Source organism: Seriola aureovittata, chromosome 2 (genome assembly GCF_021018895.1).
Source record: "Seriola aureovittata isolate HTS-2021-v1 ecotype China chromosome 2, ASM2101889v1, whole genome shotgun sequence".
Lineage (NCBI taxonomy): Eukaryota > Metazoa > Chordata > Actinopteri > Carangiformes > Carangidae > Seriola > Seriola aureovittata.
In genome coordinates, this window is record NC_079365.1 from 17,580,595 (window position 1) to 17,794,889 (window position 214,295).

Here is a 214,295-nt window from a genome sequence, read left to right on the forward strand (position 1 = left end):
TGATTAAGAGACAATCTTTAAACACAGTGTAAATGCGAATATAAAAAATAACCTGTTTGTTTTGCTCCTGTGTATCTTTTGTCTGAAGAGATCGTCAGCTCAAACTCTGTTTGTTAGTAGAGACAGATATTTAGTAGATACTGTATGTTTCCATTGTCTGACTAAGAAGTGTAGTAAATTATGTTATAAATGATATTGTTCCTTCATACAAAGAGGTGGTCAGTTCGTCTGTCTCTGTGCTGGCCCCTTATATAAACAGTGTGTTACACAATGGAAACATAATACAGTACATCCCTTGGGTTTGTTTCATGGACCTCATGGCGTCCTGTCCTTTTGATATTTCCACCTCTCAGGGAGAAATGTTCTGAACCTCACGTCCACCTCTGTTACATAAATATATTGCAGCAATACATCTTGACTCCTGTGGTCTTAGAAGGAATCTCTGCTGTTACATTCCCATCCTGCTTTCTTGGAAAAATCACAAAAGCCAGACATCCATCTGCAGCACCAGAAAGATGAGCAGTGCCCCTCTCTCTATGAATGGGCTTACGTAATTCTTTTCAATCAATAAACTGTAAATTGATCAAGTTCTGCTCATTGCTTAAGCAGATTTTAGCCGAGGTGCCTTTAGCATCATTGAGTAAGCTTGTGGCGTGAATTAAGTTCAGGGCAACATGTTCTTCATTTTTTGATTAGTGGAGTTTGATTCCACTAAATGTAATTTAGATTATTGTTAAATATCACTCCTGATTCCAGCAGACAGCACCAGGAAAGTTTGTTTTTCTTAAGAATCCTAAACTCAACGGCAGAGTAGAGTTTGGTTACATGTCTTTCTTTTGTTCTGTGAACACTCTGTATCTGTTCTTTGTAGTTACACGCTGCCAAACACCACACCTAAAAACCCAGCTGGGCAGTAGAACAAGAAACAGTGAATGGTATGTTAGCCCAAGTTTGCGGCTCTCATGAACTGCCATTGTGTTCCATGTTGCTATATCTCCTCATAGAGTTAGCACTGATTCCTTAAATAACTGAGTCATGACAGTAAAGGGTCAGAGTCACGTGGAGGTGACACTTCTCCCACTAATCCATAGAATCAGCGGATGTGTTGGTTTAATTAATAGGCCTATATGTAAAAAGGCAGAACTTAGTTTCTATTTAGAATTTACTTTTTACTATCATATTTTCAGTTTTTAATAAATTGTTTAAAAATGTCTATTTAGAGCTTATTAATTTATTCTTGTGCAGCAATAGTCAAAAACTGTACTTTAGATAAATAACTTATAAATATAATAAAATAAAAATACATTTTACAGTAAAATGTTTGTTTATACCCCTTCATGATGTCTATTTTCAATCATGTAATGCACCATGTAAAAATGTTAATATCCCTGTTTATCTAGTTGCACTGGCCTTATAAATAACCACTATTTAGCAACGCTGCTATCAGAAATGTGATATCACACATTAACCACAGGATCAAGTGTGTTTATTTGTTAATGTTGGTGTTTTTAAATTGAGTGAAGTGAACTTTTGGTTTTGAGTTGCAACAACTAGAAGCAATAAGCTCCTTCTGAACTATTGAACTATTCTGAGCATGGTCAAACTTCATTATGTCAGCGGCCTCTAGAGGCCGCTAGGCTGCAATACACTAATGAATTTAAACAATCCTCTGGTACTATGGTCTTTAAGGTACAACTCTATTGTAAACCTGAATGTGTCTGTTCTCAGCGCAGATTTGAACGGATCTTCAGTATGACATTGTGGGTTTAAATATCATACTGATCTGTTCTGAGTTGCCCACAGTGTTTTATTTTAGATTTTAATGTTCTACAGTTTAATTGTATTTATATTATGTAGTGTATTTGTATGTTTACTCCTTTTTTGTACCGTAGGGCAATATTTGATGAGCTAAAGACAACTTTCCACACTACTATAATGACAAAGAAATCTGCTCTATTCTATTCTGATGTCAACATGACTACAGACATTTCCTACTAGTAATATCTCAGTCTCAGTCAGTCATTTTTTTCAACAGAAAGAAAGAAAGAAAATGTTGTTTCAGCTTGCTGTACAGCTATAAAGTTAAAATCAATTAGTACATTCATTTATTGTACAGTATTTGTCTCTGTATTATTTGTATATGCATGTATACAAATAATATTACGTATGTATATGGAATGTCTATATTTGATATCCTTAAATGTCATTGCCAGAAATGCCCACAACCGAGTCCAGAAAAGTTTGACCCATGCACCCCCATGATAATGTTAATGACAGCTGTTTGATTTGTTGCGTACATTCTGTCAGAGTCGTGCGTTGCCAGATTGACTGTGTGGTGCCATTTATGCGCAGTTCGTTCATACCAATGACTAGAGCAGTGTGACGATGACTATCTCTGCTTTTCCCACACCTACTACGAGACCAAGTGCTGAGAACCAGCAGCTCAGCTGCTCAGCTTATTGGAGTGGATGGGGGGGGGGGGGTAAAAGAGGCGGACCCAGTGCGACCCCCACAGTTGAGCTCAGGAGTCTTTTACAATGCCGACCATTTCTCAAAGCGCGTGTTTGTAGGTGCTTACTTGGGAAGAGCGACGGTCCGTAATGTGCGTAAATAGCCACAAATGCAGATAGACACTGTATCGACCACTGAGAAAAAGAAAACAGGAAAGGAGAGAGAGACACTGATCACCAAATTGTCCCCACTCACCAGAGGAATTAACCTGAAAGCTTCGTGACGAGAGCCTTTGGTAAGACTGAACAAATCTGGTCTATTTCTCCATTCAGGATAAATACACATGCTTTGATTACAGATATGACGCAGCTTTGTTTGACGTTATATTTGTAGGCAATTGAACTGATTTAATTGAAAGGTTGAGGCTTGTAAAATAATCATTTAAAACAATGGAACTAGTATGATTTCTTTTCAACCACACATGGAGCCCATGGGAAAAAGAATGAAAACACATATTATGGATATTTATATGCTATATGATCCCATGGCACACTATAGTGAGGCATATGGCTTTGTTTCCTATTGGGGTGTGATCAATACAGAAAGAATAGCCTGTTCGCTGCCCCTGCAGTGAGCGCCAAGTCCAGATGTCACGACCATGTGCCTCAAGGAGTCAGTGACAGATTGTTGGTCATCTATTGTGCGTCTAACTCATGTTGCGTTTTCGATCTCTCTCGATACGCGTTGGATGAGCCTGGAAGTTAAAGTGAAAGTCGCCTTGCAACAGGTAAAACCAACATCTGGATGAATGGCAACATGTCTATATGTGACCAGCGTGTGGAAACATAACCAGATTTTTTTTTTTTTTTTTTGGTGAAAGTGTTTCCAAATGTTTCCAAGCTTCAGTTCATGTGTGTTTTTTTTTCTTTTCAAAAGCAGTTGTTGGCGCTTAATCAAACTGAATAATCGATATGAAGCTTGTGCCATTTAAATTGTGACTGTGAGACATTCTCCTGTAGTTTTTCTCAGCCTACATCTTCATGTGTTCAAGCCAAATGACACTGAGTAGAGACTGGTTCCTTTTTCCTCCTGCATTCAGAACCATGTCCGACTAAGAGTTTTCCTCTGAATAACAGCGACCACTCTGCGATAACAAATTCACCCTGCGTTGAGATGCGAACAATGTAAACAGCAGCAGCTTTAACAACCATCAGCAGCACTTTTAAAGCACTCTGCCTTTGTTATTGTGGGCTAAATATACGCATGTGGAAGAAGAGCGCCCTGTGTGGGAAATTTAAAGCTGCACATTATCACCCTTTACGCACTGAGCCTGGTAGATGTGATATTGTGTTATTATTGTCTGTCTGAAAACAGTGGCTTTTGGTAACAAGAAGTTTTTTCCTTCTACATTTGAGTGACAATTTTTTATTCTCTCCCTTTACTTATCTAAATGTTTTGTTGTTTTTCACTTTTTCTTTGAGCGGTGAATTTGGGTTTGGTGTTCTTCCCTGCTGTTGTGGTGTATCATGTTAAATGTCACTTATTCTGTCAGTAGACCAGCGGCCAGCAAAAGTATCATCATTTGGTAGTTCCAGCTTCTTTACTGAGAGGATTAGTTGCTTATTTTGTCTTAAATGACAGAAAACTGAACATATTTTTGGACTATTGATCAGACAAAACAAGCAATTTACTTCACTTGGGTCTTGAGGAAATTATGACAAAGATTATCAATTTATCGACATTTGTATGGACCAAATGATAAAATGACCAATCAAGAAGAAACCTGCAGATTAATCAATAGTGAAAAATAATCATTAGTTGGAGAACCTCTTTATTTTTATGTTTCATGTGTATGTAGACTACATTCTTATGTGATTACTCTTTAAAGGGAACTAGCCCTTTAAAAATCTATGCTTGACTGTTGCTTTATGATAAAATATTCTGCCGTTTATAATCATAATCGTACTTCAACTTCAACTTTTTTATTGTGTTTAACTTGTGACGTTTCAGACATTTTTGAGGAAGAGGGTTTGTAACACCAAAGTTTTTTCAAACCAGCATCATGGCCCTAAAGGTCGAAAAAGTTTCCATGCATGTAGCAGGTTGCTAGTCCAAGTTTGACTGTCTTGGAAAGAAGTGGTTGTGCTAATGTGAGCGCTCCTGTGCCTCAACTGGTCAGATGGGGTGAAGAAAAGCACTTTAACTCCCAGTCGCTTGAATGAAGATGGTGCCAGGTCATCAACTGTAGAAAACTATGGCTGCATTGGTGAAAACTGTGGAACTACCTGATGTGAAATATTGTATGAAAAGATTTTTAAAATACCAAACGCACTAAGGCTGAAAACCTTTAACCAATTCTGGGATACAGACAGACTGTCCAGAGAACTGAGGGGCCACGTTTTTGACTTTGGCCCCTATCTAAACACCCTACATGGGTTTACATGCTGGGTTCATCACAGAGGAAAATGAGCAGATAAGCCTGACCATGGTCACTGACCTCAGCATGTGCTAGGAGCTGGAGCAGGAGCTGGACAGGTGCGCCGTGTGTGTGTGTGTGTGTGTGTGTGTGTGTGTGTGTGTGTGTGTGTGGGGTTAGGGTAGGGGGGTGGGCGATGTTTTATCCATGTGGGAAGCAGCCAGTTGTGCTCTTCCGTCACTCCGAAGAGACCTGTGAATATCTGTGTTTGAGTCAACCCCAAGTGTTAAGTATCGGCCACTCCAGAGGTTATTATTATCGTTGTCATGGGGCTCATAATCTGTGGAGTTGAACCTGACCTTATCATGTGCTGTCGTCTATTTATATTGAAGTCACTGGAAAGTCATTGTCTTTTGTTGATATTGTGTATTCAAATGAATTCATTTGTTTAGGTATAAAGTTGTGGCTGTGAGTGAACTGATCTAATTCTCTGAGAGGAGTTTGAAGATAAAATGTTCTCCATGCCGGCCCCTTTCATCTTAAAGATTTCTTTAATGGCACTAACACTCCCACGAGTTTGTTCCCTCTGGAGCAACCAGTGCCAAAACATAGGATCTCAAGCTAATATATGCAGCCTTTAAAATTCCAGAGAGAGCCACATGTCATTGTATTTGAACAGTTGCAAGAAATAAATCACCATATACTTGGCAAGCGAGGAAACTTTAGCATATATTGGACGTCAGCAAGTTATATAAGCTGATCTATTGGTCGGGCTCTCCTAAAGACTTGTCTTGACTTTGGATTTGAAAATAAAGACATTCAAGTCTCAAGTTTTAACCTGGAACAATACAAGATATGTAAAGCTTCAACAGGCAGATAGTTACTCACCTTGTTATTCCATATTGTTGTGTAATAACAATATGGAATAAAAATGTGAAAACAATGTGACAACGTGAGATGGACGTTCCTGTTTAACTTACAGAGAATTATCACCTGAATCTGTAGCTCCCCACGGTTTTACGGCGCTTTATGTCAAAGTTTCTCCTCATTGTTCAGTTCACTGTTACGGTTCACTCTCATCAGTTATTGCAGGTTTAATAAAGCAGTTTCAACGAGCACAGCTTCTCCAGCCAAACAAAACAATAAGGGCAGAGAAGGACTGTTTTTTTTTTCAACTTCATCATCATGACCATTGTTCCCATCAGTTTTACACTTAGTCTTCATTGTAGAGTAGAGTCTGCAGACAACAGGAATCTGGACATAATGTTATTATCAATAGTGCCAATGCAAACAAAGGCAGAGTTTATAGCAGAGTGTTTCCTCCACATTGTACAGGTATTCCTGTGTTGGTGTCTCCCTTCTGTATTCTAACCAGAAACGTTACGGGCTGAAGACATGCTCACGCTCAGTTCGACAGACTCAATTTGATCCTGAGTCATTACTTTTCTATATGTTCGAGAACTTCATGTTTGGTCCATACCCCCGTGGATCAAAGGAAAACAGAAGTGGTGCACTTGCCTCTGTAGCTGGCAGATTTCAGCGGTCCAGCAAACGCCTCACCTGCCACCATGGTGCAGCAGGGGAGGATTGTGGGGCAGTTTGCTGTTGCTCTGCAAATCATCTTTTAAAGCGCTGAGCTTAATAGTCTTAGTTAAATCCTTGTGTAAACACAGATTTAGCTTTGGCCACTTGTAAAACAGCATGTTAAATTATATCTTGGCTCCCTTTGTGCGCTGTAGAAGTGCTGCTTCCTTTTACCATCCCTTCAACAATTCATTCAGTCAGTCTGTGTGAGGGAAGGAGTCAGAAGGAGACAGCCTGCGTATAAATTCTGTGAGGAACTTAATGGGATGATGATGAGATGATGGTTTATTAAACATTCTCAAACACTTTTATTAAATTGGATATCGCCTGTTTGTGATGATCACTGACCATGTGTGTCTCTGAATGTCGCTTAAATGCTGATTTTTTTTTTTTTTTAATTCCTTTTAAATCTGGCTCAACCACACAGAGAAGTCAAAGCTGTTGTATACTGCACATCAATATAGAGTTATAGCTAATGCTCTTGCAAATGAGTCACCAAACATGCAGATTTTTATATTTTTATATGTTATTTACTGTACAGTATAATGGAGGACTTTGGTTTCTGATGAATGTTTGTGTTCAACAGTCAGGGGAAACTTCTTCACCTGACTGCCACACAAAGATCTGTGCTAAAGTAAATTCAATAGGCTACAAACCTTTTCCTGAACAATGTATAGATGATTGACTTTTGCAGTTGCTTTTATTTAGTCTTATTCCTAAATGCTATTTTTACATCTACATTTACGTCTTTGTTTGTCTTGTAGATTGCAGCAGACGTTTTTTTACACGTGTACATAGTGGACACAGGGTTCACTTACATTTATCATGTGCCCCAATTTGCCAACATTTACAACCTACAGCTTTAATATGTAGAATTCATTAACAGCATTTAAACAGACTGATGAAGCATGTGCTGTAGATTAAACTGAATTGTGTCGTGAAACTAATTCCTTCGGTGAAAATGCTGGTTTTGCCTCTGGCTCAGGGGCTGACTCGTGATTTAGTTAAATCATTAGTTTGTGTGTTCTGTCATGCATCACACTGCTTGGAAACAGGCAGGTGATGCAGGGAGCTACTGTCCATTTTAGCATGAATGTCACAGCTCATATCTTTTGTTGTGTATATTTGAACATTTGCATTAGTGGATGAAGGTGAAATAATCGTGCTGACCAAAGGGTATAGGAATTTATCTAATTTACCTTATATATACATATATATATATATTTTTTAACAATGAGTTCAGGTTCAGACATTTAGAAACTTTTTTTTGTTGTTGTTTAACCTACTACTGGTATAGTTTATTTGATATATATACCGTAGAGAATGTGTGTTGATTATCTAGTCAAAAAGGCTGAAACTATTTGCTGAGTGTTATAACTTTTTAAGAATATTGATATACAGGGGGGCAGAGGGTAAAACATGGCTCAATGGTTCAATTAATTGTTGTCAGATGTTACTTTTTACTGTACTTGAAAACACCAAAACGAATCTAACTCAGTAGCATGGAATGGGAGGGCTAGTAATTAACTAGTTTATGCACTGAGTGAATTACTTTTCTCTCACAATAACATTTTGTAATCAGTTGCATGTAAGGATCATTTTATGGCATTACTCAAAAAAATGCTCCAACATTTTGTTCATTTCAACATTTAGTTATTTAGAGCATTTACAAGGGATGTAATCCATGAGAAATTCACCATAATAAAAGCCTGCGTTGCCATGGAGAGGAATACTTGATTCAGGTGGTGGCCGATATCACAGGGCACGAGCATGTGTTCCTCTGTCCCCAGCAGAGCACGTGGCCGAAGGATGAGCTGGTGCTGCCAGGCGCTCTTGGCTGAACCTCGTGCCTGTTCCTGATACACCACCACATGGGCATCTCCTCATCTACATGTGCTCGCCCACCGCCCTCCCGTGCCTCTGCCTGTTTTTACGCCCAGCTGACACAAGAAGAGATGGGAAATAATTGTCGAGAATGCAGCAGCTACAGTTCTTTTGAGAGTAAAATGATTTTTAAATAGTTGCTCTCTCAATTTAATGGAAAAAATAACAAACTCAAACAACTAATTGTAATTCACCCGCCCACCTGTTCAAACATTTCAAATGTCACATAAGTCCTCAGAATGGGACTTTTCATTTTCATGCCTCTTCATAGCCGATTTGTTATGTAACAGAACTCACTTTGGGCTCCAATAGAGTGTAAAAGTGTAAGGTGACCCCCTCTGGTGCTGAGTAGAATACCATATGCTAACAGGGCATTTTCTCGGATAGACAGAGATCAGTATTCATTAACAGTAAATAAGCAGTAAATTATTTTAGAATTTATTTCATGACTTAGAAACAGTGCGTTCCTTACCAAAACAGGTAGTAAACAAATGATCTCCATCTGTTTGGGATGTGTGGAGATGCTTAGAAATAGAACGTTTTCATGGCTTGGACACAGAGACCTGGATGAGAAGGAGCAATATCAAGTTTTATTTTCATTTTTGCATCTCTTGCCAAAAACAATAAATCAATGCCCCTTCCTTTGCACCAGAGTTTGCACAAATTTGTTATTAAAGAGTCATGGATATTTTACATACATAATCCATCTCTACTAAAACAACTGGTATCATAAGTCACACTTTGAGCAGCACACCAATTCCCAGTCTTCATCAAGCTAATCTTTTTTTTTTTTCATTTGGATTTATTAATTAAAAAACAATTAGATTGTACAACTAAAGTGACAGGACCCTAAAGGTTAGTAGTAAATATGTGTTTCAATAATATAGAATGAGGAAATAGCAGCGGTACAACAATCACTTCATAAATCACATATGTCAAGTCTCTAACAAGCTGCCCTGGCTCATCTTGACGGGCATGTTTATAGATGCACATATGGTTGAACTGTCTGGCCTGCCATTCACCCATCGCCAGATAAAATTACACAGCAGAAATAGTAGCAGCAACCGTGTCTGTTTACAGAACTGATTTTGCATACAGCTACCTGATCTCAGACTTGTCCTGTCCATGTCAGATGCCGCTTCATGGTGCCTCAGCTCAGTCAGTTCAGTATCAATGCTGCTGATTGACTGCATGCGTCCGCCAGAATGGGTGGAAGTGGAGAGCCATGCTAGATCACGAACCCAAACACAACATGTTTTTGAGTTCAATTTTGGTAAGGCCCATGTGGTACAGTCGGCTTGGATTTAACACAGAACGGCAACAGATGGACGTGACCACATGGGTCTTTACAGAGACTTCCTGAAAGCCAAACACCTGGTAATTTATTTTGATGTATCTTATGAGTCTGTAATTTCTCTAATAGTTTCCAATGGAAGATTCCATGAAAGAACATTATTATTTGGTAATTATATTGAGGAAATTAGGGATATTTAGGGATATACTTTACTCTCTCCAAATGCTTTATATTGAATTGTATTATTGCTGTGGTCTGATTAAAAGATTCTCTAGCACAGTGGTTCTCAAAGTGGGTCTGGGGACCACCAGCGGCCCTTGAGGGGGGGCCCTCAAAAAGAGGATTAATTCATTTTCAACAGAATTCCATCCATAACAGAATATATGACTATTTTGGTCATGGTTTCCAAACACTTTGTGATAAAACATCTAAAAGCAAAACTCTTATCAGATGGGATTCAGTGAAGTTTGTGTCAGTTTAGGGACCTTTGATGTGAAAAAGTTTGAGAAATACTGCTCTAGCAATTAATTGGAAATAATTCACACTGTCACTGTTTTCCATATAATGAGAACAAAGGTACGTATTTCCCCCCCCCCCCACCAAGAAGCTTCTTTGAATTTATTTGAAAATTAAAGACCTCAGACCTTGGTGTGACCAGTGGTTGCATTTATTCTTACGCAAAATCATCAGAGCTGCTTGTTGCAATCAATATTTTTATTTGAAATATTATAAACTATTCTAAACTGCTTAGAGGCAAGTGCTTTCATGTTCTGTTTTTTAGAGCCAAGATAAGATTTGGGTTTTTTTTCTGTTATTTCCTGTGATAAATATACATGTAGAAAAATTTGGATTTTATCTTATTGAAAGTGTAAACGATACCTTTGGACAACTTAAGATTAATTTATACCAAGCATTGAAAAACAGACATGCTCATCGAATTTCACCTACACCTCTTCACAAACGTCACTAATGAACGTAGTTTTCAAATGTCATGTGAGGCACAGTGTGTTTGCAAACATACGCCACCATTGACATAAATGAAGTATAAAACACTTACTCACACGGGTATGTTGCCAGGTTACAGATGTACATTACAACAAAACAGTGATCATATGGGTGGAAAAATGTCAACATTGTTATTAATGAGCCTCCTGCTGTATTTACTGTAAATGCAGTGGCCCCAGGGGGTTGCTGTTGGTGAGAATAAGTCCTGATCCTCTTTTTTTTTTATTGCTGCTAATGACCAAAAACACTGATTGAACTGACCTGGGCTCCAGTGGCACAGTATGCATCCTCTTAAAAATTGTGTTACTCCTCCCTATTTGTAATTTATAAGGTGAAGTCCCGCTCCGACCTCTGTGGAAATGATCATTCAAATGATGATCATCAAAGTTATGCAACAGGAAACACTGACATCAGGGGCTTTTACATAGTGACGTTAAAGGACTTGCTTCATCTATCTCAGGGTAGATGAAGCAATGTAAGGTTTCACTGACGTTAGCTGTTCATAGGTTTTTAATAAGATACAGATTTAGAGCTTTTTTCTTTTTTTTTTTTACCGGGGTCAATCATTCGTTCCTTTATAGGCTACTATACCTGATTATTGTGTCGAGTATCATGCATTGTGACTTCGTTTTACTCCTCTCATGTTCCTTTTGTAGCGGCAGTGGCGTGGTGTCAATGACCCTCTTCAGCTGTACAGTATGAATAGCAGTAACAGTGATCTTCTGGCAGAGAAGACACTGTGAACACAATTGAGCTGCTGTACACTGGACACAGCGGAAGCAGCGAACAACACGCTATTGTCTCTCTGGGTGAAATAGTGAAGAGGATTCATTGGGGTTGTGGCGGGCTATGACAACTTATTATTAGTTTTTAATCAGTAACAATAGTTTCTCAGTTAACAAATGTAGCTATACCACCTCTGTCTTCAAACCACAGCTGCTGAAAACCACAGACTCGTTAAGGCAATTACTAGTATTATTACAGTAATAACTGTTTTGCAAACTGCTTTCTCAGTAATTTAAGGAACCCTTGTTGTGAGTGATTTGGTATTTTGTTTATCACCTTATGCTTATATTTGTCATTATGACCGCTGTGTCATTGTGTGGGACCTTACCAGTAACAGTGATAATCTGCAGGCTTGTGACTCTTAACTACACAAAAGACAAGAGCAAACAAAAATGTAAAAAAACTCAAATATACCTTGACCTTTGACCTTGTGCTTTGGACTTGTTTGCCTTGCTCAGTCCTGAAGTTCTGGAAAAGCACAAAAAAAAATTTGTCATCGTTTCCAGCACTTTATCTCATCCTGTGATCACTTATAGCTACAGATATGTCGCTGCGTGCTGTTCATGTGCCAGTGTATCTGCAGCAGAAGTTTCAGTGAATGAATTGAATGAGTGACTGAATGAGGTCAGGTCTTGGTTGTTGGAAGTCACTGTGTCAACAGCAGAAGTGAGTCATTGGTGCACAGTTGCTGGACAGACAAATATTGAATAGGATCCGTGACGTCTGTCATTGATCGCAGAATTTCAGAAACCGGACATATCAGTAGATTAGTACAAGAGCTAACATGCTCTGCAACACTGCATGACACAATAAGAACTCCATTTATAATTACAGTTAGAAAAAGAGATATATAAAGGTAAATATAGCCAGCAAAACTGTACAGTTGTAAAGCAAGGCACTAAAGCGATGTAGCCTAAAGTTACTCTCTTTGGCCTCAAAGTCACAGAGAACAAAAATTATTATATCCTTGCCCTACTAATGTGAAACAGCTGTATTTGATCATAATATTGGTTATTAAATAACATGGTTTCAATTATTTGTTATTTGTTTGTAGTATTTGTTAAGAGTTTCTGACTCGGACTGTGTGAGTGCTATTTGATCAGATTTGATTGACAGTGTGGTGTGGAAACAACGTCACAGATTATTGCTAGATCCTGATTAGTTCATGGAAATCCTTTTACATCAGCTTTTTCCAACCCAGCGGCAGCAAACCAGTGAGAACAAAACACAAAAAAATGCAGAAAAAATAGGAAGCTGACTTAGAAAATATGTGTTCAGGGTTAAACATTTTAAACATTAGAACATTAAACATTCAAAGTGTGCTTCACATTTTCACTGAAAGGCATCTTAAACAAAGAAACATCAAACAAACAAACCCACACATCTGTTTGTTTGTGATTCATGACTTTTCCGCCTCTGTCCTAGGTTTTCGAGACACCAAGTGACTTTAAAGGATCACCTTCGTTGAACACATACAAGCCAAAAAATAAATAAATCTGAAGTTGGATCATGGAACCTGCTCAGTCAGAGATGAACATCCTATCCAACGGGAAAAGTCACGACCTCGGAGACGACATGGGTGTGCCAATGAAGACGCTGCTCGAGGAGGATCAGTGAGTATTGTCTCACACAAATGAATGGTTGTTGCTTATATATGGTAATGGCATTTAACACAGCATGTGTTAAAGTCCTTTTGACGTTCTCTATTAGTTATACTTGTGTGGAAACCACATCCTGGATTATTTCAAGTAAAACAACTGACTTTTAAGTTAATTTTCTGAGATTTTGACTGATTTACTTATATCTACCTTTGTCCCTGTGATAAGAGTTTCCTATTAATTTGACCAGGAGTCGGATGTGGTGAGCATCATACAGAATGACTTACTTCCTGCATAATCTTTGCTTTTTTAAATGCATGTTTACCTTGTTTTTGGGCTTGCCTCAACGGGTGGATCCTTATACAGAAATGGCACTCAAACAGTCAGGTATGTTTGTGAAGATTTGTATGGGGGCTTTTTTCCTCTGCATATTTTTTTTCATGCATTTCATAACGCAAAAACAACAACAAAAACTTAAGAGCGTGATTTTGACTGCTGTCTGCAGCAGATATGTGTACAGTTTTTTGATATAGATAGACAATCAATTAACAGGCATGAATTTTCCCCCTAGATTTGATGATCCTGATGGAGGACTGGAGAATGAGGAATTTTTGCCCAGTGCAGATGGAAAGAAACCTATACGCTTCACAGATGTGAGTGTAAAAGCCCAAGTTTACAGATATGAAACAACAGAAAGAGCATTATTGTTGAGAGATTTTGTATTTTGTATGGTCTTGTTCATTTTTTCCAACAGTTTGAAGGGAAGACCTCTTTGGGCATGTCTGTCTTCAACCTGGGTAATGCTATTATGGGCAGTGGAATCCTGGGATTGGCCTATGCCATGGCCAACACTGGCATACTCCTCTTCTTGTGAGTTTGTGATGTTTCATTTCCAGAACATCAGCTAGAATCTACGCACTTATCAAACAGAGACAAAGTCACTTATGTTAATGGTTGCAGTGCTGACTTGTCAGTTTTTTTTTTTTTTTTTGACAAATCGTCTTTACATGGACCTTTGGCTATAGTGGTGCTAATTTAGTGAAGGGTGGAGTCAGGTAAATGGTTGAATACACTCAAAAAAAGTAGTAAAAAAAGTCCTGAGTATCTCCAATGTACTCTCCAGGAGTGGGCCACACTTGTGGTGCCATCAAGTGCAAGGGTAGTGCTAGTTCCTTACAGGAGTGATTCAGTAACTGTCATGACATCTGGTAACATGTCATGTCCCACGATATGCTCACCTCTATTCATGTTGTTTTGCTCAGGCTCTCGCCCCCTCCCTTGTTGCTACATATAGAGACCCCAGAAAGGCCACAGCCCAGAATAACCGAACCTCCAGACCCTGTGTGAGGCATCTGGATTGCTCATTTAGTTCCTTCTGCTCCGTGCAGACGGCTGCTGTCAGACCATGACCCTGGTAGTCTTGGTCATGTAGTCTGTGTAGCTTCACAGAGCAAGTGGCAGGACTGAAATCGAGAATGGCCTCAGCATTAGCTTCAACCGTGGAAAAAGGAAGTCAGATCGATGCTAGAGCTTTCGAAGAATAGCTCCTCTTATGAAATTTCTCTAAGGAATTAGGTCAGTGAGGTTATAACTGTATAGCCTATAGGTAGCAACCCCTGTGACTGAATCATTGCTGCATAGCTGGAATAGCAAGAGACATTTCAGTTACATTTAAATGAGTTTTCAAAGCAACCTAAAGGTTAACAGTCTTCAAAATCATGATAACTTACATCAAACATGACATACAATAAACAGCACTTACATATCAAAGTTTACCAAAAACGTAACCACTTACATGTACGGCCAACACACAGTGGGGCATCCCTCCCTTCTGTTATAAGACACATAAAACATAGACATGTGAGGTATGGAAAAAGCTGTAGGATCAGACTGAGGGATAAAATCCCTCCTGCACAATTGGATGTAAATATAGTGCAATAATGCCACTAACACTAAATTCCCTTTTTTAATAATTCTTCAAAAAGCCAAGCATGTACAAATTGCACTAAATGTTCTGACTAAAACATGCAAAGACATATTCACATTTGGGCTGTAGTTAAGCCACTTCAGTCTTATTGATGGACTATATTGATGGTTGTGCACATTGAGTGGAGTTTCCCCTGTTGATGATGCATTGTCTCATCGCGGTGCTCAGATTGGATCGCATACGTTAAACTGTAGCAAAGGTTCAAGACTGCTAAAAGCTTATTGGAAAGTTTTGTTTAATATAAATGTTTTTTTCATACCTAACTGTTTCAGCAACTTTAAGATATAGTATCTCTTTTTATCTATTTAACATACACAATAGGACAAATCAGTATTAAAACAAACCTATTTTCATCGTACTGTATCTCACTGTAAACCTTTCTTTGTGTTGGTCTACAGCACAAAACAGCGCCTTTCATAAACCCTTGCATAAAATGCAATCTGCTTTTTTTTTCTTCTTTTTTAAAAAATCAGTTTAATCCCTGATTTCTATGGAATTAAAAGCATGTGACTCTTGTAAAAGGAACAGGCTGGAGGAATTTAAAACGCTTAATTTCTAGAAAGAAAAAACAAAAGAGTGTGTATTTCAAGAGAAACAATCTTGTGGGCTTTATATCGCTATATAATAACCTTTACGCAAGAAAGCATTGATGCAAGCTTCCTAGTAAACTGCATAGTTATTTGAACACATTTTTTAGAGCACATCTATTAAAAATATGTGCAGTATTTATGTTTTTTACATGTTCAGACATTTATATTTGTATATAGGCTTGCTTTGACGTTTGTTCTTTGCTGCCTCAGAGACATCATGATCCACTAACCGCGATACAAATAGAGATTCTCAGACCTCATCAGCATATTTCCGTTGCGACACAGAAATAGAGCAGTTATGAAAAGCCAAGCGCCTTGCTGAATATTTCACCAGGGTGTCAGGATCCAGAGAGGGATACTTCTTTATTTAGACAAGGCATCAAATGTGGTTATTACCAACAGACACAAATAAACACTAGTTTGTGAGTTGAGGGAGCTCAGACAGTTTACGCGGCCTTTGTGACAGCACTAGTTACAGTTCAGTGGAATCTCAGGGCTTGATCTCCACCCCTAAAGATTCCCACTTCAGTTGTGGCTACAAGAAATACAAAAGTGTACAGAAATGCTGGGAAAAGGTCTGAGAAAGGTGATGGATTTGAGATCAGCCTCTGACTCTTCAGGAATGTTGACCTGAGAGCCCTTGCCCGTGGCTCTGTACCTCTGTAGGAGGACCACTACAACTCAGCAGACAAAGGGGTTATGGGAAATAGCATTTTCATCCTTGTGTAAGACTGTTGACCTTCATCAATCGAGTACATTTCTATTCTTTTATTTAAAAAGACTTACTGTTTCAAGAATGCCTCCTATTGTTTGTGTCAGCTGTTGATAATGTGTTACAGTAATACAATAAGCATTTTGAAGCAGTGAGCGGCATCGGCTCCAAAATCCCATGCTAAGGCAGGACACGGATGTAGAGAACCTATTGCAAATGAAGGAATGCCAGGCTTGTAATCCAAGGAATGCAAAAACTGGATAAATATGAAGTTGACATGCAACAATGGCATATGACCCTCCCTTTTGTATTGTGGCACAGGTTTCTTCTGACTGCAGTGGCAGCCCTGTCATCTTACTCCATTCATCTGCTGCTCAAATCCTCTGGCATTGTGGGTAAGCCTTGTGCCATGTCCAGGCCTTTTGCAGTGAAACAGTACAACCACTGTACATGTTATAAAGTTATACTACCAAAATGACAAAAAAAAAAAAAACATTAATTAAAAAAAGGGGCAAAGATCAACAGTTTTTATAGTTCACTGGTTTAAGCACACTCACTACAGCAGTAAGTTAGGCAGTTGTAATTAAATTATTGTTTAGGTTTCCAGTCCACTTAGTTTCTCTAATCTAATTTAGACTGTTAATAAGAAGGGAAATAAAATTGAGTTCGATTATTCTATAATCTGGTGTAAAGTTTATAGTGTATAGACCAACATAATTCTTGGTCATTTTTTTGTGTTTTATTTCTTGTCTTTTATTGTGTTGCTCAAAGAGATGTCTCAGCAGACGTGAAAATGATTGTTTATAAAGTATTATCTACTTACAGGAATTCGAGCTTATGAACAGCTGGGGTACAGAGCCTTTGGCACTCCTGGAAAAATGGCTGCTGGTATAGCAATTACCCTGCAGAATATTGGAGGTGAGGAGCCACAGTGACTTTGCGGTTAATGCATTTGCCTGTTTGTAAACTCCCTGTAGCAGAAAACAGGAATTACACACCATTAAATGGATTAGAGTTTATATCCCCCATTACCCAACCATCACACATCCATATACACTGAAAGCACTAGCAATACTTTGGCTTTTGTTCTGGGCTGCACATCTATTTAAGTATGGAATATGGGTTTGTATTAAGAGCAAAGACCAGTAGACCTGTTGGTAAACAGCTGTGTTCACGGAGGTTTCGCCTATAATAAGAGTTGTTCCCACTCACTGAACAGCATCTGTGGTCGGATGTGTCTGCCCAAAGTTGGTCAGACACATTAGACTTTCATTAAGCAAAAAAGGTTAAATTCATAGAGCTCAGAGACTGAATGCAACACTTTTCATTTTGCTTTTTCAGCCTGAAAGTAAGTCCAACAGTTAAGAATGAATTACTGTTGAGATACTTGGTATTTCACAGTTCCCTAAAGCCCAAGAGGATGAATTGCTTGTTTTGCTCAACCAACAATGCAAAAGTCAAAGCCAGCTGATTTATTATCACATAAAACAGAGAAAAGCAGCAAATCCTCACAGTGGAGAAGCTACAACTTGATCATGCTTGGCATTTTTGCTTGAAAAATTACAGAAAAAATTGATTTATTATCCAAATAGTTGGAAATTCATTTTCTATGCTCAATTACCTAACTAATAGTTTCAGCCTATTGCATGTGTTTTCACGCCGTTTCAAAGCAATCAAACTCTGATGGGGGAAATAAAAGTAGCCTAAGTGTAATCTCTGGATGATATATTTTTTTAATTTTGTTAAATTGTAAAAAGTAACCTTCCCCTGGTTACTGAAATACCCCAAATTCCCAGAAAAAACATAACATGGCATGACCTCAGTGTCCTCAGTACTAGCTTCTGCTCCGTCACTTACACAAACAGTATGATAAGTGTTCTTGTGACATGGCTTTGACGATGTTTGATTGTCCAGCGTACGAGTCACTCGGCCGCTCATTTTCACATTTCCTTTGTCTTGTTTTATTACAGCGATGTCCAGCTACCTCTACATTGTTAAATCTGAGTTACCGCTGGTCATCCAGGCTTTCCTGAAGGCAGATCCCAACTCTGAGTGAGTATTATCATTGATGCGCTTCCCATCACCAACATCCCTGCGCTGCTTGTTGAAGGCGCATGATTCCTGCCTGCTGTTGGCCCAGAGCTCAGACACCGTGCGCAGGGTCAAGGGGCCCGGCAGACTTTGTGGCCAGTGAATATGTCAGTTTGCACCATTCATTGATTCAGTCAGTGGGGGGGGGGTGTGAGTGTGATGAGAATGGCAGTTTGTAATTGGCTGAGCAACAGACGGGGGTGGGGGTGGGGGGCTACAGTTGAGTATCTGTCAGTTATGTATTCACACAACATAAACCCTCAGTGCTTTCAGCTTGTGGAGACAAGCACTGTTCACGTCAGAGTCATGCCACAGACACTCTGCATAAGGCCATGGACGACTGAAGTGGATTCCAGCTGCCTGTTGAAATCTAAAAACAAACCTTGTGCTCAGAAGGGATTGCAGCGACTGCAGCCACATCCCTTTAAAAACATCTCAGGCCTGGAACATAAACTTTTCAGAAATGTCAGCAACCTTGTGTTTTACATATTGGGGCTAAACAGACAGCCCTCTTAGAGACCTGACATTAAATGCAATACACAATAAACAGCATCTATACAAGATATCCAACTGCGGTTGTGGCCTGACCTGTCTCTCCATCGTGTTGCTGCTCTTGTCTTTCCAATATTTTGACCGTACCCTTAAGATACCTCTCACATGTGGGCCTGCGCCTCCTGAAGGGCATGTCATTACCCTTTATCACTGATCAGATAAACTCATATACTTATATCTGTCTTCGTGTGTATTAATGCCAGGGTCAGAAGCTTAGATACAATCAAAATCATATTAAGTATTATGTCTCTCTCTCTCTCACTCTCTCTCTGTCTCACACACACACAGACACACACAAGCACTAATGACAGCAGCAGGTGGTGTAACATGGGTGCCAAATTCCGAGGTCGTGCATAAGGACAGGTCAGCTCAGGGCCAGCTCTCAACAACCGAGACACACACTGTTCATTTCCACTAGACGCACCTCTTGCTGTTCGAATCTGTGGCGTCAGGAGGGCACAGTGGAATGAGGGGCGGCGGGTGGTGGGGCTGTGGCTGTGGCTTTATTTATGACTTGTGGCTATCTAAATATAGACGGCCATGATGTGTAGCAGACGGACGGACAAGTACCTTTCACTTTTCACTAAGATTGCCTAGGGGAAGATAAAGAAATAGTTTCTAGCAATAGATGAAGACGTACACATGAATTATATGGACACATTTCTTATGGAGTTTGAATGAGGATTATCGGGTACAATGTACAGGTTGCAGTGCAGAGTCTCAGCTTGGTCACACAGGGAGAGGATCTCAGGGCTGCAGACCCTCAGACTTGGACTTGGGTCAGACTGAAGTCACAAAAATTAGGCTTTGAGACTGCAGTGAGACTCGACTCCCTAAAGACCAGAGCGTGATTGATATTTCATCTATTTGAGAATTAAAAGAATTTAAGAACGATCTATCAGCCAAAGATATGTGCAGATAGGGACTTTTTACAGTTTAAGAATAAAAGTTAAAATAAATAAAGTTGGAAATACACTTGTCAGTGCTCTCAAGTTGTGGGCTTTCTTGTTAATAATTAGCTGACACATACACCAGTGCTAATATTTTGGTTACAACGTAATATCACAAGCCAGTATCATTGGCCAGTAAAATTTTATTAAAAAAAAAAAAAAAATACAGTGTCAGACAGGCATTTGTTAACCACACAGCTTAAATATTTAATTACAAGGCCTCTGCACTGCAAACACTTGACCTCAGCAGGAAAATGTTCAAATGCAAGACTTGCAGTTTGCTTATGAAGACTAGCAGCGCGACCTGTGCTCGTCCTCAGTAAACTGAAACTGGACTTGGATTGGTCTCAACTGTCGAAAGGTTTGAGCGGCCACAAGTGAAAGACGATCATCAGACATGACCTACTGACAAGAAGTCCAAAGAGGGCGTGACCTGTGACTCGTGCGACTTCCCATGCTTTCAAGGAAGAGACACCGCCGGTCTCGTAGATCACTGTTTGTTACAGCCTGTCCAGCCATGGCTGACAGCTGATCCCACCGGTGGTGTCCCGTTCGGATGAGTTTAGAATAACAAGCTTAGCAGCTTAAAAAGGGGCACAAAAAGCTTTCTGTAAACAGGATTTAGGAGACAGTGGTCTTTAATGGTTTGACAATCATTTCTATAAGCTGCGTGTTGCTGGTGGTCTTCTCAGGTGTAAAGCTACTGATGTTTAAGATTTACGGTCAATATGTTTTCCTGAGCGAGTCATGCAAAGGAAAGTTTGTCTTTTCTACTCCATTAAGTAAACTGGTGATGGACTGAAACAAATCTTCTATTTATGTGACAATAAACAAGCTGTCGAACCATTTACCTTCTGTTTACTGTAAACAATAATGTTGTAGCTGGTGAGATATCCTATGTTCTTCCTGTGTTGCAAGAGTAGGTCACTGTAACAGATCAACACAGAACGCAATGACATGTCCGCGTGAGCATGTTGTGTCGGCTATTTAGGTTATACGAGTGAGCTGTGTTTTATAGGGGGCATTCACAGGACGTTTGTTTAATGGGAGGATATGTGTGGTGCCCACATATAGCACACAGTGATACAGCAGCAAGGTCCCACACTGGATTGAAGTGGGGAAGCAGGGCTAAGATTGGATGTGTCATTCTAACCTCATATGTTTTTTAGCCTTGATCCAAAGCCCCTTAAGCAATGCCTTTTGGATTGAGAACTGTTTTTGGATGGCTCTGTGTCATAATACGAGTTGAGAAACAGGACATGAAGGACAGAGATGGCAAAGGCTGTGAAGCCGACACTGGTAATATTCACTGACTTTTTTCATCTGTCCTTTGTGTTGTGTAGGCTCCACTATGTCCTCCTTCTCTGCAACTGTGAACTGTCACATACATCATCCATTATGTAACAGTCTATTCCAGTGCTACTGTCGAGAGCAACATAAGCAGACACGTTTTTTCCACAATCTTGAGGCCAGTGATGTTCCCAGCGGGCTGCTGTTGTCCTACCAAAATCCAACACATCAACCATTTGGCCCGAGAGATTTCTCACAACCTGGTGACATTCAAACAAGTGCTCTCAGACTGTGTGATTTTAGAAAAAGCAGCACCAACAGTTTCACTAAATGAGTAAAGCAATCCCTCACAGTCTCAGTCCCTAGTCTATTTTTGTATGTATGTGTCTCTGTGCCAGTGTTTGAAATATTGAGCTCACCAAAGTAAACTAGACTTTTCTCCAAACAGTCTGTGGTACATGAATGGAAACTACCTGGTCATCATGGTCTCTGCCGGTATCATCCTGCCCCTGTCTTTAATGAAGCAACTTGGTGAGTAACACTACAGTTGTACATGTTCTCTGGCATTTCTGCTTATTTTTGAGACATCTGAATCTGAATGAGGCGTATAACCTGTTTAGACTCTTTTCATGGTCTCAAGCAGGGCACAGCCACAGGAGAGTGGAAGCTCTTTTGGCAATGACAAAAATTAAAAACACTCATGGTCAGTGAGTCAAAATTGTAATACTAAGTTAAAATGATGATGATGACTTACTAAATCAAAATTATGAGGTTTTAGGTCGTTTTCAAACTGACAGTAGCCCTGTAATAAAAAACATCCCTCTGCTGTGTTTTCTATACGGGGCCGATTTCGGTCTGAGTGCCTGCTAAGTCCAAATGTTTTGACTTACTGGCTGAACACGACCTGCAGTGTCCCCAGTTCAAGTCTTGCTGGGAACCTTCGTTTCATCTCTCGCTCTCATTTCCTGTCTTCTCTTGAATTTCTTTCATCTCTGTATAAAAGCCTAAAATGCCTTTAAAAATTGATTTGCTAAGTTAAATTATTAGATATTAAGTAAAAATATGAGTATTAAATTAAAATGTCACAATGTGTTGTTAAATCGAAAATTTCACATGCTCTATATTAACTTCTAACTTTAACTTTTGTTTTTTTCTCTTGGAGCCTGGAGAACAAGTTCCTGTGCTCCCCCCAAACTTTAAAAGACTATTAATCAATGATGTCTTTGCACTGGAAGATTTTCTGTTTTTACTCAAGCTTTGTTGTGTGATGTAGCTTTGACCAACATTTAGACCCTTAAACTTTATTCAGCTCATTCTATTTTGGTTCTTGTCCTCCGCATTTCAAAGCATTTTACATTTTACTGCAGTATGCTTATCTGACTCGTGCATTTGCTGGTTTCTTTTCAAGAAACGTTTTCTATCTTTTATTAAGATATGCTTTCGTTTGACCTTGAGCCAACTTACATAATGACATCTTGATGGAACATTTACCTCAAAGTCAAGTAATTAGTGTGTTTTTATTCCACCACTGGCAGCGGAAGCAGCAGGTGCCCAATTAGATATCTCTTTTCCTGGGATGATCACACTCTCTAGTCCAGTCTGAGCTACTCACTACAACATGAAATAAACATGCCCCTTCTGATATCATAGCGCTGTGAGGTCATTCAAACTGCGAATTTTAGGGATGTTTTTGTATAAGCCTCATTTATAGAGCAGTAGGAAATCTGACTATAAACTTTCTCGACTTCTTGTGTAACTGATAAAGCTTATATAGTCCCAAACAACACATGAAGACCAAACAGATTAGTTCAGTTTAAGAAGCTTTCACGTTAACTGTCTTGTTCACTTTCTTTTCAGGTTACCTTGGTTATAGCAGCGGGTTTTCTCTCAGCTGCATGGTGTTCTTTCTCAGCGCAGTAAGTTTTTCCAGCTCACATAGCGGCACATCACCACTGTGACTCTTCACAAGGAGCCTCATTTGTTCTGGCATGTCATTTTGGCACATATGTTACTTGCTTTCCCACCCTCATCTCTTTCCCACACTTGTCTCTATTTTAAGTGGTATGTGGCTATGTTTGATAAGGCGAATTTAAGAGCTGCTTACGGACATCAAAGGTTGAGAGTAAAAGCTAAGTACTTAGAGGCTGAGTCACACTAATCTGATCCTTTCTTTGATTATATCCTCGCTTTTCTTCCCTCTTTTTGCATCTCTCTGCAGGTTGTCTATAAGAAGTTTCAGATTCCCTGCCCGTTCGAGGAGTTCTCAGCCAACAGCACTGCTGCCCACCTCAGCATGAACGTCTCAAGCCACGGCCACGAGTACAACAATGGTCCGGTTCACGCGGACGACGAAGACTCTCACTGCTACCCACGCATGTTCACCATCAACTCACAGGTAGGCGTCTGAAGTGAAGATGCAGTTTTCATATCTGGATCGTTTCCGAAGATTGAGTTCTGCAGGTGTTCCCACATTTATTTTGAGATGCTCGGTTGAAAATCATGTGTTTGTGTGTCTCTTCACAGACAGCATACACCATCCCCATCTTGGCTTTCGCCTTTGTATGCCACCCTGAGGTCCTGCCCATCTACACCGAACTCCGCAAGTGAGTCATCCCTTTCTAACCTTCAATATTTGATAGCATGTCAGTGCAGAATTTTGCGTTCACATAATTTTCAACTGTCTCTGATTTCAGTCCAACACAGAAGAAGATGCAGAAGGTGTCAAACATCTCCATTTTAGTCATGTACACCATGTACTTTCTAGCAGCCCTCTTTGGCTACCTAACCTTTTACGGTGAGAACAGCTGTCTGTGCCACTTCGTTTGGAGTTTGTGTTTGCAGTATAAGACATTTATAAATACATTTATGCCCAAATCAGATCGATGTTTCTTATTGTGAAAAGATTTATTGAGAGGCAAAAGGAATACTGTTTGGCTTAGAGGCTGTAGGTATGGTTCAGAAAATAGTGAAATGATGATATTAACTTTGGAAATATCTAAAAGAAATATTATAAGGAAAATCTACAGGGCCTGATTTTGTGATGAACCGGTGTTCTTCTTTATTTAAGCAGTAAAGTCTTAAATTTTACTGTAACACCTTTTTGGCAAGAGAAAGTCGTCGTTTTATGAATTTCTTAATCAATGGTTTAATTGATATATATGTTTTTTAGTATTGCCCAGTCTTGTCTTTTGACACACAGTATTCATGGTTGAAGTAAAATCACTTACTGAGCCTTTACTTATCTACCTTTTACATTTCTACACATAGAATGAAAGCTCCCTCTTGTGGTGGTTGTTTGTTATAATGATGTTTTCCACTGCCAAAAGGTACAGTATTACTGAGTGACATTCACATGTATTAATGAAATATGTTCTCTTTATATTCCTGCAGACAAAGTGGAGCCTGAACTGCTGCACACTTACAACCGGATCGATCCTTATGACACTTTGATCCTGTGTGTGCGAGTGGCCGTCCTCACCGCTGTCACACTGACCGTCCCTATTGTGTTGTTCCCCGTGAGTTTGTTTTTGATTTGTTGCACCTGCAGTGCTCAATGAATCTTATATTGTGATATTATTTCCTTATTAAATTAACTGTTTGTTTCTGTCCACAGGTGCGTAGAGCCATCCTGCAGATGTTATTCCCCACCAAGGCTTTCAACTGGTTGCGTCACATTGCCATTGCTCTCATTCTGCTCACCTTCATCAACCTGCTGGTGATATTTGCTCCAAACATTCTGGGCATCTTCGGCATCATTGGTTAGTTTAAAACTTAGAGGAACTATTTGTAAGTTTTGCTATTGCTACATAGCTAACACATTAACAGCTGTTTACTTACCAGTTTAGAAGAAATGTTGCGAGTTCAGCATCAAATTTAGTTAGACATAGTGATACTCAGAAGGTGATTTATAACCTCTTGTATTATAAAGACAAAGATGGCCAAAGCTCTTGTCAAGCGTCAATCACCCACTCCTGGCAAGAAACCATGTTCAGCATCAGAGAAAATTTAGCCCCTTTAAAATTTCTAGTGCCACACACTTGAAATAGTATAAAGATGGACTAGTCCCACAGATAGGCTGTAATGTCTAAAACTGTACGAGGCACTTCTGAGGCATGGGCCTTTTATGTCTTTAGCTCTTCCTGTTATATCTTATATCGTATCCTATATTACCAAATGACAACAGAAAAATCCCTGAGATTCTTAAAAAGAGCATTTAATGTTTCCTAGAAGTCTCATCCACATGTCTGGACTTATTTGACCATAGGTTATATGCTACATACAGTGTGATCGTTGGTTACTTATTCTGTCTCTGTTTACGTACTGAAACCTCCTGTTTGACATGGCAGTGTCATTATGTTTCAGGCCATTAAAAGCAAAACTAAAAAACATGACATGTTTGTTCACGGACAAACTGTTGGCTTGTGTCAATATTATTGTCATGTTCTGTCCTCAGATTGGAGGCAACGTTTCATAGGTTAGAGGTGAAAGTTGAAAAGATTTAAGTTAAAAGACCGCCAAGGACATCTTCAAAGCAACGGTTTCTGCTTTGACAAAACATGTGGATGCATTTAAGTACACATGTGGGGGTACATTCGGGATGTACTTGAATGCATATCAGTATACAGAAACATACAAATATAACTCACACTGTCAGATGACGCAATGGAGCTGGTTGTTTGTTTAGAGCTCACAATCTGGCAATTTAGCTGCGTTTATTCTGAGTTCAAAAACTGGTGACAAAAATACAAAAATCTGAGTGAAAATATAATTTGCAAAGCAAGCCTCCTGTAACTTTTTTTCTTTAATTGTTTTTATTCACAGGACAGTGCATAAGGCAGCTCTTTGTGTTTTCTCCTCACTTTCTATCATAATCGTATCACAAGATTTACTGAGCTGTGTTTGTTACAAAAAGGCCGGGTATTTGTATTTGTAAACTGTATTGAATGCTCTCTTATTCATAATAATATTTTCATTTCATTCATTTTTTTTCATTTTGTTTTGTTCATCAGTGCTTTAGACTTTAAAGGAGCCATTTGTAAGTTTTGCTATTGCTACATAGCTAACAAGTTAAATAGCTAACAGCTTTTTACGTACCAGAGACAACTTACAAACAGCCTCTTTAAAGAATGCTTTATTCCATGATGACCCCTCTTTTCAGGTTTAATAATGTTTGGATTAATTACTTAGTACAATTTATTTAATCTGTTATTCTCATCATCAAAACCAGGACAAACTAAAATATAATTTCAGTCTTTGGATATAGTCATATAAATATTACTTTCTGTCATTAAGATCAAATCTTATGCACAGTAGGCTACATGATGCATGAGGATATAAAATCCAGCTGGAAATATGTTGAAAGGAAATCTGAACCTTTTAAAAAAAATCTTATATATGTTTCAAATGTTTATCACTGCATTCAATAAAACTCTCTGTATATTGCTGTATGCTTTGTTTTTGACCAGTCCTTCCTCTTTATGCTTTACTCAGGTGCCACGTCGGCTCCCTGCCTCATTTTCATCTTCCCTGCTGTTTTCTACATCCGCATCGTCCCCAAAGATGATGAACCCATGAACTCCGTTCATAAGATTGTGGTGAGCCATTACAAGCTTTGTCATGTAGTCCTGAACCAGTGATTATACTAGTATGGTGATGCGGGCCTTTTTGTGGTCTATTTTACATACAGAGTTCTTGATAATGAAGCTTCTGTACCACTGGTGTGTTTTCCCCTCGTTTCTAGTCTGTCATTTTTGCTGCCCTGGGCGTCTCCTTCATGGTAATGAGTCTGAGCTTCATATTCATCGACTGGACAACGGGGAGCAGCCGTGCTGCAGGAGGCCACTAGAGGTTGCTTCAGTGTGTGTGGGCTTAGGAAACGGGGAAAAAGAACTGGTTAGTGTAAAGGGAGCACTACCACCTCAGTGGGTACACACTACAGGGTTGTCCAGCACACAGTAACAGTAATATACAGTATTGAATGTGGGTTGGAATCACACTTCGACTAATCCAAGTTGAATTAGCTTTTTGACTGTAACTTAACACATATCTGAAATCTTTCATAAAAAAGTTCAATAATTCATCCTAACGTAGTGCAATGATGATGTAATTTATATGAATAATCAGGACTGAACAGGGTCCTTTTTTATCATCTGTTTACCATCTGTTTGTGCATCCACATTCACGATGGTGCAACGGTCCTTTCCCGTTGCTTCCTCTTTATTTACACGCAAACAGCTGCAGCTGGTACTGTAAAGAAAAAAAGTTGGTATGATTGTCTTTTAGACTGGAGAGAGGGAGGCATCAAGATAAACATAAGAGCTATAACTTAATCACTCAGAACTTATTTTTACACAAATATGAATTATTTTCCATGAGACGCACAAAACAGGACTCATCCTGAACCAGCAGCACTCTGAACTGTACATCATCGTGTAATATAAAACAAAAAGTGCTTTAAAGCCTTAAAGCGCAGATGACATTTCATTTTCATTATCTGTCAATTGCCAGAGTTGTTATGTAGTGTTGTATCATGCAGTCTAAGCTTTTGTTCCATATGCATAAATCAGCAATTTCTTCACAAACCCTGGTGCCTTTCTGCATTTGGAACAGCACAGAAACAAACAATATAAACAGGAGTGTATATTTATTTAGCTACTATAACTATGTTTTTAATTTCAAATGGATTCTATTTAACTACTGTATATGATGAAATTAATGATAGCTTACAGTATATAGTTAATGGAAGGTGTTACAGACAGACAATACTTTGAATGTTTGATGAAATAGAAAGAGCTTGATTTAAGGATCTGATACCTCCCTTTGTAAAACTTTTAGCACATATATGCCAAACTGTGACCTTGAATATAAACCAAGCAGAGTTCAAGTATACCCTGACACTTCACCTTTGAGTCTAGCTCATAAACCTCTATGATTATTTCCCCCCTTTAAATTTCTCATTAAATTCTTATGAATTCAGAAACTACCTTCTCCATATGATATGGAATCCATGACTTTGTTGCAGTTTTCCTCACTTGTGTTTAGTAAGTGAAGAAAATATGGCATTGGAGATAAGATAGTCTTTTATTAGTCCCACAGTGTTACAGCAGCAAAGTGGACAGTACAAAAACTGAAAAATGCCAATATGAAATACTTAAAAAGGATAAATAATAGATAATAATACAATACTTGACCATGGAGAGAGTTTTGGTTGTACTTACCCAGGTTTTGAGATGCTTTATATGGATAAAAGTATGTGGACACTTGAGCAATATACATATCTCAAAACTTATGAAAAGAAAACCAAAACATTCTTGCCTAGATACCACATATTCAGAAAGGTGAGATAGAGAAATATGGTTCCATTTTTTTTATTTTTATAATTTGTAAATAGGGTGTCCCCACCCTTTAAATCGAACATTGAGGGTTTGATCAATTCCTGGCCAAGCAACATGAATTTGTAAAAGATAATCCCACTGGTGGGTCTGGCAGAGTTTATCAAGTTAATTGTCTTAATTGGAAGATGTATTAATCTTTTGTGGTTCTGCCGTAACGTCTTTGCCGTACTGCTTTGGAGTATTTCGATCTACTTTCACACTTGTGAATATTTAGACTTGAGGTTAATGTTTTGCATGTACTTATGACCTGTCCATCCTGTAGTTGTTATAGTGAACAGCTAACACTGTCATAGATAGATGTTATTGTAATACTGTACAATTGGCATCTTATAGTGACGTGTATTGAAGTCCCAGTCTGTGCTATAGTTATTATAGTGTTATATTAGTATTATGAAGCCCTTCTTAAAAGTTGTGACAACGATTAATTTTTCAAATGTTGCTGCTGTGATGTTCAGTCTGTGGACACACTCAATTCGAGGTAAATTTAGGGATGTGGATGAATGCTTCAAATATTTGTAGTTCTTCAGACTGATTTTGGGTCCCATAATAGCACTGACTATATATATATATACACACATACATATACATATATACATATATACAGTATATATATATCACTTTTTTATAGAGTACAGGAACATTTCTTTATGTAGAAATATATATCACAAGTTAACTTAAGATGAATTACGTTTTAAAACAATACTAAGTTTTTAACAACTCAGAGAAACGTTACAACAAATACTTGTAGCCAAAGAAGGTTTTATATTGTATTACAACTCTCAGGCTTCAGAGGAGTCCCGTGTAAATCATCACTTCTCTCATTTTATTTATATATTCCTGTATTTCATGTTTGTTTAGCAGTTCTGATTCTTAATCGAGGTTGTTTTAGGGACAAATAATGAAGAACAGCAGGAGAAATATTTAATGCACGTATCGACCTCCGTCCCTTGCTTTTCCACGGTTATTTGCAGTGGCTGTTGTGGTGTAAATGAAGGGTTACTTTTGTCATGTTTAGTGAACAGAGTTTTTATTCACCATGCCAAAATAACAGCCTACCTATACTGCTTTGAAATGGCTTTAACTTTTAAACAGGTTCCACAGTTTAAATACCAAACATGCTATATTCAATATGCATTTTTCATGTACCTAAACAAATCTATCTGATATTTTATTATAGCTGTTATTCAAGATGTAAATCTATGAAATGACACAACTATAAGTAAATAACAAGGTATATGAATTTTGGTGAATAAGATGTGGCTTTATATAAATAATGTATATAAATGTAAACCTTTTATATTTGTTATGCATATTTACAGTAGCTTGTAAAGTGTAAATAGCAGGGACAGTTTTAGTTTGGCAATAAAATAATTGTAGATGTTTTTACATCGTCTCTGTTGTCATCATTTCCGCCCTTCAATGAAACTAATTCTGATTTAAGCAGCACATATTTCTGGTTGTTGTGTTTCAGTGCAAATGAACAAATCAGACATTTGCGGTTTTTCAATGTGTTGCTGTTAATTTGTTTGACATTTGATGAAATTTAACAGACATTTACACAGTTGACCATTGTAGGGATATATATAAAGACACACTCGCACGCACACGGACACACGTGCGTTTGTACATGGTTTGAAAGAGTTGGTCTATACCTGGTCAATGTCCTTATAAGCTTTGTTTACCAAAACACACTAAACCTGAACTTGAGGTCATCGTGATCCCTGACTGCTGACCTTGTTTTGTGAACACACCACAGATTTTTACTTTAACCCAGCAAAACCAATTGATTTGGATTTGTTTACAGTCAAACTGAAGACAAGACATAGGTTCTATTAGTATATTTCTGTCGCTCTGATCTGGATTTCACTGCTAATATCTAACAACACAAAAAACAAATGTAGCCTACAGAATATGTCCAGCGGTCTCTTTAAGCAAGAAAATCTCAACAATCGTCAACAGTTAAATGGCACATTAGAGCTGAATTTGCAATAAAACATTTTGCATTTAACAGCATTATTATGCAATGAAGAGTGATCTGGAGCATTCTCTTATCAGCATCACACTGTGCTTTAGGAAAAAATACTAAAAATATAACCTCAATTTAGGACTGCAGAGTCCAGATGCAACTGAAGTTTAAAAATGACTATAAATTAAATTATGGCTGAATAATGGAGGAAACAGTTTTAAAAGGCAAAAATCGAATTTCCTCTTAGATGAAATCAATGATTTTTTATAGCATAAAAGTATGTCTTCTACTCAATCTTAGAGGATCACATTTAGGCCTATATTTATTATGGGCATCATTTTTTTGAATATTTCCCATTTTACTTGAAGTGTATTTACATCTTTTAACTGTTTGAAATTATCTGCTTTTATGTTTGCTTTGTGTAATGTGCTGTAAATCTTAGAGATTGTGCTATATAATGAAGTTTATTGTTTAGCCTATTATTGTTATCTCTTTATGGCTTCACAGAGTATATGGGCCCAGTAACTGTCAACTCGCAGAGGAAACAGGTAGGCCTGTGTCCTTTAGGCGGCGCTGTCCACCAACTCTTAAATCGGCCTAATTATGTGCCAAATATATAAACATGTGTCAAAAAGGCCCGTTTTAACCATTTTAACAGCCGGTCCTGCATCACTACAAAGACCAACCTGCTTCTGCACAGTTCGACCAGTCATTGAGAACCTTTCAAGTCCACCATATAATGTTGTGTTTGTCGTCTCTGAGTCTGCACCCATGAGAAGCGCATGAAGGAATGAAGCTGGCACAGCGCCCACTGCAGTCTGCACATCACCGCACACTCCTCGAATCACGCCTCGCTGGCTCCCTCTCTAATTGCAGCCAAACAAGCGACAGCGGAGGGCTCACCTGTTTTAATTGAACTATCGCGACAAGTTGTCCAAGTGACGTCGATGCGACCGGACGACTGCTTCCAATTGTCTCGGGGAGATCGGAGGATTTCCGCGCGAGCCTAATTGAAGCGCCGGAAAAAAAAAAAAAAAGACTGCAGCAGTCGCGCGACCGAGGGACGCGCCGCTCACCAGGCCGACGACACAAGTGAGGCAGTCTGCAACGGAGCAGCAGCGAGCGAGCACAGGCATCTTCAGCCTGTGTGTGTGTGTGAGTGTGTGTGTGTGCGTGCATGGAGGCAGGACAGAGGGCTGCGAGCGCCTCGACATGGACCACCGGTAACAGACTCGGTGTAGAACAACAAATGATTCTGATGCAGCTGCTTCATCTGTGAGCTTCTTTTTAGCAGAAACATTGACTTTTAACGTGCGGGTAAAAACTCTGGTCTCTGGTTTTCCACACTGCCAGTGCTGGAAGCAAAGAGCTGCTCCAACGTTTTATTCCTGGCATCGGCTGGCACGCTGAGATCCACCAGCACTGAAACCTCTTTTTGCGCAAGTGGTCTGTGCGCCCCTGCGTTTGGAGCCATGGGTTGTACAGTGAGCGCCGAGGATAAGGCAGCCGCGGAGAGGTCAAAGATGATTGACAAAAACCTCCGAGAAGACGGAGAGAAGGCAGCCAGAGAAGTGAAATTGCTGTTATTAGGTAAGTTACAGCAGGAGATTGCTCCTCATCTTATATTAAACATTAGAATTATATTTGTGTCTGCAGAAATATTTCCACAGTTTTGGAGCAAAATTCTCTAAAAAAAAAAAACCCACCTGATTAATGATTATAACCTGGTCTGATCAGTAACCAATCAGCTCAATATGATGCTGTGGTGAAAATAAAAAAAATAAAAATGTGCAAGTACTTTCTAAAAATAAAGTTTGGAATTTACCAAGCGTCAAATCATATCACAAACTACCACTTAGGCAGCAACAGGGGCATCAAACCACACAAATTTAATCCTTCATATAGTGAAGACAGGGGCCTGTGCAAATCATATTAGCTGTGGCACAGAAAGAGGCCATTTCTGTGCTTATGCACTGTGTCTAGTAATCATAGTGAAACACTTCCTGTTATCGTGTCATTAATTAGCCAACGCAAGTGTCTTTATACTTGGAGATAAGTCAGATACCATCATGTCAACATGCTGCACAACAGCAACATCTCAGAGCTCTGCGCTGGATTCCTGCCCAGAAAGCTTAATCCAGTATATCAAACCTGTGGACCAGGACTAAACATTAACAGGGTTACACTTCAGCACCACTCTGAAATACACACCAGTCTCTTCTCACAGGAAAACCAGATTTTATTGAATAGACTGAAGCACGAAAAACACACGCTATCTTCTTTCTTCTTCTACCTTTCACTCCTGCGTGTACACACACACACACACACAAACACTCACACTCACACAAACAACAAACACACGCACACACACACACATACACACACACACACACATACATGCACACACACACACATGCACACACAACCTCCCACTCACTACCAATTTCTCACTTTCCCCCTTATCCAATTCAGCTGTGTTTGTTTGCCGTCATCTTGCTCTCGATTTGTCGTTCTCCTTCTTATCGTTTAAACGTGCACACAGACAGAGCTCAGCTGACCAGGAATACAATGTAAAACTCAAGGAGGATGTCTGTGTGTGTGTGTGTGTGTGTGTGTGTGTGTGTGTGTGTGTGTCTGTTTGTGTGTGTGTATGTGTGTGTTTGTGTTGTGGGATTGAGTGCAGTGTGCGATGGAGGTGGGTGGCTGGGTGGGGTTGGATGGGTTTCATCTCACTGTGACGAGCTGTTAATAGAGGACAGGATCCAGCCAAGTGCAGGAGAGCTGCTGGTTGTTAAGTTTTGATATCCTGAAGTCAGGAAGGCTCACTTCTTAATTATCAGCCTTGAAAGGATTCTGATGAATAACACAGTGCTATGTCCTTAAATTCAACCTTCAATGAAACTGTTTTTTTTTTTTCTTTTTTAGAGAAAATTTTCAAAAGAGCTGAGGGGAAATCAAGCAGTGTCTGCAATCTGACAGCTCCCAATGTAACTGAGGCTTTTATTCCACATGTCCTCTCATTAAATACAAACTTGTCTTTATGTGCGTATTTAATACGCAACAAAACGCAGTAACATTTCGATGGCTGATCCTGGCCCCCTTTTCTGCTCGTCATCACACACAGACACACACCTTTTTCGATGGGAGGTGTATCTATGAAACGTTGTGTGTATAATGTCAACACAGTAGAGCTGTTGTTAACAGAGGGACAATAAGATGACAGTTGACTGACATCACTGTGAGCCAGCAGAGCAGAAGTGACGGCAGCTCATTCAGCGCCAGCAAAACATCATTTAAAAAAAGACTATATAGAAAAAAGAAAAGTGGAACTAGAGATACAGAGGCTTGGAGCGACGAGTGTTTCTCAAAACATTTGAACATGTCACAGTTGGAAAATCAGAGGTGTGAATTATGAAATTAATGAAGGCTGAATTCAATTTAGCTGCTTTAGTTTTGGGGCTCCTGGCAACTTGTGCGCGCTGGCCCACTGTCTCAGTGTCATTGATCACTCTTAATGTGATTATGTACTTATGCTTTTCCTATTATGATTATACAGAGGATATCACTAATCTCTGAGACATTGTGTAACATGTTTTGTTGTCCATTTTCTTTTGAAGAAATAGATGCATACACACAACGTGTGTAGTTGAAAGGTTAAGGTAGGGGTTAGTAAAGCCTTTTAAGTATAACAGGTTTATTCATTTCTTCAACTTTACATTGTTATTGTCACTCGACAGATGGCTTTTATTATCGATTCATCTACCGGTTATTTACTTGATTGTAAAAAATGTCTGCCCCAGTTTGCCAAAGTCCAAGATATAAATATCTTGTTTTTCCCTGATAAATAGTCCAAAACCCAATTGAGTTTAGTATCATAGAAGTGTGAGGGAATCAGAAAATATTCACATTTGAGAAGCTGAACCCAGAGAATTTTGACATGTTGTATTAAAAAATAATGACTCAATTTTATTAATCAGTTACCAAAATGGTTGCGGTTATGTTGATCAATTAGTCATTGCATCTTTAATACTGTGATGATATGATGATTTGAAAATTCTCTTGTCCAAAATAATGATTCTGGGTGAATTTTAATTTAAACAAATGAGTTCAAATTAGTTATTAAAGTTACAGTGTTACACCTATGAGAGTTTGATTTTTTTCAGGTGTGTACCTGTATTTATTTTTATAGGGTCTCATCAGGTATTACTATATATTACGGGAATGATATTGAAGCTGGTCTGGATCCCCTCTGTCATATTACAATACACACTATAACCCAGCTGGGCATGTTTCTCCCTGGACTTGTTTTCATGATCTACCTCAATCCTAAATTCAACAGCTATTGATTATTAATGTGATCTGATTTGATAAAATCTGTCAAATGAGCAGCACTGAATTCCCATTTGGTGAAAGTTGAGCATCTGGTTACCAACCAGTAACGCGACAGCAATAAAGAAACAAAACAAAGGTAACCGATGATTTAAGCGTCACATTGATGTATGTCAGAGAGCTAGCGGTGTGCATGGGCCCATGCTTTCCCAGTCAGCATAAATATTTCACAAAGTGTCCAGAGGAATCATATGACACAGATTTTGACCATGGTTGGTTACATACGTGACTATTTGTTGGCCAGTTGCCACGGAGTCTTGTCACTCCAGGAAGTCGCCGCCCGACAGCAACAGTTTTGACACAGGAGGACATAATGTAGATGACATAATGGTTGTGTTTGTCTCAGTTGTGTATGAGAAGATACCGAGTTGTTCTGGCAAAGAGAAGATGAGTAGCTAGTGAAGCATGAAAGGGGTGCATCGAAATCTTTTAATGGCTTTGCGGCTTTCGGCCAATGTTTTTTTTTTTTTTTTCCACCATGAGTTCTCAGGGGAACTAAAAAGCCTGTTCCCTTTTTTCCTGCAGAATGAGTAAGTTTTGCCTCTGCCAGCAATGTTGTTTAGTCCACAAAGTGCATAATAAACCAGATTACTCCTTAGGTGATGTACAGCTCATGGTAAGTTTTGAGTGAGGACTGAGGACGGACAGTGAGAAACACATCATGCTTAGCTGTATCCAGACATAAAGAGCTTTCCCTTGTCCTTTAACTGGCTGCACTGATACATAAAACCATATTCCTGCACAAGACTAAAAAGAAAACTTGACAGCCCAATAGAAAAGGCTTCTCTCACTGCTCTCAGTGTTGCAAGAAAACACTGATTTCACCATGTTGCACCATACTCGAGAGCACTCTGTGTAACTGACTGACTAGATGGCACGTCTTTATCAGTGTTGGAACCAGGAACAAAAACCCATGTTGCATAAATCTATGATGCAACATCTCAGGCAGTGAGGATCACCAGTGCTGGACATCTATACCTACTGATGAATCATTCTGACACATCAGCACTTAAACAGATACTTATAATAATTAGATTTTGTGAAGTAGAACTTGTAAATCGCCTGTTCAAGGAGCTTAGGTTTGATTCCGGGAAGCCACTTAAAGCTTTCATTGATAGACCTCTCCTACTTGATGATGAATGAATATTGCATTTGCATCTTTACTAAGCAATGTCCTTTAGTTTAGGGTAGTTGAAGTCCTGTCAGACTGCAGGTACAGCCTCCACCAATCAGACAGTAGGGCACAAATCTCTGTACCCTGAGAGGAGAAACCCAGGGCACAGAAAGCCCTCAAAGCTTTGTATGCTTTTCTCATCTGAAACTGTGGCAGTTGGACAGTAAGAAAACTGTTTACAAAGATTTTAGTGACTAAATGAAACTGAATCTGTAAAAACAAAGAGGACTAAGGGATAGTTACACACCATTACCTGTGGAAATTACACCATTGAGCTTATTGGAACGTTTTAAAGAAGTTGTAATTGTGGCTGCGATCAATGACGGCCTACTGAGGCGCATCCCTTTTTAACAAACAAGTCTATACTAACTGTCGTGCAGTACGCAGGAAGTATGGAGCTTCAGAGTAGGAAGACAGCCTGTCTAGCTGGTGTATTTTCAGGTCCTGACTGTGTAGCAGTGGTAACACTATTCTGCAGCCAAAAGCAAAGTACACTCACTGATTTAGGTGCAGACAGAAGTTTCAGCCATTAGAGAAATGAAAACAATGAGTTTTTATTTTTTTTTGTTCTGAGAAGTGAATGTGGAAATGTTGCAGTTGAGTACAAGATTGTTACCCTTCACTCAAGCAATATATATAATCAAGCAATATGATCAAATTTAGGATAAAAAATATGATTGCATACAAATCTGCTTCTTAAAATGAGTATTCCAGTATTCCAGTCATCAGGTTGATTTTAAATGTTATAAATGCTTACAATAATTGTTGTTTCAGCACATGTAGAGCCATAACAGTGAATGAAAAGGGAATTTTACATTTATAAGTATCTCAAGGGGCAGGATACTGCTCTTTCTGAGGGACAGTTTCAGTTTCCCTTTTGCCCAAAAATGTTAAGTTAGGATATATATATATATATAATATATATATATATATATATATTTTTTTTTTTTTTTTCCCAACTTTCCTTTGAGCTCCCCTTAAATCAGCCTCCACTGCAGCTTATCTCTAATTCCTGCCCCGGGCAGACGATAATAATAGTGCTTCACAGACATGACTCACTTCTCATGACAGAGAGAAGGGCTCAGGGTGAGACTGTCTATCCAGAGATGACAACTTCACAACTACCCACAAACTGAAAGAATATACTTATGTACTGTTAGTCATGTCTCTGGTGAATACCACTAAGTCCTCAATAAATGCATGTGTATTTATATGCTGAACTAGCAAGAAATGGATCCTCACTCACTGCAGTCGTACTCTGGACGCCGTGTTTACTTTGATGTAGATGTTGCACCTTTTTACGGATGGTAATGGCGGAGAGGTGTCGGTCAGCTTCTCCCCGTGAAGAAAGTAAAATGGCAGCAGCAGAGAGTGGAAGAGTGACCTCAGCTCAGAGAGGTATCAGAGGCGATTCAAGGATTCTTCTTAATGAGGCGGCTTGGCTCAGGGTCACAGTGGACTAATGAGCAGGGGGATGGCACATCTTTCAGGCCTTGTGTATGTGTGTGTGTGTGTGCGTGTGGCTGATTTTTGGATATGTGAATGAGATAATCCGTGCCTATCAGAGACAGTGCGTACATGTCTCTCTTTTGGTTGATATAGAGGTGAAGTGAGTTCTGAATATTGAGGCAGTATGGTGGTTTATGAGATCCTGGAAGGGTGTAAAGTTTGGCATATGTGGACAGGAGTATTATTCAGGGTTATGTGTTTACGATACGTGTGCAAAAACCCTTCCTCTTTACATTTTTACAGCTCTGTTTTATTGTCTAATTTTAAAAATAAATGAAAACTGTCAGACAATAGATCCATTCAGATTTATGTATATTTCACATTAGACATTACATTCATTTCTTCCAGCTTATTTTGGGCCTGCGGAGCCCGTCACTCCCAGCATGCTTTAGTTAAATCCAGGAGAACACCTTGGCCTGTCTACATACAACACACACTATGTGCTGATGAGTCACAGAATTAAATGCAGAAAGATATACTGATATGAATATAATGAACATTATTGTAACAATGGAAAACTGTTGTGTTATTTGTAATAGCATAATAAAACAAAATGTCATGTCCTTTAAAATGTAATTCATCACAAATAGAGTGACTGCTGTATAATCATTTAGTACTGGAGCATTGTTCCTTGTCTTTCTCCAATGTACTGAGAAAGTATTCCTCCACATACTGATAATGAAAATCTCTTCTCTCAGATGAAATGCTGCTTGTGGTGTAGATTGTGCAGAGGTGGCTGCTTTCTGCCTATTCATCGCAGCTTCTCCACAGTTTATCCTCACAGCCTCGGACTGCGTGTATGGAGGAGGGTGAATTAAGATAGTGCCCCCAGTCCTTTGTGTGATTTTGGAGTCATTTATAAAATGTTCTGCATTTTCCGTCGCCGCGGTGGGAGGAAATTTATCTGTTGACTTTGTGATACCTTCAGTTTGTTATCCAGCAGCTTCTGCATTCCCTGAAGTTATAGTTGAAATTATGGTAGTAGGGAGCTATGGTTAATTAAATGGCACGTTTGTCACAGCACACAAAAATATGCAAAATAACAGTCTGCTCCAGAGTCTATTCTCAGTCCTCATCTTGCATTTGGTGCTGATGACAAACCTGATCCTTCCCCATCTTTCATTTTCCAATCACATTTCCATTATCAGCCCCATTCATAATTCAAGGAGCTTCTTTTATCTCTTTCCCTCCTCTTCTTTTCACATTACACTCAGCCTCTCTCGTACAGTAGGTGAAGAGTGGTAGAGGGCCTCAGCAAGCAGCAGAGTCTTGATACGACCAAGACTCATCAACATGTTTGTTACTTGTGTCAACATCAGTCCGTCGCATTAGTTACACTTGACTCCGAAGCCAGTTGACGTATAGGAGGTGCTGGGTGTAATTTGGTATGACCATGACCTCCTAATTGGTTTTGCAAAAGAACCTTGTCAGTTTGATGGAGGGTTGAGAGTTGTGGTGAGATAAAGGATGAGAGACAGAGATAATAAGCAGAGAGTGAGGGAGAGACAAGGCGATGCCACAGATTTCTTTATAAATCCATGCAATTGCCTGAAAGATAAATCTGGCCTAATTAAATTGAAATATTTAAGAGCACTGATGAATTAATCAACAATATCAAATAATTGTTAAATCTAAGCTTGATCCGGGGTGTATTCACAGAGATATACAGCTGCAAGTGCAAACATTTCACAATTAGATAAAGCCTAAATATTTATTATTATTAACTTAATCGTTTAGACTATACATTTACTAAAAATTTGTTGATATGTTGATCACCAAAGTCAGAAAATTCCAAAGATATTCGATTTACAATGGTAGAAAACAGCAGCAAATACTCACGTTTGAAAAGCTGGAACTAGATGATGTTTTTGCTTGATAATGGATTAATAGTTAATGATGGTTTATCAAATCTTTTCCATTCCATTTCAATTGACTAATCTGTTAATGGAATAAACATTAAATCATACATCAAAGCTGTGCTATGTAAATTAAAACTTTGATAGTATTTAATATAGTGTTCACCAGTTGAACCCTTTATCAGGATGCATATTTGTATCCTAAATAGGTCATATATACCAACTCTGAGTCCTAGACTGTACACAAAATGTTTGCCAGTTGGAAAAGATGCCGGGATACTTTAAAGGGCAGGGGCCACATGAAATGTCAGTGTGATCAGCTTTGATTTATGGAACCTCGCCACCGACATTTCGGTGGCGAGGTTCCATAAATCTCGCCACCGAGATGCAAAAATAAATAATCTTATAATAATATAAATCTAACATCATACAAATAATAATCTAGCTTTTCAGTTGTTTAGAAGTGAGGACTAGGGAACGATAGGAGAGTTTCACCTGTCCTATTTGGACAAAGGCCTGTTTAAACACCGGGGACGTTCTTTACCGGCACTCTTCCTTCCTGTCTACGTTTTTGCAGGAGCAATTAGTCTACATTACCTGCATCACCAGCTGCTGCTGCATTAAAGGTCACTCCCTGATTTGAATCTGAGTTGATTCCTGGCATAGTCATCAGCCCCTCCCCTCCACACACACATTCATAAATTCATAAAATATACAATAGTGATCACTTAGATATCATAGCCCTGACTGAAGGGAACAACATGTACTTGTTGTAATAAAAGTCATACTTCTAAACACATAATACTAAACAACACCTAAACTTTTCAAGTTGTAAGGAAAACTCATAAAACAGTTTCCATATGAGCCAATGAAAAGGCAAAAGTATGATATCGTTCCACAGTGTGAAGCACCTACTGTACATAGACGCACAAAAAAAGTCAAGATAGAAGTCTCAGTAGCGTCGGTGATATAGCCTCCACATTAGTTTCCAGGATGGCAACACTATAATGAGGCACAAGCCAATGAAAGATGTGACTTGCGCCCACGTAAAGACAGGAGTTGCATTGCCAGGATGAGCGCTGTGTTGGCAAGTCAGTGTCATCTGCAGGAAAGCAGGCGGCACCTGCATTGCAGAGCCACTATGGTGGTGATTTTTTGTGTTTGAAGACTCAACAAATAATGTCTTCACTATACGTATACCAAGGCAGTGGAGAATCCTGATTTTGAGAGATTTGTAAGTGTGTGCATTTGCATCAGAAAGAGCAGAGACAGTGAAAGTGTCATTCTAGATTAACTCAGTGTGTTCAATCTTTTGGTGAATGAAGTTAAAGTAGTTTAGCCCAGTGATTCTAGCTCACAAAGATGAACCAGTCTTGTCTCCATTCCTCTGCCTGGTTGCTATGGTTATAATCATACTGAATGATATGCTTAACATTTTTTTAACCTTTTTCATTCTGCACAAGCAGCAGCCACCAAATTTTTTTTTTTAAATCTTTTTTTTTTTGTTACCATCATACTTGACTGTAAAAGAGGTCAATACTTAGTGCTATTTGAAACAGAATTGTCCAATATGCAAGGGAAAGGATATTAATATTTTGGCCTCTGTCAAAACAGCTTAAAATTAAGGTTTTGGTAGATGGACTTTATTATTCTTCCTGCGAAAAATTGATAAATTCTAAAAATACTTCTCCTACAGTTCTCTGACAAAAACATCCAGCTGTTTCCAGGTGATTGAAAGTTCAATATTGACACTGAGAGAACAATAATCCTACATCTCTGATTAATGAATATGGTACTCTCTTTTGGAGCTTATGAAGCTACTACAGGGCGCAGGGCATTATTTCTTTTGACTGTATCATAGATTAAAGGGTTTTCAGAGTTTTCAGAAGTTTGAACTATTTCTTAATTTTTTCATGCCATCATAAAAATAAAATGTCATACAGTAGCTGAGTGTGTGCCTTCAAGCCTGAATTTGATTTCTTTATTTTAACTAATTTAATGTTAAGTGTCTTTTAATGTTTAATAGATAGTACAGAGATGGCATTACCAAGAGTCATAAATTATCATTAAGTATCAAATGCTATTATTCCTTATTGTATAGATGAGAGGCATGCGCCACACACACATCATTCGGTTTAACAGCCAATTTTCTCTTGCAGTTTGCGTGATTGTGAATTTCTCTCTCTCAAATTAGTTTATGAAAACCCTCCAGGCTCCTTCCTGGCTGCTATTTTCTTTCTCTAGTTAGAAACTTTCTTTGTAGACTTTAAAGCGAGACTGTGAAACTTTTCAAGTAAGAAATAACAAAGTTTTACTCCCACAGATAGAAAGCAGATTCAATTCAAGAGACTTTGGATTTGGCTGCCACAGTCTATTGGGTCAGGTATGATCAGTAGCTTATGGTGGCTAATGTTAGCTAATGTTATTCCTGGGTAACTGACATTGTTCTTTCACTTCTCTGACCGTACGACGCCTTTCTGCTTCTCTACTGTTACACTGTCGCAGAGAATAATAATATTTGATATAACTTAATATACTTATGTCTTTAAAGTAGAGTTGTTCCGATTCTGTTACAGTAATTGCTTCAGATAAATACTGGATTGGGAATTGGCGAGTACGTGAGTCTATGCACCAATCCGCAATCACGTAATGTATTGATAAAAATTTACCGGAAATCATAAATAAAGCAGTAGCATATACAGGAAGTTGCACTGTGCAGCCATGGTCAACACTAATTCCCTGTAAATAGCGTAATGTTAGCTGCTGGCCGAGCTCACTAATATGACCTATAACCTATAGATTATTGAGAATTATTACATTTTGGCAGAGTGTTTCTGTTTTAACCGGCACAGCTTTTCTAGCCTTTACGACACTGGTCGCATGATGTTAGTCAGCCGATCATTGTGACTTAAGTAAGTAAGTGCGATACACACACACGGTGAGACGAGATTGTAATTGCCACTTGTGGACATAAACATAGACATTGGCTGCTTTTCAGCCAAATTTGCATAGTTTTAATTTAACATTTCTTTTTAATGCTATTAACTTGCAGATAATTCCTTACAACATCAATCATCTTGACACATGCAGCAGATATTAACTGTTGGAAAGAATGGAGACTCTGAGGGGTTTTAGGAATAAATGAAAATAGAAAAGGAAATAAAAAGTCACCAAAATATGACTGAAAATCTTTTTGTAGAGATACTGATGGCCAGATTGCAAATTAACAAAAAAGGGATGACATGATATTGTCCCTCAAAGGCAGAGTGATCCCATTACTGAACATAATGAACATTCCTTTGTGAAGCATCACTTTAATTTACAACCCACACTGAAAAAGGATATAAAAACGTGAAGTATATGAGACACAATTTGAAATGTAGTTCATTTAATGCCACCCCTGTTTAGCAGTTAATGGTGAGATCCAAAGAGCGACAGTACAGTTGATGGTTGGTAGTGTCTAATTTTCATCTGAATAGCACAGACCTGTGCATAAACCTGTTTGACAGTCAAATATTATAACTATGTTGGAAGTGCCTTACCTCCCTCTCTCTTGGTCTTCTCTCTGGATAGCATAAAAATAAAATGGCCATGCACGTTTTGTAATTGCTCTACTTTGTTTGAAAGTTCATGCTGGACCTAATTTGGTTGGATCCACTCTGAATCAAGGTGCCGTTAATTTGATAGTAACTCATAATCGCCGAGTGCAGGAGTCAGGCTGCGAGAGATCTGAATATCATTAACAAGAAGTTACATCTAGATAATGAACTGCACTCAGCCTGATGTAGGTTTAGAAATAGATGTTATTTGGCAAAGAACAAAGTTATTTAGGCTACTAATTTATTCATGATCACATTTCATCATCTCTCTAGCCTCTGTCTGTTAGCTTATTATTTATGCTGGTTTCTCTTATCATATTGTTTTGCAGACACAGTGATTTCTGATGTTAATTGTGCTAGAGAGGTGTAATATGCTGTTTGTGTTGCGTTGTCTTGCTGTAATTTAAAATTAATTTGTTTTTAAAGCTAAATGGTTGTATACATACCACAGTTCTGATTATGGACAGTTGTTGCCAGTTTGAGATGGTATGAATATAAATATACGAATTGTAAATGAATAGATGAAATTTATTCGTTTGCCTCAGATCTGACTTGTCAATGACTCTTCTTGTTTTGCTCTGTGAAATGAGATGTGAGACTAATTGGTGACATACATCCTTTACTGCTCCCCTCCAAACAACTCACGAATCCATTTAAGAGTTTATTGATCTCCAATATTGCAATTCAGATGAGATTTAATACACACAGGGGCCCATGTCCCCAGATTAATGGACAAGTTAGGTGTTAAAGTCAAAGTAATAAAGTGCTAGTACAGCACACACGCTGTCTGAATGTTGGTTTCTCTGAATAGACCAAGCAAGGTTTATTAGCATGTCAATGGCCTCGAGCTTTAATGTTATGGCATATGTCTCCTCATTTTTCCAGCATGAGAAAGATATGAATATTCAGTTTCACAGTGATGTGATATGATACGCTGAGCAGATGAACTAAACACAGTGGATGTCTGAAACATGCTAAATAAATTTGCATAGAAGAACATCAATGAGAATGATGGAGTGATCATGTCAGTTTCTCTTTTAAAGCACTTTTTAAAGGAATAGTCACTTTCTTGCTGAGAGTTAGATGAACTGTCAAATAAGAAGCTACCACCAGCAGCTGTTTATCTCAGCACAATGACTGGAAATGGCTTAAAAAAACCCCCAGCAAATTGTCTTTTTATTACACCTGGGTTTTTGTTCGGATTACACAAACAAGAAATATCATGTTAGTTAATGAGCTTTCGCTGCACTTTTCTTATCATTGGACAGGAGTCAGACTAGCCGTTTCCAGTCTTCCCGTCTTTATGCTAAGCTAAGCTAACTGGCTGCTGATAGATATGGATATGGAAGAGGCATCAATCTTCACATCTTACGCTAAGTGAATAAGCTTATTTCCCAAAAACTGTCGACTGTAAAGCAGAAGCCATTAGTCAATTAATCCTGCAGTCTATCATTAATTGATGAGTATATTAAGGAATGAATGATGAAGAATCTTAAAACTGTTTTATGTCATGCCAAACATTTACGGTTACGTCTTCTCAAATGTGTGGATTCCTCCTTTTCCTGCTGTCTTATATCATCATTTTTCTGTTGCAAAAGCCAAAAGATACTACATAATAATTCTCAATAATTCTTGCCATTGATCAACCCATTAATGTTGAAATATCACTGTATTAATCAGTAATGGAGATAATCATTGCGGTCTTGTACATAATGACATTATTTTGTGCTTCCTGTGACCTGCAGGGTTTTGTATATTCTATTAATCCTTGATTTTATTGGACACCTTTTATTCAGACCCGGAGAGTCACGGGACTCATGCCTGTCAGCTTTGAAAGTGGGCTTACAAATTAAAACGTGAATAGGTCATTAGCGGTACTGTATTAGTGTATGTGACAATAACAATGAAAAAAGAAGTAATGTCATTGCCAGACATTCAGATGAGCAAATTCCACTGTGAGTCTCCCTATAACCTTGTTTGTCTCTCGCAACTGAGATAAATGACTATTTCAAATGAAACTGACAAAAACAAACAAGCAGATAAATACTATTGATGCTCTCCGCAGTTTAGGTCTGTGTCTCTTCACTGTTCCACCAAAACACAACAAACTGAGGTTAAAAATACAGCACTGAAAAAAAAAAGCTGTTAGTGAATGAGTCTTTGCTTTAAGAGTGTTGTAGTTTTTCTACTCTTGGCCCACGCAAACGTGTGAATGTGTTGATGTTTGTGATTTAGTTTTGGTGAGGCAGTGTGGGGCTGCAACCATAGCAACTAATCCAGTGCATGCACACGCAAGGCCACCCCTCGTTTCACCACCAGCTCTGCCTGGTTCAACCTCCAAACATTTAGACATGTTTTCCAGTTGGAAGCGGCACAATATCCCATTTGTCTCCCAGAATATCAGCCATCAGATCAGCTGAAGTGAAACAGCTGCTGTAATACACAGCGAGCACTTCATGGTCCCGTCGGAATGTGATGAAAACTTATGTTGTTTTAAGTTAACAGATGAACTGTCACCCCACACAAGTACGCAGAACCCGCAAAGGTGAGTTCAATAAATTATGCTGCACGTACTCTCAAAGTTTTCATTATTTTACTGCACTCCTATTCTCACCTGTATTGCATCTTTAAATTTGAAATGGATTCCTGTTTTTTAAACCGATTCTTTTAAAGATAATTTACCTGTCTAACCAAAACTGCAAAAACAAAAGAAGTAGCCTGTGCATGAAAAAACTAATGCCCAACTCTGTGGTGTGCCAGCAGAATGCTGGTTGGTTTTATAGAGTGTCTCAAACACTGCAGCAACTGCCCAACACTCGTGATGTCGCATCTGTTTGCTGATGTGTGTGTGAGTGCATAGAGTATAAGCTGACATGCCAGTATGCAGAAACATAGGGAGGTGGTTGCCAGGAAAACACCAGCTGTGAAGGTTTGATATGTGAGAAATCATTTTCCAGGCACAGTGGATTGATTAGGGGAAAGGTAGACAAGTGCATCCTAGTCTTTACCGTTGTATTTTATACAGGCAGGTTTGTTGCCTTTTTTTATTTTTTTTATTTTGTAATTTATCAAATTTCCCCCAGCAGTGCTCAGGATCAAAGGAGCAGCTTGTGTGCAGCTTCTGTTTCTACACAGTGAATAACCAGTTTTCAGAGTAGTGGACCTGCCAGACATTATTAAGAGATTAAATAGTTTTGATTAGCACAGTTTTGATCAGTGATGACAACCAGATCTTAATGGATTTAAAGTATATTAGAAAGATATGAAACTATATGTCACAGTGTCACAACTATGCATCTTCACACACAGATTATGTTTGTGCACCATCACACAAGATGGACTCTTTTTAAGAGGGAATTTACTTGTGATTCTGGCAGAACAAGAAAGATAAGAAAGAATGAGAGAATTTTGCTTTGAACATGAGCAGAGGGAAACAATCTGGCAGAAATATGTCTGAAAGTGTCTGTTGCTTAAACTGTGGAGATCTTTTTGATTATACCGAACAAATGTAATCGTTTGTTTTAGCTGTGTTTGATAGGTGTCTTGGCTTGTACTCAGTAATAAGTATGTTCAATTTGAATATTGTCCTGAATATTGAATATTGTCCTCTGATTTCATAGTAGTAGTGTTGCATGCTGTATGGAGCTATATATATCCAGAGTGCTTGATAAAAGTCTCTCTGAATACATGGACTGGAAGTTACTGTAAATCTAGACTGGCTCTGGTCTGCTTTGACTGTGGTGCAAGTGTCTAAGCAGTTGTCGAGTATCTAGCTTAACATATCTATCGATATCTTTTAAACATTAAATATCTTAGTTCATTTAAAGGGCTGAAAAAAAATAGGAAATGGATGCTGCTATTCCGTGACAACTGAATGAAAACGAGATGAACGCAAGAACAGCTACTAAATGGACTTTGCATTGAGGAAAATGTTTTCGTCGGACAGCAGCTCTGGTGCATAAACGACTTGTTGTTCCCTCTTCTTGCTACAAACACAACAGCAACATCTCTCTCTTCCATCGTCTGTTTACTCCTTAATGCTGAACAAGGAAGGAATATCAGTTTTTCAATTTCTCTAAAGAGCTTCCACATGTCAAGTGTTGTTATCGGTGATCAATACACATTCACTTGATTAGCATAATTAATATGGACTAGCAAGGCTGAGGACATATTGATTCTGTTATAAATGATCCAGCTGATTGGTGTACGTTCTGCCTGAGATCTACCTGTCACAAAGTGTGCAATCAGCTCTCCTGACAGATGTGTTGTGTGCTTCTTAATCAACTGGCTTTCGCAGATCTAGCAGGGAAAAATGGGAGATCGTCTTTCAACACATTAATCCTATTGAATAGTTAAGATACACACGTTCTGTGGACATTATCCCACATTGAGAATTAAGCCTCTCTTCCTCTCTTTGATTGTAGCCATCAGATAATCAGTAAAACCTTCCCGAGAAGTCTTCAATTGCATGGTCAATAATTCTATTTTTAATTACAACAGGTCTTAAATTTTGAGATTATGTTTACATAGATCCATTTGAAATTATATCGACCCACTCTTGTTCTACATTCCTGAATGAAAAGGGTTTTAAATTCTCTTTATCTAGGTCTTAAAGTGTTCAGACACCCTGAATTATTGCTATACTCTCAGCATTGTCTGCTCCTGTGGTTGTTAGTGTCTCTGTCTGCACTTATGGAACAAATGTCATGAAGTACATGGGAAAAGACAGGAAAGTCCACTTTATAATAATATATTCAACTCAGTACATTCTGAATTTGGTAATATATGCATTTGCCAAATTAGCTAATTAATTTAATGTTGTTTTATTAATTTAAGCCTATCTATAAATTCCCCAGTCTTTTTAATTTTAAAGCAATAAAAAAAGATGTGTGAGTTATATAGTTTTTAAGTAAAAACCTGTTGTTGAAAAACAACTCAACAAGAAAACAAATGATTTGTAATGCATGTTTCAAAAAAATTTGTTATTTTGAGATGGTTTGATGCCAATTTGACCTGAACTGTGTTACATTACTGAGAGTAAATAAGAATAAGCTTCTCTTGAAGGTAATATGAGCCTAACATTTTGCTGTCTGTCAGTGTGTCTGAGCCAAGGATTGAGCTTATGATGAGACCACTGTCAGACAGCTATTCAAGTAGAAATCTCTCCCCTCCCCTCCAGCTATTTCCATATCAAATTATCTTCGTCGCTCACTTATTTTTTTCCTCTCCAGCATCTGCAGTGTCATACCTCAGGGATTAGAGGTTTGATATGTGTGGATCCTCACAAGGGAACTGACTGTTGTTAAGGTGTTTGAAGGAAACTTGATGGATTTCAAAATTGACTAATGGCACACACTTATTGCCACAGCAAATGAAATGTAATAAATCTCATTTTTTGCTTACCAACGAAATGTGTCACATAGATTTAAGTCAGTTTTTTTTTCAAGTTTTAGATGGTATTTTCTTCTATAAAGCTGCAGTGTAGACTACATTTGACATTGCAGAAGTTTTTTAAATGAAAAAATGAAAAACATTTTTATATTTTACCTGTCCATACAAACTTTGAAAAACGTGGAAATGAGCCAAACATTTAATGAGCCAGATATTTTCCTCAGGAGCTGAGGGCCCAAACAAGGTCTTACTGGACTGGCAGATAGGAAGAAAGAGGACCCTAAGGGGAGTCACTGTAGCATGTGCAAGCATTTGATTACATGTTACCCGTAAGAAGTTGAAAGCTCAAACAGTTTTGAGCTTTGAGCTTTTAGTTGCAGTGAGTTGCTTTTTAGTTTACTTTAGTTTTTGGGTTTTTTTTTGTAGTGCACTTTCTTTCCTTTAGTGTTCCTCTAGAACACGTGGGCCCATTAATAAAGACACAGGCCATTTAGTGCAATATCCCTGGTTCAATTTCTGCTGTAGACTTTCAACATTCTTATCCCATATAACCCTGGAACTGCCGTAAGTGCTGGAGAATAGATATGTCAGTTATTTAGCCAGGGGCCACACTTTCCTTAGCTCAAAATATAATACAGTCTTAGTACTCATCTCAGCTTTATCTATATAGCACCTTACATACAAACATGGAGCCCAAAGTGCTAGCAATTTTCCATTTCAGCCAGTGCAGCAGAGATCAAATTTGAGTCATTAGGTCTTTTTGTGCAGCACTAGTAGCACTGAAATATAAAGGAATTAATGTTCCAAAGATGGGTGAGAAAAAAAAAGAAGTCATTTTTGATATGTTACCAAATATAAGAAGCAGGGCAGTTCCACATTCATAACTCATCCTAAAAAGTCAGATCTCTATGAAAAACTCCCCACAAATGATCTAATGTTGGCAGATAGACATTTGTTGGAAATGGCAAAGTATTAATTCAGACTCCTTATCTCTGGGATGTTATACATTTTCAGAGATCGAGCACTTGACATCATGAAGTCACTTTCTTAAAATGTCAAGAATGAATGGCTCATTGGCTTTTAGGAGACACAGTTGGGAGTCACTGGCATAGCAATGAAATGATGCATTTCGCTAGTGTGTTACACCGCCATCGGGAAGCATTTAGAAAGAAATGGATTAGACAAACAATGGCGCCTTGTGGCATAGCACGTGTGGTGTTTGCTGAGGAGGAGGATGAGGAGGAGGAGGAGAAGGAGGAGGATGAGGATGGGTTGCCAGTGGTGACTGACAAGGTTGTATTGGAAAGGTATGTACCAGTCAATAGCAGTGGTGATGACAACTACCCACTTGTTGGAGGTTGTTGTTCATTTAAAACGAGATGATCAACGGTGCTGAAGGATGCACTGAGGTCTAAAAGGATTAAAAGTAAAGAAGCGCTTGCTTCTGTTATTAGGAGACGCTAATGAAGTGTGTCTCCGCTATACTCCTTTTTATGTGTTCAGTGCTCTTCCTCAGGCAGCAGTGATTGATCGTGTTGCATACATTCAGTATCTGCATGTCGTGTCACAGCCACTCTTATGTTTGTCTGGTGCGGTCTCAGTCTTTGATTTGTGTGCATCAGGATGAGTTTCCTGTTGTCTTTTTGTTGTTTCTCCCTGATCCTTTTTTTCCCCAGACTGTTTTTGACATGAGTCTTGACAAGCTGCACCTGTTTATTTTTCATCTGCTTTGCTTTCATTGGTACAAGCTGCAGCTGCAGAGGTGGATCTTATGATTAAGGCACCAAATACTCAGCTGTAAGCAAACACCATCTATGTATGTATATGTATAACTGCTGTCACTTCCTTTGCATCTTCACTTCACTTCATAATGTTCTGCTTGATGTGTTTCATTGATTTCTTTTTTTTTTTTTTACTGTCATAGTTTTATGATGTTCAAGAGCAAATGCAGAATTGCAGAATTGATATTAAAAATCCAGGTCACATAAATGTGTTGATGCTGCTTGTGTACACACATAACAAGGGATTAAACACTGTTAACACTGGCTGTACAGTCAGAGTGCAGTAAGCATCCTACTCTGCAGAGTGAAGCAGTGAAGCTCCACTGCTCCCTGCAAGGCTGATGACCTACTTTTCCACTCCAGGCGATAACATACCGTACTGTATCCAGCCATGTAAAATTCCTCCATCGCTCTCCACTCTGCATGTGAAATGGGCTGAGGTGGTGATGGTGGTGGGTGGGGGCTGGCTGCCTGGCTGACTGGCTGGCTGAAACACCTGTGCTACTGAGGCTAGTTTGTAGGCGAGCACCCACTAGAACCTGAATGCAGAGATACAGTAAGCTAATCTGGGTCTTTGTTCTATGTTCCCCCGGCAAAGTGGTGGAGAGGCTGCATGAAATAATTCAGAGACTTCTGCTGTCTGCAGGTCAGCGGCACGTGGTGACTTTTACAGACAGGCAAACAGAGCCGAAGAACTGACACTGAACATATCAAATTTGCATTTGCATTGCTATAGAAGAAGAATATCTAAACATATCACTTCCATAGTAATTTACAAAAGAGCCATTAACTGACAGTGACACACTCCAGTGACAATGCAGAATCCTGTATTTTCCTGCCTCATTATGCAGTCTCAAGCTTCTCACACTTACTGCAGATCCTGCAGAACAGAAACAAAAGGTTTGGGTGTTATGTTATATGGTTAACTACAAATATGTAAATTGAATAAATATGTCTGTGAAAGCTTTCCTTGCAAAAGGAGTTATTAAAAGCTGCTCCACAATACACCTTAACTCCTCGTCGTCACATGTTGACCCAGGTTATTAGTTATTAGTTATACCGGTTTAAGATGATAAATCGCAGTTTAATTTCCCTGTTTACTTGCTACGGCTACCTAAAGTATTTTTTTTGCACGCTGAGGGCAGTTTAAGACATGCACATTGCCCACTTGTTTGTAGCTAGCTATAGCAAGTCAGCCGTCAAAAGATCCTAGGATTAATCCGCAATGCGCATTCGCAAACGGCCAAAAGATGGTGCTCTCCTCTCTGCTTGACAGGCACAAGCCACGCGACATAGTCACCACCATGAAAATGAAAGAAATGTCAGATGCAATGGCTGTTTGTCAATTTAGCTGTCCTCCAGCTGCTGCCACCACAAGTGGGCAGTAAATTACATGATGGATGCAAACAGGTAATATCAGATCCTATATGGGACCAAACGCTGTTCTGAGATGTAAGGAGAGATATCGCCTCCACTTCAGCATTGTTCCATTTGATGTCTATTTGTAGCTTTAACTGGTCAAGCACTGCTTGCTGCCTGATGGCACGCCACAATAAAAGGCAGATAAAGGCTTGATTTCAGGCTGGATGAAAAAAGGAGGCTGTTAATAATAGCCTGCTGATAGAGGGCAATGTACTAGAACCAAGTGTGGTGTAAAAAACAGCTCCACTTATAAATGAGGGTCTTGAACTGAGTCTAGCTCTCTCACACATATACACATAACCCTTATCCACCTCCATTGGCAAGGAAAAGCATGCACAGAGCCTGAGCCTGGACAACTGTGTGTGTGTTCTATCTTATAATTGTTACTGAAATAATAGCTGGAGGAAGCTGTAAAACAACATGGGCATATTTTCACCTTACAAAGTTTTTTGTGGCAAACATGTTAGCAAACATTTACACATCCAGCCGGTCCAGAGCAACATTCACTTGGAGTTGTGTTCCTGGCCACCTGATGAAGGTTTCCAATATTCACTTTTCTTTTTAGCTCTGTTTTGGTCTCCACCAACCGCTGAGGGAACTATCAGTGACTTTAGCTGCTAAATGCTCCACTTTGTTCACCAGTTACTCGCCGTCATGTTGGTGCTGACCAGGGGGATTCTGGGAGCTTGTTCACTGAAAACAATCACTGGTTATAGTGATGAGAATGAATCAAAACTGTTAAGTTTTATAGCTTTGTAGAACTGAGGTGAACTTAAGAGTTGGGCGATAACTCATCACAATGAGCGGCACCTTTCACATCGCACAGAGAGTAGGAGAGAAGCAAACAGATGGGCTGAAATCAACCGACACTAGGCAAAATGCAAATAGCTTATGATACAGTCCAACCATATACTAGGTTATGACCATTTGTCTATGATTGAGCTGAGGGCTAATTGGTCATGTACTGAATCTCTGCAGATATTAACTGTGACCTACTGTATCACCTTTTTAGAGAATGTGAGCACTTACTTCACATCGGGTTACAGTGGCCTGTTCCATTTTGGGTTTGGTTTTTCAAATACTGTGATTTGAATCTAAAGCATTCCTTATCGAATGTTACATTTTTTGTCTAATTTTTTTATTGACAAGAGCAACGTAAAAAAGACTACGGTCATTTAGGTAACTAGAGAGCAAGTCATTTATGTAGAAAGATTTTAGTTCTTAAACATTAAATCATTTATAACAGATTTGTTAATGAGCAATAAGATTCGATACTGAATTTGAAAAAATGCTATTGAAACCCACCCCACATACACTCACATTTCAGCTACAGCAGGTCTCCATATGTCTAGATTTTCCATTATAGGTCCGGAATAAAACTGTAATTACAAACATATTTACTCATAGAATAACGTCACATCTGCTTGTGTCAGTCAGCTCCCCCTGTACACTGCGACATGCGGCTTTAAATAGCAACGGCACCATTGTTGTGTATTCTGCTCAGTGTCATCAACGCCCAGAGGAGGTTAACCTTTAAATGGCTGTAAAAGCTAGTTGGATGTGAGCAGTCGTGACACCAACGGGTGGGGACAGCGGGCCAGGATGAGAGTGAAGGAGGAGTCGTGTCACAGCCAGGCCAGTGATTCATTCTCCCATGGCAGTCACTTAGACAATAGATTGCCTATGACGCTACCATATGCTGAGATGGGTAACGTGTCTCTACAGAAGAAAATGCCGCAGCAGTGCACGGGCTGTGCGACACAGAAATGTGAAACACAGTGTTTGTGATTGTAGGCCTCCCAAGGATGCCGTAATATGGTGTTGAAATAGCAGAATGGATTTTTGATGTTGCTTATTTCTAGAAAATGAATGTGTGTGTTTGTCATTTCAAAGATCATCTGCTGAGTTGTTTCCTCACTTCAGCAGCTGTAAGTTTCTGCAGATTTTTTACCGTTGCTAGTATGATTCAGCTACTCTGATCCAGATGGAGATGCCACAACATCTATTGGATGGCTTGCCATCCAATACAAACATTCATTGTCTCCAGAGGATAAATCTTCCTGACCCTGACCTTTTCCTCTTTTTTTTTTGTGTGTGAAATATTTCAACAGATGAATTGAAATATAATTTGGTACAGACATCCGATATCAATCCTAATGAGCTGCATGACCTGCTGACTTTTTATCTACCACCACCAGAAAGTCAAAGTTTTATCTAGTGAAACAGCTCTCTGATATCAACTTGACAGATTGGCACAGAATTTTGTCGACATTAATGATTGCAGATAAATCCTCAGGACATTGATCCCCTCAGCTTTCACCTTGCACCACCAGGAGGGAGACATAGTGGCTCTGAATTAAATCTTTCAACAACTTTTGGATGGATTTCCATAAAATTTAATACACACATTTAAGTTCTCCTCAGGATGACTTGCAATAACTCTGGCGATCCCCTGACTTTTCATCTCGTGCTACGGTCAGGTCGAAATTTCTGTTTGTCCAAGACTTTGGTTTATGATTAAATGTTTGCATATCTAATGATATTCCTATCAGCCTGAGCAAACGTTGGCATGCTACCACGCAAAACTAAGATGGTTAACATGGCAAACATTACACCTGTTTAACATGTAAGCGGTGTCGCTGTGAGCTTGTTTGCATGCTGCCTCTAGCATGGCTGTAGTCGTATTTTTGTCTTCGGAGTCAAAATGATGCCGCTTGCAAGCAAGAGTTTAGGTCCACAGATAGTGCTGAGTGTGTTTTGCCTGCAGCCAGAGCAGAGCCTCTCTTACTTCTCCCAGTAAGTCAAATGTGCCAGGATGGGTTTCATTTTTCTGAGACAGCTGCCTTTTTTTAATTGGCCTTTCCTGGATAGTTCCCCTCGAGGGCTTGTGAAATATAAGTGGACACTCTTGTCTCTACTGAATGCAAAATGAAAACTGTCACTTTCACACATCTTGGAGCCCTGACAGAAGCTTGTCTCTTTGTCCACGACTCTTTTTACCTGGGTGTCATCACCCAGCTGTTGTAGGGAAGCACATAGGGATGACTTTGTAAGACCAGCCTCTACTGTCCATGTAGGGAATGGGTTTGTGTTGGATTTAAATGAATCTATAAAATTCAAAAGCAAAAGCAATGTATGTATCAAATGTTTTGCATTTACATTTTGAAGTTATTTATATCCATTGTGGGTTACATACAGTAGAATGTGTGGGCAGATAGTGAAAAAGATATTACAAGCTTTAAAGATATTTTTATCTCTACTTGCATAAACAATAAAGTGGTTGAAGGAAGCATAATTCATTTCATTTTTGTTCAATAAATAATCAAATCATTTAATAATTTATACTTTCATGGCTCAGAAAGAATGTGACAGATGCACAAGTTACTAGAGCACAAAAGTGATACTTCCATGTTTAAAAGGCAACCCAAAGGTAATAAATGTACAATCTATTAAACCGAGGGAAAAACAAGCAAGCTTTCGTATTTGAGAAGTTGTTTGATATTTCCTCTTGATAATAAATTATTTTTCTTTTAATCAAGTTATGGATGAACAAAATAGTTGTTACTGTAATATTCAGTAGTTCTTATGACTCTAGGGACAACCGTGTCGGTCTGTTGGATGCTTGACTGAAATATCTCGCCACACAGATGAGATGGATTGCCATGAAATCTTACACAAACAAACTCTGTATAATCCCCAGTACATTAGTGTTTCTCTAAATTTTCCTCTAATGCCACCATGAGAGCATTTGTGCTTTTAAGTGAATTGCCATTGGTCCAGACATTCATGCCCCCCTCAAGATGACCTGGCATCACTTTATCCCCTGACTTTTCATCTTTTTCAGCACATTAATTGGGTCAGATGTTTTATTTGACTGCATCTGCAGAGCTAATGATACCCCCGTAATCCTTAGTGTGTTTATTGCTAAGTAGCGTATAGCTAATGCTAAACTAAGATGGTTAATCCAGTATTGTCATTCTAGCCATTGTTAGCATGCTAACATTAGCATCTAGTTCAAAGCACCGCTGCCCCTAGTGAGTACAGCCTCACAGTGCTGCTGCTGTATTTGTAGGCTCAGTGTTAAATCTCTAGTTTCCACCACACTGCCAAAGGGAATTTGAGGTAATGTTGCTGCTGATCCTGCACTCTCACTTCTGTTGTGGAATGTCCTGTGTCTTTGTTTTTTTTCCTGTGTGCTGTATCCCTATGCATTTGTGTGTGCACATACAGGCATGAAAAACTTCATCAGACAGTGATGCCGTAATTGCGCAAAAGCACCTGTGGTGATCTTGTGTGCTAAACTAACAAATGTGAACTAATTATACAACAAGTATTCATTTAAATAGGCAATGAGAGCTTGTCATAATTACCTCTCTGTAGAATAATTCCTGTATTGAATTCTAGACAAAGAATTTACTGCTAACTGCTGTAGATAAGAACACCTTTATAATCACCCTACTCCTTACCATTCATAACCAATCCTTCTGTTTTTCCTTATGTCCAGTTTATACTATGTTTCCTTTCATCTCTGTGTTGGTAAATTTTTACTAAGAGGTAAATTTCAGGATCAAAAGCCAAAAATAAGTAACCCAACGTTGTAAATTAACAGCCTATAAAAGTGATACACTAATTTTGGTTTTAGTGTCATAATTAGTGAAGGTACTGGGGAAGTAATTATATTAAGTGGGTCATTTCGTGGGGAGGTTGGTCTCCACTGAAGTGGGAGTTTTAGAGTTCTCTACAAGACGGTCTGCTGTCTTGTGACTTACTCATTTTTGCTGTTGCATATAGTTTAGCAAGCCACTAATCTGCTGGCAAGTGAAGTGATGCAGAGAGCACAAAACAAGTGATTGGCTGCTGATGTTCACTGAATGCTCTGCAGCTCGCACTTGAGTGGTACTCACTCCAACACTGAACATTAAGCCTCCATTCCCGACGGAGCTTTTCATTTTGCTTGTCGTTGCCGAACTCTGTATTTATCTGCAACTATAACTGGCTGATAAGCTGTTATGAAATTTATGAATTTATCAGGCACTCATGTTAGCCCTCATCTCACTATGTTTTCTCTTAACCAATGCTCAGCCCTCTCACACATTCGCAGTCTCTCTGCATCGTCCTCCTCCTCCATCCCTTGCTCATTTGTCACTTTTGTCCATGTTGTCCACCTCTACTCCCAACGCCTCCTATCTGTCCTCTTCTCTAACTGCCCATTAATTACAGTTCTTTCTCTTCTCAAACCTCGCCTCAGTATCTTCACACCAAACGGGGTTAAAGTGGTAAGCTACTGTGTCAGCTTTTCCAAAGGGAATCGGTGCCCTGTGAGCTACACCAGAGCAATTTGGCTTCTCCCTGATGTATGGAGTATTCTCAGCAAGGTTTATTATGTGATAATGTGACTTATCTTGGCCTCCAGCTCATAATTAAAGCACATGAATCAAATACAGTGCACAGGAAACCAAGTGTCACTGATACATTATGGGTTTTTACTATTTCTGTTTTTTTTGTTTTTTGTTTTTTTTGGCCTTCTAAATCCACTTTGGAGGAACAGCTCCTCTTTCACTGTTGCCCTTGTCCAAGTTCTAGTCTGGGGAGGATGTAGACAACCACTTGAGTCACGCCAGCCACTTCTATTTACCCAAGGACAAGTACCTTCACTGGGGGGCTGCGTCATGTGTACAGAGGCTCACTCTTTACCCCACAGACCTGACACTCCTTCACAGGGATGTAAACAATGTTTTGAAATCACTATTGCAGTGACAGACACATGATCTCGCACCAGATTCCCACTCATAAGCACTGCCAATTATATTGAAGGCAGTGGCCAACAAAGTGAGAAGCATCATTGCAGTTATTAAACATTTTGCATTTTTATGCCTCACTTTTTTTTTTTTTTCTTTTTTTTTTAAACAGAATATGGATTTGAAAGTTAATTTATAAAAAAAATTATGATAATAAAATATCCATCACAAATTGCCAGATCCCAAGGCTACATCTTCAAATAGCTTATTTTGGTCAACCAAACCCAATATTCGATTTATCAGCAAAAAGCAGAAAATGCTCATATTCAAGAAACCCCCAACCAATTCACTGCCCCTGAGTATAGCTCAGGTGTAGATGAGGGTGTGGGGCTAGTTGACAGGTGACTGACTTTATCCTCTGTCAGATTATGTATGGATGCTTGTGCGTCTGCCAAGATCAGAGTATCACGTCAGGCCATGAATGTATACTTTGTGTCATCAGCAGTGGATGACTGAGACTGCGGCCAAGCTGTCATCAGTGTGAGTGCGCCTGTGAGTTTATTGGATGTGTTGAGAGAAACGGTTCTGTTTTCTGTAGCCCGGCCACTTGTGATCCTCATGCTACGAATCATGTCGTTATCTTTGTTGTGTGCTCTGGTGCTCTCTGAAAACCAACTGGGGACCAGCTATGAATAGTTGGGGTTGAAGAAGGAGAAAGAGGGGGTGGCATCATCTTCCCGTTGCCAGAAAGTGATTCTGCTTCTCTTGTAATGGCACTAAAAAGAAAGAGCTTGTCTGCTCTGCCAGCACAGAACACAGAAGGGTCTTTGTAATTCTGATCAGTCCTCATTACTGCTCCAACTCATTAGAAGCACAGGGCTTCATGTACGATGGATACATCTGCTCAGTTTGAATATACTGCAGATTTATCTATAATAGGAAAATTAAATGTTTTTAGCAATATTGTTTGTTCTCTGCTGAGTGGACTGTTCTCTAATATACTCGTGTGAAAAATATCAGCGCTCCACATGAGTCTGTTGTAGTCCTGTGTAGAGACTTTTTGTCCCCTGATAATTGATCGTTTTGACTGTCAACATCTGTACTTGAATTACCGATGTGACAGTTTGGTGGCGGCCCGTCGGGATAAATTAATGTTCTGCGTATAATTTGATTAGCAACACTCTTTACCAACTACAACACTATTGCTCTCAACACAGAGGTGCATCATTTTATGATTGTCACTCAGCTTGGTATTAACAGTTGTGTGTAGTCTGTAGAATCTCTGTGTCATACGGCTAAAATCCTCTTGAGTTCATGGCTCAGCTATGGGCAGATTCATCTTACAGGTACATTTTTTCCATTATAACATTGCTATAATGACACAAAACATTATAACCTATGACATCAGTGGACAAATACCTTAACAGGTGACTCAGAATTCTACCAAGCTTCACATCAGTAGGGCTGCACTTTAAGTCTGGGCAGTTACAGCTATCAAATAGTTCAAGGTGGCAAAGTGCAGGGTTGAGATGATGTACAGAGATACAGAGACTCAGGCAATGAGTCCAGAGGTGCAGGCATCCCCACAAGGCCAGGATGCAAGTGGGCAGCTGACACATCAGTGGCACTGGCAGAAAGCATGCTGAAGTTGAAGGACATCATCAGGAACCCATGCCTGGGAAAGGCAAGGATTTGGAACAACCCACTTCCAGCAATAGGGGAAAGCGGACCCAAAGCAGATCCAAGCCGAGGGCCAACGCCTGGTGGAGGAAGGGTGAAAGTTACGGGCTGTGGAACTTGGACTATAAAGGACCTAGACAAAGTTTGGCCTTTGGAGACTGGATCCCTTCCGCATCTCCTTCCTGCTGCCATCAGTGTACAAGAGTGACACTTCCAACATCAAGCCTGCACATACTGGCGGGGTGCAAGACTGCACTTAGCCAGGTGAGATGCAGGCGTCATGACAAGGTCCTCAGAGAGACGGAGAAAGTGTCAGACCCACATGAGACCAGCCCCATACATACAGCTCATCACAGAAGAGAAGACCAAGAAGAGCCTGGGAGATGAAGGTGGACCTGTTGTCATCCAAACATCCCTGAGGCCTGACAAAGTCATACAGTATATAGTCAGAGTGGGCGAAGAGGATCATCCTGATTAAACTGACAGACCCATGGGAAGACTAGTACCAAAAAACATGCCACATTCAAAGTCACCGAGATGTCTGTCATTTTGATGTCTGATATGAACATTACCTCAGTACACAGAGTATCTATATCTTTAATTTAACAACAACTTTACCTGTACTCTTATATGAGAGTGATATCGATCTTGATAAATATTAATATCACGTTTTGTGTGAAAAATCCACAGTCAGCTCAGCTCTCTCTATTTTCGTTTTTTTTTTTTTTTATTATAACACAGTAAGATAACTCACGTTGTTTATTGTGTTTCGTGATCAGTTCAGCCTCCAGATGAATTCAAAACAATGATGTTTATATTGCACTGTTTAGTCTGCTGCGATAAGATGTCCTGATACTGTAATGTTCAAAAGTTTTCCCCCTGAAGCGGCACAACAACACTGCCCGTTTCTCCTAAAACACCTTGAGCATGAAGAATGAGGATGCTCTCTTCTTTTTCGCTGCTGTTCACAAGTGTTCGCCTCCCTTCAGGCTGCAATATTAATGGATGGCTTTTATTCTGGAGTGAGGAAGGTGACCTTCATGCATGTATGTGTCCGCAGAGAGGCTGATATTCCACTTTCCACCACCTGCCTTTTATTAAACGGGACATTTTTATACATGTGTCTATAAGTCTGATGTTGTCTATTATTTTGTTCATGTTTATCTGTCTGAGGGAAAACTTTGATGTGCCAGATGGAAGTGGATAGCAGTTTGAAAGAAGAGATTTAGCACGCCCTGTCTGAAAACATTGTTTTCGTAGAGACAGGTTGGTGAAAGAATAGAAACAGCAGCCTAGTTACATAATTTAATCTTGATCAGCCTTAAGTAAGATTAAAAAGTTTCTGCTTCAGGATTCATTTGGGTGTAAGTTATGAACAAAAAAAACGATCAAAGAGAATGGCCTGGAGTGAACCTGAAAATTTTAGCAACACTAAAAAATAACCATATAATATTCTGATAATTGTGTTAAATAAAAAATACATATACTGGATTGTTATTGTTATATTTTTTCTAACAAAGTCTCGAAACACCTGAAGAGCCATCCAGCTTCCTCTCTGCCTTTGTGCCTGTCGAGCAGTGAGACATGAGCGACAGATCTTATGATGGAGAACGTAGCCCCAGGCCTTGCTTTTACACCCCTCCCTTTGCCCTGGGTTCCTTCCTCTCGCTCAGAAAAGTGCTGGATGTGTGTGAATATGATGAATGTTGACAGCATGAGGAGGAAGTGGGTGAGGGGTTGGGGGTGGGGGTTGTGGCACTGCTGGTCCCACTTGCTCCGTCAGCTCCGGCAAGGCTAATGTTATTTGGCAGGGCTGGGTCAGGTGGCGTGATGGGACAGTTCATGGTGGCATGGTCCTGACAACACAGTGGACGTGCCGAAGACTCCGGCTTTTTTCATTTAGACCAGATAACCATGGTTTTGAAGCACAGCCCGCTGTGTCATTCACAACAATAGGTTCATTCGCCAAGAAACCAGAAAACACTTTTGTGCTGACGTGTGAACTGTGTGCATGACAACTTTGCTGCTATATGGCACATAATTTCTTCTTTTTTTTTATTTTTTTTGCTTGGCCATCTCAGCCATAATGCTCTTAATTTTAAATCCTTAATGGATCTTTAATTCTTCTTTTTTTAATCCACAGAACTTGGCCTTTTCTTGCCCTTTAGGTCTTATGTGTTACTCTCATCTACACTTAATATTATGATACTGGTGGTTTCAGCTCACTGATTGTAGATATTATAAATTATTTCCCACACATTTTTCTGATTGTATACATTTCTAGACGTTCCTAAATTCAGTGTTCGTGTCAGGCTTCTGTTGATTGCAGTTGACTGCAGACTTTTCTTGACTTGTACACAAAGCTGTGTTTACATTCAGACCAAAACACACTGTGTGTCCTCTTGAGGTCAAACAAACGCGTTGAATGCATTTGCTTCCTCATAAAAAATTTACAAAGCTCTTTCTTAAAACAAATTGAAATCCTGCATTGTTTACAACCATGTTTGGTACCTTCGCAAGTCTTCCTTGCCTTTTTCTTGCAGCGTTAACGTTGCTCACTGTGGGTCAGTGGAATAGCATAAAAGCTGGTGGCAGGGTCATGCATCCTTGTGCACAAACTGTACATACAATACAGGGATTCACTCACAGAAACATTGCTCCATTGTGCAAGTAGTGGACAAAAAAACTCCACAAGGAACCCAAAAATGTCAGAGAATAGAGAATAGAAACTTGGTAATGAGTCCCATTAAATGTTTTATTTTTAGTTTACTTTTTCTCAACATCTTATTGTGCTGCAGTACTGCAGTGCTGTTGTGAGCAGGGACTTTTCTAGCCGTGTTTGTGTTTCCACATCTGAATGGAGTTGGTCCCACTGTAGCTTACAGCAACATTGCCATGAGATGATAAGTTTGGGAAAATGATAGGTTGTGAATAGTTCACAGTGATTGATTTCCCACCTTTGCAGAGGGTGCTGAAGTGAATGGAAGCCAATGGCTGCCTAGAGAGTGAGAAATCAATCTAAATCCATGGTATGCTTTGAAATTTATATTGATTCATTTATATTCTATAGATTAAAACATTCAAAGCCACATTTAAATGATATTCTTTCATTATGTACTTACCATGAGATGGGAAAAACGTTGCTTTAAGTACTAAATAATCAATAGCCATGAAAGCATTGCTCTTCCCTGCACCCTTCTTCTACCAGATTGGAAAATAAACATTGAACTGAATAGGGGAATTCTTTGTGCGTATCTGTAATCATGTCCTCAAAAAATGGAAAGATAAATAAACCAGATGCCCCAGAGGACAAAATGCGATGTTAGTCTCAGGTCATCTCTGGGTCACTCATGATTTCAGAGAAGAAACTAATGTTCAGCTTTATTCTCTTCACAAAGACGGATGCAAAGACAACAGCAACATGCATGTGAAGTTTATTATGTGACTTCTAATCTTTTAATGTTCCAACAGGTGCCGGGGAGTCTGGGAAGAGCACCATTGTAAAGCAGATGAAGTAAGTTACAAAAGCACATCTCACATTATTTTTAATACTTTGACTATTCTGTTCAACCTAAGGATGGACTTTCCACCTCTCTGAAACTCTGTTAGGGTGTTGGGTGAGCAGTTGTATACTATAAACTAGCTGAACTTGACCAAATCTAGCTTACATAGTAGAAAATACAAATCACAATATGTTTCAAATATATTTTTTAAATAAGAAATTGCAATGATATCTGTTTAAGACAAAATAATATATTTGTCGCATTGTTGTTGTTGTTCTGCAGTTTTTTTTGTGTGCATGTCTCTTAATCAGAAGCATGTATCAACGCTCAGCCGAAGAGAATAGAGATTAGCAGTACAAGTTATCGCTGTGTAATGCTGCCCAGCTCTAAAGGTCATCTTCCTTGCAGGGCCTATTTAAACCCACACAAAACTCGTACAACTGCTACATGTCCAAATAAGGATAATCTTCATGGGACCACAGCACCTATCCATACATGTGTAAAGATTCTGTTTGGTACTAAATCCTGAACAATAAATCACATTCACCTAAGTCACATTGTACATTTTCATGCAATACTTTCCCAAGGGGCTGAAGGGCCCCTGTGTTATGACTGCTCACTCCTTCGACCAGAGGCTCGGTTCATGATACTTTATGACCTTGGTTGTTATGACAGTGGCCATTGGGGACTGGGCTGTCTTGAGTCTATCCGTGTCTTCACAGCTATCCTTGAGCTATTGTTCAGGGCCTGTTTGTAAGTGACACTCTGCCTAATACATAATTTCTCCACACTTTTCTGATATTGTCTTCCCTGTTTGACTCAGACACTCAGGCACTGACCACAAGGCAGATACAATCAGAAGTTTTAGCTCAGTAGTTTACAATAGTAACCATGTCATTGTTAGAAAAGATAAATTTGTCTTCCTTCTATTTGGTTTCGAGGGGACGTCACGGCCTCTTCTGTTTGTTATTGTTTTTTACTGCTCCTAGCACAAGAATAGTGTGAGGACTTTCTGAATACAGAGGATGTTGTAATGCCTGTGTATCAATCTGAACACACACAGACACACACACATGCACACACACATACACAGGACCCTAAATGGCTTAATTATTCACATTCCTCTGGGCTAGCCAGGCATTGAATCCATTTTTTATGAGCTTGGAGCAGGAACAGTCTGTGGCTTTTTGAAGGCAGGTTATTAACACGTACAGGCGTACAGATAAATCAGCCTGCAAGACTGAAACACTCACAACACTGGCCTATTATGTAACATTACACATCGACGCATCCTGTGTAAACACAACATTGCACCAGGGAAAGTCAGGAAAACATAACTGCATTTTTTAAAACATCTTAAAAATGTTGGCAACCATGTATTTTCTGAATCACTGCTGTTCATTATCATTTGCAACAACACACTGTTTAAAAGCAACCGGCAGTTGTACTTAACAATTAAAGTGAGGTCCTCTCAGTTTACTCTCTATATTTTCCTAATGAAGACTGGATGATTGCATCTCATGACAGGATGCACTCTTGTACATGCACACTTAGTTCTCTCACTCTCAGGTCCAGAGTGATAATATTGCAAGAGGTAAACTTGGGATACTGCATCAAATGGATGCTGCAGAGTTGAGGCAGTTCCAGTGTGTGTTAACCCCACTGCATCGTCCTACACAGCATGCTGGCATGATAAATGCTATGCACAGTACACGGTATATGCTGCTTGATAGACGACTTAGGCATTGCAGACAAATAAAAAAAAAAAAAAAAAAGCAGCCTTTCAGCTTCAACACTCAACTGTGTCACTCATAAACATACCGGTTGAGTTATTACTGTTTGTGTATCAGTTTACAGCAGTACAACATGAATTTATGTTCAGCTTAATGATTGATGTTTGAAGAAGTGTTGATAGTGGAGCATTTAACCCCCAAGTGGCCAAAGAAAATCTGTTAATGCAGGTTTAATGTATACACATTAATAAATGTTGCATGCTTCTTGATATTCTCAGGATCATCCATGAAGATGGCTACTCAGAAGACGAGTGTAAGCAGTACCGAGCAGTGGTTTACAGTAATACCATCCAGTCCATTATGGCCATTGTTAAAGCCATGGCCAGTCTCAAGATCGACTACAGCAACCCTGCCAGACTGGTAAGACGCACACACAAACACTCCAAAACACAAAGTAGTTGTTATATATCATTACATCAGTATGCATTATTTCCATCTAGTCTTACATCAGATGGCATAAGCATGGGTTGACCACCCAGACAAACTGTGTTGAACAGAGCCACTTGAGTGCATGGTGGTTTGCAAACTTACAAATGTCATACTATTGCAAATACACAGAGATGCTTATTGAAAATCAGTGGTTTAATAAGAGGAAGAGCAAGCGAGCTGACCAGCCTAAAAGCCACCATCATTGTGTGAGAATGCAGTATTCAGCTGACTGTACCCACCGTGGACAGATCAGGATCTCCCTCAGGCCACAACAGAACAAAGGCTGTTTTATCAACAGCATCTTAAAGCAAAGTAAAATAAACTTTATTGTCCCAGAGAGGAAATTTGTCTTGGGCTCAGTGCTGTATGATCTGGCTGCTTACAAGTCTCTGCTGCAGTCTTTTGCTCAGGTTATCAATGTGTTTTCGTTCTTTTTTTTTTTTCCAGCGAAGAAGGTCGTCTATGTGGACACCTCAGTATTTTTACGAGGACACCTGAGTGAGTGTCTGGTTTTTAATGGTCGCTGGCTCATGGCCAATCACTTCCCTCAGGTCAAACACCATCTTTTGGTGACTTGCTGTTGTGTATCTGGTGTAGTCCTTAAGACTGTAGCTTGCACAGAATATAAATCACAATACTTTACCTTTGTTACTTTCACTTTTTCTTCTATATTAAAATAATATGCAGAAAATAGTTGCAGTTTTATCCACTGCCCATTATCTCTCATCACAAACATTTTATTCCCTGACTTATCCACATTCTATTACCAGTGAACAAAAAATTGTTGCAAGGCTGATGATGCCTTTGGAAAACAAGATCTGTTTCTCATATCATGCCTCCTCTCTGCAACTCGTGTTCGGTCAGTAACACTGCCAAGTTGTGCCAGTGTTTTAAACAATTGAGGGATCATGTGATTTCAACATTCACATATTCACAGCAGCTCTTTTATCTGTGGTAAAACCGTGGTTGGTTGTTCAAAAGGGAATGCACTGTAATGCTTCTCTGATCCATTTTTGTTACCTGCAGGGAAAACAGTGCTTGTCTTACAGACTTCACCTCCTCCATCTTTGATCTGCTCTCTCCTCAGAGTTGTAATAGACAGAGAAGAGGCTGAAAGTGTGCCTAATACCAGCAGCAGCAGCAGACAGGCCACTGAGGGCTGTTTTAGGGGATTGGATTTATTCAAAAGTGCTGGCAGGACATATTTTAACTGCACATCTAGTTTGCCAGGTGTCTTCTGCAGCCTCAGCAACGACAAATTAATTCCTTGTTTTTGAAGGTTACCACCTGAAAGCAGGACCTTACGTCTGGCCCCGAATCGCCTGGTTTCTGTTTTTTAACAACTGTGATTCATCATTTGAATGTCTACTTTGCATGTTTGTTCCTCCTTTTTGTCTAAAATAACATTACACTCAACTGCAAGTGATCATTCACTAAACCCCCCCTACCCCCGTACCCCCCAACCAATGATTGTCCAATCATAACTAAGCAATTGTTAGTAGGCACAGCAGGCCTGTCAGGCTTTGGATTTCTCCCCATGTTGAAGCAGAACCAGAATAATAGGGGTAAAAGTGTAAGGAATCAATTAAAGTGTCTTTTTATTTGCTCTAATGGAGTCTTAGTTACGTACAAATATAGAAAAAAAGAAAAGTTCACAACTAGCACAGCCAGCGTTACCCCAGATTGTATTAAAAGCAGCATACTGGAAACATTAAAAAAGTCAGCCAGAGACAGCATTTTCAACCAACTCATGGAGCTAATGTTAGCTTCATTAGTTAACTCCTGCTGATAAAATCTGCCAGCACAAGGTGTGGTTTCAGTCTGGCTGAAATGACAGAGAGAAGAGAGAGAAGCCTGTTTTTGCGTTCTTCTGTCTGAAATCAAGGACGCACTGTTTCAGAAATTACCAAGAATTTGGGGTGGTAAATCTGCCACTGTTAAACTGCATATCTGCCGATGCTGTACAAGAATGGAACGCTTGACAGTAGCAACAATTACTAAAGGCTTAACAAACTGCCAAAGTGCATCAGTGAAAAACATTTTTCAGCTTCTTTTATATGAGGATTTCTAGTATGTTTCTGTGTAATATCATCATAAATTGAATATCTTTGGGCTGAACTTTGGATGGGCTTTTGAGACTATTTTGACATTTTAAGATTAAATGCTTCATCAGTTATTTGAAACAATTAGCGTAATCCATAATAAAAATAATCATTAACAGCTCTACAAGCCCCAATTAACACACAGTCACCAAGCTGATCAGAGTATTCATTAAACTGTCATACAGAAACAGGAACAGACCCACCCCGCGCACACAAACAAATGAAGACATGAACCACCATCAACAACAACAAGTCCCAGCTTCAGGCACAGATCCAGTCTGCTGCACCCTGTGAACACTTATCAGCCGATGAACAAGCTGACACTGAGGTCTAACAGTGTCTGAACTTAATTCCTGTGGAGGAGTGTGTGTCAGTGTGATTTTACAGTGGAGCCAGCCTATGTGTTCAGTAACTGAAGCTGTAATAGATGGATTGAGGACTCTGCTGTGGTCATTAGAGTGGGATGGATAGATCTTTTTTTTTTCTTTTTTTTTTTCTCACTGACAGATCTGTCAAAAGGCTGTGTGTACGTGACGATACTCTCACAGACTCCCACACATGGCAATTAGTGTGCTAGCCTGCCCATACTTGCACACAGCGGCCCTGTGGAAATGCACTCACACACACACACACACACACACACACACACACACAAACACAGATTGTGTATGTGTGCGCACATGCACAAACACAAAAACGGACATGAAACCAAAACATGCAGACTTACACATTATCCAGGCTGTTGGCTGTTTACTCTGGTTGAAGGAGCAGGATGAGTTCCAGCAAAATATTACATACGCAGAGATTCACTTATTATCCAACATCTGAACTTAAAAAAAACACCTGCTCACCGATCATAGTCCCTGCAACAGTGTACTGCTAGAATAAAACACACTATAAAAAAATTTGAAAAGAAACTATTGACCAGACACAGAACCTCAGTAAACTGGATTGTTATCTCGCTCAGAATAAAGAACAGTAACCGGTGATTGGTGCTCACCAAGGACAAGGCAAATAAATATCAATCAGCTGAGAAAAAAGCATTGAAAATATGGGAAGGTGACTTCCCACAAAATGCATTTCTCTTCAAATGTGACAAACACACGGTTAAGATTGTGAATTATTTCTTTACTTTAATGATGAATACACAGACAGATAAACAGCCCATCCCGCAGTCAGATTCTGCTGAACCACTGCTATGCTGATATATACAGATGCACAAGGAGGTCCAGGGATTAATTACTGCTTTTTGTATTTTTATCATATCACGCGCTGTGACTAAAGCTCAGGGAAAACGGTTGACTTCATGCCAACAGGAAAATGGAGAATTGAGAAAAACGAGCAACGTGGCAAACAGCAGGAAATTTAAACCACAATGTGTAATAGCAACATTGCCTACTGTGTTACCTTGAGTCACACCAACATATCTCACCTATCGTGCTCAGCCCATATTGGCTGGCATCGGCTTATTGGAGGATTCAGTGATATCATCATCACATTATATTGCTACTATCATAACCTTTGCTTCCTTGGCAGTAATTCAGAGGCAAAGCATCCATGACTGAATATTATTTATTTTGCATTATGTATCCAAAAACGGAGCTAATGGCTGGGAGGGCTGTATTTGCTGTGTCATTTTTCACTCAGTCTAACAGATGATGCACAGGTTGCTGATGTAAATCAAATATGTATTTTGTTTTATTTTTCTACCAACTGAAGATTTTTACGGTCAACAATTTGCATATATGTTTGCATGTATGTCGCTCTCATTGCAACAACCCCTGTGTCCTGATCGCCCCCTGCAGGATGATGCCCAGCAGCTCTTCGCCCTGTCTGCAGCTGCTGAAGAGCAGGGTGTTCTTCCCGATGACCTGGCCAACGTGATCAGGCGATTGTGGGGTGACAGCGGCATACAGAGTTGCTTTGCAAGGTCGCGAGAATACCAACTCAACGACTCGGCAGCATAGTGAGTTTGAATTTGTGTGTGTGTGTGTGTGTGTGTTTTGTTCTGTTCTGGAATCTAATATACATTTACTATCGCTTCAAAAAAAGTAATACCTTCCAGCAAATGTGCAAGCTTGATGAAATCTATGATTTTCAATATCCTGCTAACTTTTCTTCCTTTATCAGCATTGTCTCTACATATCCTCCTCTACTTGTACATCAATCAATGTGCAATCTTCTCCTGAGTACACTCTGTGTTAACCCACTGTAAATGCAAATGTGGCCAAGTGGGAAACTTCATACCCAGCTGGAAAATGTGCTCGCTTTCTCCTCCTGCATATCTGCTTGTAATTCATGTTTGAAAATAATTTTCACGTAAACAGAAGCTGAAGCACAGCTCTTTTATATTATTTAAATGAGAATATTAAAAGATTAAAAAAACAGCTTTAGAAAGCGACAGTCGAGAGATATTTTGGTGTTTGTTTGCATTGTCTTGATGGCTGTGCTGATTACTTTTATGTTGGTGTCATATTAAGGCCTGTTTACGTTACTGCCGTTAGGGATGCTTTTGGTGTTGTGATGGATCTAATGGCGTAGGCCTGTCAGCCTCTCTCATATATGCTGCAGTGAGAAACCCGTCTTTGACTTCTCAGGGGGGCTATAGAGACTGGAGAGATAGTCCAATAACTTCCATTTAACTATTATTTCTCCCTCTCTGGGTTTGATTATTTAATATTGTAACCTGATAAGCACAGCACAGAATAGTCTGTCTTGAGGGATGAAAAAAACGAGACTCAAAAAAATTGTTTACTTCAAGTGAACTTCATCCAAGTAGACTATGTGAGTTGATAGCTGTGATAATAAACCTCCATGTGACCCCTTGGTTTTATCAATGAGATGATTCATTTTGTCAGAAATATTGCTTTGCATGATATGTTCTTAATAACTCATCAAAAATCATCCCATTTGGAAATGTTTTGTAACGATTGCTATGATGACACAGATAAAAATAAAATGTTTGGTTAATCATTTATTATGTTTTTTAAAATTAATTATTATTATTCAGTGGATGTGACATGCATGAATGTCACATCCATGCTGGACACATATATCTCTTTCTGTCTGTGAGGCGTAGGTTGGCTGGACCACTAAAGCTCCCATCTGGCCTTCGATGATGATGCAATGCTTGTGTAAGTGGGGCAAGCTGCGTCAAGCATGGTGAAGATGCTTCCACACTCCCCTACTGACCAACAGTCTGTCGGAGGAAAAAAGGACAAGAAAAAAAGGAATAGACAGAAAGTGGGAAAGGAGAGTTGTGAATGAAGAACTACAAAGAGTGAAAGTGGAAAATGTATTTAACTTGTCTTTTTCGTTTGTGTGAATTTTAACTTGCATCTCTGTTTTGCATAGACCCTGTGTAATGTTCTCTTTTGCTTATTTCAGTGCTGCTCTTACAAGTAACAAGGGCTGCCTGCTATCTTGCTTTTAAGAGGCAAATCTGTACAAATTGATCTCACAGCCCTATTGATCGCCTTGGAATATTGTATTTAAATAGATCACAGAAGCAACAACAAATAATAATATTTTTCACTAATAGCACACATCAAAATGACTAAAGTAGAGCAAATCAGTAAAGAATGTGCATGTTGCCATAGAAATCCTCCCACTAAGGATAGTACATAGTACTAGTGGGTCTAGTGGTAATCCCTAAGGGGTCTCGCATAGACATTTCACTCAGCCATTTCACATGGGGATTTTTTATATGAATACAGAGTAAGTACAGAGTTGATTCTTGGCATCCACACTCTGACCTCATCTCCCTCCCCACAAACATCCACCAAGCTCAGCAGCACAGCAGAGACTGGAGCGATGATGAAAAATGTATCCCCAAGAAACTGCATTAGAGCCTTACAATGATGTATTACCTATATCTGTGGTAGCTTTGAGGTGCAGCAGATAAGCAGCATTACATACATGTCTATAAACTAAATACTAGCAATGAGTGTGGATGACTGTCTACAGTATCTTGCATGCATGACAACAGTTTTCAGTGAGGATACTAGTACAGGTAAATAATAATGTGAATATGCTTCATAGAAGACAACAAGCAGAGCCATTATACACTCACTCTCTACTAGAGACCTGAGTCGGCGATGAGCCTCTGAAACCCCTACAACAGAGGCAACAACCAAGAGCAAAATTTACTGCAAAACCAATTTAGTGCTTAGACTCGTGATACTCAAACATGAGTATTTCACCACTATGTAAATCAGCAGAGTGACAGCATCATAATACATATGGCACAACAACAAAAAACATATTTAGTGAAGTAAAGAAATGAATTCAGAATTTAGGCAGTGTGTCGCCAAAGTGAGCATATATACAGCAACTGAAGGTCCCAGCATGTATCCATAGCCACTGTGCAGTAAATGTCACTTGAAGTGACAGGAGTTGGTGGAGACCAAAAACAGAGCTACAAGAGAGTGACCATTTGACTTACATTGACACGAGGTGTTAGAAGGTGATCATATGTATATGTCATGGTCATCCCTTGTTTCCACTGCCCCCCAATGGACCAAAAGCAATCAGTTATTGCAGGCTTGTTCCTGTTAACAAGCCCTGAAATGTCTAGAGGAACTCGAATAGCTTGTATTGGTGATTACCGCTGCTGTGTCCATGTACATGTTTATGTCGATTAAACCTGGTTTCTCTCAACCACAGTTTGGAGGTGCGGTTCTGGAAGGCTAAAAACTGATGTAACAGAGTCTGACATGCATAATGCATTTGGTTATAACTTGACTACTACATGACCCTACTGAGCACAGTTCCTTATAAGGCCTTAAACAGTCTAATGAAACACTACGTGTGAAGTTTAGCAGTCTCTCGTTTAATGCAGCAGATTATGACTCACTCCACGGAAAGTTCATTACAGTTCAAAGCAGTCCAGAGAAATAACGACTGATTTGGATGTTAATGCACCACAAGTGGAAACAGCGAACTGTACGTTCATGCGTTGTGTCGGCCTGTTTTGTTTTTCTCTCTCTCTTTTGCAGGTTGAAAGTCATGTCGCAATCTTGATCACTTTCTCTATCTCTCTCTCTCCCTCTCTATCTCTCTCAGTTACCTGAACGACCTGGAGAGGATAGCTAAAGCAGATTATATCCCCACCCAGCAGGATGTGCTGCGAACTCGGGTCAAGACCACTGGCATTGTGGAGACTCACTTCACTTTCAAGGAACTGCACTTCAAGTAAGGTCAAAAAGCACTGATTTGATACCAATGTCAATAGACTTCGGGGATTTTGGAAACAGAAAAGCAAATAAATAAAGGAAAAAAGCGAATACCATTTCCAATCTCACCCTGCCTCCATGCCAATGTTGTGTTCATAACAACCAATGTGAGAGTCCAAGGAACTCTCACTTAGCAGCTGACCCAGTATTTGACATTAAGTAACCCGAGTGGTTATATGACTCCCCGTGTGTTCACTTACGTCTCATGCTTGCCTACAGTGTTATTTGTTGATACATAAAAAAAAAACTGCCAGTTGTCAGTTAGTCTTACCGGCCACACAACAGCACGTGAAACAGAAGAAGACACTGAGTAAAATGTAATTGTCCTTGGTGCTGTTTGATATTACAGTAGCAGCATAGCAGCACAGTTACATCAGCATAAGTGTTTACATTAAATTAGGTCCTATCAGTGTAAGCAGTGACATTGCAATACCCGCCTCCTCTGCACCTGCTCTGAACACTAAACAAAAGCATAGTAAATACTGGCCATATACCTAATTTACTGCGTTACTCAGAAATTGTTCAACTTAATTATGGTCCCAACATTAAGAGCATCGAGAGATGACTGACCCTGCCGCCATGAAATGTGCAACTCAGCTACTCAGAAGCCAAATTATACCAGTAATTAAAAGGCTTAATTATCACGATTGCACTGAGAGCTGAATAAATAAATTAGGTCTGCCCACTGTTCTCTTGCTCAATAAAGCTAGAGCTTTATTTAGTGTTAATGTTTCAGTATGTCCTCAGTGACACAGCACTGTAGATCTTACATAAAATATGCTCTGATCCAGCCTGAGCACTCATGTGGGACAGTAATGGATGTATAGATATATCTCTTAATAGAAGTGTTTAAACATGTGATACCAGGACCTACGCTAAGGCGGGTTCAGTTCATGATTAGAGTGTAGGTGAATGTGTTATATAAAAGAGTATAGATATGAAGAGGATGTGTCTGTTTGGTTTTGTTTGTGTTTTTTAGTTCTTGGGCAGTGTATGAAAAAACTCAACCCTTTGTAATGTAGCTAAAGAGATCGGGCTAATAAAAAAAAAAAAAAAAGGCAGCAGTGGCCACAGGGCTCTGGTGTGACCTGCTTCCTGATAAACTCTCTGATATTTACCTTCTGTCACTGCCTCAATATTTGGCCTGAATAATACATGCAGGCAATCAATAAGAAGAAAGTCACATTTTTATAATTCGGACCTGTTTGCCATAATAAGTACGAAAAGGAAATACGTATAGATACAGAGAAATGCCATCGTTCGACAGTGGTTTTAATTTAGATTCATCAAGATGGTGCTTCTTGGGCGTTTTTTATAACCTTAACAGATTGTGGGTTCACCGAAAACCTCATGTATCTATAGTCTGTATCATCCAAGCATGGCAGCTGTCCTGGATGTGGTAGACTATTATCACTTCTGCGGGGTTTTGCTCACACCTCTAACAGCTTCGATCACAGCGCTCAGCTTCCCCATTAGCCAGGGCTCTGCACTGAATATAGACGCCTGCCTCTTGTAGCCCGCTTTGACCCCGCAATCTTTTATCAGATATGTGACGGACACCTCTCCACCCGTCTCACCACCACTTTTGTTCTCAAAGCGGCCTCATGAAAACTTAATGCACATCCAGGGATAGAATGTCACCCTAACTTTCTCCTTCCTTCGTCACTGTCGTTCTCCCTGAAATGTCCTCTTCAGCAGTCTGCTCTCGATCAGCTTCACCTTACTGTCTTTCATTGTTACCTCCTTCCCCCTACCAGCACACACACACACACACACACACACACACACACACACACACACACACACGCACACATACACAGTACATACACAGACACACAGTTTGTCTCCTGTGCTTCATCTCCCTTGCAGAATGTTTGATGTGGGAGGCCAACGCTCAGAGAGAAAGAAGTGGATTCACTGTTTTGAAGGAGTCACAGCCATTATCTTTTGTGTTGCACTGAGCGCTTACGACCTGGTGCTGGCTGAGGATGAGGAGATGGTAAGGAGAACTCCATCTTCTGATGTGTGCGTCTTCATCTGCACAGATGAACTTGACAGGCTACATAAATCTGCTCTTTTGCTCATTTTCAGTGTGAGGTTGTTTAGATTGTACGGCATTAAAAGATGGTTTGACATCGCTCATCGCTTCTTATTATGGCTCAATAATAGTGAGCTCCAGGTGGTAAAATTGGCTCATTGGAGTTTAATGATACATTTATAGTTGAACCAGTGGAGTGCAATTATGTAATAACAGTCATAATAGCTAATTCTTCAAGTGATTTGAACCATTTGACCCCAATTTCTTGAAGTACTTATCAATTTAACAAGAGTGCTCAAGAGAGACATGGCAAAACCATGGTCTGAGGAACCTCCCCTGCACTGGTTACTGCTCACATTTAAAATATTAAGCAACATTGTCCCCTGGTGGCAGCTCTGATTTGTTGTTGATGTTTTAGTGGCGGCCACAGGTCATGACCGATTTTTGCTTCTCTTTAGAATCGAATGCATGAGAGCATGAAGCTGTTTGACTCCATCTGCAACAACAAGTGGTTCACTGAGACCTCCATCATCCTCTTCCTCAACAAGAAGGATCTCTTTGAGGAGAAGATTACACGCAGCCCCCTTACCATCTGCTTCCCGGAGTACACAGGTACGGGGTGGGATGTCAGGGGCCGTGATAGACGAGTCGTTGTGGCTGCAGTCGGCATTGTACTGGCTTACAAACAAATCACAGCATAAGAAAACATAATGTGTTCTCTTGAAAACAAAATTGCCACCTCATTTCTCCAAACTCTTGCTCACCAGGAGCCAACAAGTTCGACGAAGCGGCCAGTTACATTCAGACCAAGTTTGAGGACCTGAACAAGAAAAAGGACACCAAGGAGATCTACACCCACTTCACCTGTGCCACTGACACCAAGAACGTGCAGTTTGTCTTTGACGCCGTCACTGACGTCATCATTAAGAACAACCTGAAGGACTGTGGTCTTTTCTAAAGGTAGGATAGAGGGATGATGACAGGGTGGCTGCGAAAATTACTGTAAAGCAGAAAATTAAAAAAAAAAATCTTTTTTAATTTTATCCACATGCATCAAACTCTGGTAGATTTGTTTGCTGGACTGGTAAACAGGTAAAAATAATGCCCTCTGTTGTACAAACAGACAGTGGTCATGGTTACTTACCTTTTTGGTGCAACCTAACAGGTCACATGAATTCTCAGGTGTTGTACACGCTCAAGTCAGATCTTCAGCTCAGATTCAGTGTCATAATCGACTTGCTAATTAGGCTTGTCTGACATTCAGTTATGCGTCACAATGGGAATATTGCAAACCACATTTTGAATGAATCACGCCACCTAGTGACTAGTCAGACTGCCAGATTTAACTGTCAGATTTTGAATGGGACTATTTCTAACTCTTGTTCATTTAAACTGTGAAGCAACATTTATACTGTATTTCTATAAAGCTGCTGTGCTTGTCATCTGTCTTTTCATGCAGGACGATGCCCGACGCGCACAGACTGCATGAGAGACTGCAACAGCCATGTGATGATTACTGCTTTTCATAATGAAAACCATAACAGACTTGATTCTTAGGGGGGGAAACCTCAAAGAACTTAAACAATCACTGATTTGCAACCATCATGTTTTCAGTCTATTGTGTTATTATTATTATTATTATTATTTTTATATATATTTCTCACTGCTCTTGATCAGGGGTTCTCATACTATTCATACTGAGTTCCGATTAAATACTGAGCACATAGATATTTGACCTAGAACCCCCCCCCCCCACTGGAAAAGAACCACGAACAGTCCAGGCACTCACCAGAGAATTGAAGTTTTTTCAATTAGACGTAGAACATAAATTATATGAGCTGACTGGCTGAAGTAGAAAATAACTGCCGGAAGTAAAACATTACATAATAAGAAAATTATCTCATTATGCCACATGACAAATGAAAATACAGTAAAATTTAAGTATTTTTCTTCCTCAATAAACCTTAAAGGACCGTTTTGAGAGCCACTTGTTTAAATGGTAGTTGTCTCATTTTTTTTTATATTCAGATTTCTGTTTAATTTGATAGGTTTTTGTTTCCATTTCCCTTTTGCTTTTGAAGTTTATTAAGAGGATACGATACAAAAAAAGTTTTTATAAAAATCACATTAACTTATGTTAACTAGCGTTGGCATTTTCTGAACCTTTTGACTGCACAGAGCTTATTTTTTAGAAGAAAACAAACAAGCATGGAGAATGGAAATGGATGAAGGGAAAATGTTTTTTGTACAATGTTTACACAGAATCAATATTCACAGTTGTACTATAGTGCATTGTTCTGCATGACTGTCCATAGATTAGCCTGTAACACCCCCCCCCCCACAAACTGAATAACATTCCTTAAGTAACTTCTTTAAAGAAACAAAAGAGAAATGGTTGTGTGTCACTTTTAAGATATCTGCAAGATTTTTAAGTGGTTCTGTCTGTTCCTAACATGGATTGTTCTGTATTATTTGTTTCATTCCAAGTCTTTCTCCATATGTTTGTGCCTTGATATCTGTTTACACTTGTTCTTTAGAGACATGCTATCTTCATAGTGTGAATTAGGGCTATTTCTACTCCACTTCAGTTCACATAACCCATGATTTAAGATGCACCACACCACTGAGACAAATGGATGATAGTCGGTCATTAATATTGTTCAATGTAAATAAAAGTTTGGTCACATGAACTTTTATTCTGCGGCGTGATGTGTCAAAAGAAAATGCATAAGCAGCCTTTTTTTCTGTTCCTTCCTACCAAAACTATACTAAGGATAAACTAAAAAAGAATATAGAAAGAGAGCTGTATAGAATACAAATAGGAATGCACTGGGGTGGCTCAGGAGGTAGAGGGTCGATCCCCAGCTCCTCCAGTCCACGTGTCCTTAGGCAAGATACTGAACCCCAAATCTCCTCTGATGGCTGTTCCATCAGTGTATACGTGTAATGTATGAATGTGTGAGTGAATGGGTGGCAATGTAGCGAGTATTGTAAAGCGCTTTGAGTGGTCTCTAAGACTAGAAAAGCGCTATATAAGTGCAGTCCATCCCATTCACTGGCAGTGAATAAGTGCATGAGAGTGCACCAGTGTGGTTTGTTTAATTGCTCACGGCTCACATAGAAAATGACGTACGTCCAGAGGTTTTCCTTAAGATCTATGGGACACAAGCGAATCTATTTTGGTACTTGTTCTTTACTTGACCATTTCCATTTTATACTACTTTATACTTTTATACTCCACACATTTATTTGACACATATAGTTACTACTTACCTTTTAAATGAATGTATTTACATTTAAATTTACATAAAATTTACATAAAAACACGATGAGCTTATAAAATTAACAAAAGTGATTGCACACTACATTTCTCAGATGTTTTATTACATAACAATTTGATGCCCAAAAAGGTCAAATTATCATCATTAATACTTCATTAGAGAAAAGTTTTTTAAAAAAAGGATGGTAACCACGGGACTAAACGAGCTCCACCTCAACCAGGTAACAGTGAAATGCGGCTGATGCAGTGTTGCATCAGTATTAACAATCTAATGATGTTATAATAATCAATGTTAGGGGTTGTGTTTCTGCAGAATGAGTACTTTCACATTTGCTACTTGAGCGCGTTTTACTGCTAATACTTGTAAATGTATTTCTATCTATTTCGACTTTGGCTTGTAATGGAGAATTTCTTCATCTTTGTATTGGTGCTTTCACTTTTAGTAAAAGGCCCTGGGCATTTCTTTCACCACTGAATTACAATACAAAGTGTCATCAACATCCAAGGAGGTGAGGTGAGGGGGTGCAGTCATGCCTGCTTTGCTCATCTCCAAATGAAATGAGGGCTTCACTTGACCCCAATAGCATGTTTGCATTTCAAAAACATTCATTAAGAGCAGAATGGTGAATGGACCGTTTGTACCTTTAAAAATAGGCTGCAAAAAGGTTTGTACTCAGGGACAATGGAGAGTGGTAATATGGGAGGTGCTGTTTACAAAGATCCACAAGGTGGCGTCATGTAGGCCTGGATCTCAGCAGATCAGCACATCCATGCAGTGCCGCAGAACCACAGTATCTGTCCAAGACGACTTTTGGGAGTGTCGTTTTAATATTCAGTATACATTTACACAGCCTACGGAAAATACAACGAAGAGCTGGTCATGAAAGTAAAGTTATTATTTATCAAATATCGTTAGTTATTGACAACATTTAACAGCATTTGGGAAAAGTACATGGAAAACACTTGTTTTTGTTCTGTGACCATTTATTTATTGTTAAATTTATTTAAAAAAATCTAATTACCTATCTCCAGATGTTGAGTGTGAACAGTGTAGAAGGACCTAATACAGTTGGAGTATGAACCGCTGTAATTACACAGGGAGGGATCGCGTTTGAGGCGACTTGCCATTGGCTGATTTCGTGCCGCGTCACGCTGATTTGCTGCAGAGAAAAACTCAGCATCGTCAAAGTCCCGCTGACAGACCTTCATCTGGCTCAGAGGAGGGAGGACACACACACACAGAGAGAGGCATCAGCTGTGGACCTGTGGAGCTGTAGAGTCTGCTGGGATTTATTTCTGAAGCAAATGCAGAGGTGAGTGTTATTACTAATAATATGGAGGAGGAAGTGTAGCCTATTAGTGAAACACTGATATCTCACCTAACACGATGTTTTCTTTTTTGTTGCAGAAATAATTGAAAGGATCCTGAACTTCACTCCAGACATTTACTCACAAGCAATGGTGAGTTTTTCTTTCATTTTTTTTTTTCACGTGTTTTCATGTACTTGGACAGTTTTGTTGATGCAGTGGCTTTTGTGTTATTTTGCACAAACAAGTATTCATTTTTGTTATGACTCTGAAAGTTTTTCCTTTCATGACTGTTTGAAAAGTTTTTTTTGGGGTAAGGAAAGTGAGTTGTTAGCCACCTAGTCACAGTTGATTCAAACCAAACTGTCCTTGCCAAATGTACACAACTGAGTGAATCACTTCTCCCCGTTGTGTGAAAGCAGCCAAGGAGAACAAGGCATTTTAAAAGTGGCAGACTGACCACAGAGTCCCACTGAGGATGTCTCTGTATGTCAGATAAGTCCCCCCCCCAGGGGCCAAATGGTTCAACACCCACAGCTGTGATAACATCATGGCATTGTGGCGTCCTTACAACTCAAACTCTGGCAGGATAGGGAGGCTCAACAAATGAAATATTACAATAATTTGTGAAAACTGACAAAAATGAAACAGAAAAAAAAAGTTGATCTGCTGATTGTAATTGTACTCCTCTGAAAGCTGGAGGATAGCGTGATTCATAATTAAAATATGATCACTGTGTAATTCCAAAATGTTGCTGTCATTTCCTGCTTTATAATACAGTCCAATCAACATCCTGTGAGTTAGGGGAGTCCAGAGAGGATATGTGAGCCTCTGCACTCCTCCGTGATTCAGTTCTACTTTGTTCGAACTTCCCCTCTTGCTTTAGGAGGCAGGGAGCGTTATCCCAGTTTAAAATGTGCATCCTGTTCTCAGAGCTGTGACTCTTTCATTTTCATACTGCATGGGATGGTCTCCATAAAGCTGCTCTGAGGTTTGTCAGGAATGCTTCACTTGTTATATGGTCATAGAGCAGAGTGATCTCAGCTGGTAAAAATCTTATTGGCCCAGTTGTGGAAATAACACAAGGAACTGTTCAAACCTCAGATCGACTGACCACAGCCTAACTGTAGTCTGCTGCAAATTTTAACCGCAGCTTTTCTTGCTTTTAGGTTGTGTTAGTAGAAGTGTTTTTTTTTTTAAATGCCTGCACCACTAAGTCTTTGTGTCTTTCTCATCGTCTAGCTCTGTTTAAGAGATTCCACAGACTGCCTCCGGGACCAAATGCAGTACATGATGCGATCCTTGCAGGACCTGAAGCAGATAGGCAGGCTGAGGCCACTGAGTGAACCATGTGTTCGGTCCTTCGCTGCAACACGGCTCTGCAAACAGAGGGCACAGCAGGAGCGACTCACTCGACTACGTGTTTCTGACGCCAGTGATGCCAGCACATATGACTCTGCCTGCTGCTTGGCCAGCCCTTTGGAAGAGGACGAAGAGCAGCAGGAGCACGAACGACTGGCACGAGGCTCCCCCGGCAGTGAAAAGAGTGTGGACTTTGACTCGGGTTACTCTGAGGCTTCTTGGCAAGATGAAGGTGTGGTGCTGAGGAGGACCAGGAACGTGCGAGTCTCCTCTTCCGCCTGCCTCCGCACAAACAGAGGACCTTCTTGCCGTATCCGTCCCAAATCGACCTCGGACGCTTGCCTGGAGCGCTGGACCTCATTTGAGGCCAGTGACCCAGAGGACTGGACAACATCACTGCTGAGCCGCAGCAGGAACAGACAGCCTCTGGTTCTGGGGGACAACAGCTTCGCTGACCTTATAAAGAACTGGATGGACCTACCAGAGTGTCCCGAGCCAATGCAACTCAAGCCCAGTGGCGGCCGGCGCCTTGCCAAAGACATTTTGGTCAACATGCGCAAGAGACTGGCTGGGATGTCTAAAAGTGTGGAGGTGAGGCCAAGGCCTGCAGACTCCGCACGGGTCAGCAGGGCTGCAGGGGCTCCCAAACGGCTGTCCTGTCCTGTGGGATTCCAGGCTCTCAAACCTTTCTTTCACCAGTCCCACACAGGACTGCATCAACTGGACACTGACTTCTACCAGTTCACCGCTCTCATGAAGACTGGCAGCCGACAGCCCATCATATGCAATGACATCATTGGATACATTTGAGAAAAGGCTGTAACTACGGACTGACCCCTTTAACAGAAATTAAAATAAGATGGTTCTATTTTCATATTTGGAGTTTGTCCATAGTGTTGATACATGTGGAATAAACCTTTTGTTGTGTGTATTTAATGAAAATGTGTTCTGTTCCTGTCTGAGTTTCAGCACTTCTAGATGCTATAAGATTTTAGCCATCTTCCACTTTCTTCCCAACCACACAAGCTTCTTAACCCTGTAAGACATAGAATATGTGGGTGATCACGTCTGTCCGTCACCAACATCAATACAGTATTTTGTGTTATCTTATGAGATCAATTAGTCAGTCATTAAGAATAAAATAACCTGAGTCAGTAATTTCAAAAACCATGTTGAAGCTTTGTAAACCCAGTAAATTAAACTTTTTTCTTCCTGATTAAAAGTGGGAGGTTGGGTGTGGTCGTCATAGTAAAGTATATTCGTCAACTGAACAATTTATTAGATGATAAGGGAACAGAAGTGTTTTACTGAAGTACAATGATATAACATGGTTCCTCATATATTTATTGTTTTACTGTTCAAACAATTTAATGAAAAACAGCTTCCTTCAATCACAGCCCACTTAAAAGGCACATCTAGAAGTAGTTGCAGGAATAATTGCAGACATGATTCCACACAACATGATTCAAATATAGTTAACGGAGACAGCTGAGCATGTTAACAACAACAACATGTTAATGTGAGGTTGTGGTAAAGGGTCGGCCATGCATAAAATCCTTCTGAGGAAAAGATGAACTTCCTTGAAGATGAAGAAGATGATGAAGATGAAGATCTCTGTTCTGACCAGTTCAGGGATTCTTCAGGGAGGGAGGGACGGGTACATGTGGGCGTGTGTTTAGAACAGGATTTACGCAAGACAACTGAGTCCAGATGGCAGAAGCACCCTGAATCGTCAAAGTACTGTACCTACTGTGCCAGCTGACTGGTCTAACTGCACCCCTTCAACATCAAGCTCAGCCTGACCTGAATTAGACCTCGAAAACCAGTCCAGCACTGCCCCACCAGTGCCAGATCAGCTAATCCATATGCCTTGGCAAGCATCTTCACACCCTCTTAGCTTGAACTCTCAAAAGACAAATTCTACATGTAAATGAGAACGAAAAGTTAGCAAACAGGACTCTCATGGTAAAATCTCTGGTTATAACAATAAAGACATCAGAGATTGGAATTTTTCCTCTTGGGATATAATAAAATGACAAAAAAAAAAAGTCCAAATGAGGAACTAGGCATCAAACTTGGAGCATTTTGTGGTATTTATTTTGGGACAGGACAACTGATAAGACAGTGTGATTGTAAGATTATAAAACATTTCACATAATCAAAGTTTAGCAATAAAAATGATCCCAGTATGACAGTTCAATTATTCAAAGCCCATGTAAATGTAAGGTAAACCAAAGAGAAAGACATACTGGAAAAAAAAACAAGATATATTCAGATGTCAATCTATCAGCTATGGCAACAAACTCAGCTTTGTTTTGAATGACAGAAGAGCCACAGGAGTGTTAAGTTTGCTTTGTCATATTGAAGCAGTTCCATGCGAGCGCTTTTCCCTGGAACTTTGTGGAAACTTCCTGTCGATGGCATCAGAAGAGCAGGTACCTGATGGGTGGGACTGACTCACAGTCCTCATCTTCAGCAAACGAGGGGATCAACTCCAGCATCTTCTTGTGTGGAGGGATGTCTGCTCTGGTGACCTTTCTCACCACGTCAGACACACTACAAGAAAATAGATACAGTATAAAGATACAATCTTTGTCTGGGAATGAAAAATCATCAGTTTAACAAATGTGTGTGCTTTTTACTGTACATTTAAATAATTTTGTTTCTAAAAAGTGTCTCTACATCATTAAGGGACATGGATATTATAATGTGTCTTCTCTTCTCTCTTCTCTCACTTGGCGTTTTATGAGGAACGCCTGGATAAAACTAAAGCAGTGTAATACATCAGCCCTGCAGTAAATGACTGTTCTTTTTTTTGTATTATACTGCAAAAAAAAAGTCCTGAATAAAGGCACAGTATTCTCCTGTTTGAGTAATGTCTACTACAGACTACAATGCCCAGCTACTGTCATGGTTTGTCCTCCATACATACCTGCCTTCAGTAGTTTTTCACTCACTACTCCCTTGCTCACCCCAGCTGCCAACCACACCCACCTCGTCAGTCACTCCATTCACCTGTTCACTCAGCTGCAGCTCATCAGCAATCAAGCCTGGTTAAAAGCTCCACTCTCCTCCACACTCACTGCCAGATTGTTCTTTGTCCCCATGCAAGGCTCTCCAGCGATTACCCTTCGTCTGATCTCCCGGTTCTGACCCTGCCTGCTCCCGACCAACCCGCCTTGTCTCTGCCCTGGTAAATACTTCAGCCCTTCTGTTTTTGACCACAAATCTGCCTTGCCCCTTCCTGGTCTTCGTCTGCCTGTTCTCAGGGCTGTTCTGAGTCCTTCGCCTCCACTGTTGCAGCGTGTGAACTTTCCTGCTGGTTCTTCGGTCCTCTGCCTGGTACGGCTGCCTCATCAACAGCTTCATTCCGGGCCCTCAGATTTTCCCCAAGCCCCTCAAAGACTGCCATTCCCCTTTGAACTGAACTGTGCTTATTTACCTGCTTCTGCTGACAATAAAAGTGATTTCCAGTACATCGGTTCTAGTCGGTGCTGCTTTTGGGTCCAAACCTCACTCGTTACAGCTACAGTATCTTAGAAAACTATTTAACCTTTTTTTTTTTTTTTTTTTTTTTTTTTTTTTTTTTTTAATGAAACAAAATATTTGTGACCAGTTTAAGATTTTACATCTCCAGTGGGAATGAATGGGCCTGGAGCCACAAACAGGGTAGAGAGATCAAAAATCAAAACAAAAGATCATGGGAATTGTTGACAATAATAAAAACACAGAATAATAGAACCCCCCCCCCCCTAATGATTTTTCATTTAAGTTTTGAAGTTCTACATTCTCGCATCACTGGCCCAAAACAGGAAGCTCTGCTCAGGATGACTGCACAGGAAGTCAGTACTGGAGAGAGCATTTGTCATGTACAGCCTGCTGTCCACAGCACTCTGCCTGTAGCTTAATCTAACCACAATACTAGCACCAGCTCCCCTGAGACTTCACCATAAAAAAATAAAAAAACGAAGGGACATGCATATAGTAGACCTCACAGCACGGCACAAGCAAAGAATGATTAGTATCAAATATTTCACTAAACCTTTTCTCGGTCAAACATGATTTACAGTCCTCAGTTCTTTAATTGAGGATGAGACATCTGATTCACTTCAAACACCCTGGGGCTTATGAAACGTGCTTTAAATGTTCTGAAGTGTTGAACAGGCCCGAGCAGCGTTGCAGAAAAAAAAAAAGTTCACACTAATTTAACCCTTTAACTCTTCCTCAACAAACAGATGGAAACCTGAGGAGGAGCGGTCTCAATCATCGGTGCTCGGTGATGCATTTGAGCGTGTCAACACGCTCTCTCCTCACAGGCTCAGAGGAAACACCTCATCCTGCCATTAGCCTCTAAACAAACAATGGGATGCAGCTTATTGTGATTGTTTATGTGTAAAAGGTTGTGTGCCAGATGTATTCTTGCACTGTATACGAAACATTGTACTGTATCTTTGCATTTAGTGGACATACCTCAGCTGAAGCCGGTCCTCTTGCCCACTGTATATGATAGCTGGTCCGTAGAAGAGGAAGCAGACGGTCAAGTTATATTTTTCCTGCACAAAGACAAATAATCCAATTAAATCTGCAGGAAAGTATAACAAGCACAGTACGGCATAAATAAATGCAGGTATTGCCTACATGCATTATGCAGAGGTAATTTCTACAAAGACTGCAGTCTGCAGAGCTAAAGGTCTGATGATGACCTGTGGCCTAAAACAACTTCAGCAGTCCAGGAAGCTTCAGCTGTGTCTCCACAAACAAACCACGGAGAACCCGGCCAGTCAAAGGTTAAACGAAACCTGGAGCAAATAAGAACACTTGCCAATTTATTTTCCCTTTGCCTCCTCAGAACAAACTCTCAGCAGAATCAATAAACCAAATGTCTGTTCAGGGCAAGAAGATGTGTGCATGAAAGAAATAGACTGGGAGTCATGTGCTCAGACATTTCTGCTGCAAGCACAGACATAGACACAATGTCGTACAGAGCTTGTGAGGTGTGTATTTGTGAGCTCTTGTCTTTTCGTTATGGGTAATGAGATAGAGAAACTACACAGTTGCAGTAGAAAAGTTAGAAACTTGAAATCAGGTATAACTTTACTTAGACAGAAGATGCATAGACATAAGACAGAAGAAATGCAACATGCTTTCTGCTCATCTATTAACCTGGTACTTCTGTGTATGTTTTGTTATATTTTATTAATTAAAGAAACAAGATGAAGTTTTCCCCATCTAAGACCGGTTTGGCATTTTGGGATATAAGCTTTCTTTCTGCCTCCTCCATGATGGCAGAAAAGAGTCCAGAAGTTGTGAATGGTAGGTGTAAAGTGGTCAACCGTTTCAAACAATGGGCATTGTGTGCATTCAATAAAATATGCACTCAGTAGCACCGGGTGTGAAGAAAGTATCTGCTTCCTGTCTGAGAGGAATAAGGAGGTCGTACCTTGATATACTGGAGCAGATCGCCCAAGGTCATTTCCTGCTGATCGCTGCGTCTGCCCTCAACGTGGAAGTGATCCCACATGGTGTATTTCTTTCCTGCGACCTGCCGATGGACACGTTACATACATCAACACACACACACACACAGACAAAGTTGACAGATGGAGTACCACTTGCAGTGAGAGATGTGCAGAAAAAGTTTGTGTCCATAACAAGAGTCCTGGACACTCACAGACAGAGAGACTGCATTTTTCATCACTGTGTTATAAAGCAGCTGAGAACAATCAGCAGCCACCTGAACGCTGCAGTTTAGACCCCCAACAAGCTACCATGAGGTCAAGGAGGTGTTTCCTCATATGTGATGCAGTGACTCCTGCTTTTTTTCCAAGTTTCCCCCTACAGGACTTACTTACCTCTTACAGTTTTACAATCATCCTGTGCTAGTAAAAAAAAAATAATAATAATACATGTTGCCATATCAGTGTCTGTGTAATTTTGGGGCAGATGATATGAGAGCAACTTGAGAAAAAGTTAAAGTATGTGGCTTATAAAACCTGCATCCGACTGAAAATGTGTTGCTGTAGGCAGTGAAATAGCAAGATAGGAATTTTTCCAGACACCTTGCCAGATTGTACTTCAAGTAGCTGAAGTTTGAGCTGTGAGGGGCCGTTTCCTTTTTGAGTTTCCTGCAGTTCATTGAGTCGTGTGTGTTAAAGAAACACACCTGAAATCTGGTTATGTAAACAGGCTTAAACTGTTGAGTCAAAACAGCGGATGATAGTCTGTCTCTGTAATGGCAGCTCTAGCACCATGATGCATGTATGGAGCACTAAAAGAATTACTTTTTGTTGCAGCCTGTGTGATCTCATCACAAGACGGTCTAGTTGGACTTATATTTGGACTATAATAAATAAGCTAAAATAAGTAGTTTGTGAGGCTGTATTTGTGATGCTTAGCAGGCATGCTGTTTACTATGTTTACTGTCTTAATTTAGAGTTTTTGCATGCTAACATTTGTTACTGCTAAACACAAAATACAGCTGAGGCAGATGGGAATGTCATCAGTTTTGCAGTCATCTGGTCATAAACCAAAGTACTGAACAAACTGAAACTCTGACATGATGACGACTCTAGATGAAAAGTAAAGGGAAGAAGATATGAACATCTGTCCAAAGTTTGATGGTAATCCAGCCAAAAGCCGTGAAGATATTCCACTAAAAACAGAAATGGCAACATATTTTTGGCACTAGGGGAGAAGTCATGCATCATAGCAGACAAAAGGATGTATGAATGTTTGTACAATACGGCAATGTCAGTCGTCGACCAACTGACCTTGCCACCACTAAAGTCACACTGCTTGCTTGGCTAAAATGGCAGGACTTCTACTTCTACTTCTACTATGCCCTTTAACATTTACGGGTTGCAAAAAACTCATACAAAGGAATAATGTTTTTCAGGCGGTATCTGGAATGCATTTGATACATCAAGCCCTTATGACAAGAGAAATGTTATGAGGGAGTCTCGTCAGACTAAATAAAGCTCCGTTGTCACCTTAAAGCAGTGCTGCAATACCCCTCACGTGTCACTGGATGGATGACCCAACAGCAACTCTGCATCCCCTACGTCACTATCCCTATTGGATCAACCTTTGACCCCCAAAACAAAGACAGAATACCACCAGGCCACCAGACAGATCAATTTAACCCCTACACACATAAACACTGTTGTTTAGCCACTGGATAGATATCATCACATGAGACAATGTGTTTACCATTAACATCAGAATCCACACGTATAAGACCTAAAGAAAAAAACATCACCTGACCTGAGGTGGGTTAGGATTTCTCCCATGCCAAAAAAAAAAAAAGTCAAAATATGTTAAGCCAAATCTATCATCTGCTCCACACATTGTAGTTTGAATTAGAAATGGAGCTTTGAACTTCCCCCTAAAACATGACACAGCTGGTCTTTCCAAAACAATAAAAGAGCACAATGACATTTCTAGTCTGCTTCTCATCACAGACTATATCATTTGAATGTGAACTGTCCTTAGCATGGACAATGGTTGTATCAATTCCAGTCACAATTTGGAAACACCATCAATACATGTGTAAGACCCAAGGAAAAAACACCACCTGACCTGAAACGGGCCAGGATTTCTCACATGCAGAAAAAATGTCAAAACATGTCACTTGTTCAGACGAACCTGCTCACACACAGGCGCTGTCTGGTAAGAGGAGTTGTGAAGATCAAAACTTGGCTCGGGATGCGAATACCAAAACCCCAGCTAAACCTGGGTCCAATTATCTCTGCTCCAGCAGCCAAGGGGAACTTTTCGACTAGCCCTCACGACTCCCACCACTCATGGGGTTTGGGGTTATGGAGACACACTCGAAGCATACTTCTCCTAAAGTCTGACTGGGTGTCTAGGTCCTTTGTCCCAGTTTTCAGACAAAGCACGTTTTGTTTTGCAAGATGCACGTTTCATCACGTGTCACGTTAGCTTCTTTAACGTTTATGCAGAGTGTACTATCGGTACAACCAAATTTTCCATGGAACATCATAGCACAATACACAGTGTACAAAAGACTTTCTTCTTTTAAATGATGTTGCAAATGCAATGTCATTGTTGGACTGTAAAATGGGACTTGTTTTTCATGGTGCCATGCCAGAGATTTTCATAAGTGCTTTTGTGTATACAGTAGATGCTGATTTTACACAATGCAAAGCAAGCATGCAGGCTATTTTTACTCCCTCTCCTCCCTTCCTCTCTCTCTCTCATATCTGTCGCACAACTCTTGCAGGAACCTGAGGCCAATCAACTACCCCGTCAGGATGTATGTAGAGTGACGTGAGCTCTATAACACTACAGCAGGGGAGAAAAAAAAACATAAACGAGAATGCTGGAACCAAACTGGCTGCTGGAAACAATTACAAATGGTTTCCCACAAGCACAACTACAGTATCTCTTTGTCATGGAACTTCCACAACACACAAAAAAAAAAAAAAAATGCCCCAACGAAACGAAACAGCTATCTCTGGGGAAAGAGAAGAAATGTGAAGCAGAGAGTTATTGTTTTTCTCTGAGAGCAACACTGACCCACGTTACCAGTGTGGAAAATGACAGTGTGTGAGGCCACATGCCATTCTCTGCATTATAAAATATATAAACACACCTTTATCTAATGTTTTTGAGAAATATTTTATCTTTTTTTAATTTTTCACAATCACATAAGTCAACTCAATTAATGCAGGGTAAAGTTGTCTTGAGGTTAGAGTGTAGAATTACTGTCTAAGAGGTCACCTGTTACATTGACAACACACACAATTGACAAATCTGTGCCAAATGCTGCTTGGTGGCTAATCACAGCTGCTGTACAAAAAAAGCTTGAACCTAAGGAATTCCCATCTTGGAAACAGCAAGCTGTGATTTTTGAGCTGGCTCAGGCTAAATGCATTAAAAATAGGTTTATTGTTTGTCTGGAAATGGACACAGAACTGATTACAGGGAGAAAGAAAAACCACAGTGACAAAGGAGTCACATAGTGTCCTCTATTTGACTAGTTGTTCTACCTCAAGAAAGGCTTCAGTACGAGCCTCAAGTGTGCAGTGTTCAAGTGCTGTCCTATCTCACTGGGTGTCTGCAGATCCAGAGGTCTGTTTGGACATAAAGCAGAGCCGGCAGTCAGGATTCTGCGCTGAAGATTGACCTCAGAGGACGATGACGAGACAAACGGCCACTTCATGGACCCGAGCGAAGCAAAGCCACAGTGGTGCACTCATATAAGTTTATACTCTGTCTGCTCTGTTGCTGGAGGACGGCCAAATCTCTCATCTGCTCCACATATTGCAGTCTGCATTATAAACGGAGCTTTGAACTTCCCCCTAAAACATGACACAGCTGGTCTTTCCAAAACAATAAAGGAGCACAATGACATTTCAAATCTGCTTCTCATCATGGACTATATCATTTGAATGTAAACTGTCGTGAGCGTGGACAGTAATTGTATCAATTTCAGTCACAATTTGGAAATACCATTATGTTGATGCAGCAGCTACACAAATCATTTTAATGATTAATACTTTAATACAACGTTTAAATGTTTGTCTCTTCTCATCCTCGTCTCCTGATAAATGAAGCCTAATTCCAACTGTCCCACTCTACTTACAAGAATCTATGTTTGTATTTTTTGAAATGAGACCAAATTCTTCTACATTTTCTTTCTGCTTCTGGCCTCTGCCTTATTAAAAATACCGTGCATGTTATGAATTCTCCCTGTCTGTGTTAGATACGAAGTTATCGTCTTACATGAACAACCAAAACATCAGGCTGCTTCCTCTTGTTGACAGGAAGCCTGACAAGCTCCGCTGCTCTTCCTGAAAAATCTTAACAGAGACAGTAACAGCTTGGAGAAATCTAAACAATCAAGTGCACACACACCTTTACACATCTACTTTTCTGGTTCTCAGAACTGTAAGAAAAGTGGCCAGATATGAATAAGTAAACAGAAAATAGGAGATGCTTCATCACACAGTAAATCATGTGTCTGATATGGGATTTTTTTTTTTTCCCAAAACAAAAAAAGTTTTTCTGTTTTTTTTATAAGGTTAGATGTGAAATTGGCTACAATAACACTATGAAAAACTTGACATTTTAACATACAGAAACTGCAATATGCTTAAAAAAAAAAACCCACGCTTCCTTTGTAGTGAATTCCTATACTTTCAGTCAGAAATGACCTTTTAGCAGTAGATGTGAGCCATTCTCCCGGCCCCACACTTAAACTTTACAGAATTGCATGATGAAAAGGTCATAAAAATCTGACTTTATCACAAGGTGTTATTTCCAATGAGTCACGGCTCAGTCTGAGAATCTCTGAAACAAAAGTGGACAAAGCCTCACTGTCATGGTCTGGATCCACAATCATTCAAAGGATATCATGGAATACAAATGAGTATCATTTTTCTTCTGTCTGCTTTAAATATACTGTATGTTGCCATGGTGCGTTAGTGTTTTTGTCTTCATCTTTAACCAGTTCACATTTTATAATGAGCTTTGTCTTCACAGACTTTCATTATTTTAAATTTGCATGGTTAAGAGAAATAGAATTTATTATCATTTCATTTTCTCTGGGTCCCCGAAAAACCTCACAAGTGCAGTTAACAACACAGGACCTGACACACAATAAAGTCTCTTCTGATTGATGGAACCCAAAAATAGACGCCTCTGGCTGCAGATATACGTGAGGGCATGGGAATGCAGTGCAGCCGGAGGAAGTTCAGCCAAGTCGACCTGATAAGGAGGTAGAATGAATCCCAGTCTGATTGTGATCCCCTCCAGGGAACACAATCACGCTGGTCATTTTTGCACAGGTCACTACACTTGGAGTGTAATCATAATGAAAGTTTTCAGTCTTGCCCTTTAAGACAATGGAGCGTTTCTGGAGACAGGAAGCTGGGATCAGTAGGCAAACCTCGATAAGTCCTCCTCCCTGCAGTCTGCCACAAGAAATAGCACTGCTGAGGCACGCTCCTGCTTCAGCTTCATTATCTGGCCACAATCCCAACAGTGGAAACATTTTTACAACCCGCTGTGGCTAGAGGCCTGTTTCTTCAAAGGCAACTCTTTTCCTTTGGAGGGCTTCAAAGTGAGCTTTAGGGGAGGCAGATGGGGGATCTGTGTGGTCTTTTTGGATCATATTTTCATCTTAATCTCTTTTAGCTTCCTTTAGCTTTCCTTTTGTAGACTTTTTTTTTTCAGTAAGGCCTTATGTCCCAGTTTAGCCCTCGACTGAGCCTGAAAGTCAAGCAGTATTTAACTGAACATATGGTAGTGATGCTGCTGACACTATGCTGTGTATTGCAGTACAGCCAGGTATAAAGCAAGGTTATGTGATTCTGATACACTGAAAGTAAATATGGGAAATAGTGCACATTCAGTCCGTCTTTTTTAAAGCAGGCAGGCGTATGAGTTTTTGCTGGGTTGAATATAATCAAAGATTCAAATGACCTTACATAATATCGCGCTTATTATTTATTCAAAGGTGAGCTGGCACTTTATCCTCTTTAAAATTTAAAATCATTCAAATATATTATTGCTAAGTGTTGCATGAGACAGACAGTTGTGGTGTTTTTTTTAGTACATAGGAAGTACTGGAAGCACAAGTGGACAATCAGTTTCCTCTTTTCCGTGACGACTTCACCGATACAGTATTAATACGCCTGGCTTTACGTCAGCAGAGGGCCGATGGTGATGCACACCGATACTGCACGTCACAACATCAATGGATGGAAGCTCACAGCTGTAAATGGTCTGCAAGGTCACACAGTGCCCGTGGAAATTATAGTACTGTATATCTAATGTGACTCTCTCTCTCTCTTTGTGTGTGTGTGTGTGTGTGTGTGTGTGTGTGTGCTTGTGCAATTCTAAAAAAGAAAAAGCATGAAGTCAGGCATTAAGCAGCGAGATTGGCAATAACATGTTGAAACTGCTAATAAAGCTGTTGAAAAAGTAAAATCCTGGCAAAGCACCTTTTCTTCCAGTTCAGTAACTTGTACCAAAATTGTGGAGAAACAGTTAATGTTCTTCCATTTAATTATGTTATGTTTATGGGTGAAACAAGATGCTGCAATTTATGTTGTTCTTAAGAGAAAACATCTGGAGCTTCCTGTTTGATCAATAATTGGACATCTATGTTTTAGAGTCTTAGTAAATGCTTTGATGAATCTGAAAATGTTTGTAAATTGCTTTTAGAATCTACCGTCTTTATGTATGCAACTTCCTTTTCAATGAACATAAAGGCTTCTGCTGACTGTGTGTCACTTTTTGAGTATTCGTAGCTTCCAGCCAAAATAACCTATACATGCTTTATCTCATCTAATCTAGATGAAACCACCTAAAATCATCAAAATGTCACGTGTGAATTCTGAACCCTGTCCAGAGGTAGATCTAACATCATCAGAAATGATGCTGGTGAAGAGTAAATGACCTACGTCTTCAGGAACATGTTTGTTTGGGCTTTCCTGTATGGCCCTCATACAAAGGGACAACAGCGCTGTCATGTAAAATCTGCCCTTTGTCTGATCGGGAGTGTCATCTGCTACCTGATCACTACTGATCCACACTCTCTTTGGACTGCAATGAAGAAGCAGATGGCTGGGACCTCCAACTGCTCACTCTAGCCTTCTGCAATTATCCGCCTAACCCCCCCACCCCAGAGAATTGACAGAATACTTGTTCTTCCACACTGCCTATATAATAGATACGTTAAAAAATGGACAATCTGTATTAAAGATAATTCAAATTTAAGACTGTTAAGCGTATAGTTTTCAAAGATGACCTCTGATATACCGGTGCAGGGTGGAGGAGGAGCAAGGGGTCGCTGCTCACTAGTATGCAGACACTTCTCAGGAGAGTGCTGAGTTTGACACGCAGACTGAAAGCAGCCCGTCGCCTCTGAAAGGCTTCCATTGACGTGTAAAACAGCAAACAGAATCTCAATGCAATTGTCTTTCAAATGAGAAGATAACAGCCCTCCACCTGACTGAAAATGACCTAGGGCAGAAGGTTTGAGTCAATAAAAACACTCCTCTTTACAAATGGGCCACTGACACGTTGGAGCCTGCAGAGACACTCAAACAGCACGTGTCTGATAGATGCTGCAGTTATAAAGCCATGAATCTTCATCAAAACGCTTTAGAGTGATGCAGCTGATGGTCCAAACGCAAGGCCCTAAAAAGTGCTTCCACAATTTTTTCTTTCATGAGAGGATTAGACATATATTAAGATGGAGTGATACACTGATAAAACAGAGGTCTTGCATAAGTGCTCTAAAACTGATGACTGTTTTATTTCCTGTGCAAAGTGGTAAATAACATTGATTTGTTGTGCACACGACAATGCCGCCTCTGGTTACTTTAGCACATATCGGTACGTAGAGTGGAATTAGGGCACAATTATCTCTGCAAATAAGTCATTGACCTGTATCAACTCAACATCACTGTATGGCTCAGAATGTAAACTGGTCAATGTGCCCTGTGCTGCTACATCCCAATTTGTAGCATCGATCAGCTGCTCTAGCAATCAGAGGTCAAACTAGATGGCGTAATGCAATATGGAATGATGCACCTCTTCCATGTATTGGTCACTGGAGCAAGTTATCAATCTGTATCTGCAGGTCAATATGATGTCCAGTTCTTGTCAGCAGTTAATAAGCTGGTACTTTATCTGATGTTGGACACAAACAAGGAAGACTGAGACACATGAGACTTTCATATAGCTCACAATTTTATAGATAATATTGCCATTGCCCAAAGATGACTGAGCCACTTAGAGTGTTGCCAATCGCTTCTGCTTTATTCAATTCAAAGGAAATTATAGAAAATTATTAATTTGGTAGTAAAGCATAAAATTACCCAAAAATCCTTGACATATCCCCATTGGGTATTTGTCATAACCTTGTAGCCACAGTCTGTGGATTTACAATGACTGTTCCAAATCTTTTATGAGCACATTCATGCCGCTTTTAAGACCAGTAAAAAGTTATTTTATTTCTATTTCCATTACAGAACATGGACATGTGTATATGGTTAATCAGTGCCTCATGTACACTGCATACGTAAGGCAGAACAACATACAGTCTGCAGGCAGACAGCAGGCAGACAGTGTCTCACAGAGCAGAGGACACAATCTATAGGCACCAACTGTGACATTATTATTACATACAGTGACCTGAGCTGGGGGGGTGGGAGTGGGGGGGTGTATATGTGTGAGGTAACATTTTCTGTGTGTTGGTAGAGAAATGAAGAAAAGAAGAAGCAGGATATGACAGAATGCCTTTAGAATTCAGAGTTAATGGGTAAATTTCTCATGACATCAGGAAGAGCCCAGAAATGTAAATTTAATGTCACTAATGAGACGCCTGCAGCTCGTCCCCTGCAAGTATTGGTGCTTTAATGAGAGAATAGTGAAGTGGGGGGGACAGAGACCTCTAATAACTTCCACATGGTTCAACAGGCCTGAAGAAAAAAAGTTACTAGATTGCTACCATAGGTGGTGAGCCAAGCTTACATCTGCCGATTACATCAGAGCGCACATGCATAAAGTTTACTCCAATCCTTATATTTCTGTTCTCTATTTTTATTTTTGGAAAGGTTCAAAAAATAAGAAACCCCCCTCCAAACCTTTTCTATACGTATCATTTCTACAAGCCCATCTACCATCCAAAGTTTGACAGGGCTGCTGTGCAGGGGGAGGGGTCATATTGTGAACACTTTATCTATGAGGAAAATATCCTCCTCAAAGGTCAGAGGTGAGGGTCAACCACAGAGCAGTGCCTCCAAAGCAGGTCAGAATTCATTGCCTTGCTCAAGGACCCTTCAGGAAAGTGATTGCAGTCTCAGTGCTTTGTGTTAGCACCGAGCCTGAGCTAACCAAAAAGCCACTCTGTGATTGTGTCTCTGGTACTCTGAAAATGAGATGAGGAGATATGATAGAAGATGGGGAGCATGCGTTCTGAGCATACGAGCCGCACCATATATGCTGCTATATAAAAGATGTGGATCGATCACTCACCTGATCTAAACTGTCTATGTTTTATTTTGCATAAGTAAACAGCCAGTGACTTGACATACTTGTTGTCATTGATGACATAAACGGGAAGATAATGAAAAATGGGGAACTAAAGAACAGCAGTGACGGGACAATGTGATGTAAAACGACGGATGACTTGACAACATAAGGTCAAAACACAATGACACCACCAACACAAAAAAAAAAAAAAAAGAAAACAACAGAAGGCACAAGCCATCTATGTTGATCACAGATTACTCATTATCCCGTGAGCACTATTCATGTCTGGGTTTTGAGTTACAAACAGCACAATGCAGCTCCATGCAGGAGCTCCCGGAGGAGTACTGAGGGCCTTGGATCATGTTCACCCTGTTTCTTTACCGGCACAGTCCAAGGAAACAACACAGATTTAACCACATGCAAGGTAAATCTCCCCCTTTGTTGTTCCCCTGAACCTCTCTAAGTCATTCCCTGTTATTTGTGTGACAGATGTGTGACCTTAAATTACATAAGTGCTCTAATCACAAATGAAGTAGCTGCAGGTTTTGCTGTCTACATGTAAACCAATATATAACCGACTCTGAACGAAGCACTCGTCTGCAAAAGTGCCAACAGTGTTGCTTCTTCCTAATTTATGAATGTACATGAAGGCAACAAGATGTCGAGTCGGCTTTTTTTCCTGATGATGTTGTGAATGAAAAGTTATTAGAAACAGAGTCTAGAGCAGATGAACACAAAATCCCTGCCTCCTCCTGGTGCTCTGCAGACCATACAGCAAGATCACCTAGTGCTCTCTGGGAAATCTGGTTTCAATACATTGCTTCCTGTGAAGGCAGGAAATAGCCGTCATGTCTGCGAGCAATTAACAAAGAACCAGTGTGAGCATCGACTTTGGAGTGGCTTCCTTGACATCAGGAGCCTCGCCTCCAACACTGCTAATTCAATTAGAGGCTGAAAGGGCAAGTTGGGGAAGAGGGGCACCAAGGGAGCGTGAAAGGGCAAAAAGTTAAGGCCAGGGTGTGGAGGATGTGTGCACAGACATGGAAGAGGGAGTACTTCCATGGAACACAACGAGCAGGCAGCTTAGCAGACAAGTAAAGACAGCCTACAGCGGGAGTATTGGGCAAGCTGCTGGAGGGGTTGAGGATGGAGCTATTTAATACCCAGCTGAAACATATCCTCCTCTGTCCTGGCCTTGGTGATGTTTTTCTGTGTTTTACTGTGGCTGCAGCTCAGTTACAGCTGCAGGAGCACAATGCTCATTAATCTTTGCTGCCTCTTGAAACATCCTTTAATGTCTTCTGAGGATTTGTTTTCTGCAATAACATGACTGTCTGCACTGTCTAAAAATTCTGAGCTGAACTTAGCCCTACTTACTGTGCAGCCTCTATCAAACCACTCACTGTACTGTCCAACAACAAAGAGTGCAGCTAAAAGTTTCAAATCAAATACACTCACATAATCTCACACGTACCCAGCAGGGATGGAGCAACATTAGCATCCATTTGGAAGTGTATTCTCAGGCTCACAACAACTGTAAATCCCAAAATCCCCTGTACTTTTAGCTCTGGTCTCCGAGCCGAAATATCTGGTTCTTTAGCTACTAAATGATTCACAATGTTTGTCCAACCAGTCGCTAACTTTTCGTAAAAATTACTGCGGAAAACAAGGCTAATAAGAACGAGTGCAAACCGAAACAAGTGGTTGTAAAGTTGTAAAACCAAAACAATGAGCTGAGAGACGCTAAAATGCTTTATATAGCTGTCGAACTGAAGTGATAATTCTCTGTGGGTTAATCATTATAACAAACCCTTTTTCAGCTTACAACTGCATGGTCTAAATAGTAGTATCATGAGAATGTTTGCCATGCTGCATTTCACAGTGATTCTAGATCAGCTGGAAAGTCTCAACGGTTAGAACATAAATATTTATATTTAGTATATGATGACAGCAGTGACAAGTAAGGTGGCAACAGCAGAGTAGGATATTCTAGTTTCTGACGTCTGTGCAGATTTTGTGCAAAGTATTTCTAGCCATTTAAGAGATTTTCATTTCTGGGAGCTTGCCAAACTTGTCCCCCCTTTAATGGAATGTGCCTTAAAAAAAACTGAAAAACATAAACACAGGGAAATGATACTTGAGAGTCGCAGTGTTGAGCAGACAACGACAACCTCCAGTTTGTTTACATATTTCTGCCTCCATACGGATGATAGTAGCAGCAGGGCAAAGCAAGAGGAACTTCCTATTATGGGAAACAGCTTCGTTAAAGCAACAGTTTTTGGAAAAGGTTTGGTATGGTGGGAGAACGAGCAGTCATTTATTTTTGTTATACTGTAGAGTGTAAAACATTTATGTAGCTAACATCTAAAACACCTTTTCCAAAAGGCTTCAATCAAAACATTCATCTCACTAACATATTTTCTGGCACAGTGCAGGTTAGATGACGTCGGCTGCCAAACATCTGGTAATGCTGTGATGTGGTAAACTTTTGGACGAACACTGGGTGGGCCACCAGTGTTACCACTGAGCTGTGAGTGTTGTTACTTGATATTAATGAACTGAGACTGATCTCATGAGGGGAGAGGCCTAAGTCATTGCAAAAGTAAGCTGAGCTCTTGATACTGCATGTCTGATCAGTGATATTTAACAGCTGCACGTCTGCATTTGCTTCAAAAGCTGTGTGATGAAACCTTCATATTAACGGGCATGTTGCTTTCGTTTCTGCTTTTATTGCTGCGGGCTCTTACTTGCTATTACGCCCTTAATTTTCCTTTCCCAATTATTAACTCATATCAGAGTATTGAAAAGTGGCAGCCCTACATAACAGGGCTCAAAATTATATGAAGGATTATAAACAACACTTCTTTATAGTTTTTCAACCTTATATTGTCCCTTCCTTTGGTGAAATAATGTCTAGACCACAGGTCAAACACCTTTGGAGCAAAAGACAAGCATATATATTTAAAATATCAATAAGCATCACACAGGAAGCTGCAGACAACCTTTGTCTCTGGACTGGAATATGACTGCATGCTGCATGTCCTGCTGCATGCTGCAATCGGAGGACAAACTATGTAATTGGTGACATTTTTTCTCAATTATCATAATATAATAGCCAACATATATGCAGAGTTGGCACAATAATACTGGCCTGGCCTTTTATGGGTTGGGCAGTTTGGAATCACTTCAATGTAGATATTCAGGATATTTACTCTATCAAATAACATACATTTGTGAGATCATGTTAACTGCAAAAAGTGATGCTATTTGATTCTTAACTCTGCGTTACCATCTTTTTGCTATGTGTTCTCACAATGAAAAAGTGGGTCATGCATTAAATAGAAAAAGGGGGAATATGTTTGAGACAAGATGATCAATCACTGCAGTGAGCAGATTTTTCCTCTGAAACCTTTTCTTTGGCAGACATTAGAGCATCTCCCACTCAAATGCTACAAGGTTTGGCAGCCAACCACCTCCCTCTCTGTGAGCAAACGTACCCCGCATGTGTGTTCCTCGCTCTCCAAGATTTGTCCCTAACTCTCAAAAACACTGACCCGGGGCCTCCTCAGCCGAGCCATTTTCCCTCTGCTGGTGTCCCATCTCTGCTGTGTCTCCACCGCTGAATGGCACAAAGCTTAAACGCTGATGCTGCAACACTATAAGCCTCACTGAAAAAGCCTGGGTCTGGAAAATCTAATGTCTGCCCATCCCTCTGACTAAATGATTCAACACTCGAATATAAAACCCTCCGGCCGGGATGATGTCAGGAACTCTGCCTCCGTGACTGCAATCACTCACTGCGCGATATTGTGTTCAGGCCAGTGAATTTCAGAAGCCATTTTTTAGAAAAAATTATAAAATCACTGTATGTGCAAACACATTGACCTGACCAAGTTTACAGACAACGACTGTGAGAACACCAGGGTCTTTGTACATAAGAGAGAGGGCATGTCTGGATCTTCAGGACTGCACTGAAAGTCACAGCTGCCTCTGTCATCACAGCAGCCTTTTATGCAGCTGCAGCATTTTTGCCTGTAACCAAAGCTGAAACCAGACCTACACTGTCTCAGAGCCCCCTGTCACTGCACCCTCACGTCCCGTGGGACAGGGTTACCCCACACGCTGACCCCCATTGACCCCTGTCTGTCAGAGGTTCGGTGCCCCGAGTGAGAAAGCTGGGGAGGGCAACTCCACTGTCTGATTCCCCACAGAGGTGAGATATCGAGGGAAAAGCAGTCAGGCCTGTAAGAGGGCAGCAAAATTATTTGACTGGACATCCTCTCAGATTTGACCTGTGACCCCAGGAGTCGTGTTTATGTTTTAAAGCTATAGAGCATAATGAACTTAGTGTGACCTTATAAAACCTGACATCAAACATTAGGGTTGATCTGATCCTGAAAGGACTCTGTCTTAAGAGAATGAGCTTCTTTATTTTTGCTTTGAACTACAGTTACTTTGAATTCACTTAATTTGTGCAAACACAGAAGCAGACATGGATCTGTTTGTGCCTTACCTGCACTGAAATACCCTGAGGATTATACTCAGAGCTAGCTAAAGACTTGGCTCATATGCTAGAGACTGACAGTTAGCAGTGGTCTGTTACTCTGAGAGCACTGATTCATGACTTAATGCTCTCCAGCAAGTGAGGAAAGACATAAATCTACAAAGGACTCAACAGATTTATCCCCAAAGTAGACGGGCTTAAATTATAAATGCATATACAGTAGGAGTCTGTCAGGCTGTATAAAGTGCCTTATACTCAGGTCCTGTTGGTGACTGACTGCTTCATAGATCCCTAAACCCCCCACAATCCCTAAGCATAACTAGAAGAGGCTGTGGGCGTACAGAGCTTTTACTCACCTCGAAGCTGGGGGGCCGGGACGGCTGGGATAGAACAAAGTGCGCGACAGCCAGGTTGATGAAAGCTGTGCGGTAAGAGCTGATGTTCTCGTGACCCAGCACCAGTTTATACAACTCCACGCACATCAGGCCTGCCACTGCAGCTGTTGTGGTAGCTATGGCAGGGATGATCCTTCCAGCAATGCGCTTACTCTGTGCAGGAGACAAAGAGAAGTTTACTTTTAAAATGCACTGTAGGTAATGAAGAAGACAAGAATTCAACATTATCTTTTATTGAGCTGAAATAAAATCCTACTGGGATGATCGGTAGAAAGTAACTAAGATCATATTCTCAAGTACTTTTAAGGTACTTACACAGTATTTCCATTTGATATTAAGTATTGTTTCAACTCCACTACAATTTTACTCCACTGCTTTTATTCTACAGCTATAGTTACTTTGAAGTTCCAGGTTTTAATTGCAAAGCATATGATCAGCTTTTAAAGTACAAGGCATTGTTATAAATAAAACTACTCAACAGTATGTCAAGTAGCAAACAATATAAAACTGATGGGGGTTATAGTGAGTACTTTTATCTTTGATACTCTTAGTGCATTTTTCAGCCTTTGTGCTTTTGCTTGAGTAAAAATGTGAATGCAGGGTATTTCTTTTGAGGTATTGCTACTTGAAGTTGGTAAATTAATATCTGAATATTTTTTCTGACGCTGCAAAAATTCCTAACAAATTGTGATGGAAAAAGCATTTATGTGAACAGGGCTAAATGGTAAGGGTACAACATTATTCCCAAACAAGACACAACACGTGGTCTCTGTATGATTACACAAGGGTAACCCTCTTTTGTCCCCTCTCGCTCAGCTCAGGTACCCATCCCCCCACCCTCCGTCTTTCTCGGCTGTGTGTGTCTGCAGCAGCGGTTGCTACAAGGCCCGGCTCAGGTGTCACCTCCCAGGCGACAGGTAAAGTGCTGTGATTAGTTGTGCTCCCGGAACAATAGGTGAGCGGGCTGTTTCTGTGGCTTCAGGGCAGGTGTGTGCAGCACCAACTAAAAACATATCCCCAAGGGAGGGGGAGCAGTCTGCGGTATTTTTTTCGAATCTATACCGTCTCTGACCTCAACTTCATCCCTCTGATTTTCCTGTATATATTTTTTTTGTCACCCTTCAAAGAGATTTTATCATTAGACGATGCATATAGTGAAAATGTTGACCTGGAGGTAATCGGCTGCAGGGATGTCGTAGTTCTCTGCCCTCAGATTAGAAGCAGCAACAATGTAGTCCATGTGGAAGTTACTGTCGTCATCCTGTGCCAGGGGAGATGTTAACCATGTGTCAGTCATTCATATATAACACAAGAGCAATACACATCTACAGTTCTGTGTAAACTTAAAGGCAGATACACCTAATTAGAAAATTAAAAACTAAAGAACATTAGTTTAATAAGAGGTTTGAAACTCTACATTCAGCACTAACTACATTACTGAACAAAATGCAGAGAGGCATGAGAGCATCCATGTCCACGCCAAGTGATATTCCCACTGATGCGGTTCTGAAGCTTTGAAGGCTTTGTTGTTGTGTCCCTTTAATCACTCTAATACCTGACTTTGTCACCCCATCAGAATGCAGTGGAAATCAGATTTCTGTTGTGATCGACGTGGACAGTGAGGTCATGCCTCTGCTGCTGCGGCCCTACAAAGGCAAGGAAGGCGACTGTCACTCAGGGATGGCTTTAGGGATTGTGAGGAAGCTCCAAGCGGGCAACCTGATGCCTCTGAAACCCTCCTACACACATTCCATCTATCCACAGCATGACCTGGGCACGTAGGGATAAAAATGAAGAGGAGGGGGAGAGCAGTAGTACGGGGATCTCATTCTTATTCAAGATGACATTCGATAGGTTCCTGACTGACCTCATACACCTTCATTACTGCTTCACCTGAGTCACTGAATGCTTTACCAGAATTTAATTCGGGGCTGACTGAAAGTCACTTTCCAAAGCCTCTCAAAGTCAAAGCGCTCACTTCTGCAGTTACAGCAGCTATATCCTTTCTGTGATGCTTGTAGCTCTTTGTTGAACCTGGAGCTCCCCACACCTGCAGTAAAGATTTTCTCCTGTAAACTAGTCTTCATCATGATACAAGCAACTGCCTCCTAGCCACTGCTTCTTGTGACCACTTCCATATAAAGGTCTCCAAGAGGATTCATTGCCCCCAAACTCCATGTAGATAAAGAAAAATCTTATTAAGGGGTGAGAAATTTAATCATTTCAAATTTTCTGAGATTTCCATGGTGGACAATACATGTCCTAAAAACAGTCTTGAAAATGGACATAATTGGGCACTAACGGGGACACCTCATAGCACAACACGTATTCTTTTTTTTAAGAAGGATTCATTCTGCTGAATCTTGCTGATGAAGCCTGTGCCAAAGTGTTGCAAAGGAACTCTATCCAGCTTCTAAACTTCACATTCACATGGTTCCATACAGAGCAACAGACTAACGTTTAAATTTCTTTGGTTATAGTAAGCCGTTACAGACAGTGGAGCGAAAGGAGAAAGGTGCAACGAGCGTCCCGGACTGTACTATAACCTGTGATGTTGCGGTTCACGGCCCGCGACTCTCTTGCTTGTGACTAATGTGTCTTGAGAGTTTGCTTGTCTTTTCTACAGGTGTTTTGTGGCCATGTTTGAAGAATAAGGAGAGTTGAGGACGCTATACACAAGAGATTACTTTCTTGCAAATAAATCAGTCTTGTTCAAGGTATGACTGAGTGTTGGGACAACCGAAACAACTGTTTAGGAGATCATATTTGGAAAATTGGTTAAAGAAATGTGTCTAGCCTGTGGTCTCAGATTCATTCTTTACTCCATGTACCCGGCCACAGATACTTCAATTGCCAACCAAACGCTAAACCTGATTTAAAGTCCAGGCACAGAGTGATGACTTGTTGAGAGGTGGTGTGACAGAGTGTGAGGAGACACTGTGATGGTGGGTAGATTCACAATGGACGTGTTATAGGGGGAAATCTGCCTTCAGGGTTCAGAGTGGGCCACTTCAAAGACTTGCGTCGACACAGTCGAAGGGAGTATGTCTTTTTCCCAAGTTGTTAAGTGCACTGCATTTCACCAAAAGTGTGCTAATGCAGCTCTTACATAGGCCCATAGAGATGAATCTGTTCTGTGTGAGCTGTTCTCTTTTTGCTATTTTTGCAAACAGGATGCACAGTTCTAAAATACACATCTCAGCTCCAGGCGTTAAAACAGTGAGCACAGAATACAAGCAAGATCTGTGTGGTGGGTGTGTTGGGGAACAGCTCAGATTCGGGTCACCGAGGACCCAACGATGGAGGGGGGGAAAAAAAGACATATTCTGAAAGCGCCTATAGATTTGAGTGTAGCTCCCCTGCTAAGCCTCAGCCGCCTCTCTGTCTGCGGCTTCTGCAGTGTGTGCAGCAGAGGTGTCCCTGCCCTCCTGCCCTACCTTCTCAAAATCGATGGGGTACATCCGCATGGCTGGGCTTTTCAGAGATGTTGAGGCCAATTTTCCTTTCAACTCCTCAAGTTGAGCTTTTTCTGGCGCAAAGACACAGAGATAGTAAATAAATGCCCTGGAAGTAAGGTGAAGTAACAGACGATAAAAGCGAGTTAAAATAACTCACCTGCGTCATCGCTTCCCTTTTCTTTGTCCTCCTTCATCTCCTTGTCAGTCACATGAATCTTCACAGAGGAGCTGGGAGTGAAAGTTGGTACAGCGACTGTCTCTAAGATTGTTCTGATGGAAGCACCGTCCCTTGTCCCTTTGATCCCGTAGATTTGCCCATACAGATTAGCTGCTGCCACCACATACCCCATATGGGTAGTCTAAAAAACACAAGATCAAAATACAAACAGTTAAGACGGAATACACTTTCCACAATGAAACAGACACATACTAAATATCGTATCGGTCAGGAGGGTGTTTATTTTACATGCATTGGAAAGACAAAGTTATAGATACATTGTGAACAATACTGAACAGACAAAATAAAAATGGTTGATTTAAATTGACCCAGTACTAAGTCCTTATAGCAGACCTGCCTGCAGCGTGAAACGGTAGAGGGGGAAAAAAAGGGAGAGGGGCAGAGAGATATTAAGGTGGTGCATTAATGGCAAATTACTTCCGTGAAACAATAGGAAGCTGTAACAAATGCTGTTTCAATCCCTTTCACTCTCCGTCTTAACACACACACACGCACATTTACTGTGTCTTACTGCAGTTTCTGCTGCGACTACAAGTAGGAAGTACTGTAGGAATTGCTTTTGGTTCTTTTTGAATATTCTGTGTATGTATTTATTAAGATGACATTTCCCAAGTAAATTCCACACACATAAATTGGTTTCAAATAAATCTTTTTTGCAATTCATATTACCAATACCGCACCGGTGCAATGGTCAAAAAGGTACCTGCATTTGTAACACTGTCTATCAATGATGACGATTAACAGACAGAGGAAAGCAGTATATTACTTCAGAGTTTTTGAGAGGCAATCCAACACTACCGATCGCCAGTTTCTCGCTGCAAGCAGTGCACCATTACAACCTTCTGAGTTACAGCATCATCAGCTTAATATCAGCTCATTACCTCGTTTATTACTTAATGTCAGAGCATTGTTAGTGAGATTATTATCTGCCTTTCATTGTCCATATGCAGTTAAAGTTGCATTCACGGCTCAGATAAGAATCCAGTGTATGGTCACAGTGAGGAAGAACTACTAGCAGACCAGATAAAGAAGGAATGTGATTGATCATCACCAAATACTTTGGCATTTTTCAGTCACTCCTGTGCCCTGCTTTAGGGTAAGGAATTGGACCAGACACTACTCACATTGTTAGGGTCAAAGGTCAGCGGGTGAGGGCATCTCTTCGATCCAGACCAAAAGGGTAGCCCAGTGGGGGTCACCTAAAGAGAAGCAGAAGAAAATCCTCACAATGATCAACAGCTGTAAAAAAAATCATACTCAAACACAAGAGTCACCTTTACTCTGATATAGTATAGTTCAGCGTAATGAGCCAGTGACAAAAGCGATGTGATCTATGTCCTTGATATAAAAGGGCCGATATTATAATCCAAACATAAACACTTTTATTTGACAGGAGTGTCACATCATATTCAATGCATGGCTGCCACAGCATGTCAATAACATCCCCACTCTTTTGTGTTGTGGCACGGCAGGAGGCCTGCACATTTCCCCATAGCACAGCCAGACTAATATTGTTATCAGCTGTGTGTTGACTACACAATTTGTATGTCTGATAAAGGAACAAAGGGGCTGAGAGCTTTGATGTTGCCAAATGGTCCATATGTTGGGAAAGAGAGAGTTTCCTACTGGTGGTGCCAGTCTTCACTCTAGGGGAGTTTTCTATAGCAGCCAAAAGGCGTCAATAACTCCTTTTCACAGTCAGGCTTCAGATGGCCTGCGGGCAACATAGGGCAGCAACAATGGTTTTGTCCTTAAAAAGGTTGATTAGGAGTTTTTGATACCCTCTATCTGAAGTCTGCAGATAGAGGGTATCATATGCTGTAGAGACTGTAGAGCCCTTCAAGGCAAATTTGTAATTATGAGCAATATGAAGAAAAGTTACTTGACTTTTGTCACCTTTTTTTTTCATAATTAATTAATCATTAAGTCTATAAAACATCATAAATAATTAAACAATATCATCACAAGTCATGATAGCCAAAATGTTGTCATAAAAACCACTGGTATTAAATTTACATTCGTATGAAATAATTAAAAACAGCAAATCTTCCTTCATTTCACTGATTTACTAGTTGTAGTCCATTTCATTAGCAGGCAATGAGCAGATACAGCAGATACACTGCATGCACAAACATTATCTGTTTGCATTAAAAAATAAATGAGGCCTTTAATCTCTCATGTCATTTTAGCTAAATCCATATTTTACACTGGCCAATCCCTCAGTCAGTTTTTCTTTCTCCGACATAGACTTGAGCCTTGTGTGCAGATTCTGATCAGTGTAGGCTACATAATGTCTTCCTTTAAATCCAGCCGTTGTTCTATGTGTCAAACGCTATGTAAACACACATGCAGAACCACGCTCACTTCTGTGTGGGGGCTCACGCCAACCAAAGTAGCTGTTACATCAAATGTGTGGCCATCTGTCACGCTTGTGTACCGGTATCTGTGACAGTTAACTGACATTAGCTGCCTTATCATAGTTCCTCAGAAAGTCTGTGGTCAAAATTTGACGTTCCAAGAGCACAATGAAACTAAGGGTATTAAGGTAACTAGGACAAGAGTTTTCCTTTCTTTCTTTGTGCTAATTGTAAGGGACACATTTTACCGTCATAATAATACCAAAAGTTGTGTTTTTATCAATAGTTGTACAGAGGATTTAGTTCCCTGCTATAAACATTTAAATAGATGTGACTGGAAGAAAAAGATATTTGCTCAGAGGGATTTCTACAACCCTGGAGGGACGCATACTGAGGGTAGGAACGGCCAGTTTCTGGACTGGGACTGGGGTTACTTGGGGTCTGTTTGGGATGATATTGAGCTGTAGCCCCCGCCCCTCCCCACTAGATGTGACAGCAACATATGACATCACTGTCTGCATGCTTCAACAGATTACAAATCCTCAGAGCTGCTCAGAGATATTTATCAGCACTGGCTTTAAGTGGCTCAGATTTCAAGCAAGGTAACCAGTGGTCTCTGAGGCTGGGGAAATACGCTGCATTACTGAAACTTTGATTGGCATTCCTTATGTGCTAATGCCACATTGCAGTGTGAAACCAATTTGAATGCAAAGACATTACACAGACACACACACACACACACATACACACACACACACAGGCACACAGACACACACACACAGGCACACAGACACACACACACAGGCACACAGACACACAACAGTGCCCCTTTGTGTCTGTAAACATTAATTACAGCCTTTCTATACTTGACTTTAGGGAGAGTTGATACTTTTCCTCGAGTGCGATTTCACCTGTTGGGGAGGAAAACAGTGCAGAAGCTGGCGGATATCGTTGTTATAAAGAGTCTCCCATCTGCAACGTGCCCAGCTCACACAGTCTTCCCAGTTGGTTGGACGTTTTCCTCCAGCCATCATGACCTCCAGGCTGCCCCACACCCCCCCAAGAACCTCCAAGGCCTCAGCGTCTCCATGGCCGAGAGTCTTCTCTACGAACCCTTCATCCCTTCAGGAAAAAGTGCAGAAATTCCTTTTGATTTAATGACAGAGATACAGTATAGTATAATAGGACAGGGCAAGTATCATTTACATATCTAGTTGTAATATACAGTCTTGAGGTCTAACTTGTGATTTGTAGCACTATCTGGCTAATAGTTTAAAAATTGGGAAAGTCCGCATGGAAAAACATTTGGTTGTGTCAAGTACAGGCAAGAATGACTAAACAAGTCTTTGTGAATTAGGGTGTAGCCCATGACTCAGACGGAATTTCTCTGATGTTTGGCAGTGAATTCAAGGAGGGAAAGTGAGGTGTGTTGTAAGTTTGTAGTTCGCCGGTCAGTACAATCCTATACCCACAAGCCTGGACAGTTCTTGCGCCACGATCGCGTGCCAACTCACAGTACACGGCATAGCACTGCGGAAAAAAAAACGGATCTGCCTCCTCTGCGTGTTGTTACACACCGAAACGGGTCTAAACAGGAACATTTAGAGTCATAGTTCTGCATTGAGCTGCAAGAGTGGAAGAAAGACACAACAAAACGTGACTGTTCCCTTCCATAACCTCATTAACCATGACTTCCAATTTACTGGACTGTGATACATAGCTGACCTGCCTCATGAAAATGTCCAGAAAGTTTTTTTTCCATGACTGTACAATAGTCTGGCTACAGAACACTACAGTATGGAGTAATAGAGTATTCCTAAACACATAATACTTATTCTTATTATTATTATTTCTTCTTTCTAAAAACTTTATTGGCTGTGTGAACTAACAAGCACAGTTGCTGCTCTAGTCACATTTTTTTTAAAAGACACAACAAAGGGTACAAGTACTTTACAATGAAGGGAGATTATATCAGATCTCCCCAAAACAACCAGAGAGACATGTCAAAACATGGCTGGATTAGAAAGGCTCCGAGGCTCAAAGCTCAGACACAGTTTGGGACTGGAAGGTCATTTTACTGGTGTGCTGTCACATTACAATTAGGTCAATTCTTTATGGTTAGTTCGGTGATTTTCAAACACATTTTTAGTTTCATCTCAAATAAATATAAATATTACCAGTACAGTCACTTGAAAAGCTCTTTGACATGATATAGTGCATTTTCTGCATTAATCTAATCTGTTTTCTCTTCAGTAGATATTTCTAAACCAGAAAGTCTTCTAATAAGCCGAGAGACTTAATCCATTATTTGGAGAAAATAGTGTAAGAGCTTCTGTGAAAGATACATTACAGAGTACAGCCTTGGCAAGACACACTGTTTATGTTATTTTTACAAGAGGTTTACTGCTTAAAGCCAACCACATGTTTTCCTCTTAATAAAACAAAATAATGAGCTTGAACCACTTCATTAGCGTGTAGGTTTGCTGGAATGCTCTGTAAGAGAGCGGAAAAGCATCGTAAAACGAGCCACTAGTGGTTATTATGTGACAGCAGGTTGGTGTGCGTAGTTTCTCACATTTGTTGCAGGCAACATTTGTTGTGGAAAAAGAGAAATCACATGAGGATGGCATTAATTCTTACCTCAGGAAGAGATTCAAGTTTTCAGGTGTTTGTTTAAACAGTCCTTCAAACTGGTCTCTGGCCCACTGAAGGAATAATAATGGCAAGTTAGTGTAAAGAAATCAGAATGTATGTCGCTATAAATAATATAATCTGTAAAATGGTGACTTTTCATGCTGTGAAATATTACACTGAGTGATCAGAAAAACAGAAAAACATGTAGACCATAATAACACAAAATAGCAATCCAGAAATATATTTTATTTATATTTTCTAATTTTCTAATAAAGACAGTGTCAGAGGTGTGGATTGGTGGTGGCTGTATGAATAGCAATGCTGTTCTGTCATTCAGTTGAGCCACCACTTTGGTCCAGACTAAAATATCTCCACAACTATCAGATCCATTGCCATGATATTTTGTTCAAACATTCATGGTCCCCAGAGGATGGCTCATATGACTTTGGACATTCACTGACTTTTTCTCTAGCGCCTCCTCTACCTCTGCAATTCATCTGTTTTACGGCTAGGGTGAACACAAAGTTTAATTAGACTGAAGTCTAGGTCTACATCCAACCTGTAGAGTGTGCTCGATGCGGTGAGGGAAGTTCTTGAGAGTGCAGAGTGGGATGGCATTAACAGAACTGGATTTGGCAGGTCCATAAGACTCTGTGAGGTGAGGCACCACCACCAGAGTATGACCTTGGCTTCCTAGAGTTCCTCCCTCCAGCAGCGGCTTCTGGTGTTGAATGCAGCGTCCATCGAGATAGACCCCTGTGCAGCAAAAAGAGGCGTTAAACGTCAAATATGCAATATGTAAACGTATTATCACTGTCGTAATGAGAACTTAATATAATGATACAACAACGACGGAGTAAGTGTCCTCACTGGCTTCCACGTTATCAAGGGCTGCAGCCACTCCATCGAGGCCATTGAAGAAGTCAGACCCATACACTCCTTCACTGTCAGGGTCCAGACGATTCTGGTGAGCGCTGATTTTCATCTGTGGGTTCATCTCTCTCACTGCTTTGGCTGCAATGTCCGATTTTGGTTTCTGTTCATGTACAAGTGAGAAGATGGGAGGTGTGTCTGGGAGATAATATATGTGAGCAATGTAGGTAAGATCAGACACAAACAATGGTGGGGATGGCAGGTGGAGGGAGAATTAAAATGTTATTTTATATAAAGTTAATATCCAGATTTGTTATTGTGTCTTTCTATGAAACTATTCCAAGAAATCAGAAAAAGGTAATGCCTAATGAGGTCCTTGGTCGTTAATGATTCATACAGTATATTTTTACTGTACTGTCAGAACACACTATTCTGAGTGCCTACTCTTCTTTTATAACTTATATAACAGTAAGAATCCGCACATTTCTCTTCAGAAATTCAGAGCATTTGAAGGGTTTCGTCAACATACCCACTAACTGCACTGAACCGTGTTACATAAGTTGTTTAGACATTGGGAGACAAGAGAGATCAGCTGCCCGATATAGTCCTAAAGTAAACAACTACAGAACAAGACAGCCAAAAATGACGGAAACGTGGAATCTATGTGTAGTCTGACCCAAGCCATCTCAGACCATCGCAGTAGTACAGCCCCTCGACCCCTCCACCTAGCCGGGTCAAACAAGAGCCAGTGAGTTATGATGGCATGTGAGAGTGTTCACTACAGGGAGGAGGTTGTGATCCGCTGTGCTGCTTGTTTTCTCACCCCAATATCCTGAGACCTGAACAGGAACTGGCGGTTCAAGTTGGATTTTTCTATGAAGTCCATGTCTGTTACAGTGATTTGCCCTTCGTCTCCTGCACCGAGGCCAATGAGGGCAAAGTTCTTCAGAAGCTCGCAGCCAATAGCACCAGCTCCAACCTTGAAATAAGAGCAGAATAGAGGGAGAATCAGAAGAAAAGTATAATATAATCATATTGTGTAAGTGAATTTCACCAAATGTCAACACTTGTCAAAATGTTTAAAGTGTTCTCATTTCTCTTATACACTGCAGCAACTAGAAAGTAATCTAGGCTTGCACGTCACTTGTTTCCCTCCCTGATACTCCACTCTGTGTGGTGTTTTTACAGTGGTAAGAAAAACAAATGCATGCGCTCTCTCTGTGTCAAACACACACACACACAGCCAGTAAACAACAGTAAAAATAACACAGCTAAAGGAAACAGAGAAAGGCTTGGCACTGCTGAACGGCCCCTGCGGACCACAAGGTCAACACTGGCAGGAAATGCCACCTGAATCACAGCCGTTTCCTGCATGTGCCATCATTAACACCAGACAAGATCAAAAGAAAACACAGATGGAGCGCCTTCCTTTCCAGTGCAAAGTGTGCCCCCTGCTGGACAAATGTTAAACCTGCCCTCACCAGGAAATACTTCTGCCTCTCGAGCTCCTCCTGGAAGGCGGACCCAAACACAGCAATCTGTCCATCATACCTTGTGCCTTTCTGTCAGAAAAGAAAAGAAAAGAAAAGAAAAGTAAGCTGAGTTAGACCTGAATCTGGTTCATATGAGTCTGATGGACCGCTCTTGTTTGATACATGTGAAATGTTGAAATTGAGCAATCTTTTAACTCACTGCTGAAAAAGAGCTCTCTGTCGGTTGACTCTCCGCTTGAGGGAGGCACTCCAGTGCATCAAAATATAGCCACTGCTGAAGAGGCGTAAATTTCCCACTACATGCCTGCAGGAACATTATAGAGTGCACAGAGCAAAGTTCAATCAGCTACGTATATACAACACTTCCACGCAGTAAATGCTAAGTTATGTATATATAATATATACAATGTTATAATAGTAGTGTTAACATGCTTCAACAAAAACCAGAGGATGAAACTAATGTTACAGGCATTGACCTTTGACCTCACCTTAATTACTTCCTGGGCAGCAAGGCCTCCAATGAAAGCATTGATAGGAGCCAAGTCACCCTGGGCTGTGTAGGACAGGTTTCTCACAGCAACTTCATCCAGTTGTTCCAGCTCTGCGACTGTATTCAGCTCTCTCACTATGGCAACCAGGGCATCTGCATCTGACTACATGGGATGTGAGGGGGAAACGATCCTCTAAATAATCATTTAATTATCCCATTACAGCATCACAGCCTGATTAATGTTCATTACTTATTTTATTTTTAACTTGGCATATGATTTGTTTTGTAAAAACGAATTGAATTATTGGATGTAATATCCTGTACATCTTCACTGACCTGAGACCGAATACCAGGGAGTCGCCGTTCTTTCTTCACAAAGCTATGGAGAGCTTGGAAAGCCAAGTGCAGGGTCTCATGCCGCGCTATTTTTCCAAAGTCATTCATACGCAGGAGTTTGTGATCCAACAGAGCCTCACTTAGTGGTTTCTGCAATTTATGTTGCAATTATTTTATTAACAGTGTGTGCACTTTTTCAAGAGTGAAAACTGAGAAAGTTCAAACAAAATTTCAATACTTACAAAATTTAGCTTGCGAGGCTGTTTAACCTCAGTCACCACTCCACTACGTTCATACTCGGAAAAGGCTGAGGTGTCACAAATGCTGAAGGAGTAAGGGCCTGTCGATGGAAGCAACATACAAATGAAATATTCTCATGACAATTTTTAACCTCATGGTCATAGGAAAGGTTGAAAATGTTGAGTGCCATGTGGAGGGCTAGAGTGCAACTCATCACTATGTAGTGTGTTGGAAGAGCAGAGGACAGAAACCAGTCGTCATAGTAAGGTAACACTAACTGCAGACTGTGATCTTCACAGGGCCGATGCTGTTGAGCTCCGTCATGCCTTGGACTTCAGAGAAACAAACATGAGTGCCATCTGAAAATCCATGCTTCTGGTCATCTGTGCAGACCACCACTCCAGGATTATCCTAAAATAAAGACAACGTTGATGACATTTAAATCTGAGAGAAACATTCTAGTAATAATGTTCATGTAAGCTCATTCCCTGCACCTTTAAGAAAACGTGTAACAGACAGTTGGGATTGGGAATCATTTATTTTTTTATGTACTTCCTGTGCTTTTTTTGGATTTCCTTTATAGTGCAAAGACATGCAGATGCAAAATACACCTAAGTTGTCTATAGTTATGAATATTGGATGGATGGATGCATTAGAAAGGATCTTAATAGGCCACTTACATGAAACAAGGGCATTACCTTAGTGACGGATTGTACCATTGCCGATACAGGAACCTCTCCATTCTGATCCAAGACTACAAACTCCTCTCCAAAGTCACAGAACAACTGACTGCAAATGAACCACACAGTTTTCACTTCTTGCTTCTCTGCATTATTGAGTACATCCTGTCAATTTCTGATAGTTTTTTTCTTGCCCACTTACCCACAGAGTCCTCTGCTGTCTGCCACAATGAACTTTATTCCATCTTTATGGCAGAATTCACCGAAACGCCTCTGATCATCCAGTGAGGAGTCAGTGAGGACCACCACCTGCGAAGTGACAGTAACCATCCACTCAGAAAAGTATTTTGCTTGTTGTTGCTTTATTTGGATATTTGAGCTTCACTGTGCAGAATGATGTGTGTGCAGAGTTTGACACTAGAAGGCTGTTTTCACATTCATCTGCTGAAGCGAGAAAATTTCTGTTTCGTACGAGCAGCAGGAGTCGATGTAATTTAAAGAATTTTAAACTGGTTAACTTAACTTTTTTAAAAACTTTTTGAACATTAATAAAGTACCTGAAATTGCCGAAGCAGGTTCTCATCCAGCGGTCCAGTGTGTGCTGACACTTGCACATGTGGGTTCAAGGCTGACAGCTGTTGTAGGGAACATGTGGCTCTGTTCTGACCGAGGTGGGACTCCTTCAGGAAAAACTGGTGGGAAAATGCAATCATGAGTAGACCTGCTTCCTTGTTCTGGAGCTTTTGACTGTATCACAACGCCTTCATCTGCACATCGGAGTTTGCTCACTTGTCAAGAAATGGTAGAAATTTCCCACCTCTTTAATCTTTTGTCAACAGCTGCTTCCAAGGGCAAGAATAAACCACCAAACTCAAAGTTACAGGCTGTTTGATAGAATCTCTTTATCATAATTTTTTGGTGGGAGTGGAGTGAACGTAAGTGATAGTGAAAGTAAGTAAGTATGTCTCAAAAAGCATTTTACAATCACCAATAAACTCAATGTAAATCATCTCCTTTTCCATATGTAAACCGAAAGTGATTAACATTTATGATGAGCAATATGTGCAATTTAGACATTTGATTTATTACTTATGTAGCAGCTGAAGTGAGATTTAAATAGTTAAATATCAAGGTCTTTTAAAAAAAAAAAAAATGTAACAATGTGTTATTATTGTCATAAAATTATCTAAAATCAGACAACAATTAAATAGATCATAAACTGATCAACACCCCAGAGTCAGCACCTGTGAGGACAGGTTGATCCACTGTGTGTGACCTTCGTCCTGGACCGTGACAGACTTGACCCCGGACAGGATCACATTCTTGGCTATTTCTACTCCAAGACCACGCATTCCCGCTATGAGGACGTTGGCTGTGCCCATCCGCTGCATCGCCTCACGCCCCAGGACATACCTGTGCAGATGGGGGACAAGGTGAAACTGTGGTACCAGCAGTCTGTACAGTTAAACTTCCCCCTTCACCAGTATGTGCCGGTCGTACTTACAGCTGTCTGGAGTAGAATCCCTCATCGATCACTCCGGGTTCTGACATGTTGCACTTTGCAGTTAACAGGTTCCTATATGAACTGACCGATTTGAAGTGAAGAGGCTCGGCTGAACTGACACCTTACAACAGAGAACAAACAGGAAGAACCAGAAAGAGAAAGTGAATCGGTAACGGCAAATCCTGAAATGACTGCTTTAAATGAAATGAATGTATTTCACTTTCGTTTCTGATAATCCTCAGCAAGGTTTTTCATTGTTCTAAGAAATGTTGTCTGGTCTGGCCACCAGAGGGCGACGCGGGACTGTTCACTGTTTCCCGACTGCTCATGTGGGAAAAAAAAAAGGAATATTAAAGTTTACATTCCCTGTTTTTGAATGTGGGTTTGAAGGTGGAATTGGGAGATTTGAGAGTGAAACTTTACCTTAAATGTATTCATTTGCTCATTGAGATCCAAGTTATTGTCAGCTAATACCTGATGTTGCAGCAGAAACTTTGAAAAATTGGCCTTCCATAATAACTTTCACTCCCTTTCCACTCAAAAATGCAATCTGCGTATTGTTATTTCACTTGGATGTTTGACCTCACAGTGCAGAATGATGTATGTGCAGAGTTTGTCTCACAGTCATCTGCTGGAGAGGGAGATTTCTCAGTGCTCACTTTAAATCTGAATTTAAGACATGTATGTACGAGCAGGATTTGACAGATCACAGCTGGTTTGGCAGCCTGTCATAGGCCAAGATGCAACTTACTCAAGTGTTGTGGAAACACCCAGTGAAATATAGGAGATGTCTTGGAGCAGTGTACACTTTTGAAATGAGCTAAATTAGCATATTCATACATTATGCATTTTTCAATGTGGAACACGTATGACATGTGATTTGTTTAATTTGTTAACTTTTTGTGGAAAAACCATACCAGTCAGAAATTATTATTCAAATCGTTTTTTTTATCAGTGTTGGGGAAGCTACTTAACTAAAGCTACTTAGAAAAAGTAGTTCAAACTACTTTGTTAAAAGAAAAAGAATTATGTACATGTGATATGAAATTATAACACAATATAATCCAAAAAAAGTCACATGCCAACAAAAAATGCCACTCAGTTGAGGTCACTGCAAAAACTGCACACTTGTTTACACGACATAACAGAAACCAAAAAGCTAGAATACCTCACTATTCATGGGAAAGTGCTGGAACGTCAGCTTTGGTTTTGTATAAAATAACGAGTTTCAAGTTTGGCCGTGGTGACTCTTCCTCAGGCTGAGATTCAGGAGGTTTATTCATGATGACGTTGTAGCTGTGTGTGACCACTGAGCAACGCATGGCTATGGTTTCTGCATACGCATTACACAAGGGACAAGTCTGTGGTGCGGACTTCCTGACAAATGCATTGCCGGAGTATATCCTCACAGTCGTCAGGATGAATGAAAAAGGGGGGCAGGGCTGGTTAAAGGAGGTTCAATTACAGTAGAGAAGTAAACAAGAATTAAAAAATAAAAAATAATTCCTCTCCTTTGATGGCTGCAAATTGTTTCAGTTAGCTACACAAAAAAAAATCCCCCCAAAAGTAATTTAACTACTTGATTAACTATGCACATATGAATCTATTTGAACTACCAGCAAGTTACTGCAAAATGTAAATAAGTAACTATGTAGTTCACTACTCCCCAACACTGGTATTTATATATGCCATAAATCATGCCTGGAGGGGATCTTTAAAATTTCCATGGAGACAATAACAAAGATACACCCTCATATTGCTTAATGTCTGTGTCATTAATTTCAACAATCTCAGTCTGGTGAGGAGTCAAAAGAACTCATTTAGATGAAAGTAGTGCATGCTTAGGAGTGACCAGACATGATTCATTATTATGTATCAAGTAGAGTCAGGAAGATGGCCAACCACTAAGCTCATTGTGGTGTGTGAAGGAGGAACAGACTAATTCAGGGGCTAAAAAAGAACCTGAAATCAGCGTCAATGTCCGTGTGATGGTGAAAATTACTGCAATACACCATATAATATAAACAATTTTGTGTAATCTTATGTTGTAATCTTACTGTCACTGTCATGCATGGTTTTTCCAACAATTGTTTGTTTATCTCCTTCCTCTTTCTGTCTTTGCTTTCTTTGATTCTCGTCATCCATCTACTATAGCTCCAAATGCAGGCGTATTCAAGCAGGATACAGTGTTAGGTAATATGTACCTCTCAATATGAAATGGTGATCAGTGTTTCTTCACTGTCTTTATGAGGTGTGTAAATGTGTAAATATAAGAATCAGCTGGATTTAACCAAAACTGAAAAGTTTCCACAATTCTATTTACTTTTTCACACTACAAGAAATGTTTAACAAAGAGTATGGCTAATAACCAGTAGATAATATAGTGTATTATCAAACATAATCAGAAATGTTATGGTTTTCTTTTTTTAAATTATGTATGTTTTCGTAGACTGGAGAAGCCATCATTTTGCATTGTCTTGCGTGAATTTAATACTTAGGATGATCACCATATATTGCATATATAACATATGTGTTTGGTACACATTCATACATGAACTTCTAAACACATCCTTAAACATGAAACCTGACTAGAAATTGATCTAGACTAGAAGTTTTGGCCGCTCACAAAACTGGTTGGAGTTGGAAAAAATAACCATCTTATATTATTTTATTTTAAAACCTTCCCTGGGAATTTCAAACTCAGACATGACTGCATCTCTGGAGATTCTCCTGTTAATAGCGGCACAAAATATCCCATGTATGGACCTGATCTAAGCTGCATAGTGTCCTGCATGTTATGGTTGTTTGGTCCCTGACTCCCTGTCTAATGAGTCAATGTGTTAACACAGGGGCAGACAGAAACTGGATGTGATGACCTTAACACACTGTTTGTTTAGTCATGTCATACCTACAGCCTCAGTCCACCAAGTCCTTGTCAAGCTCCAATCAAAACAGCTTTCTCAGTGCCATGCATTTTTTTTTTTTTCCTGCAGTACTTATCAAACTTTATCTCTGTTACATTAAGATTAATAACACTGGATCCATATGGTTTGAGGTTTGGAGCAGTGAAACTGCATTTTTCTTTGGAGGAATATTGTAATGCAGATTTTTCAAACAGTCTGTGATTTCTGAACTTTGGATTCAGTCAGTAGATGTTTAACTTCTCGATCTATAATGCTTCATTTTGTCAGTGATCGCATTTCTATTTAGACACTGTATGATGATCGTAATAAAGTTATAATAATATAATTGCCATATCCAGCAGTGTCAACTTATTTAACCCTTCCTTTATGGCAGTCGTATGTTTTATTACTTTCTTTATTATTACTATTGTTGGCGATTTATTGTTAAGGTCACAAAAGAGTGGGTCTGACTGGAGAGTGAAGACATTCTTTTCATATCTTCCTGGATGGAGTTGCCTATATAGAGTAACTTCATCTCTCATCTGAAAGCAATGCATTTTTGGCAAAAATCCTACAGGCGTAGATAGAACAAGACTATTTTTCAAATGGTGAGAGAGTTTTTCCACAAACTTTGACACAATAGTGCCTGAGTGGAAAGGGGCTGCAGATGGTGATCTGATATGACTCTTGGGAAGGAAACGATGAGGATATTTTTGAGATGGTCACATTTCGCAACTATTTAACACATCCTTGTTGCGGGCGCGGCTTGACAGTGGCTGCACCCACTTGGGGAATATTAGAGTCAAAGTCAGAGTGACGACGTCATTTCTGGTCTTCAACCTTCAAAATAAAGCTAAAATCTATTACTAATGAGAATCTTGCAGCGTTTCCTGCGTGGGTTTATCACAAGCAGGTGACACTGTTGAATGTGTGAATGTGTGAAGTGGTATTACAGTGGGTGTTGCAAAAAATGATAAAAACAACAACAAAATAAACTATAAGAGACAAAAGGAAAAAAAAGACGTATATATATTAGCTCATGCAATGGCACAATATTGGGGACAATTTGAATTAATATGCATCTTATTTATTTAATATAACAGTTCTACTCAAATTCAAGGATATTTCATTTCAGTTGATTTTTTTCAAGAAACTTGATTTTAAATGTTATTTTGTGAACTACATAGTGTTATTGTAAAATTTCTGTTTATTTGTTATAGTATTACTTTAGCACACATACATTTGGACAATGATCTAATTGTGTGGGACTATGGCCTATAATGTAATAATCTTATCATACTGTGAGAAGTTCTGTGAAGCAATTTGGATAGTCAGATTCTTATCCATCATGCATTATCATCAGAGAGCCATCTGACCGGTCTCAATCATTCTGCAGCATGACAACAACATCACAGAGTCGCCCTGGGATTAAATAAAGAGACAGATGCAGCTGAGTCAACTGTTTGTGTCATTTTTTTCGAAAAGCCCCTCTCGTACAAGACATATAATATATAAAGCTCTTAAATGTATATTATTTTGTTGTGTCCATTATTTTAAATAGCCTAGACTAATTATTTTTTCTGTTCCATCCTTGTTAGACTATTTCATATTCTGTTATCGTGTGAATGTATAAAGTTTTGCTGAGAGCGTCAAAAACAAATTGAACTCGTGATAGATTTCATATCAGACCCACGGGGGGCCTGAGGGCTTTTTCCTGTCGTGCTTTTATTTTGAAGGTGAGCGTAACATCCTGCGCTCGTTCGCAGACTTAGAAGCTGTTAATGACTTGACTCAAGGACTAGTTCAGTGTCGGTGTAAACTGTGTGGCAGTGGTACTGTCAGGTGAGTTCGCTGCACGTCAGTGAGTGGAGCTTCACTAACGCAGGAAATTTATCAGTTTGCCAAGAATTCACGTTTTGGGATCTTTGGGTGAATTTCAACGACACCCCAACACCCTTTCAAAGCGAGGTAAGATATATTTATTTATAAACTTTTAGGGAGAGAGGATGTCTGGGGCGGCTATTGGCCCACGTTAATGAATGACTCAACGCACTTTGGTTACGATTCACAACTCATCGGCTCAGTTTTTGCTTTCCTGAACATGAGATTTAATTTTAACAGTTAATACCAGTATAAATGATCTTAATTATGGTCATCTTAACACAATGTTCTCCCTTTAGAGAGCGGTGTAGACTACCTGTTCTTCTCTGTTTGGAAACTTTGAAAATAGTTGACCAATGCCCAGTGGTGTATTAAAATTAGGAATACGGGATAACTATTTGCATATGAGTGCCCATTGATTTAGGTATTTTTACGTTTTGACAATATTAGGCTTAAACTTTTCTGTTTACTCTGTATATGGCTCTTGGGACCTGAACATTTCCATAGTTGCAACGCAAGTTGCAGCATATCATGTCTTGCCCACAGTAGAGTTTATTATTTTTCCACTGGCTTCATAGTTTCACAGCGTTGCCATGTAAGTGAATGTCATTTATCTTACACTGTAGATGTTTAAAAAAAAAAAGAAAAAAAAAAAGAAAAGAAAACCCATCAGCTACCACATCACGGGGCTCCGCGGGAAAACAGCAGCTGATACTTTTTTCCTCTTTCCACAGTTCCTCATGTATTTCTCAGTTTAAACAAGCTCAAATGTTGACATTATCTCCCAGGCACACTTCAAAAGCAGTGAAAATCTCCTGAACGTGACAATAAAATGTTACTTCTCTGCCTGTTAAATCTCAACATTCCTTGTCTTGTCTCCCCTCACAGAGCTCCTGCTCGTCCTCCAGAATGTTCTCTTTGAGGAAGGTATCTTATAGGTAGCAATCAATCACTGTGGACTGTGACGTGGAGATGGTCACTTGGGCCGCCTTGCTGACAGTATGCATATGGATACAGACATACATCGCCTCAGGGCAGCACACATGTCCTGCTCCTCAGAGGCCGGTGGATTTCACTGTAAAATATTCCCTCCCCCACTTCCAGTCAGACAAACCCATACAGAACATAGCGGTGCAGACGGATTCGCAGCAGCCAGAGGTGTATGTTGGATGCCAGAATGTAATAGAGGCAGTCAACTATACTATGCAAAAAATATGGGAAGTGAGAACTGGACCTGTTGGCAGCCCAGAATGTCAAACCTGTCAGGTGTGTGACATAGAAACAAATCCTGGGGATCCAGTGGATACAGACAATGAGGTTCTGCTTTTGGATCCTGCAGGATTTCCCTATTTGTACTTGTACATCTGTGGGAGTACTCAGCATGGGATCTGTTACTTCATTGATGTTTCCTTTCCCCAGCCTGAGCCTCAGTGTCTGTACAAAAAAGAGCAAAACTCTCCATCCAACTGTCCTGACTGTCTGGCCAGCCCACTTGGCACCACAGTCACCATTGTTGAACAGGCAGCCACGTCCTTGTTCTTTGTAGCAGCCTCTGTCAATGACGAAGTGGCACAGAGGTATCCCAGGAGGTCCATATCAGTGATGAGGCCACTTTCAACTGAAGATGGCTTTCATATGGTCACAAATGGCCTGACAGTGCTCCCCAGTTTCCGGGACTCTTACCGGATTAATTACATCCACAGCTTCTCTACCAAGGAGTATGTTTACTTTCTGTCCCTGCAAAGAGAAAATCCCTCAAGGAAGAATTCGGCTTTTCAGACTCGTCTGGGACGACTGCCCATATTAATTCCTGAGGTGTGGATGTACAGAGAGGTGGTCCTGGAGTGTCGGTATGAACCAAAACGCAGGAGACGGAGTGAGGGTTACAAGGACATTGTGTATAACGGGCTACAAGCAGCCCACTTTGGTCGAGCCGGGAAGGACTTGGCCGAAGAGCTGGGGGTGGACGAGAAAGAAGATATTCTTTACGGGGTGTTTGCAGAGGTGAATGAGCACGGTGAACCTCAGAAAAACTCAGCCCTGTGTGCTTTCCCTTTGACTAAAGTAAACCTTGCGATTGACAAGGGCGTGGAGGCCTGCTGCAAGTCAGGTACAGAGCAGCTGTCCAGAGGTCTGTGCCACTTCCAGCCATGCGAGAGCTGCCCACATGAAGTGAGTAACTCTTTTTTTTTATATGTCTGGCTGTCACCAGAGCAGAGACATAGTACAAAAGTCCGCTGTGTCCAGACAGGAAGTGACATGTCCAGACAAACAGTGTGCCATTTAGTCACCTGTGATCGGAACAAGCAGTTTATCATTAAGCTTACAGTCAAATATTGTCTTGAGCCATGACAGATAGTATATTATGTAGTGACGCTACAGTTAGTACATAATGTAAATCTTAACTGCTGGATGAAGGGGTGTGTGTGTGTATGTGTGTGTGTGTGTGTGTGTGTGTGGGTGTGTGTGTGTGTGTGTGTATGTGTGAGAGAGCGCAAGGCCAGATGAGAAAACTGGGAGAGGTGGATGAGTCAGATGTGTGACCTGCACATTGCCACACCATTTCTCTGCTCTGTTAAGTTTCAGTCTTTCTTAGTGAAAGGGTGGCAGCTGTTTACAGTGCAGAGCAATATGTATTTCAAGATAACTGACTCAGCGGTTTCTCCGCTCGCCGTATTTATCTTTTGCTTTGTTTTAAAAGTCTGATCCCGGTCAGTGTCCTTAACTGATATGCTACAAGAGAAGAAAGTTAAGTGGAGGGAAACGGAAACTCAAAAGGTTAATAACTTTAACTGGCCAGATCATTTGGCTTTGGTTCTCAAAAAAATAATGCAGGTGTGGTCTGTTCCTTTTATGGAGTTCAGACTGTGTCCTTTGAGCTCTTACAGCCATGTGTACACTTACAGGAATGTGTGTTAACAAACACAAGTTATAAATCCTACTGATAAAAAGGTGGAATTTCAAGGGGAGGGACTGTGTTACACCGTGCCTGGCTTTTACGCATTTTATGTGAGCGGCAAATTGATGGCTGAAACCATCGTAATCTAAAATAAATCTATCTGAAAACTGTTTTCATCAACTTTTTTCTTGAATTGGATGAGTGCAATAACATAACTTAGATACCGAGTGTATTCAAGAACGAAATGTTGAGGTACAAAGTGACTGAAAAGTTCAAACGACATGAATATAGGTCATTGAAAGTTTCATGCGAACAGAGGCATGCTGGGGCAGGTCAGACACATTGCTTAAGAATGGAATGTTTACCATTTGTTCAACATATCCTCATCCATATCCTCTATCCTTTAGATAATTACTTTTAATTCCAGTCCAGTTTCAATAGCCGACAATCTGCACACCAAATCAACATATGGAGCTTGAGTCACTACTGTTTTATGACCTTGTAGCTCTCACAGCTTGTTGCTGTGACAGGATGAATGAATATTCCCTCTGCTTACTCCTTCAACCCTTATTCCCGTCAAGGGTTATGCATGTAAATGTACTTTATCTGCTTAGAAGGGGCCCGCTGCTGTAAAGTATAAAAAAGTATTTGACTTCCTGTTAGTGGCTATGTGCTAACATCGTTGTGCTGTTTGTCTCACCCACTCGCACAGAGCTCTGAAGGTAATGACACATGTAGTGACATGCCCACTCTGGTGTCAAAGCCATACTACAGAGTAGACCTCTTCAACAGGCGGATGAGAGATGTCCTGTTCACTTCTGTCCTGGTCACCACTCTTGGGAATTGCACGCTGGGCCATTTTGGTACCTCAGATGGCAGGATACTGCAGGTAACAAGATACACCTGGTGTATATTACATTTCTTTCTCTGCTTTTTTTGATTACATATTAAGACGTCCAAAAACGAATATCTTTGTGACATCGCCTCTCCGTCTCTCTGATTCAGGTGGTTCTTACCACGTACAGGACTTTGGTTTTTGCCAACTATTCTCTGGGAGAGGCCGCAATATCCAGGACAGCAACTGTGTACTCAAAGGATTTACTTCTCTTTGTCGCTGGAAATAAGGTACATATTTATAATGAGTGCTTATCTTTTGACTCTTTTACGTCTTGCTAACCCCACCCTCATCTCCATCTTTCCGTCATCAAGATGTTCAGGGTGCCCACTGCAGGACCAGGGTGTACTCATTTTATGACATGCTCCGCGTGTCTGACGGCTCCACGCTTCATGGACTGTGGCTGGTGTTCAGGAATCTGCTCGCGGCAGCATGAATGTACCTCTCAGTGGAACAAAGACTCTTGTGCACCTGTCATAACAGAGGTATATCTGCTGCTAGCTGTGACTGATTACGCAGTGCATGAAGTTTAAAAGCCATGAGTCATAAAGTCACATTGATCACATTGATTGGACTGAGACGCTGATTAATATTCTGGATGGTGATCCTTCTGTCTGCAGTTTTTCCCAAAGATGGCACCTGCTGGTGGGGAGACAGAGGTGACATTATGCGGAAGGGACTTTCAGTCCGGTCTGCGACCTGCCATCATCAGCGGCAAAACCCACATCATCACAGTGGGCTCTGGGACTTTGTGTACTATCCTGCCTGAAAAGAGCGAGAGTGAATTGTGAGTAGCACAGATGCAAAATAACATGCCACACAGACAGTTCATTTTCACACGCACAACAGATGAACAAGCCTCTCCATCTATGTTTTGGTGACAATGCTTTTTTCATAAACCAATAGTATTTATAGTCACTTGACTCCTGCTTCACTGGAATATCTCCATCTACAGAATTCATAGACACATCATTTTCTTGTTTCCTTAATACAGGCTAGTATGCAGGATTCACGACCAAACACCAAACCAGAACCTTAACATCACTCTGGAAGTGCACGAGGGTGAAGTGGAAGGTCGCTACTCAATCGAAGGCATAGCTCAGAAGTCTGGCTTCTCTTTTGTGGTGAGAATAACCTCTTTTTCTAATGAGATTATGTATCAATATATTCTCTGTATGATATTTATGTATTGGAATAATGTGTATAATGCGTTGTTAGATTGTAACATGTTATGTTTCACCTCTGTTTAATCAGGAGCCGAGCATAACAGAAATCAGACCTGACTACGGGCCCTTGTTTGGAGGAACAGAGGTTACACTGACAGGCAGGTATCTTAGTTCTGGGATACAGAGAGATGTCTTCTTTGGAAACAACAAGTGTAACATTCAAAGGTGAGCAACGTAGATGGCTACATGTTGATGTTCACAGATATCCCTTGTGTTCAGATATCCCTTTCCATTCAAGGCTTTTAGTATTGTACACATTTGGTTACTGTGATCTGTACTGCTTTCAGTGCTCATGAAAGAAGTGGGGCTTTATCTTCAATCGTCTGCAACACAACAGCTGCAGCATCTGTCGGGACGGTACATGTGAAAGTTGTCATTGACAGCTCTGAAGTGACCGCCACTAAGATGTTCTCCTACAAGAAATACCCTGTTATAAACTCTGTATATCCTCATTGCAGTTTCAGACGGTAGGACACTGACCCCAGTCTGGCCTTATTGAAAGACTCATGTTTCAAATGATCATAACGTAAAGGCAGTGAGTTTTATTTATTAACACGCTCATTTATATTGTCATTCAGTGGCTCCAAGCTGGTGATAGAAGGTCAGAATCTTGACTCTGCCCACAGAACTGTGGTTCAGTACACTCCCAATAATCTCCATGAGCAATCTGTTCAACAAGTAAGTTCACGCTTTGATTTAGTCCTTGTGTAAGACTTTATAGACGCAGCGCATTAATCAATTCAAAGCAGGTCATTAAACTGCATGCTGTGTGCAGAGAAAAGCAATTTAATGAGGTACTTTTACATTAACATATAAACTGAGCTGAAGTTTGTGAACCTGTTTGTGACTGAAAGGCCAGCCATACTCATTCTTTCCCAATATTGCTTTACAATTATGCCAAACTTTCACAGTAGTCGTGATTTAAAATGAAATGTTATATGCTGACTTCCCTTGAGGTGTGCAATGGCACAGCAAATGCCACGCATATGGAATGCTGGACCCCTGCTTTTCAAGAGGAAATGCCACAGGAAAAGTCTGACACAGGACAGATTTTTATTCACATGGATGGAGGACGTGACCTCTGGAAGAGACGTTTTGACTACCACCCTGACGCCAAAGTCATTCCCTTTGAAAATGATGACAATGAATTACCTTTAAAACCAGGAGATACAGAAGTATCATTGCATGTATGTTCACACACATTTTTTTTCCTCATGCATTTTTATGAAAATCTTAATAATAGTAAAGCTTGCACTCTTCAGTATTTTACTCTACGCAGAACACCAATTAAAACTTGTCTTTTAAATTGAAACAGTTTTTCTTTTCACATATGTAACAGCATAGTAAACTGAATACAGTGAGCACATGCATGAAGATCACAATGACCATCGGTGGCGTGGACTGCAACGTTCAAGTGCTGCTAAACGAGCTGACGTGCAGGATTCCTAAAGGCCTGATCATTCCCAGCGAGGGATTGCCCGTCAAGGTAAGAGAATCATCAACCTTCTTATCAGCCGATAATAAATCGTGTATATTTATCAGAAGTAATCGTCTGTTCCACTGCTGTAGGTGTTTGTGAACGGGGAAGAAAATGACGTGGGTAAAGTGGTCTATTACAACAACAAAACTTTGATTGTGGGCATTATACTGGGGATCCTTGCTGCACTTGCAGCGGGTGCTGGCCTAGCATTACTCGTGATGATCCATATAAGGAAGAAAAAGAGAGGTGAGAAAAATGAGACATTACAACTGTGATTATGATTTGTAAAGAGAAGTTTTTAATGTATGCTCATTCTGAGCTATGGTTTGTTTATTATTCCCTTGACCAACTGAGACGTTTGCCACTGGCTTTACCGTATATTTGGTTTAATGATCAAAGATTTTTATTTATCGAATGTGTCCTTTCAGCTGAAGTAGAGAATCGTTTATCAACAATGCTTTCACGGAACCGCATTGGCAGCAACTCTGATTTCTCGCCGACAGGGGACTACAGGCGAGGTGTGGCATCTAAAATTCATTAATTCATTTAATCATTCATTCATAACTCCACATTAAATCTAAATTGAATCTTCCATCCGTTCCTTCCATTCCCTTGTCTTCATCCTGTACATCTAACCCTGCAGCAGCCCCATGGAGTACAACCTTATGTATATGTATATATTATAAAACATTGTAGTATTGTACAGAGACTGGTAAATAAATACATAAATGTAAAACGTCAGGGCACATATTGGTTAAATTTCTCTGTATCTTTAGAACCTACTAAATAAAGAGAAAGTCTGTTCGGTATGAGCAGAACCAAAAGATTCGACTGGCCTTTTTACAACTTTAAACCTTCTCGGTGTGTGTGTTTTTGCTTGTGTGTTGCAGTAGATCTGTCCAGTCAAACATCAGGATCAGGAGGAATGGCATTCCAAGGTTTATTATATGCTGCCAGCTATGATCATCTGACCATCCCTTTAGTGCCACTGGACAATAACTCCATGAGTTCTGATCTCCTTGAAGAGGTCAAAGATGTGCTGATCCCTGCTGACATGCTCAGAATTGAGGATAGCCAGATAATTGGCAAAGGTAAGTCTTGTGGTCTGTTTTGTTTGTTTTGTTTTTCTTTCTTTCTTCCTTTCTTCCTTTCTTTCTTTCTTTCTTTCTTTCTTTCTTTCTTTCTTTCTTTCTTTCTTTCTTTCTTCACAGAACTTCCATAACAACCACTTTTTCTTCTTGTGCAGGCCACTTTGGGACAGTTTACCATGGATACCTGATAGACAGCAATAAGCAAGAGACCCACTGCGCTGTAAAATCGTTGAACAGTATGTGAATGCCTATTCTATAAAGGAAATCATCATTTCAAGAGCTCTTGGCTGGTAGGCTTGTCTGTATAACAGCATGTGTTTCACAAACAGGGATCACAGATTTGAGGGAGGTGGACCAGTTCCTTAGAGAAGGCATCATCATGAAAGGTTTCCACCATCCTAACATACTGTCTCTGCTGGGCATCATGCTACCTAAAGAAGGGCTCCCTCTGGTGGTGCTACCATACATGAAGCACGGGGATGTGCGTCATTTCATCCGTTCTGAGAAAAGGGTAACTTACGCAATGAAACTCTCTGGACCAGCAGGGTCATGACTGTGAATATTTTCTCTCTCAACCTGGCCGGGAGTTTTTAACTACTCGGCAACTACTGCTCTGTTTTACTATGTCTTTGTCCTCCACAGAACCCAACAGTGAAAGACCTGATCGGGTTTGGGCTTCAGGTTGCCAAGGGGATGGAGTATTTAGCCCAGAAAAAATTTGTCCACAGAGACCTGGCTGCACGTAACTGCATGTAAGTGTGAATCATACACTTATGACTGGCCTGTGAGATGTCAGTGGAAAAGCTTTGTCTTGCCCGCAGGAGGCCATTTCACTGTCCCTGAACAAGTTGACGTGTCATCTGCATGCTGTACTGAAAGATGTATTAAAGCAAAATAGAGGACCTTATCCGTGCAAGGTCTTTTTAGGATGATCAATAATTGTGACACTGGTGGTAAAGTTTTTTTTGCTTTGTATGATCTGTTTATTTGCCGATACATATTTAAGGAATAGTTTGACATTTTGGGTGGTACACCTTTTTCCTTTCTTAGAGAGAATTAGATGATACATCTGATACCATTCTCATTGTCTGACTTTTCTCCCTACGTGTGCATGGCAAATATCTAATGGGAGCGTCACAGATCATCAACACCGATCCTCCAGATTTGTGTAAATTTAGGCGTAGGCCTTGAGTTTAGAGATACATCATCTGGTTGATCCTTTTCTTAAGATGTCTCCTCTTTTCAGGCTGGATGAAACCTTCACGGTGAAGGTGGCTGATTTTGGCATGGCGAGGGACATCTATGACAAGGAATACTACAGCGTTCAAGATCACAAGCGGGCAAAGCTGCCAGTGAAGTGGATGGCCATTGAAAGCCTGCAAACACAGAAGTTCACCACCAAGTCTGATGTGGTGAGTGTACTTAATCCAGGCCACAGAAATATGTCTGTGTCTATTATATTTGTATCTAAAATACATTGCCTCTCTGTTTCCCAGTGGTCGTATGGCATCTTAATGTGGGAGCTGTTGACCAGAGGTGCCAGTCCATATCCAGATGTGGACCCCTATGATATCACAAACTACTTGTTAAAGGGACGTCGGCTTCCACAGCCACAGTTTTGTCCTGATACACTGTAAGAATAATAGCAGCACCATATGAATATCACATAACATCATGATACAGTGCAATAGCTTCAGCAATTGTGTGTCAGTTTTTCCTCAGTTGTAGTATAATAATTCTTAAACTCACAGCGACCATCATTCAGTAGTTTACTCACCTGCTACTCAAGCACTAACTCATTCTCAGATTTACATATCGATTCATTCCACAGGTATTCAATCATGCTGACATGTTGGGACCCAGAGCCTGAGCACAGACCTAGCTTCCACAGCCTGGTTACAGACATCCAACACATCCTGTTCTGTCTGGAAGGAGAGCACTACATCAGTCTGAAGGTTACCTACGTCAACTTAGACCAGCCAAGGCCTTACCCCTCCCTCAGCGGATCTGCAGAGGAGGCTGAGGCCTCAGACTTGGACACAGACTGTCATGCTGCCAGCTGAGTGTCTCAGAGCCCTAAGACTCTGACAGGAGCAGGATCCGGAGCATAGAGGATGAGGGACAGCTCACCTCTTCACATAGTTGGTTGATCATGTCCACAAACCTGAGGATTTGAGAGACGGTTTGGCCAGTGATTTAAGACACTTTAGGTTCTACAAACTCTTACTGGAGCTGAGACAAAATCACGCTGGAAGTTTTATGCTTTTCCTAACATCTAAAGCACAAGTGTGAATGAGACAAAGTGAATGTAACATGTGCTTTTGTTCTCAGATTTATAGGAAAGGATGTCAACGTCCATGAGGATATTTTATATATGCCTCAGTCAGTTTATAAGAAAGTTAGACCCGGGGTCTATGAATGCTGACTTGTGCTCAGGGGTCAAATTTGTTTTTATTTGTTTTCTCACATTTGTTGTGCTATATGGGGATATAATATATATCCCCTTCATATTGACTTTAGAAGGTAATGTTAACACAAGGTTATGTGTGCATGCGAAATCATCACGCTGGATGCAGCTCCATTGATCCTCAAAAATCTCTGCACCTAACTGAATTATACAGTCAGCTCTCTGTGCAACTGTACCTGTCAGTATCACTAGAGGGCAACCGATGCCTCCTTCTATTCTTCATACTTGAGTTACTGCTGCAGTGGTGCTCTGCACTACAGAGGACAGCTCAACACAAAGGTGTTACACAAACAATTTCTCAACTCTATTTATCTGCTAAGCAAATGTGACAAATTCAGTCTTTCAACCCAATCATCACAGCGCAGTATATGGCATATTTTGGGGGCTTTCTATGTTTCTTGCATGTGATTAAAATGATCTCCACAGCAAATTAGACAGTCCAAGGCATTTGAGAATGTAAGCACTAGACAATGCAGAATCGTTTAACCAAAGAAATGGTTTATATTGACCTGCAATCTTTCTACCAGGGGCAATGAATTTGGATCCCATATACTTGATTTTTGCTGCTGCGTTTCTGTCCCTCCTTTGAAGATTGAACTGTGCTCTGGGTTGCACTGTAAATAGTGTTTTTGAACAAAAAGATGGTTTATTGCAAATACTTGTCTTTAAAATGTGTGTATGTCTCCCCAGACTTGTTTTTTTCTAAGCACATCCTGAACAAACAATAAGAAAAAATCCTGCTGCAGATGGTCAAACAAGACAGTTCCACCTAAAACGTTTTATTCTTAACTTAACCAGAATACCGGTTAAAAAAATATGGAGATAACTAGAGCAAGACGAGGCACAGGAGTTCATCATGAAAGTGGATCATCAAAGCCACTGGAAAAAAAAAAAGCTTCCGAGTTCAATGACACATGGTCTGAGGCAGCACGACTCTTGTTCTGTGCCAGGTGGAAGAGAGGAAAAACACATACTGTTAGAGGTCTGAATTATGTCAGCTCAGCTACAGTGAAAACCGCATGCTTCTGCCTAATCTGTGTATCTAGCATTTGTAATATTCTCTATGAATAATTTATGGTTCTAAAAAAAGATTTTTTTTTTTTTTTTTTTTTTTTAATCCCTTGCCTTCAGGTACTGAAAAAGGTGGCGTTAATAATGTCAAGTGCTGGTTGTGTTCAGGTGGGGGTTCGAGATTTGAAAATGATGTGATGATTCCAGCTGAAGACTGAACAAAAACCAAACCATGTATATATTTTTTTTCTGTCATGAACAATGGTCATATGAGAGATTTACTTTTATTTACAGAAGCAAACATAAAATGCAATGTGCCCAAATGGTTACTGGTCAGTTGAAGAACTGGTTATGATGAAATACAGATCTTTTTGAAGAGTATTTATCGACTGCACATGATGAAGAGGAGGTGAGGTGTGGGAAAGAAGGGTTAGACAATAAATAAATGTTATGAGTTGTACATGAACCCACAGTGAGGAAGAAACACAACATGTACCTACACCTCAGCCCTGTGGGCCACCAAATATAAAGGCTTCCAGATGCCACAAAATAGCCTTAAGTCTTTAAAGTAAGTCTCTGAATAGATGTCTGGGCTCTTCTTTGTGTCACCTCATGATTGATCTGCCAGTTCAGCTTCTGGGATTGTGTGAATGCTGTTGGCAGTTAAAATAAAATTGGGCATTAAACAGGAACACTGGCATTGGAATCAAAACTTGAAATGAAAGATGAAAGACTGGCACCCGCTTTGAAGATGGGAAAGTTGAAAAAAGTTGCATCGAATTTTATTTGTACAGATTTGACTATGGATCTGTTTTTCTTATTTTTAATATTTTTTATTTTTTTGTTTGTTAGTTTGTTTTCGTTTAGATGCCAGTTTCTCCTTTTTCTGTTTAGTTTTTGGCTTTGAACTGTATTGGACAACTTCCAGGTTTGACCCCGTTAACAGACATACTGTAATACTGTAAATGAGAAGTATGTTGCTAAGGGAGAAAGTAAGCCTGCTCAGCTGACTATGTGTGGATTAGAAAGTGTGTTGGCGGGCCTCTTTTTGAAACAAAAAGAACTGATGACCAAAACATTCAATGAATGTATCGATTTAATCACTTGTGTGAGAAAATCAGCCTCTTTTAGCTCTGCACAGCTTAAACAGAGAGTCTGTGATTTATTTAGCATTGCACTATAAAGCAGGGGGCATTAAAGTCAGAAAGTGGTAACTACACCAACTCCGATATGACATGAATGTGGCGTAAATCCAAGTCGAGATAACCTGGATGACATCACCTGGGTTAGAGTCTGTGAAAACACAACACAACACAACTGTTCACGGACTGTGTAGTATAGCTTACTCCCCATGAAGAGCAAATGGACTTTCATGAATAAAATTTCCCTTTAAAGAAGTTTTCTTCTATCAAGGCAAATAATGAGCTGGGGATTGATTGAACCAACCATAAATGGATCAATGAAACGCCTGGTTCTCAGAAAGAAGCTCCTGGGCACCTACACCAAGTGTCAGTCGGTCTACTTATTCAGAAAGCACTAAATATGCTCCTTCCACACTTATACAGACACACACACACACACACACACACACACACACACACACACACAGCCCATCTCATGCCAGTAGCACAGTGAGCTGCACTGACAGCGGACCCCTAAAGTGTCTGGTCTAAAATTCCTTTTGTTGTCTTCAAGTGTATATATTTATAAATATTTTACACTTTCATTTCACACTGCCCTGGTTTCGAAGCGCGGTTCGGTTGGAATCTGCGAAACTGCAAATGTCGTGCAGCAGCTGTTGTGTGATCCATGACAAACTAGCCAAGGGAAAAGAAACTAGCTAGTCTTGGCTAGCTGTTTTTCTACTGAGACTTAACACAAATTTGTGTTCCACAGATGGGAGGACACAAGAGAAGTAGCCAGTTTGCACAGTTGGTGTAGCTGTCAGAGTTTAAATCTTAACTATGGACACCTGGTGTAGGGACATTATTCCCAGGAGCTGCAGTGATGATGAGTAAGGATGGACCACTGGTTTTAAAGTGCCAAACAATGACTGTGGCCAGTTTTTATCTGAGTGAGCTGTAGCATGTTTGATGTGCATTATTTTTTGATGTAAGCTAAAAATGTATGATCTCTCTACTCCTCCTTATTACCAGATCAGAGAAACTGCAGAGAGTTCACTGAGACACAGAGAAACAATCAGTAACAAATGATCAAGCACACTCAAAACAAGGCTGTGAGCTTGGAAGCAGTGGGGCTCTGACCCTGTCACAGCCGGATGCTGACAAAGCTCTGCTAATATATCCATCCATGCTATATATCTGGTAATTCATCTGTATCGTGACGGAAATGAGAAGTTCATCTAATGAGCTTTTGGCTTTGTTGTAGTACGAGGCATTCAGACGTTCTGCATTGCACCACTTGGTATGAAATGGCCCGAGGAGTAAGAAAAGTGAACGTGCCTGATTCACTGCTGTTGAACCTTTCCGTGCAGGTGTTTTGAGCTGGATTGTGTACTGTGGGCTGTGCATTCACAGTCTGAAGTTTCTCAACATCGCTCAAGGTATCTCAGCTTTTCAAGATGTTGGTGAGAAAAAGTCTGCAGAGGGAGACAGGGAAAGAAAATATGACAATGCAATGAGACAATGCATATTTGATTTGTCACAAAGAAATGTACATAGTATATAGTTTTTTTTTTTCCTGTTGCAGCGTTGTATAAAAAGCTATCAAATTTAACAAATCAGCTGTGAAGTATTTTTGCATTTTTCTCTATAATAAAGACTGAGAAATTCACTCAGCTCAAGCCCATAGCATGGTATTTATTTTAGTAATTTCACAGGTTTACACTTTTCAATCGGTATGTTTCTTAATAGACTGATTCGCCTCCATCTTAAAAGCTTAGAACTTCCTGTGCAAATATCTTTCATGTGGGTTTGTAGCCTTTCTCACACTTTTGTTCTCTGAATTGAATCTGCTATCCTTGAGCTTGTGTACCATCAGTAGATACCTGAATAGTGAGGCAATCCTCCTCCCTCTCCCTTGCTCTTCTCCATTGTTACACTGCATTCAGAGGGAAGATGAAGAGCTGGGAGGTCACAGACGGAGAGAAGTGTTATGTTTGTTCCCATCTCTGCTCTCTCAGTGAATGTCTCCACAGATGGGATTATATTGAAAGGCAAACACAAATTTGCAGTGCAATTAAAGTGCTTCGAGGCACAAGGCCACAGCAGGCACACAGCTAACTGTACTTGATAAGAGTTTTTCATCATCCTTCTTGTTATCAATGTGTGGTGTTTTGTGACTTAAAAATTCACACTCTGTTGCTGCTAAGACTCATGTTATAAACATAATATACTGGTCATGTTATTAAGATAACCACACAAACGTAATTAAAGGTGATGCAAATATCTTTTGACTATTCACTGAATATAGGCTGACCTTCTCATACTGTGTGTCGTCACTGCTGGGTTTTTTTTTTTCATGTACTGACTTTCAGAGTTACTTCAGCATTAATAATGAAACAGATTTCGTCAACACCCATGCTTATGAATTTTTCATACTATGATGTGGTACCATTAAACTGCACATGTAACCACAAAAATGTATATTCACTGGGAATAGTTAGCAGTTAGAAACAGTGTGTTCCGCTGTTACTGAAGAATAAAACAAACAAAACTCTAAATATAAACTGTTTATGCCTCAGTGCTCCAGATGTGTGTTTTCCAACATTATATATAATCTTTGTTGTTTCAACAGACATTTTCAGTTTATATGTATATGTATATTAGCCACTGCATTGTAACAGTGGCTCTACCTGGGGTCCCCAATTTATAGGCAATACTTCAATGACACCAACTCAAAATCTAATAAATAAGATTTCTGTATTTAATAATTTAATTCCTTTAATTACTGAGAAAACTTTTCACAATTCAATTTGCTAAGTCACAAATAGAATAACAGTGGGATTGTCATGGTTTGCTATGGCAGACACTTTTTGTTAGTTTTGTTTTGGAGTTTTTGTCACTTCCTGTTTTATTTTGTAATAAGGTTTCCATGTGTGTCAGTGTGTTGCTTCCTGTCTTGGTCCTGTGTCTGTGGTGATTGTCTGCCCCGCCCTAATGTGTTTCACCTGTGTTCAATCACCCTTGCCTCCCTTGTCTATATAGTCCTTTTGCTTCCCTTTGTCTGGGTCGCTTTGTCTGTTTAGTTCAGGGTTTGTTCATGTCTGTTCATGTCACGTTCACGTGTGGATTTTTTGTTAAATAAACCTGCGTTCACCGTCTCCCAAGAGTTGACTGCATTTGGGTTCAACTTACCTCACAAATCCTTGACAGGGATGAAATAGCTCCCTGTATCTATTTCCCGTCTTCAGAAAAATATACCAGCACACATAAAATTCTTTGGAGGCAGGTAATAATGATACAATGTACAAATAAGAAATACACTTGTTCAAATTTTAACACTGCATTTTTTGGGAGGCTTCAACGATGGGAACCACAGTGAGGTTAAACCTGCATGTGAGGTGTGAGTGTGTGACTACATTCAGTTATGTTGGGTAGGTTATTGGATGTATTTAGCTCTGGCAACTATTATAAGCAAATGAGTTGATTGTGATTATAGTTTTAAGCATCATAATTTGAATATATATATATACAGTATTAGTTGCTCGCAATAATTCAACTACACAGTTTTTTGCCTGCATTGTAATTCTGTACTGACGAAATCAGTTTGGTTGTTTATAGATACTGCTTCAGTCCATGGTATTTTTGGGTGATAGGATAAAATCCAGGTGAGTCATACTCATGGCACACTGACAGCTTTCCGTTGCTATAAAGTCCCACAAAATTAGGTTGGTTAATGCTCAATAATGTAACGTTTGGTGTTCACTGCATGCATTAGAGCCAGCCAGAATAGCTTTAAATAACCAGATGCAGTTGAAGTTAGAAGGAAGACGGTGGCAGGGATGCATTCAGTTAAAACGGTTTCTCACCAAGGTTGCACAGCTTTACACCTGTTAGCCATTTGACAACTCAGCAACCCACAATACACTTTATAAGATACCACAATCTACGTCTATCCAGTTTGGTTTACTGACATACGACTCATCTTACTTTCCGTATTGCAAGTTTTTTTTTTATGTCCAGATTTAGGCCTATTACTGTCTTCACTGCAGGATATAGATATGCAGAGAACGTCGACATGGAACATACTTCATACTTTGGTATGAAGCTGCCCAATAATGTTTTGCACAAATGCCAGTAAATAAGGTAGGTAGAGATCACAGCTCGCACAGAAAGCTAGCTAATAGATGCTAACAAGTGCTCAAGTAGTTCCCTCTTTGCCAGTGTTCTCAGAAACAATTTTTGCTCTGGCAACGGTTTTGCAAAAATCACACTTCAACATTTGCTGAGACTGTGTCAAGTTTTTAGTTTCACGCCAGGCCCCAGCTTCTGGAAGCAGCTCAACAGTATGTGATGGGTTTTGGTGTGCACTGAAATGGACTGACAAAACACACAGCCAGTCAGTGTCATATCGTGTACATTCATGCATAATCAGTGAAAATATTCACACCTGTTACTGAACATTTTACAGAGCTTACTTGTTGTTTTCTTCATTACTGTTGTATAAGAAAAATAAGTTTAATACTTTTTAAAAACTCTATTACACAATAAGGTTCACAGGCAAATGCACAGTTAGAAATATTTTTAATTCAAATAATAGTCCCTTGGAGGTTCAGTCATTAGTGTATTCATTAATTCATTCATCATTCATTATCTTTAGTAGTGTATCCAGACATTTATACATGACATGGCAAGGGGACATTTGGGAGAAGGAGTTGCGTAATATTAGAAAAAAACAAAACTGGTCGTATGATAATGACAGCATGAAAATGTGGCCGTAAGTTTTTCTAAGATACATGGGGGACCATCAAGCCAAAGTTGCAACAGGATCTTATAAACTAGACTAAAACTTCTACGTGTGACCAAAATTAAATCAGGTTCCTTTGAGCCACACTCACCTTTTAGCTCTTGTATGGTTTACCATCAAGTTTTAAGAAAAATAATCAGTGTATCTTTTGAAAGATGCTCCAAACTTCTTCTCCTGACTTGCATGTCTTTGGGACACTGGAGCACCCCAAGGAAACCTATATGCACTAATGGAAAGAGTATATGCAAACTTCACACAGAAAGGCATCAGCTGTCTGAGTCACAATTTGAACACAGGACCATGTTTTTGTAATGCAAACCACTGATTCACCATGCCACACGTCCCTCAATGTCACATAAAACTACTTGCAAAGGGACGTCATTCAGTCACAAAAAGTCATGTGTGCTGTTTGTAACTTGTAAATGAGAGAAGTGAAGCTCAGTCCTGTTAGCTAGTTAGTTTGTGGGGTTTAGACGGGGTTTGTAAAAAATGTGGATAAGAGAGATTTTCTGTTATGCTGATCTGAATTTGTCTTCCAAAAGCCCTGTTGTGGCTTGTGAGCCTGTTGCTATGACAACCATCATTTGATACCAGTGGTGTGTAGGAAGGCAGAGAGATATGGTTGAAAATTAGCAAACTGCTTTATGCATGTTTTATAATCTATTCATAATTTTCATGTATGTGTGTTTGTGTCAGGGGAATAAATAAAAAGAAGTGATACGCATACTCAAAAAAATAACATTCATTCAAGTATTGAGCAACACTGGGTCATGTTTCTTCCCATGATTAATTCAAGAATTATTATACTGTATGGGCCTCAAAGTGAATACTTTACTGTGAGTATATTCAATGCATTTTTTTTTCTTTTACTAACTCACAGACTTGCATCTTTTGCTCATGATCCTTATTGGGTAGACAGGTGACCTGCATCTCTCATGAGAATCAGTACCAGCCCGATCCCTGCAAGGAATAGAATGTTTTTAATTTGCTGTAAAGTCTGCTTGTATAATTAATATATAAATAAAATGTATGTTTTTCTCTATGGGTATGTAAAAATACCTTTAAAATGAGGGGGATTCAGACTCAGTTTTTGTTTTACATAGTAGTGGAAAATGACCATTAAACCATGTCAATATAATCTGTACTGACAAAAGTAAAATCATGGTAATGATTACATTAAATAAATAGGTCTATTAGTTACTTAATATCAAACAAATATGACATTTATAGATGAGTATAATCTACATTGAGTATTAGTCTATATATCTTAAATTGATTCACCATTTTTGCAATGTAAATCTGTGGATACAACACAGTGTATGAGGTGTAATAGGTTTGTATCAGCTGTAGCTTGCAGCAATTAGGGAAAAGAGTCCCACTGTTTATGAAAGTGATTAAGTGCCAGCGCAGACCCAAAGGCAGCCCCCATAAACTCTGAATTAGCACAAGAGAACTCAGAGATAAATTGCCTTTCCACATGAGCGGAGAGACTACAGTAATTACGAGGATATGAAACCTTTAAAAGACATTAATTTATTTATTGTTGTTGCTTTATCCCAAGAGCAAGACCTAATAACAAAATGTACCAAACTATAGTTTGTTTCCATTGAAGTGATAAAAGTTAAAATAAAAAATTGAGACTAGGTTACATGAGCTGATATATTACCACTTACAACTCATTTCTCTTCAGGGATGTTCACTATGGGCTGTTTGCTTTGACACAGAAATCATAGATGTACCACCAGTTACAAGCTGATCAACATTATGGACATCCGGTCTTGCTGTGTTGTGGTAGCTATGGTAACCTGAAAGAGCACCAAATGTTCTACTTGAAGTGTGAGGGTATCATCTGTGACACTGTGCCTCCTTCCATCTACGGAGCCAGGAACAGTCCAAATCCACATGACTTCTCCAACTGTCTAAATGATGTAGTCTTAAAGGGTTCGTTCACACTTAGTTCAAAACCATCCATATAGTGTAGCTTTGGTTTTACGTTCTCTCTTTGGCTTTTGTGTTTAAAAAGTTGATCTGTGACGTAGCTTTGTTTCTGGAAAAAACACTTTGCTGTTGTTTCCTTTTTTCCCCAAAAGATTTTCAGTTCTTTTGAGCAGCTGTTGTTGAAGACAGACAGAAGATTAAAACAAAGTTATGTGCATGCCACTAAGTATACGTCAAATCATTTTTGTAATTTGAGTGAACTGCCCCTTTAACTGGAAAGGAATGGACTATTTTCCAGTGAAGTGTAAATTACATAATTAAAGTATAGATATAGAATAATGGATTTGAAAATATCAATTGCAATTTGAACAAGACTAGGTCAAAACCTAATATATGGCTGGACCGTGTACGGTCAATGTGCCAGACTGAGGACGTAGTTGGAAACTGTTGTGGAACCGTTGTAAAAAAACTGATATCATGTTGTGCTGTATTTGCATTCTGCCTAGTACGACGCCTCATTTTCAGTAGCTCCTGTTTGCCGTGTTAAAGTTACTCCATTACCTGTTAACACAAACTCAACACTTGCTGTAAATGTTTCTGCCCTCTAGACTGTCAGTGGACAGAAAACCTACACTTCTTAACAGGACTTTTATTGCTGTGTTGACATGCTGCAGTAAGTGTATCGTCTCATTTCTGGATTCTGGCGTTTCCACTAGTTTATTTAGCTTAGCAGTCGCGATGGTTTCTCTCTCCCTCCAACTCTCCTGCTCTCTCTGTTCGGTGTGTCTTGTGTTTTGTTATTCCTCTGCCTCCCTCTGTAATAATGATATATGTAATGAGATTATTTTATTTGCCATAATGGAGACAAAGCTCAGTGAACTGGAAGCGTTACTCCGCTTCCCTGCAGCTCCCAAGCAGCCAGGAAACTGGGGTGACTGCCTGTAACAAGAGGTGTAGCCCCAAACTCACAGTTGGCACCCATACGGCCAACCATATACCAGATTTATACCAAGTCTTGTTTGAAAACAGTCTCCATAGTGACAAATGCGCTACCTTGCAACACTGCAGGCTTTAAACACCCGTCTAATAGAACCTGTGTGCGTCAAATCATTTTGAAAGAGCAACAGCCAATGGGGAAACTCCAACTCAATCACGTGGCATTTGGCTGACCAATGGTGGAAATATGATCAGTCAGTCAGTCAGTCAGTCAGTCAGTCAGTCAGTAAGGGGCATTCATGAATATAAGGTTGGGTAAACTATTCGATACTGACCTTTATTCTTATGCTAGTTTAGTCATGATTTAATTTACAAATACACAACACACAATGTCCACTCAGTAGTTAAATCCTTTTCATCTTTTTCTACAGTTGAAATCTTTTTTTACATTATTCATTTTCTGATCATAATGTAATGTATCTGCAGGTTGTTCACATGTTCCATTGTATAATTTGGACTGTTTTCCTGCTGCTGTAATAGTTGTCAAGGTCTCCACTGATGCTTGCGAGAAGCATGCTTTCAACCTTTCAAAAGTTTCCATAACATACCCCGTGACTATTGGCTTTGGTTTCTATGACAACTAAATTGAACTATAAGTTGACTCATCTTTTACAAGCATGAGTACAGGATTGTGGAGAAGAAAAATATTTTGGTCCGAAAATTGTTTCGGAGCCAATCCTGCATTGCAAAATAGAAAAGAAATCTAATTTCTTAAGACTGTGAAAGAAAAAATTTACCAATGGAATGGGATTATTTTTTTACCAATATGTGTTACCTGGCAAACGTCTTATTCTGTCTCCCTTTAAGATACAATCATGCATTTCTAGAATAATCCTAAAACAAGGGGAACTGTGTCAGTGTCAGTCTATGTCAGGGCTACATTTGAGACAGTGTAAGTTAAGATGGATGTATTTGCAGTGTGTTTGTGTGACATACAGTCCTGACCTTGCCGTACTCCTCATCCTTTGTCGCTCAGGTGGGTAGTTAGTGTCTGGGCTTTTAAATACATTAGAGAGGCTTTATTTACATCTTTAGTGCACATATTATATGTGTCTGCTTAGAAAAAAAAAATGGAGTCTACCTCTCAAACAGAACTGCCAATGGTGATATTTCTGACACTGTTTCTCACTTTGCGATATGATCACAATATAAACCAGCAAAGAAATCTGGTGTGATATAAACAGAGCCCACATTGTCTGAAATTCCCCCCGTGAAGAAACTGTAAGGGATTTCAGATACAGATGAAAAGACAGACACGGTGAAACTGTGAAGCAGGCGAGTCACTCGAGTCCATTCATAGACTTACAAATGCTGGATTAACTAGATGCAGCCATGGTAACATGAGGATGAGCAGAGCAGCCTTGAGTAGTTTTAGAGAAGCACAGTGAGATACTGCCTGCGAGCTTTGTGACGCAGGTTCCACTTTTGCATATGCTTCTATCGTATGACAGACTAAATAGCCTTCCTGTGGATAATTACAACTGATATAAATCACATTAGAGGAACAGACTGCATGAGGCACTGTTTGTGTTGGGAGGGGGGCTGAGAAAGGCTCCTCCTCTCTCCCCTCTTATGAGATATTTTAACCTCTATTGAAATACACAAGCAAAAAAAAAAAAAACCTTAAGCAAAGGCTAATAACTGATGACATACAAGGATCCTGCATATTGCATCGCTGAAACAGCTACAGTGTATTGGCTGTAACCAGTTTCTTATTTATCAGACTGATACATTCACTGTTAGAGGTTGAATCCTATCTAATGTACTTTCATGTGATTGGCAATGCAAGCAACTGTGACAACTGATTTCATGGCACAGCTTCAAATATTGAGATAAACAGAATAACTGAATTACAACTGTGCCTCATAAATGGCAACAGAAGACCTCCTAAAGTAAGGAAAGGACAGAGTGCTCCGAGTCAAAGGTCAGAGATACAAATAAACAGTTAAGCTAAGTGAAATGTAGAAAAATCCTTTTTATATAAAGCATTTTATGTAAGTTTTTCAATAATCACCATATTACAAAAACCCCTGGAGTATCACAGGTTTGAAAACAATCCTCGAGGTTGCTCTGAGAATCCTTTGTTTAAGTCCAGTAACTGAATTTTACTCTTCTTTCAAATGGCACCAAACACTTCAATATCCATATCCCTTAAGAGGCTGTTACTATGGTGACAGCGCACCAAAATGGTGGATGTCAATGACACTTTAGCTGTTGTGTCAAGCACACGCACATATACGAACATAAAACTGTACGTATGGCTTGAAAACATATTTTGCAGAATGTAAACCCATTCTTCAATATACATATGCACTGATGAAGACACTGGAAAGTGTCCTGTCTCAATATATTTGTGTCTCTGGCACTCTGGGCTGTCTCTTAACATGGAGATACCTTACCTTTTATCTGCAGAATATCCAAATCTAGGGTGTACCTGAGCCCTATTTTTGAAGCAAACCTCCCCACCTCCTCACTACTTCTGGTGAATAAATGCTTTTGTTCTACTGTTGCTCCCGCACCACTGGGGTTATATTTATATTTCCAAGTGTGCTTTTACCTTTAAGCATTTATCTCTCTCCATTAAAATTCAGGTTTCGTACTTCAGGTTGAGGTCTGGAAAACTATTTTAGACTTAAACTTAGACAGCTGACATAGAGGTGATTGACTCCCTCCTGCAGTGAAAGATTTGAGAAGGATTATAAACCTCCCACTCTAAAATAATGACAGTGATATAAGGGATTCCAGGACTGAGATTTGTGATACAGCACAACTTGTTCTGCTAAGACAACGAGAGTTTTGGAGAGCCATGTGATACCGGGACTCAGAGAAGAGAGAGTAGGTGGTTTTGTGGGTAGGTGGGGAGCAGGTTAAAGATGCTCCACCGCTCTCTTTCCTGTTATCCCAATGGCCTTTTAGCGGCATTACTCATTTTAGGAAAGAGACACTCCTGTTACATAAGCCAGAGCTGCCTACCAGCTAAAATCCCCACAGATCCTCAGTATACCTGTATGTAATTGGAAAGTATTGCCGATGGTCAGATCAGTTTTCTCTTGAAACTACTGCCGCATGCAGAGAGCTTTGTATAAAGACGAAAGCTGCAGGTAACTTCAGAGATTTAAAAGACAAATGTGAACAAAATGAAATGATTTTTTCTGCGTCCTTCTTCCAGACATTTTCACACCATAATGCTGATGCTGCTTAGACATGACACGAACAGGAAAAAAAACAAAAAACAAGAATTTTAACAGGTCAGTGAAGAGGATGAGGATGCCACCTTACTCAAGAGTGTGTTGACAGATAGGGTGTCAATATTGTTTCTCCCTCACTTCAGCTCTGTAGGGATACAGCCCATATGGTATGTTACTGCCAATAACTTGCCATTGCCCAGGTTTCAGTTTATTTCAGGTCTGACAATCAGCTTTTGAACAGATTAAGACAATAGCCTGTACTTCATGGCCTCTAGGATCCATTCAAACACATCAAGAAGATCTCCCTTATCTTAAAAGATAGAGCTGATGTTGGCACAGACCCCAGTAAAGCAGGTGAGCGAGATCTTTCGGTTCACTTGAGCTCCGTCTCAGTCGATCACTGTGGGATTTCTGCTTCTCCTCGGGTTGGCGTTTCACACTTTGAAGAGGCCTGCATCAGTTGAGAGTCGAGCTGGGTTCTGCAGCGCGGTGCAGAGAAATCAGCAGAGCTGTGCTGCTTGCTTATTAAAAATGATCGGTGGGTGGTCGATGGCTTTTGAACATTTTGTGATGGTGTCTCTTTTGTATGAAAGTATATCAGTTGCCCCTCCGAGGTGTCTTTGGATCATGGTGACTACGCATTTTTCTATGGATCATCATGTGCATCATGTAAGGTCAATCAGGCTCCTGGGTATTGTTTTCTGCCTCCATGCCCCCTGTAGGCTCCTGTGAGCAGTTTAATAATATTGCGTCTTTTCGTCTTTTGTGATTCAACTTTTGATATGAATATGTAGGCCTATAATAATTAGGTGTGTGTGCCTGCCTCTCTCTCACTCTCATTAAATAAAAGGTAAGGAAAAGCTGCCCATATTTTCAAATCAATCACTGCAACAGATGCAAAAACAAACAAACAAAAAAACACACAATAAACAAAAAAAAAAAAACAACGAACCCTACATTACTGTCATCTCTATGAGATCAGAGATGGAGGCTGTGAGTGTGCAGGGAATAAGTTGTTTTTGGGAGAGATGGGAGATTTAGATGTGTTGACAACTTCCGGAAGGACTTTGGAAAAAGAAAAAAATCTTTTGACCGTGCTGCTTCCTCTTAGTGCAGAACAGCTGACGAGCAGTCTCCAGCTGAGCGTCACTGTTAAAAGTCTTCAAAATGATGGCAACTGTTATCAAAACATTTGCAGCACAGATGCACTTACACACGCGCACACACACACATACGCACAAACAGTCGTACACTTTGCATCTCACGCGCGCGTGCGCGCGCGCACGCACGCACACACACACACACACTTTCCCCTCCTTCCTGCATCATAGCCCGCTGTTACCATCACACGTTCACGTAATACTCCCGTGAACAGGCAGACTTGTTGGAAATGCTCGAGGATCTAAAGGCTCTCTGACAGCGCGCGCTGGCTGTAAAAAGCAAAATAATCTGTGGAATCATCCAAAGAGAAAAAAAAGTGACATATTCCAATATAAAGGCAGGGGATTGGATTATTGATCATCACCCTTTTACTTCACTGAAGGTAAGTGAGCGCAGTTTGTTTTACCGTCCTAATATTGCAAACCACTGCTGTCAGAAACGCGAGAAGTGAAGAATGTTGAGGAATGTTCTCCGAGATTTATCATTCAGTGACTGTCCTCTTTGACCAGACTATCACACTAAAACACAGGACACAGTATTTGTCTCGGAAAAAAAAAAAAACTTTTGCGTCAATCACACATTTTGTTGGGATTATCAGACAATGCTCGCGCGTGATTTCAGAAACCTGCAGGATAGTTTTCATGCGATTTGTTCAGCTGCAACATCAGTCCAAGCAGTGGTGATGCGCAAATACTGTAGGTACAGCCTGTTTAAACTGTCTAAGCTGCTTGAGCAGTGAGGTTGTCAGTAAATTTCCAGGCTATAATCGGGTGAAACCTGTTTGTAATTGATTTATTAATTTATTTTTTGACACTTCTTCTCATTATGGGAAGCTCAGCAAGTTCAGTGACATATAAGCTTTATACTGTATAGAGGCTCAAACTGCGCTTCTGATTTACATAAGGCGTGCTCTTGTTGCACTCAGACTGCAGCACTTCTTGAATTCACATTTTCACAGTCTCACAGTCTCGCGGTGTCCCTGCCTCCTTGTCATTATTTGTCATCATTTCACACCCAACGAGTCTGTGATTGCAATACCCACTTAGTTGCTAATGCTCAAACCGCTACTTCATATACCCCACAAGGAGAAAGTGCTTGTGCAAGGAGCTTGTCCTCCACTGATTAAACCATACAGGTGTCCACTGACCTCCTTGCAAGGATGGTGGAGTAGATGCCACTTCAACAATTGTGGAAATTAGATTCTGATCAAACCAGTGGCATCACAAGAGCAGCCTACATATGTAAACTGCATGTGCACAGAAAAAGTTTGGGAAGCCCTGGCTGCACAGCCAGTTAAGAATAGACTTGTATGGTGGTGGATGATAAGGGATCTTGTGTAGGAGCAAACTAAGAGCAGAAGCACTTTGTAGAATGTTTATAGACACAACATGATACAATTGGATTAATATTATTTACAGTATGAGTAGCTGACATTTAAAAATGAAACAAATCTAAGCTTTATAAAGTAAAATATGTGAAAAATACATGGAGATAGAAACCCAGATATACAGTATGTTTCTGCATGAATCAGTGTCTTTCAGAAATACTGTCACACATGATCTTTATATTTTTCTTTTTTTTTTTTGCAGATGTAGATGTTTAGATGGCTTGTTCTGAGAAACAGTGAAAAAGTCATCATTGAATCGAATGTTTAAAAGATTTATTTAAACAGAGTTAAAGCCTTTCGTTTATGTAACAGGCTTCATGCTGCAATGAATGTGTTACCTGTGTCGTGGTGTGTGTTTGGCTGGGCATTCAGCTATGGTTAATTAAGTTAAAGTAGCTGTCAGATTACTGGGACCCGCACTGTTTTCAGATAAAGGTGGTAAAATGAATATTAATTTAATAATTTTTTATTATGATTAGTTCGAACAATATTCTGGTGGATTCTCATCGGTAAACTCTGGATTCAAGATCAGCAAATGGAGTTCCAGTCACATGAAGTGGCTGTGGTCTTGGGCGGTAATGTCGATGAGTACGCAGAGAGCTTTTCTGTACAGACAGTACCATGGTGCATACTGGAGCACTTGGTAACCATGGCAACAAAACAACATCAGAAGAAACTGGTCAGATGAGCCAGTGATGCTTGAAGAAGAGATGAATGGTTGACTCAATGCATAACAGAGCCAAGCACAAAAGGGGACCGATTCATGCTCATCAATTTTCGTCTTCACCTCTCTGGACGAGTTGTTGGGGAAAAGGACAGATTTTTCTTTACCCCTCTGTTTGTTTTTCTGATATGATGTCCCCGAAAACTGAAGGTGTAAAAGTTGTCTTTGTGCTCACAGCTAGCACGGGTGGCATTCAGATCTTAAATGAGGCATTACAGGATTTAAAATTTGGCTGAGATATCGTCACCACCATCTGCCCCCTGTCACCAAGCCTTCCCCTTTGAAGAGGTTCGACTGTGGCCAAATCCACGGCTCCCTCTGGCCTGTTGCCACTGTCTGACATGATTTTGACCGACAAACCTGAGTTCCAAAATAGCAACATAAAAAATTATTTATTTGAAAAAAAGGTCCCTTGTGTGTAGCCATGTTTATACAAGGTACTAAAAAAAACCTCAGTGGCAAAATGAAAAAAAACAACAACATATTTCTACTCTTAAAGCTGCATCTTCATCCAGTCATTTAAGAGGAAATTGAAACTGAGGTGGACTGTGCTTCCCAGTGCCCTCAAATTCTTCTCAGAAGATATGCTCCCACACATAAGCACACACACACACACACAAACATATACATTTACATACTAAGCACTTCCAATTAGACGCTGACAAAGTCTGCCTGAGGACCTACAACAAACTGTAACAAGGCATCATCCAGTTTTCATCTCAACTGGGCAGCATGACTCAGTAGGTGTATGAGTTATGAGGATTAGGATTAGTGTGAAAAGCTTCAAATCAGTTTGCCGTTAGATTAATAATTACATAAAAATCTTAAATTTTTATGACCTTGCACTTCAGATGTTTATGTCACCCAGTTATGAGTTCAGGCTTTTAACATGTGAAATTTAGATTTAGCATCCCTGTTAGTCCGCTCGCTATGTTACTGAATGCCAGAACACAAAGCCAAAATGCATCAAGCCTTCAGGAAGTTAGAGTAGGAGTGTCTGAGATATTTAAAACATATTTTAGCTTTGGTTAAAATGTTCCACTTTGGCTGGCAGTGTAACTCTACAACAGCTGGAATACTGCTGTTGAAAATTTTACTTCTAAATCTGACAGACTTGAGTTGTGAACTTGAACCTCATTATACCAATTACTGTCATTTTTAACTGCCAGAACATGGTCCCAAAATGCATAAAATAAAATTAAAAAAGTTTTGTTAAAATCACATCAACATGTTTAAATCATGATGCCAAGATGCTTCATATCTCCAACTTGTGTTAAAGCTGAACCTGCAGAGTCTGAGAGGTGACGGAGTTAAACTCAGTTCATTTTGAATGCCAGGATTTCCCCTCAGGTTAGTCAGTGTAGTTCTACAACAGCTGGAACATGGTGTGAAGATGCATCACACATCCTTTGTTGTCGTTCTTCAAAATTAGACCTGTGGTGGGTGTCTGAGATATTATCAAGGATATCACACTTATACATACAGGTGCATAGATGAATGAATGAATGAATGATAGATTTACATAATTTCTCAGTTTTGTGTAAAGTGATATTTATGTCCATAATCTCAAATCTTTTAGACCTTTAGGCCATCATAATGATCTTGTACCTCATATCAAATTATAATATAATATAATATAATATAATATATTATAATTTGATATAATATAACTGTCATGATTTGTCATGTATTTTTGAGGGGTTAACCATAGACCAGTTGGTAATGTAATCCAGTGTGTAATTTAGTTTCCATCCCTAATAATAATGTCACACAAACACATCCTGAAGTGCCTTGAACAACAGACTTGAACCCTGCTGCCTGTGGCAGTGAATATAATTCCTCTTTCACAGTGGTGTTTTGATCTGTTCAGCCATGAATACTCCTAAAATAACAAAAGTCTTATTTTCTTCATTAATTCTTCATTAAACCACACAGTAAGTCATTATTTTAAAGATTACTCAGATATTGAAGAAAGCATGGAGTTGCTTGTTTTATCAATATGACTCTCGGGCTTATTTGTATATTGTGGCTGTTGTTACTTGAAAACAAAAGAATCTAAATTGAGGTGGTTTTACTTTTACCTACTTTATGCTACTGGAAAATTAATTGGACAAAGATTTGAAATCTGTTTATCAAATGCAACAGCTATGCCTTTGTCATTATCCCCCAGTGAAGTTTTCTCAGTGCTGGGCTCTGCGTCAGTCTGAATTCGAAACAGCATTTACATTCCCATTAATGAAGAACACTTCATTCAGATCTTTCAAAAGGCAGAGATAAAAGACCTCTGATTCAGCAATAGTCAAGTGCCTTCTATCTTTTTCTTCTTCTGGTGAAGGAGAACAGCCTTTTATCTCCAAGATTGCCTTGAAAGGGGGAAAAACAAGTGCGCACAAAATTCTGTCTGACTTGTCATACTTACTCTTTAGTGTTTTGGTGCACTGTGAGTCAAGCTTCCGAGAGCAGGTGTTGGGATCTAAGATTCATTTTGAGGTCTAATGTTTGCTTTAAACGGTCTCACATCAGCCTCGCCCATTAACTCTGCCTAAAGCACGCATGATGTTTTTTATCTTGGGGGCCATTGGTGGTGTGGTTATATCGAAGCAGAATGAGACGCCGCCAAAGAGGCTCATTCTGCATGAGAGTGCAATACCGTTTGCTTGAGACTCTGGCCATGCCGTGACTTGACACATTTCAAAAGTGACCACAGATTTGATGGTGAATCTGATTGAATATGCATTGCAAAAAAACATTATGAAAGCATTTAGACATTCTACAAAGGAAATAAGGAAATGCGTGTTTGGTGGCTTGTGTACATCATCTGTGTGCTGGTAAAAGTCTAAAGGGGATCACTGCAAAGCACTGAGGCATGTATGCAGTTGTGTGAACCTATAGGTGAGAGCCAGAAAACACTAATGGCGAGTCTGGGTATTGTTTTTGCAGGATTCATGCAAGGGAGGTGATTTAGCTGAAGTATATCACACAAGTGCTCCTCATACTCCAGGCTAATGGTGAACTCACAGTCCTCCCCGTTCAGGACAAAGAAGGGCCATGTATTGTTTGCTGTGTTTTGATCAGGAAAATGATAAAAGGTGAACTGAAATATGTTGTTGTTTGGGTTAGAATGCTGCAGTAAGAGATGGGCTCCGTGTTTGGAGTTGTTGTCGAAATTCTCCGTCTCCTCTCACTCACCCCAAAGCAAACATATTCTTTACTTGTGCATATTTCTGGGAAGAAAAACACAGCCGTAAGTAGAATCATCATCTGGTGTGCACTTAAAATATAAAAATGCTGGCTGAATAGAAGAGGCTTGATCCCTTTGGCTACTCGAAGTTGGCCTCCATATGCACTTTAGCAAGATTAAAGCAAGTGTGGCTTAGTGTGAGGGTGGCAGGTGCTTTTCTACATAAAGTAATAGTGACTTAGAAACGCTGGTAATTTGTGCTGGCAAAGTCATATACTGTAGCGTAGCTAATAAATCAGCGTAATTAAAATACTAACATATTGTTGGCTCAGCTCATATGTAAAAATCCAAATTACAGAGCCATCGACAGACATTAGAGAGGAGAAGGTCTGGAAAAACTAGATAATGCTTATACTGTAGCCTAATATGTCAAATAAAATCAATATTATGTGACCTTAAACATTATATCATCCAGCATCTGTCTGATATTGACAGAGCCACTTTCCTATCATAAGGAACTTTCCATACACAGCAAAAATGACTAGCGCTGGCTAGTCACTTCTTCAAACTCTTTCTTTTGCAGTCACCTAAACAATAACAAGAAACCAAACAATATACAGTATACAATATGCATTAACCCAAACAACATTACCTTCAGTGACAATCTGTAGGGGCATCAGGTCTGCTCCTTAGAGAGACGAGACGCCTTTCATCTATCACCGTTGCTGCGCTTATGTGAACAGGTGGTTAGTCTTGCACCAAATTTCTCTCCTGCAGTAATCTCCAACATTTATGTATATTTTGTTTCACTTGCCAATAGATGACATTCCCATACCCTTGAACACCAACCAAAACTTGCGTAAGAAAACCGCTTGAACAGAGTGTTGTTGTTATTTTTGCTTCAACCCTTCACTCCTAATAAAGTTGGAGCACGTACAGTTGGTGTTGGTTTGGCATTTAGGCATAAGTGTAAGGTTATAAATGTCAAATGATGTCTCCCATAAGAACTTGAGGCTATACTTTATATATGTTATACAGTATATGTTTTTTTGTGTGTTTTTTTTTTTTTTTTTGCATTTTTGCCTTTATTTGATATAGTGACAGAAGATAGTAGAGCGAGAGAAGGGTATAACATTCAAGAAAGGTCCATAGTTAGAATCAAACCTGGGAAGAAGAACTATTATCATTATTAACAATAAGATTTTTTAGTTATATAGCACCTTTGAAAAACAAAGTTAGAAAGTGCTTAACAACAAAACAAGGAATAGAACTAAAATTCAAAGCATAAAAGATCAAATTAGATCAAATTATTAAAAATGAATGTGTCTGTGCTACTACACCGCCAGACACCCTGACACTGACATACTGACATATCCCATGTTAACAAAAGGTCATGTAACCACCATCTGTCTGCAGGACAGCATGAACTAAAGAAGACCTGCAACACAGAGCACAGCTACTTCAGCACTGTTTAAGACTGTATTCAAACGGATCGAAAACTTCATGGTCAGCATACGGATCAAAGACAGATAAGACCTAATAAATCAGTGCCAAAAAGAGGCTTAAATGAAGGACATTAGTGGAAACAGCCTCTTTTTAAGTATAATAACCAACCATTTTACATCTTGTAATATTTTCATATCAGCTACACAGATCTATGGGGACTGGATCACAGAGTAACGAGTCCCCTTGTGGACAATAGTACATTTTATACACAGCTTGTCTTTAGATAAAGGGCTTTTTCTTGATTTATAATCTGCTTGTAGGCAAGGCAACAGTAATAAAGCATATTCATGGACCACCATCTTAACGTGGACATTCTTCAGATTCAAAGTTTTATATTGATAAGATTCTTTGTTGTACTACAGATTTTACTGGATGCTATAACTGGGAGAAATCTCTGCCTCTGATAGGGTCTTGACTGAGGCTCCAGACAGCACCTCAGCCAGAGTTTCTCCACTCCCACTCTTCTGCGCTGGCTGCCATTTCTACTGCGAGGCTTGCCAAAAAACAACTGAGTCTGTTTTCCATACAAGCATCCTATCTCACCAGTAAAAAATTTAAGCTGCTAGTGGTGGACGTGTATAGTGTTCTTTTGTGGCGCTGACGAGATTCACGTCACCCCGATTCAAAGTTGTATATGTTTATGTAAGTATGTGATTCCACTTCTGCAGTTAATTGCAACAAAAAGAAACATTTTATGACTAAGTCAGAAAGTCATTAAACAGACATTTAATTCAATACAACACAAACTGCAACACCAAAATGTTTGTTGCTCAGGAAAAAAAAAAACATGTAATAGCAAATTATCCAGTGTTAGATTCCAGTGTTAGAAATTCTCATGTTAAAAAAAAAAAAAAAAGCAGCAGCAGGGTTATGAAGCCAGGCTGTGAAATTGGCATAGAGATGTGTGAAAGGACTTCATGTGGGTGAATTTAATTTATTGGGCTTTTTGTTGTCTACTGTTTTAAATGTTACGTTGTGTGCAGTGATTTCTCCTGGAGTTGTGGTGCAGTGGTCAGCAGAGTGACTGGTCATGTATTTGATTTGACCTCTATTTAAGCCACAGGTTGGACAATATGAATGTCTGCCATCAGCGCTTTTGCCTATTACTGTTTACATCTCAAGGGATTAATAAGAAATGTTAACTTGTCGCATTTGTTTCACTTGTGTTCCAGGAAAGCTATCTAGCCATCTAGCTGTATTATTAATCATAACATCTATTGTGTGATTATATATAAATGTTTGTGAGTGAATGCAGCAAGTTAGTCTGGAAACAGCATTACAACAGACTTTAGCCAACTTGCTGCCAGAAATGAAAACACAAAACTCTTCCACATTTGTTTCTCCACAGCTGACGAGATGATAGCTTTGTCAACTTTCAAGAGCCTTTCAAAATATTTAAAAAAGGAGACAGAAGTTACAGCTACAGCACAGGGTCAAGTCCATCTGAATATTCTCAACTGTAAAAAAGCACACAGATGAATAATGCTTCTACTGCTGCTGCAGTACAGAGCTGACTCACTGCAGAGTGAAAAGAAACAAGTCTGGCAGTCTGACTGAGTTCAGTGAATAAGACTATGTTAATGGAAAATATCATTTTTATGTTGTGTTGCCCTTGTGGTAATTTGAAATCATTTGCTCCCACAAGATCAGTTATGCTCAGTTACTCCGGATGTATGACCAAAAAGGTTTTCGGGGAAAAGAACTAATCAAGTTTCAAAACTGCTTCCGACAAATGTGTGCATTGATTTACGGCATTCATTTTGTGTTAAGTGCCGTCACTGTGCAGCAATTTCTTCCATTTATATTATCGTCATTAATGAAACAGTTTATTTCTCTGTAAAGAAACTTGTACAGCAATTTGTACAACAATATAACATTGTTTTATGTCATTCATTAATCAGGTTACAGCTCCAGATCCACTTTGTACTGCGGAGATGCATGTGCTCTATCAAAATGATGCTGTTTGGACCAATGTAACATGTTGCATATTGTCGACAGGTTGTGTTGTGCGCCGAACATTCCCTGGCTAGGGCACAAGCTGCCATGCCATTTGGTTGTCTGACACTTGGGGAGAAGAAGGATTATAACAATCCCTCAGAGGTGACCGACAAATATGACCTCGGACAAATTGTTAAATCGTAAGTACATCTATTTTTTAATGCTGTATAATAAGCGTATAAATACTTTAAAAAACTTCATGGTCAAAATGTGATGTATGTTCCCTTTTTTCTGTCTCTCTCACAGAGAGGAGTTTTGTGAGATATTCCGGGCGAAGGATAGGAACACCTTGAAAATGTACACCTGTAAAAAGTTCCACAAAAAGGACGGAAGGAAAGTGAGGAAAGCTGCTAAGAATGAGATAATGATCTTAAAGATGTAAGTGAAGTTTTAAGCACCTCATTATAGAGGAAAAGTCTAATAGCAAATGATCAGCAAAATTCTCTGTTAAGGTCGAGCCAAGGGCAAAGTGAAGCTCAAACACCAACACCCAGAAGGAGCCATATTACGTAACACCATGAGCTGGGGAATTGATCACTGCTTTCAGTTTAGTCACATTTGCAGATCCGCCGGCAAATGAAAGGATAACTCCTAATGGTTTTCATTCTGTTGATTGTGATTATAATATTAATCAACATTCATGGCCAAAAATTGAGTAGATCATAAAGTAATTTGATCATTAAGCATTGAAAATCCTGATAGTACGCATTATGATGATGATTTGTAATTACAGTATGCAAGTGGCAACTGGGCCCAATCTCATGTTTTAAATCTTCCCCCCTCAGATGGATTAGACTGTGGTGCTATACTGGCAATTTTCAAAGGATGTGAAAAAAAAAAAGTAAAATCATCACTTTAACTTGATGTTTGGCATGACATTGTGCTACTTATTCACTCTATATGTTGTTCATTTTAACACCATTTAAGTCCAGCCCTTCTCCCCCTCCCATCATTCTCTCTCCCCTTTTTCCTGCTTTTCAAAGGGTAAAACATCATAACATCCTGCAGCTGGTTGACGCTTTTGAAACTAAGAAAGAGTACTTCCTTTTTCTGGAGCTGTGAGTATCATTCGAGGCACTTGAGAGAACAGTTGGCTCAGACGGGTGTGCACTGTACTTCCTCAACTTGTATAAAGCTGATGTTTTATTGAAAATGTTTTACATTTCTGTCATCAACAAGTGACATGCATTTTATTTGCCTGTCCCATCTCTTCAGCGCCACAGGCAGAGAGGTCTTTGACTGGATCTTAGATCAAGGCTACTACTCGGAGCGGGACACCAGCAATGTTATGAGGCAGGTGTTGGAAGCTGTAGCTTACCTGCACTCTCTGAAAATCGTCCACAGAAATCTGAAGGTATATCACACTGCTGACACCTAGTGAAAAACAACAGCACTTCACCTCGGGCCAATAACTGCCCTTTATAAATATGAAACAGTGTACATTCAGATCAAACATTTTCCACTTATATAAGCCTTTATCTGTTTACTTATACAGCTGGAGAACTTGGTGTACTTTAACCGTCTGAAGCACTCCAAAATTGTTATCAGTGACTTTCAGTTGGCAAAACTGGAAAATGGACTCATTAAGGACCCATGTGGGACTCCAGAATATCTTGGTAAGAACCATAACATCTGATTATAGATCAGTTTTTTTAATTAGGTTAATTTGATAGTTTTATAATCGTACATTAGGAACAAATCTTGATTTGTTAATCTAAGGCTACAACATACTTAAAGCTTGTTTCTGCTCTCAGCTCCTGAGGTGGTTGGGAGGCAGAGATATGGAAGACCTGTGGACTGTTGGGCCATAGGTGTCATCATGTATATACTGTACGTGCCATGTGTCACGTGCTCACGAATATGACATTTTTAAAGTATATTTAAGTGATCGGTTTTTCGACAAACATGTCATGTTCTTATATTGCTATATATTGCTTCAATAGTTTGTCCGGGAACCCTCCTTTCTATGATGATGCTGATGAAGATGACTCTGACAATCGTGATAAGAACCTTTTCCTAAAGATTTTGTCAGGGGACTATGAATTTGATTCACCATACTGGGATGACATTTCAGATTCCGGTAAGAGATAAAATCAATCAATGAATTAAAATGTACAGTATATCAATGTAGTTGTGCTACAAATGTCACAGACAATGTATTCAAGATCTGATATTGCTGTTATTAATTGTGTTTTTCAGCCAAAAACTTAGTGGCATCTATGATGGAAGTGGACCAAGATCAGCGATTGACTGCACAGGAAGCTATTGCCCATGAATGGTATAAATGGTCCCACCAGCACAAATGGAGTTATGGCCCTTGTTGTATAGGAACCACAAATCCATTAATGTTGATAATGAAAATAATGTTCTTTTGCTCCTTCTCTTAGGATTTCTGGAAATGCAGCTTCAGACAAGAACATCAAGGATGGAGTTTGTGCACAAATAGAAAAGAACTTTGCCAAAGCCAAGTGGAAGGTATTACTTCACATATAACTTATATATCAACACATTTTTGCTCATATATCATTATTTGTTAGGTGTTTTAGACAAACTGATTATGTTATGTTCATGATCACGACCCCAATCTCCCTCTATTAGCACTGTACTGAAATGTTGTGAATTTGCAATTCTCTGCCCATAAAATGTAGAGTTTTTTATGATATAACCACCATTTAAAAATGCATAAATATGAATATACACTCCATTCACTGCCAGTAACAACTATTAAAACAAAAAGAAAGTGCAGTGACAATTGTATTTTTCTCCACTGCTTTAGGATTGTTCCTACCAACCCAATCAACTTTCATGTCAATGTCAAAAACATATTCATATAACTAAATTGCTGCTTATAATATAAATCATATTGTTTGTATGCGATTTATATTTTTCCAAAAAGTCAGAAAGTGTGTGCTCCAGACAGAGAAACTGGCTTCTCAACCTCAAATGTAAAATGTAAATCAAAAATATATTTAGCTGTTAAACCAGTCAGAATCTGTACAGCTTTATATTTTTGATCCAAATATCATTGTAAAGACGTTTTGGCCAGAGGCCTTCCTCCAAGCGTTTACCCTGATATTTTTTGCTGCTGTATTGATTACATCTCAAGGAGGAAAGATCGACTGGAAAAGTTTGCTGTATGTCATTAACCATGATTTTTATTACCCACAGAAAGCTGTTAGAGTGACCACCCTCATGAAGAGGCTCAGAGCGTCTGAGCAGGGTGACTCCGGTCTCACTGCAGGGTCCGCAGCTGACCCCAACACACCCGGCGGCGCTCCTGCTCTTCCAGCCGGAAGCGGCGACAGTGTTGCAGCCAGCATAAAAGCTGCTCTTAGTGAAAAGTCTCCTGACACACAGACTGCCGCCATCTCCGCGCTCGCCCCGCCAAGTGCAGCCCGACAGGACGAGCAGCCTCAGGCACGGTGCAACGGCGATGTTCCCCAAATGTTGCCACAGAGAAAGGGAGAGTAGGCATCGATCAAGTAAAAGAAGAGGACCCTTATTCGTCCAACAAGCACATGTGCAGTACAGCCAATAAATTTGGCACGATGATACCATGTCTATGCTGTTTGACTATCCCCCAGTTTGCAGAATTATTTCACAACACCATGCACTTCATCTGTTTTTTTTTTTGCCTTCTGTACTGATTGGTCTATCGAATAGTGTTCTCCATTCTCCCTCGTTACTTTATGTACAAGTCCCTTTAAAGCTAGTTGCAAAGTACCTCTTCTGTTGTTTCCTTTTCCCTAAGAACTGCAAAAACCCATAGTGTAATTTAGTGAAATCAGCTCATCTTTATTCATCAGCTCATTGTATATAGATGTATTTGTCTGTTTCAACAAATTGCTAGTTTTCAGCTTCAGAATTTACAATCCTGAGTTCACGTCTTGTGACTTAAAATTATGAGTTGGAAGATTTAGTAAATTGATCATACCAAGGTTTATTTCTAGAAATAAATTAAATTAATTAATAAATGAAAGAATACTTACAGCATGTATATTTGATTTAACTCTTTAGGAACCATGCTTCAAATTGAAATACAGCTTGAGTGAATCATAAGACAATTCATAATTAAAAAGAAATGAAAATGAAAGTGATTTTAACAATGTTGAAAACTTCAAAATTGGATGATACTTGAGTCATGTTGAAGCCAGTCTGTGAAAAAATATTTTTTAGGTGAAAGACAATGTAACAATCAGATATAGATCACAATTAATGGGTTCAGCTTGACACCCTGGCAAGATATCTTCTGGTTTATCTTCAGTGTAGTACAACTTCAGACAACTTAGAATTTTAAGGCAGCAAGAAAGCATATTTTTAAGTTAAAGTGCCTTAATATTTGTTGCAGTAATGTACTGAAATGTTTCAAAAGAAACAACTTGATTATAATTGCTTAATGACTTCTTTGAAATGTTTTCGCTGTTTTCCTTTGCTCCTCTGTTTAGTCTTACGCTGCTGTATTGATACCTGTGTTCTGTCCTCTTCACACTTCATTTAAAACACAGAAAACTAGACTTAGAGCATTCTATGTGGAGTGATGTTTTAGCTGTTGATGTTGTGTTGTCACTTGTAATTAGTAAGTTCAGAGTTTAGAGCTGAGTCCATATACTGTACCACTATGTATATTTGCATTGTATACATGTGTATTTTTTTATTTACATGTGTATTTAGCAACATTTAGCTGAGCTAATGGGTTGCTACAACGCTTGTGAATGAATAAAATGAGCAATACTAATGCTGCTGAAATTGTGATGTTTTTCTCAAGTTGTCCCTCACTGAGTTTTTTAATATTTGACAAGACCAGCCCCTCCACCAGCAACCATTTTTAGAAGAGCATTAGAGAATATATTATTTTCTATATATGTCTACTGTATATTAAAAATATATATAAAATTTATATACTTTTACTTACTCACTTTTTTCTGTATCTCAAAAAGAAAACGGTTATATTTTTCAGAACGAATTTTGATCAACAGATATTTGATATTTCAGTGCTCAACAGAGTTACCATGCAAGGTGAAGGAAATGCCAGCACTCCCACTAGAATAGTATTGTATTTTAATATTAATATTGTAAAGGTTTCCATGCAGTATCGTTGTTAGAGAGCGTAAACCAATCAAAAAACTGCAATCATACAGGTTCATGTCGTATCAAAGAGATAGTGGTTTGATGAATCCCAAATTAAGTTCTTGCAATTCGGCCACTAAAATTTGTTTATATACAGTAAAACTGAAATATGGGGCATATGATGGTATTTTTATGGCTCCTGGGACAGACTACTTTTTTATGGCTCCTAGCAAGATAGGACATGAATCCCAGTGCCAGGGGTCAGCAATTAGGTTCAACTGTGGGCCAATTTTTTTCAGCACTGTTCCATGTGGGGCAACATAGTTTTACAAGCACATGTGAGATGCAGACCTATATATTTTTTGTTTTTGTTTTTTTTTCCTTGGAGTGTTTTATTTGGTAGTGTTTTATTTCTTTTAATAATAAAACTGATTTATAAAACATGCTGTTTTGGATTTATAACTGAGAGCAGTGGTCATGTTTTCCATTAGTCAGTGAGTGCCAGCAGTGTTACACTGTAAAACTCAGTTGACAATAAATGACCTTGAGATTCAAATTGCAATGGTTAGGTTATCCACCCTGAATAAACAGTGGCCTGTTGACCTCTTCCATTTATGGTTGAAAGGAAATATAGTTGTTCTTGCTACCTTTTAAAAAAAACATATTTAACATACCTCTTTGTGCTGAAGACACTCATTATTTGTTAGAATTTGTTATTTGTTATTATTTGATGTGACAAGATTTATTAGGTGTTCGTTAGGATTTGCATAAACCTGTTATATATCATATAACCCTGAATGACATCGAATATGCCAGTGGTTGTGTTTAATAGCCGCTAGGAGGCAGTGATTGACCCTTCTGCCTCTTGTGCGTCGTACAAAGAAGAAGAAGAAGATCCGTCTCCGCTGCAGCAACAGAAGAAGAAGCTTCGTCTCCATTTTTCATCAGTTTGTTGAAGCCAAGCCATCGACGACCTAGAAGACAACCCTCCGCAATATCGATACTGTACTCGAAGAACAAGCAAAGTGGGTCCTAAAAACAATATTTACGGTGAAATATATTGTCCGTGAAGTGTTATGTATTTAAAAGGACGCTGTTGGAAACCAACGCAAAGCAGCGTCTTTTTTAACGTTAATCTTAGCCAAGATACGCTAGCTCCGATACGGTCACCCTTTGAATGGTGTCGTCGGATAAAAAGGTCTTTATCTCGCCAATTTAATTACACTAACATTGCCAATTTAAGGCGGTTGTTCTCTTGGATACCTTTGTTGGTTGCAGTGCTGTCATTTACAACACTCAAGTTCTTTGTTTATGTTGTGGCGTAGATTATTTGGGCCTAGTGATGGCTATATTTAGCGGGCCACTCTTCAGTGGGCCAGCATTAGCAAGCACACCGCCCAGATTGGTTACTTGCCCCTGGTTTGACGTATGCATCCGTCAAATATGAAATAATACACTCGCCGACAAACCTTTATAATCCATTATATTTATTTGGCTATGTGCTCAAAGATCTTTAATCACTCTAATTTAGGGTTAGGATTTTTTTGTCTTGATTTTTGTAAGTTTGGCTAAAAAGGCTATGCCAGCCATGCCAAGTCAAAAGTGGTGACTTCATTTACCGTATTATGATGCAAACCTTTAACTTTGCTTCTAGATAAGATACTGACTGCAGACATGTGGGATGGGCCGGGGCCAGGGCAAGGACCACGGGGAGGACCACCCTTTCGGTAAGCATCATTTAGTCATAGGTTCAGATTTAAGAGAAACCTAACCAGTCCAGTAACTGTACTTTTGCCTTTGCTGTTCACTAGGGGTGTGCAATATGGCTAAAATCTGCTAGCAGAGTATATATGTTATTTGATAATGTGATATTGATTGCTGCCACGAAGTAGTGCATTTTCTGGTGATACTATTATTTTAACTTTTTGAAACATTTAATGTCTCTCTCAAAATTGTATCACATTTCTGCATTTGATGACTCCACTCCTTTTTCTGTTCATGGCAAAATCTGACAGATAAATTAGATACATTTCTATTGTTGCACAGTATATGTACTGCCCATCCCTTCTGTACACTTATGTTGATTGGTTGGGCAATTTTGAAAAGTAATAGTTCTCCCCTCCATATTGATTTGTTGAAAGCTTTGTTCTTTGGCTATGTGCACATCAAAAAAATCAGAAGCCTAATATATTAACATATATTCCAGTGGTGATCATCGTGGAGAAATGTTTGGGGGCAGAGATCGATCCATGCCTGATTACAGAGGTAGAGATGGGATGAACATGGGTTCCATGGGTCATATGGGCCCAAGACCTCTAGATGTACCACCTATGGACATGAGGAGGATGGATGGACCACCCATGAGGGGGCGTGATATGGACCCACGTGAAATGCGAGGTAGAGAGCCAAACAGAGATTTCTTCAGACCTGGAGAAGAGCCAGACTTCAGCCTTAGAAGGCATTATGAAATTGCCATCAGAGACAAACTGATGAATTCTTCTGGTTTCCCGGGACCAGGCAGGAACTCAGGAGACATGGGTGGGAGGGGTATGCCACCAAGGGATCCAAACAGCAAATTTATAGACACGAGAGACAGAGAGTCGTTTCATTACAACACACCACGGTTCAATAACCCCAATATTGATGGAAGAAGAGGGTTTCCTGCAGACCGAATGGAGAGAAATGACGGATTTAGGGACATGCGTGAACGGCCTCCAATGGGCATCGGTGACAATGATCGCTATGATATGGACTTACCTCCACGTGAAAGGAGAATGATGGACACTGACAGACGAGGAGGGCCTCCATTCAATCCAAGAGGTGGATTTGATTCTGATATGGATTTCAGAAATCGTCCTGGACCATCAGCTGAATTAAGAGGTAGAGACCGATCACCCTTAAGATTTGGAAATAGTGATATCCCTCCAATGGACAGGGCAAGGCCAGACATGCCTTCAGATGTTGCTGGCCCTCATAGATCAGAGTTTATGGGTCCAGAAGACGGTCTCAGAGAGAGAGAGTATCGAGATTCAAGTGACAGTCCCCTTGTGGATTATCGGAGTGGTGAAGAGATGACTCTTGCAGAAGAATGGAAGAACCGTCGAAAGGACAAAAACCCTTTCTTAAACATGGGTAAAGGTATGGGAGGTGTACCTGAACCCAGCTTCCCTGTAGGTTTCGGCAGAGATGTGAATGTTAGAGATCCACCACCGTTTCAGGAAAGGGATAGGCCACCTGTTGAATTCCCAAGGAAAGATGTTGGCTTTCCTCATGGTGACCACTTTTCTGCTATTGACCTACCACCAATTGGCAACAAAGGTCCACAAGATCACCCGCCTCCAGAAATAAGTCCTCTTACTGGCCCTCTTGGTAGAGAAAATGAGAGTAAACATTGGCTTGGAGAAAGGGACCCAAAGCATAATCAGAATAAATCGCATCATGATGAAAGGCCACCTTACCATCAAGAGAAGAATCAGCCTGCACGCGAGCTGCAGGAGACAAATGATTGTTTTACAGGGTTGAAAAACATCCCGCACAATCAAGGACCTGTCAGGGGAAAGATGGGGGTGGAACGTGATTTCCAAAACAGCAGCACTGGGCAGGCGAGAGACCAAGACTACAGAGACATTGATTACAGAACAGGGTCCGGGAGGGCTTTTGATTACAAACGCGAGGAGCTTCAGCCAGCGGAGAAACTCATCAAAGAATCGAAACCAATCACACCTTCAAAATTTAGTGAGTCTGGTTCTCAGGTATGTGTTTTTTTTTTTTTTTCCCATTAGTACTTGTTTAAAATTATATTTTCATTTTTGTAATATGTTGATTTTTCATAACCATAATTTTAATCAATATCTGAAAGGATCAAGATTACAGAAGTGCATCAGTGGAGGACAAAGTTTCCAATACAATATCCATTATTGGTATTCCAAAGACTGCCACAATGGAGCAGGTATTTATCAAACAGAAAAGCAACTTTCTTTTACCAGACTGTGTTGGTAGTACTTTGCATAGACATCCATTGTATAACTCACTTGGTTTGATATTTTGTTTTGCAGATTCTTGGTGCCTTTGTAGTCCGTGATGGTGTGCCAATGCAGGGGATGAAAATCAAAAATGTTGTGCCAGGTAAGAAAGAAATGTTTCTTTTTGGAACTGTTTGGGGCAGTCGATCGCTACCATGTCCCACGATGTTTCGCTTTTCACGACATTCGAACCTCCGCATTCTTTCTTTTTTATGAACTTGGTTGCTTTTGTTGTTGCTGGTCTGTGTGAACTTGTTCAGAAAGAAGGGGGAGGGGGTTCTCTTATGCCATGACAATGTGGGGTCATGGTCAGTAAATGGAGGATTTATCAAGGATTCAACATTAGGAGCTTCGGAGAGTGATAGTCAATGTTGGTCACAAAATATCTGTGACAAGTGACTCACTGAATGTGTCCTTCAGGGACAGTTTATCTAAGTTCTTTGATCGAAAAAAGAATGTCAACAAACCTGAAATGGAAACTGCCTTGTAAGTGCTTTGTTCATCCTGCTGATCTAAACATCTGCTTTAGAGTGAAATTTTTCCTTAATGGATCGCTGTACATGTGATTTATATATGATGCCAAGCTTTCTTGTGGAGATTATTATGTCTCAAAAGCCTTTTTTAATTTTGTATAAATATATCAAAACATCATCACAGAAAGATATTAGGTGTCTTACTTTATTGGATATAAACATAAATGGTAAATATTTCTGTGTCCATGGTGCACACCATGCAGTCGTTCACTGCCACTGGTCCGGATTATCTGTCTGTTAAGGCATGGCTCTATCAGAGCCTTTCATGGCAAAGTCTGATATGACACCAGTCATCAGAAGACTGAATAGAAAAAAAGCATAAACAAAATGTGTGCTGTCCTGAAAAGGTATGTGTGTCGGTAAAGGTGAAAACATTCGCTCACTGATTCTCGATGTATTGACGAACTGCTTTCTTTTATGTTTTAGTGGGTGACTGTCATTACTGGCATTGACTAACAAAAACCCATCTGTATTTCAAATGCTGTCCCCAGGTTACAGCTACGATACGGCCTATGTGGAGTTTTTAAACCTCGAGGATGCAGTCCACTTCATGGAGTCCAACAAGGTGGCCCATCCTCGTCACTCTACGAAGGCCGTCTCTCCCATCAGGATTACGAGGGGTTGAGAGGGCATTTAGTAGATGGGGGAGGGAGAGAATCTGGGAACCTGGGGTTGCTATTACTTTCAATTTACTTTGGTTAAGGAGATGAAGGTGTCCGTTGTTGACATTTTTAGATACTAATGTCTAAAGCCTCAGCAATTAGTCCTAATAATATATTAAATATTATTATTTACTCATAAAGCCATGTTAGAACTTCAGTACTTGTTAAGCACATAAAAAATTATTAAAACTTTCAACTGTATATGTGCACAGGTAGACATAAATAGGTTTCCTTCTCATTGTTTGCTGACCCTCCTAGCCCTAAATTTTCTAAATCAATCCCAAACTGCCTAACTGGAATAAATGTAACTAGAAAATACAGATGTGTAGGGAAACAAAACAGTCCTCACGTTGGGAGTTTTTAATACCTGCGAGGTTTTAAAATTTAAGGAAGATTTAATGATATAGACAATGAAGGTTCCGTACTTAGCCACCATTTCCTATGTTGTGATTTAGTCTTCGAAAAGAATTATCGAAGGGAATTATTATCGCTTGATCTCACTTTCTGCTTTCTGCGCCTTGTGAAGAAGTTGTTGAGGATGCAATTTCAGATTTGAACACTTTGCTTACCAATGCTTTAGTGGGCCTTGAGATATAAAACAGGCCTGAGGTAAGCGAAAACGCTAGTTGGTGGGGAGCAGATCAAAACACGGCATAATGGTATTTTATCATGGCAGCAGTTATTTTAGCTGTAGTCATGACGATGACAGTTACGAAATACTCTACCAGGATAATTGATTGGCCAGTGTAGTGCCTTGCTGGAGGATGTCTCGTTGCTTTCTGGCAAAATTTAAACCGGGTTCAACTTTTTTTGCTGGTCAACGAAGTGTTTTTTTTGCTGGAGGTTTGCGGTGGCGTCCCCACTGTCACTGAACTGGTCTCCTTCAAATGAATGAGGGGGGCTATGTTTTCACGCAGGACTAAAGTTTGTTTGAATGCAGCTGTATTACTGAGAAACAGACTGTTACGAAGTTACTCTTAACATACAGTACATATTCTTCTCTGCTCACTTTGCAAGAGAAGATTACCATTTTTTAGATTAGAAAATTATGAAATTATTTTTTTCAATAATAATCCCAGGACAGGTAAAGCATTGTAGTGATCACATCTTTTGTATAATTTACTCAGCCGTACACAGGTCTACAATACCTCTGAGGGCTTTTTGATTCGCTACCAGCGTGACTCTATGGATAGCAATGGTAGCTGATCTGTCAAGTCAGTTGGGCCTCCACTTTGGTGAAAGCTAAAATATCTCAACAACCATTGAACGCACTGCCATGGAAGTCTGTACACGCATGTCATTGTGCCCCAGAGGAAGATCCCTGCTCTCTTGGTGATCCCCTGACTTTTCCATTAGTGACATTATGAGGTTGACTTTTTAATTTTTTTGTGAAATGTCTCAACAACTTTTGGATGGATTGTCATCAGATTTGGTACAAATAATTATGGTGCACAGAGGATCAATCCCTAAAGTCTTTGGTGATCCCCTGACTTTCCTTCTAGAGCCACCAGCAGGTCAAAATTTGAACTCGGCCAGTGAAAGATGTCTACATCTACTCCGTGGATTGGTACAGATTTTGATGCGGATACCCATTGGATAAATCTTAATGACTTTGGCGATCCCCTGGCTTTTCTTCTTGCACCACCATGAGGCTGACAATTGTGGTTCAGAAGGGAAATTGCTCTGCAACTGTTGGATGGATAATTTGAGATGTGGTATAGACATTAGTCGTTTTTGTGAATATTTCAGTTTGTTCAGTTCTTTGGGTTTCTGGTCTAACAATTTGATTTTCTTTACATCAAGCATTACAGCTTCACATAACTTCTAGTGTGGCTGCAGACTCCCATTCTTGTTGTCTTCCAGTTTCTGTGGCAAAATTCTTTTCCTAGTTCAAGGCGTTTTCAGTCATCTGTGACTCTCTTCCCTGAGAGTCCTTATCCTCTTGATGGTATTCTCTTGAACTTGTCAGTGAATTGTGCCCACTGGGATTTCAGCTTTCTTTGGATTTCTCTGAGGATTTTATGAATGACGTTTTCATCTTGACAAATGAACAAGTCTTCAGCACTGGCCTGAATTGCTGTGGTTTGATCATATCTCAAATTGATCTTATCTATTGCCTTTATCTTTTTGTAAATGGGATCAGTTGGATTGTTGCTGAAATGTGTAGCATCTGGCTCTGATATTTCTCTTAGTAGACCGGTTGATTGTATACTTTTTTTTTTTTTTTTTTCACTACTTATTTCTGTGTATGTACTGCAGCAATTAATTTTTTGCGTCCTCAGATTTTAATGCCCACTTTGAAACTATCATGAGCAGTAAAAGATGGCTTTAGCTTTGGTTTTTTGAAATGCTTTGGGACCAAGATAGCAGATTGTGTGTCTGGGGAATGAGCACGTGTATGGTTTTTGATGGTTAATTCCATTTTGTGCGAATGAGATCGTCTTTGGAATGGACAGGCACAACTTACATCAGAATTATGGCTGTTTAACACAGTACTATCAATTTGCATAGTACATTTAGACATGCCATGAGGTTCTGGGTCATCTTCCTCTAAACAAATGCAGTCTAGTGTTGGGAATGGGGTGTTTACGATTGGAACTGTTTGGATTGTACACCTCACCTGCTGAGCGTTTGGTTCTCATTTGCACTTCAAAGTTCTGTTGGTTTCGTTTTGATATTTTTCTGTGGATATGAGTCATCCTTGTACAAGAGTGCGGTGTATTTGTAATAGAGCTGATTGAAAAGAAAATGAATCGGCAACTATTTAGATGACTGATCTTGTCAGTCATGTTTCAAGCAAAAATACCAAACATTCCCTATTTCAAGCTTTTTCAGATATGGAGGTTTGCTGCTTTTCTTTGTTTTGTCTGATAGTGAGCTGCATATCTTTGGGTTTTGGTCGGACAAAACAAGAACATTTTATGGACAAAATGATTACTTGATTTATTGACAGAATAGACCGCAGATTAATAGGTAATGAAAATAATCCTTAGCTGCAGCCCTAATTTGAGGTTCCCTCGAAACTATTTAATGTAGTATTGGGGCAAATGGCCTGTGTGAAGCATGATCCTGGACCTGAGTTTTGCACACCACCATTACTGTTGGTCCATTTTATCCTCGGCAGTGAAGAGGAGGGCTAAACCTGCCACAGTGCATGTCATTGATATTACTTTAGGTATGAGTCACCAGTGTCCTTTAATGCTGATTGATCTTTTCTGTTCTTCTTTCAGGGATCCCTAAAGGTTGGCACTAGAACGGCGACCATGAAATTCATCAAGCCAGACGAATGTGAAAAAAGGGTTCATGTGAGTGTAGTGAGAGAAAATGACTGTTTGTTTTCTTCAACAGATTTTGTACCATAAATTCTCACATTAAATACAATATATTAGATATAATTAAATGCACTATAAAACCAATTTACCTGTATTATAACAGCTCTTATAATAAATTTGGCAGAATTCCACGGCCTTATTTTAGTATAACATTGTTATACCACTGTGTTGCTCTGAGTTTCTCTCTCTAACAGAAATACTAGTATTAGTTGATCACTCATTAATTCTCATTAGCCATTCTTTATGATAAAATAAACAGAACAAGCAAATCTGAACATTCATTGAAGGTGATTCCACAGATTATAATGGAGGAACTGTTAACATCAAACACTGGTAGCAAAAAATTAAAAGGGCAAATTGGAACTGAGCAGAAAACAGGCTTCTCAATAGAATTAAGTAAAATATATGTCCTTACAAAATAAGGGAAAGCAGAAATAAAGGGTTGTTCTCTCTAATCATGGCCTGGCCTAGATATAGGCCTAACCACTGTTTTGTACCATGTACAGTATCCTTTCACCATATTATTTACCCCACCATAGTTTAACAGTAATAAAAATACCCCTTCCTTCCGATCTCTGTGAATTAGGAATCAAATCACAAAATACCTCAACTCCAGGAGCCCCAGTTGCCCAGACCAGATGAACCTTCAAAGGAACTGAAGACTAACCTGAATGGGTCCAACCCAAAAGCTCCTATGGAGCCGTTGTCCCACGGCCTGTGGCAGCGTAGCTCTGACCTGACCCCAGAGGCATGGCAGCAGCAGGTGGACCAACAGCTCCAACAGCAAGAGACCGAGCAGCAGCCAGAGTCCTGGGGCAACCGCAACCTTCCTCATCACAGTTCACACCAATCTGACTCGGTCTTTAAAGACAGTAAAAGTATGTTGACTTAAACTCCTTGCTCTTTTTAGCGCCAAATGTTAGAAATTCCTTGGCTGTTGTAATTCATACCTGAGAGGAGTTAACAGCATTTTCTCCTTTTCTCTCTGTACAGCCATGATAATAAAGAACGTGAAGCCCACCACCACAGTAGAGACTATCCTGAAAGCCTTGGATCCCTTTGCATATCTGGATGAAAGAAATGTCCGTCTAGTGAAGGCAAAGCCACCTGGAGCAAAGTGCTTCTGCTTTGTTGACATGGACTCCCATGAGGTGCATAACAATAATTATGAACCCAGTTTGCTCCTGTCAATAATTTCGTGCTCCACCAGAGTTTGCAATTACCATCTTTGTAAATTGTTTTCCTGTAATTTTCAAGCATTCATCACAGTGTCTTCTTTTGTAGCAAGTGACACGTCTGGTTGAGCTCCTCACTAAACCCAGACCCCTTTATATTGATGGAGTCAGAGTTTATGCCGAGGTTGCAAAACCTTTGAAGAACCAAAAGTAAGTCCCCATGTTGCCAGGTTTTTTCTATCACCGTCTCTAGTTGAAAAATCCCATTTCATTTGTTCCTGATGATTTTCTGTCTGTTTCAGTTTCAGAAGAGATTTTGATAAACCAAACAGTTCTATTCTCGGGTATCCACCTGAGGCCAGCTTGATAGGGGTAAGTTGTGCTCGTCATTGTATTGCTCCAATATAAAAATACTAAAAAGAAGATAATGGTCAGAGTGCTCAAATTACCGTTTTTTTTTTTTTGGTTCTATTTTGCTGTGGCATTTCAGCAACAGCAGCAGCATTTCCCACAACCTCCACAGTTCTTGCAACCCCTGCAGCCACCTGCTGGTGCTCCTGCTGTTATGCAAGGTGAGACTTCAACAAACGCACAGTCAAATATCTTGCTCCCCATGGACAGTTTATTATTACTAAACTTTTATGGAATAAAATTGCATAAATTGCTCTCTAATAGTCTCTCATATTTTTCTCACCAGGTGATTTGTTGACTGGCACTAATCCCCCTCTGTCGTCTGACCCCATCATTAGCCAGGTAGGTTATGAAGCAAAAAAGCAAAGATGAGATACCTTGTGTAGTTAACTGCCTAGCTTTGAGAAATATCCTTTAACACCTCATAGGGAGTTGGCTACTGTGAGACTCCAACCGTTGACCCTTCATTCCATGCTGGTGGACCCAATGTGCCTACAGAAGCTGCTGGGATGACCGCCACCCCAGACGGATCACAGGCCTACATCTATGGTGAGAAACAAATAAAATGATTAAATCCAGAACAGTTTTAGATGACCTTATGTCAGTATTGCTACTACATTGTCGTAATGAAACCTGAGATTTTACCAATAGTCAAAGGTGACATATGCACTCGCATTTAACTTTGTACAGATGGTGTCCTGGAGTTTGTCGCCTTTGGGTCACTTTCCCTCTATCCTTCCTTTTTCTTTTTTTTTTTTTTTTTTTTAAGAATGTTGACTGTAATTGTAAATTGTCACAACATTGACTTCAATTTAGCATTGCTTCTCAAATGATTAGGATAACGATTTTCGTCATCTACTCTGAAAGATCAGTGCTCTTAATATCTCCAGTTTGTTTGCTCATCGTATCTGTTTGTCTTTATTCCTCCAGGCTCTGAGATTCCGGACATGACAAACTATTTGTATGATGCCACGTCGGGCTTCTACTACGATCCTGAGACAACACTGTACTACGACCCTAACTCTAGGGTGAGAATACAAAGACAATGTTATATTGTGATGTTGTATATCCAATTGTGTGTGCTGCAGTCAGTAAACTACCGAGGTCATATTTACCCAGAAGTAATTGTATCTTCTAACAGAACATTTTTTCATGCACATTTATTGAATTTGAAGATTTTAATGTCATTTGCAGACTGTTTTAAAATGTTTTTTACAGTACTTGATGTAAAGATGTGCAAACCAATTGTGGTTTCATTCCACAATCAAAACAAACACCCAGAACTTCCCATTTTTATTTTAATGACAAATGTAATAAAAACCATATCTTTCAGCTGTGTCTATTTGAGTTGAAGATTTACAAATATCTCCCTCAGGAGGATTGAAATATATACCTAAAAACCTAACCTAATCACTGTGTGATAATGATAAAATAGGTGTGTGCGATCTCTTAATAAGATGACGACAAAGACTACAGTTTAATCTTACATATGCACTAAGAAGTCGGCCTATAGCCACCTTGAATAATTGGTTTGGTTGTTTGTCTTCTCCTTTTCACTTTTTTTGTGTATAGTATTTCTACAATGCTCAAACCCAGGAGTACATGTACTGGGATGCAGTGTCAAAGACCTACATCCCAGTTCCAGGAGGGAAATCTGCAGAGACCCAACCTGTGCCCATGACCGCTGAAGACCAGGCCATTCTTTCCAACCCAGCTGCAGATGCTCCTTTGGAAATGAAGAAGCCATCAGTGCCTCCCCATGCTGCAGCAGCTCAAATGTCTGCTCCGGAGCTTGTCCCCACTTCGACAGCCACTCCCGAGAAGAAAGATGATGATGATTCTACTAAAAAGGACAAAGATAAGGATAACAAAGAGGAGAAACCGAAAAGTCTTGCTGCTGTGAAGGTAACACTTCAGTTATATTACCAATGCACAAAATACATGTTTAAGAGGCAGGTAGTTAAGGTACTATAAACAATTCTCACTGCCACTAGATGTCGCACTAGACCACCAGCATCTCATTCGGCCACGCCTCCGACCACCCTTCAGCCAGAACCCGCCCTTCTGTCTTTTCTCAGTCAGCAAGGTGTTACAGAGCCCAGTGAAAGCAGCCACTAAACGCACAATTGAATAAAGTTACACTGTGTACCTGAGAGCCAACAAAAAACAATCCTGCCACAACCATTGCCCCACACTAGCATTGTTGATATATGCTCCTCTGTATTGCTGGCAGTAAGCGCGCTAGCGATAGCAAAATTTGTCAAACAAATGTATATATTACATAGAAAATAGTTGTTTGCTGCTATGTTGTTTAAAAACTTGTTCAGAGAACCTTTTAAGTGGTTTGTTGCTGTTTGCAGATCATGAAAGATATGGAGCGCTGGGCAAAGATCCAGAACCGTCAAAAGGAAAGTGTACGTGCCCCATCGCCGGTTCTGAAGACTGGAATGGACGATGATAAGAGGCAGTCTAAGTCGGCTGATGCTGGTTTTGCTATCTTTGAGAGGAAGGTGAGGACACACTCTGCACATTACATGGATTTTTACAATTAATGTTGATATCGGAAGCATTCATAATGTTTCATCGTATTCCTTGTCTGTATCCTCAGATCTCAGGTGGAGACGATCTTTTTAAAAAGCCCCTTGCTCCCCCTAAGAAAGATGAAAAGTCAAAGGTATGACTCCTCTTCGCATAGCTCTAATTTCATCTGTATGCGCCTTTGACCATACATCATTCACTTTGAATGGTTTTCTCTGTGTGCCATTTAAAAAAACATTGATTAATGAAATAAACAAAACTGGTTGAAGAAGCTGTTTCGAATATTTGTCTGGTTTGTTTCTCAGCGTCCAATGGGCTCCCTGGGTCTACTGGCATCAGACTATGCAGCTGGCAGTGATGAAGAGGTGGAAGAGGATAAGGAAGAGGGAGCTAAAAGCAGTCAAGGCAGCCATTCTGAAGACAAAGATGACAAACTGACAGACTGGAAGAAGATGGCCTGCCTGCTGTGTAGGAGACAGTTCCCCAACAAGGATGCTCTGATCCGCCACCAGCAGCTTTCCGACCTGCACAAAGTACTACCTATCAAACTGTGATCAATAGTAGACTGTGACTTTGTAAACATAGCCTCTAATGCTCAGTGTGTTGTCTCAACAGCAAAATATGGAGATCCACCTTAAGATCAAGAGGTCAAAGAAGGAATTGGAAGCATTAGAGAACCAGGAAAAAGAAGTGAGTGAAAAATATTGGGGTGATTTAAAATATATATAAATATGTATGAGTTGTGTCTCATGTGAGTTGATTGTGGAATGTGTTCTCCACAGCTGAATGCCAGAGAAGCATCCAGATCACCAGAACAGAAAAGAAGAAAACACCATCACCAACAACAGCAGCACCATAATACCTGGGCTGGAAGCTCCAGGTAGGTGTGGTTTAACACAGTGTTATTGCGAATAGAAAAACGGGAAACAAGGCAGCATCTCTGTGGTGATACTACTTAACAATTTCCTCTCGGCTTAGGGAGATGAACAAAGTCAGTGAGAGGCCTGGTTTAGGGGCGGAACCTGTCCCGGTAGGTGTGAAGCTTTATTTCATTAATTAACATCATGTGGCGTGTCTTGTTTGTTTATTAAACTTTTAATTGCAAATGTGTCTTTAGCAGAGGAAAAAGAAAGAGCCTGTCGTTTGGGACCATGCCACCTACAAACAAGCAGTACGCAAGGCCATGTTTGCACGGTTCAAGGAACTCGAGTGATCTCATCCAAACACATCCTCACTTTGATATGTGAAGTGTTAATGACAACCTCGGCGTGAGAAATACCTTTGACTGTCTTTACTGTTTCTCAGCCTTGGACATCACTACACTGTAGAGCCACAGTTTTCTACACAGAGATGAAGTGACAAAAGATGTGGCCAAAAACCACATTACATGGGTTCAGTGGAGCCAAAACAAACAGACAAAAACAAGATTTATTTGACATCCTCAACGATGGGTGTTGTACAGAAATTAATTCATACTGTTGATTCGAGCATTTTTGCCCATGTTTTATGTGTGGCCTGTATGTGGAAATGTGAAGTGTGTCCATACTGTCTTTTTTTTTTTTTTTTTTTTTTTTTTTTTTTTTTTTTTAATGATGCTGTCACAAAGGCCACAGTCACATTTTGTTTTGAAACTGAACAATTTTTACATTTTCATTTTCATGGGTTGGAATTGCTCTTATATGTGCATATTTTTTAAGTAAAAAAACTGTTATTGATAACCCTTCTGCTTAAAGTTTTTATTTTGCTTGTGTTTTAATTGTGTTGGATTCAATTTGAAGTCTGCAGAACATCCATCTCATGGCCACTAGATGGCAGCAAAATTACATTTTCTTTTGGTTGTTTTGCGTACATGTGACGTATCCAAGTAAGATTGGTGAATCAAATCATCAGTATTAATTTGATGTATTTACCAGGTGAAAGAAAAGATATCGTAAAAGTCAAGTGGATATATCCTTGTAATTAGAGTTTGGTCCCATGGACACCAGTAAAGTGGTCTTTCTAACTTGCTTTATGCATTTTCTTCCTTTGACAGTGATTTCAGTCCTCAGTCGATGCGGCTTTAATGTTTCCCAGTTGTGCACTGCAGGAGTTAGAACATGAAGCCTCCCTCTGACCTTTACTGATATGAAGGCACCAGCCTGCACCCTCCCTCTGGCTGTGGCTCAATGAATGTAGAGGATTGCATGGGTTTAGTGTGCTGACATACTAGCTCCTCTGAGAGCAGTAACAAGAACACTGGGGAGCCTGAGGAGCTGCAGTCAATGACAAACACGGAGACGGTGTGGAAGGGAGCAGGGAGGGAGCCAAAACCTTTGTGCAAGAGCAATCGTGCTTCCTACTGTGAGCTTTCTTTTGGCCCGAACAGGTTGCTTGCATTTTGCTTTCATGCCTCCCACGGCCTGGCCCCTCTCCATACAGCAGTGGGTAAAATGCCAAAGTTGAACATCTTTTTTTTTTTTTTCCCCTGAGAATGACTGACAAAATATGGAGTCTCTTTGTCTGAGGAGCAACAACAAAACTTTACAATTCCGTGTAAACCTTGTTTTGTGGCCTGGCAACAAAACAGAGGAAAGTACAATAAACGAATACACAGTGATTATCTCAGGTTCAGATGTACGTGCAGTAAGCCCTGACCATGAACTTACCATAGCTTTTGCTCAGTTGTAGGACTTTCCGAAAGAAACCCAATTTTGTATTAAAACCAGTATTAGTCTTTATTCTGTCTAGGCAGGGAGGTGGTCAGGATTCAGAACATCCCTCTTTGTTTCAATTTGTATTTAAAATCACATTCTCGAAGATTGGCAGCATCCTTTTCAACTCTGCATCACACCCTTCCCTCAGGAGGGGAAAACATGTTTGTATTGAATCTAACTTGTTCTGTTTGTCTTCAGTTTACATGTCTGTGTGGTACCTCAGTTATTAATTATCAGCTCTAAAGATAGGTATCAAGATTTCCCACAGCCATTCCCGCATATTAAATTTATAATGTGGTAAAAGTTGTGGAAAATCTTTGTTCAGTAGCATGATTCAGACCACACAGGTCTTATCAAATGAGCCAAACACAAAGCAAGAAAAAGTCATGTTTCATTACGCCCTCTCTGTTTACATGATTACCTAAAATTGAGCATATTTTTGACATAATACAGGGAAAGGATGAACCACATTTACTGCCACACAAAAAAACACTGTACCTATTTGTCTTTAAAGCAATTTAGTGGGCACTGTATTCCCACGAGTCCTTGGAATAAAAGATTGCTTGCATGTCTGCAAAATCAAAGGTTTGATCATATCTTTAGATGTTGGACTATCTTTTAAATTACTTCCATATTTGCAGTGATTTTTTTTTTTTCTCCCTCTCTCCTGCTGGTAGGTTGATATGATCACAGATTTCCATTTCATTGTAGGTCAGTGTATCCTAGGACATCAATTAAATGAATAAATTTTCACTGCAACAGCTTTAGGTTCAGGATGTGTGTATTTGCATATAAATAGAGTATTTATTACCAGGATTCACATGGACTTCAGTTTCATGTACTTCAGTCATACAGTCTTGGTTGAAGCACAAATTGCCATTAGATAATGAGAAGTCTGAGAATTCGATGCTAAGGTTACTGCATCATCCAGATCCAATGAAATCCAATTGTGCGACAGTGCCAACAGTATTAGTAGGTTGTAGCATATTGATTTATGCAGATGTCTCACAAAGTCACTGGGTGAGGGAATGGCAGAAAAGGGTGTTTGAAGGAGGAAGCTTTGCCCATTTTCTGTTTTTTTTTCTTTTCTTTTTTTAAATGTGGAAAAAAATTTCCATTTCTCTTTTCTCCATTCTGTCACAAGACCCCAAAGACACCCCCAGCTCCCGTTAACAGATGTCATCATTACCCAGTCCCTAACAGTCCAGGGAATGAAAATTAATGTGCAGTTAGCCTATAAGGATGAGAGGCCAAACAGAGAGTTAGGGCTGCTATGTTAGTATCCTTTGTTTGTCTGTGTGTGTGTGTGTGTGTGTGTGTGTGTGTGTGTGTGTGTGTGTGTGTGTGTGTGTGTGTGTGTGTGTGTGTGTGTGTGTGTGTGAGAGAGAGAGAGAGTGAGAGAGTGAGAGAGAGAGAGAGAGAGAGAGAGAGAAAGTGAGAGAGAGAGAAAGTGAGAGAGAGAGAAAGTGAGAGAGAGAGAAGGAGAGCTTTCAGGTATGGTGTGGATGGCAGGAATGGTGGACAGGGAGGCCAATTATCCCAGCTGGACGGCTCTTAGCAGCAGGCGAGTGGAGCTGGAGCAGCAGTCTGGGGACGAGACGGAAGAAGAACGCAGTCAGCAGGACTCTCAGATGTTGAGATACTGGCATCAGTCCACAGAGGACGGGGAAACATCATTTGATTGCTTTCAATGGAGGCTGGACACCAAGCTGTTGCAGATGGACAAAGATGTTCGAAATCCATATCAATACCAACTGACAGGCAGTTCACCGCACACCATCTAGTTTTTCCAGTGTATTTTGTCCTGTTAAAGAAAGCCTCTGAAAGACCTGCTCTCTGTATGAAATGAAATCCATGTAGTATTAAAGATGAAATGGATTATTTTACATTATGCTTAAATGTAGGATGACTGTGTGGTTATCAGAAATCTCTTCTTTGTCCATTATGACAAATGATCAAAAACATATCCCATGTAGAATGACTCCCTTAAGGAGTAGCATGTGTTTGTGGTCACCCCGTGCAAACAAAGGGCCTATACCATCACAGGCTCATAGGAAAATCTTGCTTGTCTGAGCAATTTCACCATCTGGCTTATCCTTTCAAGTGTAAGTTGAAAAATGATGTCTGTTATTGATTGCTAATCTATAACATCTTCTTGAAAATGTCCTTATGATTGTCAGGCGGAGGACATACATCAGAGCACAGCTTATGTAGAGAACATTTGGACCGTTGCTCACAGCAGAACCAACTCCACTGGCAGACCTGTCACTGAGAACATTATGGACACTGAAAACATTTGGAAATGATGTCATCGCTCTGCACTCCGGCACTGACTGAGAAATGACAGGAGTGATGGCACTAAATTCATCCAGGAAACAGTTTCCCTTTGTTCTCTTGGTCTTTTCTGATCCGGAGAGAAACAATATCCGCCACCAAGTTTTGAATAAAGCACAGCTGTCTCATTTGATTAATGATTTTGAGGTAAACTGTTATTCTCAGCGAAGCAGTCTTCATGTACATCGCTGCAGCTATGCGTTGCTTTGTAAATGCACTGGAAAAAAAAAAAAAACATCTATGAAACATATCTGACTTGTACAAAACTAAAAAAGTTGTTCTTCTTTTCTTCTGCAATGTGAGAACCAATGAGCTGCTCACGCAACAAACAAAATTGTACATACAAAATACATACTGTACATAAAATCTAAGATGGAATACAACCTTGAAAAGATAATGAGGCAAAAAGTGATGTAATGATTATATGTAACATGGTGGAATTGATTTTTCTGTGTAGTCCATTTATACTGTGCCAAGAAAATTGTAGTTTTGATGTTGACCCCTCCACCACATACAAACATACATTGAATTGAATTGAGGCGTGGGCAGCAGCATCATATTTGCCTAAAGGCAGCAGCATCATCCCCCTGCCACAAAAGCAAAATAAAAAGTGATTACCTATGTAACTACGGCAGGATGATGATGATGATGATGAAGGCCGCTTTTTCTACCACCACATAGCCATACATCCACTTGTTCTAACAAGTGTTAAAGTACACCGGTCTGGTCGTTTGACGTTATCAAAAGGAAAGGTACTAATCTTGCTTCACCAGTCAGCTGGCTGCTCAAGTACCAAAAGAAGTAGATTATAATATTAATATTGAAAAAAATTATAAAACTTAAAACTTCAAAAAACTTAAATTTAAAAACCACCACCACAAAAGAAAATAAAGAAAGTCAAATGTATTTTTCCACGTTTTCAGCAACACAAACCATTCCATTCTGTACCATTGTTCTGTAGGTTATAAGTTTCAAAAAGTCACTGCATTGAATTTCTCAAAACCTGCATAAAAAAATAAAGATGGTCAGCAAGAAAATATATTTGACCTTTACACCTTCTTTTAGTCTTGCTAATAAGATTTCTAATGGTCACTGAGTTCAAGCTCTTAGATATTTAGATTTTCATCCTTGTCTATTATTAATGGCTCTTTTAATTTTTAATGTAATATATGGCTCAGCGAGCAAATGGCTGAGGGACCATAAGGTTGAGGGAAGAAACAATAATATCCTGCGTCAATATTAGCAGGACTGAACGAAGGAGCTACAATCTACAATAACCAACATGTTCAGGCAGCACGTGTATTTGGACGGAAGGAAATTGCTTTTATTTTAATGATTTTATGATTGGACGGAAGGAAAATGGCTTTTATTTTTATGATTTCGTTAGAAAATACCTGGGTGTAATGTTATGAGCATTTTGCTGCAACAATAATAACCCATGGGAATATGTTTGATGACTTTCACATATAGCAGCCATATGGATGAAACATTATTTCAGGTCAGTTCCTTCCCTCAGTTTATTATTGCAAGTCACATGAAGTGGAAATAAACATCCTTGCAAATGGCTTTTACCGCTACATTATATTGTGCATGTTAACACTAATAGTCCATTTTGATACCATATTAGCTGCTTTCTATCTGCCATCTCCTTCTCAAGCCTGCACTGTTTTCTCTCTTTATCCGGCTTAGTTCTCAACAGTCGCATCGGTGTACATCACATCAACCTGCTGCCCCTGGCAGCTGATACACTTACAGTATGATTACACTTGTAGCAGAATTGTGTGCTTTTCAACCTTCTTACAGAGCAATACCTGTGCAGTGGAGGCCTGTAAATGTGCACTGAATCAGGGGGTGCTGAAAGGTGCTTGCAACACCAGCTTTTTACCCGAGTTCAAAAGCTCTCTCCTACTCTGTCTTCCCTCTGCGGAGGCAACCAGAGAACACATGGCTAGTTTCATCAGCAGTAAGTTTACATTAGTTTTCTTCAGCTGATAAACCTATCAGCACAGTGTTGGGAAACAGATGAAGACGTAGTGTTGCTGCCTTTTCTCATTCACCCGACATCACAACCTGATCCACTCTAAGCTGGCTTCAGGATATTTTCATTCCTGCTCTTGGCTTTACAACATTCAGTGCAATTTTTTTTCTTTTCTATATGACGGCATTGTTGTAACACAATCACCTGTGTTGTAGCCAATTCCTGGAGTGAAAATGATGGTACAAATTATTCATTGTCCTGGAGGCACAAAGCAGTACACTGACGACATTAACAGCCATATCACTATTGTCGGCTTTGAGGGATTATAGCAATCTGTAATGTTGCCTGCACTCTTACACAAATGAAAATGGATGGAGCTGGTGGGAAACATGCAAATGTTATTGTCGTTGACATTTTCATTCACTCTTCTTGATTTTCACCGCGATAGGTAAGTCCCCCATTTGTGCTTATCTACTGTGTGTAATTGGGTTTGAAAATCAAATCAAGTTTAATGTTCACGTCTGTGCATGAATAAGAATACCAGGACTACAATTTGCTGCTCTGTTAGAAATGAGAAGCCATCAGTTGCAATTTTAACTTGACATCAGTGAAATACAGGAGAAAATCATTTCTCTACTGAAGTCAGACTGTAACATAGGAAAGAACCAGAAGTCTTTGTCTCTTGTTAATGTCATTTGTCTTCAGCTGAAGTGCTTAAGGCCCCTTGGGTGACAAACGGAGGCAATAAATCATATTGTCTCTTTCAGATACGTAGACCTTAAACTGCACATTATACCAAGGAGGTAAAGCATCAAGTCATGTCAGATACAATGCCTCCATATGTAAGTACATGCATCTAAATAACTTTACATTTAAAATGATTTGATCTACATGCCTTTTATTTCCCGTCTCTCTTTGTTACTCAAGTAAGTGCCTCGCACGTACAGTGATAGCTGAGAAAGCCTCAACCTGAGACACTTCCACCTCCCAGGGGAGAGCACTGACGACAACACAGCCATTTGGGGAAGTCGGTCGCTGAATTCTGCGTGGGTGTGAGAGCAAAGAGAGACGTGCTTTAATGTGTGTGTCTTAATGGGAGCCTGTTAAGCCTCAAGTGTGGCATCTGCATGTATGTTAGCAGGGGTTTCGCTTCTTTGAAAATTTCTCAGGTTCGTGAGATAAATAATTCTCACATAGGCGTTTTGGAAAATGGGTTTTTCCTTTTGTAACGTATAGCACGCTGTGAGAGTGTCATCAACCAGCAATTTACATAATCTCTTATGCAGCTTAAAGACAGTTTGAATTACATGTCAACTGAAAACAATGCATTTTTTCATTCTGTTAAAGTTCCTGAGATCATCAGACAGAAGTAGCATCAGTTTAATTCTGGGTTTGATTATTTGATCAGTTTGATTATGTGAGTAGGAGACTACAAGTGCAGTGTACATTTTATGTTTCATATTTGCTTCTAAAGTCTCTCCTAAACTCTCCCACAGTTTTTCAATTGATCAAATACACAGTTTAATCTTCTTAGAGAATAAACCTTTACCATATTTGTTCCACTTGCCAAAAACAAACAGCAATCTAACCTAATCTACTCTCTATGTCTGGCTGCTTTCTTGGTTCCACTTTGTAACTATTTTCTTCGCTTCTAGTTTGGTTGGGCGGTTGAGCAAATCAATCAGTCAATCAATCCCCAAAACTATGTGTAAACAACTGGTACAAACTGTTTATGATGATCAGTAGTCAATAGATTGGTGCTAACCCATCATTCTCTCTTTAGGCACTTACTTCACCCTCCAAATCTGTAAGTGCACTGAGAACTTCTTTCAAGTTCCGTCTGTCACCCTGCATCTGATCTCAGATTTTTTACCTTTGAAATCTCTGACTTTTTCAAAGAATTTTTGCAGTTCTGTGTTCTTTCACTCCCTCATTAGTGTCAACACGGTGACTCTTGCCTCGTCTCCTTCCATATATTCTTTTATACTGTCTTCTGCTCATCAGATTGGCCCATCTTTTCACTTTGAAATGTCACAAAGCAGAAATGAAAGACAGGGTGTTTGTAGAGCCGGTGCTTTGGAGAATGAGTCTACTAACTTCAGTCCAAACTGTCTGGGTGGTCCTAACGCCCCCCTCTGGCCCGTCCAAAGATCCTCGACAGCCCTGAACAAAGAAGGACTACTGTTATTTACCAGGGCCTAACTGATGACTTTAGAGAGAAGAGGCAAGGCGAACAGGTCAGGAGCTGTAAGGCAGACAGTCATATCGCCTTTTCTCCTGCTCTGGTCTCCGAGTACAGACATGACTGATGCAGGTGGTTAATTACAGCATTATGTCATGTTGGCTGGATAATTTTTCATATCAGATTTCTATCGGGAGTGCAGTTCTGTTGTCCAGGCAAGTATTTCAGTCAAGTACGACTTTGTTACGAAAGGCCTCTTGCATCAATGTGCTTTACTTTATGAGTTTCAGTTGTAAAACTGTGATGCAGTAGAAAGCCCTACGGTACATCTTTCCCTGACCTCATGTAAGTGTCTTTATGTCGAGTTCATACTCACAGAAAATACAAAACCCCAGTAAACTGTCAAACCGAAGCTCCGTCCATTATATCATGCATGAGAATCTGTTATGGAAGGTCAAATCTGGACTGCCTGGATATTGCACTATGATTACATTAAGATGTGGGATTACTCTTCATCCGTGCACGTGTTACAACATTGAAAGATTTATAGGGTTACACTTGTTTAGCAGGGTTCCTCCATCACGTAGAAAACTTCAAAATTCCACATCTGGTGTTGCCTTTGTATTGAATCTTTGCTTTGCCAGTTGAGGGTGCCATGATAGATTCAAGTGTAGCTCAGTCAGTTGGTATAGGTATCGGATGTTCGTGATCCTAGGAACACAGAGATCATCAGGTGTTTGTTGTATGCCTGAATCACCTCCAACAATCTACAACTCCCAGTGATTTGCAAGTCTCCCCTTTGACATGAATCTAATCACTTTCATAGACCATCAAACCATATCTGGAGAGAGAGAGAGGAGATTGTGTTACAGAGCCATATAACGCAACAACCTTTATGATGCATTTGTGTCGGGCCTGGCCGGCATGCGTGCCACCTCTGCAGCTGTTCATGCATAAATCAAACAAGGAAACTTGATGAGGTCTTCTAGTGGGCACCACTGTATGTGGGCATATTTGACTAATCAGTGACCATGAATGCCCTCAAACTAAACCGTGTTGCTTCCACCAGTGTCAAAGGTTGTTAAAAATGCAGTCAGCTGAGAGCAACATTATTTCCTTTGTTTCTCTTTAAATCGCAAAAGCATCTGTCAATTTGAAACACGCCAATAGCTCGATACATGTGTGAATATTTCCTTACCTGATACTCCAAAGTGAACTTCTCCACTGGAGCACAATGACGCGAGTCTTTTCTAAGAGCTTGTTTTGTGTTACACTGTGTTCTCCTGAAATCCTAGAAGGTGTCTGATCTGCTGTTCTGCATGTGGCCCGGACCATTATATGTCCTTGGCATATCAAATGGTTCAACAATGGCATGTTATCCCTCTGGCGTCGACTTCCATTTGAATATCATCTGTCAGGCAGTACAAGAGGAGACCTGCTCCAACAGAAAACGCCCATAGCATCTGAAATTACACAGCAATTTATATGTCATCTGTAATCGTTCTGCATCCACTCTGTATCCTGTGACAGCCGTTAATTATCAGTACTTTTTGTCTCTCTCTTCTTCTGCTTTAGAAATCTACCTGGATTCTCTGGGTGTTCAATCACAGCACACGCTTTGATATTGGAGACAGCGGCGATAAAGGTGGACTACATTTCACTATAGGTGCTGATACGATTTTAGAGCTTCTTACTGAGAAGAGAAAAAAGGCAGTTAACTGACCTGCTTTGAGGCATTGGGTAATAAGCTATGTGATGGATATGGTGTGCAGTCAAATGTATTATTCTTTTAAATTGAGCTACTGCAAGCTGTTAATACAATGACTCAGATATTTTGCCCTGAAGGAGTCAGGTGATTTTCTTTTTCAGGTCGAATAAAAGAGCAACACTGGATAAAGTTTCTGAGGCTCTGTGCATCTGGTGCCAAACACAACACTGCGAGGCCAAAGAAGCATCACCACATGCAAGCACCAACAACAGGGAACATGCAAAGCCCTACCTCCATGCATCAACCAAAGAACAGACTCATTAACTATACAAAGCTCCACACAAGAAAAAAAGAATACAACCCCAAAGTGATATGTTTCTATCATACTGCTTGTGCTTAATGACTATAAACCTGCATAAAAGTTAGTTTTAGGGGAAAAAAGCCCTCTCGTTTAACTTTTGAATCAGAGTTCTGAAGAGCAAGCCGGCTCTCTCTCTCTGCTGTAGTCAGTGAGAAAACTCACTTCACCATCACTCACTGGCCACAATCCCACATCATCTTCAATGCACTTCTGACTAGAAGTGACACTAAAAGCACTGTGTTCAACACAGGCTTGTGAGATACACATGTTTTTGCTGTATTTCGTTGTATGAGATGATCTTCACACAGCAACATTTCACCAGCGCTAAAGTATAAATGTAATCAAGATTAATAAGAAGCTAATGCAAAACAAGATTGAAAAATAAGAAGGAAACCACAGCAGAAACCTCGCTGTGAACCATTTTTATTGTAGAAACTAGTTCCAACAAAAACTGTTCACAGTGTGGTCTGTGGTTTTGTGCTGAGTAACTAGGGCATTGTTTCTGGAGAGACACAGTGCTGTTGAGTTTTTCAATTGTCAGTTTTTGATGCTTTAAGAACCACAAATGAAATTTCATTCATTATAGTTAGGTGGCAGCAGAAATAACAGATGTAGATTTCCCAAAACCTGGATAAATAAAACATAAAACTTATTAGGGCAAGATTGCATAGTAAGAGAAAAAAAATATATTTATGTGATTTGAACGACCTGACCTATACGTTTATTACATTTCTTTCCACAAGACAAGGGCTGCCACATTCTCTTTGTCCCACTGCTTTAACCTGAGGCTTATGAGAAATATCTCAACAAAGAAAAGATAATTGGATAAATCAGGCAGCATTTCTCCCAGCTGCATTGGATAATCCTCATGTCTGTAAAATGACTTTTTGTCATGGGATCCATTTCGCTGACCCAATAGTTTGAGACATACATAATCAGCGCACGGGAATTATGAGCAATTAGCTGTAACTCTGTCTCTCTAATCCTGTTCAATAGACTGTGCATGGAGCTTCCAAGGATGCTCAAGTGTGCGAGAATTCACATGGCCTGTAAGTGAACTTAAAGCATGTCCGGTACATATCAACCTCTGACCTGCACTGGAACAAAAGAAACAAAAAAGGTGCATGAGTGTCTCCTGTAAAGTTTTACTGACTGATAACAAGCATAACAAACATACCAGGTTGTTAATTGGGCAAATCAAACCATTGTCCATCATGTCAAGTGACCGAATTCCACATAAATAAGTCATGTATTGTCTGAAACTGTCCATTCATGTTTGCATTTCTCAATTTGTTTTTCCACATCCTTTATCTTCCAATCAGGACTTAAATCATATCGCTGTAATATTTCTGATTTCTCTGTAGACTACACGCTTAATCTCCTGCATACTTCAAATCACCACATCTGTCCAATCTCTGCTCAGCATCTGACATCATGCAGCTGTTGCCATGGGGAGCCCTCCCTGCTACGAATGAGCTTTGTCTGCACTGTGCTGTATAGTCACAGTTTACACATGGTAACATCCTAACAGGTCATATATACAGTATATACTGGACATGCACACACACACACACTGAAGTACACTTTCTCCCCATCATGTCACATCATAACATGGAAACTCTGAAACTATAACAATACTTGACATATACAAATTTAATGTGTTAAAATTAAAATTAACAATACAACAACACATTTTTAAATAAAATGTAAAATCATCATTGAGTTTATGGGTATGTATTGTATTATGTCTCTGAGTGACTTAGCATTACTAGCACATAAACACACAGTGTGTGTTAGGCCGGCTGAACTTAAATAAGCCAGATGTTTTCGTCTAAATTAAATCAATCTAATTGATTTCTTAAATAAGCATCAATATTAATGCAGTATTAAGAAAATGGATGAACAATCTGTGTTGTTCACATGCTTCACAGGAATTAATAACAAAAAAGGTTCCGACATTAGCAAGACACCAAATTAAGCACTCAGCGACTCAAAGTTGGCACACATTGGAACCATTTTTGTATCTAGTTTATTTAGATACTAAGGCAACAAAGTGAAGAGACATCACATATTCTGACCACAGTTCGTTATAAGAGGGAGTCTTTACATGATAAATCTTTATTACATAAAAAAATCATCAATATTAAGAGGGATTATAAAAGATTTACAATGGGTTATAAAAGATTTCTTTCAAAAGAATGAACTAGGCAAAAAAGTAATGCATTAGTATTAGTATGCTTCTTGCAGTAAATACACATTTCAACCAAACAAGTTCTTATTTTAATTCTATTAAAGCATTGCAACATGCACCTCCATCTCAGAAATCAATTTGAGCAGAACCCATGGCAATTTGATGGAGCCCTTTGAGTCTCCAGCTCCTCTCATATCCCTGCATCAGATGTGGGTCTCATCTGGAGCACATCTGGACTTCATCAAGCCTCCGGCCAGCAGAGGGAGGGGGTGGGGGGCGTGAAACAGCCTCACACAGAGCACAAGGGTGCTCTGCAGAGGAAATTAAGGAAACAAAGGTGTGACACCTGGGTGAGCCAGCCTCACCTTAGGTCTCACTTCATTTTCTGTTTTTAGTTTGTCCAGATGAGCGCGGAAAAATCTCAGTGTTACAAAGATTTGAAAGACACATCTTTAAACTAAAGGTTATAAATCAATAATCAGAGGAATTCGACTTTTAGGCTTTCGTTCAGCTCTGGTCTTCTTTGTTTTTAATGAATTGAGACTCCAAAAGACTTAGATTCAGACCAGCCCCTATCATTTGGCATCAGTACATATCCATGTTGACAAATTCCACAGCTTCTTTGAGTTAGTTTCAGGTCATATAATACTTCCCGTATTTCAGAGAGAGAGTGTGGTCCTCAGGGAAAGGTAAACTAATGCAAGATGGAGGGAAGGCATCAGGATTACTGAGTATATTTAATACATATAGGACAGCTATTTTCTTCTTTCATGTAGTGATATCATCCATGCCATATTGCAAATGGCTTTTGGATCCAGTGACCGCTAATCCAAAAATTGCATCATGAAACCATGATCAGAGACTGCTGCTACATTACCTTACAGAGAAGTCCTGTAAACGCTACCATTCACTCAGCAGCGGCTGTGTTATTGCCGCAGCTAAACTCTCTTACTGGTGTGTTCAGTCCTCATTCAGTTCGTTCCCTGATTCCCTGATTGCATGTTATCAAATTAAAGTTTTAGCTTGAAATTAAGACAAACAGGAGAGTTTTATTTGAAAGAAAGGCTCTTAACTTCCAGTAGTATTTAGCAAACTTTCCTCTGCCCAGCGGGACTCTTGTCGGCCACTTGTCTGTGTCCAAGCTGTTCCTGTTTAGCTCGTTGACAGTATATTTGACACAAGTCTTGCTCCAACTTCCTCTCAGCCATAACAGACCCGAGGGCAGAGCAGGAGGCAGAAGTACGTTTTGAAGGTTAACTCTGCTAATGAAGCCAGGCTGGCCGGCAGCAACCTTGGGGTTTTTGTAGCAAAGTCATCCACATGCCACTCTGCAGGAGAGCTGGACTAAGAGGGTCCCCATGCTTGTTACTGACGTCTCTGCAGGCGGCACCTCGGACAGCCCCAGAGCAAAACCACTGTTAATGAGAAATGAGCCCCCTCAATTATTACTTCCCTGAGACTGATGCTGATCAAAATACAATAACGCTAGTGTCTGCTCTGCTGTGCCACTTTTATGCCAAAGGACAATAAACTGCTGAAAAGTTCCCATTCAGACACACGGTAGATGGATTTTGTTTAGACTGAAGTACCTTTAAGGCTAAAAGATGTTGTTCCACGATGACTGACAGTAACATGTGTATCCGCTGGTGCAGCTCTTCACTGAAGCTTCACATGTTTTACACAGTGAGATATTCAAACCCAAGAATCTATGTTTTTCATGGCAGCACTATTGAATCAAATTCTGATATTGTAGCCATCCTGTGAATAATTTTATACACATTTCTGCAAAATACAACCTGACATATCTGGTATCTTTCGAAACTTGTGGATCGCCACTAGAATTTAAAATAAAATTCAGTGGGCTTGAACAATATTTGGCCGTATTTAGGCAAGGTATAAAAAAAGAATAAATCAACATAACTTCTTTCCATCTTAAACTTGTTATAAAAGATGAAAATAATCACAAGTGATGTGAGAAACATATGCCCAAGTGATCTCAGAGCTGGGTTCCTGTACCATTTAGGATGCACTCCAAAGAAAAATAAATAAAAGTGACAGAATGTGAGGGATGCTTGAACTGGAGTTAAGGGGTCAGAGCAGGAGGGGTTTTACACCCAAAACTGGCCTCATTGAGGTACGGTTAATGTAGTGCGACTGGAAGTTCTAGTTAGTTGTGATGAGGTGTTACGGGACAAGAGTTAATACTGATTCAGCGACAGGATAAAGAGCTAATTGATAACAGAATATGATTATGAGGCGTCGATGTGAGACCTGTAACAATGCTATCAAGTTACCATGAATAGACCCAGTACTCTCATGTAATTGAGGATGCTTTAAAATGCTTTGGAATCTCTATGCCTTTTTAGTATTGACGAAACGTCTTTACCACTGACTGGTTGACGGTAATGATTCTTGGTCATTTACAGATGCTACGTGGACGGATGTTAATGAGGTGTCTGTCCAGAGATATGCTGGAACTTTCCCTCAGCTGGGGTAACGCTCCCCTTTCTTCTTTTCCTGTTATGATTTCCCTTGATACAAACACCCACTTTGCTCTGGTGCATGTGCGTGTGCAGATGGAGAGCGAGGCTGCTCTGAGTGACTGATTTGTGTTCACATCTGGAAGTACACTCGCTGATGGAGGCCAATACGTGTAGCGCTGTCTACTTAAAACACTTCCCTTATGAGAAGTGTTCAGTGGGCTTTAAGTCTGTCTGCAAAGAAAAGCAGGAATGTGCGTGCGTGCGTGTGTGTATATTCGCTAATGTGCATTTAGGCATGTGCTTGTTTACCTGTGTATATACTTTGTGAGGGAGAGGAAAGTGTGTTGATGATAGAAAAGAGAGAGTGTGCTGTGAAAGTGCTGTACTGCGTGACGCTGGTTTTACGAGTAATGTTACCAGTTTACTTGCAGCAATAAAGGCTTAGCATGAGATTGCATCTTCTGCCAGTTTATTCAACATTTCAAGCAAAATACTCTCTGAGATTTATAATCTCATTCTAAAATCCATTTTAATCAGTTGGATTAGAGTTTGTTTTTGGCCTAACCCAAAGTAATTTATGCCCCAAAAGCAAACTTCTGTCACATTGCTTTTAGACCCATGACAAAAGATGAAAAAGACTTTCTGAGGATTTAACCTTAGTTCATGTCTCCAATATGGGAGGTGGGGGTTGGGCTGGGGTTTGAAATGGAAACTAATCCAGTGTGAAATGGGCCTTGAGGCCAGGCCATTGGACCTGTCCAAAAGGAAAACATATCACACGCAGAGAAGGATCTGATGTCATCTGATTCTGGGGGAGAGAAACCTGACATGTTGTTCACTCAAGTGGCTGCTGACAGCACTTAAATTTATTGTCCCCTCATTATTTTTGTTCCATGATGAGGTACCAACAATCTCAATAACGGAGTCAGAACAACAGCCGCAGCACTCATAAATAATGCAACTGCTTGACTGGATACAGGCTGAATGCAGACTCCACAGGCTACAAACCCAAAGTGAGCTCCCAAAGAGACCCCACAGAATGAGCTTAGGGAGGTTAAAAGGCCTGTCAACAACATAAACAACATCCTGAGCGGAGAAAGAGGGGCCCTCTGGTGTTTTACTCTCTCTTCTTTTTCCTCCTCTTGCTCTGCCTCTTTGCAGCTTTCGCAGAAATATGCGGTCCGTTTCCATTTGCCTGCTCGCTGAAAACAAAAAGAGCTGTCTCCTGTTTGTGAATTCTCCGTCCGCACCCAGTGCTAATCCTCATCTGAAGAGACTCTCCAAAGAGCGCAAGGCATCTCGGAGGTCACAGGCTGGATTGTTCAAGCTGACACTGACACAACAACCAGGGGCCTGTGCAGCCTATAGCAGCGTGGCTCAAAACTAAAGTTGCAAAAAGCACAATTAGGGTAGAACCACTTGAAAAGTTACGTCACATCGGCTGAGTTCATCTACGCCTTGTGTTCCCCCATGATCTGGGTCAAGTGATTCACATTGCTGCAATGAATTCCTCAAATTCAGTGAAATGATCTGTTTAATGCACAGAAAAACATATTTGTCGCAAAGTGTATGTAGAGATGGTCTGACTAACAGCCATTGCACGATTGGCTTTAGTCCAGGATTAAGCCATTCATTGCTCTAATCCTCCGTTTTCACTTCTTACTCAATCCCTCACCTCCAGTCCATCTCTCTGAGCTATTAACTCTCAGTCAACCATATATGCATTAGCTCGATCTTCACAGAAGTGTGTGATATCGATCACTAGATTTTCTTGTTATGAGAAATTCATGGCAGGCTATGGAGCTCTCTCAGAGGCTGCCATCTTATCAGGTTTGATGTTAGAGGAGAAGAAAACTCATATCTTGGTCAATAAAATTGAATAATTGATGCTATAGGCCTCATTATTCCATTCAGGGTTTGTGGAGCTGTCAACTGTGAGTTGTTTACCACAGTCAAGGTTTTTAATTGCTTTGGTTAATTCAGCCGCTTGTTTGAATCATACTCGTCAACTTGTTTTAGAAATATGTATCTGCAGTCATACTAGTATTTTTTGAAGTCAAGGTCAACAATCAATTTCTAATCAATCAGCTTTATTGTATGGAACAGATCCAACATGTGAATATACTGTTGCTCATAAAGTTGGAATAAAATATTTTTTTTACCTCTTTCCATGAAATGATTGTTACAATGTGATTTATTTCATTTCACCTGGGTAATTGGGACATCACATAATGTAATCATTGCACCTGGTCAAAAGTGATTACTGATGCATTTAAATTGGAATAAACAGAGGATTGTGTCTGAAAACAAAATTATTTCAACTTTATGGGCAACAGTGTATATCCAATAAAGAGAGGATCCTTTTTCTATTGTAAGGTCAGTGGTAATACCAACGCAACACCATAATTTCATAGAACAATAAATAAATAAATCATATAGTATGAAGACCTGAAGATTATAATAAACATTAGCACTAATATATTGTCACCAGATTATGTCAAGCAAATAGTACACGGGCCCTATAAATAAGTGGTGGCCTTAAGGGCTCAATGCATTGCAATAAAAGAAAACACAGAGAATCAAATCAAATTAAGTCACACAGAAAACGACAGCATGTGCTGCAAACAGAAAAAACACAACCAAATATAAAAATGCGACAAGTTGCACAGAACAAAACGGAACTAAGTTACAAAGCTACAGTGCATTTTAGGCTCCATTAAACACATACACTGTTGAACTAGAGAAATTATTTTCCTCATTTGCTTGATTTATCTATTTACATGTGCTTTCATAAGTTGAAGGGTATTGCGCTTTATTAAAGGGTGAACTCCAGTGATTTGGTTTGTAGTGTTGCACTTCCTGGTGCAGCACATGCCAAGAAGATATTTTGACTTATAGTCCCTAGTATAGGTTAAGCTCCAACAACTGATCCTACACTTCCCATAATGCAATCCAAAAACCTTGATGACATCATCATGGTTTTCTTGGATTATTTTTTTCACACTTGGGCTCCCTTCAGAGCCAAAGACAACATTATACGACTGTTTTCACAGACTCAGTTATACTCCACATAGCAAATAAACTTAATGTGTAAAATTGGTGGAGTGCCCCTTTAAATCTCAATTTCAAATATGACAGGGTATCTCTTTCAGTTTAGATTTGGTGTGGTTTGGCAGAGCAGATGGACAGCTGTCACACATCGGGACACATTAAACTTATTTCCTCTTCACAGTAGCTAAAGGGAACTCCCTGGGCCCACAGTGTCCCGTTAGTTGTGTCAGATTGTCCCTCGAGACCCTCATTAGCAGGGCAGTGATGACTGAGACTGAGTGAGAGCTGTGTGGTGGAGGTCCACTGGGGCCCCCGTGGTTGGCGACCATGCCAGTGAGTTGGTCTGGGCAAGAGCAGGGGGGCAGTGGACTTGAAAGAGCAGGGGACATGGTGGGTGCGGAGAATCTCTCCAGCGGCCCTTTTAGCCCAGATCAGGTGTCAACACCGCATGCCAGAGTTTATATAGCATCGGGCAACAAGTTGTGAGGAAATCCGATCCTCATAGAGGCAGCGGGTTGGCTTTCCTCACACTCAGGCAGCCCTGTGGCTAGCCACCGAGCCACGGTTACCCTACTACTTGGGGTTTGCATTACCTCTTCAATAGTGCTAAACCATCCCTCCCTCACCTCTTGTCCCCCCCCCTCCTGTACAGCAACTCTCAGGTTTCATAGACACCGCTGGTAAAACCCTCTGACGACAGCCCTGTCGGCGGTGTATGAAGCAGAAAGAGGATCATCTGACTTGGGCCGCTCCCTGGACCTGGTGTGTGTGGAATGCTCTGCAGAAAAGAGAGGAGGACATCACCACTTCTAAGAGGAGGACACCGCTACATCAGACGCTCCTCTCATCTCTGCATGTAACACAATCTCTCCTCGTTTACCGTGGCAGAGCAGGGGGCTCCTCGACTCAGACTGAACTTGTACCCCCTCCCTTTACCACACATCTGACTCCTTCCTATCAATGTGTATCAGGTCAGAGCAGGCTTGGTTTATCTCTCCAGATGAATGGGAAAGATAAAGCAGATCTGCATTTGTGGTTTTATGGAAATGGCAGGCTAATAAAATAGAAAAAACTTGACTCTTGATCGTCATGACAATTACTCATCTTTTCCCTGAATGATGTTCATTATCGACCTGCAGTATAACCCGCACTGAAGGAGAGACAAGAGGCATCAGCTGGCACTGGCACAAGAGGTGTCCTGAAGAGTCATATCTCCACGGGCAACTTGGTATAAACAAACAGAAGCACTAGCTATGTTTACAGTGGCCTTATAACAATAAGATAACTGCAATATAAAACAGACAGATTACTGATGTCAGGGCATATCAATCATCTAGAAAATAAAGGAGGTGGGAATGTTTTTTTTTTTTGTGATTTATGGGAATCGTCCTCATGGGAATAAATCAGTTTTATTGGTGATGCTGTGTTGAGTGTGACGACTTCTCCATGATACTCATTTATATCTGTAGAGGGAAAATCTCAAAATCTGGCAAGACACTGCCCGATTCACACTCTCTGAGCCTGGTTGTTGTTATGAAGCGAGTATTCCCATGATGCTTCAGTGTATGTGAGCTCATTCGGGATTGCGATGAACTGTTTTGCTTTTGCTGCTAAGTAAAGAATGTCCTGATAGAGGGAGATGGATGAGCTCTGTTTTAAGAGTGAGAATAAGTCTTCTCCACTTTGAAAAATGACCCATATTCTCCTCAGAGAAAGTTGGACTAAGAGATATGGGCATTCCTTGAGCTGGACTTGATATAGTATAGTCTGACATATCTTTAAAGTCCCCTCCAGTTTTATTGGAGTATATCATGTTATCAGTTGTACCAGGCACCCGAAGTGAAACATCCTACTTATTCTAACAGGAGGATATGGAAGATTTATTAAAAAGGACTATTAATAGTTTTATCTGATGACAAATGCTTTCACAGATGCTGCATATAGCACTGAAGAACCTTCTCTGCTCTTGTAAACAATCTTCTCTTGTGTGACAGCATCCCTGACAGGAAGCCTGGTAAACACTCTTTAAAGTAATCCAAAATAAATGATCCTCATTTGGAGATGTAGTTTGGATGTTGTAAATATTGCTTTAAAAAGGTTTACACACGGAGGTGAGAGTTATTGGTTTATGCAATGTGAGGCTTGTAATGTGGGCCTCCGAATACAGCAGATAATAGAACCTCACAGTCACTCTCCAGGTGATATATTATCCTACCAAAATATTTGTTTCTGCCTCTTGTTAACAACCTCCTCTTTGTGTTTACTTTGCGTTAATGTGGCTTACTTTAGACTGCGACACCTGGGTGACCAATACAATTCAGGACAGCTGTATATCATTGTTTAAAAGCCTCTCTTCAATTTACCAAAGCTTTAACAAGCACAGAGGAAGATACATACTGACTTTAACTTATCTGTCCTCCTTGACGTAAAAAAACCAGTATAGCGGTGATGTGCAGTGACTATTACAGATAAGCAAGCAAAGCTGAGCAACCAAACCGCAATTCAGCTGTTTAATACACATCAGCAATGTGCACCAGACTAAAACATACCTTTTCATGACAGTAGTAGTAGAAAATTCAGGGCCTGTCCTGTCTTGTGATTTTGTGCTGAAAATGTCTCTCCTACATCGTGTTGCTTTCTGCCTGGACATCCTCACCTTTGTCCTTCCTGGTTGAAGAAGTTTTAGGATTATTCTACTGAAGTGACAGTAAACATATCAAATGTGCAGTATGGAGGAAAAATCTAAAAATCACTTCTATCAAAAATATTTACCATTAACTGACAATGACACACTCCAGGGACAATGCATAATCCTGCTTACATGGGGAGACGTGGGAACTTGGGTCTTGAGGAGTTGTAGCAAACAGCCTAAAACATACATACATTCACTGCTACGTTCACAGCTACACTGCTAACCTCTAATTAACTAGCTCCCTGCTCCAGTCGCCAGCCTCACCACTCTCCTGCTCTCTCTCTCTCTCTAAGCACACAACCTACTTCCAAACCAACTGGGCTATTCCTGAAAGGAGCTGCTCTACTTTTGGAACAATATTCTGTCTTAAGCCTCTGAAACTTACTGACAAGAGGTTATAATATGCATTATAAGGAGCAGTACAACTTCAGGGCAGACTAGAGGCTGCAGTGAGTCGCTATGTGAAAATGACGAGACGGGCTGCTACAGGCCACAGCTAGCTGCTAGCGTGCTAATTTCAATAGAACAAAAGACATGATAGAAACAAGAGTTGACACTGGCGTTGCTTCCCACCTCTGGAGACATCTCTTGCTGAGTAAAAGAATAAGGTTTAATGCTGAACTCTCAACATTTCTTCTAGACTGGTAAGTAAACAACTGTTAATGCTAACATTAACTATGTAGTAATAATAAATCTTACAAATAGCTTCTTTAAAGGAATAGTTCAATGTTTTGGGAAATACACTTAGTCAGCCCTTGCAAAGAGAATTGAATGTCAGCCCCACTCTAATATCAGGCAGTTAGCTTAGCATAAAGACTGGAACACTCGAAATGAAGAGGAACAACTAGGCTCTGTCCGAAACATAACATAATCCACCTAACAACACCAAAATGTACATTTCTGTTAGTTTTCACTGGTTGCTAGGCAACCTCACGGTGATGACAAAACTCCAGGGATTAAATTATTTGCACCCAGACCAGAAATACATGCCCTCTTGTAAAACTCCAACTTGTCAAATATGAGAGTTGCATGGATATTCTCACCTAACTCTCAGCAAGAAAGCAAAAGAAAAAGAGTGTGGTTTCCTAAATGTAGAATTATTTCTGCTGCTAAGGAATCTAAACTAAACTATGAAAAGAACGTGTCACAGTGGATAAACGGATCAAAATACTTCCTTAACATGCAAACATTTTGGAGAGGTAACCTTGACAACAGATGCAAGAGTTGGTGGCAAGGTGGGTCACGCGTGACTGAGCGGAGATGATAACCTGTAACCATATAGCGTGTCGTCTCTTCTCTGGACGTTGCGTCTGAGCCTGGATTTCACCCAACTCACTCACAGATAAGAAGTCTGAGGAAATCAAAACAAAAACCTGTATCAGATCTCCCCCTTCAGTCTGTCAGCTTTACCAGAATGGCCACCGATAAGGACAGTCCATCATGCAATAAAAAGCAACAACATCACTGCGTTGTCTGTCTGCAGGAGTCTGCTTTCTTCTTCCCTAGTTCCTTTTCCAGTAAAGTCGCAACAAACAGATGAGAAGGCAGACAGCTTGGGAGCCTGTGAAAGATAAAACATGAAGTGCATTCATATATTCTTTTTGTTATCACATTGCAAGCTTTCCTTATACCTAAAACACACTGAAAGTTGGTGAGTTTAAGGTTTCCCTCTCAAACATTCTCAGATATAATAATAACCATATCAGCATCCCAATATGATCAACTCTGTCAGCATGAAAGAGCCTTGCGTGAAATGAAATCTGGGTGCTTCGAATGTTATCCGGGAGATCTAACTCAAATACCCCCATCCCCTCCATGCAACAACAAAGGGATGCGCTTCTGATAATCTGTATTCCGTGCATTGACAGTGAAAAGGAGGTGATGGTGGTGGAGTGGGGGGCAACAAGTGAGTTGAAAGCAGCAGGAGCATCTTTAGCGGCTGTTAGACATTGTTTTGGGAGGTGGGGGGGGGACTTTTGTTTGAAGTGTGAGATAAGAAAAGCAGATCAGAAAGGAAAAATGATGAGAGTCCAGCAATATACCCATGAAGCAAATAGCGTGCAAAGCAATGGCACAAAAAAAACGAAGGCATGGCCTCCATAGACATGGAGGTTATATCCAGAAATTAAATGAGACAAAGACATAATCATGACGTAAATACAGTGAGTGCAGCTGGGATAGAGCACTGAAAGTCTATAGACAACTATAATTTGTTTGCCCACAACTGTGGGGGCACACAGCTGATTGAGGAGGATGCCATTTCAGACCCTCAAATACACTCAACATGGGTTATTGGTCTTGTCACTTTGGTTATGTGTAGTATTTGTTTTCTGTAGATGGCATTCAGTGTTGAGGGGCTGTATGGGAAGCTGGGAGGTTACAGGCCCCAGTTCTAAATGTCAGTCTAGATAAGGACTGATATGGTAAATGGTGACATGTTTGGGGGAACTGGTGACAAAACTAGTAAATTATTGAAGGGCGGCGTCACTTTCATTTGTATTCTACCAAACAAGGAGGATGTCAGACTAAACATAGCCCTCACTTATAAACACCTGAACACGGACGCCACACTCAAAGGAATAGTTTGCAGTTTGGGAAATACGGTTTCTTGCCTAGAGTTAGATGATAAAGACTGATACCACTCCGGGCTGGTTAGCTTAGCATATGACAAAGACTGGAAACAGAGGTAAACAGCTAGCCTAAAACATTGGACTAGACTTTTTAAAGACTACAATTAGAAAATTATTTCTGATTTGATAAAAGAATTAATATGTTTAGAGCACTTGTTCAGCTCTCTGCAGCCAGGAAATGCATGCAAGTCCATCACTTGTACATTTTGCTACCAGCTGCTGGATATGTAGTCATTGGTGCTTCCAATAAGTCATGACTGCTAGTAAATGGACTGATGTCTCAGGTCAGACAGATACGGGAGGTGGGACTATAAATTCTTCCTGCACAGTTCCCTTAACATATTACAACTTTTTACATGTAATGTCTAGAGCCAAATGGATGTGCTCCAAGTGACATTATAGGTTTCCACAATGTTATCCAGTTCTCAAGACTCCCATTAAAGCTGAACAACTGTTGCCAGAGATGAAGAGAGAGCTCAACGCCAAGATAAAAAAAAAAAGGCCTTGTGCTTCATGCTCTAAAATGAAGGAAAGAAAGAGGAAGAGAGTATTTGAAAAATGGATGCAGGGTCGTGGGAAGCTTCTGTCATTGCTGTGCAGATACTTTAGAACTTGAAAGTTGTCATGAGAAGATGTAGCTGTTACACTGTGCAGATGCAGAGACAGAAATGTGCAAGGGGCTAACAGGGAAATATTCTCAGACTTTCCCCATTTCTCTGTTTTGATTAGAAACATTTTGATTTCATTTGAAAAAACAGTGTCACTACTCCTGACATTTGGAATCCATATTGTTCTCATTATGGCAGGAGCGCACTCTGTAGTCATGATTCTTTCTTGGCGTGGATCGTACTTCTAAGATATTTATTTTACATTGTCATAGTATGGCTTTGTCAAAACAATAAAATCCACCCAGTCTCCTAAGAATCATGTCCATGTTGGACTGGCCCGCACCTCATAATGCCAACATTCAGTGCCAGTGCAGGAAGTTGTATGTCTTTTAGCAATGTGGGGAGTAAAGCAGACTTCAGCTCTGTGTGAAACAATGCAGCAGGCCTGCCAAAACAAAAGCGTCGCCAAAATGCAGGGTCAACTTTTGCCACATCTCAACACAATGTCATCCAGCAAGGTGACCCATCAAATACATGCGAGTAAATTAATGTCAGATTACTTTTTAACACGAACAGAGTATTTCTATTGTTTATAACGCAATGCATATGACGAAAAATAAAGTAATTGACGCTGTCATAACTTTGAAAGGTTGTAAAATCCTGTCTCACTGTATTATAAACTGTTGTGCAGTGTTTTAGTGTCTGATAACTGTCATGTTTTGCCATGGCAGACACTTTTTGTTAGTTTTATTTTGGACTTTTTGCACTTCCTGTTTTATTTTGTAATTGGTTTCCATGTGTGTCAGTGTTTTTGCTTCCTGTCTTGGTCCTGTGTCTGTGGTGATTGTCTGCCCCGCCCTGATGTGTTTCACCTGTGTGCAATCACCTCTGCCTCCTGTGTCTATATAGTCTCTGTGCTCCCCTTTGTCTGTGTCAGTTCGTCTTTTTAGTTCAGGGTTTGTTCACGTCTGATTACGTCTGTTCATGTCTGATTTTGGTTAAATAAACCTGCCTGCACCGTCTCCCATGTGTTGGCTGCGTTTGGGTCCAACTTACCTCAAAACTCGTGACAATAACCCTGTAAACGTATGGATCTGTAAGTCAAACTGGATTTCTTGGATTGCCTTTCATTGTATCACCAGTACCTGACCTCACCAGCGCAGCCCCTTCTCGTTTTTTGAATGCAGGGCTGTTTTCAATCTGAACACCCACTAAGGATGTTGGGCTGGGGGAGAGGTTAGCAGAGATCTGCAATTTGTGTTTTTTCCCTAACCTTTACCAAGTGTTGGAGTTTCCTAACCTTAACCACACATTAACCACAGTGTCATAACCACCATCTATCCATAGCCTTACCATATAATAGTTGCCATGCATAGATATTGTAGATAACAAAAAACATTGTCATTGAATGCAAATTAGGGGTTTTGCAGAATCGTGCAATGTTGATGTTCTTGTCTGCTAAAATCCCATCAAAACTGCCACATTATGCAAGGATAACATACTGGTCCGATTTCAACAGAGCAAGTGTTTGTGGGGAAATTTCCCTATAGTGCAGCCAAGGCTCAAAGAGGGGGAAAAAAGGGAAATCCCGACAAGTTTTGGACATGAAAGTGCAATTTTCTAGTTAAAATCATTAGTAAAAATAGATTTTTTGAATCAGGAGACACCAGTTAACCAATTTTCAAACAGTGAACAAATATTAACTAAGTGGGCTCTAATATTTCAACATAACTATATGTTGAACATGTGCCAACTGGACATGGGCAGCTGAAAAAACAGCTTTATTTTATTCAGTGGTTGTGAGTCGATGAGACTGTATTTCAATTTTCTCTCTTCATTTTTAGGTACAGAAGACAGAAAAATAAAGACTTACAATAATGAAAAAATACAATGATACTGAACGTGGTGCTCCCTTCACAGTGGTATAAAAGGCTTGTAAAAAATTATGTAGATGTGGAAATGGTTTCTCAATTTTAAGAGAGAAATGAGCCACCCAGATCTGAAGTCATAAAAGAGGGTTTCCTCCACTCTAAATGAGGCTCCATAGCTCTTGGAGCCTGAGAAACACACTCTTGATTTATAAAGTCCATGTTGAATGTCACTGGATGCAGAATTCAATTAGAGCCAGACCTTTTGCCTCTGAATAATTATCACATGTAATTTCTGCGTGGGGGCCTCAGTTCACTTACCGCTGCTCTGACTGACAAGCACCCCTGCAGACAGAGAACTGGCTGAGCAAACACACACATACACATACACACACACACACACACACACACACACACACAAACTCAGTGAAGAGGGAATGATAGAAAGTGCATATTGGACTGGAAGTATTGTTAAATTTTTTTATATAAGTAAAATTATTTATTTATATTAAATATATGGATCACTATCATTCTATGCATTTTAAATAAATGAAAGTTCCCAATGTAACTTTTTTGTTAAGTATAATGTTTTTCCTGCACTCATTGTGCTATTGTTTTTTTGGGCTGTGGGTTCTCATTCAGTTTAACAAATGGGGGCTAAGACAATTGTGGCATTCGGTCAATCTTGGCAGAGTTTTGCGACCGCACAGGCTCTATATAACACCACATGATATGATGTCAAAACACCCAGCCATAAAATAGTGTGACCACCAGTTTAGTGAGTATTGGACATATAAATACTGGGCTTTATATAAAAGCCTGCAGAAACATATAAAAAAAGACCAAGGCTGTCAAGATGTTGGAGCTGCATACACAGCCAAATTTCAATTAAACTGTTAAATCAGAGTTAGGAAATTCTCATCTTTCAGTGTGAAATGGCATTTGTTCATACAGACGCACACAAAAGCAGCAAAATGAGCCACGCGAGTATGTGTGTGTGTGTGTGTGTGTGTGTGTGTGCAAGTGAGTGCTGTGTGGCTCTTTCTCTCACTCTGTGTCTTTGCCTTGCACGCCTGGCACTCCAACTATCTGTCTGCTTTGGCTGTGGCCCGCCTGTTGTTTCTCTCCAGGCTCACGCTCTGGAGATAAGGACAGGAGAGGAATCGAGATAACGCACAGACCCAGACATACCCCCCTTAATCCCCGGAGAGCCAACACTGTGATAGCCTCATTCCAACCCTGATTTAGTGACTCTGACACTACATAATTACCCCGTAAGCACAGATAATCACAATCTGTATCAATGAGCAATTAGTGTAGACATGGGCTGAAGGCTCCCCTGGGGATGCCAAGTTGGAAGCTTGCAGCGAAGCTCGGAGGATAGCGAGGGAGCACTGGTGCTCTTACAATTGAGAAAACACTCAGTTTCAACTTTCCTTCCAGACAACGGGTATCGGATAACAATAAATGTTAATTTATTTGGGCCTCACATTAGCTGCAGCATCACATTGGTTTGTCTCGTGATACCTGGAAGCCAAATGTGACCTGATCCTTTGTTTTGATGATCAAATTAGGCCAGCTGTATACTCCTGTAAACAAAAGTAATTTTGGGCAGTTGTCCATGGCTAATGAATGCCGTTGAATATGCTTCAGCAAACAAATGCTTCTCTACTTGCGCGGGGTCTGTTTGTGTAATGGCAGCCACATCAGCTGGATCGCAAACCAAAGTTAAAACTTTCTCAGTAAAAACCATCTTGACATTAGTGTCTTTTTAGTGATTTGTGAGAGAGGCCCCTGTTTTTGTCACCTTGGTCAGATAAATTTTTCTTAAATCCCACCAAGACCCTCTCCTCTGTTCTCTCTCCTGCTGTTAGTGCTATCATCCATCCTGTTCCCTAATTCCTGACCCCTCGCCGTCTCGTCAGTGGCCTCCTCCGACTCCAAGACCCCTTTACTTGCAGGAACAGACATAACCCAATAAGTCTGTTTACTGCAGTGGTCAAAGGTCAGGCATTTTTACAGACAAGTATGCAGACACGATCGGCTTCTTCTTTGGAAACTGGAGATAGCCCTGGATTGGTGCACGTGAACACAACATGAAAGTCACTGATAAGGTAGTGGAGCCCATGTCATTTTCTTGCAAGAGATTTAAAGAAAAAACAAAAGGTAACATTTAAAAAAGTCATCACTGCTATATCTCTGCATCAAAATTACCCTTTCAAATTCACAATTCTCTCTTTGAAATTTAAATTCTTGAATTTATTGTGCTAAATTTCTTATTAAGACATGTTTCCCGTGTCAAAACCGGGTTGAGGTGATGATTCTCAGAATAATAAAGAATGTTTTTGGTTTTTGTTTTATGATGAAATTATTTTAGGTAAGCTGACTTCCCTCATGAGCCTGAATACCTAGTATAAGCTCGCCTGCTCAGCTCTGCTTCAACTTGCTAAAAAGGTTTGAACATTGTATTTAACTGAGGCACCACCCAGCCATTTCTATTAAGATGACATTTCATGTGGATTGGCCCAAGGCAGGATTTGATCCCTGCAGCCTCTTAAGACAGCCTAATTGAATAGTTAAAAGGCTGCGCCATGCTAACCATTGACTTTATTGTTCTAATCTAATTGCCTTAATTTTATTTCCCAAAGGTAAACACTGCGTTGGGTTCCACCAGGCATTTTCTTTTCACTTACATTTAGTGACGTTCTAGAGCTTTCCAACAAAATCTAATCTCATAAATCTCTCAGATTACAAATTCTGACCCAGAGGCAGTTACAGTATAATATTATGAATATTCTGAACACTCTTTGTTTTGATGTCATGCCTTTACAGACCAAAGCGCAATAGTTAGGAAAGGAGCTGGAAGAGTGTTTTTTTTTTTTTCTCCTGAGGTTTAACATTCTCTCACTTCATCCCCTTTTCCCCAGCGGGTGTGTATGTGTGTGTTTGAAAATAAAGTGGCAGCCTGTTAAAATAAAGAGCCTTATGTAATCATACTCCAACCAGGGCAAAACAATCACAACTCAGCACGGCAGAGAGTCAAAGTTCAAGAGAGACATGTTATTCATTTTTGAAAGAATACTCCAGGGTCTTCAGAGAAACTTTGTTAAACAGATGTTCTGTCAAGAAAAAAACAAAACAAACTTACCGCCTCACAGTTGTATGCCTCCGTCAAGCAGCCAAGTTGCAGGAATTATGGTAACAATCTCACCCTCCTCAGTTACAGCGTTGAATGATGGTCAGAAGTGTTTTTGCAGGACATTGTGATGTCACAGTGAAGTTGACCTTTGACTATTTAGATACAAAATCTCTTCATCATTTTATTATTTCAGAAATTTGTGTTAAATTGTGTCATAATTAGAGTATGAATTTGTTAGTTATGGCCAAAAACGTGTTTTTTGGGTTCACCATGACCTTTGAACTTTGACCACCAAAATCTAATCAGTTCATCCCTGAGTCCAGGTGATTGTTTGTACCTAATCTGAAGAAATTCCCTTAAGGCTGAGATATCACGTTCACGGAAATATGACGTATGGACGGACAACCCAAAAATATAATGCCTCTGGCCCTCACTTGTCGCCAGCACAGAGGCATAAATTCAGAAATGCATGACCCCGCGACACAGTGTGTGGGAGTGGCAATGTTTTCCCTCTTCCCTCAGCTCTTGAAGCTGACCCCCAAGGGAGAGGTTATCACTCAACCCAACCTATCACACATACCTGAATCCTTGTGACAACAAAATTATTCACAGTATATTATGTTTTGTATTCCAAATACAAGTTTTTCCTTTTAAAATTCACAGCGCTCTCTTAAATCAATATTCTTTAATAGTAAGCGTTACTGTTAGGATAATGGACATATCCATCAAATGTTGCAAAAAGTATGTGGGCACCTGAAAATTACACTCTTATGTAATTGTTGAACACAATTAATGGCCTTCACTCCTCCGGAGAGGCTTTCCGCAAGATTTTGAGATCTGGTTACAGCAATTTGCTCCTATTCAACCATAAGAGCATTAGCGAGGCCAGACAATAATGTTCAGCGATAAGTCCTGGCTCGAGGTTGGCGTTTAAATTCATCCCAAAGGTGTTGGATGTTTTGTGAGCTCAGAGCTCTCTGCAGGCCACCCATGTTATTTCATACTCGGAGAACAATTTCTTTATTGAACTGGTTTTGTACATCAAGTTGAAGTTGAAGTTGTCAAGACAGACAGAAAAACACAGTTGGAAGCATTCAATCTAACAAGCCGTAACTGTGAACAGCACCAGAACAAATTCTGAAAAGGTACGTGGGCAAATACTTCATCATCATATAATGTACCATGTAATCCTAAATCAATGGTGTTATTTTCCCCTCCTTAATGTGAATCTGAATATCTGGCGTGTCCAGGTAAACATGAACTCTGCTGTATTTGATCTTTGACCTCATGCTGCTGGACAAGCCTCTGATGACACTGCAACAGCTGTGGCTGCTATTCTCTCAGCTCACAGAGACTGCGTGAATGGAGCATCAAGTTCGAAGCGTGAGGAGTAAGCACGGACAGTATGCGAAGGACTCTGTAATTAGAGACCCTCGGTGCGCAGGGGGAGAAGTCAGTAAAGCTTTAAACACTTCCGAAGAACATCCCTCTCCTTAAGACTCCTGCCAGTGCATTAAAAGTGCTACAGTAAACATTGCTGCCCCTATTGTAGGGCTGGTTTTAAAGATGCTTCCAATAAATTTTCACATTTAAAAGCACACAAGATGTGTGTTACTGTCTTGGCAGTTTTCAAATTTTGAATTACAGTTTCCTGCATTGCACAAAAATGGGTCCATCAACGCTGAGTGAAAAGGTATTTGTTTGAATTTCATGCATGTGCAGATTTATGTGTGTGGGTGCCCGGGTCTGTGTCACAAAGGTTGATTAATTCTGACACAGGTTGACAGTTCTCTTGCAGCAGTGATATATTTTACCACACATGTGAAGGGGATTGCAAAGCATTTAAACTGGTCACCTTTTCTCCTGAGAAAGTATCCTTTTAGCTTGACGGCTGTGAAGCAGGTCTGTCTCTCCCAATATGTCAGAACGTTACTGAAATGGCTTGTGTGAATCTACTCCAGGCAAGGAGGTTTTCCTCTATCAACACAGTACAACTCTTTGTGATCTCAACAGTATACAGCTTATTCAGTCAAGGTAAAATCTAATCTCTTTTAAAAAACGATAATTTCTACAAAATATTGAATGGTTTCGAAAATAATCATACTCTTCATCATAGAATAAGGGTATGATATTTTTTTAGGTTCAATAGTTCAACCAGCATTATTATGTCTCAAAGTACAGTGTTTAGTTGTATGTGTACTGTGTGGAAGACAGTAAGAGGTTCTCCAACTCAGTGTGATATAAGACTATGGTCACTGATGGCCTCCGCTGTGGTCATTTAAAGCAACAGACAACATCAGGAAAGGCCTCAGCATTCTTCAAAGTACTTGTTCAGTTGTATCCCCAACCCAGCAGGCACATCAGTGACACATCTAACGGCTAATTGACATTGTGGCGTCAAGCAGACGTCTGGATTTGCTCACGACTAGGGTTGGGAAACAAAACCTGGTTCCAAATTAGAACTTGTTCCAAAATGCCAAGAAACGAGTTCACCCAGCTTCTTCTGAAGCTTGATGATAAAATACCCTGTTTTGACTTGATCTTGATCTGATTAGTCTCTGTCTCCAGCCTGGTAGAGAGCTCACTGACCTTTTCCTCCTAACAGACAGTATGTTGCCCTGCTTTCTGAGCCATCAAAACCTCAACCTGTCTGTTACCTCCCAATTCTCCGGTTCCTCAGCTGATAGAATTTGTCTAAATTGTTGTCACTATCAGTGGTCTTTTGTTGAGTCTGTACAAAAATTTCTATCTCTCAGATTGTTGCGTCACCTGTGGAGAGGTCTGAAATAAAATATTTCTGTCTGAACAGTTGCTGCTGTACTTAAACACCTGTGGGTTTCAGACAATGCTGATGTCATGTTGTTGATTTGATGACCATAGTTCGAAAGTTCCACAGTTCTGGTTCTTTCTATCCATGGTTACCCTGGTAATTTGCTGCTATCATGGTAACCATGGTGACCATGGTGGAGAAAATCTCTGTCTGTATTTCAATTTTCTCAACAACTGCACATCCAAAAAACTTCACAATCAACACCGAACCTCCTTTGGTCCTCAGCAATAGACCGCTGAGTTTGAAGTCGATCGGAGGAGCGGTTGTCAAGAAAATCGACATGTTCACAAACAGAGGCTTTGTCATGATGAAACAAAGTTAAAAAACCTGTGATTGGTTTCACTCTTTCGATATAAACTAGCTGAAGTGACTTTGCTCATCTTAGTCAATCCAGAAAATGTCTCGTTGCTGCCATTAATCTTGGCCGATTTAGCATAAAAGAGCTTGACCTTGAGTTATTACTGTTTGGAGTAAGTATTGTTTTAAACTACCCTAGAGGTCCATACATTGCCATAAGCAATAGTCAAACTGCTCTGTATTGCATGAGCAATTCCAAAGGCTAACAGACATGAGGATTGCCAGATGATTACAAGGTTGAGACCTCCAGGTGAATTTGGTGTGGACAGGCCATTTTGCTCTCAAAGGGATACTGGGAGACAGATCTTGGGTAATCCCATTAATCTTTTTTGTTCTGTGACATCCAAACCAAAGAGAGTAAATAGTGAAACAATACCATTGGTGATCTCCTTAAATGCATGAGGCAGCTCATCAGGCTTTGATTTATGGTGTTGCTCTCTCTGGGATAGAGGAGGAAGAGAGTGGCAGATTTGAGGTGACAGCAGTTTGAATTAGTTACCATACTCGCTTGTATCTCAACAGCCTGAATGTGCTGCTTGAAAAATTGAGCTACTCCTGTTTCATTTGAGAGTGTGGTCATAAAGGAAGCTAAAAATGCTTTTTCTACCACGTGTATTATCTTTAATTATAGAATATGAAGTCAACTTTTTTAGCTTGGCTGAAGCTCAGTAGACATGAACACTTAAAGGATTTGTACGTTTTGCTATTGCTACATAGCCAACGTAAGCAATAACAACAGCTTCAGCCATCGTTGGTAATAGGCCCACCGAGCAGTGCTACTTCCTTAGTGATGGACACCACAGTGATTATTGGTATCCTAACATGAAGAGACGGTGGATGCTCAGCATTGTAACTTCAATAAAAGAAAATAAATGATAGGAGATAGTTTTGCTATTCATGAATATAATTTCCTCACATTTGGTGATTCTGAAGTAAGTGATACTGAACATATTTCAGTATCAAATGTGCAGCAGAAGAACACATGTCAAACTATACTGCGCTAACACCATCTCGTCTGCTACTCTTCATCTTACCAGGCTGTGTGCTGAAGGACCCATGGGGATTATGGGATGCTAGGAACACCAAATAATATGCCATCATGTTGACAGATATGTTAAGCTGTCTACATCGCCTGTGTAGCTGTAGCTGGGCATAAGTATCACATGTGAATCTGTAATTGCTCAGGCTTGTTCCCTGCAGGCTGGTGCACAGTAAACAGAAGACTTATTTGCAAAAAATAAGCTAGTAGTAAGAAACTGGGATGACCGTACAGTAGCTACACTGAACAGTACAAACTGTGAACTGTAGTAAAGAATACAATTATAATGTATGACCATTTCAAACAACAGAAGAATTATGGGATTCTTATTACAATTTTTAAACAGAAATCGAACATAAATGATCTAACAGATGTAGATGAGGTCAGTAATTTTTCCTCAGCTGTTGCTTATTCCCCTTGAGGTGTTATGACCTTTACCTGAAGCTTCTTGTAGCAGCGCCTCAGACATTAATTATAGGCAATGCTAAACATGTCACAGAGCCTGAGTGGATCTGGAAAGGAAGAACGTGTCGCTTAGGAAGTGGAAATCTCCACACAGTCATCAGTGGTGAACCGTACAGTACGCACGCATCTCACAAGCTGCCTGGAGGCGGCTGAACACTCTCCAGAGCAGATGGGCTTCCTTTAAGGTGCAAAGGGCAGAGGGTTTATTGAGCACAAATCCTATGGGTGTCTGACTGACTGAAAAAGGGGAAGTTCATTCTACATACACGCATACACACACACACACACACACACAATTACACACACACTATTGAACCAAAAGGACAGAGCCTTTTTTTTTTTCAAACAGGAGAGATATGGTTTTCAGTGGTGTGGTCACTGCACCTGGGGTCTGTCATCCTGGTCTGGAGGAGGGCCTCCATTTCACAGATGGCGGAGCTGATGTGGGCCGTGCACTTTCTACTCAGGGCTTTTGATTATGTGACCTGGTTTCAGTGCTTAAGAAAAAGGTGTGGAATGTGGAAAATGGTCTCTCTGACAATGTGCAGCTGTTTTCAAAAACAAGAAATCAATTCTCTCCCCACAGCTTATTAAAAAGTGCTCGGAAATGAGTGTTGTTGAGTATTTTTATTACTGAAAAGAATTTGGAAGTCATCAGCCAATGACAATAAAAGTATCCTTAGTAAGCATTTCTTGGCCAGGTTGACAGCAGTATTATCTAAATAAACTTCTCCGTTGTCCTCTAAAGGATTCTTTATGTCAGAGCTGCCCCAACACGTCTTGAACACCAACATTTCTTTTTGCAGGATCAGATTGTATGAACCACGTTAGTCAGATAGATGTTCAGACTAGATGAGAAACTGGGTCATCGATCTAACACTTCATCACAGTCACTGTTCTCATCATACTTCCCAGAGGCCATTAGATTAACATGTGTTGCTTTATTCCATTGATCCACTCCCCTAATCCACTCCCACATGTCATTGTCAACACCTCTAGGTGACAAACTCATGCCCTTGTCAGAGCATGAATACACGCGATACTGTGGGATTTAAATTATCAAGGGGCCAATATGTAAACTGTCCATAATCATTATATTTTTCACATGCTCCTACATGTCTAATGAACAATAGTGCTGGCTAATTCCAGCATCCGTAGGAAATTTGACACATTTTGCATTCTTATTTATAGGTGCCTCTTGTGGCCAATCAACCAACCAAGCGCATCCATAAGGTCACGGGAGTCAATGAAAATCCTATTTTAGCAGCCAAACAAAACATCTGCCTCATCTCCACTGTTAATTGGCTGCAGGTTCACATTCGCACAGTTTCCTTCCTTTATGCCTCCAATCTGAATATGCAGCTTCTGACAAGTCTGACATCACCAATTTTTCTAAGAAATGATATTTATTTCTCTGTTTATGGTGGAATGTCTAGTTTATATATCTATCTTAGTTCACCTTTAGTGGACTAACCGATATGTATATCCAATATGAATATTTTAGTGTAGTTATTTTTTTTATAAGCAGGGGTTTCTCATCCTCTGTGCTACAGAGGAAGCTGCTGTTCCAGTCAGGCCGAACTCAGCCATAATAGGAGCTGCTTCCCATCACCTGCCCCTACCTAATGACACCTGCCCTCCCATATGTAAACACACACACACACACACACACACACACACACACATTCACACACAGACACACACCCTACCTCATTAGTGAGCTGGTCTCCATGGAAACACTAAACAGGTGACAGTATTCCAAAGGGGGAAGGTTTGGAGAAGTGACAGGCTACCATCCTGCATGCGTATCTTGGAACATGTGTTTCTGTGTGTGAATGTGTGTGTGTGTGTGTGTGTGTGTGTGTGTGTGTGTGTGTGTGTGTGTGTGTGTGTGTGTGTGTGTGTGTGTGTGTGTGTGAGTGTGTGTGTGTTTGTGTGTGTGTGTGTGTGTGTGTGTGTGTGTGTGTGTGTGTGCGTGCACGCGTGTGTGCGCTGTTAGCTGTGCTTCCTGTGTTGGCTGTGAAGCGTATAGGATTTTGGCCGTGATTGCACTCAGGCTTAGCTGTGTCTGGAAAGACAAGACAGTGCCAGGTCACAGTGACAGGACATGTCAGCTGCCTCTGTCCACTGACATCCTCATGCTTGAGGCTCATGCTGTAGGTAGCTCAGCCTGTCACCACATTATATCAGCACACACCTCTGAATAATTCAACACACAAAAAGACACACAAGAACGTGGCTGCATTATCTATTGTGCAGCTGTTCCTGAGGGAGTGATAACTCTGAAGATGCCAGAGGTGAAAGAGATTATATGTGTTTGGAGTAGTATAGAATGATTTTTTTTTTTAAATAATGATACATGATTTCTGCCATTACACCATCATTATTGTAAATATAGTCAAGTCAATCAAAAAATATTTTGTTCTTTAAAAACAACAAATGTCGTTCACAGAGGGATGACACAACACAAACATAATTATGGAAATTAAATACATTACATAAAAACACAATGTGCATATAACACAGAGAACTAATAAATAATCAAGTGTGACCAGCCATGTCAAAAAGAGACTGGTCTTATTGTTATTACATAAAAAAAGTATCTTTATTTCATTTATTTTAGATTTAAAAGATATGTATGTGTGGCTATATGCACTATATGACTCATTATTTTCTGATGAGTTACTACTGTATTTGGGCCAAATTGCAACAGGATTATCAGACTATCATGATAAGCATGTTCACACGCACCCATGAGGTAACCTGGTCACTAGCTAATACCAGTGAGTGAAAGTCAAGGCGGTGATGGCTAACAGTTAGTTTAACCAGCCAAGAAGATACTCACATATAAAGAAGTCCTTGGCTGCGATGGCAGGACCAGACAGTCGAAAGTGTCCTGAGGCATTTCCTCTTTATGCCATGACAGCAGGGATGAAGCCACAGAGGATTAGCCGACCTCTTTGTAAATAGCCTTGTTACCACAACAAATAGAGTTGCTTGTGCACATAAGGAGAAACAACCAGAGGGTGGTCTGGTGGAGTGGGTGCAGGGATAACCCCAATTCAGAGCGTGACCAGTTTAATATGTAGGGCAGCCTTAATGTCATGCCCGTGGGTTTGGAGGTAAAAAGGCATGGCATGCTGAGGGATTTCATCTGGGGGTGCAGGTTCAGAGTTCATCATGCTAGTTAGGTGACAAGGCTGTCTGATGGAGATTGGAATTATGACGGTCTGGAGTAAAGGAGAAAGTCACGTGATGTTATCATAAAGCAACATAGTCATGACAGAGTGACATGTAAACAAAGGACACATTAACCATAACATTGATGATGCAGGTCCTGTAATTTCAACCCAATCCACGATGTTTCCTTTACTTAAACTAACCTAACTAAATAACCCTAACCTAACCCAGCCTTGTCACATCATGATACGTTTTTTAACAGTGATTTGAAATTATGTCCTCCTTCCTATCGGGGCGTCAGATCAGAAGACACTTGTTTCACTCTAAAAGGGCCGTTACAAACACCAGAGTTTGTTATTTATTTGAAGGGCTTGCTAGCTAACCTTTAGCACTTTTTCACAGTAGACTTGACTTTGTCATAGCAGCACAGGTGTTACTCATAAAATCAATGATGGCTGTGTTCTATTCACGTGTCATGACAGTGTGACAGTGAGCCAGTATGAACAATACCAGCTGAAGCAGCAAAATGGAACCTAGCCGTCATTCATCTTGTGCCTCTCCTACTGGGACATGTCAAAAAAAAAGGCATACAGAGTACAGTTTCTTCAGTATAATGACAAGAACTACAGTTGGTATGAATTCACTTTCTCAGTATGCCCATAAAGCCCATGCGTCTGTGCAGTCCTGCTGTGCCTGTAGACTCGTTGCAAGAGAGGCATCCCAGAGAGTGTTGTACAGTTTACGTCGCCATAGTAACAGAACTCAGCTGGGACTGGAGGGAGTGATCGGGCGTGTACAGAAGATTCGAATGTTGCTACAGGTGAACACACATCACTCCACATGGGCACATGTCTCTCCATGGTGAGCTGTCAGACATGAATGAGGTCTCCCTCTCTTCCTGTGGTACAGTTTGCTGCACTGCAGGTGAGTGTCAGGCTTGAATCTGCTAAAGCTTCATTAATATTAAAAATTGAACCCACCAGAAGTCACTGAGTACAGCTGTGCACGAGAGCTCGGTGTGGGTGAGGCTGAGAGAGCTCCCCCAGCTGTGTGAATGGAGAGAACGATCTGTGAAAGACAGTGAGAGCTGAGAGGACAGCACAGGACCGGTGAGGGTGCAGGAACAATTGTGTGGAGCTATGAAGTGTCAAGAAAATGATCCAATTACAGAACAGCCAAAGGCACAAACTGTCACATCTAGGACATCACTTTGGGATCTTTAACAATGCCATGCCACAGAAAATACCAATACAGTATAACTGCAAATTTCCTGGAAGTATAGAAATTCACTGTCAGAGGAGGTCTGTCCACGTCCCAGTGGATATACAGTAAATGGGTGCCCTCCTCTCTTACCTGACTTTCTATGTTAATGAAAGGTGACACTAAAGATGTGGCTGATTTCCTACATGGCCCTGGCAGTCGCTTTGCATTAGCAGGGATGACAGATGACTAAAGGGGGGGAGGAAGAAAGTGGTATCTCGCTGACTGACAGTCAAATGAGGGAAACGCGAGTAAGGCAACAACCTGCGAGAAGCAGGAGCTTGATTACTTGATCGCTCTCCCTCCGCGGCTGCTGTGAATGCATGCAGGCTCCCCAGCAATTTTTAATGAGAAAAAGATGCAGATGTAGATAGTCCAGCTGAGTGTCTATTAGCACTAGAAAAAAAAATATACACGTTGATTGAATATGGCATTATCATGCTGTTTAATTCACTGCTTTACCTAAAATGTGCTATTATCTATGCACTGACGAAAACAACATTTCACACCTCTGAGGAATAAGAAGACTGTGCCATTTATAGACTTGTAGCTTTTTTGCTGTTGGCATTTCAGTGTTTGTATGGGACATTTAACCACCACATAGTTTAAATCTGCACAATACTGTATCAATATCTAAATTTGAACTCTTATTATTTTAACAGCTTATTGGTTTGAGGATAACACCACTGGCTCTAGACACAGTTTTCCTCATCTTTCTTCCTGCGATGTCTTTTGAGAATGCATTAAACAGTTGCCTTCCACAGATGAATGCCAAATCTGCAAGCCATAGTATGGACTTTATACACAATCCTAAAATGAATTCAAGTGTGTGGTCAGCTAATTTGTTGGTTTGCTAGAAGCTCTTTTAGTCCCTAGAATAGCATTTTCCTGACATTTAAAGGTCTGATAGACATTGTTTGGATAATAAGGGGTTTCCACCATGCCCCCCCCCCAAAAAAAAACCTTATTGCTGGCATGTCAGTGCAGAAGGGGCCGTAGAAATGTGTCTGCTGATGGTCTTTGTGCCTCAGGGAGAGCAGCATGTGGGGTTTTCCCCTACTGTTTTCAGGAAGGGATTAGTAAATTTATTGTGATTACTTCTGCATTGTGTCCAACCCACAGACTCAGTCTCTTAATCATCTCTTGTTGCACAGAAAGCTCTGCCGCTCCTCAGGCATCTCAGCCCCTGATGGCTTTCATTTAAATTTAATCCACATCATACTAATAACCTCAACTAATGAATTGCCATGTTTTACACTAATCAACATGCTTCACCCAGTCTTCAAGACATTTCAACGAAAAACAACAGAGCATGCATGCCACTTAACATTTCCCATACGTATCAGTTTACACAACATTGGTTAGGTAAGTAAGTACTGGGGAGGTGAAGGGTCATGTCAGAGCCCAGTGACCCAGGTCCTCGGTGTCTCAGGAGGGAAGTCCAAGCGTGGCGTTCTGGGGTAGCTCATATTGCAAAGATGTCTAAAAGTCATAATCCTTCAGGAAAAGACGGCTAATATCACATCCACCGCAGAGACCCGCTGACCCCTCGGCCGATGTGACGAAAACTTCAAGGCCTGTATTTTCCCTCAGAGACCACTTAATGCATGCCAACAGATTTTCTGTTTGCCCTATCCAAAACATATTTGCTAATTCTTATTTAAAAAATACAACATCGAAAAACTCGTCTTCAGTTACTTCTGACATACAGTAAATTCACCAGGAGGTTCGAGTGTTATGTTGCTACAGTATACTGTGTATATATCAAAGTTTTAAGTTTTAAGTTTTAAGATGTTACACACGTGTCAGACCACAAGAGAACACAGCACACTAAAAGGAGGTGCTTGTATTGGGTATTGGGAATTTATATATATAAAGTTGATAACATAAGAAATCATGAGGTGTTATTTTTATAAGTATAGTGATGATACTAGTGTTTACATTCCCACGAATTAAGCCAAAATCTCCCAGCTCCTATGTGCATTATTTCACATGCATGCTGGTGTCATCAGCAGCCAAATCAATTCAGGTTCAAGACGAAGGAAAAACAGCACCACTCAATCACTAGCTGGATTGCTAAAAGCAAGAATTTTCACAGGATTTGAAAGCGTTTGTAACACTTCAGTGTTTTAATGTTTCCATTTTCATCACTGGTTAGTTTGTAATTTGTTAGTTTGGTAATATATATAACCCGACTATGTGGGAGAAGGTGAACGCTTTTGTCAGTGTCAGACTGAGAATATGAGGGTGAGGCTACTTGTTGGAAGCATTATATACAAGTGCAGACCCTGTACGTTCTGAATTTTAAAAAAATTAGCTCATTCATTTTTTGCCAGTGCTAGCTCATGCTTAAGAGGTGGGGATCACTCTACAGAAGCCGCTGGGCACAGAGGGTGGAAACGACATCACCTCATATCAATCTTAAGTACCTCTGGCCTTTATCACCATGGATGCATGGAGCATGACACACTGGATGCTGGTAAGACTCCAGCATGGATTAAATGTGGGATACTTCATATATCTACAAGGGTTGTCACAAATCGAAATGCTGATGGGGGTTATTGAACACTGACACATTTCCTTGCATCAATCCTCAGCTCTCTAAATAGCCCAAATTATTTCCATCTTTTGCCAAAACAATTTCTCAATTTTACCAGCCCCAGATTTAGATGTAATTCAAATGGACTTTGTATTACGTCAACCAGCGTGTCAAGGATTGTTGGGAATCCTGATCTGCTTCGAGTGAAGCTAGCACAGCCTTGACTAGCATGCTTGACAAAGTGAGCCATCCATGGCCCCTGTCCTGGGCATCCTGCCACAGGTCTATTGCTGGAGACATGAACTCTTGGGAATGTTGGGATAAACAGTAGGTCACTGTATGATTACAGCCCGTGTCCTTTTTCCTGTAAGACACCAAAAAGAGGAAGAGAGTGAACAAGAAGAAAGGCAACAGATATGTGTTGCATGTTAAAAGCATTCAAATCAAGTTTGTTTATATCTTATGTTGCAGTCAATCAGTATTTGCCTGAAATTAGTTAAAAATCTGACAGACATAGAAAACATGCCTTTTTTGGCATGTTGTTAGAATGATTTGCATGTTTGCAGCCATATTACCATGAATTTGTGCATGTACTGATGATACTGCTACACATGAAAAATTGAAGACTTGAAGAAGAAGGAATAGTTTTGGGATGTACTCCTACTTGTCTTCTTGCAGCTAGATGAGATGATTTTTCTGTCTGGTAAATGTGAATTTACAGCCAGCCAGTTAGCTAAGCTTAGCATAAAGACAGGGGGAAACCACTAGCCTGGCTCTGTTCACATAAAACCACATATTGTTAATCAGGGGTGATTAGTGAGAAATAGCCAAGCTAGCTGTTTTGCACTGTTTCCAGTCTTTATGCTAAGCTAAGCTAACCAGTTGCTGGCTGTAGCTTCATAGTTACCATACAATGGTATCTATCCTCTCATTTAACTAAGAAAACGATTTAACACAGCTTCTTTCGTAAAAATGTCAAATTATTTTCTTGAGCATGAATCTTATCTTATTGGTCTTTCTCTTTTTAAGGAATACTTGTTTAAAGTTTCACCACTACCTAGGTGTCTAACCTCCTTGCATTTGCCTTTTGAGTTTTTTGTTGCAGTTCAGACATGATTTTCAGGTCATGCTTACAGAGTTCTTGTTCAATTTTTCTAAATCCACCACTGTTGCTGCCAGAAAAATGTGAAATGCATCACTTCCTGTGTACAGGACAGGATTCATAGGAAGAATTTAACCAAAATGTATCAGTTATACTGTATGTCAGTGATAGAATGTGTCAAAAATCTTCACAGATTTAGTGCAGTCAAAAGCTGAGCTGGTGACAGAATTAACTTACTTTATTGAACCTGTCGTAAGGTAAGTTTTACATTTCAGAAGAGGATTGTGTGAATTGAGATATCAGGTTTTGACAAAAGCTTATCTTTTTAATAGAAATGTGTCAGCACAGGGCAGACAGGACTTGGCCTCAGAGGCTGTACAACAGCCTCATACACCAGGGAAAAGGTGGAAAAGAAAATGTCTGCTACCACCTGCCTTTTGACACAGCAGGTGGGTTTTTCTTCCTTTGGATTTGAGGTGGATGTGCTCGTTTGTTTCTGTGATTGGCAAGCCAGAGGTGAGAGGTTTGACGGAGGCTGCGGGGCACACATAAGAGTCTAGTCTGGACCCACTTGGTATGCTGTGGGCTCTCAAGGGGCAGAGAGGAAGGACGGGGGCTTCGGTCCCTGCTAATCTTGTTGGCAGATGACTGACGTCTCTCTGTCCATCAAAGTGTGACCTGGGGCATAGTTTTAATGAGATCCATTCCACATGACAGGCGCCACCTCTCCCTGGGCTGTCTGTCTGATGGCCTTCATTGCTGCTTTACGTACTATGTGTGTATGTGTCTGTGTCTGCACGTATGAATACATATGTGCATGTGTGTGTGTTTAAATGTCTCAGAAAAGGAAATGATGGTGAGACCTCCAACAAAAACTGAATGAACATGTCAAACTCAACACCAGCCTGTCAATTGTTCCGTCAGACTCGAGCCGTCGAGTTCAATATTGTTTTCAGTAACAGCTCATTTGAGTTCGAAAATGAGCTTGTCAGCTTTGTATAGCAGCACATGTTCACATCCTTACAGCCTGCACAAAACTCTCACAAAGACCTGAGATGCTGAAACAGTTTACATTGTGTAACAGCAACAAAAAAAAAAAAAAAAGTGTTCTACGTTCGTGCAGGGAAGAGTATTTATTCAACAGTTGAATCTGTCAGCTTCACTTTAGAGTGCATGCACTAATGTGGAATTTATGTGCAGGCCAGCATCCATCATACACCCAAAAGAGTGCTGCAAAAAACTGTTGGAGCATCTAAGCCTTGGCTGAACTGACTTGGCCTGTTGGATTGTATCAGAAACACATCTTGCTGCCTGGGAGGTTGTGCAACCTCTGCCACACATCTTTAAAAAATCCTGAGATTTAAAGAGAAGTTAAGAGAGGAGAGGCACATGGGATCTGGGATTCTGGCTATTGCACAATTTTTCTTTCAGTAATTACAGTAATACACAACTTGAATGCTGGAATCCATGTAGCCTAGGACAGTTAGTTATCTCTGAGAGATGCAAGCAAGTGAAGGTACTGCCAATCCACAAACTGACTAAGGGCTCTTTCTTACAGAAGAATTAGGAGCCAGATGTGCCATTTACTGGCAGCTGGCCGAGGCTGGACACTGTCCTCAGTGACCATAAAACTGTCAACATGTTGTAATGCCCGGT

At 40.1% G+C, this 214,295-nt stretch overlaps 7 protein-coding genes and 1 long non-coding RNA gene across 14 annotated transcripts; 6 read left to right on the plus strand and 2 right to left on the minus strand.

Annotated features, from left to right (window-relative positions):
* The first annotated feature begins 2,494 nt into the window (after positions 1–2,494).
* slc38a3b (solute carrier family 38 member 3b) lies at positions 2,495–29,970 on the plus strand. Of its 3 annotated transcripts, none has more exons than XM_056398000.1 (17): positions 2,495–2,746; positions 12,846–13,033; positions 13,385–13,405; positions 13,590–13,671; positions 13,773–13,888; positions 16,629–16,702; positions 17,133–17,225; positions 18,278–18,359; positions 21,639–21,721; positions 23,048–23,106; positions 23,409–23,585; positions 23,714–23,793; positions 23,884–23,984; positions 24,581–24,705; positions 24,804–24,948; positions 26,681–26,784; positions 26,931–29,970. In XM_056398000.1, exons 2-17 carry the CDS (start codon positions 12,930–12,932, stop codon positions 27,033–27,035), a joined length of 1,551 nt encoding a protein of 516 aa, XP_056253975.1. In that variant the 5' UTR covers positions 2,495–2,746; positions 12,846–12,929; the 3' UTR covers positions 27,036–29,970. The 3 variants fall into 3 exon arrangements, with proteins under 3 accessions (XP_056253975.1, XP_056253990.1, XP_056253982.1); XM_056398007.1 differs by lacking the exon at positions 2,495–2,746 and adding an exon at positions 2,753–3,238; XM_056398015.1 differs by lacking the exon at positions 13,385–13,405.
* Positions 6,196–11,236, minus strand: LOC130182849 (uncharacterized). Its single transcript, XR_008829755.1, has 4 exons — positions 10,896–11,236; positions 9,438–9,563; positions 8,808–8,898; positions 6,196–8,391 (listed from the first exon to the last, which is right to left on the minus strand). It is a non-coding gene; the product is annotated as an uncharacterized LOC130182849 (long non-coding RNA).
* A 1,278-nt stretch (positions 29,971–31,248) lies between the features above and the next one.
* gnai2b (guanine nucleotide binding protein (G protein), alpha inhibiting activity polypeptide 2b) lies at positions 31,249–76,878 on the plus strand. Of its 2 annotated transcripts, none has more exons than XM_056388306.1 (9): positions 31,249–32,140; positions 62,561–62,603; positions 64,604–64,745; positions 68,722–68,882; positions 71,981–72,109; positions 74,020–74,149; positions 74,647–74,800; positions 74,956–75,148; positions 75,648–76,878. In XM_056388306.1, exons 1-8 carry the CDS (start codon positions 32,023–32,025, stop codon positions 75,144–75,146), a joined length of 1,068 nt encoding a protein of 355 aa, XP_056244281.1. In that variant the 5' UTR covers positions 31,249–32,022; the 3' UTR covers positions 75,147–75,148; positions 75,648–76,878. The 2 variants fall into 2 exon arrangements, with proteins under 2 accessions (XP_056244281.1, XP_056244290.1); XM_056388315.1 differs by lacking the exon at positions 31,249–32,140 and adding an exon at positions 45,441–45,622.
* A 1,711-nt stretch (positions 76,879–78,589) lies between these two features.
* Positions 78,590–81,069, plus strand: inka1b (inka box actin regulator 1b). Its single transcript, XM_056388328.1, has 3 exons — positions 78,590–78,781; positions 78,877–78,929; positions 80,019–81,069. Exons 2-3 carry the CDS (start codon positions 78,927–78,929, stop codon positions 80,946–80,948), a joined length of 933 nt encoding a protein of 310 aa, XP_056244303.1. The 5' UTR covers positions 78,590–78,781; positions 78,877–78,926; the 3' UTR covers positions 80,949–81,069.
* Positions 81,070–82,213: 1,144 nt separating this feature from the next.
* On the minus strand, positions 82,214–114,645 carry uba7 (ubiquitin-like modifier activating enzyme 7). Its single transcript, XM_056388297.1, has 24 exons — positions 114,350–114,645; positions 114,090–114,258; positions 113,403–113,537; positions 113,048–113,154; positions 112,864–112,954; positions 112,444–112,576; positions 112,168–112,265; positions 111,926–112,075; positions 111,588–111,752; positions 111,299–111,403; positions 111,088–111,168; positions 110,430–110,585; positions 109,604–109,769; positions 109,293–109,489; positions 108,740–108,804; positions 107,011–107,221; positions 104,867–104,941; positions 103,662–103,863; positions 103,484–103,575; positions 101,215–101,307; positions 100,008–100,199; positions 85,579–85,680; positions 84,609–84,691; positions 82,214–82,694 (listed from the first exon to the last, which is right to left on the minus strand). The coding sequence occupies exons 1-24, from the start codon at positions 114,394–114,396 to the stop codon at positions 82,562–82,564; spliced, it is 3,048 nt and encodes a 1,015-aa protein (XP_056244272.1). The 5' UTR covers positions 114,397–114,645; the 3' UTR covers positions 82,214–82,561.
* A 4,414-nt stretch (positions 114,646–119,059) lies between these two features.
* LOC130186097 (macrophage-stimulating protein receptor-like) lies at positions 119,060–133,010 on the plus strand. 3 transcript variants are annotated; one of them, XM_056402836.1, is made up of 21 exons: positions 119,060–119,220; positions 120,022–121,305; positions 122,745–122,921; positions 123,038–123,157; positions 123,242–123,412; positions 123,548–123,714; positions 123,922–124,051; positions 124,182–124,318; positions 124,441–124,620; positions 124,732–124,831; positions 125,110–125,340; positions 125,493–125,639; positions 125,723–125,879; positions 126,062–126,151; positions 126,524–126,724; positions 126,880–126,960; positions 127,054–127,235; positions 127,367–127,476; positions 127,971–128,136; positions 128,221–128,357; positions 128,556–133,010. In XM_056402836.1, exons 2-21 carry the CDS (start codon positions 120,106–120,108, stop codon positions 128,785–128,787), a joined length of 4,116 nt encoding a protein of 1,371 aa, XP_056258811.1. In that variant the 5' UTR covers positions 119,060–119,220; positions 120,022–120,105; the 3' UTR covers positions 128,788–133,010. The 3 variants fall into 3 exon arrangements, with proteins under 3 accessions (XP_056258811.1, XP_056258827.1, XP_056258820.1); XM_056402852.1 differs by having other exon boundaries at positions 126,527–126,724; XM_056402845.1 differs by lacking the exon at positions 119,060–119,220 and having other exon boundaries at positions 119,262–121,305.
* Positions 133,011–143,555: 10,545 nt separating this feature from the next.
* Positions 143,556–156,944, plus strand: LOC130175929 (caM kinase-like vesicle-associated protein). The gene is made up of 11 exons (XM_056386638.1): positions 143,556–143,795; positions 152,210–152,349; positions 152,456–152,587; positions 153,193–153,267; positions 153,425–153,563; positions 153,705–153,825; positions 153,964–154,039; positions 154,153–154,289; positions 154,409–154,487; positions 154,597–154,684; positions 155,378–156,944. The coding sequence occupies exons 2-11, from the start codon at positions 152,255–152,257 to the stop codon at positions 155,678–155,680; spliced, it is 1,245 nt and encodes a 414-aa protein (XP_056242613.1). The 5' UTR covers positions 143,556–143,795; positions 152,210–152,254; the 3' UTR covers positions 155,681–156,944.
* A 1,233-nt stretch (positions 156,945–158,177) lies between these two features.
* Positions 158,178–173,210, plus strand: LOC130181005 (RNA-binding protein 6). 2 transcript variants are annotated; one of them, XM_056394730.1, is made up of 23 exons: positions 158,178–158,301; positions 158,931–159,003; positions 159,483–161,028; positions 161,136–161,225; positions 161,332–161,401; positions 162,323–162,396; positions 165,724–165,798; positions 166,412–166,703; positions 166,819–166,976; positions 167,110–167,210; positions 167,303–167,372; positions 167,491–167,572; positions 167,698–167,753; positions 167,840–167,960; positions 168,342–168,439; positions 168,984–169,316; positions 169,772–169,921; positions 170,020–170,085; positions 170,255–170,482; positions 170,565–170,639; positions 170,732–170,829; positions 170,928–170,979; positions 171,067–173,210. In XM_056394730.1, the coding sequence occupies exons 2-23, from the start codon at positions 158,951–158,953 to the stop codon at positions 171,160–171,162; spliced, it is 3,984 nt and encodes a 1,327-aa protein (XP_056250705.1). In that variant the 5' UTR covers positions 158,178–158,301; positions 158,931–158,950; the 3' UTR covers positions 171,163–173,210. The 2 variants fall into 2 exon arrangements, with proteins under 2 accessions (XP_056250705.1, XP_056250713.1); XM_056394738.1 differs by having other exon boundaries at positions 171,070–173,210.
* The last annotated feature ends 41,085 nt before the right edge of the window (positions 173,211–214,295 follow it).

Excerpts from the sequence above, each read along its gene's own strand:
- slc38a3b (XM_056398000.1), top strand. The coding sequence starts at position 12,930 with ATGGAACCTGCTCAGTCAGAGATGAACATCCTATCCAACGGGAAAAGT. Across the intron at positions 23,586-23,713 it reads TGTTCACCATCAACTCACAG|ACAGCATACACCATCCCCAT; the intron begins GTAGGCGTCTGA and ends GTCTCTTCACAG. Across the intron at positions 24,949-26,680 it reads GGGCATCTTCGGCATCATTG|GTGCCACGTCGGCTCCCTGC; the intron begins GTTAGTTTAAAA and ends TGCTTTACTCAG.
- gnai2b (XM_056388306.1), top strand. The coding sequence starts at position 32,023 with ATGGGTTGTACAGTGAGCGCCGAGGATAAGGCAGCCGCGGAGAGGTCA. Across the intron at positions 72,110-74,019 it reads TTCAAGGAACTGCACTTCAA|AATGTTTGATGTGGGAGGCC; the intron begins GTAAGGTCAAAA and ends TCTCCCTTGCAG. Across the intron at positions 74,801-74,955 it reads CTGCTTCCCGGAGTACACAG|GAGCCAACAAGTTCGACGAA; the intron begins GTACGGGGTGGG and ends CTTGCTCACCAG.
- uba7 (XM_056388297.1), bottom strand. The coding sequence starts at position 114,396 with ATGTCAGAACCCGGAGTGATCGATGAGGGATTCTACTCCAGACAGCT. Across the intron at positions 109,770-110,429 it reads TCAGGTCTCAGGATATTGGG|AAACCAAAATCGGACATTGC; the intron begins GTGAGAAAACAA and ends GTACATGAACAG. Across the intron at positions 84,692-85,578 it reads ATCTGCTCCAGTATATCAAG|GAAAAATATAACTTGACCGT; the intron begins GTACGACCTCCT and ends GTCTTTGTGCAG.
- LOC130186097 (XM_056402836.1), top strand. The coding sequence starts at position 120,106 with ATGGTCACTTGGGCCGCCTTGCTGACAGTATGCATATGGATACAGACA. Across the intron at positions 124,832-125,109 it reads ATGAGCAATCTGTTCAACAA|GTGTGCAATGGCACAGCAAA; the intron begins GTAAGTTCACGC and ends ACTTCCCTTGAG. Across the intron at positions 125,880-126,061 it reads TATAAGGAAGAAAAAGAGAG|CTGAAGTAGAGAATCGTTTA; the intron begins GTGAGAAAAATG and ends GTGTCCTTTCAG.
- LOC130175929 (XM_056386638.1), top strand. The coding sequence starts at position 152,255 with ATGCCATTTGGTTGTCTGACACTTGGGGAGAAGAAGGATTATAACAAT. Across the intron at positions 152,588-153,192 it reads GAGATAATGATCTTAAAGAT|GGTAAAACATCATAACATCC; the intron begins GTAAGTGAAGTT and ends TGCTTTTCAAAG. Across the intron at positions 153,564-153,704 it reads TCGTCCACAGAAATCTGAAG|CTGGAGAACTTGGTGTACTT; the intron begins GTATATCACACT and ends TTACTTATACAG.
- LOC130181005 (XM_056394730.1), top strand. The coding sequence starts at position 158,951 with ATGTGGGATGGGCCGGGGCCAGGGCAAGGACCACGGGGAGGACCACCC. Across the intron at positions 167,961-168,341 it reads ATCACAGGCCTACATCTATG|GCTCTGAGATTCCGGACATG; the intron begins GTGAGAAACAAA and ends TTATTCCTCCAG. Across the intron at positions 169,317-169,771 it reads AAAGTCTTGCTGCTGTGAAG|ATCATGAAAGATATGGAGCG; the intron begins GTAACACTTCAG and ends TGCTGTTTGCAG.